General features: G+C 45.1%; 1 protein-coding gene, 1 long non-coding RNA gene and 2 pseudogenes across 11 annotated transcripts in view; 3 read left to right on the top strand and 1 right to left on the bottom strand.

Annotated features, from left to right (window-relative positions):
- Positions 1-25,911: 25,911 nt before the first annotated feature.
- Positions 25,912-231,886, top strand: LOC134918777 (interleukin-15-like). 10 transcript variants are annotated; one of them, XM_063920391.1, is made up of 8 exons: positions 25,912-26,028; positions 26,923-27,046; positions 157,439-157,605; positions 212,690-212,756; positions 223,248-223,283; positions 227,511-227,682; positions 229,379-229,540; positions 230,383-231,886. In XM_063920391.1, exons 4-8 carry the CDS (start codon positions 212,707-212,709, stop codon positions 230,494-230,496), a joined length of 534 nt encoding a protein of 177 aa, XP_063776461.1. In that variant the 5' UTR covers positions 25,912-26,028; positions 26,923-27,046; positions 157,439-157,605; positions 212,690-212,706; the 3' UTR covers positions 230,497-231,886. The 10 variants fall into 10 exon arrangements, with proteins under 10 accessions (XP_063776461.1, XP_063776465.1, XP_063776460.1 ...); XM_063920395.1 differs by lacking the exons at positions 25,912-26,028; positions 26,923-27,046; positions 227,511-227,682 and adding exons at positions 94,346-94,560; positions 227,415-227,462 and having other exon boundaries at positions 212,690-212,841; XM_063920390.1 differs by lacking the exons at positions 25,912-26,028; positions 26,923-27,046 and adding an exon at positions 94,346-94,560.
- On the bottom strand, positions 63,297-63,415 carry LOC134937341 (5S ribosomal RNA; annotated as a pseudogene).
- LOC134937353 (5S ribosomal RNA) lies at positions 64,252-64,370 on the top strand (annotated as a pseudogene).
- A 21,289-nt stretch (positions 231,887-253,175) lies between the features above and the next one.
- LOC134973651 (uncharacterized) overlaps positions 253,176-288,358 on the top strand; it is a 411,674-nt gene continuing 376,491 nt past the window's right edge. Inside the window, exon 1 of the long non-coding RNA XR_010190273.1 lies at positions 253,176-253,187. This is a non-coding gene — a long non-coding RNA (uncharacterized LOC134973651). The remainder of the gene's footprint in view (positions 253,188-288,358) is intronic.

A 288,358-nucleotide genomic window follows, 5' to 3' on the forward strand; every position in this document is an offset into this window, starting at 1 on the left:
CGGCGTACAGGCACCACGTACAGAAGACTGGAGCACCACCAAAAACGCCTGAACCTGCCCTGCCATCATCTGAAGCAAGAAGTGGTAACGAGGTGGAATTCAACCCTCTATATGCTTCAGAGGTTGGAGGAGCAGCAAAAGGCCATTTAAGCCTATACAACTGAGCACGATATAGGAGGTGGAATGCACCTGTCTCAAGCGCAGTGGAGAATGATTTCAACGTTGTGCAAGGTTCTGCAACCTTTTGAACTTGCCACACGTGAAGTCAGTTCAGACACTGCCAGCCTGAGTCAGGTCATTCCCCTCATCAGGCTTTTGCAGAAGAAGCTGGAGACATTGAAGGAGGAGCTAACACAGAGCGATTCCGCTAGGCATGTGGGACTTGTGGATGGAGCCCTTAATTCGCTTAACAAGGATTCACGGGTGGTCAATCTGTTGAAATCAGAGCACTACATTTTGGCCACCGTGCTCGATCCTAGATTTAAAACCTACCTTGGATCTCTCTTTCCGGCAGACACAAGTCTGCAGGGGTTCAAAGAACTGCTGGTGAGAAAATTGTCAAGTCAAGCGGAACGCGACCTGTCAACATCTCCTCCTTCACATTCTCCCGCAACTGGGGGTGCGAGGAAAAGGCTCAGAATTCCGAGCCCACCCGCTGGCGGTGATGCAGGGCAGTCTGGAGCGACTGCTGATGCTGACATCTGGTCCGGACTGAAGGACCTGCCAACGATTACGGACATGTCGTCTACTGTCACTGCATATGATTCTCTCCCCATTGAAAGAATGGTGGAGGATTATATGAGTGACCGCATCCAAGTAGGCACGTCAGACAGTCCGTACGTATACTGGCAGGAAAAAGAGGCAATTTGGAGGCCCTTACACAAACTGGCTTTATTCTACCTAAGTTGCCCTCCCACAAGTGTGTACTCCGAAAGAGTGTTTAGTGCCGCCGCTCACCTTGTCAGCAATCGGCGTACGATGTTACTTCCAGAAAATGTGGAGAAGATGATGTTCATTAAAATGAATTATAATCAATTCCTCCATGGAGACATTCACCAGCAGCAATTGCCTCCACAAAGTACACAGGGAGCTGTGATGGTGGATTCCAGTGGGGACGAATTGATAATCTGTGAGGAGGGGGATGTACACGGTGATGAATCGGAGGATGATGATGAGGTGGACATCTTGCCTCTGTAGAGCCAGTTTGTGCAAGGAGAGATTAGTTGCTTCTTTTTTGGTGGGGGTCCAAACCAACCCGTCATTTCAGTCACAGTCGTGTGGCAGACCCTGTCACTGAAATGATGGGTTGGTTAAAGTGTGCATGTCCTGTTTATACAACATAAGGGTGGGTGGGAGGGCCCAAGGACAATTCCATCTTGCACCTCTTTTTTCTTTCATTTTTCTTTGTGTCAGTGCTGTTTGGGGAGTGTTTTTTGGAAGGGCCAGCCTGCGTGACACTGCAGTGCCACTCCTAGATGGGCCAGGTGTTTGTGTCGGCCACTAGGGTCGCTTAGCTTACTCACACAGCTACCTCATTGCGCCTCTTTTTTTCTTTGCGTCATGTGCTGTTTGGGGAGTATTTTTTGGAAGGGCCATCCTGCCTGACACTGCAGTGCCACTCCTAGATGGGCCAGGTGTTTGTGTCGACCACTTGGGTCGCTGAGCTTAGTCACACAGCTACCTCATTGCGCCTCTTTTTTTCTTTGCGTCATGTGCTGTTTGGGGAGTGTTTTTTTGAAGGGCCATCCTGCGTGACACTGCAGTGCCACTCCTAGATGGGCCAGGTGTTTGTGTCGGCCACTAGGGTCGCTTAGCTTACTCACACAGCTACCTCATTGCGCCTCTTTTTTTCTTTGCGTCATGTGCTGTTTGGGGAGTGTTTTTTTGAAGTGCCATCCTGCGTGACACTGCAGTGCCACTCCTAGATGGGCCAGGTGTTTGTGTCGGCCACTTGGGTCGCTGAGCTTAGTCATCCAGCGACCTCGGTGCAAATTTTAGGACTAAAAATAATATTGTGAGGTGTGAGGTGTTCAGAATAGACTGAAAATGAGTGGAAATTATGGTTATTGAGGTTAATAATACTTTGGGATCAAAATGACCCCCAAATTCTATGATTTAAGCTGTTTTTAGGGTTTTTTGAAAAAAACACCCGAATCCAAAACACACCCGAATCCGACAAAAAAAATTCGGTGAGGTTTTGCCAAAACGCGTTCGAACCCAAAACACGGCCGCGGAACCGAACCCAAAACCAAAACACAACACCCAAAAAATTTCCGGTGCACATCTCTACCTGTGACTCTGTGAGCACACAATGGTGATGATGTATGCACAGTAATACCCCTTTCACACCGCACAAATAACCCAGTATCGACCCGGCTGTGCGGTATGAAAGGGCCCATGGCGAATTCCCGGGTCGCCTGACCCGGTAATTCAACCCGGTAAAAAGCAGTGTTATTCCCAGGTTGAGTACTGGGTTAGTGGCAGTGTGAACGGGTTGTCAGGTCGATGCGCCCTGGGACCCGTTCACTACACAGGGAGAGGCGGCTTGGAGCTCATCTCCAGTGCCGCCTCCACCCCTAATTACGCATCACTCCCTGCCCTTATATAGCAACCCAACCCGGAAGGCAGACTGTAGGGTAAAGTTCCAGATCCCACTCGGTAAGGACCCGTTCCCATTTACCGGGTGGGACACGGCATTTGCAAAGTGAAAGGGGTATAAGTAACAAATCGCTCCACTACTCTGACATCGGTAGTGCATGCGACGCAGAATCGGGCCCATAATGACAGACAAGATAGCTCACACTACCTGCACATCCTGCTATCTCGTCTGTTAAACCAAAACTTAATATATGCAAAAAGATTTGCTACATGTAAAAATTGGGAATTTTCTGAAGGTTTGGTCTATAATACATCCCCGGTGGTTTGAAAACCTGTTATGTCACAAAATTGCTCATTGATAAATTCCGCCATTGTCTAGACTGCATAAAAAGTGCTAACAACTTATATTTCTTCAGTTACAGTAAATCTCTAATAAACTATTTTTTTTTACATTGTAACAGGTTACAGACAGATCAAGACATTCTGTATGCAAGCACAATATTTTTCCATAATAAAAATAAAGATATGAAAAAATGTTTTTTTTTGTTTTAGTTTTTTAAACTGTTTTACTAAGTGCAAAGAAAAAGAGAAGGGGAAGAGGGGGATGGTATAATGGTTAGCATTACTACCTCATAGCAATTAGGTCATGGGTTCGATTCCCACCATGGTCCTGTCTGGAGTTTGTATATTCTCCACGTGCTTGTGTGGGTTTCCTCCGTATACTCCAGTTTCCCCCACAATCCAAAAATATACTGGTAGATTAATTGTCTCCCAAAAAATGTAACCCTAGCGTGAATGTGTGTGCGTTTACAGTACATGTGGTAGGGAATATAGATTGTGAGCTCCCCTGGGGCAGGGACTGATGTGAATGGCCAAATATTCTATATAAAGCGCTGCGGATTATGTGTGCGCTATATAAATAACTGGTAATAATAATCATATTCTTCAATAAACAAAACACACAACAGAAAAACTAATTCTAATAATAGTGATCTTGGAGAATAGCAGATTACAGTATGTAGAGCCTCCTCGATATGTCGTCCAAACATGAGATCACAAATACTGTAGTCTACCAGTGGTAAAAAAACTAAATTTATATTGAGGATGGTGTATAGCGACTTAGGACAGTTGTCTGTACAAATACCAGGAAATTGTCTCAAAGACCTTGAGGATTTTGGAGTGCGTGGAAGAGTCAAGTGACTCAATGTAACTACCCCATTTTTTGTAGAAGAGGGTGAGCTAGATATACAGCTTGTATGTCAAAGTACAGGATTTTAATCAGGAGGGATTTAACAGTCTCCAAAAATGGGGGAGCAGGGGAGGCCCAATTGCATAGTATCACCAACTGCATAGTTTCACTTTTTTAGCTAAAGTTAGGGATAATAGCTTTTCTCTTCAAACCGAGATCACAACCAGCAAAGTTGGCACAGGGAAGAACCAAGGATGGCTGGGCTGGGCTGGATGGCTCTAGTGTCGCATACCATTACATTCTATTAACACTTATCACTTACTAATTTCTTTACTAACACTATTTCTTCAATATTTTAATTACATCTCATTATTTTTGTATATCTTTCTGTATATAGCCTCGGCTTCCTAACACTATAGTTTTTTCACTGGTATGCTGCCCTGGGCTTTCTGGCTTATGCTGATTTTTGTGGTGCCACACCCTGCACCTAGATATAGCGCTAGGGACCCACAATATATAGAGAGGCCAGTGGCGTAACTAGAAATTTTTCTCCCCAAGCCAAAAAATTCTTCGGCGCCCCCCCCCCCCCATAATTGGCACTAGGAAAGGGACAAACATGTGCGCGCCGAAGGCGCGCGGCGCCAAAAAGGGGCGTGGTTTTGTTTAAATGGGCGCGGCTTCGCATAAAGAGGCGTGGCATTGCAGGAATAGACTACCTTATACCCCAGTTTTGCAACCTGCACGCCCAGACGTTAGCCACCACAGGAAAGAAAAATAATCCTGATTCATGCCCCTTCCATTATTTGTCATTTTTCCTCCTTATAGTAATGCCCAGTATACATTATGCCACATACTGCAAAGGCCCTCAGACATTATGCCACACACAATAATGCACATGACACAATATGCACACACCGTAATGCCCCCGACACATTATGCCACACACCGTAATGTCTGTGACACATTGACAGGAATCGCAATGCCCGTTATACATTATGCTACACACTGCAATGCCCCTGATACATTATAGCACATACCACAATGCCCATGATATAGTATACCACACACCGCAATGTCCGTGATACATTATGACACACACCGCAATGTCCGTGATACATTATGACACACACTGCAATGAACCTGAGACATTATACCACAACGCCCATGATATAGTATACCACACACCGCAATGTCCGTGATACATTATGACACACACCGCAATGCCCGTTATACATTATGCCACACTGCAATGACCCTGAGACATTATACCACATACCACAATGCCCGTGATATAGTATACAGACACCGTAATGCCTGACACATTATGCCACACACCGCAATGCCCATTATACATTATGCCACACACTGCAATGACCCTGAGACATTATACCACATACCACAATGCCCGTGATCTAGTATACCATACACCGTAATGCCTGTGACACATACCGCAATGCCCGTTATACCCTATGCCACACTGCAATGCCCCTGAGACATTATACCACATACCACAATGCCCGTGATATAGTTTGCCACACACCGTAATGCCTGTGACACATTCTGACACACACCGCAATGTCCGTGATACATTATGCCACACACCGTAATGCCCATTACACATTAAGTCCTACATTAAGGCTTCTAATTACTTTTAAATTACCTGCTCGTTGCCAGGGGTTTCATGCTCTTGGTTCCATGCACGGTGCCAGGGGTTTTCATGCTCAGGGTGTCATGCTCGTTGCCAGGTGTTTCATGCACTCGGTGTCATGCTCGTTGCCAGGGGTTTCATGCACTGGGTGTCATGCTCATTGCTAGGGGGTAGTGCTTGTTGCTAGGGCTGTGCTCCCAGTGCCACATATGTCCTCAGTGCCAGATATTCCCCCACGGTGCCAGGTACTCACATGCCCCCAGTGCCAAATATAGCCTCTCCCCCCAGTGCCACATATGCCCCCAGTGCCAGATATTCCCCCACAATGCCAGGTGCTCACGTGCCCCCAGTGCCAAATATAGCCCCCCATGTGCCAGGTACACATACAGTGCCATATATGCCCCCTCAGTGCCCCCCCAGTGCCATATATGCCCCCTCAGTGCCTCCCCAGTGCCATATATGCCCCCTCAGTGCCCCCAGTGCCATATATGCCCCCTCAGTACCCCCCAGTGCCATATATGCCCCCTCAGTGCCCCCCCAGTGCCATATATGCCCCCTCAGTGCCCCACCAGTGCCATATATGCCCCCTCAGTGCCATATATGACCCCTCTGTGCCCCTCAGTGCCATATATGCCCCCTCAGTGCCCCCAGTGCCATATATGCCCCCTCAGTGCCATATATGCCCCTCAGTGCCACCCCAGTGCCATATATGCCCCCTCAGGCCATATATGCCCCCTCAGTGCCCCCCCCCCTGTTCCATATATGCCCCCCCAGTGCCATATATGCATACCTCCCGCAGTGTCCCGCGATGGGGGGGGCAGTTGGGAGGCTCCTACAGTCACTGCTCTGCATAGCAGAGCAGTAGTGAATAGACGCTGTGCGCATGCGCACAGCGTCTATTCAGCGCAGACAGTGGGAGAGAGGGCATGCCAGCAGCTCACAGAGCGCTGGCATGCCCCCTCAGTGACGAAACGGGGGCGTGGCCCGCGATCTCGGGTCCTCCGCGAAGCCACGCCCCCTTTTCATAGGACACGCCCCCCGACACGTCGGAGACTTAGAGGGACACAGGAGAGGCGCACGCTGTGCCCTCCGTGTCCCTACTCCACAGCGGGGGGCTAGTGACAACAGATTGACATGCGGACGTTCGTCCGCATGTCAATCTGCTCTAAATCAGTGGCGGCGCCCCCGCAGCCCCTCGCCCCCAAGCCACCGCGAGGGCTGCGGGGGCAGTAGTTACGCCACTGAGAGAGGCCTTTACGTGGCTTTTGGGCTTAATCATACATTTGCGCAAATATATGTAACCGAGATCTCTGAATTCTAATAATGTGTGGGATTTTGGGGGTCATTCCGACCCGATCGCTCGCTGCAGTTTGTCACAGCGTAGCGATCGGGTTGGAACTGCGCAATGCGCTGGCGCATGGCAGTCTTCGGTGCCCAGTGATCGCCTCTGAGACAGGCGATCGCTGGGCGGGAGGGGGTTGAACGGCGGCATTGAGCCACCGTTTAGTAGGCGCGGTCCGGCCAACACAGTCGTGGCTGGACTGTTGGGGTGGGCGTGGTGCGTCGGCTGCGTGACGTCTCACGCAGCCGCTGCGGCCAGCGGCAGCAACACACAACTCCCGGCCAGCCGCAGGAGCTGCGCTGGCTGGCAGTTACTCCACAGATACAAAGGCATCGCCTCTGTGTGATGCTTTTGTATTTGTGCGGGTGAGGGGCCACCACTGACATGCGGGGCAAACTAGCCCTGTGCTGGGCGTCCACCCGCATGTCTGAGTTTACGATCGTAGCTGTGCTAAATTTAGCACAGCTACGATCAACTCAGAATGACCACCTTTATCCGGTTACTGCTATCATTCAGGGTGCTGGGGGAAACAAAATGCCTTTTTTTCTTGCGTAGAAAAGGAGATTTATAGTAAGACTTAAAATTGTTAAATCTCTTTCTGCGAGGTACACTGGATTCTACAGGGAATAACATCGGGATGTAGAGTTGAATCTTGATCCGAGGCACCAACAGGCTAAAGTTTTGACTGTTCCCCTCCTCTATATCCCCGCCTCCAGGCACTGGAGCTCAGTTTTGTTAACCAGTCCAATGCAGTAGCAGGTAAAAGAGACAATAGTTAGCCACATAAAACCACACTCTCACGACAGGAGAAGGTACCAGCGGCTAATGCCAACAAACCCAAAGAAGTTAAGTGCGTCAGGGTGGGCGCCCTGTGGAATCCTATGTACCTTGCAGAAAGAGATTTAACAATGGTAAGTCTTATCATAAATCTTCTTTTTCTGCAGCGGGGTACACTGGTATTCCACAGGGAATAACATCGGGGATGTCCTAAAGCAGTTCCTCTTGGGAGGGGACGAACTGTAGCGGGCACAAGAACCCGCCGTCCAAAGGAAGCATCCTGGGAGGCGGAAGTATCAAAGGCATAGAACCTGATGAATGTGTTCACTGAGGACCACGTAGCCGCCTTGCACAATTGTTCTGCGGATGCGCTATGGCGGGCCGCCCAAGAAGGTCCAACAGACCGAGTAGAATGGGCCTAGATAGCAGCAGGAGCTGGGAGACCAGCCTGCGCATAAGCTTGTGCAATCACCATTCTAATCCATCTGGCCAAAGTTTGCTCATTCACAGGCAAGCCATGCTTGTGAAAACCAAAAAGGACAAAGAGAGAATCAGATTTCAGAAGAGAGGCGGTTCTCTTCACATGGATACGGAGAGCCCGTACCACATCCAAAGACCGCTCTTTGGAGGACAAACCAGGAGAAATAAAGGCCAGAACCACAATCTCTTGGTTAAGGTGGAAATACAACACCACCTTAGGTAAATAACCAGGGCGAATTCTAAGAACTGCATGGTCACGGCGAAAAATCAGAAACGGTGACCGACAGGATAAGGCACCCAAGTCTGAAACCTGTCGAGCAGAGGCAATAGCCAGCAAAAATAAGACCTTAAGCGTACGCCATTTAAGGTCCATAGACTCAAGAGGTTCAAATGGAGACTCTTATAGGGCATTCAGAACGACGGACAAATCCCAAGGAGCCACAGGAAGAACATAGGGAGGCTGAATCCGTAAAACACCCTGAGTGAAAGTATGGACATCAGGCAAAGGCGCAATTTTTCTCTGAAATCACACCGACAAGGCTGAAATATGAACCTTGAGGGAGGCCAAACGAAGGCCTAAGTTCAGGCCCTGTTGCAGAAAAGCCAAAAGGTTGGCAGTAGTGAACTTGTATGCATCATAATTCTCAGCCGCACACCACGTGAAGTAAGGATTCTAGACCCTATAATAAATCCGAGCTGAAGATGGTTTACGGGCTTCCAACATAGTTGAAATCCTTTGGCCCGCAGGAGTGAAGCTTTAAGGACCACGCCGTCAAAGCCAGTCGGGCCAGATCCTGGTAGACACAAGGGCCCTGAACGAGGAGGTCTGGGCATTGCGGAAGTAGAAGAGGACGATTGATCGAGAAACCCTGCAGGTCTGAGAACCAATGCCGTCTGGGCCACACTGGAGTGATTAGAAGTAGTATTCCTCCTTCTTGCTTGAACTTCCTTATTACCCTGGGCAGGAGTGACACCAGACGGAACACGTATGGCAGCTGAAAGTTTCATGGAATTGCCAGTGCGTCCACGAACGCTGCTTGAGGATCCCTTATCCTTGCTCTGAAGACCGTAACCTTGTGATTGTGTTGAGACGCCATCAGGTCTACATCTCGTAGGCCCCACTTGTCCACTAGGAGTTGAAATACTTCTGGATGAAGGCTCCACTCTCCGGCGTGTACGTCCTGACGACTGAGGAAGTCTGCTTCCCAGTTGAGAACCCTCAGAATGAACACTGCCGATATGGCTGGCAGATGGCGTTCCACCCATTGAAGAATCTTTGACACTTCCAACATTGCCATGCGGCTTTGAGTGCCGCCTTGATGATTTATGTACGCCACCGTGGTGGCATTGTCCAACTGTACCTGTCTCCTGTACCGCCTATAGCCTTTATACCACCAGTATAGCACCTTACTGCTCACCTGTCTACCTGCACCAACATTGGACTCCACTTCACGTCTGCCGGACCAGGAGCCGCTCCCTTGGTCCCCGGTCAACAACTTCTTACCACTGCTCCCTTATAGAGCACCCGTGACTTTGCATGGAATTGGAATATTGCACATCGAGCTGGTGAGCCTTCTGCGGTAGCGGGGAGGTGGTAGTATAGCTTGGTCTTCCCACGGCTTTCCACTTTAGAATCCAGGTGACATTTCAATATTGTAGTGCAAGCTGCACTTAAAGCAATTATAATACTGGTTGGAAAACGTTCTCATGTGAGCATATTCATTGTTGCTATTTCAGTTCTTACAGGAACTGTGGTCTAATGACATTCTAATCTATGCTACATAGTGGCTGTGTCAACAACTTATTCTTTATTGCGGTTACGGAGACATTGTATTTTATTACTGATTTCAAAATTGTATTTTAACCATTGTTAATAAATGTATACCATCTGGGGCATCTTAAGCGAGGAGGGGTCCCGTGTGCAGACTTCGGGTGGAACCCCTCCTCTCCATGGCGCTGTAGGCTCCAACACTGCACCGGAGCCTACTGCGCATGCGCAGGTCTCCGGAAACATGGCGCCTGCAATGTTCCGGAGACAACATTTAAAGTGTGCATGCGCGGCGGGCATTTTGGAGTGGATTTTGTGCTCGACGGAGGCGGCTGCAACGTCCAATGCTGGACTCCGGAGAGCTGAGTACTAAAATATGGGTACAATGTGTGCGGTGTGGGGACCCCCCTGGACCCAGGGGCCCGTGTGCACCGCACACATTGCACCCATTATAGAAACACCAATGTATACCATCCAGTAAGAACAGACTGTTGTTGCGCTCCCTTAATCCACAAGTTGAATAATTTGTTGCAGTTTTGGTAATATATATTATGCATGGGAGCTGCACATTTCCATTTATAACTGACCAACAGTTTAACATTACTTACTAGAGCGCCTGATTTTATTTTATCTAGTATATAATTCAATTAAGTGTTTCATTGTTTTTTCGTGTTCAGGCTGCACTATTTTTAATTGTATTTATAACTGCATTCTTTTCATTTATAATGGCATCTAAGAGAATTATAGGGGATAGAAATATGAGATGTTATCTAATGTTAAATTAAGTTCTTAATAAGGACACTGTTTGTGAACAGGCAAATCCTCTGGATATGCATCAACTATTCAATAAATTAGAATTTCTGCTGAAAGCGGAAACCAGACATTGGCTGGATAAAATGCTTTTAAAGAAATATACAGATGAGAGGATAATGCCCAGAGGGCTCAGAATCTTTAAAAATTGTTCCTTCACAGATGATGTGGAACTGACCCAAAAATGGAATGATACCCTAGATAATTGTTCTTTGGCATTAATGGAACTGCTCATTACTTATCGTGAAACTAAGTTATCTATCATCTCAACAGAAGTTGAAAAAATACAGACCATGCTTAAACCTTTTGAGGTCAGAACAGAAATTCCGATTATATTTTAAATAGTAAAATTTAAGAATTTGAACAAACACTAATTGCTAATAAAAATAAGAAATTGTCTAGAGATCGCCTAGATTACAATCAGGGCAAAATAAGAACTTATAATAGAAGACATAGGAATCCATCCAATAATCGTAACAGTCATAATAGAACATCATACTGTACGAAAGAATGGAGTTCAGTTGAGAGAAGCAGATCTAGAGATAGGGGAATACCTAATTATACACAAAAACCCAAGAACACCTATAGAGAGAAAGTTCAGAGGTCACCACGCTCAACAACATTTTAAAAAAACTCTACTGCTCAAACAAGTAATTCCACACAGGGAGCTAGGCCTAAGACGCATCAAAATACTGCATTGAGTACTTTATCAGAGACCCAATCTTTTTTATATCAGGATCTATATCCGATCTGGAGAAATAAAAACAAGTACAACATACTCCAACAGGACTCACCCAAAAGAAAAGAAAGAGATATAGAGGAAACAGAGAAGGTAGAAGAAAACGCATCCAAAAATGCAAGGAAAAAATAAGAAGTAGGGGTTTGTTCATCCTGTCCTCCAAGGTGCTAACTGAGAGTGAAAAAGCATTATTGGCGAAAGGTCTTAAATGTGCACCTTCCCGGAAACCTGATCTTTTTGGGCTATTCGTGGAGCTAAATCGATATACCAGAGATTTATGTAGAAAATGTTTCTTTACTAACAAAAGTTTGAAAGAAAAAAGAATCACGGGTACTCCTAATACTCTGGATAACTCCAATATGCCTTGTTTCCAAATACTCTCAGAATTGGAACAAGAAAGCTCTATGGAGGACAGTCTGATTAAAATCTATGATTCCCAGAAAAATAAAAATAACCCCTTTAAGAATAAATCCAAATTTTATCCCATTCAACACAAAAGTGGTAGTATTGAGGCATTTTACCAGCTTACAATCAGAAACTTAAAACAGGTGTGTGATAATCCTAGAATAAATACCAGAAACAGAACCAATCTACATCCCCAGGAAAAAATATAAATCCATCATCATTAAGGCGGCTGATAAGGGAGGAGGAACTGTAGTACAGGACAAGAAAGACTATGTGTCAGAAGCTTATAGATTATTGACCAACCCGCTATTCTATACAACTTTAACACATGACCCCACTGCGATATATCAAAAAGAATGAAAGAATCTGCTGGATGTGGCGTTGGTGGATGGGGCTATATCCAAGACTGAATATTCTTTTTTGTTTAATGCACACCCTGTCATCCCCACCTACTATCACCTTCCCAAAATACACAAATCCCTTACATCACCACCTGGGCGTCCTATTATTTCTGGTTTGGGTTCCCTCACTTCCAATTTGTCTGCATTTGTGGACTCTTTTCTACAATCACATGTCATAACCCTCAAATCTTATATTCGTGATTCTACCAATTTATTAAATTTAGTTAAAAAAAGTAGAATGGAAAAACAAATCTATTTATGACTTCGATGTTGAATCGCTGTACTCAAATATACCTCACGAACTTGGTCTAGAGGCCTTAAAAACCTATTTAACTTTAGACAGCACCCTAAGCGATTCAAGATGCCAATTTATATTGGATGCGGTCAGATTTATTTTATACCACAATTATTTTATTTTTGACCAAAAGTTTTTTCTTTAGGTACGGGGTGTGACAATGGGCACCAGGTTCTCCCCCAGTCTTGCCAACCTGTATATGGGCCTCCTTGAAGACATTTATGTGTGGGTCTTTCCATATGGGGTGAGCTTGGTGCTCTACGGTCGCTATATCGACGACCTGTTCTTTATTTTAACGGCAGCCATACAGATGCCCTTTCCTTTGTCAGCTATCTCAACACCAATGATTTTGGTTTACGTTTCACGAGCACTATTCACGAGTCACATATCACCTTTTTGGACATTGCCCTATCTGCCAACGAAAATATTATTACCACCTCTACATTTCGCAAAGAAGTTGACTGTAATGGGTTTCTTAATTACAACAGTTGTCATTATCGCCCATGGCTCCAAAATATCCCTAAAAGCCAATACCTAAGACTCAGATGCAACTGTTCTGACATTGGTACATTTAATACACAAGCAGCTGAATTAACCCAATCCTTTATTGATCATGGGTATCTGAAGAATACAATTCATCAGGCATGGGAAGAAGCCAAACTTAGAGATAGAGACACACTCCTAGTATATAAAGAGAAAAAAAGGTCTCTCTAGTGATGTTGAGAATGCACAACCACGGTTTATAACTAAATTTAATTCACATTCAAGGACACTCAAAACCATTATTAAAAATGTTTTAAAAATTATTAAAAATTATTTGGGTGGATTATTTTATTTCTGTGCCGGGTAAATACTGGCTGCTTTATTTTTACACTGCAAATTAGATTGCAGATTGAACACACCCCACCCAAATCTAACTCTCTCTGCACATGTTATATCTGCCTCCCCTGCAGTGCACATGGTTTTGCCCAATTGCTAACAAAAATCCTGCTGCGATCAACTTGGAATTACCCCCTATATTCTATCTACTGTACTTGACAAAAATCCCCAGATCACTTTTAAAAGAGCGAATAATTTACAAAACCAACTTGCACCTAGTCACTATAAGTCCACTGAATCTGGGAAGACAACAAAAAAAGACACTTGGCTTTCTCAATATACCACAACTAAAGGATGCTTCAAATGCAGAAAACTAGGATGTATAACATGTGGGTTTATTATGAATAAAAGCACCACTGTGACCTCATACTCTTTGGGTTCTTCCATTGATATTCAGAGTCACATCAATTGTCACTCCACTTTTGTTATTTATGTAATATCCTGCATTTGTGGACCACAATATGTTGGCCATACCACAAGAATGTTACACGTAAGATTCTTGGAACATAGGAACAACATTCGCAAGGGATTTAGTCGCCATAGTTTAGCATCACATGTTATCACAAAACACAAAGGAGATGTTACCTGTTTGAGTATACAAGGATTGGAACAAATCCAAAATACTCCCAGAGGTGGAGACAGATTCAAACTTCTCTGCAGACGTGAGGCCTTCTGGATCTTTACACTGGGCACTTTATATCCAAGGGGTCTCAACGACTGCATTGAAATTAATAACATCTAAAAGAACTCCTACTGTATATTCTTCTTTAATTATGGCGATATTGGCTAACCCTGTGCCAGCTGTAATTGTATATGTATTTTTATTGTCAACGTAATGTCCAAATATTTGCATATATCTTGCACTGTAGCCAATTTCCTGCTCCTTATATCCTTAATACATCCCCTTTTTTCCTCCTCTGCTCTGATCCCATTTTGTAATGTAAACATTATTTACATTTTTCATTGTCTAGTTCTGCATGTATTATATGCTATATGTATATAGCCTTACTTATTACATACAGTCTAATATACTATGTGGACCATTATGTTGATATATAAGCTATTATATCAGGGTGTTATCACATGGTTCTAATCCATATTGAATTTCTACTTTTATAATACATTTTCTGCAGCGGGGTACACTGTATTCCACAGGGAATAACATCGGGGTGTAGAGTAGGATCTTGATCCAGAGGTACCAACAGCTAAAGCTTTGACCTTCTTCCCAGGATGCATAGCGCTGCCTCCTCTATAACCCCGCCTCCGTGCACAGGAGCTCAGTTTGTAGTTGGTGTCTGCACTAGCAGTCATCTCAACAGCAGGGCTCCTCCTGGCAGCCCTGAAAAGAGCTTTTTCTTTGAAGAAAGAAGACTTCAAGGGTAGCAGCCAGTGTTGGATGTCAGTTTGACATCGCTGGCTGCTGCTCCATCACCTCCCCCAGCGGCGCCGCGTACTCCCGCACCCTTGTTGCCGGGTACTTGTGGCGGGGGCTCTGGTTTCTGTCAGGCACACACGCACTTCGCCGCAGATCTCCAGGATCACGTGGCCATGTACAGGGAGGAGGTGAGAGTGTCCCCCAGACGGGACCCACCGCAATCCGGCGCGGTCCATAGGAGGCGAGCCGCACGCGCTGGCGTGGACACTGTGTTAGTACAGGGACCCCACTAGACCACCAGGGCAGGGCACAGGTAGGGTATCAACCCGTTTTATGCGGCCCGCAGTAACTGGTGGTGGAAGCCCAGCAAGGGGAATGTGCTCCGGGCACCATTTTACATAAGTGTTCCCGCCCTGGAGCTGCAGACACTCTCTCTCCCTCACTCCCTGCTGCAGCTTGGCGCCATAAATACATGCTGAAGCTGTTCTGGGACTGCATGGGCAAAGCCGTTTGTTCCTCAGAGCTGTGCATTTACAGGACACTTAAGTATTCTACATGCATTTTGGCAGTGTTAGCTAAGAAATAGTGCATTGTGTCAGGGTTATTTTGTACAAGTTCCCCTGTGATATACATCCAGTCTTTACTGTGCATTGTTATATCTCTAGACATATATAGCTTTACTGGTTATTACTTAGTATTGCTAGTCCAGTGCAGTTTATTGCTTGTCATTATTTCTGCACTGTACATGTGACTGCATGTGTGTGCATATAGCTGCTGTGTTTTCCGTGTATCCCACTCCTACTGCTAGCCCTATATTCTATACCCTGGGGGACTAAGTGCCTCAGGGTTTTTAGTGTAATATAGACGTTTCACAGGATATACTGAAATCCTCTGTTTGGATCCTCTGTTTGCGTTTTACATTGCACAGGGAATCTTGTGGGGTATTTCTTTCTGCATTTATTGTACTGTGTTGCTCTGGGTATAGCCTCCATATCATGTCGGCTACGCAGGGTGACGGTTCGGGGACCGATCCCGCAGTGCGCGGTGCTGATGTCATTGACCCATTAGATCAGGGTTGAGGAACCTCCGTATAAGGCCCGCAAAGCCGTTTGTTCTGGCCCACCCACTTGTGTCACTGAGACACGCCGCCACTCAGTCCGGCGGCAGCATGGCTCAGCTGTCAGGGCAGGGAGGAGAGCGCAGCTACTATGTCCGGTGGCAGGTAAGATCTGAAACCAGATGCCGGTTCGTGAGCCAATCAGAGCTCGCGGACCGGCAGCCAATCAGGAGCCGCCGCTGCCGGTCCGCAAGCTCTGATTGGCTCGCGAACCGACGGCTGGTTTGACGTCCTACACACCGCCGCCGCCACCGCCCTCTCATCCCTGTCCTGACCCCAACACCCGAGACACGCCGCCGGATGGAGCAGCAGCGGTAAGCAGCACGGGGTGGGGGGGCACTGTGGGGGCATTTGTTTACCTGGCGCTGTGGGGGCATTTGTATACCTGTCACTGTGGGAGCAATTGTTTACCTGGCACTGTGGGGGCATTTGTATACCTGGCACTGTGGGAGCATTTGTGGGCCTTATACAGCCCGCAGTCCGGAGGTTCCCCACCCCTGCCATATACAGTATCAAAATGATTAGTTATTCGAGTAGGCATGTAGAAGAGCTGTACATTTTGACCAACAAAAGCTCTAATAAAGGTATTCGACATTCTCAATATATCAAAGCCCAGAGAATCATCAGTGATGAGACTACCTTAATGGACTGTTGAACTAATGTGTATTTACATGGTGCTAACTAATGTGTATTTACAACCATACTGCCAATGGGGAAGACCGTGTAACACTTTCAATGAGGATGAAAACAGTGATCCATCACAGTTTCATTTATTGCTTACGTTTATTATGTACATAATGCTTTTCAGTGAGAATGCTAAAAACACATGTTTATAAAGATCCTATTATGGGCAGTTTGCATAGCTATATATTTTGTGTTAAATAGTTACATTTATTATCCCTAGTCCTGCAAGTGAGAATGTTTTTCAAAAAAATAACACATATTTCACCAGCAATGAATATATAAAAAATGGAATTATTATGACAATTTTAGATACTAAAGTTTGCAAGATCTTATAAAACTAAATATATTTCTCTAAACTATGATATACTAAAGTATGCACTAAAAGTATAAATATTGTGTGAGTCAATAACATTGGCTTTGTGTCACATGGTTTTTAATATTAACTGTGCTCAAAGACAATCTTAGCTATGTAATTGCATAAATTTATAAAATGTAATATTATATTTGATAAAATTACATACATTTTCTTTCTTCAATTGCTCAAAATAGGAGTATTTGCTACCAGCAAAGTAGGTAGAACTGACTTAACCAATGCTGGACTACCCATCTGGCACTTTTGGCACATGCCAGAAGGGCTGATAGCCTGATGGCCCGGTCCGGCCAAGCAGAGAGACCGGGGCTGACCGAGAAGCTCAGCCTCCTGGCACTCTGCTCAGCTGCCCAGCTCACATAGACAGGGGCTGGCCAAGCAGCTTAGGATCCAGGCGCTTTGCTCGGCCGCCCGGCATACTACAGAGGGAGGGGGCATGCCGTGAGGACAGGCCCTTGTGGCTTGTGGTACGCCTCTATAAGACGTGACCATGCCCCGTCTTCGTGCACATGCAATAATATGCCAGGGCTGTTATACAGCCCTGTCCATCCCTGGATTTAACTATGTGGCAAAGATTGTTAGTGACTAATTCACAACAAATACACACTGCAAAGGAAAACTCATCCACTGATCAATAAAAAGATGGTAATCTACTTTCTATATGGGTTTCCAAGAGATCCATTGAACGCAGGACTAATTGCTAGCATAAAATAGTGGTTTAGAGAAAACCATTAGTTTCATTGGATATGCATTTTATCTAGCTTGTGCTAATAATTTTCCATTTATAGTAATATATGCTAATTTTGCCAATTTACAAGGAAAATTAATGTTTATTTCAAATTACATCTGTCTGTAACAAATTACATTGTATGGAATACATACTATATTGTACTTTTGGCACGCAAATGGCATGGTTTTAATGAATGCAGTAAAAATAACAAAATGATAGGCAAGTGGATAATATAATGGAACACATAATAAGAACAAACGCATATTTTCAAAGTAACTAATATCATTATTAAAAATTAGTTTACAAAAACTGTTTCAAATTTATATCAAAACAAATTAACAGTACACTTCTGCTGTTAAAAACATCTGAAAATCTTTACAGCAGTATATGATGCAATAGATTCAGAGCATTTTCACTTTTGTTATTGCCTGAACAATTTCTAGGCCCAGAATGAGGTACGAGCAGCAATGTAGCTGCTAGATTTAAAGCAGAAATTAGTTTTAAGGTAAAATCAATTTTATAACAAACTTCTGCTTTAAATTTAGCAGCTTCATTAGCAATGGTGGATCCAGAGGTGGGGCTGCAGTGTAGTCCAAAATTTGAATAGGGGAGTCACACCAATTGCCAATGAGTCCCGACCAGCGATGATTGGCAGCGTTTGGAGTAGAGATGAGCAGGTTCGGTTCTCAGAGAACCGAACCCACCCCAACATTGAGATTTGAGCTGGGATCCAAGCCCGGCTTCGGTTTTCCACCCAAGCCTCATATCCGAAAGCGAGGCAAAACATCATCATCTCGCTGTCGGATTCTCGCAGGTTTTGGATTCTATATAAGTTCCTGTGTATCTGCGCCATCTTCACTCCGGCATCGGAGAGTGTACTGCATGGTCGTGTCCGTGCTGGCTTGTGCTCTGTGTCCTCCTATGTGCTCTGTCCTACATAGGCCTGCTGTTGTAGGGGGGATTCAGGGGCTCTGCTGATCTGACAGGGGGCTCTGCTGCCCCCCAAAAATAATATACACTGTATATAAAAAAAAACATTGTCCCTCATTCCGAGTTGTTCGCTCGCTAGCTGCTTTTAGCAGCATTGCACACGCTAAGCCGCCGCCCTCTGGGAGTGAATCTTAGCTTAGCAGAATTGCGAACGAAAGATTCGCAGAATTGCGAATAGAAATTTCTTAGCAGTTTCTGAGTAGCTCCAGACTTACTCAGCCATTGCGATCAGTTCAGTCAGTTTCGTTCCTGGTTTGACGTCACAAACACACCCAGCGTTCGCCCAGACACTCCCCCGTTTCTTCAGACACTCCTGCGTTTTTCCCAGAAACGCCAGCGTTTTTTCGCACACGTCCAGAAAACGGCCAGTTTCCGCCCAGAAAAACCCACTTCCTGTCAATCACACTACGATCACCAGAACGATGAAAAAATCCTTGTTATGCCGTGAGTAAAATACCTAACTTTTGTGTAAAATAACTAAGCGCATGCGCTCTGCGAACCTTGCGCATGCGCAGTAAGCGACTAATCGCAATATAGCGAAAATCGGCAACGAGCGAACAACTCGGAATGACCACCATTGTGCTCTCCTCTCATTTATGCTCTGTCCTTCATAAGCCTGCTGTGTTTTAGGGGTGATTCAGGGGCTCAGTGCTGATCTGCCAGGAGGCTCTACTCGCTGGACCCCAAAAATTATATATTTTAAATTAATATTTTGTGCTGTATCATCATCCCAGGCCAGTACACACCCAGGGACTGCTGCTGTGTGCATCCAGCTAAGCCCTAGGGTATTTTGCTCTCTATCCATCCACAAGCTTTGTCCCAGTGTTAAAAAAAAAAAATGAAAGTAAACTAATAAAACAAAACACTGTAGGTGAAAGTGATCCGCAGTGCATCATTCTCTGTGACTTATACACATATTGTTGTGTGACGCTGTTGGTGAAAGTGATCCGCAGTGCATCACTCTCTGTGACTTATACACATATTGTTGTGTGACGCTGTTGGTGAAAGTGATCCGCAGTGCATCACTCTCTGTGACTTATACACGTATTGTTGTGTGACGCTGTTTGTGAAAGTGATCCGCGGTGCATCATTCTCTGTGACTCATACACGTATTGTTGTTTGATGCTGTCTGTGAAATTTAACCGCAGTGCATCATTCTCCGTGACTTATACATGTATTGCTGTGTGACACTGTCAGTGAAATTTAACCACAGTGCATCATTCTCTGTGACTTATACAAGTACTGTTGTGTGACGCTGTTGGTGAAAGTGATCCGCAGTGCATCATTCTTTGTAACTTATACACGTATTGTTGTGTGACACTGTTGGTGAAAGTTAACCGCAGTGCATCATTCACTGTGACTTATACATGGATTGTTGTGTGACGCTGTCAGTGAAAATGAACCGCAGTGCATAATTTTCTGTGACTTATACACGTATTGTTGTGTGACGCTGTTGATAGAGATGGAGGATGAACAAATGAAAGGAGATCAGCAACCACATACTAGTGCTGAAGCTGCTGCCACTAGTCCTGACAATGCAAGTCATTCAACGTTATCTGCAAAGGTCGATGCCCAATGGCATGGAGGGCAAGTAAAATAAAAGAAGCAATATTTTATGGTGATAAATAAAAAAAATAAAAAAAGTATAGTTAGCTGACGAAAAACATAAAATTGGCAATATGCCATTCACTATATGAAGTGGCAAGGAAAGGCTAAGGCCTTGGCCTGTGTTTATGACTGGTGGCTCTGCATCTCATAAAGATGATGTCAGCCCTCCTCCCTGTAGAAGAGTTAAAAGAAATTAAACTTGTTAAGGCACAGCAACCAACTGTGCCTTCAGAAATATAACCAATCCCCAAGGAGAGTCAAGTGTGTCTGCGGTTGTGATATATAAGCCTGACCTTTCCAATACTGTACGGGAAGAGGAGGCTCCTTCCACCATTTGCACGCCCTCTGCAAGAGTTGGGAGGAGCAGCACCAGTCAATGTGCTGACATTGAGATTGAGAATGTCACCGTAGAAGTATACCAGGATGAGGAGGATATTGGTATAGCTGGCACTAATGAGAATGTTGACGATGAGGATTTTGATGATGGGGATGTGGCTTGTTTAAATAAGGCACCAGTGGAGACAGTTGTTGCCCAAGGTATGAAAAAACCCATTGTCATGCCTGGGCAAAATACAAAAAAAATCAACCTCTTCTGTGTGGAATTATTTCTTCACAAACCAGGACAATAACTCTCTAGCCATCTGTAGCCTTTGTAAAGCCATTGTAAGTAGAGGTAGCGACCATAGCCGCCTAGAATCCTCCGCCCTGTTATGCCACTTGCAGTGCATACATCACAAGTTATTGACACATTCATAAACTTCGGCTAAGAACGTAACCAGTCCAGCGAGACCTGGCTCCCTTTTTCTCTGTTTGATCCAAGCGCCTGCAATCCCCACCACCAACACCCTCATCGTCAATTTCCTCTTCATTCAGGATCGGAAGTAGTCCTGTATCCAATTCCTCTGGAGGATCGTGAGTGCTACGTTTACTGCTGCTGCTGTTGCTGCTCAGAGTTGATCTTCATCCCAGAAAGGGACCAGGAAAACTACTTGTAGTTTAGTAAAACAATTGACTGTTCAACAATCCTTTGCAAGGAAGATGAAGTATGACAGCAGTCACCCAGTTGCAAATCAGATCACTTTGGCCATAACAACTACGCTGGTGTTAGACATGCATCCAGTATCCGCCATTAGTGCAGTGGGGATTAGATAGTTTGTCCCCGATACCAAATCCCATCTAGATTCCACTTCACCAGACAAGCAATTCCCAGCCTGTACAAGGACATTACACATAGTGTTATTAGTGTCCTCCGAAATACCGTTGTACCCACTATCCACTTAACCACGGATACTAAAGACAATATGTCTGTGATAGCCCACTGGGTAGATGTATTGCTTTCCACAGCACCAACAGCAGCAGCACCAGTAGCAGCATCTCACAAATGCCAACTCATTCAGAGGCAGGCTACTCTGTATATCACCAGTTTCAGTTAGAGGCACACTGCTGAGAACCTCTTAGAAAAAATCAGGGAAATCGTTGCACAATGGCTTACCCCACTTGGACTCTCCTCGGGATTTGTGATATCTGACAATGCCACCAAGCGGATGGAGGAGCAGCAAAAGGCCATTCAAGCCTACACATCCACCAATGACATAGGGAAAGGAGCCGGAATGAAGCTCAATGGAGAATAATTTCCATGCTGTGCAAGGTTTTCAAACCCTTCGAAGTGGCCACATGTGAAGTTAGTTCGGACACTGCCAGCTTGAGTCGGGTCATTCCCCTCATCAGGCTTTTGCAAAAGCGGCTGGAGAAAGTGAAGGAGGAGCCGAAACAGAGCGATTCCGCGAAGTATGTCAGACTTGTAGATGAAGCCCTTCATTCGCTTTGTCATGGTTCAAGGGTCGTCAATCTCTTGAAATCAGATCACTATATTTTGGCAAACGTATTTGCTTCTAGGTTTAAGTCATACGTTGTGTCTTTCTTTCCAACCGGAACAAATCTGCAGAGATGCAAAGAGCTGTTGGTGAGAAAATTGTCAGCTTAAGCGGAACGTGACATGGCAACATATCCTCCTTCATTTTCTCCGGCAACTGCGGCTGCAAAAAAAAAAAAATTCCAACGAGACCCGCTGGCGGTGATGCAGATCAGTCAGGAATAAGTTTTGACATCTGGTTTGGACTGAAGGAGCTGCCTACAATACTGACAAGTCTACTGTCACCAGTGCCGTAACTAGACATTTTAGCGCTGTGTGCAAGAAACAGCATCGGCACCTCCCCCATATACAAATAAGAGCCAGTGCTTGCTTCATGGGGAAGGGGTGTGACCACAGAGCTCCCTTTTACACATTACGGCAGGCAGAGTCCCCTTTTACATGGCATGGCAGGCTGAGTCCCCTTTTACACATTAGGCAGGTAGAGCTCCCTTTTTCCAAATTACGGCAGGCATAGCTCCCTTTTATACATTACGGCAGGCAGCGCTCCCTTTCACACAGCACGGCAGGTAGAGACCCCCTTTTACACATTACGGCAGGCAGATTCCCCCTTTTTGACACATTAGACAGGCAGAGTCCCCTATTTTACACATTGTGGCATGAAGTCACCCTTTTTTACACATTATGGCAGGCAGTCCCCCTTTTTCACACAATATGGCAGGCAGTCCCCCTTTTTTACACATTAGGAAGGCAGAGTCCCCTATTTTACACATTATGGCAGGCAGTCCCCATTTTTTTTACACATTATGGCATGCAGTCCCCCTTTTTTACACATTATGGCAGGAAGTCCCCATTTTTTACACATTATGGCAGGCAGGCAGGGAGGGAGGGAGAGAAAGAGTGGGTTATACTCACCTTCAGCTGTGACCTGCGATCCCACATCCACAGCAGGCTGTCAATGGCGCTCCTGAGTCCCCTGCAGAGATGGCAGCAGTAGGCAGGCGCCGCTGGCGGCTGGAGGCAGGCACCACTGGCAGGACACCTAAGATCGCGGCATGTGAGAGAGGGGGTGAATGCGGCGCTCAGAGTCCCGGTGGGAGAAAAGCGGGAAACAGGCAGGCTTCGCGGTCCGGCGGGAGAGAGGCGGCAGCAGTGCTGGAGTACTGACAGTGAGCACTGACAGTGGCTGCGGTCATGCTGGGTGTGTGTGTGTGCTGCCGATGGTGTGCCTTCAGTGCGCGCTGTGGGCAAGGCACCATCGGCACACACCTAGTTACGGTTCTGACTGTCACTGCATAATGATGCTATCACCATTGAAAGAATGGTTGATGATTATTTCAGTGATTGCATCCAAATAGGCATGTCAGAAAGTCTGTTTCAATACTGGCAGGAAAAAGAGGCAATTTGGAGGCCCTTGCACAAACTGGATTTGTTTTACTTAAGTTGCCCACCCTCCAGTGTGTACTCCGAATGAGTTTCTAGCACAGCTGGGAACCTTGTCAGTGATCGGCGTAGGAGGTTACTGCCCAAACATGTGTAAAAGATGATGTTCGTCAAAAAGAATTACAAATTCCACGAGAAAGACCTTTACCAGCAATTACCTCCAAAAAGTAGAGAGCGACCTGTGATGGTGGATTTCAGTGGGGACAAATTAATAGTATGTGAAGAAGAGAGTGTACACACTGATGGGAGTGAGGAATCGCATGTTGATGATGACATTGTTCCTATTTAAAGTACTAAAACCAGTTTGTGCAGTGCTCATTGCCAGCTTGTTTTGTGAGGGTCCAAACAAATCAATCAATCAATCAATCAATCAATCAATCAATCATTTCAGCCACAAGTGATAGTCCCTGTCACTGAAATGATTGTTTTTTTAAACTTTGCATTTCCTGTTTAATATGCAACATAAGAGTGGGTGGAAGGGCCCCAGGACAATTCTATCTTGCACATCTTTTCTTTGCGTTGTGTGATCTTTGGAGCATTTTTTTGGCATAGTTTTTAAAACTGATATCCTGCCTGCCACTGCAGTGCCACTCTTAGATGTGCCAAGTGTTTGTGCCGCCCACTTCTGTCACTTAGCTTAGTCATCCAGCTACCTCTGTGTAACCTTTTGGCCTAAACTGGATGAAAATAATATTGTGAGCTGTGATGTGTTCAAAATAGACTGGAAATGAGTGGAAATTAATGTTATTGAGGTTAATAATACAGCAGGAACATAAACACCCCAAATTCTTTGATTTTAACTGTTTTTATGATTTAAAAAAAAATACAGATCTAAAACCAAAACTCGCAAGGGCGGTTTTGTAAAAACCAATACAGATCCAAAACACGAAGGAGGTCCAGATCCAATGCCCAATACATGAAAAACAGCCCGGCGCACATACATCATGCTGTCAAAATGAGAGAACATTTAGGTAGGATTCAGATGAATGGTGATACAGACCCCTCACTCTTCTTCAGGACACACTCCCTGGAGTCTCCCAACAGGGGTTTGGGCGATACATAATAGAATTGAGTGGACATAAACTTATCGTTAGTCATAACAATAAATACTGTATGTTTTGTCTCAGCTGCAAAACACAGCAGGAAAAGAACATGGCTCTGGACATATTCCACTCTTTCCGACAGAGCACACATCCAGATGACAATATCATCTTTGTTGATGAGATATGGTCAGTGGCAAACCTTTCTAGAGGTTGGTTTCCAAATGCAGGCCACAATCTCCCACTCTGTAGAACACTGGAGCAAGTGCGGGAGTCTGGGGGAGCAGTAGAAGAACCCAGTAATGACCCTGGACATTAATGTAAACATATACACTGCATACTGTATGGAAAACAGTATTAATATTTAACACTATAGATGCAGAGTACTACACTTTCTAAGCACACATTCTCCCACCTCATGGCAAGGCTCCTGTCTCTTCATCCTGGTAGCTACTCTCTGGTCTAGTGCACTAATTGAGGACTTAGATCCACACACAGCAAACTTGGTAGAAGAAGCTGCTGCCACTGGTCATGTCCCTTAAACTGCATGATGTGGCGGCAGCTCTAGTAATTGTATTATATACCATTGCTATTGTCATAATGTGAGCCACTTGCCAAGAGTAGGGGGGTTTCCAGGCAACCGGAAACCCCCTCTGCGTTTGCCTATGCTGGTCCCATACCTATGGCTCATATGTGACAGATTACGCAGTCTTGGATGAGACAACAGTATGTCAAATTCTTGTTAGAATACCTGGCAACCGGCAGCACAAAAAGCTGAACTGGAGCCAATAAAAGAGGTACTACTGCTTCAACCTCCAGGACCATATACTGTATATAGCGACAGTGCAAATGTAGTTTGGTCTCACACTGAACCTGGAGACTTCACAGAGGCATGGATTCATTGTCAACCAGCATATATAAGTGCTCAAATAATGATGGAAATGGGGAATGACACATCTTGACGAGGCAGCAGTCATTAAAGCCCATGCCAATCAAAAGGGCAATGATCCCTTAATTATTGGCAACAACTCTGCAGAGAAGCTGTTAAATTAGTGGTGGTAACTGGGCCTTCTGTGACCCAGATGCTAATGTTTTTATTGTGAAATACTTGGTGCTTCTGATCATGTATACGCCTAACATAAAAAACAATAATTTTACTAGTCATAATTTGCTTGTAAAATCATTGCCCTTATAAATGTTGTCAGTGCTCAAAGTATGGCAGCTTGACTTACTGCCATATTTTCTTCCCAGCCTTGCACACTGCGGTGAGAGATCCCACCCTGCCACCTGCATCAATAAATTATGCAGGCTCTGCTAGTGTCTATTGGGCTGTGGCTGCCTCCCCCTCCTCAGGTCCTGGCAGCTTCTTGGATTTTCTTATTTGTGGTGCAGTGTAGATAATGTTATAACATTGCGCCAATGCCACGAAGAGGAGCAGGGACCACCAGGCACTGTGGTGAAAGCAAGAAGGTAAGAAGATGATGAAGAGACACTGGTTGGGGCACTGGACTGAAACATAGAAAATGTGCTGGATAGACTGAGAGGGATGAACAAGAGTAACCAAAGGGGCTGAGCTGGAGAAATGCAGGGAGCTGAGCTGGAGAGACAAAATGGGGGAGGATAGATACATGGTGCTGCACTCGAGAAACAGAGAGGGGCTGAGCTGGAGAAACAGAAGGGGGTGACGAGACACAAGGGGATGAGCTGGAACAACAGAAGGGGGCTTGAGAGACACAAGGGGTTGAGCTGGGTAGACAGAAGGAGAGGTGAGGAGAGACAGGGGGTTGATCTGAAGAGACAGAAATTAAGTGAAGAGACACAGGGGGCTGAGCTGGAGAGACAGAAGAGAGCTGGGGAGACACGGGGGTGAGCTGGAGATATATTAAAGTGGTGGAGAGGCATAAGGTTCTAAGCTGGAGAAACAGAAGGGAGGTCTGGACAGACTAAGGGGGCTGAGCTGGAAAGACTTAAGAGGGCTGGAGTGACATACAGTAGAGGGCTGAGCTGTAGAGACAGGAGGGGGCTGGAGAGACACACAGGGCTGAGCTGAAGAGACACAGAAGGATGGTGCTGATAACATGCAGGAAGGATGGTGTGGGAGAAACACAGGGGGGTGGCGCTGAAGAAACACAACGGGGGATGGCAGAGACATAATCATTGGTGATATTGCTGTAGAGGTGCATAGGGGACAGCACTGGAGAGATGCAGAGGAACAGCGGTGGAGACATAGGAGGATGACGTCTCTCTCAGGGATGTTTGAACAGGGAAGATCACATTTTGTCCAACCCCAAAACTACTATCACTATGTAGTATCTGATTTAACCTCTGTTGTATAAAGATGACATATTATTCCTATGCAAACAGGTGGCTTCCATACTACATGCTATATATCTCCTATATGCATACTGAATACGAGCTCAAAACATTGTCTGCCCAGGAAGGCTCAACTTCTCCAGGGGTCCCACATTGCAGAGAAACCGCCATATAGGTAAGAAAAGACTCTAAAGAGCAAGGGATACATAGGGCGTGTATCTGTCGTTAGCTGTGAGCTCGCACGTACAAATACATGGCTCCGTCGCTACTGCTGTGGACAGTCTGCATAGCCATAGGGCTAACCTTACCCTCGATGTTCCTTGTTCTTGTGTATAGGCTGCGAATGTGTACGCAATTGCGATTGAGTTTGTGATGGCTCCAGTGGGTGTCTCTCTTCATTCCTGCCTGGCAGCTTCACTTGCTAACATTAGCAGCTCTGTAGCCTAGAAAATCGCCATGCAATGGCATACAAACATGAATTAGGCCCAGAGTCAAGGGGTCTATTTACTAAGCCTTGGATGGAGATATAAAGTCGATAAAGTCCCAGCCAATCAACACATAACTGCCATGTCACAGTTTATCTCCAGTGACTTTATCTCCATCCAAGGCTTCGTAAATAGTCCCCTTAATCTGTATAAAAAGAACAATGGAACTTGGTAAGAAAAAAAATCGTAGTAGTCACGTTTGGATAAGTATGAAAAGATCTGTACAATGGTAAATTTAATTTAAAGACATTGTAGGACTAGGAAGCATTTAATGTGTGTTTAAGAGACAAATATTTTGTTTGAAATAGCAATAAAAAGTACATTCTAAACAGGAAATCTTATCTTTGAAAATGCAATGGTTTCTTTTAATAAGTGCTAGAGATATTCCCTGTAGATAAATGTAAATATCTATGAGAGTGACTGTGCTAGAGGCATTATAGTCACAAAGGGTGGTTTGCTTAGTGCTTTATGAATATTAGTTCTACTGACAGCCACCTGAGACAACCAATCACAAATCAGTAAGGATTAGGGCAATTATCTTCCTGAGTTATCAACTATCCCATGGAGGAAATATTTAAACATATTTAAACAAAATAACTATGCTGGAAAGAACAGAAATCAACATTTAGTTTGATTTCCCCTTTCCATGTCTGCCTTTGTACATTTCATATGTAAAGACTTATGTTTAAGCCCTTGTATCAATTGAAGGTTTAGTTATTATACTGAGTGTTTGCTTTATTCTGCCTAGATTCCCTTGTGCATTCATATTCTTTGATGTTCAGATGTTTTATTAAATACACAAGCTATGTTAAGACTGTTTCAAGAAACATTTTTAAATACTCGTGTCACAGTCACGTTCTAATCAGTCAGGTAAAAAAAAAGTTTCAAATAGATTGAGATCTTCCTTATGTGCAAGGCAGCCTTATGGAATCGCTGAAAGCACACCAAATTAACTCACTGTATAAGTCTCTGCTTCCCTACTCTCCTGGAACGGCCGGGATGCTCCCGAAAATCAGGTGGCCCTCTTGACCCCCTGGAAAATTGGGTAAATCTCCCAACACCAACTGCACCCTGCATCCTGGTTAGCAAGTGAAGTGGGTGGCCCGGGGCCACCAATGATGGGATTTGCGTTGAATCACGCCACTGTAGCCATGTCCCTTGCTGTATGATGCTGGAAATCTCTGCATTGCACCTCCCCCCCCCCCCTCCTTCTCCCCATCCCCCAGTGCAATCTCCTATTCAGTGCCAGGCTGAAGTGGGCAGCCAGGAAGTAGCTGCTATGGGCTTTACTGAAACTTTCCTCACAAGCCACTCAAGTTAACCGATCCACATGAGTCACAGATCCACCCATGTGCCCCAAACACCCCTCTCTGGAAGTACCAGCGACCCCTCCCCTCCACATGCTAACAATTACAGTTAGTTGACCCATACGCCTTTTGTCATCAGTGGCATAATAAATGGGTGAGTCTGTCCAAGATTATTGCAAAGGTAAATGCACAATAACAAGGGCAGGGGATCAGTACGTATTACCGCCGGACGGAATCCCGGCGGTCGGAATATCGACACCGGGATCCCGACCGGCACAATCCCGACAGGGGGCCGAGCGCAACGCAGCTGCTTGCGGGCTCGCTGTGCTCGCCACGCTGCTGGCACGGTGCCTCGCTACGCTCGGCACACTATTTTATTCTCCCTCTATGGGTGTTGTGGACACCCACAGAGGAAGAATATGTCGGGATTGTGACGGTCGGGATCCCGGTGTCGGTATTCCAACCACCGGGATTCGGTCCGGTGGGATCTTGACCGCATACCAAGAGCAGGTGTAGAAAAATAAATAAATAAATAGGTTTGAGTAACTTTCATTGCCTTGTTCCAAAGCCATGCTTTTCATATGAAATGGTTTCTGAAGACTTTGTATGTATATTTACTGTTGAACTTGTTATAAATCAAATGTATTTTTTATTTTTTAAATGGGACCGTAGAACTAATACAATTTTTATTTAAATGATTTGTTTCCTTCCACATAAGCAGTGCGGAGACACAGAAATGAGAGCACAGACACTGCTAGCAGAATGAAATGGTTGATCTCACTGTTAAGACCATGTAAAATGTATGCAGTGTTTTCTTGGATAGTAAAATTCAGGTCCATGACTTCCTAATAATCATTTAAAATTTCATGTGAACGAGCAGCAACCCGGAATTTTGCTTAGTCTGAAAGTGGCCAGGACAAATAACCCTGGTCAAGTGACCCGGCATTTCGACCAGGGTAGGTACATGGGTTGAAATCAGGACCTACCCGGGTCATGGTGCAGTGCAAATGGGTAAGATGCGACCCAGGACCCGTTTACAGCAGAGTAAGAGCTGGCGCTAAGAGATGATCTCATCTCCAAGCACCAGGGCTACGCACATGAGCAGTAACGTCTCATCTGGGTTGGAGCTGTTTACAAAATCCCATGTGCGACCTGGCAAAGTAATCTAAAAGGTGTATTAGTTTCAATGCCATTAGCAAGGACATTCCAATTAGGAGAACACATTTTAGCAGAATTTTACATATAGACATGACAGTAAACTTACTGGTTTCTTTGATATACAGTAGGTCCATATGTATTAGCCTGTGACATGAGGGAACTGGCAGGAATCTTGTAATTTAGCCTGTACATTTAAAGCAACAATTTAGTTTATTACATTTCTTTACACAACACCGGACACATCTTTAATTAATGGTACAATTAGTATGTCCCCTCTATCACCACTATTATAGTAATTTGGCACTACTGCAGTTCCACTGATACGCACTTTTAATTTTAACACTAACTTTAAACGAATAGAAATAGGTACATATGAAGCCCAAATCACTGCATTTACATATGATACAGTATTTTGCTTTTTACACATCTAAACCCAGCACAATCTATACCATACATATTTGAGACTTTTACAATTTGGTGAGCTATCAGGATTTTCAGTTAACTGGGACAAAATGAACGCACTACAAACACACAGGGAAAATAGACCAGGATGGACAGCAGGTCCACTATTGAATTTAGTACAGTCTTCAATAAAATATCTGGGAGCACAGATACCAAAGGATATTGAACCTTACCATACCATTGTCGGGACACAGATGCCCCAGGGCACAGGCAGAGAGATAAGATGGTGGAGCATAGCCACCAGCTGGCGGATGGCACAATAAAATGTGGTTTGTGCAGAGATTTCAGATGCAGCATGCATGATATCATGCTGCTAGATTCTGCAGAGAAAACAAGCCGCAAACGAAGATGGAACAGCAGCCTTCTTATGCAGGAGGAGGTAAGTATGGGCCGGGGAGACATGTGTAGGGTTGAAGATAAAGTGACACAAGGCAGGGATGGAGCTGAAGACACAGTCGAAGAGGATCGATGATAATGGGGCTGAGAGACAAAGAGTGGGCGTGGGGGCTGAGGCTGAGAGGCACAGAAGGGGAGGCTGAGAGACAAAGGGGATGGTGAGGCTCAGAGACATGGGGGGATAATGAGGCTGTAGACACAGGGGATGGTGTGGCTGAGAGACACAGGGCGATGGTGTGACTGAGAGGCATGCGGGTATGGTGACGCAGAGAGGCAGAGGTCAGGATGTTGGAGAGACACAGTGCAGGGGGCTGAAAAGAGGAAGGACAGAAGTCTGGAAGGACATGAGGCTGGAGTGATGGGGCAGAAGACTGGAGAGACACAATGGCCAGGAGACTAAGAGACATTGGGGGAAGGAGGCTGGGGATACAGTGAGCAGAAGGTGACAAAGGGACATGGGTCTGGGTGAACCTTTGTTATATGATGATGACATTTATTATATTCTTACACAAGCAGGCTTCCAGGTCAAGGAATCTCCTACATGAATAGTAAAATGCCGACTGAAGACACTGTCTTCCCAGGAAGGATCAATTTCTTCAGCGTTTCCTTGTTGCAGAGAAACCACCATATTAGTAAGATGTATTTGGAGAGGAATTCTCCGAGAGTGAAAAAAAACTGGGTAACGTATGATGCTGACACGCTTCTGTTTTGCATAGCCATGCACTTTGTAATGTGTGTGCCCTGTGGCTGCGGCTCTACCACTTTGTGCATTTACTGTTGGATTTCTATCCCTGTAATAGAAAAAACATTGATGTCCATTTGATGTTATTTTCTACAGTGTGGTTTTTCTACAATCTCTTATCAATTTGGGCTTTAGTAAATCTGCGGATCACAAAACAACTGGAAAACTGCTGGGAATTTCAAACCAAAGCTGTGTCTGCAGCCCTGTGTCTACAGCCTCATTATCCCCCCATGTCTCTGAGCCTCACCATCCCCTTTGTCTCTCAGCCTCCCCTTCTGTGCCTCTCAGCCTCAGCCCCCACGCCCACTCTTTGTCTCTCAGCCCCATTATCATCGATCCTCTTCGACTGTGTCTTCAGCTCCATCCCTGCCTTGTGTCACTTTATCTTCAACCCTACACATGTCTCCCCGGCCCATACTTACCTCCTCCTTCATAAGAAGGCTGCTGTTCCATCTTCGTTTGCGGCTTGTTTTCTCTGCAGAATCTAGCAGCATGATATCATGCATGCTGCATCTAAATATACCCCCTTTTTTCCCCAAGAAGATAGGTTTCATCCTCTTGACAATTACTTCATCAGAGCAGAGTTCTCAGCCACACCATCCCCTGTGTCTACAGCCTCATTATCCCCCCATGTCTCTGAGCCTCACCATCCCCTTTGTCTCTCAGCCTCCCCTTCTGTGCCTCTCAGCCTCAGCCCCCACGCCCACTCTTTGTCTCTCAGCCCCATTATCATTGTGTAAGAATATAATAAATGTCATCATCATATAACAAAGGTTCACCCAGACCCATGTCCCTTTGTCACCTTCTGCTCACTGTATCCCCAGCCTCCTTCCCCCAATGTCTCTTAGTCTCCTGGCCATTGTGTCTCTCCAGTCTCCTGCCCCATCACTCCAGCCTCATGTCCTTCCAGACTTCTGTCCTTCCTCTTTTCAGCCCCCTGCACTGTGTCTCTCCAACATCCTGACCTCTGCCTCTCCGCGTCACCATACCCGCATGCCTCTCAGTCACACCATCGCCCTGTGTCTCTCAGCCACACCATCCCCTGTGTCTACAGCCTCATTATCCCCCCATGTCTCTGAGCCTCACCATCCCCTTTGTCTCTCAGCCTCCCCTTCTGTGCCTCTCAGCCTCAGCCCCCACGCCCACTCTTTGTCTCTCAGCCCCATTATCATCGATCCTCTTCGACTGTGTCTTCAGCTCCATCCCTGCCTTGTGTCACTTTATCTTCAACCCTACACATGTCTCCCCGGCCCATACTTACCTCCTCCTGCATAAGAAGGCTGCTGTTCCATCTTCGTTTGCGGCTTGTTTTCTCTGCAGAATCTAGCAGCATGATATCATGCATGCTGCATCTAAATATACCCCCTTTTTTCCCCAAGAAGATAGGTTTCATCCTCTTGACAATTACTTCATCAGAGCAGAGTTCTGTGGAGATTAAAATCAACTGTAGGTTCTACTTATAACCCCAACAACTGAACCATGGAAGGTACAGTAATATATACTATGTTAGGAACAAGAAAAGGTCAGGTATACACTTCACCTGAGCATTCTTGGAGTGGGATGCTACTGTTTGGGTTTCTCAAGTAATCACCCTTAATCTTGCATATACCTTTAGGCCACAGATTAACTGCCTCTAGCACACCAGTCTTCTCTCAACACTCGCTTTTCCCAAGTCAGACAGACCATGACTTGCTCACCAATATATACTTTTAGTACACTCTATGAAATCTGATAGTCAAAGGATAACAACTCTCGTACTATCGCTCAAATGCTACTTTGCAGACGTGTATTCTGTAGTTAACAAGGCCTAAGCAGTCTTCTAGCAATCCTTCTCTTAAGAACAGGCTTTAGAATAAAGGAAACGTTTATTAAATTTTTTTAAATGATATACAAAAAATAGTACAGTGCTAAAATATAACTTTACATCTAAATTAATGTAGTGTAAAAAACAATCCATCATTTGTGAGCTATATGCAAGGGAACCGGTCAGGATCCCGATACTCAGGATACCGGCCGTCAAAATACCGATGCCGGAATCCCGACACTATTTGGAATAATAATAATAATAATAATAATAATAATAAGAAGAATGATATTTATATAGCACTTTTCTCCTAAAAGGACTGAAAGTGCTTTACATTTTTCTTTACAGCTCAAAATACAAAACAAGCGTAACAGTACATATTAGTGAAATGCGTGAGTAAATAGGTAAGTCTTGAGTCTATTTTTGAAGGATTCTAGAGTGGAGGCTTCTCGCACTGTGCGGGGAAGAGCATTCCATAGGGTTGGAGCCACAAAGTTGAAAGCTCGACCCCCAGATGAATTCAGGGAGATTCTAGGTACTGTTAGTAGTCCTTCATCTACAGATCGCAGTTATTGAGTGGGACAGTAAAGGGGGGTACTGACGGAGTGATATTCTAAGCAATCTGACTAGATTGCTTAGAATATGAGCATTATCGCTCCGTGTGTACCCCTCACAGCGATAGCGATGCGCTGCTGCATGCAGGCCAATCTAGCGGGTCACTCACTTCACCTGCTGGGTGAAGTGAGCAGCCCCTCCGTCTCCCCCCACACGCTCAGCACAGATCGCGCTGTGCTGAGCGGCGGGAGAGATGTGTGCTGAGCGGTTCGCTCAGCACACATCTTTCCTGCATCGGCCCGTCTATATGGGCCTTAAGGAATCAGAAGCTACTTCAAGTACCTTGGGCCCTGGTCATGTAAGGCATTGAAAGTCAGTGAGCCATTTTTGAAAAAAATTCACCATTTTACAGGTAGCCAGAGAAGAGAGTTGAGAATAGGTGTCATATGGCCAGAATGGGGCTGGTTGGTTAATAGTTTGGCATCTGAATTTAGTACCATCTGCAAGCAGTGCAATTATTTTGCTTGTAGACCAAGGTAGGGCATTGCAGTAGTCTAGGCATGATGAAACAAATACATGTATGACCTTAGGCAGGTCTTCTGAGGGAATCAAGTGCTTGATTCTGGCTATGTTCCTCAGATGATGCACTGGCATCCCAAGTTAGATCACAATCCCGGAGCCGGCATACCGACAGCTGGGATCCTGAACAAGTGACTGCCGGGCAACTGGAGAGGCAAGCCACGGGAATGTGTGTGTGTGTGTGTGTGTGTGTGTGTGTGTGTGTGTGTGTGTGTGTGTGGGGGTTAGGTTTAGGTACCCCCAGGGATGGGTAGGGTTATGCTGCAGAAGAGAGGGGAAGGGTATGGTTTAAGCTGCGGCAAGGGGGTTGGGGGGTTAGTATACTTACCCGACCCCTGTTGAGATTCTAAACATCGGGATGATGTGGTTGGTATTTTGACCACCGGCATCCCAAATGTTGGCATTTCAGCCCCAAACCATATACAAAAGGGGATGGTATCAGGATCCCGGCGCTTGGGATGCCGGCGGTCAGAATACTGACAGAGGGCTCCTGATGCCCAGAATCCTGATACCTTGTTGGTAAGTTTTCTAACCCTCCCCCTCTATTCCCCTATCACTAAGGTTGGGTACACATTATACAATTTTTTTAAGGATTCGGCTGATTCTGACAGATTGGAACAATAAATTGTTGAATTCATCCAGTGTGTACCCGCTATGTCGCTGACAATGTGCGCTCCTGCGGTTCATCAGCGACATCACCTGTTGGAGCTGTATGTAGCTCATTCTAGCGATATCGCTAGCCAGGGCCATTCTGCAGAAAGCAGCATGGCTCCTGGCAGATGCTCCGTCACTGCCAGCATCGACAAGTTTAACCTTAACCCTCCCTTGTGGTGCCTAACCCTAACTCCTTCTTCTTAGTGCCTAACCGTAACCCATCCTCATAGCCTAAACCTAGCCTCCCCCACTTCGTAGCCTAACCCTAACCCTCCGCAACATACTTACGTTCGTGATGCCGACAGTTGGGATTCTGACATCAGCATTGTTATCGATGTTGCAATCCCAATGCCGGTCTCGTGACCTGTGTCGGGACTCCGGTATCGGTATTCTGACTACCTGCAGAAGAAACGCCGGCATGCTAATCGTATCCCATGCAATAGTTTGTCCAGGTAAATAGAGGCTGATGCAGCTCTGGATGCAGTCCTGATTTGGTTGCAATTGACCGATGTTTAGAGGACTGTGCATGGAACCACAGTGTCTCTGTCTCACAATGTCCCATTACCATTTCTATGCATGTTTTCTATAATCTTTTCATACAATATTGGAAACTCGGTAGGGAAAAAGGGTTTGTTAAGCTTTTATTTGTGCAGGTCATTGTTTTATTTTCCAGATTTCATTATTTAAAAACATAGTCTGTGTGTATATAGCAGCTGCACATTTTTAAGTGATTGGTATGTGAGTCATGTAAAATGTTTCTTCAATTATAGTTACATTTGTTTATGTAATGTTATGGGTTTTTACTAGAGATGTGCGGCGGACACTTTTCGGTTTTGTCTTTTGGCTTTGGATCTGGAAGCCAATTCGTGTTTGGATCTGGATTGGTTTTGTCAAAAACACCCTTTTGGGTTTTGGTTTTGGATCTGGATGATTTTTGAAAAAAACATAAAACCAGCTACAATTACAGAATTTGGTGGTCATTTTGATCCTACAGTATTAGGATCAAATAACATTCATTTCCACTAATTTCCAGTCTATTCTGAACACCTCACATCTCACAATATTGTTTTTAGGCCAAACGGTTGCACCGTGGTAGCTGGATAACTAAGCTAAGTGACACAAGTGGGCGGCACAAACACCTGGCCCATCTAGGAGTGGCACTGCAGTGGCAGACAGGATAGCAGTTTTAAAAACTAGGCCCCCAAAGAGCTCATAATGCAAAGAAAAAAAAAGAGGTGCACCAAGGTCGCTGGATGACTAAGCTAAGCTACACAAGTGTGCGGCACAAACACCTGGCCCATCTAGGAGTGGCACTGCAGTGGCAGACAGGATGGCAGTTTTAAATACTAGGTCCCAAAAAGCACATAATGCAAAGAAAAAAAAAAGAGGTGCACCAAGGTCGCTGGATGACTAAGCTAAGCGACACAAGTGGGTGGCACAAACACCTGGCCCACCTAGAAGTGGCACTGCAGTGGCAGACAGGATGGCAGTTTTAAAACAAGGCCCCAAAGAGCACATAATGCACAGAAAAAAAGAGGTGCAAGATGGAATTGTCCTTGGGTCCACCCACCCTTATGTTGTATAAACAGGACATGCACACTTTAACAAACCAATCATTTCAGCGTCATGGTCTGCCACATGACTGTGGCTGAAATGATTGGTTTCTTGGGCACCCACAAAAAAAGAAGCAATTAATCCCCCCCACCAAAAAAGAAGCAATTCATCTCTCCTTGTACAAACTGGCTCTACAGAGGCAAGATGTCGACCTCATCCTCCAATTCCTCACCCCTTTCAGTGTTTACATCCTCATCCTCACAGTGTATTCATTTGTTCCCACTGGAATCCACCATCACAGTTCCTCGTGTACTTTGTGGAGGCAATTGCTGGTAAAGGTCTTCCTGGAGAAATGTATAATTCATTTTGATGAACACCATCTTCTCCACATTTTGTGGAAGTAACCTCCTATGCCGATCGCTAACAATGCTACCGGCAGCACTAAATACTCTTTCAGAGTACACACTGCAGGGGTGGGGGGGGGGGAGCAACTTAGGTAAAATAAAGCCAGTTTGTGCAAGGGCCTCCAAATTGCCTCTTTTTACTGCAAATGTACTGTACATACAAATATACTGTACAGTCCGTCTGACATGCCTTTTTGGATGCTGTCACCCATATAATCCTCCACCATTCTTTCAATGGTGACAGCATCATATGCAGTGACATTAGACATGTCAGAAATTTTTGGCAGCTCCTTCAGTCTGGACCAGATGTCAACACTTGCTCCTGACTGCCCTGCATCACCATCAGCAGGTAGGCTCTGAAATTTTATCCTTATCCTCGCAGCCCTAATTGCAGGAGAAAATGAAGGAGGTGTGGTTGACGGGTCACGTTCTGCTTGAGTTGACAATTTTCTCACCAGCAGGTCTTTGAACCTCTGCAGACTTGTGTCTACCAGAAAGAGAGATACAACATAGGCTTTAAACCTAGGACCAAGCACGGTGGCCAAAATGTAGTGCACTGATTTCAACAGATTGACCACCTTTGAATCCTGGCAAAGCGAATGAAAGGCTCCATCCACAAGTCCCATATACTTAGCGGAATTGCTCGGTCTTAGCTCCTCCTTCAATTTCTTCAGCTGCTTCTGCAAAAGCCTGATGAGGGGAATGGCCTGACTCAAGCTGGCAGTGCCTGAACTGACTTCACATGTGGCAAGTTCGAAGGGTTGGAGAACCTTGCACAAAACGGAAATCATTCTCCACTGCACTTGAGTCAGGTGCATTCTCACTCCTTTGCCTATATTGTAGGTGGGTGTATAAGCTTGAATTACCTTTTGCTGCTCCTCCATCCTCTGAAGCATATAGAGTTTTGAATTCCACTTCGTTACCACCTCTTGCTCCAGGTGATGGCAGGGCAGGTTCAGGAGTGTTTGCTGGCACTCCAGTCTTCGGCACGCAGTGGCTGAATGTCGAAAGTGGCCCGCATTTTTTCGGGCCACCAACAGCATCTCCTGCACGCCGCTGTCATTTAAAAAAAAATTCTGCCCCACCAAATTAATTGTATGTGCAAAACATGGGACGTGCTGGAATTTGCCCAGATGTAATGCACGCACAATATTGGTGGCATTGTTTGATATCACAAATCCCCAGGAGAGTCTAAGTTGGGTAAGCCATTCTGCAATAATATCCCTCAGTTTCCGTAAGAGATTGTCAGCGGTATGCCTCTTACGGAAACCGGTGATACACAGTGTAGCCTGCCTAGGAACAAGTTGGCGTTTGTGAGATGCTGTTACTGGTGCCACTGCTGTTGTTGCTGCGGTAGGCAATACTCTACCCAGTGAGCTGTCACAGTCATGTAGTCCTTAGTTTGTCCTGCTCCACTTGCCCACATGTCCGTGGTTAAGTGGACAGTGGGTACAACCGCATTTTTCAGGACACTGAGGACACTTTTCTTAATGTCCCTGTACAGTCCAGGAATTGCTTGCTTAGTGATGTGGAATCTAGACGGGATTTGGTACCAGGGACACAGTACGTCCATCAACTGTCTAAATCCCACTGCACTAATGGCGGATACCGGATGCACGTCTAACACCAGCATAGTTGTTATGGCCTCAGTAATCCGCTTTGCAACAGGGTGACTGCTGTCATATTTCATCTTCTTTGCAAAGGACTGTTGGACAGTCATTTGCTTAGTTGAAGTAGTACAAGTGCTCTCCCGACTTCCCCTCTGGGATGACGATCGACTCCCAGCAGCAACAACAGCAGCGCCAGCAGTTTGAGTTTATTATCATTAAATATTCAACATGTGAACAAACAATTTTAGTATGAACGAAATAGATATCACAAAAATACAAGTACCAATTAGGCACAATAAAATATTTTAAAAGCCATAAGGACACAAGTAGACACATAAGCAGATACTACACCCCTATCTACCCTTTAGGCCATTAAGCATATTAATTGCCTTAGGAAAAAAACTAAGGCCCTCATTCCGAGTTGTTCGCTCGCAAGCTGCTTTTAGCAGCATTGCACACGCTAAGCCGCCGCCTACTGGGAGTGAATCTTAGCTTAGCAGAATTGCGAACGAAAGATTCTCAAAATTGCGAGTAGAAATTTCTTAGCAGTTTCTGAGTAGCTCGACACTTACTCTGCCACTGCGATCAGTTCAGTCAGTTTCGTTCCTGGTTTGACGTCACAAACACACCCAGCATTCGGCCAGACACTCCCCCGTTTCTCCAGCCACTCCCGCGTTTTTCCCAGAAACGGCAGCGTTTTTTCACACACACCCATAAAACGGTCAGTTTTCGCCCAGAAACACCCACTTCCTGTCAATAACACACCGATCACCAGAACGAAGAAAAAACGTCGTAATGCCGTGAGTAAAATACCAAACTTCTTAGCAAATTTACTTGACCCAGCCGCAGTGCGAACATTGCGCATGCACAGTTAGCGGAAAATCGCACCGATGCGAAGAAAAATAACGAGCGAACAACTCGGAATGAGGGCCTATGTTCAACCAACTGGTCTTACACAGCAAAGATCTTTAACGTAAGTTAGAAGGAAGCAGGGTAAATACCCCATGATTAGGGTGGGTCTCATCACTCAATATACTCCTAGCCTTCATAAGGAGCCTCTTTTTATAAATGGGCTGGATATTTGGCAATTGTAAACCTACTATACTTCCAGCGGTTTTAACAATTCTATCAAGTGACTTACACTCAGCTACGTTACAATTTCCATCCCAGACGGAAATACCGTAAGTAAGCACACTCTCAACAATACAAGAGTAGAAATTAACTAAAATTGGCTCATATTCCTGCTGAACGCATTTTCCTAAGAAAGTATAACCACTGTTGGGCTTTCTTTATGACATTGTCGATATGACAATGCCATAACAAATCATTAGATATTTTCATACCCAAGAATTTAAAAGATGATACTATCTCCACCTCTTGCTTGTCCAAGAACAAAGGACTGTAAGTGTACCGATGGGTTATCCTAAAATCCAAGATCATCTCTTTGGTCTTTGTGATGTTAAGAATTAGATGATAATCTTGACTCCATTTCTACAGCCTACATACTTCGGATATGAATTCTGAGTCATTGTTACCACTATTGAGACTTACAATAGTAATATCATCTGCAAATTTAAGTATATGCACCGTGTCTGATTTGGAAACACAGTCGTAGGTAAACAACACATCCCTGTGGTACACCTGTACTAATCATTACCTCATTTGTGATTTTATTGTTGATCCTGACTACCTGTCCACACCTAACTGGGTCATTTTGTTAACTAGAAAAGTAGGAATAACGGTGTTAAAAACCGTACTGTAGTCTACAAATAAAATTTTTACTGAGGAATCCCTATTTTCCAGGTGAGTAAGCAGTAAGTGAGTAAGGGCTGCATCGTCAGTAGATCTATTTGCCCTATATGCAAATTGGAACTGATCAAGGGTGGCCGGTATGAAGCCCTTTAAATGTCTAATAATCAATTTTTCAAATTACTTCATAATTAATGACGTAAGGGCAATTGGTCGGAAGTCACTTGGCTCATTGGTATTAATTTTACCATTTTTTAGGATGGGAGTAATTACTATTGATTTAAAATTTTTAGGAACAATACACTATGCTAAAGAGAGATTAAAAATGATGGTAAAAATACCTGCTAGTTGTTCTGAGTAGTTCTTAATAACACTCCCTGGGATTCCATCGGGGCCTGAGGCTTTACTGGGGTCAATAGCAGCGAAACACTTCCTAACGGACAACTCGTCTAGCACCAATGGCTCACCGTTGCCTTCGTTGACCACACACGTGCGAGGAAAGTCAACCTCCTTGTCAAAACACATATAAATAATATTCAACGTTTCGCCAAACGTGGGATCTGCTGGTTGCTTTGAGTTTGCCTTACAGTCGGTGATATCCTGAATTCCCCTTCACATGCTTCTCGCATCTCTGTCATTTTTACATTTAGTTTGAAGCATGACAGAGTATGCCTTTTTTGCATCACGAATTCCCTTTTTTAGGTTTGATCTGGCAGCCCTAAAAGCAACTGGATCTTTGGATTTAAATGCTCTATCCCTCGCTATTAGTACTGATCTCACCATGTTATTAACCCAAGGTTTATTGTTAGCAAAGAGTTTCACACGTCTCTTGACGGTCACACTCTCAATGCAACAATTAATATAGCCTAATACCATAGAAGTAAGATGGTCTACATTCACCAAATTATCGTTCTCGTCCACCTGGGATTCTGCAACAAACAAACCCCAGTCCGTGAACTCCAAAATATCTTGGAGTCTGGCCATAGCCTCCTGTGGCCATGTTGTAACAAATTTACTTTCGAGTTTAAAACGTCGGACTAAGGGTCTGTATATTGGCACCAAATACAGGGAAATATGATCCGAGTTACCAATATTAGCATGCCTAATGGATGAATAAGCCTCCTTGACTTACAATACACATGATCTAATAAATTTTCCCCTCTAGTAGGAGTCTTTACATACTCATAGTATTTAGGAAGGATAGTCTTCAATCTGGCCTGGTTAAAGTCATCCGCCACTAAAAATACACCATCCACATATTTAGATTCTAATTTAGTTATGGCAATATACAAACATCCCAAAGCGGATACCACATGAGCATCAGCAGCAGTAGGCGTAGCACCATAGGCGTAGGTATCGGCGGTGCAGGGAGTGCGGTAGCTATGGGGCCCTGCCCACCTCCAGGGCCCGGCCCTCTCTCTGCACCTGGATATGCTGCCTGCAGAGACCTATGCCCCGTGTTTTCTCTATCAGCAGTATGCTGCTCCTACTGTTAATTTCCCATCCGGCAGGCTCAGTGTCTCTCCATGCTCACTGATGCTGGGAGCAGCCATGCTAAGCAATGCAACGCCGCAGCTCCTCTCAGCATCAGTGAGAACGGTGAGACAGCCATCCATAACACTGACTGCAGATGTGCCTGCAATAGGAGCAGCACATTGCTGTAAGAGGAAAAGCCACGGGGCACAGGCGGTGAGTGCCCGCCTGTACAGCCGTAATGATGAGGCGGGTGAGTTCTACCGGAGGGGTGCATAGACATATTAGAAAGTACACAGAGAAGACATTGCGCCGTAGTTCTGGCCAGCTTCTCTGCGATCAGAACGAGAAACGGGACCAGTCACAAAATGCAACAGGTTGTTCTTTTTTGTGTGTGTGGGGGGGGAGAAAAATTTGCTGTGGGGCCCCATTAGTCATAGCTACGCCCCTAAAGAAATGAAGACCCCTGGTACGCTTATATGCTGATAGCAGCCATTGGAAGCAAACAGAATCTTTCACCGTGATTCTAAAATAGCATAAACGAAAAAATTTGTGATTCCACGTGGCGCTACTTTACACCTCTAGGATAAAATTTGAAAAACAACCTGTGCTTACACAATATGAAGGATTCGCATCACACAGGCATTTACAAATGGTGTAAACGGATCAGACACTAAAAATACAGAAAACAGACATGCATAGCTCAACCCTGTTAATAATAAATCTGAATTAGGCCCAGTGTCTGAATAGTGGGACTGTTGGGAGGTATGCATTGCAACAGCAACTCACACACTTAGCCCGCATTTAGATTGACCCCTAAGCTAGATAGTGTACCATATAGATGGTGTACATAAACATACCTAGATAGAGTGTACATATACAGTATAACTATATATACCATTGTATATGTGTATATATACACAGTATGCATATATATATACAGCAGGGATAGGCAATGTACAGCACTCCAGATGCTGTGGAATTAAATATCTCAACATGTCCTTCCACAGATATAAATTGCCTAACAGCAAAACTATAGCAAGGCAAGCTGGGATGTCTAGTTCCACGGTTGCTGGAGTGCTGAACATTTGCCTACCCGATATACAGTGTACATATAACACCTATACACAGTGGTGCAAGTGGGCGGGTACGGGTGGGTACGGCGTACCCGTAAGAATTTAGCCGTGGGTATGCCGTACCCACACCGACGGGCCGCCGCTCCTCTTCCCTCCCTCCCTCTGCTGATCCACGCCGCACTCGCCGTCCCCGCCACATCGCCGCACCGCCGCTGATGTGAGGGAAGCAGAGCGCAGCCTGCGCCTCTCCTTCCCCTCAGTCTCCGGCGGGTGTCATAGTTTAATTCAGCGCCGATCCGTGAGCCAATCAGAGGTCGCACCGCGAGCTCTGATTGGCTCACGGATCAGCGCTGAATTAAACTGTGAGACACCCGCCGGAGACTGAGGGGAAGGAGAGGCGCAGGCTGCGCTCTGCTTCCCTCACATGACAGACAGGACGGCAGCGGGCAGCGGTGAGCAGGGAAGGGGGGGCATGTTATACCTGGCACTGGGGGATATCTGGCACTGGGAAGGGGGCATTTCTATCTGGCACTGGTGGATATCTGGCACTGGGGGGGCATGTATACCTGGCACTGGGGGATATCTGGCACTGGGGGCATATCTGGCACAGGGGGGCATATATACCTGGCACTGGGGGATATCTGGCACAGGGTGGGCATGTATACCTGGCACTGGGGAATATCTGGCACTGGGGGGGCATGTATACCTGGCACTGGGGGATTTCTGGCACTAGGGGCATATCTGGCACAGGGGGGCATATATACCTGGCACTGGGGGATATATGGCACAGGGGGGCATGTATACCTGGCACTGGGGGATATCTTGCACTGGGAAGGCATGTATACCTGGCACTGGGGGATATCTGGCACAGGGGGGCATATATACCTGGCACTGGGGGATATCTGGCACAGGGGGGCATGTATACCTGGCACTGGGGGATATCTGGCACTGGGGGGGCATGTATACCTGGCACTGGGGAATATCTGGCACTGGGGGGCATGTATACCTGGCACTGGGGGATTTCTGGCACTGGGGGCATATCTGGCACAGGGGGGCATATATACCTGGCACTGGGGGATATCTGGCACAGGGGGGCATGTATACCTGGCACTGGGGGATATCTGGCACTGGGGGGGCATGTATACCTGGCACTGGGGAATATCTGGCACTGGGGGGCATGTATACCTGGCACTGGGGGATTTCTGGCACTGGGGGCATATCCGGCACAGGGGGGCATATATACCTGGCACTGGGGGATATCTGGCACAGGGGGGCATGTATACCTGGCACTGGGGGATATCTGGCACTGGGGGGGGGGGGGCATGTATACCTGGCACTGGGGGATATCTGGCACAGGGGGCATATATACCTGGCACTGGGGAATATCTGGCACAGGGGGGGCATGTATACCTGGCACTGGGGAATATCTGGCACTGGGGGGGCATGTATACCTGGCACTGGGGGATTTCTGGCACTGGGGGCATATCTGGCACAGGGGGGCATATATACCTGGCACTGGGAGATATCTGGCACAGGGGGGCATGTATACCTGGCACTGGGGGATATCTGGCACTGGGGGGGCATGTATACCTGGCACTGGGGGATATCTGGCACTGGGGGGGCATGTATACCTGGCACTGGGGGATATCTGGCACAGGGGGGCATATATACCTGGAACTGGGGGATATCTAGCACATGGGGGCATGTATACCTGGCACTGGGGGATATCTGGCACTGGGGGGGCATGTATACCTGGCACTGGGGGATATCTGGCACTGGGGGCATATCTGGCACTGTAGGGGCATTTCTGTATCTGGCACGGGGGGCAATGTATATCTGACACAGTGGGGGCATTTGTGTATTTGGCACTGTGGGGCAATGTGTATCTGACACTGTGAGGCAATGTATATCTGGCACTCTGGGGGCATTTCTGTATCTGGCATTGTGGGGCAATGTGTATCTGGCACTGTGAGGCAATGTGTATCTGGCACTGTGGGGCAATGTGTATCTGGCACTGTGGGGCAATGTGTATCTGGCACTGTGGGGCAACGTGTATCTGGCACTATTGGGGTCATACGTGTATCTGCCCCTCCCCCCATATGTGTACCACGCCCCCATTTTCATTGACCACGCCCATGTGGCACTTGGCCACACCCATTTTTTTTGCACGCGCGCAGAAGGCGCGCGCACCCAGTACCCATAAGACATTTTTTCTACTTGCACCACTGCCTATACAGTATGCATATGTATGCAGTGTACATACACATACCTACACATATAAAGCATATGTATACATTTACTTACTGTAGCATATACAGTAGGTGTATCATCACACACATCGCACAGTACAGTATATAGTGTGTACAATCCCCAGGTGTATCTCACACATCACACAGTACAGTATATAGGGGGTATAATCCCCAGGTGTATCTCACACATCGCTCAGTACAGATTACAGGATGTATAATCACCAGGTGTATAACACACATCGCACAGTACAGTATATAGGGTGTATAATCCCCAGGTGTATCTCACACATCACCCAGTACAGCAGTGCCAGATTAAGGACCACATGGGCCTGGAGCTGAAATGTATGAAGGGCCTATAGTGTGCCTTGGCAGGAGGTATGACAAGCGCTGCGGTGAGGGTGGTATAAATAGGGGGTGTGGCCTTTGCCATGAGTGTGGCTATGTCCATGGAAATCAAGCTAGTGCCTACCTTCAACCATTTAATAGAGGAGCAGACCCATACACACATACATACAGTGGTCATCGAAGTGGGAATTTTGAAGTGGGGGTATGGCAAATGAAACAGGATTACTGGGGGGACATTGCCACTGAAAAGGAGGGTGTCCTTAAAAGTACATGCATTAATGTGCCCCCTCCCCTCCTAGTCTGTATAGCTACCTATTAGTGTGCCCCCTCCCTTCCTAGTCTATATATGCATCAGTGTGCCCCTTCCCTCCTAGTCTGTATATGCATCAGTGTGCCCCCCTCTCTCCTAGTCTATATGTGTATTAGTGTTCCCCCCTCCCCTCCTAGTCTGTATATGCGTCAGTGTGCCCCCTCCCCTCCTAGTCTGTATGCGCAAAGGACAGCTCTTATTGAAAGAGCTGTCCTTTGTGATTTTCTAGGTACATACCAACATTATTAATGCCGGTATGTACCCGATAAGAGGTGGGAAGTACTGTACCACATCGCGGATGCTTAGTACATCCTGCCCTAGGCCTGCACAGAGGCTACTCTACAACACTGGCTGGTGACCGCCACATACAAAAAGGACAGTTACGGCCACACATTTGACCTCACATTGATGGGAGGAACATGGAGGGAGGGAGACACACGGGGTGCAGGACAGGGGAGACAATATGAACACCAGGGGAAAAACCAGGGTAGATTGAATGAAGACAGGAGGAAGACATTGAAGGAAGATGGGGAGATGGTAGGAACAGCAGGAAGAACAGAGGAGATGGGAGTAAGACAAGAAGAACAAGGGAAAACGGGAGGCTCCTAAACAGCATGGGCTGGTAATTGTTACATAAAAAAAAGCTGTGGTTGTTTAGCTCAGATGAATAGGGAGATCCGTCAGGAACGGGAAAGAAGAGGAGGAGACGGGAGGAATTTTAGAAACACAGGGGGAATAACGGGGGGAGGGGGGGAGACAAGTGGAACACAGGAGGAATAACGGGGGAGACAAGAGGAACACAGGAGGAATAACGGGGAGAGATAAGAGGAACACAGGAGGAATAACGGGGGAGACAAGAGGAAGACAGGAGGAATAACGGGGGAGACAAGAGGAAGACAGGAGGAATAACAGGGGGAGACAAGAGGAACACAGGAGTAATAACGGGGGGAGATAAGAGGAACACAGGAGGAATAACGGGGGGAGACAAGAGGAAGACAGGAGGAATAATGGGGAGAGATAAGAGGAACACAGGAGGAATAACGGGGGGGGGGGGGGGGAGACAAGAGGAACACAGGAGGAATAACAGGGGGGAGACAAGAGCAACATAGGAGGAATAACCGGGGAGTCAAGAGGAGCGGAATAATGGGGGGGGGGTAGAGACAAGAGGAATAACGGGGGGACACTAGAGGAACGGAATAACGGGGGTGAGACAAGAGGAATGGAATAACGGGGGGGGGGGGCAAGAGGAAGACAGGAGGAATAACAGGGGGGAAGCAAGAGGAACACAGGAGGAATAACGGGGGGAGACAAGTGGAACACAGGGGGAATAATGGGGAGACGAGAGCAGCACAAGGGGATTAACAGGGTGAGATTGGAGGAAAGAGAATGAAAACAGGATAAAATAGAGTTTTTCTAGTAGCTGGTGATTTTAATAAAGCAAATTTAAAGGCAGTGTTTTTGATAAAAATATATTTGTTCCGACTGGGGGTGATAATATCCTTCATCAGGTCTATAGTAATGTTAAACAGCCATATAAAACTATTATGTGTCCTCATGTTGGATTTTCTGACCATGTGTCCATGTATCTTATTCCCTCGTGTATCCCATTAGTGAAACGTAGGAAAATGGAAAATAGATCTGTCTGTATTTGGCCAGAGGATGCTATGACTAGGCTTCAGGATTGTTTTGAGACAACGGACTGGAAATTATTTATTTCTCAGTCTGTTGAAAATTCTCAGGTTAATGTTGATCATTTGGCCTCCGCAGTACTCTCATATATATATTGGTGCATTGGGAATGTTACCATTATGAAGAGTATTAAGCAGTTTTCGAATGAGAAGCCGTGGATGAACGGGGAGGTGCGTTCATTACTGCATGCTAGGAATCAAGCCTTTAAGGCTAACGATAAGGCATCTTATAGAGTATCTAGATTAACCTTTAAAAAATGAATTATTAGAACAAAAAGGGATTATGCAGCAAGAATTGAGTCTGGGTTTGAGAACGATTTGGACTCTAGAAGCATGTGGAATGGAATCCGGAGTCTGACGGACTGGAAGGTGAAATCCTCATTTGATGGGCGCACTAATGTTGGTTTATTAGAGGAATTGAATTATTTTTATGCCCGTTTTGATAGAGCTAATCAAACTGCTGCTACTAATTTGTTAATGTGTTGTTCGGATAAGGCATTGGTATTTTTTGAGGATGAGGTCAGAAATTGTCTGTTAGGTGTTAGTGTCCAGAAAGCACCTGGTCCGGATGGTATACCAGGGAAAGTATTGAAAGGATGTGTTGATGGAATTAGTTATATTTTTACTTATATTTTTAATCTGTCTCTCTCACAGTGTTTAGTCCCTGCTTTTTTTTAAAAACACAGTAGTAATTCCAGTTCCAAAAACCTCTAAGGTTACTGACTTAAATGATTATAGACCGATTGCGTTGACCCCGTTAATCATGAAATGTTTTGAGAGATTAGTTTTATCACGTATGAAGAGTTTTATCCCCCCTGATTTTGATAAATATCAATTTGCATATAGACAAAAGAGGTCAACAGAAGATGCATTAAACTCTGTTGTCCATTCCTCTCTTTGTCATCTGGAAAGGCCCGATTCGTATGTTAGAATACTTTTTATTGACTATAGTTCAGCATTTAATACCATCCCTCCCGGTGCTCTGATTAAGAAATTATTCACACTTGGGTTTCCAGCTATCTTGTGCAATTGGGTTTTTTAATTTTCTTATAGACAGGCCACAACAAGTGAGGTTGGGTAATTAAATATCCACTACTACTATGATTAGTACTGGTACCCCTCAAGGCTGTGTTTTAAGTCCTTTTTTATTCTCACTTTTTACATATGATTGTGTTTCTAATTTTCAATCAAATTTAATTGTAAAGTTTGCCGATGTAAAGTACCGATTGTAAAGTACGACAGTAGTGGGCCTCATATCGGATGGAGATGAGACTATGTATCGTGAGGAGGTGGATAGGTTGGTTAGTTGGGGGAGGTGAATAGTCTGTTGATAAATCAAAAAAAGACCAAATAAATCATTATTGATTTTAGAAAAACATCAAGAGCTAGTCTGTTGCCATTATCCATTGCTAACCTGGGTACTACTATTAATGATGATTTGACTTGGAGTACTAATGTCCTACTTATGGTCAAGAAGGTGCAACAGCGCATGTTTTTTTTTGAGGAGATTACAGGTGGCTAAACTATAAAAAAAATATTTATTGAATTTTTATTATTGTGTAATTGAAAGTATTTTAACTTATTGTTTATCTGTTTGGTACGGCAATTGTACCTCAGTCGATCGAAAATTGCTGGAGTGAGTAGTTAGGACAGCTGGGAATATCATTGGCACTGAATTACCTACAGTGGAGGAGTTATTTATTAGGTATAGTATGAGGAAAGGAAATAGCATTTTGAAAGATTGTGAGCATCCATTCCATTGCTTGTTTGTCCTATTACTAGTGATGTGCACCGGAAATTTTTCGGGTTTTGTGTTTTGGTTTTGGATTCGGTTCCGCGGACGTGTTTTGGATTCGGACGCGTTTTGGCAAAACCTCCCTGAAAATTTTTTGTCGGATTCGGGTGTGTTTTGGATTCGAGTGTTTTTTTTTTTACAAAAACCCCTCAAAAACAGCTTAAATCATAGAATTTGGGGGTCATTTTGATCCAATAGTATTATTAACCTCAATAACCATAATTTCCACTCATTTTCAATCTATTCTGAACACCTCACAATATTATTTTTAGTCCTAAAATTTGCACCGAGGTCGCTGGATGACTAAGCTAAGCGACCCAAGTGGCCGACACAAACACCTGGCCCATCTAGGATTGGCACTGCAGTGTCAGACAGGATGGCACTTCAAAAAAATAGTCCCCAAACAGCACATGATGCAAAGAAAAAAAGAGGTGTACCAAGGTCGCTGGATGGCTAAGCTAAGCGACCCAAGTGGCCGACACAAACACCTGGCCCATCTAGGAGTGGCACTGCAGTGTCAGGCAGGATGGCACTTCAAAAAAATAGTCCCCAAACAGCACATGATGCAAAGAAAAAAAGAGGCGCAATGAGGTAGCTGTGTGACTAAGCTAAGCGACCCAAGTGGCCGACACAAACACCTGGCCCATCTAGGAGTGGCACTGCAGTGTCAGACAGGATGGCACTTCAAAAAAATAGTCCCCAAACAGCACATGATGCAAAGAAAAAATAAGATTTTATTCACCGGTAAATCTATTTCTCGTAGTCCGTAGTGGATGCTGGGAACTCCGTAAGGACCATGGGGAATAGCGGCTCCGCAGGAGACTGGGCACAACTAAAGAAAGCTTTAGACTACCTGGTGTGCACTGGCTCCTCCCACTATGACCCTCCTCCAGACCTCAGTTAGGATACTGTGCCCGGAAGAGCTGACACAATAAGGAAGGATTTTGAATCCCGGGTAAGACTCATACCAGCCACACCAATCACACCGTATAACTCGTGATATTATACCCAGTTAACAGTATGAAATATAACTGAGCCTCACTAACAGATGGCTCATAACAATAACCCTTTAGTTAGGCAATAACTATATACAAGCAGACAATCCACTACGGACTACGAGAAATAGATTTACCAGTGAGTAAAATCTTATTTTCTCTGACGTCCTAGTGGATGCTGGGAACTCCGTAAGGACCATGGGGATTATACCAAAGCTCTCAAACGGGCGGGAGAGTGCGGATGACTCTGCACCACCGAATGAGCAAACTCAAGGTCCTCCTCAGCCAGGGTATCAAACTTGCAGACTTTTTCAAAATTGTTTGAACCTGACCAAGTAACAGCTCGGCAAAGTTGTAAAGCCGAGACCCCTCGGGCAGCCGCCCAAGAAGAGCCCACTTTCCTCGTGGAATGGGCTTGTACAGATTTAGGGTGCGGCAGTCCAGCCGCAGAATGTGCAAGTTGAATCGTGCTACAGATCCAGCGAGCAATAGTCTGCTTAGAAGCAGGAGCACCCAGCTTGTTGGGTGTATACAGGATAAATAGCGAGTCAGTTTTCCTGACTCCAGCCGTCCTGGAAACATCTATTTTCAGGGCCCTGACTACGTCCAGTAACTTGGAGTCCTCCAAGTCCCACCACAATAGGTTGGTTCACATGAAAAGCTGATACCACCTTAGGAAGGAATTGGGAACGAGTCCTCAATTCCGCCCTATCCATATGAAAATCAGATAAGGGCTTTTGCATGACAAAACCGCCAATTCTGATACACGCCTGGCCGACGCCAAGGCCAATCGCATGACCACTTTCCACGTGAGGTATTTTAGCTCTACGGATTTAAGTGGCTCAACCCAATGCGACTTCAGGAAATCCAACACCCGTTGAGATCCCACGGTGCCACTAGAGGCACAAACGGGGGCTGAATATGCAGCACTCCCTTAACAAAAGTCTGAACTTCAGGCAGTGAAGCCAGTTCTTTTTGGAAGAAAATGTACAGAGCCGAAATCTGGACCTTAACGTAACCCAATTTTAGGCCCGTAGTCACTCCTGACTGTAGGAAGTGCAGAAATCGACCCAGTTGAAATTCCTCCGTTGGGGCCTTCCTGGCCTCACACCAAGCAACATATTTTTGCCATATGCGGTGATAATCTTTTGCGATCACATCTTTCCTAGCCTTAATATTTTCAGCGTAGGAATGACCTCCTCCGGAATGCCTTTTTCCTTTAGGATCCGGTGTTCAACCGCCATACCGTCAAACACAGCTGTGGTAAGTCTTGGAACAGGCAGGGCCCCTGCTGCAGCAGGTCCTGTCTGAGCGGCAGAGGCCATGGGTCCTCTGAGATCATTTCTTGAAGTTCTGGGTACCAAGCTCTTCTTGGCCATTCCAGAACCACGAGTATAGTTCTTACTCCTCTCCTTCTTAGTATTCTCAATACCTTGGGTATGAGAGGCAATGGAAGGAACACATACTCCGACTGGTACACCCACGGTGTTACCAGAGCGTCCACAGCTATCGCCTGAGGGTCCCTTGACCTGGCGCAATATCTTTTTAGCTTTTTGTTGAGGCGTGACGCCATCATGTCACCTGTGGCCTTTCCCAACGGTGTACAATCATTTTGAAGACTTCTGGATGAAGTCCCCACTCTCCCGGGTGGAGGTCGTGCCTGCTGAGAAAGTCTGCTTCCCAGTTGTCCACTCCGGGAATGAACACTGCTGACAGAGCTAACACATGATTTTCCGCCCATTGGAAAATCCTTGTGGCTTCTGCCATCACCATCCTGCTTCTTGTGCCGCCTTGCTGGTTTACATGGGCGACTGCCGTGATGTTGTCTGACTGGATCAGCACTGGCTGGTGTTAACGCAGGGGTCTAGCCTGACTTAGGGCATTGTGAATGGCCCTTAGTCCCAGAATATTTATGTGTAGGGAAGTCTCCTGACTTGACCATAGTCCTTGGAAGTTTCTTCCCTGTGTGACTGCCCCCCAGCCTCGAAGGCTGGCTTCTGTGGTCACCAGGACCCAGTCCTGTATGCCGAATCTGTGGCACTCTAGAAGATGAGCACTCTGCAGCCACCCCAACAGTGACACCCTGGCCCTTGGAGACAGGGTTATCAGCCGATGCATCTGAAGATGAGACCCGGACCTCTTGTCCAACAGATCCCCTTGCATGGAACCTACCGAATGGAATTTCTTCGTAAGAAGCTACCATCTTTCCCAGGACTCGCGTGCATTGATGCACCGACCCTGTATACGTATTAGGAGGTCTCTGACTAGAGATGACAACTCCTTGGCCTTCTCCTCCGGGAGAAACCCTTTTTCCTTTTCTGTGTCCAGAACCATACCAAGGAACAGTAGACGCGTCGTAGGAACCAGCTGCGACTTTGGACTACTCAGAATCCAGCCGTGCTGTTGTAGCACTTCCCGAGATAGTGCTACTCCGACGAACAACTGCTCCCTGGACCTCGCCTTTATAAGGAGATCGTCCAAGTACGGGATAATTATAACTCCCTTTTTTCGAAGGAGTATCATCATTTCGGCCATTACCTTGGTAAATAACTTCGGTGCCGGGGACAGACCAACGGCAACGTCTGGAATTGGTAATGACAGTCCTGTACCACAATTTTGAGGTACTCCTGGTGAGGAGGGTAAATGGGGACATGCAGGTAAGCATCCTTGATGTCCAGTGATACCATGTAATCCCCTTCGTCCAGGCTTGCAATAACCGCCCTGAGCGATTCCATTTTGAACTTGAACCTTCGTATATAAGTGTTCAAGGATCTCAATTTTAGAATGGGTCTCACCGAACCGTCTGGTTTCGGTACCACAAACATTGTGGACTAGTAACCCCGGCCTTGTTGAAGGAGGGGTACCGTGATTATCACCTGCTGGAAGTACAGCTTGTGAATTGCCGCCAGTACTACCTCTCCTCGAGGGCAGTAGGCAAGACTGATTTGAGGTAACGGCGAGGGGGAGTCGCCCCGAAACTCCAGCTTGTATCCCTGTGATACTACTTGCAGAACCCAGGGAACCACCTGTGAGCGAGCCCACTGGTCGCTGAAGTTCCCGAGATGCGCCCCCACCGCACCTGGCTCCACCTGTGGAGCCCCAGTGTCATGCGGTGGACTCAGAGGAAGCGGGGGAAGATTTTTGATCCTAGGAACTGGCTGTCTGGTGCAGCTTTTTCCCTCTTCCCTTGTCTCTGTGCAGAAAAGGAAGCGCCTTTGACCCGCTCGCTTTTCTGAAGCCGAAAGGACTGTACCTGATAATACGGTGCTTTCTTAGGCTGTGAGGAACCTGAGGTAAAATATTTTCTTCCCAGCTGTTGCTGTGGATACGAGGTCCCAGAGACCATCCCCAAACAATTCCTCACCCTCATAAGGCAGAATCTCCATGTGCCTTTTAAAGTCAGCATCACCTGTCCACTGCCGGGTCCCTAATACCCTCCTGGCAGAATGGACATTGCATTAACTTTGAATGCCAGCCAGGCAAATATCCCTCTGTGCAACCCTCATATATAAGACGACGTCTTTAATATGCTCTATAGTTAGCAAAATAGTATCCCTGTCTAGGGTATCAATATTATCTGACAGGGTATCAGACCCCGCTGCAGCAGCACTATCCATGCTGAGGCAATTGCAGGTCTCAGTATAGTACCTGATTGTGTATATACAGACTTCAGGATAGCCTCCTGCTTTTTATCAGCAGGTTCCTTCAAAGTGGCCGTATCCTAAGACGGCAGTGCCACCTTTTTTTAACAAACGTTTGAGCGCCTTATCCACCCTAGGGGATATCTCCCAACGTGACCTATCCTCTGGCGGGAAAGGGTACGCCATCAGTAACTTTTTAGAAATTACCAGTTTCTTATCGGGGGAACCCACGCTTCATTCACTCATCTGATGTGGGAACAAAACACTGGCTGCTTTTTCTCCCCAAACATAAAACCCCTATTTTTGTGGTACTTGGGTTAATGTCAGAAATGTGCAACACATTTTTCATTGCCGAGTGCAACGGATGTTCCTAGTGGATTGTGTATATGTCTCAACCTCGTCGACACTGGAGTCAGACTCCGTGTCGACATCTGTATCTGCCATCTGAGGTAGCGGGCGTTTTTGAGCCCCTGCTGGCCTTTGAGACGCCTGGGCAGGCGCGGGCTGAGAAGCCGGCTGTCCCATAGCTGTAACGTCATCCAGCCCTTTACATAAGGAGTTGACACTGTCGGTTAATACCTTCCACTTATCCATCCACTCTGGTGTCGGCCCCACAGGGGGCGACATCACATTTATCGGCATCTGCTCCGCCTCCACGTAACCTTCCTCCTCAAACATGTCGACACAGCCGTACCGACACACCGCACACACACAGGGAATGCTCTGACTGAGGACAGGATCCCACAAAGTCCTTTGGGGAGACAGAGAGAGAGTATGCCAGCGCACACCAGAGCGCTATATAATGCAGGGATTAACACTATAACTGAGTGATTTTTCCCCCAATAGCTGCTTGTATACACAATATTGCGCCTAAATTTAGTGCCCCCCCTCTCTTTTTAACCCTTTGAGCCTGAAAACTACAGGGGAGAGCCTGGGGAGCTGTCTTCCAGCTGCACTGTGAAGAATAAATGGCGCCAGTGTGCTGAGGGAGATAGCCCCGCCCCTTTTTCGGCTGACTTTTCTCCCGCTTTTTTTATGGATTCTGGCAGGGGTATTTATCACATATATAGCCTCTGGGACTATATATTGTGATTTTTTGCCAGTCAAGGGATTCATATTGCTGCTCAGGGCGCCCCCCCCCCCCCCCCCCCCCCCCCCAGCGCCCTGCACCCATCAGTGACCGGAGTGTGAGGTGTGCATGAGGAGCAATGGCGCACAGCTGCAGTGCTGTGCGCTACCTTGTTGAAGACCGAAGTCTTCTGCCGCCGATTTCCAGGACCATCTTCATGCTTCTGGCTCTGTAAGGGGGACGGCGGCGCGGCTCCGGGACCGAACGATCGAGGTCGGGTCCTGTGTTCGATCCCTCTGGAGCTAATGGTGTCCAGTAGCCTAAGAAGCCCAAACTATCTCCAGTCAGGTAGGTTCGCTTCTTCTCCCCTTAGTCCCTCGTAGCAGTGAGTCTGTTGCCAGCAGATCTCACTGAAAATAAAAAACCTAAAATATACTTTCTTTTCTAGGAGCTCAGGAGAGCCCCTAGTGTGCATCCAGCTCAGCCGGGCACAAGATTCTAACTGAGGTCTGGAGGAGGGTCATAGTGGGAGGAGCCAGTGCACACCAGGTAGTCCTAAAGCTTTCTTTAGTTGTGCCCAGTCTCCTGCGGAGCCGCTATTCCCCATGGTCCTTACGGAGTTCTTAGCATCCACTAGGACGTCAGAGAAAAAGAGATGCACCAAGGTCGCTGGATGGCTAAGCTAAGCGACACAAGTGGCTGACACAAACACCTGGCCCATCTGGGAATGGCACTGCAGTGTCAGGCAGGATGGCACTTCAAAAAAATAGTCCCCAAACAGCACATGATGCAAAGAAAAAAAGAGGCGCAATGAGGTAGCTGTGTGACTAAGCTAAGCGACCCAAGTGGCCGACACAAACACCTGGCCCATCTAGGAGTGGCACTGCAGTGTCAGGCAGGATGGCACTTCAAAAAAATAGTCCCGAAACAGCACATGATGCAAAGAAAAAAAGAGGCGCAATGAGGTAGCTATGTGACTAAGCTAAGCGACCCAAGTGGCCGACACAAACACCTTGCCCATCTAGGAGTGGCACTGCAATGTCAGACAGGATGGCACTTCAAAAAAATAGTCCACAAACCACACATGATGCAAAGAAAAAAAGAGGTGCACCAAGGTCGCTGGAGGGCTAAGCTAAGCGACACAAGTGGCCTACACAAACACCTGGCCCATCTAGGAGTGGCACTGCAGAGTCAGGCAGGATGGCACTTCAAAAAAATAGTCCCCAAACAGCACATGATGCAAAGAAAAAAAGAGGCGCAATGAGGTAGCTGTGTGACTAAGCTAAGCGACCCAAGTGGCCGACACAAACACCTGGCCCCTCTAGGAGTGGCACTGCAGTTTTCTAGCGAGAGGATGAGTGCTTCCATCCTCATGTGAAGCTGAACCACTAGCCATGAACATAGGCCAGGGCCTCAGCCGTTCCTTGCCACTCCGTGTCGTAAATGGCATATTGGCAAGTTTACGCTTCTCCTCAGATGCTTTTAATTTTGATTTTTGGGTCATTTTACTGAACTTTTGTGTTTTGGATTTTACATGCTCTCTACTATGACATTGGGCATCGGCCTTGGCAGACGACGTTGATGGCATTTTATCGTCTCGGCCATGACTAGTGGCAGCAGCTTCAGCACGAGGTGGAAGTGGATCTTGATCTTTCCCTATTTTACCCTCCACATTTTTGTTCTCCATTTTTTAATGTGTGGAATTATATGCCAGTATCAATAGCAATTGCCTACTACTATATATACTGCGCACAACTGAAATGCACCACAGGTATGGATGGATAGTATACTTGACGACACAGAGGTAGGTAGAGCAGTGGCCTACTGTACCATACTGCTATATATTATATACTGGTGGTCAGCAAACTGTGCAAAACTGAAATGGTGACCCAACAGTATATAGTTGTGTACAGTAGGCCATTGCTGTATCTTGCAGATCTATGTCACTGCAAGTATCCATCCATTCCATTTTCTTCCAGTGATTTGGACCACTAATACCATTGATTAGAACGAATAATTCCAGTGATTTTGTCATTTTCTTCCAGTGATTTGGACCAATAATACCATTGATTAGAACAAATAATTCCAGTGATTTTGTCATTTTCTTCCAGTGATTTGGACCAATAATACCATTGATTAGAACAAATAATTCCTATGATATTGAGTTGTTTGTGTCGCTTAGCTTAGCCGTCCAGCGACCACAGTGCACCTCCTTTTCTCTTTTTTTTGCATCATGTGCTGTTTGGGGCCAATTTTTTTAAGTGCCATCCTGTCTGACACTGCAGTGCCACTCCTAGATGGGCCAGGTGTTTGTGCCGCCCTCTTTGCTTAGTCATCCAGCGACCTCGGTGCAAATTTTAGGACTAAAAATAGTATTGTGAGGTGTGCAGAATAGACTGGAAATGAGTGGAAATTGTGGTTATTGAGGTTAATAATACTATAGGATCAAAATTACCCCCACATTCTATGATTTAAGCTGTTTTTGAGGGGTTTTTGAAAAAAAAACACCAGAATCCAAAACACACCCGAATCCGACAAAAAAATTTCGGTGTACATCTCTCTCTTTAAAGAAAGAAGTTCTTACTTCATACAAGGAACACAAAATGGACAGAGATCTACAGGACTATGAGAAGGGGGAAGTACATGACTAGAATAAAAGAGGTCATAGAGACAATAAATAATTCCGTCCAAATTATAACAACAAGAATAAAAAATGTAGTTATAGATGTAGTGACCACTCGTATAGAGAAGCCTATCAGAGATCACAACCGCACAAGTCTCCATATAGAGTTACTTATCAGGACAAACAGGGATCCTATAGAAACATCTCTAGAATTTTTTTTAGAACAACTAAGACATTGCAACAGATTCGAGGTTTTAACGATTGTGAATCTCCAAGGACAGATACCACCAAACGGCTTCCCCATAAAAATTGGTCTAGACACTCAGAAACGGAGGAAGAGGGTGAGGCATCACCACATAGCTGGGTTTTTTTTAGACAGAAGACCTCTCACACACATATCTTCAAACGCATGAAGGGGGGGGGGGGGGAGTGGAGAACCAAAAGAGGAAGGAAAACGTACAAGGGGATGTAGGGGAGGAAGAAAACAACCCCACAAGATAAAAGCAAAAGGAAAAGGGATTTTTAACCTTTCCACAAAAAATCTTATGAAACCAAATCTATTTAATCTTTTTGTGGACCTCAATAGATACGTCAGAACTAGAGATGAGCAGGTTCGGATCCCTGAGAACCGAACCCCACCGGACTTCACCATCCTAGCCCGGATCCGAGCCTGGCTCAGGTTTTCCTGCCTGACTCGGAAACCAGAACGAGGCAAAACGTCATAATTCCGCTGGTGGATTCTCGCGGGGTTTGGATTCCATATAAGGAGCAGCACGTCGCCGCCATTTTCACTCTGGCATTGGAGAGTGTAGAGAGAGGACTTGTCTCCATCCTCAGTGTCCTGCATCAGTTCAGTGGTAGTGGTTGTGTCCTCTGCTGCTATATGTCCAGTGCTGCTGTATAAGTCCAGTCCAGTCCAGTGGTGGTGTCTTGTGCTGTATCAGTCCAGTCACAGTGGTGGTGTCGTCTGCTGCCATATGTCCAGTGCTGCTGTATAAGTCCAGTCCAGCGGTGCTGTGTTGTGCTGCATCAGTTCAGTGGTGGTGTATTGTGCTGCATCAGTCCAGTCACATTGGTGGTGTCTTCTGCTGCCATATGTCCAGTGCTGCTGTATATGTCCAGTCCATTGCAGTGGTGCTGTGCTATCCCACATCAGTCCTGTGGTGGTGTCCCTGTGCTGCTGTATATGTCCAGTGGTTCTGCCGTATATGTCCAGTGATACTGCCGTATATGTCCAGTGGTACTGCCGTATAAATCCAGTGATACTGCTGTATAATTCCAGTGGTACTGGTGTAAAATTTCTACGGTACTGGTGTATAAATCCAGTCCAGTGCTACTGCCGTATATGTCCAGTGATACTGCAGTATATGTCCAGCGGTACTGCCGTATAAATCCAGTGATACTGCTGTAGAATTCCAGTGGTACTGGCGTATAGTTCCAGCGGTACTGGCATATAAATCCAGTCCAGTGATACTGCTGTATATGTTCAGTGGTAATGCCGTATAATTCCAGTGGTACTGCCGTATAATTCCAGTGATATTGCCATATAATTCCAGTGGTACTGTCATATAATTACAGCGGTACTGGCGTATAAGTCCAGTCCAGTGATACTGCCGTATATGTCCAGTGGTACCACCGTATAATTCCAGTGATACTGTCGTATAATTCCAGTGATCCTGCCATATAGTGGCGTATAAATCCAGTGATACTGCTGAAAATTCCAGTGGTACTGCCGTATAATTCCAGTGATACTGCAATATAATTCCAGTGGTACTGGCGTATAATTCCAGTGGTACTGGCGTATAAATCCAGTACAGTGATACTGCCGTATATGTCCAGTGGTACTGCCATATAAATCCAGTGGTACTGCCATATAATCCCAGTGACACTGCCATATAATTCCAGTGATCCTGCTGTATAATTCCAGTGGTACTGGCGTATAAATCCAGTGATACCACTATATAATTCCAGTGGTACTGCCGTAAAATTCCAGTGATACTGCCATATAATTCCAGTGGTACTGTCGTATAATTCCAGCGGTACTGGCGTATAAATCCAGTCCATTGCTACTGCCATATATGTCCACTGGTACTGCTGTATAATTCCAGTGATACTGCCGTATAATTCCAGTGATCCTGTCGTATAATTCCAGTGGTACTGGCGTATCAGTCCAGTGATATTACCGTATAATTCCAGTGGTACTGCCGTATAAATCCACTCTAGTGGTGCTGCCATATAAGTTTAGTGGTGTTGTCCTGTGCTGTATATTATTTACTCCAAATAAAGGGGTTATTAATATTTAATCCAAATAATTTTCACAGGGTTTGCCCTGTGTGGTGTAGTGGTATGCTCTGCTGTGTTGCATATTATTATAATATTATTATAATAGCTCCAAATAAAAGGGTTATTATTATCCAAATTAATTTTACAGGCTTTGCCGTGTGTGTGTGTGTGTGTGTGTGTGGTTTAGGGGTACACTCTCCTGTGCCACCAATATTGTGTGTGTTTATTACATGTTGGCAAATTCCAGCACACTTGTGTTACTTATCTTAGTCATACAGCTACCTCATTGCACCTCTTTTTCATCTTTACAGGATGTGCTGTTTGGGGCCTAGTTTTTTTAAGTGCCATCCTGGCTGCAACAGCAGTGCCACTCCTAGATGGGCCAGGTGTTTGTGCCGCACACTTGTGTCGCTTAGCTTAGACATACAGCTACCGCATTTCACCTCTTTTTCTTCTTTGCATGATGTGCTGTTTGGGGCCTATTTTTTAAATCTGCCATCCTGTCTGCCACTGCAGTGCCACTCCTAGATGGGCCAGGTGTTTGTGCCACACACTTGTGTCACTTAGCTTAGTCGTACAGACTCCTCGGTGCAACCTTTTGGCCTAAACATAATATTGTGAGGTGTGAGATGTTCAGAATAGTCTGGAAATGAGTGTAAATGAATGTTATTAAGGTTAATAATCCCGTAGGATCAAAATTACCCCCAAATTCTGTGATCTTAGCTGTTTTTATGTTTTTTCCCCAAAAATCATCCAGATCCAAAACCAAAACACGAAAGGGTGGTTTTGGCAAAACCAATCCAGATCCAAAACACGAGGATGGAACCAGAACAAAAACCAAAACACAAAACACGAAAAGTGCCCGCCGCACATCTCTATTCAGAACCCTCAGCCATAAATGTTATTTTGTCCTTAAAAATATAAAAAAGAAACAAATAACAGGATCCTCAATTATATTGGATAACAACGATAGAGAAATTGTGGAAAAGTTGGAGGAGCTCCAAACAGAAAGTAACAACATAGATCAAGAGATAACGATTTTCGATGCAAGAAAGAGCTGTACTCTTAAAAACAAGTCGGATTTTTATCCATTACAATTTAGGGGTCCATATATAGAAAGTTTTTACAGCAGTACATTAAATCAGTTCAAAATCATTTTTAGCAGGCGGAGAACAAAAAAATTGAAAGACAATCTAACTGGGGTCGAGAGAAAGGCAATAAAGGCCTTATGTTCTGATAAGTCCATTACAATTAAGCCGGCTGATAAGAGGGGAGCAGGGGGGATTGTTATACTCAATACTGCTGACTACCTTGTACAAGCAGGTCGGCAACTGGAGGATACCAGTTTTTATAGAAAACTGGGAAGCAATCCCAGACTCCCTTTTCAGCATGATCTCCAGATTTTGTTAAATCAAGCATTAGATGCGGGTACACTCTTCAAGGAAGTTTTTTAACTTTTTATTTAATTCACATCCGGTAACACCCACATTTTACTATTTGCCCAAAATTCACAAATCCATCATATCACCTCCCAGTCATCCCATTTTATCTGGTGTTGGGTCCCTCACATGTAATCTATCCTCTTACGTTGACTTCTTTTTACAAGATCACATTAAGAATTTGTGTTCTTATAAAAAGACACAAAACATTTTTTAAATTTAATACAAACAGTAACTTGGAAAAAAAGGTTATATACTGATGACATGTGATGTGGAGGCTTTATACTCCAACATTCCCCATGATTTGGGGGTTAAAGCCGTCGAATACTATCTGTGTCAAGATTCAGACATGTCAAATTCCTTGCGTGAGTTTATTTTACAGTCTATTACATTTACTTTACACCATAATTTTGTTTTGTTCAATTCACAATTTTATTTACAGTGAAGGGGTGCTGCGATGGGGGCTTGATTCACTCCGAGTCTCGCGAACCTGTACATTGGGAGATTTGAGGAGGATTTTGTCTGGTGCGAGGACTACGGAGCGAATCTAGTCCTCTACGGCAGATTTATAGATGATTTATGTTTTGTTTGGGATAGGGATTTTGATTCTGCGCAGACATTTGTTAATCACCTTAATAGTAATAAATATGGTATAAAGTTCACATCTACCATTAATGCTACTTCTATTAGCTTTCTGGACATTACACTCTAAGCGGAAAATAATCAACTTTTAACCCAAGCCTACATTAAACCAGTGGATCAAAATTGTTACTTGAATTATACACGTTCACATAAGATGACTTGGAAAGTAAACATACCAAAAGGCAATTTACTAGAGTTACGGCAGTACAGGCTTTTGAATCTCAGGCGGATATATTCCATAAAGCTATGAAAGAAGTAAGATCTATAGATAGGATGTCACTATTGGCACATACCTCTGAGAAAAAGAATGAAAAATTGTAAGGTGAAGATAAATGTGCACTATTTACCACACAATATAATAGTTGTGCTCATAAGATCAAATCTGTTTTTAAGAAAAATTTGTGCTTATTGAGATTGGATAATGTGCAGAGGGATAATGTAGATCTTAACGGCACTGTTATTTTTAAATAATCCAATAATTTACAATCATTGTTCGTTAAGAGTCATTTTCAACAAAAGAAAGTCGTGAGCCACACTTGGTTGCCTAAGAAACTGGATGGCTTCCATATGTGTGGCAGACAGACCTGTAATATGTGTTTACATACTGTTAAAGAGAGTACAGAGTTTACATTGGCTTCAGGTGGGGAAGCCTTCAAAATAAAAGATTTCCTAAACTGTCAATCCTCCTCATCATTTACATGATCCCGTGTGGATGTGGGAAAGAGAATATTGGTAGAACAACTTGCACATTACACATACAATTCATGGAACATTGGCATATTATTACTAAAGGCATTAGAACACTTCCACTCTCGAGTCATGTTTCTCAGTGCCTGCTTTCTATTAAAGAGAATCAATTAACTGTCAAGACAATCGAACAAATGAATACTACACACAGAGTGGGGGATAGATAGGCTTTGCAGACGCGAGGCCTATTGGATCTATCAAACAACAGATATGGGCCTTTGGAGAGAACAAAGGACCAAAAAAAAGGAAACTATAGGCCTTTTCCTGGGCACACTTGAATAGATTGAAATGATGAAATTATTAAAAATTAACTTTTATTGATATGTACTTAAGAAGAAAACAACAACGAGAGCTGGCATCAATGTATGGATGTTCGCCAGTACCAATGTACCTGTTGTAGGCAAAATTATATTAAAGGGGAGCGAAAATATGTGAACCCTCATCCATAAGGAATTCATGCATATCCTCTATGGGAAGGAATTTGAATGAATGAGGTCAGCCTCGATTCCAATATAACATGACAAATACTAATGACCTGAAATCAGATTGGTGTAGTGAGTCCCAAATACCATAGGTTGTAGGAGAGTAAAATACCTACGGTACCTAGTATTCCCTGGTGGTTCCCCATCCAGGTACTGACCAGGCCCTGCAGTGCTTGGCTTCCAAGATCAGACGAGTTTGGGCATACTCAGTGCGGTCTGACCGTAGGTAAGTTTCGTTCTCCTTGGCGCACCGTTTTCCGATCGTATTGAAACCCAGGATCAATCACCAATTGAATCGATTCCAGCACGTCCACTGATCTGAGGGTCTCCAATAGAGGTCAGGGTAAGACAGCCCTCGGCTTTCAGCCGCAAACGGGCTTTCCCTGCCTCAATCGTGGCTCCCCCTTCCTCTCTTTTTTCTACAGTGTCCATCATGTATCTCCCCACTCAATAGGGAAACAGTGTTCTATCCATGTTTTGTGACACACATTTATTTATTTATATTGTTATGATTATTATGTTCCATTTTTTCCTTTCCCCTTTGGACATTATTATTGGATAAGGGTGGGGGAGGAGCAACCCTCTCACAAATGGACAAAGTATTTGGTTATTATTATTATATATGCCTAATTGAATATCACTAACCATGACTATACTATAGACATATTCGTCTTATTGTTTTGAGCATCCCAGATAGGGCATTATTAAGCCCTCCTGCTTTCTTAGGCTGATTAGGAGCATTTTGCCTTTTTGTAATATCAATCCATCAGCTCATCTCATTATCATCATTAGTATCAATAATTTTTTCCCCGACCGTATATAATCTTATTTTCATTCAATCTGTGACTTATCTTAGCATTTGTTTGGTATTATTTATCTCAGAACGGCATTTATGTCTGAAGTTCAAACACCACTGATCAGACTTCCCAGCATAAACTATTGAATATATTATACCTTTACCATTCTTTTTCTTTGACCACATACAATCCAATACCTATTCAATTGGTGATTGATCCTGGGTTTCAATACGATCGGAAAACGGTGCGCCAAGGAGAACGAAACTCACCTACGGTCAGACCGCACTGAGTATGCCCAAACTCGTCTGATCTTGGAAGCCAAGCACTGCAGGGCCTGGTCAGTACCTGGATGGGGAACCACCAGGGAATACTAGGTACCGTAGGTATTTTACTCTCCTACAACCTATGGTATTTGGGACTCACTACACCAATCTGATTTCAGGTCATTAGTATTTGTCATGTTATATTGGAATCGAGGCTGACCTCATTCATTCAAATTCCTTCCCATAGAGGATATGCATGAATTCCTTATGGATGAGGGTTCACATATTTTCGCTCACCGTTAATATAATTTTGCCTACAACAGGTACATTGGTACTGGCGAACATCCATACATTGATGCCAGCTCTCGTTGTTGTTTTCTTCTTAAGTACATATCAATAAAAGTAAATTTTTAATAATTTCATCATTTCAATCTATTCAAGTGTGCCCAGGAAAAGGCCTATAGTTTCCTTTTTTTTGGTCCTTTGTTCTCTCCAAAGGCCCATATCTGTTGTTTCATAGTTGTTATAACTATCCTCCTGGAGCACCACCAACCATTTGCCGAATTTATTATCAGTAGTAGGCTTTTATGTTGGTTCCTAAATATATGCATTTTTTCATTGAATTTAAACTGTTATATCCTGTGCAGATTTATTCCCCCTATTGGATCTATCGACTTAATACCATGGTTCCACATGGTCTCAATGATACCATTGAATTGAACAATATTTAAGGTTCCTATTTTCAAGATATGTGCCATGTGACAAAATAACAATTTGTTTATTAGTGTCTATACATCCTCCTATGTTATTTTATCAGTATAATATCTGGAGACAGTGCCGTTTCTTGGGGCGGGTGAGCCGTGCAACCGCACGGGGCGCCCGCCGCGGCACTTCTGCAGGTCCTTGCTTCCCCCTTCTCCCTCTTCCCGAGTACTCCGCTCGGAGGATGGAGTTTCGCGGAATGATGCGTTTGCTTCGTGACGTCATGACGCAATCGTGTCATTCCGCAAAACTCCACCCCCAAGCAGAGTACTGATGACAAGAGGAGGAGGAGCCAAGCTACTAGAAGGATGAGAGGCAGCCGGTGCGAGGAGGGAGAGGCGGGCCGAAGAGCGGGAAGAACCTCTGCAAATGTAAGTAAGTCTCTTTCTCCCCCCTCTTCCTTCCCCCCCACCTGACACTTGCCTGCCTAATGTATAAAATGCGGACTCTTGCCTGCCTAATGTGTAAAATGGGGACACTTGCCTACGTAATGTGTAAAATGGGGACACTTGCCTGCGTAAAGTATAAAGTGGGGACACTTGCCTGCATAATGTGTAAAATGGGGACACTTTCCTGCTTAATGTGTAAAACGGGGACTCTTGCCTGTTGTAATGTGTAAAATGGGGACTCTTGCCTGCCATAATATGTAAAATGGGGACACTTGCCTTCCGTGATGTGTAAAATGGGGATTCTTGCCTGCCTAATGTGTAAAATGGGGACACTTGCCTGCGTAAAGTATAAAGTGGGGACACTCAGGGCCGGCAACAGAAATTGTGGGGCCCGGTACATTGATATCTCTGCGGAGCCCCCTACGCCCCTTGACCTCAGACCCACACATCTCTCCCTGCAAACCTAACCCTCCCCTGCATACTTATGTTCAGGATTCTGACAGCTGGGATCCCAAACGCCAGGATCACGACTACATTCCGTGGGAAACAGTCCATATTTATACAGCTCCTTTTAGAAGCCAAAATGGAAAATAAATACAACCAAGGCGCTTGAAAGCTGCCACCATAAAAAAGGGGGTAGTCAGACCCACAATAAACAATATATAAAAACAAAGAGATGGTGACGCTGATAAATGATTTCTCGACTGGATAGAATAATATTAAAAGAATTATACAGGTGTGTTTTATATACAAAACATTGTAAAAACATCAATGGCATTAATCAATAAAATAAATCCCACATAACACACCCTGGATAAGCAGTCTTATGCAAACAGCATTAGTAGAGGGGTGTCCATCCCTATGATTGCCATAGGCAACTGGACTTGTGCTATTGATACAGGAATACATTTCTATGAACTGCTAAACCTCCTTTCTAATAAGTGGCAATCATAGGAATGGGCACTCCTCTACTAATGCTGTCTGAAAATTGCATACGACACTACTTATCCAGGGTGTGCTATGTGGGAGCGCACACTTACCAATATACACAGCCGCCCTCCACAATTCAGACCAGGCTCCGAGTACCCACAAGATGGCAGCCTGCCTGAGGCTGTTTTATTCCGCAGTCTGTCTGCGCGCTGTGCCGGCCTTGAGGTCTCAATAGCCGAACTACACACCCGCTCCTGCTCAGCCGCTCCTCACAGAGCAGAGATGCCAGAGACACAGGGCGGGCGGGAGGAGAGAAAGGAAGGACACAGTGGCGTTGTGCGTAGCCAATCGCGACATCATTGCACATCAACAGTTCCGGACAGCTGACATAGGGGGATGGAGCAGTGGGGGTTACCACAGGGGGGCCATAGCCTTTACAATGCTGACTATCTACAATTACAGGTATCCATCCATGATGCAGCTGCCGTACTGCCGCAGCAAAACCTTGGGGCCCCTCACAACGTCGGGGCCCGGGATGGGTGTCCCCTTTGACCCCCCCTGTCACCGGGCCTGGGGACACTTGCCTGCGTAATGTGTAAAATGGGGACACTTGCCTGCCTAATTTGTAAAATGGGGACTCTTGCCTGTTGTAATGTGTAAAATGTGGACTCTTGCCTGCCGTGATGTGTAAAATGGGGACACTTGCCTGCCATGATGTGTAAAATGGGGACTCTTGCCTGCCGTGATGTGTAAAATGGGGACTCTTGCCTGCCGTGATGTGTAAAATGGGGACACTTACTTGCTGTAATGTGTAAAATGGGGACACTTGCCTGCTGTAATGTGTAAAATGGGGACACTTGCCTGCTGTAATGTGTAAAATGGGGACACTTGCCTGCCGTGATGTGTAAAATGGGGACTCTTGCTGCCGTGATGTGTAAAATGGGGACACTTGCTTGCCTGTTGTAATGTGTAAAATGAGGACACTTGCCTGTTGTAATGTATAAAATGGGGACACTTGCCTGCTTAATGTGTAAAATGGGGATTTAATGTATCAAGGGCATTGCGGTGTATGGCATAATATATATACTGTATATATATATATATACATATATATTTTTCTTTTTTACCTGTGGGGGCCGTGATGTGTTGGTGCAAGGTGAAAAACTGGGGTGTAAGGTAGTCTTTTCAGATGAGAACACGCCCATTTTAATGAGGTCACGCTCCCTTACCGGGAGCGCGCGCTCCTTTGGCGCGCGCATACTTTTTCTTTTTATATCTGTGGGGGGCGCATTTTTTTATGTCAATGGGGGGGGGGCATTTTTAAATCCTGAACTGGGAGCCAAATTGTCTAGAAACAGCCCTGTCTGGAGATATATTGTTTATGCTATCCAGTTTTCCTTCCCCTATTTCATCATCATTTTTTCCTCCTCTTACCTCTCTTCTCTTGTATTTTTGTTATGTCCATAGTCTGTAGCTATGTTTCAAACTACAATTGTTGTCCTACTGAAGAGCAGAGAAAGCACTAAATACTGTATATATTTTTTTGATGAGATTATTAAAGTTCTCATTTATGTAAGTTATTATTTAATTGCATAGATGTCATTATCCATTTTCATATGTCCATCTAGGTGTTCTCTTGGACACGGATGGCCTGATAATGAGAATTCCTAATTTTGATATTATTATTATTACTATTTGATTTTCTATATTGACTTATAGTTTATTTGGAACACACATGAGTCCATTTATGGCTTTCTGTGTGTCCTTTTGGCTACATATTACTACTGCATTATTATATACACAATGAAGAATATGTATATGTGTATGTATTACTCTGATATCCACTTCTCCTTTGCTACCTTAAATAAAGATAAAATTAATGGATAGATATTGTATAAACTTGATCTTTAAGATCATTATTAAGAAATTATCTCTTTATTTGTGTCTTTTTGTGCAGTATATATTTTCTATGAGAGATACAACTTTGAAATCATAATGTTCTCTATAGATGGTTACTATGAAACGACTACTATAAGAATGATACTATTAATGTAGAATTTAGATACTGAGTATCCTTGAACTCTGAGAACCTGAACGCGAGGTGTGGAACACATATATAATGCGCATGTGCGGGTAGTCCCGGTACGTTAAAAAGGGGGACCCAGCTGACACTTGAAATCTTGGTCTGAGGAAGCCGCTGATTAGAACCAAGGCAGGGAAACGCTTCACCTTTAAACTGTACAGGAGCAGAGGTCGGCTGTGTGAGCACAGCTGAACCACGGCACACACGTGGAGACAGAGCCGCCACAAGCGTCTCCCAAAATAACATCCAGCGGAAGCGCTTTGTGACCAGCAGCCATCTTGCTGAGGAGACAGCGCCGCTACAAGTACCTCCCAAAATAACATACAGTGGGAGTGATCCGTGACCAGTGATAACCTTGCCTACCATGGGCGCAGTACATATCGGGAGCATACCTCCCAACATGACCCTCTCCAGGAGGGACAGAATGATCTGCTTCGGGACTTCCCTCTTAATTTATGATTGCCATCACCTGTAGTGAAACACCTTTCTTATCCATTAACCCACAGGTTCCCAAACTCGGTCCTCAGGACCCCACACAGTGCATGTTTTGCAGGTCTCCTCACAGAATCACAAGTGAAATAATTAGCTCCACCTGTGGATCTTTTAAAATGTGACAGTTAGTAATTAATACACATGTGCACTTGCTGGGTTACCTGCAAAACATGCACTGTGTGGGGTCCTGAGGAACGAGTTTGAGAATCCCTGCATTAACCTGTTCAACACAGGTGTCGGCAGTCCTAGATTAAGAGAAAAGTCCAGAAGCATTCTGTTCCTCCTGGAGAGGGTCATGTTGGGATGTATGCAGGAGTAATATACTTACCAGCGGTCTCATCATCCTAGATAGACAGTACCAACAGCGGGAGCACTAGCGCCAATATCAGTGGAGATTATTCTTGAAACAGGGCTAATGGACAACTAGAAGGAGCCCAAGTGGGAGTACCATATACAACAATTGAATACACATTCCTCTGCATACCGTCAAGTTAAAAAGTTTAACAGCACCAGTGGTCGCAAGGGCTGTGAAACAAAGGGGAAAAATACATTTATACATCTCTCCTTGTATTTATTTTGCTTCTGAAAATTGACTAACATCTAGAGCTCTACACAAATTTTTGAAAATCCATCCTGCTACTTATGTCTAACAGGGAGCATTTATATTAATTATCTGATGTTGAACTAACTGAACTTCGTGGCTTCATTCATACCTGCTTCCAAGTGTTTTTAATTATTGGGCAGGAATCAAGGATTACTGTAGCTTGATTCTCTCGTGTTGGGTATTATTACTGTTTTTTTATTCAGATTATTTTGTATAATTTTAAAACATTTGTGCCTATATTACATATTGCCGGCCGGCCGATGCTTATGTGCAATTTGTGTAATATTTTAAGATTTATAAGTTTGAATAAAATGATAAAATAAATGTCTACCAGCGCTTTTCATATTAACTTGTTTGATTTTGCTTCTGCAAAAGCCTGATGAGGGGAATGACCTGACTCAAGCTGGCAGTGTCTGAACTGACTTCACGTGTGGCAAGTTCTAAGTGTTGGAGAACCTTGCACAACACGGAAATCATTCTCCACTCTCTTGAGTCAGGTGCATTCCCCCTCTTTTCCCTATGTCACTGGTGGATGTGTATGCTTGATTGGTCTTTTGCTGCTCCTCCATACTCTGATATAGAGGGTTGAATTCCACCTCGTTGCTACCTCTTGCTTCAGGTGATGGCAGGGCAGGTTCAAGAGTTTTTGCTGGCACTCCAGTCTTTGACACGCAGTCGTTGAATTTAGAAAGTGGCACGGAATTTTGTCCTGCACGCCACTGTCGTTTTTAAAAAAATTCTGCACTAACAAATTAATTGTGTGTGGAAAACATGGGATGTGCTGGAATTTGCCCAGATGTAATGCTCGCACAATATTGGTGGCATTGTCCGATATCACAAAACCCCAGGAGAGTCTAAGTGGGGTAAGCCATTGTGCGATGATGTCCCTCAGTTTCTGTAAGAGGTTGTCAGCAGTATGCCACTTATGGAAACCAGTGATACACAGCGTAACTTGCCTAGGAACAAGTTGGCGTTTGTGAGATGCTGCTGCTGGTGCCACTGCTGTAGTTGCTGTGGAAGGCAATACATCTACCCAGTGGGCTGTCACAGTCATGTAGTCCTTAGTTTGCCCTGCTCCACTTGTCAAAATGTCCATGGTTAAGTGGTCAGAGGGTACAACCACATTTTTGAGGACACTTTTCTTAATGTCCATGTACAGTCCAGGAATCGCTTGCCTAGTTATGTGAAATCTAGACGGGATTTGGTACCGGGGACACAGTACGTCCATCAACTGTCTAAATCCCACTACACTAATGGCGGATACCGGACACATATCTAACACCAGCATAGATGTTATGGCCTCAGTAATCCGCTTTGCAACATGGTGAGTGCTGTCATATTTCATCTTCCTTGCAAAGAACTGTTGGACAGTCAATTGCTTAGTTAAAGTAGTACAAGTGACAAGTGGTTTTCCAACTTCCTCTCTGGGATGACGATTGACTCCCAGCAGCAACAACAGCAGCAGCGGCAGCAGTAGGCGTAGCACTCAAGGATCCTCCAGTGACATGGCCTGCAGGACTACTTCCGATCCTGACTGAGGAGGAAATTGACGTTGAGGGAGTTGGTGGTGTGGATTACAGGAGCTTGGATACAACAGGAAAAAGGGATTTAGGTGTTAGTGGACTGCTTATGCTCTTACCCAAGTTTCTGAACTTGACAATGACTTATGATAAATGCACTGCAGATGACGTACAAGGGAGGATGTTCCTAGGTGGTTAACGTCCTTACCCCTACTTATTATGGATTGACAAAGGTAACACATGGCTTGACACCTGTTGTCCGGATTTGTGGAGAAATAATTCCACACGAAGAGGTATATTTTTTGGTATTTTGCACAGGCATGACAATGGGCTTTTTCATCCCATGGAAAACAACTGTCTCCACTGGTGCCTTATTCACACAAACCATATTACCATCAGAATCCTCATCGTCAACTTCCTCCTCAGCACCAGCTACACCAATATCCTCCTCATCCTGGTGTACATCTACAGTGACATCCTCAATCTCAATATCAGCAACTGGACTGGTGGTGCTCTTCCCAGCACTTGCAGAGGTCGTGCACATGGTGGTAGGAGCCTCCTCTTCTCATACAGTCTTGGGAAGGTCAGACTTAGACATCGCAACCTCGGACACACTTGGACTCTCTTTGAGGATTTGTGATATCTCTGAGTCTGAAGGCACAGTTTTTCCTGTGCTTTAACAAGCTTTATTTTTTAAAATTTTCGAGAGGGAGGAGGGCTTCCATCTTCATGAGAAGTTGAACCACCAGTCATGAACATAGGCCAAGGACTTAGCCTTTCCTTGCCACTTTGTTATTAATTTCTGCTTCTTGGATTTTACATGCCCTCTATGACATTGGGTATCAGCCTTAGCAGACGACGTTGATGGAATTGCATCATCAATGTCATGACTGGTGGGCGGCAGGGGCGTAGCAAGGGCAGCGCTGGTGGAGCTTGAGCTTCAGGCGCCTGCTCAAATAAGGGCGCCACAGCCACAGTCCTGACTCCTGCAATTGCTGCCTCCAGGGCATGACTTTTCATCGGCGCCGTGCTGCTGCCAGCCAGTAATAAACAACCCGCTTTCCTGTGGCCTGCAAGTTACAAATATGGCCACGCTGATTCTGGTCCTGAGGAGGGCTGCTGCGCATGTCTAGCCACTGCAGCTCCTCCCATGAGCCTTTGTGGAGTCGGATTAGACTCCGTGCAGACTGCTCTGCTCTGCCAGCAATCACACTCCTTCCTACCCCCACCACAAAGTAAAGCAGTAGCAAGTGCAGGGGCGGACCGACGAGGCACAGAGGTATATTTATATTTGAAAAAGTAAGTTTATTAAAATGAAAAACAAATGTTTTTTAAATGATAAAAAAACGTGTTTGTGTGTGTATGTATATATATATATATATATATATATACATGTGCGTTTACGTGTGTGTGTGTGTGTGTGTGTGTATATATATATACATATATATACTGTATATATATATATATGTATATATATACAGTATATATATGTATATATATACACACACACACACACACACACACACACACACACACACGTAAACGCACATGTATATATATTAGTGATGAGCGAGGTTCGGTTTTACTCGGTTTTACTCGGTTTTACTCGGTTCTCAAAACGGCATCTTATTGGCTATCCAAAACACGTGACATCCGAGAGCCAATAAGATGCTGTTTTGAGAACCGAGTAAAACCGAGTAAAACCGAGTAAAACCGAATCCGCTCATCACTAATATATATATATATATATATATATATATACATACACACACACACACACACACACACACAAACACGTTTTTTTATCATTTAAAAAACATTTGTTTTTCATTTTAATAAACTTACTTTTTCAAATATAAATATACCTCTGTGCCTCGTCGGTCCGCCCTGCACTTGCTACTGCTTTACTTTGTGGTGGGGGTAGGAAGGAGTGTGATTGCTGGCAGAGCAGAGCAGTCTGCACGGAGTCTAATCCGACTCCACATCCACAAAGGCTCATGGGAGGAGCTGCAGTGGCTAGACATGCGCAGCAGACCTCCTCAGGACCAGAATCAGCGTGGCCTTATTTGTAACTTGCAGGCCACAGGAAAGCGGGTTGTTTATTACTGGCTGGCAGCAGCACGGCGCCGATGAACAGTCATGCCCTGGAGGCAGCAATTGCAGGAGTATATATGTATATATATATATATATATATATATATATATTGCTCGATGTGGGCCGGTATACAACAGCATGGCATACTGGTACTTCTTCGAGCACTGACCGCTGAAGTTCCTCGCCGCCGCATTGAGCTCTCGGTCCTAAGGCCCTGGCACTACTATTTCAAATCTGCCACAGACCGGCAGCCAATCAGGAGCCTCTGGTCCACTGCAGATTTAAAATAGTAGCGCCACGGTCATAGGAGCCGCAGTGCCACCGACCACAGCCACTTCCTCATTGTACTACCGCCACCCTCTTCCTCCTCCTCCGCTACACAGCCGCCCCCCTCAGTCCTTCTATGCACCTCCGCCTCCTCCGCACCATGCCGATCACAGCCTCCTCATACACCGCACCACAGACCACAGCATCCTCAGCACCACCGCTGCTAGATAGGTAATCTTACCCTGATGCCTTTCTCTCTCCCTAGTCCTTACTGTATGCCCTTGCTGTCCCTCTCTCTGTCACTCTCCCTGTCCCTATGTCCCTGCTGTCACTTTCCCTGTCCCTCTGTCACTCTCCCTGTCCCCATATCCGTGCTGTCACTCTTCCTGTCCCTATGTCCCTGCTGTCACTTTCCCTGTCCCTCTGTCACTCTTCTTGTCCCTATGTCCCTGCTGTCACTCTCCCTGAATTTTGTCTCATTCCATGTGGCATAATGTGAATTTCAGCTCATTCTGTGTGCTATAATGTGAATTTCGTCTCATTCTTTGTGCTATAATGTGAATTTCGGCTTATACCGTATGCTATAATGTGAATTTCGGCTTATACCATGTGCTATAATGTGAATTTCGGCTCATACGTCTCCTATAATGTGAATTTCGGCTCATAGTACCATGTGTTATAATGTGAATTTCGGCTCATTCTATGTGCTATAATGGGAATTTCAGCTCGTTCTGTACTCTATAATGTGAATTTTCGGCTTATACTGGGGGGTTTATTTACTAAAGTTCAGATTTTGTCCGAGTTTTTTTTTTTTTGCAAAGTGTCAACATGGGAATTTACTAAGCACAAATCTCGGCAGTGTTGGGGCTATTAATAATGGTTTTCACCGCAGAGGGCAGTAATACGAATGAATAGACCATCGGTCAAACATGGCTGTTTGTTTATACAACACGGGAATTTACTATTCATTCGTATTTTGGTGTTTGTCCCTGAATGTTCAATCGCGGTTGGTCTTTTTTGCGACTCGTAAAAAAAGCAGCAAAAAAATAGACCTGCTTTTTCCTGGCGTGTTTGGATAGTCTTGCACGGATCAGTGAGATCTGTGCATGCTTATCTGTGGTAAATGGTCTGTTTAGCTTAAAAATGTTAAAACAAACTTGCGTGGGGTCCCCCCTACTAAGCATAACCAGCCTCAGGCTCTGGTTGTAAAAATACAGGTGAAAAAAGTTATATAGGTCCCTGCGGCCGTGGCATTACCCCCCCAACTAGTCACCCTTGACCGGGGTACCCTGGAGGAGAGGGAACCCCTTAAATCAAGGGGTCCCCCCTCCAGCCACCCAAGGACCAGGGGTGAAGCCTGAGGCTGTCCCCCCATCCGTGGGCGGTGGATGGGAGGCTGATGGCCTTTGTGTAAAAATAAGAATATTGTTTTTTGTTGAAGAACTACAAGTCCCAGCAAGCCTCCCCCGCAAGCTGGTACTTGGAGAACCACAAGTACCAGCATGCAGGGAAATAACGGGCCCACTGGTACCTGTAGTTCTACAACAAAAAAATACCCCCCAAAAAACACAACACACACACACCATAAAAGTAAAGCTTTATTTTACATACATGCACACTTACACACTCACATACTTACCTATTGTCCCACGGATCCCCTCGGTCCCCTTGTCAAGTAGAATCCACGGGGTACCTGTCAAATAAAAATTATACTTACAACCAATCCAGTGTAGATCTGTCCTCTTCTTATCCGTCGTAATCCAAAGACTTGAATAAAATAACAAACCGGAAAACCCGATCCACGCACTTATAGGGGTTCCATGTTTACACATGGAACCCATTTCCCTGAATGCCGGTATCCCCCGTGACTTCTGTCACTGACGGTCCCGCCAGCCAATCAGGGAGCGCTACGTCATGGCGCTCTCCTGATTGACAGGCTAGGAGCGCACAGCCAATCAGGAGAAGCGCACTGGCTAGAATAGAGGAGAGCGCTCCTCCATTCTACTCAATGATGGGAACTTTGCGGTCTGCGGTAAACCGTGAGGTTAATTGGGGTCACTCTTGTGGGTGACCCCAGTTAACTTTGCGGTTTACCGCAGACCGCAAAGTTCCCATCATTGAGTAGAATGAAGGAGCGCTCTCCTCCATTCTAGCCAGTGCGCTCCTCCTGATTGACAGGCTAGGAGCGCACAGCCAATCCGGAGAGCGCTATGACATGGCGCTCCCTGATTGGCTGGCGGGACCTTCAGTGACAAAAGGCACGGGGGGTCCCGGCATTCGGGGAAAGGGGTTCCATGTGTAAACATGGAACCCCTTTAAGTGTGTGGATCGGGTTTCCGGTTTGTTATTGTATTCAAGTCCCTGGATAACGACGGATAAGAAGGGGACAGATCTATACTGGATTGGTTGTAAGTATAGTTTTTATTTGATAGGTACCCCGTGGATTCTACTTGACAAGGGGGCCAAGGGGCTCCGTGGGACAATAGGTAAGTATGTGAGTGTGTAAGTGTGCATGTTTGTTTACTTTCACGGTGTGTGTGTTGTGTTTTTTGGGGGGTATTTTTGTTGTTGTAGAACTACAGGTACCAGTGTGCCTGTTATTTCCCCGCATGCTGGTACTTGTGGTTCTCCAAGTACCAGCTTGTGGGGGAGGCTTGTTGGGACTTGTAGTTCTCAAACAAAAAAACAATATTCTTATTTTTACACAAAGGCTATCAGCCTCCCATCCACCGCCCACGGATGGGGGGGAGGGGGGGCAGCCTCGGGCTTCACCCCTGGTCCTTGGGTGGCTGGAGTGGGGACCCCTTGATTTAAGGGGTCCCCTCTCCTCCAGGACACCCCGGTCAGTGGTGACTAGTTGGGGGGGGGGTAATGCCACAGCCGCAAGGACCTATATAAAAGTGTCCCCGGCTGTGGCATTATCTCTCTGGCTAGTGGAGCCCGGTGCTGGTTTAAAAAATACAGGGGACCCCTAAATTTTTTAGCCCCCATATTATTTGATCCAGGACCGGACGCAGAGCCCGGTGCTGGTTGTATAAATATGGGGAGACTCTACGCATTTTTTCCCTGTATTTTTACGACCAGGGCCAGCTCAAAGAGCCCGAGGCTGGTTATACATAGGAGGGGGGACCCCACGCAATTCTTTTTCTACTTTTATTTTACTCTTTAAACACTACTCATAATGTACCCAATGAAGCCCTGCACGGATCTCAATGATCCGGCCGGGCTTCATCGTTTTATGTTCGGCAGTGTTTTACTCATCACTCCAGTAAAACACTGCCTGACAATACGAATCACATCGACATCGGAAAATACGAAACGAGAAAACTCGGCAGCTTAGTAAATTACCGAAAATGGATTCAAAAAGTTGCAGTAAAATACGTCCGATAAAAATCGAGATTAAAAGCCGATCAAATCGACACAAACACGAATATTAGTAAATAAACGCCTGTGTGGGATAATGTGAATTTCGGCTTATTCTGTGTTCTATAATGTGAATTTCGGCTCATACCGTGTGTTATTATGTGAATTTCAGCTCATTTTATGTGCTATGATGTGAAATTCAGCTCATTCTGTGTTCTATAATGTGAATTTCGGCTCATACGTGTGCTATAATAGGAATTTCGGCTCATACTGTGTGCTATAATGGGAATATCAGCTCATACTGTTCGCTATAATGTGAAAGAGGCACCAGTACTAGATAGTATAAGGGGTCCTACTATTGTGGTGCATAATGTGTATGGGCTCTACTGTTTGGTTTAATGTGAATAAGGGACACTGCTGTGTTGCGTAATTTGAATTGGTGGCAGGAGACTGGATAGACAGTGGGAGCAGGAGTGGAGCAGGAGACAGGAGAGTGGAGACTGGAGTGACTCAGGGTAGGAGGAAAAAGTAATGGAACAGGAGGCTGGAAAGAAAGGCAAGAAGGCTGTAGGGGACATGGGGCCGTAGTTAACACATGGGACATGAGTCTGATTGAACCTCTGTTGTATGATGATGACATTGGTTATAGTCCTATACAAACAGGTATCTTCCAGACCATGTAATCTCTACATAAATAGTGATCACCGACTAAAGACGCTAATACCCAGGGAGGATCAGTTTCTTCAGAGGTTTCCCTGTTGCATATTTTGTATATTTGGGTATTTTTACTTAGTGCAGACAAAACTGTGGATTTTATTAGTTAAATTATTTCAGTGGGTTGTAATATCTAGCCTTCCATGCCCCACTTTGATGCTGCCCCATATATTTATTTTTGTTTCTCTTTAATTTAACCCCACATGCACACTGGTGTGTGTGTGTGTGTGTGTGTGTGTGTGTGTGTGTGTGTGTGTGTATGTGTGTGTGTTTGTGTGTGGGGTGCTGTAGCATGCATGTGCCCCAGGCACCTTGGCTACATGCTGCACCTCTGCCTGCTGGTGGCCACAGCAGCTTCAGCACTAGTACTAGGTACTGGAAGTGGTTTCTGATATTTCACTATTTTTTCCCTCCAAATTTTTGCTCTCCATTTCAAAGGACAAGGCCCCTTTATTATTACAGCACACAGAACAGGGCCCCTTAATTTTTACAGCAAACAGAACAGTGCCCCATTATATTTACAGCACCCCTGTATTTTTAGAGCATAGAAGACAGGGCCAGCACTCCTGTATGTTTGCAACACCCTTATATTTTTACTGAATACAGTACAGGGCCAGTGCTCCTTTATTCTTACAACACCCCTGTAGTTTTACAGCATACAAGACAGGGACAAAGCACCCATGTATTTTCACAGCACCCCTGTATTTTTACAACACCCCTGTAATTTTACAGCATACAGGACAAGGCCAGTGTTCCTTTATTCATTTTTTTAAACCCTGTATTTTTACAGCATACAGGACAGGGCCACAGCACCCCTGTATTTTCCTATCTCCCCTGTATTTTTACAGCATACAGGACAGGGCCAATGTTCCTTTATTTTTAACCCCCCTTGTATGTTTATAGCATGCAGGACAGGGCCACAGCACCCCTGTATTTTTACTGTATACAGGACAGGGACAGCACCACTGTATTTTTACAACACCCCTGTTTTTTTTACAGCAAACAGGAACTGGGCCAGTGTTCCTTTATTTTTACAACACTCCTGGATTTTTACAGCATACAGGACAGGGACAAATCACCCCTATATTTTCACAGCACCCCTGTATTTTCACAGCATACAGGACAGGGCCAGTTTTTATTTATTTTTACAACACCCCTGTATTTTTACAGCATACAGGACAGGGCCAGCACCCCTGTATTTTTACAACACCACTGTATTTTTAACGCATAAAGGACATGACCAGTGTTCCTTTATTTTTACAACATCCCTGTATTTTTACAGCATACAGGACAGAGACACAGCACCCCTGTATTTTAAAAGCACCCCTGTATTTTTACAACACCCCTGTATTTTTTTCAGCATACAAGTTAGGGCCAGTGCTCCTTTATTTTCAAAAACCTCCTGTATTTTTACAGCATACAGGACAGGGCCACAACACCCCTGTATTTTCACAGCACCCCTGTATTTTTAGAAAACTCCCCTGTATTTTTACAGCATACAGGACAAGGTCAATGTACCTTTATTTTTGCAACACCCCTGTATTTTTACAGCGTACTGGACAGGGCCAGTGCTCGTTTATTTTTAACAACCCTCCTGCATTTTTACAGCATACAGGACAGGGCCAGTGTTCCTTTATTTTTACAACACCCCTGTATTTTTACAGCACACAGGACATGGCCAGTGTTCCTTTATTTTTACAACCCCCTGTATTTTTACAGTATACAGGAAAGGGCCAGCACCACTGTATTTTTCCAACACCCCAGTATTTTTACAGCATACAGGACAGGGCCAGTGTTCCTTTATTTTTACAACACCCCTGTATTTTTACAGGACACAGGACAGGGCCAGTGTTCCTTTATTTTTACAACCCCCCTGTATTTTTACATCATACAGGACAGGGCCAGCACCTCTATTTTTACAACACCCCAGTATTTTTACAGCATACAAGACATACAGTGTTCCTTTAATTTTAAAATACCCTGTATTTTTTACAGCATTCAGGACAGGGCCAGTGTTCCTTTATTTTTTTTTAAAAACCCTGTATGTTTATAGCATACAAAACAGGGTCACAGCATCCCTGTATTTTCACATCACTCCTGTATTTTTACAACACCCCTGTATTTTTACAGCATACTGGACAAGGACAGTGTTCCTTTATTTTTACAACACCCATGTAATTTCACAGCACCCCTGTATTTTTACAGCATACAGGACAGGGCCAGCACCCCTGTATTTTTACAACACCCCTGTTTTTTTACAGCATACAGGACAGGGCCAGTATTCCTTTACATTTACTACGCCCATGTATTTTTACAGCATACAGGACAGAACCAGTGTTCCTTTATTTTTAAAACCCTCCCCCATGTGTTTTTACAGCATACAGAAACAGGGCCAGTGTTCCTTTTTTTTTTACAACACTCCTGTATTTTTACAGCATACAGGACAGGGACAAAGCACCCATGTATTTTCACAGCACCCCTGTATTTTTACAACAGCCCTGTATTTTTACAGCATACAGGACAAGGCCAGTGTTCCTTTATTTTTTTTTTAAACCCTGTATTTTTACAGCATACAGGACAGGGCCACAGCACCCCTGTATTTTCCTATCTCCCCTGTATTTTTACAGCATACAGGACAGGGCCAATGTTCCATTATTTTTAACAACCCTCCTGCATTTTTACAGCATACAGGACAGCACCCCTGTATTTTCACATCTCCCCTGTTTTCTTACAACACCCCTGCATTTTTACAGCATACAGGACAGGGCCAGTGTTTCTTTATTTTTACAACACCCTGTATTTTTACAGCACACAGGACAGGGCCAGTGTTCCTTTATTTTTACAACCCCCTGTATTTTTACAGTATACAGGACAGGGCCAGCACCACTGTATTTTTCCAACACCCCTTTATTTTTACAGCATACAGGACAGGGCCAGTGTTCCTTTATTTTTACAACACCCCTGTATTTTTACAGCATACAGGACAGGGCCAGTGTTCCTTTATTTTTTACAACACACCTGTATTTTTACAGCATACAGGGCAGGGACACAGCACCCCTGTTTTTTCACAGCACCCCGGTATTTTTACAACACCCTTGTATTTTTGCAACACCCTTGTATTTTTACTGCATAAAGGACAGGGCCAGTGTTCCTTTATTTTTACAGCACCCCTTTATTTTTACAGCACACAGAACAGTACCCCTGTACAGCACAGGACTGCTGCACCCCTGTACAGCACCCCAAACAGCACAGGACACCCCAGATCAGCAATCCTGTATAGCACAGGACAACAGTACCCCTAACAGCACAGTACACCAGCATAGTACACCACCCCAGAACAGCACAGGACAGATGCACCCCTAACAGCACAATACACCAGCACAGGAAACCACAGAGGAGCACAGGACAGCAGCACCCCTGAACGCCACCACTCCACAGACAGAAAGTGGTCTGTCTCCCTCACTCTCCAAGTCCAGAGGGAAAATGGTGGTGACACGCAGCTCGTTATAAAGAATCCAAAACCCGCGAGAATCCGACAGCAGGATGATGATGTTTTTCCTTGTTCTGGGATCTGAGTCTGGCAGGAAGTCCCAACAGACTCAGATCAGGGCTTGGATGCTGAAGTCTGGGGGGGGGGGGGGGGTCGGATCTCAGAGATCTGAACCCACTCATCTCTAGTTTAAACTCACACAATATATAGAGATCCTTGGTGTCTATTCGCTTAAGTGTAGAGCAACATGTATACTTTATAAAACATTAGAATATGTCAGCTGAAGGCATGTGGACAGTAATGCAGGCAGTGTACAAGGATGGAGTTCTCAGGAAAAGGATAAATTTAAGTACAACACTTAGTTATGTGTATGCATCAGTATGAGTGGCTATATTTACAAAATTATATCTGTCTTTCACCAACTAACTTCTGATGGAGTGCAAATAGATAATGAAGAGATTGCTTTAGCAATGCTACAGAACTTGATGACTGAGTTTGACTTCCTTGTTGTGGTGTTGGAAGCAAAAACAGCAAAATTAACCACAGACATACAGTAGTCATAGTAAAGTAACTACAGTTCAAAGAACATGTGCCCTATGAGTCTTCTGCATTGCATACAAAAGGGGAAACATTCAGAAAATTCTAATTCAAGTGCTAGTTCATAATACATTTGAATGCAAGCAAACACATGTGAATGCTATGCAAAGCCCTGAGTGTTACAGATAGCCACATAAAAGATTGTTGGTATATTGATTCGGGTGCAGCAAGGCATTTTAGCTGCAATGAGGAGTGATTCACCACCTAAACCAAATGTGACCCTATCACAGTCAAAGGGACTGGCAATCACTTACTTACAGCTACAAAATTTGACCTATTAAAGCCTGCTTGAGAGTTGAAACAAGGACAAAAGTCACAAAGATCCAATATGTATTTAACATACCAGAAATGTGAACAAATCTTATAGCTATCAGTATCCTGGAACAGAGAGGCCATAGAGTACACTTCACTACAGGAAAGTGCATTTTGCAAAACAAAAAAAGGGACAATCAGATCTATAGGCGCTGCCATTGGTATAACTTAATATACAATAAGTAGGAGGCATCACAACATTCTATCTGCTTTTGACTAAAAATATATATTTCTACTACAACTAGGAATTCTAAAATATTAGAAACAATAAGTCTACACACCGGTCTGTTGTGATTTGAGAGTCCTTAGAATGTATGATTTGGGAGAAATTAGGTAACTAACCAATCACAGCCCCACAACCAGTGGTGTTTACAATAATTGAATAGCTTTAAAAAAAATGGAGATTGATGTGAACATGCCATATTTCATGTAGCTATTACATAAAGGAAATTATGTACACTTATTTGAACGAGGAAAAAAATTATATAGTTAGTCCTAGCATGATCCTTGGATTATTAATTGGCATGCCATTCAACAGGGACTATGCCATGTCATCAATTCTGGGTTGTGGAAGGGGGGGGGGGGGGGGGGTAGAAAGTTAATAGAAGGTATGGGAGCATTTTCCTCTTTTTCAGACTTCACAGATCAATTCTAAGTTAAAGCCCGGACCAGCATTTCTCTATCATTCCCCTCTGTACAGAAAAACCACAGTGCAATTTTGTGTATTCCTTTCATTTTGTCAATTGCAACACACAATGTATTCTGTAATATTTTGTATCTATTTTATTTCTGTATCTATGCATTGTACACACTGTGACTACTTGAGGCAGGGTGCATGCAATCATTGCTGCCATGAGTACGAACATGCCAAATGCATGTAGGAGGACAAATTTGTATGTCTGTTCTGTAAATAAAGTGATCCTTTATTATTTTATTTTTACATACAGTATGCATCAGAACCTACTCTTTAACGAAGCTATTAGATCGCTAAAGTTATTGATTGCTAGAAGCAGGGGGAGACCAACTAGTGTTTTTTTGTGTTGCAGACACTGCATAATTGTGATAGAGTGTTAGTGGACCCTGAAGCCCTTTTGTATTTTACATGGGTGGTGACAGACAAGAGAGGTGTATAACAGGCAGAGAGATAGAATATTAAAAGTTAGGTTTCTAATGTGCCTTTCCATTAAGGCCAAGGGTCTTAATACCCCTCAGAAACACTCACATCTTCATATGACTCTTAAAAAATTACAAGGGGATGTGATCTTTTTGCAGGAAACCCACCAGAAAAGGAGGGATTCCCACCTCTCACTGTCTTCCAAATCCTTTCCTTTGGTGTGGTACTGTACTCCAATCATGCCACCCGTTCCAGCAATTAGACTCAAAATGTGATAAAAATGGTAGCTATATTATGATATGAGGCAGGATCGGACACGAGGCGGTTATGCTAGCTACAGGTGAGGGAAGACCTTGGTAGGTAAGGAATTTAATATTGCACTCACCCCTAATTTGAACAGATCTGGTCATCCCTCTCATAGTGGTACAGTATTGAATTCCTCTGCACTACATAACTATGTAGCTGAGGCTGGTCTGTGTGATACTTCCTTAACCCTGCCACCTGACTGTACTTTTTACTCTAATCCCCATGATATTTATTCCCATTTAGATGTTTTTATCTTGTGCCTCCCTCTCACAGACCCCACATCACTCTTCTATAGTTCCGAACACTTGGTTGGACCAATCTATTTTATTAGCATCTTTTGAACTCTTTCAGGTGACAGGTGGTATACCCTCCCAGAGGCTGAATGAAACCTTGCTAAAAATCCCACAGTTATAGGAACTGATTAAAATCTAAATTCAAGATTACATCACTCTTAATACCCATAGTGAGTATAGCATAAAGATGGTCTGGGAAGCCTGTAAGGAGGTTATGCAGGGGACATAATTCAGTACGCTTCCCAAAGGAAAAATGAACAAGAACAGCACATTCATTCCCTGACTCTCACTACCGCAAACCTGGACAGGGAACATAAACGTACCCATTCTAATAAAGTTCTAACTCAGTTTTCCCAGGTACATGCTGACTTGCAATCCCTCTTGGCTGAGAAGGTTTAATGCTGTAAGCCCTTATAAAATTTGTCTCCACCCTCTGATCCATCCACTCACATACAAGACACCCAAATGTATTTAGATTCTTGTGTATTACCACAAATAAACACTACTTTCTACTGACTATTAAACATCAATATTTTTACAGAGGAACTGGAGGCAGCAATCAAATGTGGAATGCTGTCTAAAGCACTGGGTCCTGGCGGATATCCGATGGTGAATTACAAATTGACCAACAACTCAAGCCCCATATGATTGATCTATTTAGCAAAGTTATGCATGGGACCCCATTTCACTCAGACTCGACTGTCTCCCAAAATGGGTTTCTGAACACTGATATCAAGATATCTGCTAAAATGTTGCGTAGGCTTATCTAATTGACCTTGAACAAGTGGACTTCCACGCTATCTTCTTATGGTTTTTAAAGGTATATGTTAAGGCAATCTATTCTCACCTCTTGTCTATGGTTATGACAAATGGCCAAATGGCCTTTGCTCTACATGATTTCATTTGGCTAATGGTATGAATCAAGGGTATCCACTATGTGGACATTGGGTGGGAAGGGGCACTGGGGGTCATTCCGACCCGATCGCTCACTGCGGTTTGTTGCAGCACAGCGATTGGGTCGGAACTGCGCCGGCGCATGGCAGCCATCGTAGCCTAGCAATCGCCTCTGAGACAGAGGCGGTCTCTGGGCGGGGGCGTAACGGCGGAGTTAAGCCGCCGTTTAGGGAGAACGGTCCGGCCAAAGCAGGCATGGCCGGACCGTTGGGGGGGGGGCGTCGTCACACGCAGCCACTGCAGGCCGAGAAGTGATGAGTAGCTCCCGGCCAGCATGCTAAAGCTGCGCTGGTCGGGAGCTACTCTTGAAGTGCAAAGGCATCGCTGCTGTGCGATGCCTTTGCACTTCTGCGGGGGTGGGGTGGGGGGGTGGCACTAACATGCGGGGCGTCCCCACGGCATGTCAGTGTGAATGATCGTAGCTGTACGATCAACTCGGAATGACACTCACTGTGAGCAGAACCAGAAAAAACTATCATTATTTGCTGATGATGTTGGGCCTAATTCAGAGCTGATTGCAGGAGCAAATGTGTTAGCAAATGGGCAAAACTATGTGCACTGCGGGGGGGAGGGGGGGGGCAGATATAACATGTACAGACAGAGTTAGATTTGGGTGTGTTCAAACTGAAATCTTAATTGCAGTGTAAAAATAAAGCAGCCAGTATTTACCTTGCACAGAAACAATAACCAAATCTAAACCCACCCAAACAACCCACCCAAATCTAACTCTCTTTGCACATGTTATATATGCCCCCTCCCTTGTAGTGCACATGGCTTTGGCCATTTGATAACAAATTTGCTGCTGCGATCAGATCTGAATTAGGCCCTTCCTTTAACACTGTCTAATTCTTGGTGCCCCACCCCACCTCCAAAGAGAATCATCTTTATACGGTTCCTTCTCAGTTTACAAAGTGTGCAATACCAAGTCTAAAGCCCTGGCCTTAAACATTACCCCTCAACTGCAAACCTTACTGGCCTCTACAAATCTTACAAATCCTATGGGAACTTTCAGTCATCAAATATATAGCGGTCTCCATAATAAATCCTACTCCTCCCACTATAAGGCAAATTATATCCCCATGATTAAAACCCTCAGGATTTGGATAGATGGAACTACATGTATATTTCCTGGGCAGGTCGGATTACTGAAAATGAATTTCCTCCCTCAATTATTGTACCTATTTCAGACTCTCCCAGTTGTGGTACAGATCTCACTGCAGAAAATGTATAAATTCATATGGGCTACACATAAACTCCGTATTAGGAGTCCCATTATGGCCAAGAGTGCAGTCTCCAGTGGTTTGGGTTTACCTGTTCTACAATCCTACCACTCAGCATGCTAATTAAACCACATTATATCCTGGTATTCTCTCCCATGGATTAAGAAATGGGTGGATATTGAAGACCCCTTATTTCAGGGAAGCACGGTCGGCAACCTGGCTTGTCTCCCCAGATCCGACAGAGCAGTAGTGATTATCAACTTTACTATCCAACTATGGGATAGACTTCGTTCTGCCCATGATCTCTCCTTCTACCCTTCCCCCTTGACCCCATTGTGGGATCATCCTTGGTTTCCCACAGGGTGGAATGGAATAGTACAATGGCCACGCTGGTTCATAATCGTGGCATTGAACATTTGAACCACATCAAAGGTAAATTTGCCCCATCCTCATTTTCTGACCTTCAGCACTACTTTAGCTTTCCATCCCGGTGTCACTTTCAGTATCTGCAAATTGTTTCATCTGTTCCCAAACCAGTGGCTAAATGTACTAACCTGCGAGAAGCAGGAAGTGTGGGATTTCGTGCAAGATTTTTAAAGCGCCAGGCATGGACCTGCTCTTTTGTCCTTCCTTTCTGGGATCAAGTTCAGTCACCGATTTGCTGTTCTCTAGGGATCGGGGTAACTCCAGAACCTATTGAACGGAGTAACCCCGATACCCCGGGATTCCAGATCCCAAGACAAATTGCTCACCCATATGTGCAATGCAGCTAAATCCCTGATTGCTAAACATTGGAAAGACCAATGTCCTCCGTCACTGACTGTCCTCGTGGCAAAAATCAACTACATTACTTCCATGGAATGTATCACAAGCCTGCAAAATACCTGTTTTTACTAGAGATGAGCGCCGGAAATTTTTCGGGTTTTGTGTTTTGGTTTTGGGTTCGGTTCCGCGGCCGTGTTTTGGGTTCGACCGTGTTTTGGCAAAACCTAACCGAATTTTTTTTGTCGGATTCGGGTGTGTTTTGGATTCGGGTGTTTTTTTCCAAAAAACCTAAAAAACAGCTTAAATCATTGAATTTGGGGGTCATTTTGATCCCAAAGTATTATTAACCTCAAAAACCATCATTTCCACTCATTTTCAGTCTATTCTGAATACCTCACACCTCACAATATTATTTTTAGTCCTAAAATTTGCACCGAGGTCGCTGGATGACTAAGCTAAGCGACCCTAGTGGCCGACACAAACACCTGGCCCATCTAGGAGTGGCACTGCAGTGTCACGCAGGATGTCCCTTCCAAAAAAACCTCCCCAAACAGCACATGACGCAAAGAAAAAAAGAGGCGCAATGAGGTAGCTGTGTGAGTAAGATAAGCGACCCTAGTGGCCGACACAAACACCGGGCCCATCTAGGAGTGGCACTGCAGTGTCACGCAGGATGTCCCTTCCAAAAAACCTCCCCAAACAGCACATGACGCAAAGAAAAAAAGAGGCGCAATGAGGTAGCTGTGTGAGTAAGATAAGCGACCCTAGTGGCCGACACAAACACCTGGCCCATCTAGGAGTGGCACTGCAGTGTCACGCAGGATGTCCCTTCCAAAAAACCCTCCCCAAACAGCACATGACGCAAAGAAAAAAAGAGACGCAATGAGGTAGCTGTGTGAGTAAGATAAGCAACCCTAGTGGCCGACACAAACACCGGGCCCATCTAGGAGTGGCACTGCAGTGTCACGCAGGATGTCCCATCCAAAAAACCCTCCACAAACAGCACATGACGCAAAGAAAAAAAGAGGTGCAATGAGGTAGCTGTGTGAGTAAGATAAGCGACCCTAGTGGCCGACACAAACACCTGGCCCATCTAGGAGTGGCACTGCAGTGTCACGCAGGATGTCCCTTCCAAAAAACCCTCCCCAAACAGCACATGATGCAAAGAAAAAAAGAGGCACAATGAGGTAGCTGTGTGAGTAAGATAAGCGACCCTAGTGGCCGACACAAACACCGGGCCCATCTAGGAGTGGCACTGCAGTGTCACGCAGGATGTCCCTTCCAAAAAACCCTCCCCAAACAGCACATGACGCAAAGAAAAAAAGAGGCGCAATGAGGTAGCTGTGTGAGTAAGATAAGCGACCCTAGTGGCCGACACAAATACCGGGCCCATCTAGGAGTGGCACTGCAGTGTCACGCAGGATGTCCCTTCCAAAAAACCCTCCCCAAACAGCACATGACGCAAAGAAAAAAAGAGGCACAATAAGGTAGCTGTGTGAGTAAGATAAGCGACCCTAGTGGCCGACACAAACACCGGGCCCATCTAGGAGTGGCACTGCAGTGTCACGCAGGATGGCCCTTCCAAAAAACACTCCCCAAACAGCACATGACGCAAAGAAAAATTAAAGAAAAAAGAGGTGCAAGATGGAATTGTCCTTGGGCCCTCCCACCCACCCTTATGTTGTATAAACAGGACATGCACACTTTAACCAACCCATCATTTCAGTGACAGGGTCTGCCACACGACTGTGACTGATATGACGGGTTGGTTTGGACCCCCACCAAAAAAGAAGCAATTAATCTCTCCTTGCACAAACTGGCTCTACAGAGGCAAGATGTCCACCTCATCATCATCCTCCGATATATCACCGTGTACATCCCCCTCCTCACAGATTATCAATTCGTCCCCACTGGAATCCACCATCTCAGCTCCCTGTGTACTTTGTGGAGGCAATTGCTGCTGGTCAATGTCTCCGCGGAGGAATTGATTATAATTCATTTTAATGAACATCATCTTCTCCACATTTTCTGGATGTAACCTCGTACGCCGATTGCTGACAAGGTGAGCGGCGGCACTAAACACTCTTTCGGAGTACACACTTGTGGGAGGGCAACTTAGGTAGAATAAAGCCAGTTTGTGCAAGGGCCTCCAAATTTCCTCTTTTTCCTGCCAGTATAAGTACTGACTGTGTGACGTGCCTACTTGGATGCGGTCACTCATATAATCCTCCACCATTCTTTCAATGTTGAGAGAATCATATGCAGTGACAGTAGACGACATGTCCGTAATCGTTGTCAGGTCCTTCAGTCCGGACCAGATGTCAGCATCAGCAGTCGCTCCAGACTGCCCTGCATCACCGCCAGCGGGTGGGCTCGGAATTCTGAGCCTTTTCCTCGCACCCCCAGTTGCGGGAGAATGTGAAGGAGGAGATGTTGACAGGTCGCGTTCCGCTTGACTTGACAATTTTCTCACCAGCAGGTCTTTCAACCCCAGCAGACTTGTGTCTGCCGGAAAGAGAGATCCAAGGTAGGCTTTAAATCTAGGATCGAGCACGGTGGCCAAAATGTAGTGCTCTGATTTCAACAGATTGACCACCCGTGAATCCTTGTTAAGCGAATTAAGGGCTCCATCCACAAGTCCCACATGCCTAGAGGAATCGCTCCGTGTTAGCTCCTCCTTCAATGTCTCCAGCTTCTTCTGCAAAAGCCTGATGAGGGGAATGACCTGACTCAGGCTGGCAGTGTCTGAACTGACTTCACGTGTGGCAAGTTCAAAGGGCATCAGAACCTTGCACAACGTTGAAATCATTCTCCACTGCGCTTGAGACAGGTGCATTCCACCTCCTATATCGTGCTCAATTGTATAGGCTTGAATGGCCTTTTGCTGCTCCTCCAACCTCTGAAGCATATAGAGGGTTGAATTCCACCTCGTTACCATTTCTTGCTTCAGATGATGGCAGGGCAGGTTCAGTAGTTTTTGGTGGTGCTCCAGTCTTCTGTACGTGGTGCCTGTACGCCGAAAGTGTCCCGCAATTCTTCTGGCCACCGACAGCATCTCTTGCACGCCCCTGTCGTTTTTTAAATAATTCTGCACCACCAAATTCAAGGTATGTGCAAAACATGGGACGTGCTGGAATTTGCCCATATTTAATGCACACACAATATTGCTGGCGTTGTCCGATGCCACAAATCCACAGGAGAGTCCAATTGGGGTAAGCCATTCCGCGATGATCTTCCTCAGTTGCCGTAAGAGGTTTTCAGCTGTGTGCGTATTCTGGAAACCGGTGATACAAAGCGTAGCCTGCCTAGGAAAGAGTTGGCGTTTGCAAGATGCTGCTACTGGTGCCGCCGCTGCTGTTCTTGCGGCGGGAGTCCATACATCTACCCAGTGGGCTGTCACAGTCATATAGTCCTGACCCTGCCCTGCTCCACTTGTCCACATGTCCGTGGTTAAGTGGACATTGGGTACAACTGCATTTTTTAGGACACTGGTGAGTCTTTTTCTGACGTCCGTGTACATTCTCGGTATCGCCTGCCTAGAGAAGTGGAACCTAGATGGTATTTGGTAACGGGGGCACACTACCTCAAGAAATTGTCTAGTTCCCTGTGAACTAACGGCGGATACCGGACGCACGTCTAACACCAACATAGTTGTCAAGGCCTCAGTTATCCGCTTTGCAGCAGGATGACTGCTGTGATATTTCATCTTCCTCGCAAAGGACTGTTGGACAGTCAATTGCTTACTGGAAGTAGTACAAGTGGGCTTACGACTTCCCCTCTGGGATGACCATCGACTCCCAGCAGCAACAACAGCAGCGCCAGCAGCAGTAGGCGTTACACGCAAGGATGCATCGGAGGAATCCCAGGCAGGAGAGGAATCGTCAGAATTGCCAGTGACATGGCCTGCAGGACTATTGGCATTCCTGGGGAAGGAGGAAATTGACACTGAGGGAGTTGGTGGGGTGGTTTGCGTGAGCTTGGTTACAAGAGGAAGGGATTTACTGGTCAGTGGACTGCTTCCGCTGTCACCCAAAGTTTTTGAACTTGTCACTGACTTATTATGAATGCGCTGCAGGTGACGTATAAGGGAGGATGTTCCGAGGTGGTTAACGTCCTTACCCCTACTTATTACAGCTTGACAAAGGCAACACACGGCTTGACACCTGTTGTCCGCATTTCTGTTGAAATACTTCCACACCGAAGAGCTGATTTTTTTGGTATTTTCACCAGGCATGTCAGTGGCCATATTCCTCCCACGGACAACAGGTGTCTCCCCGGGTGCCTGACTTAAACAAATCACCCCACCCTCAGAATCCTCCTGGTCAATTTCCTCCCCAGCGCCAGCAACACCCATATCCTCCTCATCCTGGTGTACTTCAACACTGACATCTTCAATCTGACTATCAGGAACTGGACTGCGGGTGCTCCTTCCAGCACTTGCAGGGGGCGTGCAAATGGTGGAAGGCGCATGCTCTTCACGTCCAGTGTTGGGAAGGTCAGGCATCGCAACCGACACAATTGGACTCTCCTTGTGGATTTGGGATTTCGAAGAACGCACAGTTCTTTGCGGTGCTTTTGCCAGCTTGAGTCTTTTCAGTTTTCTAGCGAGAGGCTGAGTGCTTCCATCCTCATGTGAAGCTGAACCACTAGCCATGAACATAGGCCAGGGCCTCAGCCGTTCCTTGCCACTCCGTGTGGTAAATGGCATATTGGCAAGTTTACGCTTCTCCTCCGACAATTTTATTTTAGGTTTTGGAGTCCTTTTTTTACTGATATTTGGTGTTTTGGATTTGACATGCTCTGTACTATGACATTGGGCATCGGCCTTGGCAGACGATGTTGCTGGCATTTCATCGTCTCGGCCATGACTAGTGGCAGCAGCTTCAGCACGAGGTGGAAGTGGATCTTGATCTTTCCCTAATTTTGGAACCTCAACATTTTTGTTCTCCATATTTTAATAGGCACAACTAAAAGGCACCTCAGGTAAACAATGGAGATGGATGGATACTAGTATACTTATGGATGGACTGCCGAGTGCCGACACAGAGGTAGCTACAGCCGTGGACTAACGTACTGTGTCTGCTGCTAATATAGACTGGATGATTGATAATGAGATGAAATCAATATATATATGTATGTATATATAATATCACTAGTACTGCAGCCGGACAGGTAGATAATATATTTATTAGGTAATGATGACTGATGACGGACCTGCTGGACACTGTCAGCTCAGCAGCACCGCAGACTGCTACAGTAAGCTACTATACTATAGTAGTATGTACAAAGAAGAAAGAAAAAAAAAAACCACGGGTAGGTGGTATACAATTATGGATGGACTGCTGAGTGCCGACACAGAGGTAGCTACAGCCGTGGACTACCGTACTGTGTCTGCTGCTAATATAGACTGGATGATAATGAGATGTAGTATGTATAAAGAAGAAAGAAAAAAAAACCACGGGTAGGTGGTATACAATTATGGATGGACTGCCGAGTGCCGACACAGAGGTAGCTACAGCCGTGGACTACCGTACTGTGTCTGCTGCTAATATAGACTGGATGATAATGAGATGTAGTATGTATAAAGAAGAAGAAAAAAAAAACCACGGGTAGGTGGTATACAATTATGGATGGACTGCCGAGTGCCGACACAGAGGTAGCTACAGCCGTGGACTACCGTACTGTGTCTGCTGCTAATATAGACTGGTTGATAATGAGATGTAGTATGTATAAAGAAGAAAGAAAAAAAAAACCACGGGTAGGTGGTATACAATTATGGATGGACTGCCGAGTGCCGACACAGAGGTAGCTACAGCCGTGGACTACCGTACTGTGTCTGCTGCTAATATAGACTGGATGATAATGAGATGTAGTATGTATAAAGAAGAAAGAAAAAAAAAACCACGGGTAGGTGGTGGTATACAATTATGGATGGACTGCAGAGTGCCGACACAGAGATAGCTACAGCCGTGGACTACCGTACTGTACTGTGTCTGCTGCTAATATAGACTGGATGATAATGAGATGTAGTATGTATAAAGAAGAAAGAAAAAAAAAACCACGGGTAGGTGGTATACAATTATGGATGGACTGCCGAGTGCCGACACAGAGGTAGCTACAGCCGTGAACTACCGTACTGTGTCTGCTGCTAGTATAGACTGGATAATAAATAATGATATAAAAAATATATATATATCACTACTGCAGCCGGACAGGTATATATTATATAATGACGGACCTGCTGGACACTGTCTGTCAGCAGAATGAGTTTTTTATAGAATAAAAAAACACCACACAAGTCACACGACGAGTGTTTAACTTTTTCAGGCAGACAATCACAATATACTGGTGGTCAGTGTGGTCAGGTCACTGGTCAGTCACACTGGCAGTGGCACTCTGGCAGCAAAAGTGTGCACTGTTTAATATGTACTCCTGGCTCCTGCTATAACCTATAACTGCTCCCCAGTCTCCCCCACAATTAAGCTGTGTGAGCACAGTCAGATATTATACATAGATGATGCAGCACACTGGGCTGAGCACAGATATGGTATGTGACTGAGTCACTGTGTATCGTTTTTTTCAGGCAGAGAACGGATTATATTAAATAATAATAAAACTGCACTGGTGGTCTCACTGGTCAGTCACTAGTATAACTAACTAACTACTATCAGCAAAATTCTGCACTCTCTGAGTACTCCTCCTAAGCTCCAGTAAATGAAGTGTCTCACTCTCACTCTCCTATCTATTTCTAAACGGAGAGGACGCCAGCCACGTCCTCTCCCTATCAATCTCAATGCACGTGTGAAAATGGCGGCGACGCGCGGCTCCTTATATAGAATCCGAGTCTCGCGATAGAATCCGAGCCTCGCGAGAATCCGACAGCGTGATGATGACGTTCGGGCGCGCTCGGGTTAACCGAGCAAGGCGGGAAGATCCGAGTCGCTCGGACCCGTGTAAAAAAACATGAAGTTCGGGCGGGTTCGGATTCAGAGGAACCGAACCCGCTCATCTCTAGTTTTTACCTTCAGCTACATTCTTATTCATTCTGTTTACATAGTTTTATTTTTATTTTAGAAGGTATATAACTATGTCTATAAAATTGATGGTTTTTCCTTTTGTTTCATAAGCAGATTTTTTATATATGTATGATGTTTTACACACACATCTGTAATCTGTATTTTCTTTTACTCCCACCTGTCTACTCCAATAACATACTTTGTTTTAAAAATAAAAGTTAGTATTATAGTAGGCTCGTCCCTCACTACATGAGGACTGGGGTAACTGTACGATTGCAGTAGAGGCGCCGGTCTGCTCATTGTGACCTGATGTTACTGAACCCACAACTGAACCCTTTCTAATGTTTGTTTACAGAATGCATTATTGAAAAGAAGACCTTGCAGATGAGAAAATGTGCCTTCAACTTTAGTGCATTCACCCAGTTCCAAACAACAGTTTTCTCTGTCTAGAAGTTCTAACTTACAGTATGGACTATTAGACAAAGTGTTACATATATATATATATATATATATATATATATATATATATATATATATATATATTACACACACACACACACACACACACACACACACACACACACACACACACACACACACACACACACACGTTTTAGGTAACATAAGAAGTAGCACAGCTTTTGTTTTGGTATGTCACTGTAGCATACTGTACGGTAATAAGGAAATAATAATGTTACAGTCATAAACCGGTTAGCTGTATTGTATGTCTCCACTGTACATAAGAACATAGGCGTATGCAGCAGGAGGGTGGGGATAAAATGTTCTGATTAGATACTGCCTCCTCTGTCAACGAAGAGAAATGAGACAGCTTTATGTTTTTTTTAGCTGTGATAGGACAGTTAAGGAAACAGTAATGTTCCGTGCCAGGAAAGAAGCACAACTGCAAATGATCAGGAAGTAGAGAGAGGGGATCCTATTGAACAATTGCTTAGTTTTTCCTGATGTTCGGTTACAGCTTCTGTTCCTGAACAAAGTTCCTGCAGCTTAGAGGAAATGCATCTGAAATGTAAGTCCCTGTTCAAGACTCCTGCATTGTATTGCGAACGCTGTTGCCTGTCTGATGACTGAACGAGCTGCTTGTAAACTAACGTGCATCATAGTAAGAGACAAAATAGTTGCCTAGTTTTTAGTGTTTGTTTTGTGACTGTTGTATGAAACTTCAGTGCAGACTTTCTCTCAGCTAAGAATAACTGCTTTTATTGTTAAACCCCAGTGAGCATGATAGGCCATTTAATTAACAAAATGTGTGGTACTAAAACGCAATGTTTATGAAAGTTATCAATAGAGCTATACACTGTGACTGTGACAATGAAATCAGATTTCATTCTGGTTAATAACTACTGTATCTATACCTTGACGAACATCTTGCAATGAAACGTTGTAGTACCTGGGTCAAGCAAACCTCTATCAAACGTAATATGCAATATTGGAAATACATTTCTCAAGAATCATACTATTTGCACATTACAGCAATTACTTTGTAGAAATCCTGGGACTGATGTAAGTCCTACACCAGTTTGTGTAGCATAAAAGATGTAAAATCAGTTTGTGCATGCTCAGAGAACAGAATTCACACATATAAACCAATGGAAATTTGCATGAATCTAACACTCTAGTGCTTACGGTATGGGTTACAGAAAAGGGTAGTTCTGTTTAATTGAGGACAGATTATGTCTGGCACAGAAATGCATATACACCTGTCCAAGATATATACTTTGCCGGTATCTGAGGGCAGATGTAAATATGCATTGAAGATAATGATGGTTGTCAGCACTACCCACAGTGGGAGGCATTCAATTGGCCGGCTGTTGGGATCCCGGCTGTCAGAATACCGACGCCGGAATCCTGACACCCGGTTAAATACCAGAGGTTGAAATTTCCACTCGGTTGGTGGTCCATGCCACCACCATTGGGCATAAAGCGTGGCGAGTGCAGGGAGCCTGCGAGGGGACACACTGTGCTCGACGCAGGTATCATAGCTCCCAACTGTTCCAATTTTCGTGGGACAGTCCTGATTTTTTGGGACTGTCCCACCTGCGGGCCACAGTGTCCCACGGTGGGGGCAGTTGGGATTTTATTGCAATGTGGTACAAAATTACCTGATGGGGTTTATAATGTTAAATAATGTAAACAGTAATGTGGTATAATATGAAGTGAAGGCATTATAGTGTGGCATAATATTAACTGGGGGCAGCACGGTAATATGGCATAATATGAACTGGAGACACTTGATGTCATAATGTGAATTGGGGGTACTGTGTTGCATAATGTGTGCTGGCAGCCCTACAATGTGACACAACACTAACTAAAGTACTACTATGGTTCATAAAATGTACTAGGGCACTATTATGGGGAATAATATTAACATTAATAAATCAGCCAGTATTTACCCTGCACAGAAACAATATAACCCACCTAAATCTAACTCTCTCTGCACATGTTACATCTGCCCCACCTGCAATGCAACATGGTTTTTCCCATTAGTGTGCTTTTTTGGTTCGACTAACATATTTTCTCTATCGTCCTAGTGGATGCTGGGGTTCCTGAAAGGACCATGGGGGGGGGATAGCGGCTCCGCAGGAGACAGGGCACAAAAAGTAAAGCTTTAGGATCAGGTGGTGTGCACTGGCTCCTCCCCCTATGACCCTCCTCCAAGCCCCAGTTAGATTTTTGTGCCCGGCCGAGAAGGGTGCAATCTAGGTGGCTCTCCTAAAGAGCTGCTTAGAAAAGTTTAGCTTAGGTTTTTTATTTTACAGTGAGTCCTGCTGGCAACAGGATCACTGCAACGAGGGACTTAGGGGAGAAGAAGTGAACTCACCTGCGTGCAGGATGGATTGGCTTCTTTGGCTACTGGACATTAGCTCCAGAGGGACGATCACAGGTACAGCCTGGATGGTCACCGGAGCCTCGCCGCCGGCCCCCTTGCAGATGCTGAAACGAGAAGAGGTCCAGAATCGGCGGCAGAAGACTCCTCAGTCTTCTTAAGGTAGCGCACAGCACTGCAGCTGTGCGCCATTTCCTCTCAGCACACTTCACACGGCAGTCACTGAGGGTGCAGGGCGCTGGGAGGGGGGCGCCCTGGGAGGCAAATGAAAACCTTTTTTGGCTAAAAATACCTCACATATAGCCTCCGGGGGCTATATGGAGATATTTAACCCCTGCCAGAATCCATTAAAGAGCGGGAGACGAGCCCGCCGAAAAAGGGGCGGGGCCTATCTCCTCAGCACACAGCGCCATTTTCCCTCACAGAAAGGCTGGAGGGAAGGCTCCCAGGCTCTCCCCTGCACTGCACTACAGAAACAGGGTTAAAACAGAGAGGGGGGGCACTAATTTGGCGTTAGAAATATATAAAAGATGCTATAAGGGAAAACACTTATATAAGGTTGTCCCTATATAATTATAGCGTTTTTGGTGTGTGCTGGCAAACTCTCCCTCTGTCTCTCCAAAGGGCTAGTGGGTCCTGTCCTCTATCAGAGCATTCCCTGTGTGTGTGCTGTGTGTCGGTACGTGTGTGTCGACATGTATGAGGACGATGTTGGTGAGGAGGCGGAGCAATTGCCTGTAATGGTGATGTCACTCTCTAGGGAGTCGACACCGGAATGGATGGCTTATTTAGGGAATTACGTGATAATGTCAACACGCTGCAAGGTCGGTTGACGACATGAGACGGCCGACAAACAATTAGTACCGGTCCAGACGTCTCAGAAACACCGTCAGGGGTTTTAAAACGCCCGTTTACTTTAGTCGGTCGACACAGACACGGACACTGAATCCAGTGTCGACGGTGAATAAACAAACGTATTCCTTATTAGGGCCACACGTTAAGGGCAATGAAGGAGGTGTTACATATTTCTGATACTACAAGTACCACAAAAGAGGGTATTATGTGGGATGTGAAAAAACTACCGTAGTTTTTCCTGAATCAGATAAATTAAATGAAGTGTGTGATGATGCGTGGGTTCCCCCCGATAGAAAATTATGGGCGGTATACCCTTTCCCGCCAGAAGTTAGGGCGCATTGGGAAACACCCCTTAGGGTGGATAAGGCGCTCACACGCTTATCAAAACAAGTGGCGGTACCGTCTATAGATAGGGCCGTCCTCAAGGAGCCAGCTGACAGGAGGCTGGAAAATATCATAAAAAGTATATACACACATACTGGTGTTATACTGCGACCAGCGATCGCCTCAGCCTGGATGTGCAGAGCTGGGGTGGCTTGGTCGGATTCCCTGACTAAAAATATTGATACCCTTGACAGGGACAGTATTTTATTGACTATAGAGCATTTAAAGGATGCATTTTCTATATATGCGAGATGCACAGAGGGATATTTGCACTCTGGCATCAAGAGTAAGTGCGATGTCCATATCTGCCAGAAGATGTTTATGGACACGACAGTGGTCAGGTGATGCAGATTCCAAACGGCACAAAGGTGTATTGCCGTATAAAGGAAGAGGAGTTATTTGGGGTCGGTCCATCGGACCTGGTGGCCACGGCAACTGCTGGAAAATCCACCGTTTTTACCCTAAGTCACATCTCTGCAGAAAAAGACACCGTCTTTTCAGCCTCAGTCCTTTCGTCCCTATAAGAGTCATATCTGCCCAGGGATAGAGGAAAGGGAAGAAGACTGCAGCAGGCAGCCCATTCCCAGGAACAGAAGCGTTCCACCGCTTCTGCCAAGCTCTCAGCATGACGCTGGGACCGTACAGGACCCCTGGATCCTACATGTAGTATCCCAGGGGTACAGATTGGAATGTCGAGACGTTTCCCCTTCGCAGGCTCCTGAAGTCTGGTTTACCAAGGTCTCCCTCCGACAAGGAGGCAGTATGGGAAACAATTCACAAGCTGTATTCCCAGCAGGTGATAATCAAATTACCCCTCCTACAACAAGAAAAGGGGTATTATTCCACATTATATTGTGGTACTGAAGCCAGAAGGCTAGGTGAGACCCATTCTAAATCTAAAAAAATTTGAACACTTACAAAGGTTCAAATCAAGATGGAGTCACTCAGAGCAGTGATAACGAACCAGGAAGAAGGGGACTATATAGTGTCCCGAGACATCAGGGATGCTTACCTCCATGTCCAAAATTTGCCCTTCTCACTAAGGGTACCTCAGGTTCGTGGTACAGAACTGTCACTATCAGTTTCAGACGCTGCCGTTTGGATTGTCCACGGCACCCCGGGTCTTTACCAAGGTAATGGCCGAAATGATGATTCTTCTTCGCAGAAAAGGCGTCTTAATTATCCCTTACTTGGACGATCTCCTGATAAGGGCAAAGTCCAGGGAACAGTTGGAGGTCGGAGTAGCACTATCTCGGATACTGCTACAACAGCACGGGTGGATTCTAAATATTCCAAAATCGCAGCTGATCCCGACGACAAGTCTGCTGTGCCTAGGGATGATTCTGGACACAGTCCAGAAAAAGGTGTTTCTCCCGGAAGAGAAAGCCAGGGAGTTATCCGAGCTAGTCAGGAACCTCCTAAAATCAGTGCATCATTGCACAAGGGTCCTGGTAAAGATGGTGACTTCCTACGAAGCAATTCCATTCGGCAGATTTCACGCAATAATTTTTCAGTGGGATCTGCTGGACAAATGGTCCGGATCGCATCTTCAGATGCATCAGCGGATAACCCTATATCCAAGGACAAGGGTGTCTCTCCTGTGGTGGTTACAGAGTGCTCATCTTCTAGAGGGCCGCAGATTCGGCATTCAGGATTGGATGCTGGTGACCACGGAGGCCAGCCCGAGAGGCTGGGGAGCAGTCACACAAGGAAAAAATTTCCAGGGAGTGTGATCAAGTCTGGAGACTTTTCTCCACATAAATATACTGGAGCTAAGAGTAAATTTATAATACTCTAAGCTTAGCAAGACCTCTGCTTCAAGGTCAGCCGGTATTGATCCAGTGGGAAAAACATCACGGCAGTCGCCCACGTAAATAGACAGGGCGGCACAAGAAGCAGGAGGGCAATGGCAAAAACTGCAAGGACTTTTCGCTGGGCGGAAAATCATGTGATAGCACTGTCAGCAGTGTTTCATTCCGGGAATGGAAACTGGGAAGCAGACTTCCTCAGCAGGCACGACCTCCACCCGGCAGAGTGGAAACTTCATCGGGAAGTTTTCCACATGATTGTAAACCGTTGGGAAATACCAAAGGTGGACATGATGGCGTCCCGTCTGAACAAAAAACGGGACAGGTATTGCGCCAGGTTAAGAGACCCTCAGGCAATAGCTGTGGACGTTCTGGTAACACCATGGATGTACCAGTCGGGGTATGTGTTCCATCCTCTGCTTCTCATACCTAAGGTACTGAGACTTATAAGACGTAGAGGAGTAAGAACTATACTCATGGCTCCGGATTGGCCAAGAAGGACTTGGTACCCGGAACTTCAAGAGATGCTCACAGAGGACTTATGGCCTCTGCCGCTAAGAAGGGACTTGTTTCAGCAAGTACCATGTCTGTTCCAAGACTTACCGCAGCTGCGTTTGACGGCATGGCGGTGGAACGCCGGATCCTAAGGGAAAAAGGCATTCCGGAAGAGGTCATTCCTACCCTGGTCAAAGCCAGAAAGGAGGTGACCGCACAACATTATCACCACATGTGGCAAAAATATGTTGCGTGGTGTGAGGCCAGAAAGGCCCCACGAAGAAATTTCAACTCGGTCGATTCCTGCATTTCCTGCAAACAGGAGTGTCTATGGGCCTCAAATTGGGGTCCATTAAGGTTCAAATTTCGGCCCTGTCGATTTTCTTCCAGAAAGAAGTGGCTTCAGTTCCTGAAGTCCAGAAGTTTGTCAAGGGAGTATTGCATATACAACCCCCTTTTGTGCCTCCAGTGGCACTGTGGGATCTCAACGTAGTTCTGGGATTCCTCAAATCACATTGGTTTAAAACCAGTCAAATCTGTGGATTTGAAGCATCTCACATGAAAAGTGACCATGCTCTTGGCCCTGGCCTGGACCAGGCGAGTGTCAAATTGGTGGTTTTTTTCTCAAAAAAGCCCATATCTGGTTGTCCATTTGGACAGGGCAGAGCTGCGGACTCGTCCCCAGTTCTCTCCCTAAGGTGGTGTCAGTGTTTCACCTGAACCAGCTTATTTTGGTGCCTTGCGCCTACTAGGGACTTGGAGGACTCCAGGTTGCTAGATGTTGTCAGGGCCCTGTAAATATAGGTTCCAGGACGGCTGGAGTCAGGAAAACTGACTTGCTGTTATCCTGTATGCACCCAACAAACTGGGTGCTCTTGCTTCTAAGCAGACTATTGCTAGTTGGATGTGTAATACAATTCAGCTTGCACATTCTGTGGCAGGCCTGCCACAGCCAAAATATGTAAATGCCCATTCCACAAGGAAAGTGGGCTTATCTTGGGCGGCTGCCCGAGGGGTCTCGGCTTTACAACTTTGCCGAGCGGCTATTTAGTCAGGGGCAAACACGTTGGTAAAATCCTACAAATTTGATACCCTGGCTAAGGAGGACCTGGAGTTCTCTCATTCGGTGCTGCAGAGTCATCCGCACTCTCCCGCCCGTTTGGGAGCTTTGGTATTATCCCCATGGTCCTTTCAGGAACCCCAGCATCCACTAGGACGATAGAGAAAATAAGAATTTACTTACCGATAATTCTATTTCTCGGAGTCCGTAGTGGATGCTGGGCGCCCATCCCAAGTGCGGATTATCTGCAATACTTGTACATAGTTACAAAAATCGGGTTATTATTGTTGTGAGCCATCTTTTCAGAGGCTCCGCTGTTATCATACTGTTAACTGGGTTCAGATCACAGGTTGTACAGTGTGATTGGTGTGGCTGGTATGAGTCTTACCCGGGATTCAAAATCCTTCCTTATTGTGTACGCTCGTCCGGGCACAGTATCCTAACTGAGGCTTGGAGGAGGGTCATAGGGGGAGGAGCCAGTGCACACCACCTGATCCTAAAGCTTTACTTTTTGTGCCCTGTCTCCTGCGGAGCCGCTATCCCCCCCCATGGTCCTTTCAGGAACCCCAGCATCCACTACGGACTCCGAGAAATAGAATTATCGGTAAGTAAATTCTTATTTTGAGAATACAGTGCTTGGACACCAGGAACTAATTTAAATTTCACTAGTTCTGAAGAAACAAAATTACCAGGAACCCTGATAAATTTTCATCTCTCAGGAGATGATTTTTGCATTGGCATAAGCCACTTAGTAGGAGATTTGTTAAATCATGGAGAGATATAAAAAGTAGAGATGAGCGGGTTCGGTTCCTCTGAATCCGAACCCGCCCGAACTTCAGGTTTTTTACATGGGTCCGAGCAGGCTCGGATCTTCCCGCCTTGCTCGGCTAACCCGAGCGCGCCCGAACGTCATCATCACGCTGTCGGATTCTCGCGAGGCTCGGATTCTATCGCGAGACTCGGATTCTATATAAGGAGCCGCGCGTCGCCGCCATTTTCACACGTGCATTGAGAGTCATAGGGAGAGGACGTGGCTGGCGTCCTCTCCGTTTAGAGAAGAGAGAGACACAGTATTTTGGGGAGCATTATTAGGAGGAGTACTACTATACTGTATACTACTATACTACTTGCTGAAGTGATATTTATACTAGATTAGATAATAGATAGTGTGACTGTAAGTGTATTATCTGACTTGTGGGGGAGACACTGACAGTGGGGAGCAGTTAGAGTCTGAGAGCAGGACTCAGGAGTACATATAACGTACAGTCACAGTGCACACTTTTGCTGCCAGAGTCAGTGCCACACTGCCATTGTTGTGACCACACTGACCACCAGTATAATAATATATTTTGTGATTGTCTGCTTAGGCCTCGGAGTACTAGTTGCAAGTTGCAACGTGACCTGAAGTGACCACCAGTTTAATAATCAATCACCACCAGTTCAATATATATATATATATATATATATATATATATATAAAAAATTGTATATAATATATATATATATATATATATATATTCCCCACGGACCGGCACTCCCTCCTTCAAATTGCTGCAATGGCTCCGGTGCCCTCCAGAAAGATCCACATAACCAGAAAAGAAGAGGCGGCACTCGGAGACTTTGAAGTGCAATGAGTGTATTCAACAAAGAAACCAACGTTTCGGGGTCAGTTGTACAACTGACCCCGAAACGTTGGTTTCTTTGTTGAATACACTCATTGCACTTCAAAGTCTCCGAGTGCCGCCTCTTCTTTTCTGGTTATATATATATATATATATATATATATATATAATATTGTATACCACCTACCCGTGGTTTTTTTTTTTTTCATTCTTCTTTATACATACTACTATAGTAGCTTACTGTAGCAGTCTGCGGTGCTGTGCTGACCTGACAGTGTCCAGCAGGTCCGTCATCAGTCATTACATAATAAATATATATAGTACCTGTCCGGCTGCAGTACTAGTGATATTATATTGATTTCATCTCATTATCAATAATTTATCATCCAGTCTAGACTCTATATTAGCAGCAGACACAGTACGTTAGTCCACGGCTGTAGCTACCTCTGTGTCGGCACTCGGCAGTCCATCCATAATTGTATACCACCTACCCGTGTTTTTTTTTTTTTCTTTCTTCTTTGTACATACTACTATAGAGTATAGTAGCTTACTGTAGCAGTCTGCGGTGCTGCTGAGCTGACAGTGTCCAGCAGGTCAGTCATCAGTCATCATTACCTAATAAATATATTATCTACCTGTCCGGCTGCAGTACTAGTGATATTATATATACATACATATATATATTGATTTCATCTCATTATCAATCATCCAGTCTATATTAGCAGCAGACACAGTACGTTAGTCCACGGCTGTAGCTACCTCTGTGTCGGCACTCGGCAGTCCATCCATAATTGTATACCACCTACCCGTGGTTTTTTTTTTTCTTTCTTCTTTGTACATACTACTATAGTATAGTAGCTTACTGTAGCAGTCTGCGGTGCTGCTGAGCTGACAGTGTCCAGCAGGTCCGTCATCAGTCATCATTACCTAATAAATATATTATCTACCTGTCCGGCTGCAGTACTAGTGATATTATATATACATACATATATATATATTGATTTCATCTCATTATCAATCATCCAGTCTATATTAGCAGCAGACACAGTACGTTAGTCCACGGCTGTAGCTACCTCTGTGTCGGCACTCGGCAGTCCATCCATAATTGTATACCACCTACCCGTGTTTTTTTTTTTTTCTTTCTTCTTTGTACATACTACTATAGTATAGTAGCTTACTGTAGCAGTCTGCGGTGCTGCTGAGCTGACAGTGTCCAGCAGGTCCGTCATCAGTCATCATTACCTAATAAATATATTATCTACCTGTCCGGCTGCAGTACTAGTGATATTATATATACATACATATATATATATTGATTTCATCTCATTATCATCCAGTCTATATTAGCAGCAGACAGAGTACGGTAGTCCACGGCTGTAGCTACCTCTGTGTCGGCACTCGGCAGTCCATCCATAATTGTATACCACCTACCCATGTTTTTTTTTTTTCTTTCTTCTTTGTACATACTACTATAGAGTATAGTAGCTTACTGTAGCAGTCTGCGGTGCTGCTGAGCTGACAGTGTCCAGCAGGTCCGTCATCAGTCATCATTACCTAATAAATATATTATCTACCTGTCCGGCTGCAGTACTAGTGATATTATATATACATACATATATATATATTGATTTCATCTCATTATCATCCAGTCTATATTAGCAGCAGACACAGTACGGTAGTCCACGGCTGTAGCTACCTCTGTGTCGGCACTCGGCAGTCCATCCATAATTGTATACCACCTACCCGTGGTTTTTTTTTTCTTTCTTCTTTGTACATACTACTATAGTATAGTAGCTTACTGTAGCAGTCTGCGGTGCTGCTGAGCTGACAGTGTCCAGCAGGTCCGTCATCAGTCATCATTACCTAATAAATATATTATCTACCTGTCCGGCTGCAGTACTAGTGATATTATATATACATACATATATATATATATATTGATTTCATCTCATTATCATCCAGTCTATATTAGCAGCAGACACAGTACGGTAGTCCACGGCTGTAGCTACCTCTGTGTCGGCACTCGGCAGTCCATCCATAAGTATACTAGTATCCATCCATCTCCATTGTTTACCTGAGGTGCCTTTTAGTTGTGCCTATTAAAATATGGAGAACAAAAATGTTGAGGTTCCAAAATTAGGGAAAGATCAAGATCCACTTCCACCTCGTGCTGAAGCTGCTGCCACTAGTCATGGCCGAGACGATGAAATGCCAGCAACGTCGTCTGCCAAGGCCGATGCCCAATGTCATAGTACAGAGCATGTCAAATCCAAAACACCAAATATCAGTAAAAAAAGGACTCCAAAACCTGAAATAAAATTGTCGGAGGAGAAGCGTAAACTTGCCAATATGCCATTTACCACACGGAGTGGCAAGGAACGGCTGAGGCCCTTGCCTATGTTCATGGCTAGTGGTTCAGCTTCACATGAGGATGGAAGCACTCAGCCTCTCGCTAGAAAACTGAAAAGACTCAAGCTGGCAAAAGCACCGCAAAGAACTGTGCGTTCTGCGAAATCCCAAATCCACAAGGAGAGTCCAATTGTGTCGGTTGCGATGCCTGACCTTCCCAACACTGGACGTGAAGAGCATGCGCCTTCCACCATTTGCACGCCCCCTGCAAGTGCTGGAAGGAGCACCCGCAGTCCAGTTCCTGATAGTCAGATTGAAGATGTCAGTGTTGAAGTACACCAGGATGAGGAGGATATGGGTGTTGCTGGCGCTGGGGAGGAAATTGACCAGGAGGATTCTGATGGTGAGGTGGTTTGTTTAAGTCAGGCACCCGGGGAGACACCTGTTGTCCGTGGGAGGAATAGGGCCATTGACATGCCTGGTCAAAATACAAAAAAAATCAGCTCTTCGGTGTGGAAGTATTTCACCAGAAATGCGGACAACATTTGTCAAGCCGTGTGTTGCCTTTGTCAAGCTGTAATAAGTAGGGGTAAGGACGTTAACCACCTCGGAACATCCTCCCTTATACGTCACCTGCAGCGCATTCATAATAAGTCAATGACAAGTTCAAAAACTTTGGGTGACAGCGGAAGCAGTCCACTGACCAGTAAATCCCTTCCTCTTGTAACCAAGCTCACGCAAACCACCCCACCAACTCCCTCAGTGTCAATTTCCTCCTTACCCAGGAATGCCAATAGTCCTGTAGGCCATGTCACTGGCAATTCTGACGAGTCCTCTCCTGCCTGGGATTCCTCCGATGCATCCTTGAGTGTAATGCCTACTGCTGCTGGCGCTGCTGTTGTTGCTGCTGGGAGTCGATCGTCATCCCAGAGGGGAAGTCGTAAGCCCACTTGTACTACTTCCAGTAAGCAATTGACTGTCCAACAGTCCTTTGCGAGGAAGATGAAATATCACAGCAGTCATCCTGCTGCAAAGCGGATAACTGAGGCCTTGACAACTATGTTGGTGTTAGACGTGCGTCCGGTATCCGCCGTTAGTTCACAGGGAACTAGACAATTTATTGAGGCAGTGTGCCCCCGTTACCAAATACCATCTAGGTTCCACTTCTCTAGGCAGGCGATACCGAGAATGTACACGGACGTCAGAAAAAGACTCACCAGTGTCCTAAAAAATGCAGTTGTACCCAATGTCCACTTAACCACGGACATGTGGACAAGTGGAGCAGGGCAGGGTCTGGACTATATGACTGTGACAGCCCACTGGGTAGATGTATGGACTCCCGCTGCAAGAACAGCAGCGGCGGCACCAGTAGCAGCATCTCGCAAACGCCAACTCTTTCCTAGGCAGGCTACGCTTTGTATCACCGGTTTCCAGAATACGCACACAGCTGAAAACCTCTTACGGCAACTGAGGAAGATCATCGCGGAATGGCTTACCCCAATTGGACTCTCCTGTGGATTTGTGGCATCGGACAACGCCAGCAATATTGTGTGTGCATTAAATATGGGCAAATTCCAGCACGTCCCATGTTTTGCACATACCTTGAATTTGGTGGTGCAGAATTTTTTAAAAAACGACAGGGGCGTGCAAGAGATGCTGTCGGTGGCCAGAAGAATTGCGGGACACTTTCGGCGTACAGGCACCACGTACAGAAGACTGGAGCACCACCAAAAACTACTGAACCTGCCCTGCCATCATCTGAAGCAAGAAGTGGTAACGAGGTGGAATTCAACCCTCTATATGCTTCAGAGGTTGGAGGAGCAGCAAAAGGCCATTCAAGCCTATACAATTGAGCACGATATAGGAGGTGGAATGCACCTGTCTCAAGCGCAGTGGAGAATGATTTCAACGTTGTGCAAGGTTCTGCTGCCCTTTGAACTTGCCACACGTGAAGTCAGTTCAGACACTGCCAGCCTGAGTCAGGTCATTCCCCTCATCAGGCTTTTGCAGAAGAAGCTGGAGACATTGAAGGAGGAGCTAACACGGAGCGATTCCGCTAGGCATGTGGGACTTGTGGATGGAGCCCTTAATTCGCTTAACAAGGATTCACGGGTGGTCAATCTGTTGAAATCAGAGCACTACATTTTGGCCACCGTGCTCGATCCTAGATTTAAAGCCTACCTTGGATCTCTCTTTCCGGCAGACACAAGTCTGCTGGGGTTCAAAGACCTGCTGGTGACAAAATTGTCAAGTCAAGCGGAACGCGACCTGTCAACATCTCCTCCTTCACATTCTCCCGCAACTGGGGGTGCGAGGAAAAGGCTCAGAATTCCGAGCCCACCCGCTGGCGGTGATGCAGGGCAGTCTGGAGCGACTGCTGATGCTGACATCTGGTCCGGACTGAAGGACCTGACAACGATTACGGACATGTCGTCTACTGTCACTGCATATGATTCTCTCACCATTGAAAGAATGGTGGAGGATTATATGAGTGACCGCATCCAAGTAGGCACGTCACACAGTCCGTACTTATACTGGCAGGAAAAAGAGGCAATTTGGAGGCCCTTGCACAAACTGGCTTTATTCTACCTAAGTTGCCCTCCCACAAGTGTGTACTCCGAAAAAGTGTTTAGTGCCGCCGCTCACCTTGTCAGCAATCGGCGTACGAGGTTACATCCAGAAAATGTGGAGAAGATGATGTTCATTAAAATGAATTATAATCAATTCCTCCGTGGAGACATTGACCAGCAGCAATTGCCTCCACAAAGTACACAGGGAGCTGAGATGGTGGATTCCAGTGGGGACGAATTGATAATCTGTGAGGAGGGGGATGTACACGGTGATATATCGGAGGATGATGATGAAGTGGACATCTTGCCTCTGTAGAGCCAGTTTGTGCAAGGAGAGATTAATTGCTTCTTTTTTGGTGGGGGTCCAAACCAACCCGTCATTTCAGTCACAGTCGTGTGGCAGACCCTGTCACTGAAATGATGGGTTGGTTAAAGTGTGCATGTCCTGTTTATACAACATAAGGGTGGGTGGGAGGGCCCAAGGACAATTCCATCTTGCACCTCTTTTTTCTTTAATTTTTCTTTGCGTCATGTGCTGTTTGTGGAATGTTTTTTGGAAGGGCCATCCTGCGTGACACTGCAGTGCCACTCCTAGATGGGCCCGGTGTTTGTGTCGGCCACTAGGGTCGCTTATCTTACTCACACAGCTACCTCATTGCGCCTCTTTTTTTCTTTGCGTCATGTGCTGTTTGGGGAGGGTTTTTTGGAAGGGCCATCCTGCGTGACACTGCAGTGCCACTCCTAGATGGGCACGGTGTTTGTGTCGGCCACTAGGGTCGCTTATCTTACTCACACAGCTACCTCATTGCGCCTCTTTTTTTCTTTGCGTCATGTGCTGTTTGGGGAGGGTTTTTTGGAAGGGCCATCCTGCGTGACACTGCAGTGCCACTCCTAGATGTGCCCGGTGTTTGTGTCGGCCACTAGGGTCGCTTATCTTACTCACACAGCTACCTCATTGCGCCTCTTTTTTTCTTTGCGTCATGTGCTGTTTGGGGAGGGTTTTTTGGAAGGGCCATCCTGCGTGACACTGCAGTGCCACTCCTAGATGGGCACGGTGTTTGTGTCGGCCACTAGGGTCGCTTATCTTACTCACACAGCTACCTCATTGCGCCTCTTTTTTTCTTTGCGTCATGTGCTGTTTGGGGAGTGTTTTTTGGAAGGGCCATCCTGCGTGACACTGCAGTGCCACTCCTAGATGGGCCCGGTGTTTGTGTCGGCCACTAGGGTCGCTTATCTTACTCACACAGCTACCTCATTGCGCCTCTTTTTTTCTTTGCGTCATGTGCTGTTTGGGGAGGGTTTTTTGGAAGGGCCATCCTGCGTGACACTGCAGTGCCACTCCTAGATGGGCACGGTGTTTGTGTCGGCCACTAGGGTCGCTTATCTTACTCACATAGCTACCTCATTGCGCCTCTTTTTTTCTTTGCGTCATGTGCTGTTTGGGGAGTGTTTTTTGGAAGGGCCATCCTGCGTGACACTGCAGTGCCACTCCTAGATGGGCCCGGTGTTTGTGTCGGCCACTAGGGTCGCTTATCTTACTCACACAGCTACCTCATTGCGCCTCTTTTTTTCTTTGCGTCATGTGCTGTTTGGGGAGGGTTTTTTGGAAGGGCCATCCTGCGTGACACTGCAGTGCCACTCCTAGATGGGCCCGGTGTTTGTGTCGGCCACTAGGGTCGCTTATCTTACTCACACAGCTACCTCATTGCGCCTCTTTTTTTCTTTGCGTCATGTGCTGTTTGGGGAGTGTTTTTTGGAAGGGCCATCCTGCGTGACACTGCAGTGCCACTCCTAGATGGGCCCGGTGTTTGTGTCGGCCACTAGGGTCGCTTATCTTACTCACACAGCTACCTCATTGCGCCTCTTTTTTTCTTTGCGTCATGTGCTGTTTGGGGAGGGTTTTTTGGAAGGGCCATCCTGCGTGACACTGCAGTGCCACTCCTAGATGGGCCCGGTGTTTGTGTCGGCCACTAGGGTCGCTTATCTTACTCACACAGCTACCTCATTGCGCCTCTTTTTTTCTTTGCGTCATGTGCTGTTTGGGGAGGGTTTTTTGGAAGGGCCATCCTGCGTGACACTGCAGTGCCACTCCTAGATGGGCACGGTGTTTGTGTCGGCCACTAGGGTCGCTTATCTTACTCACACAGCTACCTCATTGCGCCTCTTTTTTTCTTTGCGTCATGTGCTGTTTGGGGAGTGTTTTTTGGAAGGGCCATCCTGCGTGACACTGCAGTGCCACTCCTAGATGGGCCCGGTGTTTGTGTCGGCCACTAGGGTCGCTTATCTTACTCACACAGCTACCTCATTGCGCCTCTTTTTTTCTTTGCGTCATGTGCTGTTGGGGGAGGGTTTTTTGGAAGGGCCATCCTGCGTGACACTGCAGTGCCACTCCTAGATGGGCCCGGTGTTTGTGTCGGCCACTAGGGTCGCTTATCTTACTCACACAGCTACCTCATTGCGCCTCTTTTTTTCTTTGCGTCATGTGCTGTTTGGGGAGGGTTTTTTGGAAGGGCCATCCTGCGTGACACTGCAGTGCCACACCTAGATGGGCACGGTGTTTGTGTCGGCCACTAGGGTCGCTTAGCTTAGTCATCCAGCGACCTAGGTGCAAATTTTAGGACTAAAAATAATATTGTGAGGTGTGAGGTATTCAGAATAGACTGAAAATGAGTGGAAATTATGGTTTTTGAGGTTAATAATACTTTGGGATCAAAATGACCCCCAAATTCTATGATTTAAGCTGTTTTTTTAGTGTTTTTTAAAAAAAACACCCGAATCCAAAACACACCCGAATCCGACAAAAAAAATTCGGTGAGGTCTTGCCAAAACGCGGTCGAACCCAAAACACGGCCGCGGAACCGAACCCAAAACCAAAACACAAAACCCGAAAAATTTCAAGTGCACATCTCTAATAAAAAGTGGAAAAAGATAAAGTATCAAGCAATCAGTTTCTGTTATTTTTTTCAAACAAAGCCTATAAAATGATAGTTAGAACTGAAGTGGATTGGTTGGTACTTCATCTCTCTCCACTGTAGCTATCTCCAAGATTTGATAAATCTCCGTCTAATATCTTTGGTACACTGTTCAGGGCTGGAGACAAAAGGGGACATGTTCTAAGCAGTGATAAAAGTGGAGAAGTGAGGCAGTGGAGAAGTTGCCCATGGCAACCAATCAGCATTGATGTAACATTTATAATTTGCATACTATAAAAGTATACAGAGCAGCTGATTCGTTGCCATGGGCAACTTCTCCACTGGCTCACTTCTCCACTTTTATCACTGCTTATTACATCTACCCCAATGTCTACCTGTTTAAATCTGGGAACCATGGATTGACATACTATATATCTGGGGCCTCCCCTCCCCTCACCACAAATACATCACTGCCACACAAAGACCATGTTTATGGGCTTTCTTAGAATACTTTATTCTACACACCTGGACTTATTGGTGCAACATCTATTGCATACTCATACACATTCCTGTAATTTCTGGCCTGAAAGCCTCAGCATATCCAATAGTTCTATTTCCAAATACAGTATATCTTTAAAGACTCTAAATTGTTTCTTCTACAACTCAGTACAGGTTGTCATGATTACAGCTTGATCAGGATACTTTGGACAACAGAAAATTTCCCAAAATGTCCTTTTCTTGTTGTTTGTTGCATAAGCAACCAGTGGTTGCTTTGTTTAATGGGCCCTACACACTTATCGATTACACTGAAAGATATGAACGATCTTGTTCATTAATGAACGAGATATCGTTCATATCTTTCAGTGTGTATGCACCAATGATGAACGATGCGCAGCCCGCACTCGTTCATCGTTGGTGCCTGCTTGTTTATATATGCAGGCCAGTATGGAAAATCTCGTCCATATTAGCATGCAGGGCTATGGGGCCAGGTGAAGGGAGGAGAGAAGAAACTTCACTCCCCCCGTCACTACCCCCCGCCGCCGGGTCGCCTGTATCGGCCGTCGGGCACCTCGGCGGAAAATGCCCAGTGTGTAGGGCCCTTTCGTTTAACATGTTTGCTTGTTATCCATTGCCATAACGTTGATCTGTTTGATACCCTGTATTTATGTATTTCAAGTTGGGTTCACAATCTCTCAAGACAGGCTGAAGTTAACTAGAAAAACTGTGTAGTTTCAGATTTTTGGGTCAATCCAAGTTCATCATATATTCCCTACAGGAAATGCAATGCAATGCCTTATACTGTAGATGTTTGTAAATACCTTGATAAGGGAATTCAATTGCAGGTGATACACCGTTTTCACTTTTCGTGGAAAGTGTTTTTTTTTTTTTTGCTATAATCAACACCATCATATACTAATACTGTCATATATATTGCTTGACATAAAAAGCTAAAAGACATAACTAATATATTTTGCTATATTAATATCATCATTAATTTCAACTGTCTTCTCATTGGTGGAATAATGAACAGAGAGACTGTGATGTATGTGAATGTAATATCTGAGGAAGATTTCCAATGTTCATAGAGTGTGTGATTCAATATAAACAGAGTACTTGTATACAACACACAACCATTATATGTATTATCTATATATCGGATTATCGTGGAGTGAAAAGACTACCTAATATACTGTATATGGCTAACCTTTATGTGTGAAGAGCATCATCCCCAGAACAATCATATTACTGACATTTCTGTGCAATAACTGAAATATAAGAATTTTTTTAAATATTTTTTTCATCATCTACAGTATTTGCTTTGGTATAACTGCAGGGATGCAGTTAATTTGCCGGCTGTTGGGTTTCCGGCGGTCAGGATACTAACACCGCAATCCCGACAGCTGGCAATGGTGACAGCCAGAATCCCGGCGCTCTATTCCCACTCGTGGGTGTCCACAACATCCATAGAGTGGGAATAGAACCTGTGGCGAGAGCAGAGAGCCACTGAGCCCTCAAGAAGACTCTTTGTGCTCGCCCCACTGAAGGCATACTGGTGGGCGGAATACTGTTGTCGGTATGCTGACGCGCCGGGAAATCATACTGAACCGTAACTGCATAATAGAGGACTGGATAGTCATTTTCCTGTGTACAATAGTGTAGTTATCTTTTAAGGACATCGCTTTATAAATCTCTACTAAATTATTCTAAACCAATATTTTGCCAATATTTTGATATTTGTCAAAATATGAAAAGTTTTAACTAAATAAAATAAAAGTTAGATTTTAAATTTTGTGTACCTCATACAGAACCTTTTTCTCTTTCATGTTTAAACTTAATATCCTCCAGTAATTCATAAACCGGACGTAGGGCGGGATGTACTAATAGACATCGCCGCCCACCGCCGCGATCATCACAATGCTAAGCGCATATGTACTAACATATGTGATTAGCAATGTGAAGGACAGCTCTTCCGTTAAGATCTGTCCTTCGTGATCTTCTGTGGCTCCCTGACTTCCGGGTTTCGGCCCCGGAAGTCAGTATGAGCATGTGCAGAATGACAGAGCCGCCCGCGGGGCATGCTGGGAGGGATCCGCTTGGATCCCTCACACCAGCACTGCGGAGAGAAGCCCATAGGCTTCTATGGGGTATCACCAGCAAAACCTGGCAATCCCCTCCGCGGCGCTGACCTGGCGGTTGGGGCTTTGCACATTAGGAAAAAGCGGTAAACGGGGGTTTACCGCATTTTCTGCTTAGTACATCCCACTCATAAAGTGAATGATTATCATTCAGATCTGGCTGTTGCACAACAGTTCTGAAAGATATACATGAATGATAATCATTCAATACTTGAAAGCAGCAGATCAACCATCAGGATTGCATAATTATCAAACATGTCTTATTGTCCAGACTTTCGCTCTGCTGATTCCATGCAGTGAACTGTACATTGTGGCCGTTACTCATTATAGGACCATCGCTTAGCTCCGCTGCTCCTCTACTGTTGGTCTGATCCTCCAAAATATCGTGCAGTTTGTGGTCCGAATACAGTATGCCTCTCAATCCCCCTGGATTTGCTGACTGATCCATGACAGACAGTTGGACAGACTTAAAGCAATTACCGTGACAGATTTATAACATGACAGGTAGCTAGTGTCAATGCTCCTCGGTAACAACCCCCCCCCCCCCCCCCCTCCACACACACAAACACACACGCATACACACACACACCACTCCCCCACCCAACTGGCCCAGTACTCAGTGTCCTTCCAGAGCCTGTTGTTCCCAAGTGCCTCCCTTACTTTTTCTTCCTTGAGTCTAGTAATATTGTAAACTTGACATGTTGTGGTGTAATTGAGTTGCTTTGTTCCATGAATTCACTATTGTTCAGTAAATCTCCAAGCTGATTGATTCTAAAAATTTGGCTCCTGTGGTGGTGATTTCATAATGAGCCTGTAACACCTCCTGTATAAACACGTCTTACACATCATCAGCCAGTATTTACTAAAGGGAAAATGAATGTTTTTTCCAGCATTGTAGAGTCTGGGCCATTTTCAGGCAACATATGTCACCTCAGCTATGGTACTACTATAAGTACCAGATGACCCATCCTTTTAGTGGGTAGACCCTTTAGTTATGTCATTTTAAAACATATTAATAAGTCACAGGTAGGCTACCCGGTTCTACAGTATGTGAAGCACTATCCTAAATAATTCATGTAATACATACTATACATGAAATATAACAAATTTATTACACCAATCCTCTAGCCATTCTTACAGGTAATCTGCTATTGGTCACCTGGAGATTATCTAAATTTTCTGAATCTTAAAAAAATATATAAATTGATATTGGCCCTCATTCCGAGTTGATCGCTCGCTAGCTACTTTTAGCAGCCGTGCAAATGCATAGTCGCCATCCACGGGGGAGTGTATTTTCGCTTTGCAAGTGTGCGAACGCCTCTGCAGCCGAGCGGTATGAAAAAGTTTTTTGAAGTTTCAGAGTAGGTCTGAACTTACTCAGCCCTTGCGATCACTTCAGCCTGTCCAGTCCCGGAATTGACGTCAGACACCCGCCCTGCAAACGCTTGGACACACCTGCATTTTCCAAAACACTCCCAGAAAACGGTCAGTTGACACCCATAAATGCCTTCTTCCGGTCAATCTCCTTGCGATCGGCTGTGCGAATGGAATCATCGCTAGAAGGATTGCACAGCAACGATGCTGTTTGTACCTGTACAACGCGCATGCGTATTGCCATAGGTGTGCGCAGGGGGGGGGGGGTGCCTGGTGCGCACAGGCACCCCCTAATGTCTGGCACCCCGATCTCACATGCCTGATGCAGCGATCGCCGAGCAGGCTGATTACTGTCCCCTCTGTGCTGCACCCTGTCAGGACTGCGTTACTGACCGGATGCCTGGGTTAATCAAGGGTGCCACTGCCACCGGCTTTCAAACTCCCAGCTCCACCTCCATGTACAAAAACAGTGTGATGTGACGTGATTATGTCATGCTGCTCGCACGCCCACCTGCCACACCCACCACATGCCCACCTCTCTCCTTCTATGCTATGCCAACGCCAGCCACTGATGAGGAGCAGCATGAAGCCAGCGTTCCTCTTAGGAAGACAAATTTAATACTGGCAGGCAGTCGGCAGCAACAATGACACGTCACTCGTTTTTCCAGCAGCAGCAGTACTAGTCTGCGACTGTCACTGTCAGTGAGTGACTGACTTGTAAGTAAGCTGCTGCTGCTTGCAAGGGAAAGAGAGGGGGAGCCAGACCAGGCTGAGGAGGAGCACTGTAATTGCAGTGAGTGCCATCAGGGGTGTTTGTTTGGTGCACACAACACCACAACATCTGACAATGTACTGTATCTGCTTTATTAGGATTGGTACAAGTATGGATATTTTATATTGCGTTGACCGTCAATAGATGGTGCTAGACACGCCCAAAAGGCGGTGCTAGACACACCCCTCCGATGGTGCACCCCCTAATAAAATGTGCTGCGCACGCCTATGCGTATTGCGGTGCATACGCATGCGCAGTTTTGCCATTTTTTTTACTTGATCGCTGTGCTGCTAAAATTGGCAGCATGCGATCAACTTGGAATGACCTCCATTATTTAATAAAATAAAACATTTTCGTTCATTATCCCATAAAATCATGACCTATTTAAAATACAAGCCCTCTTTGTGAATTATTGTGTGAGCCTGCTTATGGAAGAAGTACAGTAGTTTTCATATGTTGTTGTTAGCCTAAGTTTAAAATACTTCTATTTAGGTAGTTGAACCATTCAATGTTACATAAGTATTGAAACTTCCACATACATGGTTAAATATGGGAAAGTTTCCAATGTATAAATGAAAACTGGTTGAGAACTAATCCTTAATACGTCTGTGTCTTTCAGATGCTGTAATTTCTGGCCTGAAAGCCTCAGCATATCCAATAGTTCTATTTCCAAATATATCTTTAAAGTCTCTAAATTGTTTCTTCTACAGCTCAGTACAGGATGTCATGATTACAGCTTGATCAGGATACTTTGGACAATAGAAAGTTTCCCAAAATGTCCTTTTCTTGTTGTTTGTTATGTAGACAACCAGTGGTTGCTTTGTTTAAGTATAACATGTTTGCTTATTATCCATTGCCATAATATTGATTTGTTTGATACCGTGTATTTGTGTATTTCAAGTTGGGTTCACAATCTCTCAAGACAGGCTGAAGTTAGCAAGAAAAACTGTGTAGTTTCAGGCCTTTGGGTCAATCCAAGTCCAGTATATATTCCCTACAGGAAACAATACTAATCAAAGCAATGCAATGCCTTATACCAGTGTAACCCCTCTCTCACCACCCAGGGGTAATTAATACATACGTGCCTCCACCCAAGCTATATTATATTTGGCTTGCTTGGGTAAGCCTGATAGGTAGGCAATCTGTGTCCTACGTGTAGGCATGTGAGATTACAATTGTACTATTTTAACAATACCATGACATTTACACTTGAAATTGTTGCTGTATAAGAATACCTGTCTTCTTTGTCTGCTTTCGCAAATAATATAGGTTTTAATGTAAGCAAATGGTATAATAACATTGCCAACATTAACATTTATCTAATAGTTGCACCGTATGTACTGTAGTTGTAGAACACACAGATATGCCCTATTAAATACAAATATCCAATGCATGCAATACATTAAGGTGGGGACAACAAAACAAAACAAAAATCATAACTATAAACCCAGGTTCAAATTTGTCTCACTGTGTACTGCAGTAACGTCGGTGCACTTACATTGGGACCCTTTAAGGAAGATCTTAAGTTTAGTTGGCTGTGAGAAATCTTTAAGTATTTCACTAGTTCCACAGTGAAGGATTAGTCAGCACTATATTTACTGTATATTGTTGCTTCTCCTTGTAAGCCTAAACTGAGTTTGAAGTTATATTTCTCTGTTTAACAAACTCTTTAGTTGAATGTAGAAATGTTACTGATTCACATACAAAATTACAATTCACCTACTCAAAATAGCTGAGTTTAATCCCCTTCAGGAAAGCGTTCAGTCTCTTTATGTTTAATTCACTCCTCTGTAAAACTCAACTGTAACCACCAAATAAATATTTCCTTTCCAGTTCATAACTTTGCTTTAAATATTAGTAGCTACATTTGTTTAAAATCCAGAAAGGCAGTATATTTCTCTTCATCTGCCTCAGTTAGATCTTAGGGGGTAATTCCAAGTTGATCGCAGCAGGATTTTTTTTAGCAGTTGGGCAAAACCATGTGCACTGCAGGGGAGGCAGATATAACATGTGCAGAAAGAGTTAGATTTGGGTGGGTTATTTTGTTTCTGTGCAGGGTAAATACTGGCTGCTTTATTTTTACACTGCAAATTAGATTGCAGATTGAACACACCACACCCAAATCTAACTCTCTCTGCACATGTTAAATCTGCCTCCCCTGCAGTGCACATGGTTTTGCCCAACTGCTAACAAAATTCCTACTGCGATCAACTTGGAATTACCCCCTTAGTTACGAACCTCTCATTTACTATATGGAGTCACACATGCAGCCACTCTACAGTCCTGCCACTCTTCTACTAACTTTTGTTTAGTTCTGTTCAGTGCTACAAGTATGGCGGTATGGGGCGGTATGGCGTACCGGTAAGAAAATCCCAGCCGGTATGCCGTACCACCATGCCCCCACCTTGCAGACACCGGGTGTTGGAGAAAGGAGAGCGCAGCATGCACCTCTCCTCTCCTGCCTGCCCAAGCCCCCTGAGTCCGGCATCGGCGTGCACTGAGCCTGTTCATGAGCCAATCAGAGCTCGCGGAACGGCAGCCAATCAGGAGCCGCCGCTGCCGGACCACGAACCCTGATTAGCTCACGGACCGGCAACAGTTCTAATATACAGGAGACCGGACTGAGTATAGGAGAGGGGCAGGAGGAGCGCATGCTGCGCTCTCCTCTCCCCAGTAGCAGGCCAGCAGTAGAAGACAGTGCCAGCCCCAGGCAGCAGCAACAATGGTGAGTTGCACTGCTGGGGCATATCTGGCACTGTGGGGGCATGTGTATCTGGCACTGTGGGGGCATATCTGGCACTGAAGGGGCATATCTGGCACTCTGGGGGCATATGTGTATCTGGCACGGTGGGGGCATATCTGGCACTGTGGGGGCATGTGTATCTGGCACTGTGGGGGCATATCTGGCACTGTGGGAGCATATGTGTATCTGGCACTGTAGGAGCATATCTGGCACTTTGGGTGCATGTGTATCTGGCACTGTGGGAGCATATCTGGCACTGTGGGGGCATATCTGGCACTGTGGAGGCATATCTGGCACTGTGGGGGCATATCTGGCACTGTGGGGGCATGTGTATCTGCCACTGTGGGGGCATATCTGGCACTGTTGGTGCATGTGTATCTGACACTGTGCGGGCATATCTGGCACTGAAGGGGCATATATGGCACTGTGGGGGCATATGTGTTTCTAGCACTGTGGGGGCATATCTGGCTCTGTGGGGACATGTGTATCTGGCACTGTGGGGGTATATCTGGCACTGTGGGGGTATATCTGGCACTGAAGGGGCATATCTAGCACTCTGGGGGGCATATGTGTATCTGGCACTGTGGGGGCATGTGTATCTGGCACTGTGGGGGCATATCTGGCACTGTGGAAGCATATGTGTATCTGGCACTGTAAGGGCATATCTGGCACTGTTGGGGCACGTGCACCTGGCACTGTGGGGGCATATCTGGCACTCTGGGGGCATATGTGTATCTGGCACTGTGGGGGCATATCTGGCACTGTGGGGTCATATGTATCTGGCACTGTGGGGGCATATCTGGCACTGTGGGGGCATGTGTGTCTGGCACTGTGGGGGCATATCTGGCACTGTGGGGCATATGTATGTGTCACTGTGCCTGGCATATCTGGCACTGTGGGGGCATATCTGGCAAATGTGTATCTGGCACTGTGGGGGCATATGCATATCTGGCACAGTGGGGGCATATCTGGCACTCTGGGGGCATATGTGTATCTGACACTCTGGGGAAATGTGTATCTGATACTCTGGGGCAATGTGTATCTGGCACTGTGGGGGCATATATGGCACTACTGGGGGAATTTGTGTATCTGGCACTGTGGGGCATTTGTGCATCTGGCACTATGGGGCATTTGTGTATCTCACACTGTAGGAGCATATCTGGCACAGTGGGGGCATATCTGGCACTGTGGGGGCATATGTGTATCTGGCACTATTGGTGTCATCAGTGTATCTGGCCCCCCCAAATGTGTATCACGCCCCCATTTTCATTGGCCACACCCCATGTGGTTCTGTTAGCTACTCTTCACTCTGCAACTATTATGGAGTTTACGCAATAGGTAGCAATGTCACAGATGGTGCTACTTATTATGTGAGCTGAGTAATGTAGCTACCTCTACAATATTTATCAACCTCTGTAGATGAGATCAATTATATTTTATGCAGCTTTACATTGGCGTTTCTACCATGGGTACAATGTGTGCGGCGAGAGCCCACACTGAACACATTGCAGCTATGTTTTCATACTCACCTCTCCGAAGTCCACCGCCAGGCGCTTCAGTGGCAGCCGTCGCTGCAAAAATAAAACCCAAAAATGTCCGCCATGCGCAGTACGACTTTTGTCTCCGAAACATGGCGGCTGCAGTAGACTCTGGCATATTGCTGAAGCCTACAGCGCTGTGGAGAGGAGGGGGCCCACCCAGAGTGTGCACATGGGCCACCTCCTCTCTTAAGACGCCCCTGCAGCTATACTGTACTTTATCTTCTTGGTATTAACTGTCACTTAGCTGGTATAATAGCTATAAAGCATTAGCCTAAGATATTTACTCCTTTGAGTAAACATTAGCTGCAGGGCAGGGGCTGTCACTTTGCCTTGGTGTAGCTTGGGTGAGTATAGGATTACACTTACAAATGCCTCGCTGCTGCTCGGTCTCCGCCTCCTGCAGACACTCCCCCAACTTCTCCCTTACACTTACAGCAGGATACGGTCGTTAGGTCGACACAACTTAGGTCGACAGTCATTAGGTCGACCACTGAATGTCGACATGGGCATTAGGTCGACATGTACTAGGTCAACATGGGCATTAGGTTGACATGTACTAGGTTGACAGGTCAAACGGTCGACATGAGGTTTTCACATTTTTTTTTCAATTTTTCATACTTTATGATCCATGTGGACTACAATTAGGAATGGTAACCTGTGCCGAGCACAGCAGTAGCGGAGTGATGCACCTTGCCCAAAGCATGGTGAGCGAAGCGAACCATGCAAGGGTACACGGTGCACTGATTGGGGTTCCCCATCACTTTACGAAGAAAATGACACCAAAAAAAGTCCAAAAACTCATGTCGACCTTTTCACCTGTCGACCTAGTACATGTCGACCTAATGCCCATGTCGACCTAGTACAAGGACCCATACCCCTTACAGCCACATAGAATGGAGCCACTGCTGCTGTGGCTTCTGTGTTGTGGCTGTCAGAGTCTGTGCCTGTAATAGGTAGTGCTCAGGGCCGGCGCTGACCGCTCAGCAAGGTCCTGCAAAGCAGGGAGGCGCTGAGTCGGAGAGGCGCTCTCCCCGCTCTGCGACCTTACTGATGTACACTATTGCTGCCGGCTGCCAGCGCCTGTCACTCTGACAGACAGTAGCGGCTCCGGCAGCAGGAGAGCGGCTCCCCCTCCATTCCTCCTCACTGACGAAGGGTCACTGTCCTCCCTGTTGCTGCCGCTGCTGCCAGCACCTATGACACTTACAACAGGCAGCAGCAGCAGCATGAAGAGATGTGCTGCGGAAACGTAATTAGCATGCGCCTGGCCCCACCCCCACCCCGTCGCTACCTTGTCACTTGGTCCTGCCGGTTGGCTCCGCCTCTTTTTCCGCCACCTCTACGTCATTATGTGCGCTGCACCTCTCCTTCCCTGTCTCTTTGTGCCTCCGAGGAGCAGACAGAGTGCAGAGGCAGGGCAAAAGAGTGAACAGGGCCCGTTTCCTGGACGCTGAGGCGGGGGGGCTGACCGCTGCACATCTTTGGGACCATGATGACCCTCTTCTCCCATCACACAAGGCAGCTGAGATGTGCTGGCAGAGGGAGTCCACCAGCCACAGACAGCCTCTAAACACGGCAGGAGCTAGGACCCAGCGACTGCAGCACAGGAGATTGGGGAAAACTGAAGACCATGGCTTCAGCAGGAGGAGGACCTACATCCCTAACAGTAGCAGCCAGAGGTATGAGTCCAGCTAGTATTAAAAGGGATCTGGGTCAGGTGCTTAGAGGAATAACATTTCCATGGAGCTGTGTGAGGTGGTCAGCCTCACTAATAAACAGAAAGTGTCTAAACACTGGTGTCTCCCTCACTCACTGCCCCTGGTCTCTGTGTCTCTCTGGTCTGTCTTTCTATTTCTCCCTAGTGTCTCCCTCTCTCTGGGCGGAATGTACTAATGTTCATCGCCGCCCTGCACCACGATGCTGATCACATATGTACTAACATATGCGATCAGCATTGCGGAGGACAGCTCTTCCGATAAGAGCTGTCCTCCGCGATGCGCAGCGGCAGCCTGACTTCCGGGATTCGGCCCCAGGAGTCAGTCTGCGCATGCACGGGGTGACGGGGGCGGCCGCAGGGCATGCTGGGAGGGATCTGATCTGATCCCTCACACAGTGCAGCGGAGAGAAGCCCATAGGCTTCTATGGACGTACGCCAGCTAAAGCTGGCGTACCCCGCCGCGGCGCTGTCCTGCCTGCCGGGGGTTAGTACATCCGGAAAATGCGGTAAACAGGGAGTTTACCGCATTTTCCGCTTAGTACATCCCACCCACTGTCCCTGATCTGTGTCTCTCAGTGCCCCAGGTCTTTCCCTGCTGCTGCTGGTCCCCTGCCCCCTGTCTCCCTCACTCACTGCCTATACTGCCTCTGGTCTCTCTCTAGCTCTCTAAGCCAATGGTCTTCCCCTCTCTTTCTGCCCCTGGACTGTCTCTCACTCTCTGCCCCTGGTCTGTGTGTCCCTCTCTCTCTCTGCTCCTGGTCTCTCCCTCCCTCTCTGCTCCTAGTCTCTGTGTCTCTCTCACTTTGGTCTGTCTCCTTGGTATATCCCTCTCTCTCTCGCTCTGTCCCTGACCTGTGTCTCTCTGTGCCCCTGCACTCCCCCCCCCCCCCCCAATCTCTCTCCCTCTCTCTCCCCTTCTTTTTCTCTCAGCGCCTGGTCTCTCTCCAAGCCTCTGGTCTTACCCACTCTTTCTGCCCCTGGACTGTCTCTCACTCTCTGCCCCTGATCTGTCTCCCTCTTCTCACTTTCTCTGGTCTCTTCCTCTCTCTCTCTCTCTCTCGCTCTCTCACTCTCTGCCATTGTAGTAAAACATCTAAATTAATCATTTGAATTATATATATATATATATATATATATATATATATATATGTGTGTGTTAAGGAGGGCCCCGGAGATATCAGAGTACCTGGCCCCAAGATTTCGCCGGCCCTGCTTACACTGCACATATCTGGTAAGTGACGAGAAGGGGGGGGCTTGCTCCATAGCTTGTAGTCTGTACGTGAATGTTTACAGTATTTTATTTATTCTAATAAAGCTATTTTTAATGCCCCTTCCCTCACCCTTCCTGTAGCTCCCCCCTCAGTGCCCCTGCCCTCACCCTCAATGTAGCTCCCCCCTCAGTGTGCCCTCACCCTCCCTCTAACTCCCCCCTCAGCATCCCTACCCTCACTCTCCCTGTAACTCCCCCTCAGCGTACCTGCCCTCGCACTCCCTGTAACTCCCAAATTAGTGGGATTAGGAAGGGGAAAGAGGGGATGGAAAATAGATGGGGAAAGGGGTTGCAGAGAGAGTGGAGGAAAACGAGAGAAGAAAAAAATAATAGCTTACAAAAAAAAAAAACCCCAGGCAATGCTGGACATAAGTATATGGGACACTACTATGTTGTGTCATATGAATCATCGGGACTATGTGCAGTATAAATCGAATAAGATTGTGCTACAGTGTGGCGTAATTTGAATTGGAGGTACTATTGTGGGGGGCTATTGTGTGTCCGCACCCCTTCCATGTGAGACCACACCCCTCTTTTGTGACGCACACTGACCCTTTATGAGTTAAGGGAGGAAGGGCGCAATTTTATAGTTTGCAGGAGGGCGCCGAACACCCTAGCCCCGGCCCTGGTAGTGCTGCCATAAGTCAGGGCACAGGAAGGAACCCTCTCCGCCTCCCTGTCACAGACACACCCTTCCAATACTGCTGGTTTAGTTGACTAGCGCTTATGCCGGGTTCTGTGAACAGTGCTGAGCCTCAATGCCGCTCTGCTCTGGCTTCACAAACTAAGTCCTCTCCGGCTGCCGCAATGTATACCACTCAGCTCTAATGTGGGCGACGGCCATTAGCAGCCGCCGGCAGAGGATCTGCAGTCTCTCTGTCAGCTACACTGACAGCACCTATCAACCCCTGTCTAGTAGTCATATGACCCACTCTGAGGCTATGCCCGCCCACTGGCAATCACCTTGCTATGTGATTGACAGTTAGGAGCACAAGGACATTAACCCTTTAGATGCACTGTGAAACCATAAAATAAGCTTTAATTGTATTTACCATTACATTTACATCAATGTACATACAATTACATATATGTGAACTATATTATTTACCTCAGAACATGCATATAAAAACATCCATTAACTTTAATATGAATAATATATATGCTTATACTTCATTTTTATTAAAATATTGTAACTACCTCAGTATAAGTGTTGTTTAAACCCTTAATCAGGGTTACACCAGCAGTTCCCAAACTTTTTTGAGTTATGGCACCCTACAGTGACAGAATTTTTTTCACGGCACCCCAAGGCCAAAAGTTTCTTATTAAGAATTTCAGGTAAAAACAGAAGATTAAGTAAATTGTGTTAATATGTCATAGGTTCAGTTTTTAAATACCTTGATAAGAGAATTCAATTGCAGGTGATAACCTGTTTTCACTTATCGTGGAAAGTGGTTATTACCCAATTCAATTACAGGTGAAGTTAACTCGCAATAATTCTCCTTAGGATTTAACACAATTTTTTTCCACCTATTTTAAGATAAAAATGTTGGGACTTGGGGGCTAATTCAGCAAGGATCACTATAATGATCAACTGCACAGTTTCCCAATTATCAGGAAACTGCACAGACGCAGGATTCGTTCTGTGCGTGGGCAGAACACTTCCTGCGTTCAGGAGCAGGGACGGCAAATGTAGCCATAAATGGGTGGGGGGTCGCTCCAGTTTTCCGGGAGTGGCAAGGCCAAGGTCTACATCTAGAGATGCAGATTTCTTGACCTCGCAAGAAGGCCCCCTGCGACGGACAGCCTGTGAAAGCAGAGGGTTACTAAACTGTCTGTTTGCACTCCAGTGTGGTATCCAGGCAACTGTTGGGACCATTACCCATTGCAGCCAATATGAGCCAGCTATGAGCTGCTGCCAGGCTCATAACACCGTGTTTCTGTGTTATAAGAAACTGTTTTTCATTTGTATTTATGTATTGATATTTTAGTCAATCAACATTGTGACCTTTTGTTACGTGAAACAACTTCAATACACTTCTAGGTATTTGTGTTTTTAAAATAACTAAAGCTTGTCAAGTTTTAATAATGTTACATTTGTGCATGAATTTGTACGGAATGCTTTGTTTTACATAAACTCTGGTTACTTTGTTACATTTTGAGAGTAAATGAAGGCTTTCAACAAATAATGTTAATAGTGGTAGTTTTTGTGTTTTATAGTGAGTGTGATACTCTGAGGACCTCATAAACCTTATAGCTTTACCTATTTGCCCAGCCCTTCAAAATTTTAACCTTGTAGGAGATGTTTAAACACCTGCCCCTTTTCATTGCTCAAATAATAGAAGTATTGATGCAGCTTATTCTGGAAATATATATATAATAATTATTGTTCTAAAGGCTTTCACATATAGAGGTGGCTTTATGTGGTGATTTCTGTGTGCTGACATCCATAAATAAGAGTAACAAAGTACATTTACGTGTCAATGGCTATTTCTTCCAAATAATATTAAGTATTTGAGCTATGCGAGGAATGCCTAACACATGAGATATCAGCGATATACCCCTTGCTTGGCAAACTAACTCTGCAGATAGCAGTCAACATTATTTCCCATAGGGACTGCTGCTGTTTGGCCAGTTTACCATGCTCCAAAAGCTTTGCAGTTCAGAGCTTGACCCAGTTAGCTAACGCCATTTCCAGATGGCATTAGCCACTCTAGCCCTAGATGAAGAGCATTGTTAAAGTGGGATCTTCTGATTGCTCCCTGGCAGTCACCATGCTTTTCCCTACTTACTGTATGTATGTGGGCAGTAGAACTGGCAGTGCAATGATAGCAACATTACTGCCACCAATCATAAATATAACCCAAAGTCTTTATTATATCAGTTCCTTAAGCCATGGCTGGTCGGGATGCAGTTAATTTGCCAGCTGTCAGGATCACGGTTGCCAGGATACCAACAACGGAATCCCGAGAGCTGACAGTGCCATCAGCCGGAATCCTGATGAACAGGGGCTATTCCAACCTGTGGGTTTTCACAACACCCATAGAGTGGGAATAGAACCTGTGGCAAGCGTAGCGAGCCACCGAGCTCTCAAGGGCACTCTTTGCGTTGGCCCCGCTGCTGGCATACTGGTGGCCAGGATTTAATGCGTAGCAAAAGAATGAATTTGGCCATTAATCTGGGCACTGGGCTTTAAAGGTACTGTCGCAAGGATATTATGCTGGTGTAACCTGATTTATGTAACAAGTATAATGTTTTAGGGCCTAGCCATGTTATAAAGGGGGTAACCAATTAGCTAATTGTCTCATCGAGGACCATCTAATTAGCCCTGATAAGCCAGCGTGAGCCGCAGCTTATCAGGGATTTTGGGGGTCATTCCGAGTTGTTCGCTCGTTGCCGATTTTCGCTATGCTGCGGTTTGTTGCAAATTGCGCATGCGCAAGGCATGCAGGGCGCATGCGCTTAGTTATTTAACTAAAAACTTAGTAGATTTGCTGTGGATCCTGCGGCGCTTTTCATTCGCACGGCTGATCCGTAAATGATTGACAGGAAAGGAGCGTTTCTGGGTGGTAACTGAACGTTTTCCGGGAGTGTGCTAAAAAACACAGGCGTGTCAGGGAAAAACACGGGAGTGTCTGGAGAAACGGGGGAGTGGCTGGGCGAACGCAGGGCGTGTTTGTGACGTCAAACCAGGAACTAAACGGACTGAGCTGATCGCAATCTGTGAGTAGGTCTGGAGCTACTCAGAAACTGCAAAGAATTATTTATTAGCAATTCTGCTAATCTTTCGTTCGCTATTCTGCAACGAGGGAACAACTCGGAATGACCCCCAGAGGGCGGCGGCCTAGCGTGTGCAATGCTGCTAAAAGCAGCTAGCGAGCGAACAACTCGGAATGAGGGCCTTTGTTTCATTTGCCTCGACAGGAAAAAACAAATTGCCGGAAACAGCCCTGTTTTCACCTGAACCTGTGTGATTTCTGGAGACAATGTATTTTTTTTTTTACAGGCGACTAAATTGGATCACCTGTAAAAAAAAAATACAGATGAAACATCGGGAAAAATCGCGAAAAACTAACGTTTTTTTGTTACCGATGTATCTTCACTGGTAATTTCATACCCTCCAAAGAATCTAATCACTATTTTTTCTTTTATTTCCTAATTCCTCCACCCAAATCTATTAAATAATGGAAGTATGGAAGTTTACTCGGGAACACTTATACCAGTAGATACCTCAATTAACCTGTATTACTACTGATTCCTTGAATTTTTCTCCTGCTCCTCAGTGAGTCAGTCTGGTCTCTGGCAGCGTAATCTTAAATCAGGCGCTGGTTCGTGAGCCAATCTGAGCTCGTGATTTCCTGATTGGCTGCAAGTCTGCAAGCTCTGACTGGCTCATGAACCGGCGCCTGATTAGGATAACACCGCCGCCGCCCTACCCCTGCCCGTGAGCCGCAAAAGGAAGCGGAGGGGGCCGTGAGTTTGACATCCCTGGCCTACATCCCTGGCCTACACTGACATGTTTCCTTACTTATATAAAAAGGGTGTTAGACTCCTCTATTTGTTGCTATTTGTTTTTTTTGTATTGAACTATTATAAAATCCTTTATATAGCCTTTCATAGCCTTGGAATATACGCAGGGTCGCCTCAGGAGAGGAGGAGGAGTGTATGCAGGCTCTGGGCACTAGGATCTCTAGTTCTTGCGCATATCTGTAGGAAAATTTCCCATTGCGCGAAACAGGGAAAATAGTGCCACACCATTTTCCCAGTGATTTCTGCAGTGCTACAGCTGCGCCGAGGGACTCCGGATGGTGAGTATTAAAAATAATGGGTGCAGGGTGTGTGGTGTGCGCCCCCCTGGACCCCGGGGGCCCGCCTACACCGCACACACTGCACCCATTATAAATATGCCAGTGAATATACGTATTTTACACTGAAACGGTCCTGATAGTGACCTTCCTTGATGTTAATGGCAGGAGAACACTCTTTGTAGATTCAAAATTGAGAATATTTACGTAATCCCCATCCACATAATGATGGTTATGGAAAAGAGGCAGAGGGAAAGTGCATATATGTATAATATAGGGAATACGTATGGGAGCACAACACTCAGGATGCTGATGGTCAGAAGACGGACAGCTACATCCCGATGCTCAGGATCCCAACAGCCATTAAGTACCCTAACCCTCTTCCCCTAACCTTCCCTACCTTATGCCTAACCCTAACTCTCCCCCTCGCAGCCTAACCCTACCCGTCCCCGTTTAGTGCTTATATCTAACCATGCCCCCTAAGTCTCTAAACCTAAGCCTCCCACCTTAGTGCTTAACCCTAACCCCCACTTGTTAGTGCCTAACCCTAATCCATCCCTTCCTGCAGCCTAACCCTATCCCTCCCTCTGTAACATAACTATAACCTGCGCTCTAATGCCTAAATTTAAGCCTAGCTATGCCGAGCTGCGTAATTAGACGCTCCCAGATGTGCACGCGCCTCAGACGTGCATGCGGTCGCACCTAACAAGGCACAATTGAGCTGTGATGTAGCTGACATGAGCGTGGTTACTTCTGTACTGTCTTCTATTGTACTAAGATGTATATTAAATGTATTATGGTGTCATTGTACACAGAGCCATAAGTAGACCTTTTGGTGTGGAATTGCCCCCCCCCCCTCCCCCCTCCCTATTTTTTCAATAGGAACAGAAGGTACATGCCCTCACGGGGAGGGTGCATTGCAAATTTGATCCCAGAGAAAGCCCATGTTATGATACCCTTCCCACATTACATCCGGCACTCCAAGGCTTTTGGCAAGTGAAAAAAACTTTAGTGGTCAAAGATCATCATTTCGGGGAATAGCATCCCATCATCAGGATAACACGTGCAGTGCAAAGAACAAACATTTATACTTAATGTTCCACGCCCGCCGCCATCCCGGAACATCGCAGCCCACTTTTTCACTTGTTTCACTTACTAAAAGCCTTGGAGTGCAGCCCCTCCTCTTTCTATGTGTACACGTGATATATACCCTAGGAGGGCACCCAAGCAAGCCAATATTTTGTGTGGGATGATAAAGCTAAATATTTATCTTACTTAAAACCCTTTAAGAGGTCAAAGAACACAGTACGCTATTTACGTATGGTATACCGTAAGGGTACGCACGTTGCGTAACAATCGCTTAGCCGTAGTCGAGACGCTCGAGCGTCACGTTCGCTTACGGCCAAGGGATCACAGGCAGGCACGCTATAGGCTGCCGACTAGATAAAGCCAAATATTTATCCTATTTAACACACTATACTGAGGTTAAGAAACACGGTACGCAACCGGCGCACGAGGTACCGTAAGGGTACGCTCTTAGCGTAGCGGACGCTGTATCGGGAGCGAGCCGCTCGAGCGACACAAACGCTCGCGAGAATACGCTGTTGGTATCGGGCACACTATAGGTGAGCGACTACCGTAATGCTACGCTATCAGCGTAGCGGACGCTCGAGACCACGAGGAGATCACGAGCGGCGCAGACGCTCACAAGATAACAATCAGTAGACCTTGAATGTAACACACAGAAATGATATTCTTATACTGTAAACCCTTTTGTAGTGATAAGGTGAAAATGCAACACAGTGTAAGCTGGTTTACACTAAAGCTGTTTGAGCGATAGAGACGCTCCTATTACCCACTGCAATATAATGAACACACAATACCGGTCTAAGGGTCTAACGCCTTTTAAGGAAATGAATGAACGTTCAAAAAGAATAATACAATACAAGTCATACACTACCAATATAACATAGACTACCTAACCAGACAACTACACATGAAATACAATATCAGTACAATAACTATATAAGAGAAACGAGAGAGAAAGAGAAGAGAGAGAGCGAGAGATACGGCTCACAATAACAAGAAAGACAATATGATTGCGGAGAAAACTTACGCACAAAGGGGAACGATCGCATGCGCCTCTGGACATCCAGCTCCCGATTTTCAGCAATGAGAACCGTTGAAGAGTGAGAGCTGGATGTGATCGGCTTGTCTATTTATGCCCCACACACAATACAATTCAATGGTCCCTACAATCTCATAGTTCATTGGACACAGGAATTCGTCTTCGCACTATAACAAAAGGTCATAGGTTGATTCATACAGGTGGGCTGTGACTACTTCCAACTGCTCAGGTGGGTGGGAAACTAGGTTTACCGCCGCATGGATAAGTAAGTGCAAATAATAGTAAATGGACATAAACTTCTTATGTCCATAACTATTTGCACGAGCGATTAATTCGCTTCAAACCAACACCGGAATATTGCTAATTAAATACTCTTCCGATGGATACTAAACACCACTGTATAATCCTTGTCTGACCCTTTGTATCAGACAAAGAGGGATCTCTCTGTCCATGAACATGCTACATTAACTAAACTTTCAGAATCTATCAAAGGGACCATGATCTACAAAATACATTATATGGTTAAAATATGTAACGATTGAGTCGCACGCTACGCACACATAAACTCTACCGTAAATGCACATCCCGTGCGCCTGCGGGTGCACGTAACAGCGGGTATGCGCACGCACGGGAGAGCGTACGCATGCGCAGAGCGGACATGTATGAGGTGCAAATATGGCAGTGTGCATAGTGATATTTTTCTGACTTTGACAGGGATTTGCTGTCCCTTATTGAGTGCCGAGTTGATATATATATATATATACATATATATATATACGTCCACAGTTAGGGCAGCACTCCCATTAAGAAATACCACTGCTCCGGTGCCCTCCAAGGAACCCAAGTAAGGCCCACAATATACAACCCGGTATGGCGGCACTCAGATATCATTCACGTCTCAAGGCAGAAGTACAACGTTTCGGAGAACTTTATTCACACTCCGTCATCAGGTAAGACAAACATACAATAAACATACCTTAAATAGAATCCCCACCACGAGTGACGCTTGGCGCGCAGCTCCGGAGGACGGGCGCCCGCTGATGACGTCCTTGCTCTTCTCGATCACACTAAGGCCTACATGTGACCCAGCGTGTGCTGTCAGAGGACGGACGCTCGTTAATGACGTCCGCTCCGGTCCTGCCTGCACCATAGCAACCACTATAAACAAAAAACAGGAAATACATTACATTTAAAAAACAAAGGAACACAGCGAAACCTGTGTCAAGGACACTTAGCACAATACTCCCTTGGATACATTTAGGCTAAGAACATCTAAATAGCAGCAATATACATCCCAGAACAAACCCCAAAATAGAAAATTAAGTTATAATACACTGGAGTACATATAAACTCCACAAAGATGTAGAAAAGTATAATACACAATCTACAAAAAACAATGTAGACCAGGAGTTTCATTTAAGCCTCTGGGTGAAAGTGTCCCTAATTCATGGATCCACTGCGCTTCTTTCTGTAAAAGGCGTAGAGATCGATCCCCACCTCTAAGCCTAGCTGGTTCATGGTCTATGATAATGTACTTAAGAGAAGCCAAACTGTGGCCAGCATTAAAAAAGTGACGTGCCACAGGTTGTTCACTGTTACCAGTACTAAGTGCATTACGTATTGACAATTTATGATTGGCCATACGCTCTCTAAGAGTGCGATCAGTCTTTCCTATGTAATTTTTTCCGCAAGCACATACAATCATATAGATTATGAATTTTGTGGTGCATGTCACTCGGTGCTTGATTTCATACTTTCTACCACTGTGTGGATGTGAGAAAAATTTTCCCACCATCAACGCACTACATGTAACGCAGTTAAGACACCTAAAGCATCCTTTTTTGAGACTCATGAAGCTGCTTTGCATACTTTGATGGGATTGAAGACCCGTAATGTCGGTTTTCATCACCCAGTCCCTGATGTTACGTCCGCGTGTATAACATGGCATAATAGTTGTACTACCCAGATTAAGGTCCTGGTCAGTAGCAACTATTGGCCATAACTTTTTCGCTGTATTAATCACAGCTCCACTTGCGGTACTATAGTGGTTAACCCAGGGCATCCTGCTAGATTCTGATTTAGCATTCCTGGAAAGCAACAGAGACTCCCTGCTGCATCCCAGCGCTCGTGCTTTGGCCTTCAATAATAAATCCATATTGTATCCTCTACTTTTAAATTTACGAACCATGTCGTCTATCTGAACCACTGCCTGTTCATGATCACTGCAAATCCTAATAGCGCGCAAGAATTGTGAATAGGGTAATCCAAATTTCAAGGGTCTAGGATGAAAGCTCCGTGCATGGAGCAATGTGTTCCTATCCGTCAACTTACTGTATAATTCAGTGGAAATTTTACCATGCTTAATGATCACCTTCACGTCTAGATAATTAACCGTATCAGGGCTAATGTTGTATGTAAATTTGACCGGATGATCTGATCCATTATGTTCTTCTAATAACTGGATGAGAGCATCCTGGCCCCCTGACCAGATCATGAACAGATCATCGATATATCTTACATAAAAATGAATGTGCTCATTGACGGTACAATTATTAAAAAATATGTCCTGTTCGACCATAAACATATATGCATTAGCGTACGATGAGGCCACACTGGACCCCATCGCACACCCAGATGTTTGCAAATAAAATTTCCCGTCAAAAAGAAAGAAATTGCACTTCAAAACTATTTCTAACAACTCCAAAAAGAATTCAATCTCTGGACCTTTATATAGAGCGTTACCCGTTATCAACCTTTTAACAGCCAATAAACCCTGCTCGTTGGGGATAACTGTGTAAAGGCTAGAGATGTCAATACTACTCAGTAGACTACCCGGTTTGACATCACCCAATAACTCTAACTTATTGAGAAATGTAGTGGTGTCAAGCAGGTATCTACAATGATTAGTTACACAGGGCTGAAGTAATGCGTCAAGGTATGTAGATACCTTCTGAAACAGACCACCCCGAGCAGAGATGATCGGTCTGCCGGGGGGATCTACAATACTCTTGTGGATTTTAGGCAATGAATAAAGAATCGGTGTCACTGGTGATTCAGTTATTAATGCCAACATCAAATCACCAGTAATGACACCAGCGTCCACAGCCTTTTGGAGTGTATCTCTTAGTTGTATACAGAAGATTTTAGTAGGATCACCCTTGAGTAATCTATATACCTTGTGATCCCCCAACTGACGCTCAAGTTCAGCCCTGTATGTGCCAATATCTTGTATCACGATAGCCCCGCCTTTGTCAGCGGGGCGTATCGTGATATCCGTGTATGATGAAAGATCACGTAAAGCATCATACTCATCCTTGGTCATATTGTTAGCCACAAATTTATTAGCCACCATAGTGTCAGACAACTCAGCACTATTTACAGAACTGTCCAGCATACGACTGAAAGTCTTAATAGCAGCGCTATTAGAAACTGGATCAAATCTGGATCTTTTCTGTAATTTCGCCAATTGAGCCGGTAGTTCTTGATGCCCATGAAAACTAGGAGTAGCTCTAGAACCCCTAAAGTGTTCATGCAGTTTCAATTTTCTGTTTAAACTGTATTTTTCTATTTCCCATTGCATAGAATTAAAACGAACAGTGGGAACAAAAGAAAGTCCTTTCGATAGGACTTGGGTTTCAGTAGGGGTGAGGGGATGTGAGGAGAGATTGAACACTATCTCCTCCCCCGTGGCAATCTGATTCATCCCAAGAAGGAACATCTCACAGTGACGTTGATGGACCAAGTGAAGGCCAAACCCGAGGAATGAGATCCCCTTTAGGGACACGTACCCGCCATGGAGGCGGCAAAGGAGGAGATGGATGAGGAGGGGCAGCCAATGCAAAAGAACGAGGCCGTGGCTAGAGAGGTCGTCCGCTATCACGGGGGAGGAGATAGTGTTTAATCTCTCCTCACATCCCCTCACCCCTACTGAAACCCAAGTCCTATCGAAAGGACTTTCTTTTGTTCCCACTGTTTGTTTTAATTCTATGCAATGGGAAATAGAAAAATACAGTTTAAACAGAAAATTGAAACTGCATGAACACTTTAGGGGTTCTAGAGCTACTCCTAGTTCTCATGGGCATCAAGAACTACCGGCTCAATTGGCGAAATTACAGAAAAGATCCAGATTTGATCCAGTTTCTAATAGCGCTGCAATTAAGACTTTCAGTCGTATGCTGGACAGTTCTGTAAATAGTGCTGAGTTGTCTGACACTATGGTGGCTAATAAATTTGTGGCTAACAATATGACCAAGGATGAGTATGATGCTTTATGTGATCTTTCATCATACACGGATATCACGATACGCCCCGCTGACAAAGGCGGGGCTATCGTGATACAAGATATTGGCACATACAGGGCTGAACTTTAGCGTCAGTTGGGGGATCACAAGGTATATAGATTACTCAAGGGTGATCCTACTAAAATCTTCTGTAAACAACTAAGAGATACACTCCAAAAGGCTGTGGACGCTGGTGTCATTACTGGTGATTTGATGTTGGCATTAATAACTGAATCACCAGTGACACCGGTTCTTTATTCTTTGCCTAAAATCCACAAGAGTATTGTAGATCCCCCCGGCAGACCGATCATCTCTGCTCGGGGTGGTCTGTTTCAGAAGGTATCTACATACCTTGACGCATTACTTCAGCCCTGTGTAACTAATCATTGTAGATACCTGCTTGACACCACTACATTTCTCAATAAGTTAGAGTTATTGGGTGATGTCAAACCGGGTAGTCTACTGAGTAGTATTGACATCTCTAGCCTTTACACAGTTATCCCCAACGAGCAGGGTTTATTGGCTGTTAAAAGATTGATAACGGGTAACGCTCTATATAAAGGTCCAGAGATTTAATTCTTTTTGGAGTTGTTAGAAATGGTTTTGAAGTGCAATTTCTTTCTTTTTGACGGGAAATTTTATTTGCAAACATCTGGGTGTGCGATGGGGTCCAGTGTGGCCCCATCGTACGCTAATGCATATATGTTTATGGTCGAACAGGACATATTTTTTAATAATTGTACCGTCAATGAGCACATTCATTTTTATGTAAGATATATCGATGATCTGTTCATGATCTGGTCAGGGGGCCAGGATGCTCTCATCCAGTTATTAGAAGAACATAATGGATCAGATCATCCGGTCAAATTTACATACAACATTAGCCCTGATACGTAATTAGCTAGACGTGAAGGTGATCATTAAGCATGGTAAAATTTCCACTGAATTATACAGTAAGTTGACGGATAGGAACACATTGCTTCATGCACGGAGCTTTCATCCTAGACCCTTGAAATTTGGGTTACCCTATTCACAATTCTTGCGCGCTATTAGGATTTGCAGTGATCATGAACAGGCAGTGGTTCAGATAGACGACATGGTTCGTAAATTTAAAAGTAGAGGATACGATATGGATTTATTATTGAAGGCCAAAGAACGAGCGCTGGGATGCAGCAGGGAGTCTCTGTTGCTTTCCAGGAATGCTAAATCAGAATCTAGCAGGATGCCCTGGGTTAACCACTATAGTACCGCAAGTGGAGCTGTGATTAATACAGCGAAAAAGTTATGGCCAATAGTTGCTACTGACCAGGACCTTAATCTGGGTAGTACAACTATTATGCCATGTTATACACGCGGACGTAACATCAGGGACTGGGTGATGAAAACCGACATTACGGGTCTTCAATCCCATCAAAGTATGCAAAGCAGCTTCATGAGTCTCAAAAAAGGATGCTTTAGGTGTCTTAACTGCGTTACATGTAGTGCGTTGATGGTGGGAAAATTTTTCTCACATCCACATGTGATACCCTGAAACTGCAGCCCAAATCAACTGTGGCACTACAGGTGCCAGCATGACTTTAATAAAAGTAAAATGTTTGCTGGAGTTGCATAGCACTGTGCCAGCAGCCTACGGCTTGCAGCACAGAAGGAGTTAACAGCACAGCTCATAGCTATACAGATTAGTCTGCAAAATGCAAAGGGCATGACTCACTCATTTGCAGACTCAGAGCGGGAAACTGAGAGCGGGAAACACAGAGCGGGAAATCCCAGATAGAATGTGTACCTGGGAATGCAGGGTTATAAAAAGGTTGTCTTGCAGCAGCCTAGAGAGAGGACAGTCAGTGAGGAGAGTGAGCAGACAGTGAGGTGGATTTAGCCAGAAAGATGTAGCCCCAGTGAGGGCTCCCCACATGTTTAGGTGGGGAGTGATGCCAGCCACAGCAAAGCACTTGATGACAGAGGGAGACATCGCAGTGTGAGAGCAGCAGTATGCAGAATACAGTGAAAGGGTGATGCCAGGAGAAAAGTGTGCTAATGGTGTGAGTCTCAAGAGGTATCTGGGTGAAGTGGTCGGAAGCCACGCGGCGTGAGTAAGCGCCCCCATGGAAAAGTATCTCGAGAGGTATCTGGGTGAAGTGGTCGGAAAGCCACGCGGCGTGAGTAAGCGCCCCCAAGGAAAAGAATCCTCGCTAAGTAAGAGAGAGAGAGACGGTCACCTGATGTGTAGCACTACTGGTCACAGAATGCCCTGGTACGTAATGCTGTTTGCCATGTATATGCCGCTGCGACTAAGCGATGCGCTGGAGGAGGTGCCCTGTGTGATCCACTGTAACTTATGCTTTGTGCTGGAGGAGTGTTCACAAGTTATCCCTGCAATCTCCCTGTTTGATGTTTAAATAAACTTTATGCTGTTTATCTGAGATGGCCTGGCGCCCAATTCTTTATGCGCTGCACCGACACCTGTAGTCCACACCCACAATGTACTTGTAGTTAAAGACCTGATTCTTCAGGGGACCCTCTGGTAACTGTGCCTGAAACCATGACCAGCCGGGGCAAGGTAAGGGTGATGTACTATACACAGTGACTGCAGATCTTGCATACCTAATACTAGTGGGTTATCACATTTGGCGTCACGAACAGGATACGAGCAACCATGGTTACCAACGTGGGGCTCTAAGGGCAATTTTTGTGGAGGTGGAACTCATGTAACAGGACATCGGGACTATGCAGTGCACCCGGTCGGAGCAACACCCTAGGGGGCACTGTGTTTGGCCATTTCTGAGTGTCCGAAAGAGCCAAGGATCGCAAGGGGAATGTAGTCCCCTATATCTATTTTCATAAAGGTGGAGAAACTTGTTTAATGGGAGGGGCCCACGAGAGCCACCTGTCTCTTTTGACCCAGACGTGGGGGGAGGCGAGGGCAGGTTCTCTGTGTTTGGCGCAATTGCCACAAGATGTCTGGAACATTTTACTATCACATGTGACTCTGGACTGTAACTCGTTTGAAAACCGCAACAAAATATGTGATTTGTATGTAATGTGATGTTTGACATGCCATGTTTTCCTGAATATGTGATTGTTGTTTTTTTGTCACATGTACTGTCATTATATGTTATGTTGAAAACTGCTGTTGCGTGAGGACACGCAAGATTTCAGCAGGGGTGCATGTGATACCCTGAAACTGCAGCCCAAATCAACTGTGGCACTACAGGTGCCAGCATGACTTTAATAAAAGTAAAATGTTTGCTAGAGTTGCATAGCACTGTGCCAGCAGCCTACGGCTTGCAGCACAGAAGGAGTTAACAGCACAGCTCATAGCTATACAGATTAGTCTGCAAAATGCAAAGGGCATGACTCACTCATTTGCAGACTCAGAGCGGGAAACTGAGAGCGGGAAACACAGAGCGGGAAATCCCAGATAGAATGTGTACCTGGGAATGCAGGGTTATAAAAAGGTTGTCTTGCAGCAGCCTAGAGAGAGGACAGTCAGTGAGGAGAGTGAGCAGACAGTGAGGTGGATTTAGCCAGAAAGATGTAGCCCCAGTGAGGGCTCCCCACATGTTTAGGTGGGGAGTGATGCCAGCCACAGCAAAGCACTTGATGACAGAGGGAGACATCGCAGTGTGAGAGCAGCAGTATGCAGAATCCAGTGAAAGGGTGATGCCAGGAGAAAAGTGTGCTAATGGTGTGAGTCTCAAAAGGTATCTGGGTGAAGTGGTCGGAAGCCACGCGGCGTGAGTAAGCGCCCCCCATGGAAAAGTATCTCGAGAGGTATCTGGGTGAAGTGGTTGGAAAGCCACGCGGCGTGAGTAAGCGCCCCCAAGGAAAAGAATCCTCGCTAAGTAAGAGAGAGAGAGACGGTCACCTGATGTGTAGCACTACTGGTCACAGAATGGCCTGGTACGTAATGCTGTTTGCCATGTATATGCCGCTGCGACTAAGCGATGCGCTGGAGGAGGTGCCCTGATGTGTGATCCACTGTAACTTATGCTTTGTGCTGGAGGAGTGTTCACAAGTTATCCCTGCAATCTCCCTGTTTGATGTTTAAATAAACTTTATGCTGTTTATCTGAGATGGCCTGGCGCCCAATTCTTTATGCGCTGCACCGACACCTGTAGTCCACACCCACAATGTACTTGTAGTTAAAGACCTGATTCTTCAGGGGACCCTCTGGTAACTGTGCCTGAAACCATGACCAGCCGGGGCAAGGTAAGGGTGATGTACTATACACAGTGACTGCAGATCTTGCATACCTAATACTAGTGGGTTATCACACACACAGTGGTAAAAAGTATGAAATCAAGCACCGAGTGACATGCTCCACAAAATTCATAATCTATATGATTGTATGTCCTTGCGGAAAAAATTACATAGGAAAGACTGATCGCACTCTTAGAGAGCGTATGGCCAATCATAAATTGGCAATACGTAATGCACTTAGTACTGGTAACAGTGACCAACCTGTGGCACGTCACTTTTTTAATGCTGGCCACAGTTTGGCTTCTCTTAAGTACATTATCATAGACCATGAACCAGCTAGGCTTAGAGGTGGGGATCAATCTCTACGCCTTTTATAGAAAGAAGCGCGGTGGATCCATGAATTAGGGACACTTTCACCCAGAGGCTTAAATGAAACTCCTGGTCTACATTGTTTTTTGTAGATTGTGTATTATACTTTTCTACATCTTTGTGGAGTTTATATGTACTCCAGTGTATTATAATTAAATTTTCTATTTTGGGGTTTGTTCTGGGATGTATATTGCTGCTATTTAGATGTTCTTAGCCTAAATGTATCCAAGGGAGTATTGTGCTAAGTGTCCTTGACACAGGTTTCGCTGTGTTCCTTTGTTTTTTAAATGTAATGTATTTCCTGTTTTTTGTTTATAGTGGTTGCTATGGTGCAGGCAGAACCGGAGCGGACGTCATTAACGAGCGTCCGTCCTCTGACAGCACACGCTGGGTCACATGTAGGCCTTAGTGTGATCGAGAAGAGCACGGACGTCATCAGCGGGCGCCCGTCCTCCGGAGCTGCGCGCCAAGCGTCACTCGTGGTGGGGATTCTATTTAAGGTATGTTTATTGTATGTTTGTCTTACCTGATGACGGAGTGTGAATAAAGTTCTCCGAAACGTTGTACTTCTGCCTTGAGACGTGAATGATATCTGAGTGCCGCCATACCGGGTTGTATATATATATATATATATATATATATATTAGTGATGATTGGGTTCGGTTCCTCGGAAACCGAACCCCCCCCCGAACTTCACCCATTTTACACGGGTCCGAGGCATACTCGGAATCTCCCGTATGGCTTGGTTAACCCGAACGCGCCCGAACGTCATCATCCCGCTGTCGGATTCTCGCGAGATTCGGAATCTATATAAGCAGCCGCGCGTCGCCGCCATTTTCACTCATGCATTGGAAATGTTAGGGAGAGGACGTGGCTGGCGTCCTCTCCGTTTATTAATCTTGATGCAAATATTTGTGCTTATTGCTTAATTGTGGGGATTGGGGAGCAGCTGTATTATATAGGAGGAGTACAGTGCAGAGTTTTGCTGACAGTGACCACCAGTATACGTTGTCTGCCTGAAAAACACTCCATATCTGTGCTCAGTGTGCTGCATATATCTGTGCTCTCGCTGCTTTATTGTGGGGACTGGGGACCACCAGTATATTATATAGGAGGAGTACAGTGCAGAGTTTTGCTGACCAGTGACCACCAGTATACGTTGTCTGCCTGAAAAACACTCCATATCTGTGCTCAGTGTGCTGCATATATCTGTGCTCACACTGCTTTATTGTGGGGACTGGGGACCAGCAGTATTATATAGGAGGAGTACAGTGCAGAGTTTTGCTGACAGTGACCACCAGTATATATAGCAGTACGGTACGGAAGGCCACTGCTCTACCTACCTCTGTGTCGTCAAGTATACTATCCATCTAGATTCTATACCTGTGGTGCATTTTAGTTTTGCAGTTTGCTGACAGTGACCACCAGTATATATAGCAGTACGGTACGGAAGGCCACTGCTCTACCTACCTCTGTGTCGTCAAGTATACTATCCATCTAGATTCTATACCTGTGGTGCATTTTAGTTTTGCAGTTTGCTGACAGTGACCACCAGTATATATAGCAGTACAGTACGGAAGGCCACTGCTCTACCTACCTCTGTGTCGTCAAGTATACTATCCATCTAGATTCTATACCTGTGGTGCATTTTAGTTTTGCAGTTTGCTGACAGTGACCACCAGTATATATAGCAGTACGGTACGGAAGGCCACTGCTCTACCTACCTCTGTGTCGTCAAGTATACTATCCATCTAGATTCTATACCTGTGGTGCATTTTAGTTTTGCAGTTTGCTGACAGTGACCACCAGTATATATAGCAGTACGGTACGGAAGGCCACTGCTCTACCTACCTCTGTGTCGTCAAGTATACTATCCATCCATACCTGTGGTGCATTTCAGTTGTGCGCAGTATATATAGTAGTAGGCCATTGCTATTGATACTGGCATATAATTCCACACATTAAAACATGGAGAACAAAAATGTGGAGGTTAAAATAGGGAAAGATCAAGATCCACTTCCACCTCGTGCTGAAGCTGCTGCCACTAGTCATGGCCGAGACGATGAAATGCCATCTACGTCGTCTGCCAAGGCCGATGCCCAATGTCATAGTAGAAAGCATGTAAAATCCAAAAAACAAAAGATCAGTAAAATGACCCAAAAATCAAAATTGAAAGCGTCTGATGAGAAGCGTAAACTTGCCAATATGCCATTTACGGCACGGAGTGGCAAGGGAAGGCTGAGGCCCTGGCCTATGTTCATGGCTAGTGGTTCAGATTCACATGAGGATGGAAGCACTCATCCTCTCGCTAGAAAACTGCAGTGCCACTCCTAGATGGGCCAGGTGTTTGTGTCGGCCACTTGTGTCGCTTAGTTTAGTCACACAGCGACCTTGGTGCGCCTCTTTTTTTCTTTGCATCATGTGCTGTTTGGGGACTATTTTTTTGAAGTGCCATCCTGCCTGACACTGCAGTGCCACTCCTAGATGGGCCAGGTGTTTGTGTCGGCCACTTGTGTCGCTTAGCTTAGCCATCCAGCGACCTCGGTGCAAATTTTAGGACTAAAAATAATATTGTGAGGTGTGAGGTGTTCAGAATAGACTGAAAATGAGTGTAAATTATGGTTATTGAGGTTAATAATACTATGGGATTAAAATGACCCCCAAATTCTATGATTTAAGCTGTTTTTGAGGGTTTTTTGTAAAAAAAACACCCGAATCCGACAAAAAAATTTCAGGGAGGTTTTGGCAAAACGCGTCCGAATCCAAAACACGGCCGCGGAACCGAATCCAAAACCAAAACCCGAAAAATTTCCGGTGCACATCACTAATATATATATATATATATATATATATATTGTAACACTGTAGGGGTGCAAGGTGCCTTTTCCTGGGGAATATGGCAGCACGCAGCAGCTGAGGAACAACACAAGTCCAGTTTCTGGTACAACTGACCCCGGCCAGTTTTATTGAAACAGAAAATAAAACAAACCCCAAAATAAAAATACCTTGCCTGTCCGGCACTAACTAAACATAAGATGTTCCTAACTGTCACTAAACAAAACACAGAGTTCTTCAGTACATACTGTATAGCTTACTTGCATCAGAAAGCGTGTCTCTCACACACAGATCCTGCAGCCTTCCCAGGCAGTCTGCCCATACTAATCAGGTTAGAAGCACTATATCACTCTTACACAGCTGAAACCCTGATTAGCCCTCTGTGAGGCCAAAGACCCGAACTGGGCCCAATGTCTAGAACTCGCCTTATCTCTCTCTCAGAGCCTTTACCCAGCTTTTACAGCAAACTGAAAAGGTTCAGACAAAACAAAAAAGCATTTTTCCTAGAAGTTAACATTTTCTAAAACATGTAAGACAAGAACCTGGGACAAATATACCTGCCCTCAAACACTATCCCAGTGTTCTTGTCACATATCCCCCTCCCCTGTTTCGACCTAGGGGCCGGAACACTTGTAGCCCCCAAACAGAAGATGCGAGACAATGCATCTGCGTTGGCCAATTGTGTTCCCGGTCTATGGCCCTCATTCCGAGTCGTTCGCTCGGTATATTTCATCGCATCGCAGTAAAATTCCGCTTAGTACGCATGCGCAATATTCGCACTGCGACTGCGCCAAGTAATTTAACAATGAAGATAGTATTTTTACTCACGGCTTTTTCTTCGCTCCGGCGATCGTAATGTGATTGACAGGAAATGGGTGTTACTGGGCGGAAACACGGCGTTTCAGGGGCGTGTGGCTGAAAACGCTACCGTTTCCGGGAAAAACGCAGGAGTGGCCGGAGAAACGGTGGGAGTGCCTGGGCGAACGCTGGGTGTGTTTGTGACGTCAACCAGGAACGACAAGCACTGAAATGATCGCACAGGCAGAGTAAGTCTGGAGCTACTCTGAAACTGCTAAGTAGTTAGTAATCGCATTATTGCGAATACATCGGTCGCAATTTTAAGAAGCTAAGATTCACTCCCAGTAGGCGGCGGCTTAGCGTGTGTAACTCTGCTAAAATCGCCTTGCGAGCGATCAACTCGGAATGAGGGCCTATGTTCGACAGTAAACTTAAAGTCCTGCAACGCTAGAAACCATCTAGTTACACGAGCATTCTTGCCTCTATTTACATACATCCATTTTAAAGGGGCATGGTCTGTCACTAGTCTGAATTGTCTACACAAGAGGTAATATCTCAAGGTATCTAGTGCCCACTTAATGGCCAAAGCCTCCTTTTCCACAATGGCATACCTTTTTTCATGCTCATTGAGTTTCCTACTCAAATAAATGATAGGGTGTTCGTCCCCATCTCTGGTTTGGGACAGCACAGCACCTATCCCAACCTCTGAGGCATCTGTCTGTACCACAAATTCTTTTGAAAAATCTGGTGTTATCAACACCGGTTGTGAACACAAAGCCACTTTTAACGCTTGGAACGCCTTTTCTGCATCAGGGTTCCATTTCACCACATTTGACTGCTTCCCTTTGGTAAGGTCTGACAACGGCACCGCTGTTGTCGCAAAATTAGGAATAAACCGTCTATAGTACCCAGTAATTCCCAAAAAAGCCCTTACCTGTTTTTTATTCACTGGACGAGGCCAGTTTTGAATAGCATCAACTTTATTCAATTGGGGCCTAATCAGACCTCTGCCTATGGTGAAGCCCAAGTATTTGACCTCCTCCATTGCGAGGCAGCACTTCTTTGGGTTAGCAGTTAACCCTGCCTCTCTGATTGAGTCCAGTACTGCTTGTACTTTAACCAAATGTGACCCCCAGTCTGTACTGTGAATTACCACATCATCCAAATAGGCAGCTGCATATTTTCTATGGGGCCTCAAAATTTTATCCATCGCCCGTTGAAAGGTTGCTGGAGCCCCATGCAACCCAAAGGGTAACATCTTATACTGGTACAGCCCCTCCGGAACCGAAAAGGCTGTTTTTTCTTTGGCGCTATCAGATAAAGGTATTTGCCAGTAACCTTTGGTCAGGTCCAATGTGGTGAGAAACCTGGCTGTTCCCAGCCTTTCTACAAGCTCATCCACACGGGGCATGGGGTATGCGTCAAACTTGGACACCTCATTTAACTTACGAAAGTCATTACAGAAGCGTATGCTACCGTCGGGCTTCGGGATGAGCACTATGGGACTGGACCACTCACTGTTAGACTCCTCTATGACTCCAAGTTCTAACATGGTTTTAACTTCCTTAGAAATAGCTTCTCGCTGAGCTTCAGGAATCCTATATAGCTTTAAATGAACCCTGACCCCTGGTTCTGTGACAATGTCATGTTTTATTATGGTCGTTCGGCCAGGCAGCTCTGAAAATACCTCCCTATTTTGGATGAGAAATTCTTTAACCTGATTGTTCTGATCAGCTGATAATGTCTCTGACACCTTCACTGCGGGAAGCAACCGGGGTGAAGACACCGAAGGGCAAGGCTCCACTGACAGAGACAACCTATCTTTCCAGGGTTTGATTAAGTTAACATGGTAGATCTGTTCGGGTTTTCTCTTTCCCGGCTGGTATACTTTGTAATTAACCTCATTCACTTTTTCCCTAATCTCAAATGGACCCTGCCATTTAGCTAGGAATTTGCTTTCCACAGTGGGTACCAAAACAAGAACTCTATCTCCAGGAGCAAATTCCCGTATCTTGGCACTCCGGTTATAGACCCTCTGTTGAGCACTTTGGGCCTGTTCCATGTGCTCTCTGACAACAGGTACCACGGCTGCAATCCTATCCTGCATTTGTGTTACATGCTCAATAACGCTTCTATAAGGAGTGGGCTGTCCTTCCCACGTCTCTTTGGCAACATCCAACAGCCCTCTGGGGTGTCTACCATACAACAAATCAAATGGAGAAAACCCCGTAGAGGACTGAGGAACTTCTCTGATGGCCATTAACAAGTAGGGCAACAAACAATCCCAGTTTTTCCCATCTCTCTCAACAACCTTTTTTAACATACTTTTTAATGTTTTATTAAACCTTTCCACCAACCCGTCAGTTTGGGGATGGTAGATGGACGTCCTGAGGTGAGTGACCTTAAATAACTTGCACAATTCTTTCATGATCCTTGACATAAATGGAGTACCTTGGTCAGTCAAAATTTCTTTTGGTATTCCCACTCTACTAAATACCTGCACCAGCTCCCTAGCTATCGCCTTGGTTGTGATAGTGCGTAAAGGGACAGCCTCAGGATATCGAGTGGCATAGTCCATAATTACCAGGATATACTGATGGCCCCGAGCAGACTTTAACAAGGGCCCCACGAGATCCATGGCTATTCTGTCAAACGGGACCTCTATAATAGGCATGGGAACTAGTGGGCTCCTGAAATGGGGTCTAGGGGCATGATACTGGCATTCAGGACAGGAAGAACAATATTCAGACACTTCTTTATAAACCCCTGGCCAAAAGAACCTTTGTAAAACTCTTTCAGTGGTTTTTTCTGCCCCTAAATGTCCTGCGGTAACGTGACTATGAGCTAAATCTAGTACCGTTCTCCGATAAGGCTGGGGAACTACCAGCTGTTCCACCACATCCTCACCCCTTTTGACAATGTGGTACAAGAGCTCATTACAGATGGCCATGTGGGGATACGTAACCCTGTCACCTGGTACCACAGGTTCCCCATTAACAATCTTAACATTCTCTCTAGCCTTTATTAAGGTAGGATCCTTTAACTGTTCAGACGCAAACAGATCCTTCTTTACCTCCAGGTCAGGCACGCTTTCAGTTCTAACTACTATGTCTCTGTTCCCGGCAAGAGGGTCCTCACTGGACTCCCCATCTGTCACTTCCCCAGCCAAACTAGCAAAAGGCAAAGGGCCAGAAAGTTCCGAAGACCCACGTACATCCATAAAATCACCGGTATTATCAACTGGCTTTTTACTTCTCACATCTGTTGATAACCGTGATTCCCACAGTTTCCAAAAATGAGGAAAATCCCTCCCTATTATGGCCTCATGCACCAAGGTAGGGACCAGTCCCACTTTAACCATTGCTGACCCACAACAAGTTTCTATATTCACCTCAGCAGTGGCATAATATTGGGTATCCCCATGTATGCAAGTTACCCCAATAGGTATTTGCTGGACCTTTAAGGGGTTCACTAACCCAGCTTTCACGAGGGTAACTAAACTTCCTGAATCTAGCAAGGCCTCTACCCGGTTACCTTCTAAGAACACATCACACATTTGTTTTTCCAGCTCAGGTGAAGGTACCACAGTACAGGCTAACCTAGCAAAGAAAGACATTCTGCGACATTCAAAGGCAGCATCACATTGCATGGGTTCTTGCGTGACTGGGCAATTGGCAATAACATGACCTGGCATACCACACCTAAAACATTTAACCACACGATTATCAACCCATTTGGGCAGCATAGACCGTTCTAGCCCCATTGGCCTGTTTCCAGGGCCAGTGTTTACAGTCTCTCCAGCCTTGCGTTCTCTTAACCGCCCAGCAACGTTTTCCCACGGAACAGTCTTACCAGTCTTTACTGAAGGGCGCTGTCGAGGATCTATGGGTTGCTGGGTGGTCATCAGTAGTTCCTCTGCTGCCAAATACCTCTCTACCATGTCCACTAATTGGTCAGCAGTACCCGGGTTTCCATGGCTCACCCACTTGCGCAGGACCATGGGCAAAGATCTCAAGTAGCGGTCCATGACGACTCTTTCCACCATCTGGGGACCAGTTAATGTCTCTGGCTGCAGCCATTTTTTTGTTAGCTGAATAAGGTCGTGCATCTGGGAGCGCGGAGGCTTCTCCATGGCGTACAGCCAACGGTGCACCCGTTGTGCTCGTACTGACAGCGTGACTCCCAGGCGGGTCAGGATCTCAGTCTTTAGTTTATCATAGTCCCGAGCCTCAGCAGGGCTTAAATCAAAGTAAGCTTTTTGGGGCTCACCTGACAGGAAAGGTGCCAGCAGACTGGCCCACTGTGCTTTCGGCCAGTTCTCACGCTCGGCAGTCCTTTCAAACGTGGTCAGATAGGCCTCCACATCATCAGCCTCTGTCATTTTCTGCAGGAAGTGACTGGCTCGTATAGAACTAGAGCTGGTTGGAGCACTGACGGCCACATCTCCAACCCGAGCTGCAAGTCTCTGCACCACTTCTGCTAAGGCCTCTCTATCCTGACGCTGTTGCCTGTAAAGTTCATCAACAACTGCCTGCTGTTGTCTCTTATTTTCCTCCATTGCCACCTGCTGCTGTCTGTTGGCCTCCTGCTGTAGTCTCCAATTTTCCTCCATTGCCACCTGCTGTTGTCTCCTATTTTCCTCCATTGCCACCTGCTGCTGTCGGTTGGCCTCCTGCTGAGCCGCTGTAGCTTGCAGCAAGGCTTTAAGCAGATCCTCCATGTCAACAGATTTTTCAGGCGGCTTTGCAGCTGCTTTCACCCAGGACATATATCAAACCCTCAGGGGTGAGTCTCAGTAACTTCACACTGGGCTGTATCTGCATAAACCACCGTTTTCTGCAGGCCTCACAAAGCTGCTGCTTTCACTTATGCGCAGAACGGCCTGCTCGCATTCTCCACCAAGTTGTAACACTGTAGGGGTGCAAGGTGCCTTTTCCTGGGGAATATGGCAGCACGCAGCAGCTGTGGAACAACACAAGTCCAGTTTCTGGTACAACTGACCCCGGCCAGTTTTATTGAAACAGAAAATAAAACAAACCCCAAAATAAAAATACCTTGCCTGTCCGGCACTAACTAAACATAAGATGTTCCTAACTGTCACTAAACAAAACACAGAGTTCTTCAGTACATACTGTATAGCTTACTTGCATCAGAAAGCGTGTCTCTCACACACAGATCCTGCAGCCTTCCCAGGCAGTCTGCCCATACTAATCAGGTTAGAAGCACTATATCACTCTTACACAGCTGAAACCCTGATTAGCCCTCTGTGAGGCCAAAGACCCGAACTGGGCCCAATGTCTAGAACTCGCCTTATCTCTCTCTCAGAGCCTTTACCCAGCTTTTACAGCAAACTGAAAAGGTTCAGACAAAACAAAAAAGCATTTTTCCTAGAAGTTAACATTTTCTAAAACATGTAAGACAAGAACCTGGGACAAATATACCTGCCCTCAAACACTATCCCAGTGTTCTTGTCACAATATATATATTCCGGCAGCACTCCCAATAGAATAATAAAAGGTCCCGGTGCCGTCCTTAGGTAACCTGGCGTGGTTAACCATGTAATAGCTTTCCAATGTAGGCGGCACTCGGATTGAAGACAATGACACAGGTTGATGTCAACGTTTCAAAGTCATTTAATACCTCGTCGTCAGGATATACAAGTGAATACAGACAACTCTTAAATAGGGTAAAGAACCACGTGATTTACTGCAGCTGTTCAGGTGCGGTAGGGAACACAATTAAAATACGTCTCCACCTCCTCAGCAGCTGTAGATAACAAATAATAATACACGTATGAGGACCGGATAATCCAGAAAAACACATGTGACTAAACCACGAATAGTGTGATAATAACATACAGACTAATGTGATAATAAAGACAATATGTATAAAATATAAAAAAAGGAAAAAAGAAAAAGAAGAAAAAACGACTGCTGCATAATACACTATTGTGCGACTGATATGACTAGTAATTATATCTTAAAAGTACATACAATGCATTCTAATAAAGCACTATATATTAGTATATATACTGATTTGAGTTCAACATATAAATACAGATATGAGTTCAACATATAGATACAATAATACTCACTAAAGGAAACGATACAGAGTGAGGCTTACATTAGACCACTTAGTGATTACTAATATTGATGCTCAGATGATTATAAAAAACAATGTAAACCCAGGGATTCGTTTAAACCGCCCGGGGCCAAAGTGGCAAGTTCATGGATCCACTTACACTCGCGTTTTAAGAGAATCGTTGATCTATTCCCTAGAGATGAGCGGGTTCGGTTCCTCGGAATCCGAACCCGCCCGAACTTCAGGTTTTTTTACACGGGTCCGAGCGACTCGGATCTTCCCGCCTTGCTCGGTTAACCCGAGCGCGCCCGAACGTCATCATCCCGCTGTCGGATTCTCGCGAGGCTCCGATTCTATCGCGAGACTCGGATTCTATATAAGGAGCCGCGCATCGCCGCCATTTTCACACGTGCATTGAGATTCATAGGGAGAGGACGTGGCTGGCGTCCTCTCCGTTTAGAGAAGAGAGTGAGACAGTAGAGAGAGACACAGTAGTAGTAATTTTGGGGAGCATTATTAGGAGGAGTACTACTATACTACTACTACTTGCTGAAGTGATATAGATTAGATAGTGTGACTGTATTAATTATCTGACTTGTGGGGGAGACACTGACAGTGGGGAGCAGTTAGAGTCTGAGAGCAGGACTCAGGAGTACATATAACGTACAGTGCACACTTTTGCTGCCAGAGTCAGTGCCACACTGCCATTGTGACCACACTGACCACCAGACCAGTATAATATATTTTGTGATTGTCTGCTTAGGAGTACTACTTGCAAGTTGCTGATAGTGTGACCAGTGACCTGACCACCAGTTTAATAATCAATCACCACCACCAGTTTAATATATATATATATATATATATATATATATATAATTGTATATAATATATATATATATATAATATTGTATACCACCTACCCGTGGTTTTTTTTTTTTTTTCATTCTTCTTTATACATACTACTATAGTAGCTTACTGTAGCAGTCTGCGGTGCTGCTGAGCTGACAGTGTCCAGCAGGTCCGTCATCAGTCATTACATAATAAATATATATACATGTCCGGCTGCAGTACTAGTGATATTATATATACATATATATTGATTTCATCTCATTATCATCCAGTCTATATTAGCAGCAGACACAGTACGTTAGTCCACGGCTGTAGCTACCTCTGTGTCGGCACTCGGCAGTCCATCCATAATTGTATACCACCTCCCCGTGGTTTTTTTCTTTTCTTTCTTCTTTGTACATACTACTATAGTATAGTAGCTTACTGTAGCAGTCTGCGGTGCTGCTGAGCTGACAGTGTCCAGCAGGTCCGTCATCAGTCATTACATAATAAATATACATACCTGTCCGGCTGCAGTACTAGTGATATTATATTGATTTCATCTCATTATCATCCAGTCTATATTAGCAGCAGACACAGTACGTTAGTCCACGGCTGTAGCTACCTCTGTGTCGGCACTCGGCAGTCCATCCATAATTGTATACCACCTCCCCGTGGTTTTTTTTTTCTTTCTTCTTTGTACATACTACTATAGTATAGTAGCTTACTGTAGCAGTCTGCGGTGCTGCTGAGCTGACAGTGTCCAGCAGGTCCGTCATCAGTCATTACATAATAAATATACATACCTGTCCGGCTGCAGTACTAGTGATATTATATTGATTTCATCTCATTATCATCCAGTCTATATTAGCAGCAGACACAGTACGGTAGTCCACGGCTGTAGCTACCTCTGTGTCGGCACTCGGCAATCCATCCATAAGTTTACTAGTATCCATCCATCCATCTCCATTGTTTACCTGAGGTGCCTTTTAGTTGTGCCTATTAAAATATTGAGAACAAAAATGTTGAGGTTCCAAAATTAGGGAAAGATCAAGATCCACTTCCACCTCGTGCTGAAGCTGCTGCCACTAGTCATGGCCGAGACGATGAAATGCCAGCAACGTCGTCTGCCAAGGCCGATGCCCAATGTCATAGTACAGAGCATGTAAAATCCAAAACACCAAATATCAGTAAAAAAAGGACTCCAAAACCTAAAATAAAATTGTCGGAGGAGAAGCGTAAACTTGCCAATATGCCATTTACCACACGGAGTGGCAAGGAACGGCTGAGGCCCTGGCCTATGTTCATGGCTAGTGGTTCAGCTTCACATGAGGATGGAAGCACTCAGCCTCTCGCTAGAAAAATGAAAAGACTCAAGCTGGCAAAAGCAGTAGCACCGCAAAGAACTGTGCGTTCTTCGAAATCCCAAATCCACAAGGAGAGTCCGACTCCAATTGTGTCGGTTGTGATGCCTGACCTTCCCAACACTAGACGTAAAGAGCATGCGCCTTCCACCATTTGCACGCCCCCTGCAAGTGCTGGAAGGAGCACCCGCAGTCCAGTTCCTGATAGTCAGATTGAAGATGTCAGTGTTGAAGTACACCAGGATGAGGAGGATATGGGTGTTGCTGGCGCTGGGGAGGAAATTGACCAGGAGGATTCTGATGGTGAGGTGGTTTGTTTAAGTCAGGCACCCGGGGAGACACCTGTTGTCCGTGGGAGGAATAGGGCCATTGACATGCCTGGTCAAAATACCAAAAAAATCAGCTCTTCGGTGTGGAAGTATTTCACCAGAAATGCGGACAACATTTGTCAAGCCGTGTGTTGCCTTTGTCAAGCTGTAATAAGTAGGGGTAAGGACGTTAACCACCTCGGAACATCCTCCCTTATACGTCACCTGCAGCGCATTCATAATAAGTCAGTGACAAGTTCAAAAACTTTGGGTGACAGCGGAAGCAGTCCACTGACCAGTAAATCCCTTCCTCTTGTAACCAAGCTCACGCAAACCACCCCACCAACTCCCTCAGTGTCAATTTCCTCCTTCCCCAGGAATGCCAATAGTCCTGCAGGCCATGTCACTGGCAATTCTGACGATTCCTCTCCTGCCTGGGATTCCTCCGATGCATCCTTGCGTGTAACGCCTACTGCTGCTGGCGCTGCTGTTGTTGCTGCTGGGAGTCGATGGTCATCCCAGAGGGGAAGTCGTAAGCCCACTTGTACTACTTCCAGTAAGCAATTGACTGTCCAACAGTCCTTTGCGAGGAAGATGAAATATCACAGCAGTCATCCTGCTGCAAAGCGGATAACTGAGGCCTTGACAACTATGTTGGTGTTAGACGTGCGTCCGGTATCCGCCGTTAGTTCACAGGGAACTAGACAATTTCTTGAGGTAGTGTGCCCCCGTTACCAAATACCATCTAGGTTCCACTTCTCTAGGCAGGCGATACCGATAATGTACACGGACGTCAGAAAAAGACTCACCAGTGTCCTAAAAAATGCAGTTGTACCCAATGTCCACTTAACCACGGACATGTGGACAAGTGGAGCAGGGCAGGGTCAGGACTATATGACTGTGACAGCCCACTGGGTAGATGTATGGACTCCCGCCGCAAGAACAGCAGCGGCGGCACCAGTAGCAGCATCTCGCAAACGCCAACTCTTTCCTAGGCAGGCTACGCTTTGTATCACCGCTTTCCAGAATACGCACACAGCTGAAAACCTCTTACGGCAACTGAGGAAGATCATCGCGGAATGGCTTACCCCAATTGGACTCTCCTGTGGATTTGTGGCATCGGACAACGCCAGCAATATTGTGTGTGCATTAAATATGGGCAAATTCCAGCACGTCCCATGTTTTGCACATACCTTGAATTTGGTGGTGCAGAATTTTTTAAAAAACGACAGGGGCGTGCAAGAGATGCTGTCGGTGGCCAGAAGAATTGCGGGACACTTTCGGCGTACAGGCACCACGTACAGAAGACTGGAGCACCACCAAAAACAACTGAACCTGCCCTGCCATCATCTGAAGCAAGAAGTGGTAACGAGGTGGAATTCAACCCTCTATATGCTTCAGAGGTTGGAGGAGCAGCAAAAGGCCATTCAAGCCTATACAATTGAGCACGATATAGGAGGTGGAATGCACCTGTCTCAAGCGCAGTGGAGAATGATTTCAACATTGTGCAAGGTTCTGATGCCCTTTGAACTTGCCACACGTGAAGTCAGTTCAGACACTGCCAGCCTGAGTCAGGTCATTCCCCTCATCAGGCTTTTGCAGAAGAAGCTGGAGACATTGAAGGAGGAGCTAACACGGAGCGATTCCGCTAGGTATGTGGGACTTGTGGATGGAGCCCTTAATTCGCTTAACAAGGATTCACGGGTGGTCAATCTGTTGAAATCAGAGCACTACATTTTGGCCACCGTGCTCGATCCTAGATTTAAAGCCTACCTTGGATCTCTCTTTCCGGCAGACACAAGTCTGCTGGGGTTGAAAGACCTGCTGGTGAGAAAATTGTCAAGTCAAGCGGAACGCGACCTGTCAACATCTCCTCCTTCACATTCTCCCGCAACTGGGGGTGCGAGGAAAAGGCTCAGAATTCCGAGCCCACCCGCTGGCGGTGATGCAGGGCAGTCTGGAGCGACTGCTGATGCTGACATCTGGTCCGGACTGAAGGACCTGACAACGATTACGGACATGTCGTCTACTGTCACTGCATATGATTCTCTCACCATTGAAAGAATGGTGGAGGATTATATGAGTGACCGCATCCAAGTAGGCACGTCACACAGTCCGTACTTATACTGGCAGGAAAAAGAGGCAATTTGGAGGCCCTTGCACAAACTGGCTTTATTCTACCTAAGTTGCCCTCCCACAAGTGTGTACTCCGAAAGAGTGTTTAGTGCCGCCGCTCACCTTGTCAGCAATCGGCGTACGAGGTTACATCCAGAAAATGTGGAGAAGATGATGTTCATTAAAATGAATTATAATCAATTCCTCCGTGGAGACATTGACCAGCAGCAATTGCCTCCACAAAGTACACAGGGAGCTGAGATGGTGGATTCCAGTGGGGACAAATTGATAATCTGTGAGGAGGGGGATGTACACGGTGATATATCGGAGGATGATGATGAGGTGGAGATCGTGCCTCTGTAGAGCCAGTTTGTGCAAGGAGCGATTAATTGCTTCTTTTTTGGTGGGGGTCCAAACCAACCCGTCATTTCAGTCACAGTCGTGTGGCAGACCCTGTCACTGAAATGATGGGTTGGTTAAAGTGTGCATGTCCTGTTTATACAACATAAGGGTGGGTGGGAGGGCCCAAGGACAATTCCATCTTGCACCTCTTTTTTCTTTAATTTTTCTTAATTTAATTAATTAATTTTTCTTAATTTAATTTTTTGCGTCATGTGCTGTTTGGGGAGGGTTTTTTGGAAGGGCCATCCTGCGTGCCACTGCAGTGCCACTCCTAGATGGGCCCGGTGTTTGTGTCGGCCACTAGGGTCGCTTATCTTACTCACACAGCTACCTCATTGCGCCTCTTTTTTTCTTTGCGTCATGTGCTGTTTGGGGAGGGTTTTTTGGAAGGGACATCCTGCGTGACACTGCAGTGCCACTCCTAGATGGGCCTGGTGTTTGTGTCGGCCACTAGGGTCGCTTAGCTTACTCACACAGCTACCTCATTGCGCCTCTTTTTTCTTTGCGTCATGTGCTGTTTGGGGAGGGTTTTTTGGAAGGGGCATCCTGCGTGACACTGCAGTGCCACTCCTAGATGGGCCCGGTGTTTGTGTCGGCCACTAGGGTCGCTTATCTTACTCACACAGCTACCACATTGCGCCTCTTTTTTTCTTTGCGTCATGTGCTGTTTGGGGAGGGTTTTTTGGAAGGGACATCCTGCGTGACACTGCAGTGCCACTCCTAGATGGGCCCGGTGTTTGTGTCGGCCACTAGGGTCGCTTATCTTACTCACACAGCTACCTCATTGCGCCTCTTTTTTTCTTTGCGTCATGTGCTGTTTGGGGAGGGTTTTTTGGAAGGGACATCCTGCGTGACACTGCAGTGCCACTCCTAGATGGGAACGGTGTTTGTGTCGGCCACTAGGGTCGCTTATCTTACTCACACAGCTACCTCATTGCGCCTCTTTTTTTCTTTGCGTCATGTGCGGTTTGGGGAGGGTTTTTTGGAAGGGACATCCTGCGTGACACTGCAGTGCCACTCCTAGATGGGCCCGGTGTTTGTGTCGGCCACTAGGGTCGCTTATCTTACTCACACAGCTACCTCATTGCGCCTCTTTTTTTCTTTGCGTCATGTGCTGTTTGGGGAGGGTTTTTTGGAAGGGCCATCCTGCGTGCCACTGCAGTGCCACTCCTAGATGGGCCCGGTGTTTGTGTCGGCCACTAGGGTCGCTTATCTTACTCACACAGCTATCTCATTGCGCCTCTTTTTTTCTTTGCGTCATGTGCTGTTTGGGGAGGGTTTTTTGGAAGGGACATCCTGCGTGACACTGCAGTGCCACTCCTAGATGGGCCAGGTGTTTGTGTCGGCCACTAGGGTCGCTTAGCTTACTCACACAGCTACCTCATTGCGCCTCTTTTTTTCTTTGCGTCATGTGCTGTTTGGGGAGGGTTTTTTGGAAGGGACATCCTGCGTGACACTGCAGTGCCACTCCTAGATGGGCCAGGTGTTTGTGTCGGCCACTAGGGTCGCTTAGCTTACTCACACAGCTACCTCATTGCGCCTCTTTTTTTCTTTGCGTCATGTGCTGTTTGGGGAGGGTTTTTTGGAAGGGACATCCTGCGTGACGCTGCAGTGCCACTCCTAGATGGGCCAGGTGTTTGTGTCGGCCACTAGGGTCGCTTAGCTTACTCACACAGCTACCTCATTGCGCCTCTTTTTTTCTTTTGCGTCATGTGCTGTTTGGGGAGGTTTTTTTGGAAGGGACATCCTGCGTGACACTGCAGTGCCACTCCTAGATGGGCCAGGTGTTTGTGTCGGCCACTAGGGTCGCTTAGCTTAGTTATCCAGCGACCTCGGTGCAAATTTTAGGACTAAAAATAATATTGTGAGGTGTGAGTATTCAGAATAGACTGAAAATGAGTGTAAATTATGGTTTTTGAGGTTAATAATACTTTGGGATCAAAATGACCCCCAAATTCTATGATTTAAGCTGTTTTTTAGTGTTTTTTGAAAAAAACACCCGAATCCAAAACACACCCGAATCCGACAAAAAAAAATCGGTGAGGTTTTGCCAAAACGCGGTCGAACCCAAAACACGGCCGCGGAACCGAACCCAAAACCAAAACACAAAACCCAAAAAATTTCCGGTGCACATCTCTACTATTCCCCCCTCTCAGAGTGGCTGGCACATGGTCAATTATCGTGTAACGTAGAGATGCTATACTATGTCGAGCTTGCATAAAGTGCCGTGCCACTGGCTGGTCACTATGGCCCGAGGCAATTGCTGATCTGATAGAAGACTTGTGGTTAGCTATTCTCTCCCTAAGGGTCCTGTTGGATTATACGTTACACGATAATTGACCATCTGCCAGCCAGTCTGAGAGGGGGAAATAGATCAATGATTCTCTTAAAACGCGAGTGTAAGTTGATCCATGAACTTGCCACTTTGGCCCCGGGCGGTTTAAACGAATCCCTGGGTCTAATGTGAGCCTCACTCTGTATCGTTTCCTTTAGTGAGTATTATTGTATCTATATGTTGAACTCATATCTGTATTTATATGTTGAACTCAAATTAGTATATATACTAATATATAGTGCTTTATTAGAATGCATTGTATGTACTTTTAAGATATAATTACTAGTCATATCAGTCGCACAATAGTGTATTATGCAGCAGTCGTTTTTTCTTCTTTTTCTTTTCTTCTTTTTTTATGTTTTTTACATATTGTCTTTATTATCACATTAGTCTGTATGTTATTATCAAACTATTCGTGGTTTAGTCACATGTGTTTTTCTGGATTATCCGGTCCTCATATTATTTGTTATCTACAGCTGCTCAGGAGGTGGAGACGTATTTTAATTGCGTTCCCTACCGCACCTGAACAGCTGCAGTAAATCACGTGGTTCTTTACCCTATTTAAGGGTTGTCTGTATTCACTTGTATATCCTGACGACGAGGTATTAAATGACTTTGAACGTTGACATCAACCTGTGTCATTGTCTACAATCCGAGCGCCGCCTACATTGGAAAGCTATATATATATATATATATATATATATATATATATATATATATAAATATATATATATATATATATATATATATATAAATAGCGAGCAAAGCAAGCCTGTGGGGGTACATTTCGGGTTCCATGCTCTGACAATGCTCCACCCCCTGGTGGCATCAGAGGTCCTTTAGTCCACTTGGATTTAGCCATAACCATTTATCATTTGGAACGAGTGATGGCAAGAATATCACTCATTGTTAAATCTGCCCCAAAATATTAATTTCTGCTTGAAGGTGGTTTATGCTTCGATAAGGTAACAGTTACACCTCACACACAAACTTGGTGGTGAGAAAAACCCTCTGTGGTCGCACTACCTTAGGAATGCCCCAGGAATGTTACAATCTTTCCCCCAGAGGCTTATTTAAATATATGTACAAAGCAATATGGGTGTGCCTAGATTGCAGTCAGTGAAAATGTGCTGATTCAGAAGATACAAACTTCACGTAGAAATCACTGCATTGGTTCAAAACTGGGTACATGCTCTTGTAGAATGTAATTTGTCCTGAGATCATTGCATCCAGAGCACATCATAAATGACCTACATTAAGAAGTACTGTACATTTTCCCTTACTAATCATCCTGTTACCAGTGTTGATTGTGTTTTGTCTCACAAGTTTAAATCATGCTCATTAGGTTTCGGAGATATATATGTGTTCACCCAAAGGTTGACAAATTGACAACTATCGCAATTTTTCTCTAAATGTAAGAAATCAGAGTAAAGAGAAAACCTATCGAAGCCATTTGTTAACGGATGTGACCTGCGCATCAATTACCAGAATATTTGTTATAATCTTATGTGATTTATTGACAGTCTTAGTGAAAGTACTATGGGGTCATTCCGAGTTGATCGCTAGCTGTCGTTCGCAGTGCAGCGATCAGGCTAAAAATTGGCATTTCTGCGCATGCGTATGCACCGCAATACGCATACGCGACATACGGGTACAAAGTCCTTTGTAGTTTTGCACAGGTTCTAGTGAAGCTTTCAGTCACATGGCCGAACGCAGGAAGATTGACATGAAGTGGGCGTTTCTGGGTGTCAACCGACCGTTTATAGGGAGTGTTTAGAAAAATGCATGCGTGTCGGGGAAAACACAGGCGTGGCTGAGCGAACGCTGGGCAGGTGTGTGACATCAAAAGCCGCCCCTCCATCGTTAAAATCAACGCACACGAAGAGTAACTACAGGGCTTGTCTTGTTTTGCACAAAATGATTTTGCAGGCGCCCTGCTGCACAACCGTTCGCACTTCTGCAAAGTGAAAATACACTCCCCAGTGGGCGGCGACAATGCGTTTGCACGGCTGCTAAAAGTAGCTAGCGAGCGATCAATTCGGAATGACCCCCAATGTTCATATCCTAACATGTTTATTAACAGTCATGGTATTATCTTTTAACACAGAATACTGTAGGAAGCCTCAGCTTCTAGATGTAATGTTGGAAGATGTCCCATCAGAGTTGCTTACATCAAGATGACATACCTGGATAGCAGCATTATTTTAACTTTGCTTCCCAACAATAAATGCATCTCGTGACCGTGTATATAATCACCATCAATTTGTTATCAGGGTAAGTTATACTATATAATGTAGTGCAACAATCATATACTTATTTTGTAATTCATTGTTCAGTGTTTATCAATGGTCACCTGTTATATGCTTATCTTTGCATTCATATTATCTGCTTTGTTTTCTCCCAAAATCAAGAAATAGTCTTGTCTATAAAATAATACAACTATTGTACATTTCACATTAAAGGCATAATCATAGGATAAATTACAACAGGCTAAGTTTGTGTTGAATATACTAGTCCAATTCTCATCTCCAACCATACCACACCCCAGATCTCTCTTCCAGTGTTTAGTGAATTTAGGCAATTACCTATTTGTATATGTCAAACAGAAGGTGTATGGAGTAGTTTATGCAGACACATAGGAACTCAGTTGTCAGTTCTCACTGTACAGCTTTGTGAACTGCATCCCCAGATAAAAAGTACCATCAAATCCCAATATTAAGCGGGTCCCATTTTGCATGAACTTCCTAAAACTTAAGAAACCCAGAAGAACACACTAGCTTCTTGGCATATATGATCCCTGCCTTAGTCCATGGGGCATATGTATCAAAGCTTGGAAAGAGGTAAAGTGGAGAGAGATAAAAAAAAAACCCTCTCTCTTTCCCTTGCCGCGGTGTAGACTGAACTGCTACTCTTTCCTGCCATCATCAGCCAGCAGGTGTTTCAGCATCTCACATTGCAGTGCTGGCACATGAGTGCTGCCATATTGAATTTTCTTCATTGCTGCCACTGTGTTCACCTGAGTGCTGTCAGTCAACCCTTATTTTGTGCTCTTGAGCAATGGCTTCCGTGCACTTCCTCTGTCTGGAATTTGCCTAACCTACTGGTTCCTAGTTAATGGATATCTTTGTGTTCCAGCATTCCAGCGACTCCTTCTAGAAGTCTGCTTGTACCTCTGTACAATATGCGAAAGATTGAATGTGAAGGGAACACTGAACTCACAAACAGAGGTGTTAAGGGAGATAACCAGGAGAAATAACTGTATGTGATTGTGTAATACTGTTACCCCCATGTTGGGGAATCACTTAACAGAGCCAGCACAAGGAGAAAGCTGGGATTCAGAAGTGGCACATGCCTTTGAATAACAGCTATTGGAACTATATTGTGAAACTATTGGTTGACTCCTGTTATTTGCAGTGTTAGAGAAGGTAGGGTACTACAACTTAGTGCGATTTGTACTGTCAGAGAAAGAGAGGCGGAGTGATACATATCTGGTGATTTGCCCAGTCAGAGAAAGAGGGTTGGGGTGAGACAGGAAGAACTGTGATGAATCCTAACTGTAAGGAGACCCCTGATGCAGAGCTGAGCTTCAAGGAAGCAAAACCTGCTGACATTTAGGGGTACCCTAAATGAGACATATTCATGAAGCAGAGAAAAGTCCTGTTTTGCGGAAAACAGGGCTTTTCTCTGCTTTCTGCTATTCAGAGTTGGTTTCTGTGGAGAAGTTCCTCACCTTTCCAGAACCCCACTCAGCTCCATGACTGAATCTCATCACCATAATTTCTCTTACGTCCTAGAGGATGCTGGGAATCCATTTAGTACCATGGGGTATAGACGGGTCCACTAGGAGCCTTGGGCACTTCAAGAATTTGATAGTGTGTGCTGGCTCCTCCCTCCATGTCCTCCCACCAGACCCAGTTTAGAAAATGTGCCCGGAGGAGTCGGTCATGTCGCATGGAAGCTCCTGAAGAGTTTTCTGCAATTATTTTATCTGTTTATTATTTTCAGGCACCAGCCTGCCTGCTTTGTGGGACTTAGGGGGGAGGATGGCCCAACCTCTTGAAGGGTTAACGGTCCTGTTCCCCGCTGACAGGACACTACCTCCTGAGGGAACTATTTGCACGCCCCAGAATGGCAAGCGTACATTCCAGCAGCATGCCGCCACCCCTAACAAAGCCAGAAGAAAGAAGAGTGGTGAGTACTAAGCCGGCGTCCCGGTTAGCGGGTCACTGGCCATTATGGCGGCATGAGGGTACAGAGACACACGGCTTCTACGAGGGTGACGAAGTCTCGGGACTTAGTACACAATGCAGATGCACCGCTTCTGAGGGAGTGAACTGAGTCTAAGTACACAGTACTCAGACTGGCATTACAGACTTTAAAGGTGACTGACTCCATTTTAAACTTTAAAAAATTACCTCAGCCAGTATAAAAAAAGCAGGAAACAGCGCGTCATTGTAGGGGCGGGGCTTCACTATGAGTGGATCAAGCAGCTCACCAGCGCCATTTTCTCTGCAGTGGACACAGATGCTGACTGACAGAGACGCGCAGCTCCTCCGGAGAGACTCCAGATTACCTCAGCGGTACCAGGGGGTCATATCAGGGGGGGAGTGCTTACTAGTGTACTAAGTCCCCAATCTGGGTACTTAGTCTGCTTCCCGGCTCAGTTTGTGCTGGCTCCAGGCTATCTCTGTGTCTTTCTTGAAGGGCTTTTTGTGGGTTAATTGGGCTTTTAATCTGTTCATGTGTGTGTGTGTGTGTGTGTGTGTGTGTGTGTGTGTGTGTGTGTGTGTGCTGTCACTGTCACAGTATGTCAGACAAAGAGTGTGTTTCTTGTAAGGCACAGTGTTCCTCTTCTCCAGGGGGTTCACTACAGTGTACTCAATGCAGTGCACCCTCCCAGGCTAGTGGGGTAGAACCAGCTTGGCTGGATTCCATTAGGGGAATGATCTCCAATATTTCCACTAAATTGTCCCGCAATGAGAAAGAGACGCAATGCTTAAGACAATCAATGACTGAGTTTATGAACAGAGACTCTGTACCCAAACCGGTGTCTCAGTTCCCTGCCATTTATCCGCAAAAAGGTCCTTTGGCCCATATCAAGCAGTCTGACTCTGATGATGAGGGGTCAGACATTGATGAGGGGGAGGTGGATGCAGAGGTGGGGGAGGCTACTCTGTCACAGGGAATAGATGCTGTTATTAGAGAGGTGCTGCATATCCCTGATAAGGTGACAGAGGAGACTGAGGAATCTTATTTCTCTGACGTCCTAGTGGATGCTGGGTACTCCGTAAGGACCATGGGGAATAGACGGGCTCCGCAGGAGACTGGGCACTCTAAAAGAAAGATTAGGTACTATCTGGTGTGCACTGGCTCCTCCCTCTATGCCCCTCCTCCAGACCTCAGTTAGAATCTGTGCCCGGCCCGAGCTGGTTGCACACTAGGGGCTCTCCTGAGCTTCTAGAAAAGAAAGTATTTGTTAGGTTTTTTATTTTCAGTGAGATCTGCTGGCAACAGACTCACTGCTACGTGGGACTTAGGGGAGAGAAGCAAACCTACCTGCTTGCAGCTAGCTTGTGCTTCTAGGCTACTGGACACCGTTAGCTCCAGAGGGATCGAACACAGGGCCCGACCTCGATCGTCCGTTCCCGGAGCCGCGCCGCCGTCCCCCTTGCAGAGCCAGAAGACGGGAGAAACCGGAGGAAATCGGCGGCTGAAGACTTCGGTCTTCATTAAGGTAGCGCACAGCACTGCAGCTGTGCGCCATTGCTCCCCATGCACACCACACACTCCGGTCACTGATGGGTGCAGGGCGCTGGGGGGGGGGGTGCCCTGGGCAGCAATTAAGAGTACCTTACATGGCAAAAAGCACATAATACAGTCTAATAAACTGTATATGTGCATAATCCCCCGCCATAAAAGTATATAAAAAAGCAGGAGAAGTCCGCCAAGAAGGGGCGGGGCTATCTCCCTCAGCACACCGGCGCCATTTTCTCTTCACAGCTCCGCTGGAAGACAGCTCCCCAGGCTCTCCCCTGCAGTTTCCAGGCTCAAAGGGTAAAAAAGAGAGGGGGGGCACTAAATTTAGGCACAAACTGAGTATATTAAGCAGCTATAGGGAAAATTCACTTTTGTTAGTGTAAATCCCTGTTTATATAGCGCTGTGGTGTGTGCTGGCATACTCTCTCTCTGTCTCCCCAAAGGACTTTGTGGGGTCCTGTCCTCAGTCAGAGCATTCCCTGTGTGTGTGTGCGGTGTGTCGGTACGGCTGTGTCGACATGTTTGATGAGGACGCTTACGTGGAGGCGGAGCAGGTGCCAATAAGTGTGATGTCGCCCCCTGCGGGGCCGACACCTGAGTGGATGGATATGTGGAAGGTATTAACCGACAGTGTCAACTCCTTACATAAAAGGTTCGATGACGCAGCTTTGGGACAGCCGGCATCTCAGCCTGCGCCTGCCCAGGCATCTCAGAGGCCGTCAGGGGCTCAAAAACGCCCACTACCTCAGATGTCGACACAGATGTCGACACGGAGTCTGACTCCAGTGTCGACGAGGATGTGACAAATATACAATCCACTAGGGCCATCCGATGCATGATTACGGCAATGAAAAATGTGTGCACATTTCTGACATTAACCCGGTTACCACAAAAAAGGGTATTATGTTTGGGGAGAAAAAGCAGCCAGTGACTTTTCCCCCATCTGATGAGTTAAACGAATTGTGTGAAGAAGCGTGGGGAACACCAGATAAGAAACTAGTAATTTCTAAACGGTTACTACTGGCGTACCTTTTCCCGCCTACGGATAGGTTACGCTGGGAGACATCCCCTAAGGTGGACAAGGCGCTCACACGCTTATCAAAAAAGGTGGCACTGCCGTCTCAGGATACGGCCGCCTTAAAGGAGCCTGCAGATAGAAAGCAGGAGGCTATCCTGAAGTCTGTGTATACACACTCAGGTACTATACTGAGACCTGCTATTGCTTCAGCATGGATGTGCAGTGCTGCAGCAGCGTGGTCTGATTCCCTGTCTGATAACATTGATTCCCTTGACAGGGACACTATATTGCTAACCATAGAGCATATTAAAGACGTAGCCTTATATATGAGAGATGCACAGAGGGACATTTGCCGGCTGGCATCTAGAATTAATGCGATGTCCATTTCTGCCAGGAGAGTATTATGGACTCGGCAGTGGACGGGTGATGCTGATTCTAAAAGGCACATGGAAATTTTGCCTTACAAGGGTGAGGAATTGTTTGGGGATGGTCTTTCAGACCTCGTATCCACAGCAACAGCTGGGAAGTCGACTTTTTTACCTCAGGTTCCCTCACAGCCTAAGAAAGCACTGTATTATCAAGTACAGTCCTTTCGGCCTCAGAAAGGCAAGCGGGTTAGAGGCGCGTCCTTTCTGCCCAGAGACAGGGGTAGAGGGAAAAAGCTGCACCATACAGCCAGTTCCCAAGAACAAAAATCCTCCCCTGCTTCCACTAAGTCCACTGCATGACGCTGGGGCTCCACATGTAGAGCCAGGTGCGGTGGGGGCCCGTCTCCGGAACTTCAGCGACCAGTGGGTCCGCTCACAGGTGGATCTCTGGGTTCTACAAGTGGTATCTCAGGGATACAAGCTGGAGTTCGAGATGTCTCCCCCTCGCCGTTACCTCAAATCAGCTTTGCCAGCTACTCCCCAGGACAGGGAGGTAGTACTGGCGGCAATTCACAAGCTGTACCTCCCGCAGGTGATAATAAAAGTTCCCCTCCTTCAACAGGGACGGGGTTACTATTCCACAATGTTTGTGGTACCGAAACCAGACGGTTCGGTGAGACCCATTCTAAATTTGAAATCCTTGAACGCTTATATAAGGAAGTTCAAGTTCAAAATGGAATCGCTCAGGGCGATTATTGCAAGCCTGGAAGAGGGGGATTACATGGTATCACTGGACATCAAGGATGCTTACCTACATGTCCCCATTTACCTACCTCACCAGGAGTACCTCAAGGTTGTGGTACAGAACTGCCATTACCAATTCCAGATGTTGCCGTTTGGTCTGTCCACGGCACCGAGGGTGTGTTCCAAGGTAATGGCCAAAATGAGGATACTCCGTCGAAAGAAGGGAGTTATAATTATCCCGTACTTGGACGATCTCCTTATAAAGGCGAGGTCCAAGGAGCAGTCGTTGATCGGAGTAGCACTATCTCAGGAAATTCTACAACAGCACGGCTGGATTCTGAATATCCCAAAGTCGCAGCTGGTTCCTACGACACATCTGCTGATATTGGGCATGTTTCTGGACACAGAACAGAAGAAGGTGTTTCTCCCGGGGGAGAAGGCCAAGGAGTTGTCATCTCTGGTCAGAGACCTCCTGAAACCAAAACAGGTGTCGGTGCATCATTGCACGCGAGTCCTGGAAAAGATGGTAACTTCTTACAAAGCAATTCCCTTCGGCAGGTTCCATGCAAGGAACTTTCAGTTGGACCTGTTAGACAAGTGAGGATCGCATCTTCAGATGCATCGGCTGATCACCCTGTCCCCGAGGGCCAGGGTGTCTCTGCTGTGGTGTCTGCAGAGTGCTCATCTTCTCGAGGGCCGCAGATTCGGCATTCAGGACTGGGTCCTGGTGACCACGGATGCAAGCCTCCGAGGTTGGGGAGCAGTCACTCAGGGAAGAAACTTCCAAGGACAATGGTCGAGTCAGGAGACTTCCCTACACATAAATATTCTGGACCTAAGGGCCATTTACAATGCCCTAAGGCAAGCAGAACCCCTGCTTCAAAACCAGCCGGTGCTGATTCAGTCAGACAACATCACGGCTGTCGCCCATGTAAACCGACAAGGCGGCACAAGAAGCAGGATGGCGTTGGCAGAAGCCACAAGGATTCTCCGATGGGCGGAGTATCACGTGCTAACACTGTCAGCAGTGTTCATTCCGGGTGTGGAAAACTAGGAAGCAGACTTCCTCAGCAGGCACGACCTCCACCCGAGGAGAGTGGGGACTTCATCCAGAAGTCTTCACGCAGATTGTGAACCGTTGGGAACGGCCACAGGTGGACATGATGGCGTCCCGCCTCAACAAAAAGCTAAAAAAGTATTGCGCCAGGTCAAGAGACCCTCAGGCGATAGCTGTGGACGCACTAGTGACACCGTGGGTGTACCAGTCGGTTTTTGTGTTCCCTCCTCTTCCTCTCATACCCAAGGTACTGAGGATAGTAAGTAAGAGAGGAGTAAGAACTATACTCGTAGTTCCGGATTGGCCAAGAAGAACTTGGTACCCAGAACTACAAGAAATGATCTCGGAGGACCCATGGCCTCTGTCTCTTAGACAGGACCTGTTACTGCAGGGGCCCTGTCTGTTCCAAGACTTACCGCGGCTGCGTTTGATGGTTTGGCGGTTGAACGCCGAATCCTAACGGAAAAGGGCGTTCCAGATGAAGTGATTTCTACGCTGTTAAAGGCTAGGAAAGACGCTGCCTGAAGTTCAGACGTTGTTAAGGGAGTGCTGCATATTCAGCCCCTTTTGTGCCTCCAGTGGCACCTTGGGATCTCAACGTAGTGTTGGATTTTCTGAAATCACATTGTTTTGAGCCACTTCAGAACGTGGAGTTGAAGTATCTCACGTGGAAAGTGGTCATATATATATTTGGCCTTGGCTTCGGCTAGGCGTGTGTCAGAATTGGCGGCTTTGTCATGTAAAAGCCCTTATCTGATCTTCCATAGGGACAGGGCAGGCCCCTCCCTCTCCTTCAAAGCACACATTCAGCACCTCTCACAAACCTGTCATTTTCATCTCAAAAACATTTCTAGAATCAGACCTTTTCTCACCCAGGATGCCACTAAGATCATTATTCACTCACTGATTATTTCCAGACTGGACTACTGTAATCTCCTCCTAACTGGCCTCCCTGACAATTACCTCTCTCCACTCCAATCTATCCTCAATGCTGCTGCCCGGCTCATCTTCCTCACCAAACGCACTACGTCTACCTCCCCCCTCCTACAGGCCCTCCACTGGCTTCCCTTCCCTTTCAGAATCCAATTCAAACTTCTCACACTCACTTACAAAGCTCTCACCCACTCCTCTCCCATCTACATCTCTGACCTTATCTCCCTTTACTCTCCCACCCGTCCTCTTCGCTCTGCTAATGCACGCCGACTCTCCTGTCTTCTGATTACTTCCTCCCACTCCTATCTCCAAGATTTTTCACGTGCTGCTCCCTTTCTCTGGAATTCTTTACCTCTCCCCCTCAGACTCTCCACCTCTCTACAAAACTTCAAACGGGCTCTTAAGACCCATTTCTTTACCAAACCTAGCCAAATCTCAACCTAACCCTCTGTTCCATGCTCTCTATGTACCCCATCTGTGTCACCCCTGTCTGTCTACCCCTCCCCTTAGAATGTAAGCTCTCACGAGTAGGGCCCTCTTCCCTCATGTGCTTATACTTTTCTGACTTTAATAATCCTCAACTGCCCAGATCCCGCAGTTTTTGGCCACCTGGAACTTATTTCTATGTTTACTGGTGTAGTTATGCTTAGTTGCCCTGTACTTGTCCTATATTGTCTTCAACTGTAAGTCACTGTTTTCCTGTTTTGATTATGTGCATATGTACTCTGTAATTGGGCGCTGCGGAACCCTTGTGGCGCCATATAAATAAAGGATATAATAATAATAATAATAATTGAGGATTCGTCCCCAATTTCTCCCTAAGGTGGTATCAGCGTTTCATTTGAACCAACCTATTCTGGTGCCTGCGGCTACTCGGGACTTGGAGGCCTCCAAGTTGCTGGATGTAGTCCGGGCCCTGAAAATCTATGTTTCCAGGACGGCTAGAGTCAGAAATACTGACTCGCTGTTTATCCTGCATGCACCCAACAAGCTGGGTGCTCCTGCTTCTAAGCAGACTATTGCTCGCTGGATCTGTAGCACGATTCAACTTGCACATTCTGCGGCTGGACTGCCGCATCCTAAATCAGTAAAAGCCCATTCCACGAGGAAGGGGGCTCTTCTTGGGCGGCTGCCCAAGGGGTCTTGGCATTACAACTTTGCCGAGCTGCTACCTGGTCGGGGTCAAACACGTTTGAAAAATTCTACAAGTTTGATACCATGGCTGAGGAGGACCTTGAGTTTGCTCATGCGGTGCTGCAGAGTCATCCGCACTCTCCCGCCCGTTTGGGAGCTTTGGTATAATCCCCAAGGTCCTTACGGAGTACCCAGCATCCACTAGGACGTCAGAGAAAATAAGAATTTACTCACCGGTAATTCTATTTCTCGTAGTCCGTAGTGGATGCTGGGAGCCCGTCCCAAGTGCGGATTTTCTGCAATACTTGTATATAGTTATTGCTTCACTAAAGGGTTTTTGTTCTGAGCCATCTGTTACTGAGGCTCAGTTGTTGTTCATACTGTTAACTGGGTATGGTTATCACAAGTTGTACAGTGTGATTGGTGTGGCTGGTATGAGTCTTACTCTGGATTCCAAATCCTTTCCTTGTTGTGTCAGCTCTTCCGGGCACAGTTTCCTTAACTGAGGTCTGGAGGAGGGGCATAGAGGGAGGAGCCAGTGCACACCAGATAGTACCTAATCTTTCTTTTAGAGTGCCCAGTCTCCTGCGGAGCCCATCTATTCCCCATGGTCCTTACGGAGTACCCAGCATCCACTACGGACTACGAGAAATAGAATTACCGGTGAGTAAATTCTTATTTTTAATGTAAAAAAGAAATCCTCTGCCATTTTTCCTGTGTCAAAGGAACTAAGTACCCTGTTTGAGGAACTGTGGGTTAATCCTGATAGGAAATTTTAAATCCCTAAAAGGTTGATATCATCTTTTCCCTTTCCTCCAGAGGATAGAAAAAAAATGGGAAAATCCACCAATAGTGGATCTATCAGTAACCAGGCTGTCATGGAAAATTGTATTGCCTGTCCCTGGTGCAACCTCCCTAAAAGAAACGGCTGATCATAGAATTGAGAATACACTCAAATCTTTATATACAGCTGCTGGGGTGGCACAGAGACCCACTATAGCATGTGGGTGGATTACTAAGGCCATCACAAAATGGTTGGGTTACCTAATGGAGGGGTTAGGTACCTTGCCTAAGGGGGAGATTATTTCACTCCTGCAACATATACAGGCCTCTGCAAATTTTATGGTGGAAGACATAACAGAAATAGGCTTGCTTAATGCACGCACCACTGCTATGGCAGTATCAGCACGCAGAGGCTTATGGCTACGCCAGTGGACTGCCGACGCGGACTCCAGGAAAGGCATGGAAGGCCTACCCTTCACAGGAGAGGCTTTATTTAGAGAACTACAAGTCCGTTAAATCACCACCTTAATCAGAATGGCACAGAGGTTGAACCGTCCATCTTTCGGACATTTCAAGCACCTTGGCCTACAAATGGGTCTCAAACAATAGATACCATGACACCTTGATTTTCAAGCAGCAATAAAACAATCGATTCCATGCCAATTTCCTCAAGTTCTTGGATTCCCAAACCAATGACATACACAACTTTCAGGGACCGTGAAGAATTTGGGAAAACAAGAGCAGTCAGATAGCACCTCAGCAGACAGCACCTGCAAATACACCGCCCCAACATACAGCCCAAACCAGAGGTGGGTCTCAGCAGGTCCAGCGAGGCAGGAGTGCAAGTAACTGCAGGCCCTCACAATTCTAATCTGGGGGAAAAAGAAAACAATTTTATTTTGTGTTACACACTTTTTTTTTTGTGTGTGTGCAAATTTACATACACCATTGTGTACGTTGTTATTGAAGTAATTTCTTATGAAAAATGCTATCTTTTCATTTATGTGTAAATGTTGCCAAAGAAAGGTTTGCTTGAAATAAATGTTGTTGTTTTTTGTACATTTTTTGTGCTTCATGACTACAAAACCCATTTACGTATTTACGTTTTTAAGTATCTATGGGCAAGATATATGTATATTTATTTAAAAAAATTATATGGGTAATCCATTTAAAAAAGAATGTCACAACATCTTCACATTTAAAAATAACACACAAAAAGGACCTGTGTTTATATAGTTTTATTAAGTTAAAACTACTGTAAAATGAACATGTATGGTTATTGTAATTCAAAATTATTGGGAACTTTTATTTTTGTTGATTTATGATAAGTATATTGGTTATGCGCAATCTTTTTTTGTGTAAATGAGAAATGTTTTATTGTAAGTTCAAGTTCAAGTTCAAGTTTATTGTCATCAGCCAAAGCAAGTTGACAGACGAAATTACATTGTACAGAGCATCAAGTAGTAGCAGGCGACAACATAAAACAAACATAAAAATAAATCATTCATTTAGCATACGTACAGCAGATGGGATGAAACTAACCCTAAACCGGTTGGTACGAGTTAACAAAGTACGAAACCTCTTTCGCGATGGAAGTTTATCAAAAAGCATACTAAAAGGGTGCGCGCTATCTAGTAAAATGCACCTGGCTTTGCTTAAAACCCTACACCTATACAAATCATCAAAGCTAGGCAACGGTATACCAATGATTTTACTTGCCGTTTTCCTTATCCTTTCTAATGCCCATCGATCTTTTAAAGTGCAGCCTCCATACCATGCCACAATCCCATAACTAAGTATGCTCTCTATCGAGCACCTGTAAAAATTTAACATGGTCTGAGCGCCAACACCTGCAGCCCTTAAACGCCACAGGAAGAAAAGTCGTTGTTGAGCCTTTTTTCCTATCAGTAACAGGTGCTCAGACCAAGTCAAACGTGACGAAATCTGAATGCCCAAAAACCGTAATGAAGTAACCATTTCCACGTCCTGATCACCAACAACCACTGGTGACTTCAGCGGCTGCCTTCTCCTAAAATCAATAATCAGTTCTTTTGTCTTCCCACTATTTAAAAATAAATGATTTTCATTACTCCAATCGACTAGCTTCGCAACTTCCGTCCTATACGCCAGCTCATCATCGCCACTAATTAACCCAACTACGGCAATATCATCCGCAAATTTAATCAATTTGACTGATGCATCCGCTGATACACAGTCATGAGTGAACAGTGAATATAAAAAATGACTGAGAACCCAACCCTGGGGTACACCTGTATTAATTTGTGCTTCTACAGACCTAATACTACCCATTTTGACCACCTGAGGGCGATTTGTCAAAAATGCTAAAATCCAATTACAAGTAAAACAATTGAGGCCTAGTGCAGATAATTTATTTATCAAGGACACTGGAATCACTGTATTAAAAGCTGAACTAAAATCAACAAATAAAATCCTAACGTAAAAATTACTCTCTTCCAAGTGAGACAAAGTAAAGTGCAACAGTGAAATAATCGCATCATCAGTGCATCGATTTTGTCTGTAAGCAAACTGGAATGGGTCAAACTCGGCAGAGAAAAAAGATTTAATATGATTCAGTACCAGTCTCTCAAAACATTTCGTATTGACAAAGTATTGTCATGAGGGATTTTGCAAACACCCTGCTGGTGAGGTGGTGCTTTTGAAACTTCTATTTTGGGTTAAGTTTGGACAATTCGCAGGTGCGCTTGCAAATACGATTCTAGGTAAATTTCTGTGTTCTGTTGTTGTGTTCTGTTGTTTTCTATGAAAAGTACTCCAGAGTTTGTCCGACGGTGTATTTGATTATATTTGTGGTTACAGAACACCCATGTTTTGAAAACCTATTTGAGCCAATGCTCCCATGTTTTGACTTTGGTAAATTTCCGTGCTTGAAAAATTGACCAAACACTCCCATGCTTGCAAATTCAGACAAACATACTTGACAGCAGTTCTACAACCATTAACTTTTCCTTGCCACTGCGTGTGGTGATTGCCATATTGCCAATTTTATGTTGTTTTTGGCAGTAAACTTTCCCTGTATTGTGAAATATTGTTTTGATTTCAGGTGCCCTTTCTTAAACCCTCTATGCCCTTGATCACTGGCTTTAGTAGATGCTGAAGTACTACTATCATGATCATCATGACTGGCATCAGCCACTAATACTTGGTTGCTGCTCTTCCATCGATTGATCGTGATCCATATCGACTCACAGTGTTTATATTATTCATTCCGTGGCATGGCTTGGCCCTGAACACATGCAATTTTTTCATTGTTTATTTCTTTTTTTAGATTTTTTTTTTTTTTTACACACTAACAAATCACTGTGCTTATAGTAATGGTGGCTCATACCAAAATCTTTTTGCGGGCACTAGTGTGCATCAATATAGGGTTAATGCTACCCTGTATTAGAAGTTTTGGGTAGTGACAAAAAACACAACTCCAGTGTGCACCAAGGGTTAATGCTAGAGATGTGCACTTGAAATTTTTCGGGTTTTGTGTTTTGGTTTTGGGTTCGGTTCCGCGGCCGTGTTTTGGGTTCGACGGCGTTTTGGCAAAACCTCACCGAATTTTTTTTGTCGGATTCGGGTGTGTTTTGGATTCGGGTGTTTTTTTTAAAAAACACTAAAAAACAGCTTAAATCATAGAATTTGGGGGTCATTTTGATCCCAAAGTATTATTAACCTCAAAAACCATAATTTCCACTCATTTTCAGTCTATTCTGAATACCTCACACCTCACAATATTATTTTTAGTCCTAAAATTTGCACCTAGGTCGCTGGATGACTAAGCTAAGCGACCCTAGTGGCCGACACAAACACCGTGCCCATCTAGGAGTGGCACTGCAGTGTCACGCAGGATGGCCCTTCCAAAAAACACTCCCCAAACAGCACATGACGCAAAGAAAAAAAGAGGCGCAATGAGGTAGCTGTGTGAGTAAGATAAGCGACCCTAGTGGCCGACACAAACACCGTGCCCATCTAGGAGTGGCACTGCAGTGTCACGCAGGATGGCCCTTCCAAAAAACCCTCCCCAAACAGCACATGACGCAAAGAAAAAAAGAGGCGCAATGAGGTAACTGTGTGAGTAAGATAAGCGACCCTAGTGGCCGACACAAACACCGGGCCCATCTAGGAGTGGCACTGCAGTGTCACGCAGGATGGCCCTTCCAAAAAACCCTCCCCAAACAGCACATGACGCAAAGAAAAAAAGAGGCGCAATGAGGTAGCTGTGTGAGTAAGATAAGCGACCCTAGTGGCCGACACAAACACCGGGCCCATCTAGGAGTGGCACTGCAGTGTCACGCAGGATGGCCCTTCCAAAAAACCCTCCCCAAACAGCACAAGACGCAAAGAAAAAAAGAGGCGCAATGAGGTAGCTGTGTGAGTAAGATAAGCGACCCTAGTGGCCGACACAAACACCGGGCCCATCTAGGAGTGGCACTGCAGTGTCACGCAGGATGGCCCTTCCAAAAAACACTCCCCAAACAGCACATGACGCAAAGAAAAAAAGAGGCGCAATGAGGTAGCTGTGTGAGTAAGATAAGCGACCCTAGTGGCCGACACAAACACCGGGCCCATCTAGGAGTGGCACTGCAGTGTCACGCAGGATGGCCCTTCCAAAAAACCCTCCCCAAACAGCACATGACGCAAAGAAAAAAAGAGGCGCAATGAGGTAGCTGTGTGAGTAAGATAAGCGACCCTAGTGGCCGACACAAACACCGGGCCCATCTAGGAGTGGCACTGCAGTGTCACGCAGGATGGCCCTTCCAAAAAACCCTCCCCAAACAGCACATGACGCAAAGAAAAAAAGAGGCGCAATGAGGTAGCTGTGTGAGTAAGATAAGCGACCCTAGTGGCCGACACAAACACCGGGCCCATCTAGGAGTGGCACTGCAGTGTCACGCAGGATGGCCCTTCCAAAAAACATTCCACAAACAGCACATGACGCAAAGAAAAATGAAAGAAAAAAGAGGTGCAATATGGAATTGTCCTTGGGCCCTCCCACCCACCCTTATGTTGTATAAACAGGACATGCACACTTTAACCAACCCATCATTTCAGTGACAGGGTCTGCCACACGACTGTGACTGAAATGACGGGTTGGTTTGGACCCCCACCAAAAAAGAAGCAATTAATCTCTCCTTGCACAAACTGGCTCTACAGAGGCAAGATGTCCACCTCATCATCATCCTCCGATATATCACCGTGTACATCCCCCTCCTCACAGATTATCCACCATCTCAGCTCCCTGTGTACTTTGTGGAGGCAATTGCTGCTGGTCAATGTCTCCACGGAGGAATTGATTATAATTAATTTTAATGAACATCATCTTCTCCACATTTTCTGGATGTAACCTCGTACGCCGATTGCTGACAAGGTGAGCGGCGGCACTAAACACTCTTTCGGAGTACACACTTGTGGGATGGCAACTTAGGTAGAATAAAGCCAGTTTGTGCAAGGGCCTCCAAATTGCCTCTTTTTCCTGCCAGTATAAGTACGGACTGTGTGACGTGCCTACTTGGATGCGGTCACTCATATAATCCTCCACCATTCTTTCAATGGTGAGAGAATCATATGCAGTGACAGTAAACGACATGTCCGTAATCGTTGTCAGGTCCTTCAGTCCGGACCAGATGTCAGCATCAGCAGTCGCTCCAGACTGCCCTGCATCACCGCCAGCGGGTGGGCTCGGAATTCTGAGCCTTTTCCTCGCACCCCCAGTTGCGGGAGAATGTGAAGGAGGAGATGTTGACAGGTCGCGTTCCGCTTGACTTGACAATTTTGTCACCAGCAGGTCTTTGAACCCCAGCAGACTTGTGTCTGCCGGAAAGAGAGATCCAAGGTAAGCTTTAAATCTAGGATCGAGCACGGTGGCCAAAATGTAGTGCTCTGATTTCAACAGATTGACCACCCGTGAATCCTTGTTAAGCGAATTAAGGGCTCCATCCACAAGTCCCACATGCCTAGCGGAATCGCTCCGTGTTAGCTCCTCCTTCAATGTCTCCAGCTTCTTCTGCAAAAGCCTGATGAGGGGAATGACCTGACTCAGGCTGGCAGTGTCTGAACTGACTTCACGTGTGGCAAGTTCAAAGGGCATCAGAACCTTGCACAACGTTGAAATCATTCTCCACTGCGCTTGAGACAGGTGCATTCCACCTCCTATATCGTGCTCAATTGTATAGGCTTGAATGGCCTTTTGCTGCTCCTCCAACCTCTGAAGCATATAGAGGGTTGAATTCCACCTCGTTACCACTTCTTGCTTCAGATGATGGCAGGGCAGGTTCAGTAGTTTTTGGTGGTGCTCCAGTCTTCTGTACGTGGTGCCTGTACGCCGAAAGTGTCCCGCAATTCTTCTGGCCACCGACAGCATCTCTTGCACGCCCCTGTCGTTTTTTTAAAAATTCTGCACCACCAAATTCAAGGTATGTGCAAAACATGGGACGTGCTGGAATTTGCCCATATTTAATGCACACACAATATTGCTGGCGTTGTCCGATGCCACAAATCCACAGGAGAGTCCAATTGGGGTAAGCCATTCCGCGATGATCTTCCTCAGTTGCCGTAAGAGGTTTTCAGCTGTGTGCGTATTCTGGAAAGCGGTGATACAAAGCGTAGCCTGCCTAGGAAAGAGTTGGCGTTTGCGAGATGCTGCTACTGGTGCCGCCGCTGCTGTTCTTGCGGCGGGAGTCCATACATCTACCCAGTGGGCTGTCACAGTCATATAGTCCTGACCCTGCCCTGCTCCACTTGTCCACATGTCCGTGGTTAAGTGGACATTGGGTACAACTGCATTTTTTAGGACACTGGTGAGTCTTTTTCTGACGTCCGTGTACATTCTCGGTATCGCCTGCCTAGAGAAGTGGAACCTAGATGGTATTTGGTAACGGGGGCACACTGCCTCAATAAATTGTCTAGTTCCCTGTGAACTAACGGCGGATACCGGACGCACGTCTAACACCAACATAGTTGTCAAGGCCTCAGTTATCCGCTTTGCAGCAGGATGACTGCTGTGATATTTCATCTTCCTCGCAAAGGACTGTTGGACAGTCAATTGCTTACTGGAAGTAGTACAAGTGGGCTTACGACTTCCCCTCTGGGATGACGATCGACTCCCAGCAGCAACAACAGCAGTGCCAGCAGCAGTAGGCATTACACTCAAGGATGCATCGGAGGAATCCCAGGCAGGAGAGGACTCGTCAGAATTGCCAGTGACATGGCCTGCAGGACTATTGGCATTCCTGGGTAAGGAGGAAATTGACACTGAGGGAGTTGGTGGGGTGGTTTGCGTGAGCTTGGTTACAAGAGGAAGGGATTTACTGGTCAGTGGACTGCTTCCGCTGTCACCCAAAGTTTTTGAACTTGTCACTGACTTATTATGAATGCGCTGCAGGTGACGTATAAGGGAGGATGTTCCGAGGTGGTTAACGTCCTTACCCCTACTTATTACAGCTTGACAAAGGCAACACACGGCTTGACAAATGTTGTCCGCATTTCTGGTGAAATACTTCCACACCGAAGAGCTGATTTTTTTTGTATTTTGACCAGGCATGTCAATGGCCCTATTCCTCCCACGGACAACAGGTGTCTCCCCGGGTGCCTGACTTAAACAAACCACCTCACCATCAGAATCCTCCTGGTCAATTTCCTCCCCAGCGCCAGCAACACCCATATCCTCCTCATCCTGGTGTACTTCAACACTGACATCTTCAATCTGACTATCAGGAACTGGACTGCGGGTGCTCCTTCCAGCACTTGCAGGGGGCGTGCAAATGGTGGAAGGCGCATGCTCTTCATGTCCAGTGTTGGGAAGGTCAGGCATCGCAACCGACACAATTGGACTCTCCTTGTGGATTTGGGATTTCGAAGAACGCACAGTTCTTTGCGGTGCTTTTGCCAGCTTGAGTCTTTTCAGTTTTCTAGCGAGAGGCTGAGTGCTTCCATCCTCATGTGAAGCTGAACCACTAGCCATGAACATAGGCCAGGGCCTCAGCCGTTCCTTGCCACTCCGTGTGGTAAATGGCATATTGGCAAGTTTACGCTTCTCCTCCGACAATTTTATTTTAGGTTTTGGAGTCCTTTTTTTACTGATATTTGGTGTTTTGGATTTGACATGCTCTGTACTATGACATTGGGCATCGGCCTTGGCAGACGACGTTGCTGGCATTTCATCGTCTCGGCCATGACTAGTGGCAGCAGCTTCAGCACGAGGTGGAAGTGGATCTTGATCTTTCCCTAATTTTGGAACCTCAACATTTTTGTTCTCCATATTTTAATAGGCACAACTAAAAGGCACCTCAGGTAAACAATGGAGATGGATGGATACTAGTATACTTATGGATGGACTGCCGAGTGCCGACACAGAGGTAGCTACAGCCGTGGACTACCGTACTGTGTCTGCTGCTAATATAGACTGGATGATAATGAGATGAAATCAATATATATATATGTATGTATATATAATATCACTAGTACTGCAGCCGGACAGGTAGATAATATATTTATTAGGTAATGATGACTGATGACGGACCTGCTGGACACTGTCAGCTCAGCAGCACCGCAGACTGCTACAGTAAGCTACTATACTATAGTAGTATGTACAAAGAAGAAAGAAAAAAAAAACCACGGGTAGGTGGTATACAATTATGGATGGACTGCCGAGTGCCGACACAGAATTAGCTACAGCCGTGGACTACCGTACTGTGTCTGCTGCTAATATAGACTGGATGATAATGAGATGAAATCAATATATATATATGTATGTATATATAATATCACTAGTACTGCAGCCGGACAGGTAGATAATATATTTATTAGGTAATGATGACTGATGACGGACCTGCTGGACACTGTCAGCTCAGCAGCACCGCAGACTGCTACAGTAAGCTACTATACTATAGTAGTATGTACAAAGAAGAAAGAAAAAAAAAAACCACGGGTAGGTGGTATACAATTATGGATGGACTGCCGAGTGCCGACACAGAGGTAGCTACAGCCGTGGACTAACGTACTGTGTCTGCTGCTAATATAGACTGGATGATTGATAATGAGATGAAATCAATATATATATGTATGTATATATAATATCACTAGTACTGCAGCCGGACAGGTAGATAATATATTTATTAGGTAATGATGACTGATGACGGACCTGCTGGACACTGTCAGCTCAGCAGCACCGCAGACTGCTACAGTAAGCTACTATACTATAGTAGTATGTACAAAGAAGAAAGAAAAAAAAAACCACGGGTAGGTGGTATACAATTATGGATGGACTGCCGAGTGCCGACACAGAGGTAGCTACAGCCGTGGACTACCGTACTGTGTCTGCTGCTAATATAGACTGGATGATAATGAGATGAAATCAATATATATATGTATGTATATATAATATCACTAGTACTGCAGCCGGACAGGTAGATAATATATTTATTAGGTAATGATGACTGATGACGGACCTGCTGGACACTGTCAGCTCAGCAGCACTGCAGACTGCTACAGTAAGCTACTATACTATATAGTAGTATGTACAAAGAAGAAAGAAAAAAAAAAAACCACGGGTAGGTGGTATACAATTATGGATGGACTGCCGAGTGCCGACACAGAGGTAGCTACAGCCGTGGACTACCGTACTGTGTCTGCTGCTAATATAGACTGGATGATAATGAGAAGAAATCAATATATATATATGTATGTATATATAATATCACTAGTACTGCAGCCGGACAGGTAGATAATATATTTATTAGGTAATGATGACTGATGACGGACCTGCTGGACACTGTCAGCTCAGCAGCACCGCAGACTGCTACAGTAAGCTACTATACTATAGTAGTATGTACAAAGAAGAAAAAAAAAAAAAACCACGGGTAGGTGGTATACAATTATGGATGGACTGCCGAGTGCCGACACAGAGGTAGCTACAGCCGTGGACTACCGTACTGTGTCTGCTGCTAATATAGACTGGATGATAATGAGATGAAATCAATATATATATATGTATGTATATATAATATCACTAGTACTGCAGCCGGACAGGTAGATAATATATTTATTAGGTAATGATGACTGATGACGGACCTGCTGGACACTGTCAGCTCAGCAGCACCGCAGACTGCTACAGTAAGCTACTATACTATAGTAGTATGTACAAAGAAGAAAGAAAAAAAAAACCACGGGTAGGTGGTATACAATTATGGATGGACTGCCGAGTGCCGACACAGAGGTAGCTACAGCCGTGGACTACCGTACTGTGTCTGCTGCTAATATAGACTGGATGATAATGAGATGAAATCAATATATATATATGTATGTATATATAATATCACTAGTACTGCAGCCGGACAGGTAGATAATATATTTATTAGGTAATGATGACTGATGACGGACCTGCTGGACACTGTCAGCTCAGCAGCACCGCAGACTGCTACAGTAAGCTACTATACTATAGTAGTATGTACAAAGAAGAAAGAAAAAAAAAAAAACACGGGTAGGTGGAATACAATTATGGATGGACTGCCGAGTGCCGACACAGAGGTAGCTACAGCCGTGGACTACCGTACTGTGTCTGCTGCTAATATAGACTGGATGATAATGAGATGAAATCAATATATATATATGTATGTATATATAATATCACTAGTACTGCAGCCGGACAGGTAGATAATATATTTATTAGGTAATGATGACTGATGACGGACCTGCTGGACACTGTCAGCTCAGCAGCACCGCAGACTGCTACAGTAAGCTACTATACTATAGTAGTATGTACAAAGAAGAAAGAAAAAAAAAAACCACGGGTAGGTGGTATACAATTATGGATGGACTGCCGAGTGCCGACACAGAGGTAGCTACAGCCGTGGACTAACGTACTGTGTCTGCTGCTAATATAGACTGGATGATTGATAATGAGATGAAATCAATATATATATGTATGTATATATAATATCACTAGTACTGCAGCCGGACAGGTAGATAATATATTTATTAGGTAATGATGACTGATGACGGACCTGCTGGACACTGTCAGCTCAGCAGCACCGCAGACTGCTACAGTAAGCTACTATACTATAGTAGTATGTACAAAGAAGAAAGAAAAAAAAAACCACGGGTAGGTGGTATACAATTATGGATGGACTGCCGAGTGCCGACACAGAGGTAGCTACAGCCGTGGACTACCGTACTGTGTCTGCTGCTAATATAGACTGGATGATAATGAGATGAAATCAATATATATATATATGTATGTATATATAATATCACTAGTACTGCAGCCGGACAGGTAGATAATATATTTATTAGGTAATGATGACTGATGACGGACCTGCTGGACACTGTCAGCTCAGCAGCACCGCAGACTGCTACAGTAAGCTACTATACTATAGTAGTATGTACAAAGAAGAAAGAAAAAAAAAAACCACGGGTAGGTGGTATACAATTATGGATGGACTGCCGAGTGCCGACACAGAGGTAGCTACAGCCGTGGACTAACGTACTGTGTCTGCTGCTAATATAGACTGGATGATTGATAATGAGATGAAATCAATATATATATGTATGTATATATAATATCACTAGTACTGCAGCCGGACAGGTAGATAATATATTTATTAGGTAATGATGACTGATGACGGACCTGCTGGACACTGTCAGCTCAGCAGCACCGCAGACTGCTACAGTAAGCTACTATACTATAGTAGTATGTACAAAGAAGAAAGAAAAAAAAAACCACGGGTAGGTGGTATACAATTATGGATGGACTGCCGAGTGCCGACACAGAGGTAGCTACAGCCGTGGACTACCGTACTGTGTCTGCTGCTAATATAGACTGGATGATAATGAGATGAAATCAATATATATATGTATGTATATATAATATCACTAGTACTGCAGCCGGACAGGTAGATAATATATTTATTAGGTAATGATGACTGATGACGGACCTGCTGGACACTGTCAGCTCAGCAGCACTGCAGACTGCTACAGTAAGCTACTATACTATATAGTAGTATGTACAAAGAAGAAAGAAAAAAAAAAAACCACGGGTAGGTGGTATACAATTATGGATGGACTGCCGAGTGCCGACACAGAGGTAGCTACAGCCGTGGACTACCGTACTGTGTCTGCTGCTAATATAGACTGGATGATAATGAGAAGAAATCAATATATATATATGTATGTATATATAATATCACTAGTACTGCAGCCGGACAGGTAGATAATATATTTATTAGGTAATGATGACTGATGACGGACCTGCTGGACACTGTCAGCTCAGCAGCACCGCAGACTGCTACAGTAAGCTACTATACTATAGTAGTATGTACAAAGAAGAAAAAAAAAACCACGGGTAGGTGGTATACAATTATGGATGGACTGCCGAGTGCCGACACAGAGGTAGCTACAGCCGTGGACTACCGTACTGTGTCTGCTGCTAATATAGACTGGATGATAATGAGATGAAATCAATATATATATATGTATGTATATATAATATCACTAGTACTGCAGCCGGACAGGTAGATAATATATTTATTAGGTAATGATGACTGATGACGGACCTGCTGGACACTGTCAGCTCAGCAGCACCGCAGACTGCTACAGTAAGCTACTATACTATAGTAGTATGTACAAAGAAGAAAGAAAAAAAAAACCACGGGTAGGTGGTATACAATTATGGATGGACTGCCGAGTGCCGACACAGAGGTAGCTACAGCCGTGGACTACCGTACTGTGTCTGCTGCTAATATAGACTGGATGATAATGAGATGAAATCAATATATATATATGTATGTATATATAATATCACTAGTACTGCAGCCGGACAGGTAGATAATATATTTATTAGGTAATGATGACTGATGACGGACCTGCTGGACACTGTCAGCTCAGCAGCACCGCAGACTGCTACAGTAAGCTACTATACTATAGTAGTATGTACAAAGAAGAAAGAAAAAAAAAAAAACACGGGTAGGTGGAATACAATTATGGATGGACTGCCGAGTGCCGACACAGAGGTAGCTACAGCCGTGGACTACCGTACTGTGTCTGCTGCTAATATAGACTGGATGATAATGAGATGAAATCAATATATATATATGTATGTATATATAATATCACTAGTACTGCAGCCGGACAGGTAGATAATATATTTATTAGGTAATGATGACTGATGACGGACCTGCTGGACACTGTCAGCTCAGCAGCACCGCAGACTGCTACAGTAAGCTACTATACTATATAGTAGTATGTACAAAGAAGAAAGAAAAAAAAAAAACCACGGGTAGGTGGTATACAATTATGGATGGACTGCCGAGTGCCGACACAGAGGTAGCTACAGCCGTGGACTACCGTACTGTGTCTGCTGCTAATATAGACTGGATGATAATGAGAAGAAATCAATATATATATATGTATGTATATATAATATCACTAGTACTGCAGCCGGACAGGTAGATAATATATTTATTAGGTAATGATGACTGATGACGGACCTGCTGGACACTGTCAGCTCAGCAGCACCGCAGACTGCTACAGTAAGCTACTATACTATAGTAGTATGTACAAAGAAGAAAGAAAAAAAAAAACCACGGGTAGGTGGTATACAATTATGGATGGACTGCCGAGTGCCGACACAGAGGTAGCTACAGCCGTGGACTAACGTACTGTGTCTGCTGCTAATATAGACTGGATGATTGATAATGAGATGAAATCAATATATATATGTATGTATATATAATATCACTAGTACTGCAGCCGGACAGGTAGATAATATATTTATTAGGTAATGATGACTGATGACGGACCTGCTGGACACTGTCAGCTCAGCAGCACCGCAGACTGCTACAGTAAGCTACTATACTATAGTAGTATGTACAAAGAAGAAAGAAAAAAAAAACCACGGGTAGGTGGTATACAATTATGGATGGACTGCCGAGTGCCGACACAGAGGTAGCTACAGCCGTGGACTACCGTACTGTGTCTGCTGCTAATATAGACTGGATGATAATGAGATGAAATCAATATATATATATGTATGTATATATAATATCACTAGTACTGCAGCCGGACAGGTAGATAATATATTTATTAGGTAATGATGACTGATGACGGACCTGCTGGACACTGTCAGCTCAGCAGCACCGCAGACTGCTACAGTAAGCTACTATACTATATAGTAGTATGTACAAAGAAGAAAGAAAAAAAAAAACCACGGGTAGGTGGTATACAATTATGGATGGACTGCCGAGTGCCGACACAGAGGTAGCTACAGCCGTGGACTACCGTACTGTGTCTGCTGCTAATATAGACTGGATGATAATGAGAAGAAATCAATATATATATATGTATGTATATATAATATCACTAGTACTGCAGCCGGACAGGTAGATAATATATTTATTAGGTAATGATGACTGATGACGGACCTGCTGGACACTGTCAGCTCAGCAGCACCGCAGACTGCTACAGTAAGCTACTATACTATAGTAGTATGTACAAAGAAGAAAGAAAAAAAAAAAACCACGGGTAGGTGGTATACAATTATGGATGGACTGCCGAGTGCCGACACAGAGGTAGCTACAGCCGTGGACTACCGTACTGTGTCTGCTGCTAATATAGACTGGATGATAATGAGATGAAATCAATATATATATATGTATGTATATATAATATCACTAGTACTGCAGCCGGACAGGTAGATAGTATATTTATTAGGTAATGATGACTGATGACGGACCTGCTGGACACTGTCAGCTCAGCAGCACCGCAGACTGCTACAGTAAGCTACTATACTATAGTAGTATGTACAAAGAAGAAAGAAAAAAAAAACCACGGGTAGGTGGTATACAATTATGGATGGACTGCCGAGTGCCGACACAGAGGTAGCTACAGCCGTGGACTACCGTACTGTGTCTGCTGCTAATATAGACTGGATGATAATGAGATGAAATCAATATATATATATGTATGTATATATAATATCACTAGTACTGCAGCCGGACAGGTAGATAATATATTTATTAGGTAATGATGACTGATGACGGACCTGCTGGACACTGTCAGCTCAGCAGCACCGCAGACTGCTACAGTAAGCTACTATACTATAGTAGTATGTACAAAGAAGAAAGAAAAAAAAAACCACGGGTAGGTGGTATACAATTATGGATGGACTGCCGAGAGCCGACACAGAGGTAGCTACAGCCGTGGACTACCGTACTGTGTCTGCTGCTAATATAGACTGGATGATAATGAGATGAAATCAATATATATATGTATGTATATATAATATCACTAGTACTGCAGCCGGACAGGTAGATAATATATTTATTAGGTAATGATGACTGATGACGGACCTGCTGGACACTGTCAGCTCAGCAGCACCGCAGACTGCTACAGTAAGCTACTATACTATATAGTAGTATGTACAAAGAAGAAAGAAAAAAAAACCCACGGGTAGGTGGTATACAATTATGGATGGACTGCCGAGTGCCGACACAGAGGTAGCTACAGCCGTGGACTAACGTACTGTGTCTGCTGCTAATATAGACTGGATGATTGATAATGAGATGAAATCAATATATATATATGTATGTATATATAATATCACTAGTACTGCAGCCGGACAGGTAGATAATATATTTATTAGGTAATTTCTTACTGATGACGGACCTGCTGGACACTGTCAGCTCAGCAGCACCGCAGACTGCTACAGTAAGCTACTATACTATAGTAGTATGTACAAAGAAGAAAGAAAAAAAAAAAACCACGGGTAGGTGGTATACAATTATGGATGGACTGCCGAGTGCCGACACAGAGGTAGCTACAGCCGTGCTAATATAGACTGGATGATTGATAATGAGATGAAATCAATATATATATGTATGTATATATAATATCACTAGTACTGCAGCCGGACAGGTAGATAATATATTTATTAGGTAATGATGACTGATGACGGACCTGCTGGACACTGTCAGCTCAGCAGCACCGCAGACTGCTACAGTAAGCTACTATACTCTATAGTAGTATGTACAAAGAAGAAAGAAAAAAAAAAAACACGGGTAGGTGGTATACAATTATGGATGGACTGCCGAGTGCCGACACAGAGGTAGCTACAGCCGTGGACTAACGTACTGTGTCTGCTGCTAATATAGAGTCTAGACTGGATGATAAATTATTGATAATGAGATGAAATCAATATAATATCACTAGTACTGCAGCCGGACAGGTACTATATATATTTATTATGTAATGACTGATGACGGACCTGCTGGACACTGTCAGGTCAGCACAGCACCGCAGACTGCTACAGTAAGCTACTATAGTAGTATGTATAAAGAAGAATGAAAAAAAAAAACCACGGGTAGGTGGTATACAATATTATATATATATATATATATATATTATATACAATTATATATATATATATATATATATATATATATTAAACTGGTGGTGATTGATTATTAAACTGGTGGTCACTTCAGGTCACGTTGCAACTTGCAACTAGTACTCCGAGGCCTAAGCAGACAATCACAAAATATATTATTATACTGGTGGTCAGTGTGGTCACAACAATGGCAGTGTGGCACTGACTCTGGCAGCAAAAGTGTGCACTGTACGTTATATGTACTCCTGAGTCCTGCTCTCAGACTCTAACTGCTCCCCACTGTCAGTGTCTCCCCCACAAGTCAGATAATACACTTACAGTCACACTATCTATTATCTAATCTATAAATATCACTTCAGCAAGTAGTATAGTAGTATACAGTATAGTAGTACTCCTCCTAATAATGCTCCCCAAAATACTGTGTCTCTCTCTTCTCTAAACGGAGAGGACGCCAGCCACGTCCTCTCCCTATGACTCTCAATGCACGTGTGAAAATGGCGGCGACGCGCGGCTCCTTATATAGAATCCGAGTCTCGCGATAGAATCCGAGCCTCGCGAGAATCCGACAGCGTGATGATGACGTTCGGGCGCGCTCGGGTTAGCCGAGCAAGGCGGGAAGATCCGAGCCTGCTCGGACCCGTGTAAAAAACCTGAAGTTCGGGCGGGTTCGGATTCAGAGGAACCGAACCCGCTCATCTCTAGTTAATGCTGCAGTTAAGTTACAGCACCAGTGACTGTGCAGTGCACCAATAAAAGGTTAATGCTGATGTATCACACTTAGCTAAAATGCAATTTTGTTAGCTATCACACCACCATAATTCTGCACTGCAAGAATAAAAACAATGGCCCTCATTCCGAGTTGATCGGTCGCAAGGCGAATTTAGCAGAGTTACACACGCTAAGCCGCCGCCTACTGGGAGTGAATCTTAGCTTCTTAAAATTGCGACCGATGTATTCGCAATATTGCGATTACTAACTACTTAGCAGTTTCAGAGTAGCTTCAGACTTACTCTACCTGTGCGATCAGTTCAGTGCTTGTCGTTCCTGTTTGACGTCACAAACACACCCAGCGTTCGCCCAGGCACTCCCACCGTTTCTCCGGCCACTCCTGCGTTTTTTCCGGAAACGGTAGCGTTTTCAGCCACACGCCCCTGAAACGCCGTGTTTCCGCCCAGTAACACCCATTTCCTGTCAATCACATTACGATCGCTGAGCGATGAAAAAGCCGTGAGTAAAATTACTTTCTACATAGCAAAGTTACTTGGCGCAGTCGCAGTGCGAACATTGCGCATGCGTACTAAGCGGATTTTCATTGCGATGCGATGAAAAATACCGAGCGAACAACTCGGAATGAGGGCCCATGTTTTGCTAACTGCCTACATCAAAATTAGCTTGGCCATTATTAACACTAAAGGGGCATGTGGGTGCTCGTCAAACAGGGTACTCTTATGTGCTTTCTAATTTGTGAAAGTCTGAAAGGGTCCTCCTTTATCCAACACCTCCGGCCGTCCTGTGTGAAATGGCACCCAAATCACCATGGGAGGGACTTATATCGAATCCAAAGCATGCGAGATCCAATTCCGGGAAGGTGACATTTTACCTCATTTTGGAATCTCAAAATAGCGGGGAGATTCAATTCCTGGCTCTTCTACACTTGGAAACGGCAAGTTCGGGTGGGTTCGGTTTTCTGAAAACCGGACCCGCTCATCTCTATAAACACCTGAAGCAGTCACAGATTTTACCTATGGCCTGCAGCCCCCCCAGGTAAAATCCACCACCTCTCACAGTGTCAACAATGTCAGATGCAGTCCGTGACTGCACTGGCTTCACTATGACTGGCAGCGACATCCTATTGGAAGTCCTACCCAGGGGTTAAAGTGAGCCGGAACGGGGCGGAACTGCATTCCGTCAGTTCCACTTGGAGACGGAACGCAGTTCCGCCTACCCCGGCTCACCTAACCCGATGTCCCAGCGCTGCAGGGAGATGCCGGCCCCCGCTGTTATCAGCGGCGTCTGGCTCTCCCCGCACAGCGGCAGCCGGAGGCAGGAGCTCACTACTGAGCTCCTGCTTTCGGCTCTGTCAGTACGCGCTATGGGAGAGACGTCATGACGCCTCTCCCATAGTGCCGAGGAGCGGACGCCGAGAGGACTGCGGCGGGAGCGGGGCTTTGTAAGTATGGTGCCTCTCCCTCCCCCTCCCATATGTGTACTAATAGTGGCACTGTGACTGGGGGGCTATACTACTGGGGGCAAACTACAGAGGGGCTTTACTACCGGGGCAAACTACAGAGGGGCAAACTACTGGGGGGCTTTAATACTGGGGGCAAACTACAGAGGGGCAAACTACTGGGGGGCTTTAATACTGGGGGCAAACTACAAAGGGGCAAACTACTAGGGGCAAACTACAAGGGGGTAAGCTACAAAGGGGCAAACTACTCGGGGCATTACTACAAGGGGGCAAACTACAGGGGGCTAAACTACTGACAGCATTACTACTGGGGGCTAAACTACAAGGGGGCATAACTACAGGAGCTAAACTACTGGGGGTATAACTACAGGGGGGGCATTACTACAAGGGGGCATAACTACAGGAGCTAAACTACTGGGGGTATAACTACAGGGGGGCAGTACTACAAGGGGGCAAACTACTGGGGGCATTACTAACGGGTCAAACTACATTGGGGATAAACTACAGGGGGCACAACTGCAGGGGGCAGTACCAGTGGGGGCTAAACTACATGGGGCAAACTACATGAGGGCAAAACTACTGGGGGCATTACCACTGGGAGGTTAAACTAAAGGGGGGGAGTAAATTACTGGGGTCATAACTACAGGGGCATTACCAGTGGGGGCATGACTACTGGGGCTAAACTACAGGGGGCTAAATGACTGGGGGCATTACTACAGGCAACATTACTACTGGGGGAAATACTACACAGGGGCATTACCATTAAGGGCATTACTGATGGGGTGCACTGCTAATGAGGGCATTGTAAAGGTGACACTTCATAAGGGGCACCACTCCTGGGGACATAAGGGGCACTACTATTGCGGGCATTGCATAAGGGGCACTACTACTGTGGGCATAGTATAAGGGGTGCTACTGCTGTAAGCATTACTCTGTGGGCCGACAAAGAAGCTGAGCTCCTGGTCCGCCCTCCGTCGCTCCACCCCTACCATCGCCGCCATACTGGAAGCCCTGGTTCCAGACTCCCAGCTGCAGCGGATCTGGGACCAGGCCGGCTTTATTATTCCTGCCGCCGCATCGAGCTCCTGTGACCACGGCGCTAGTAGTTCAAATCTGTCGCTGATTGGCTCACCCCCCTCCCCTACGGCGCGCGCAATACCTTTATTACATGGGCACCGTGGGGAGGGGGGTGAGTTCCACCACCTCTCTAGGACCACTTTAAGCACTGGTCCTACCTGTCAGTCACAGACACACAAGGCAGCCCTGTTGGGAGGTGTTTCCTCCCTCTAGGACTGCCATACCTGGCTGTGATAAGCAGAGAGCTGGTTTCCTGTAGGAAGCCACTTCCTGCCTTTCACGCAGCCCAATCCGGCTTTTATGGTCTAAGGCTGATGCAGTCCATAGAAGTCGGGAGTTTGTGCATGCGCAGTCGCACTGCAGTGTCTGCGCATGCGATGGTCCCTGCACCTGCTGGATCGATTGCGCATTTGCTGGGACCCGGGGCTCCATGTCTACTCTCCGGGCTGGGGGTAGCGGCAGACCCCGTACTTAAAGTAAGTAGGAGCCACCTCTGACCTGAAGTATCCTCTTTACTCCTTACTATGAAATAAAAGTTGTTTCTACTGCTCAAGTGTTACAAATCCCTGGAAATTGTCTCCACCATTCATTTTAGAGATGGATGCCCTTTGGTTTAGAATGCTATTGTGCCAGCACAACAAATCTGGTAAGTGTTCTTCCTGCAAAACAATAATTACTCAATTGAAGGCAGAAAACACCTAGCATTAAATACTTGAATGACAACTGTATCTAATTTGCCATGTGTATGGGCCTTCGGAGTCTGTGATATTTATAAAGTTGACAATATCTTAACCCCCTATACACCCTATGGGCACTTTTCATTTCATAATTTAATTTCTTATGGAACTTCTCCTGTTTTAAAAATCATAAACACAAACACCCTTTCTCAATCATTCAATTGCAAATATGCTAATGGGCCTCTTTATCACCATCCGCATCCTTGGATGCCGATGTCATGTGATAAAATCGCCCAAACTCGCACTGCGATAATTGATTACATCACAGGGATGTATCAATTATCGCATGCAGGGACAGAGCTTGCGAGCAAGCTCTGTCCCTGCGATGACACTCCGCAGCATCATCGGGGTATTTTTTGTAAAAAAATACCCTGATGTCCTGCTGCGCTTGCGCCGCCCCTGCCGACATCGCCACTACCCGGTCGAACCCCCGTCGCAACTGCCCTGTTTCGCCGCGGTCCCCCCCCCCTCCCACGGAGCAGTGGACACCGGCTCCCTGGACTGGTAAGTATGTGAGTTTTTTTTTCTTTTTCTTTTTTCTTTTTAGACTTTGATCAGCTTGTGTGTCCATCGGACACAAAGAACTGATCACTGGAGCCGGATCCCACTCAGCTTTCTCTGCCAGGGGCAGAGAAGGCTGGGCAAATGCCTGCATATCGCAGTGCTGCCCTGTGATCTCGTCAGCCGAGGTTTTAGAACTAAAATAATGTGATAAACACCCTTTCTCTTACGTCCTAGAGGATGCTGGGGTCCATTTTAGTACCATGGGGTATAGACGGTTCCGCAGGAGCCCTGGGCACTTTAAGACTTTTCAACAGTGTGAACTGGCTCCTCCCTCTATGCCCCTCCTCCAGACCTCAGTTTAGGAAATGTGCCCGGGAGACTGGATACACACCAGTGGAGCTCTACAGAGTTCTGCTGGAAAAGACTTTGTTAGGTTTTTTGTTTTATAGGGAAGCTGCTGGCAACAGTTTCCCTACTTCGTGGGACTTAGGGGGGGAGTAGGATCCAACTTCTCCATTAGTACAATGGCTCTGCTTCCGCTGACAGGACACCATTAGCTCCTGAAGGGTACTGAACACAGCCCTTGCCTGGCTGCTGCTCACTCCCACAGCTCTGCCGTCACCCCCTAAAAGAGCCAGAAGTCAGAAGGCTGGTGAGTATTTAACGGAGGCCTGCAGAGAGGCGTTCTCCAGTCATCGTTGCGGCATAAAGGTACCAGCGCAGCGCCGGACGCTGCACAGCTATGTGTCTCTCGGCACAGGGTGCAGAGCGTGTGTGTGTGGGGGGGGGGGGGGGGGGCGCTCTGAGGGACATATATAAATCCTTACTCTCACTGGCATAATGTACATACATGTGAGCCGCTGGTGTACACTACCCCCGCCAGTATAAACAATTTGTTAACTAAGGTAGAATCGCGCCATTACAGGGGGGCGGGCTTTCTCCTCAGACTTGCCAGTAACACTCATGGGCGCCATTTTCTTCAACAGAAACGCCAGTGTGCTGATCCTGAAGCTGCTTCTCCTCACACATCGCTGATACAAGTACAAGGGTGTTATAGAGGGGGATGGGACCAGAGCCGGATTAAGGGGGGGTTTCCGGGGGTAAGTACCCCGGGCCCCCCTGTCAGAAAAGGGCCCCCCGCCATGCGCCGGAGATCAGATCTCTAAATCGATCTGCTCCGCGGCACTGCACTTCCATGCATTGCGCTCCCCTCCCCACTGACAGGTGACAGCGAGCCCAGCCACCGGCGCAGCAGAGCTAAATGAGCTACGGCCAACCAATAGGATGAAGTAAAGCTGCAGCCTGCGGCTGTGTAGAGCGCTGTTCTCGCTCACAGCCGCCAGCCGCCCTGCACTCTCCCCGCCGCGGTCCGTCTGCTCTGCTCCCTCCGGCCTCAGTCAGCTGCCGCTCAGGGCTCCAGGCTCCCTCCTTCACACGCAGCGCTGCATATAGCTGTTGGCCTCGGTTATATACATTGCTGGCATAGGCCAGCAATGTATATACCGTACCACTGGTCACCAATGGTTATGCTTTTTTTTTTTTTTTTTTTAGCCAGTAATGTATACATTGCTGGCACAGGCCAGCAATGTATATATTCCTTCTGTCACCACTTGCCACCAATGATCAATAAAGCAGTAATATATACATTGCTGACACAGGCCAGCAATGCTTATATTACTGGCACCACTGGCCACCAATGATCAATACAGCAATAGTCAGCCGCTCACTGCCACCAGGCGCCCGCCGCTCACCGTTGCCAGCCGCTCACCCGCAAAAAATGGCGGTCAGAGGGACCTCACCGCACCAAAGGCCTCCTTACCACCGCCGCTGCCCATGAGTGCCTCCGCCGACCGCAGTCAGGTAATGTTCCCCTGCTGTCACCCTCTCTCCCTGTCGTTACTGTCCCTGTCCCTACTGTCACTCTCTCTCTCCCTGTCGTCACTCTCTCTCTCCCTGTCGTCACTCTCTCTCCCTGTCGTCACTCTCTCTCCCTGTCGTCACTCTCTCTCCCTGTCCCTGCTGTCACTCTGGCTTTCCCTGCTGTCACAATTTCAGCTCATTCAGTGTGCTACAATGTGAATTTCGGCTCATTCAGTGTGCTATAATGTGAATTTCGGCTCATTCAGTGTGCTATAATGTGAATTTCGGCTCTCACAGTGTGCTATAATGTGAATTTCGGCTCTCTCAGTGCTACAATGTGAATTTCGGCTCATTCAGTGTGCTATATTGTGGATTTTGGCTCATTCAGTGTGCTATAATGTGAATTTTGGCTCATTCAGTGTGCTATAATGTGAGTTTCGGCTCATTCAGTGTGCTACAATGTGAATTTCGGCTCATTCAGTGTGCTATAATGTGAATTTCGGCTCATTCAGTGTGCTATAATGTGAATTTCGGCTCTCTCAGTGTGCTATAATGTGAATTTCGTCTCTCTCAGTGCTACAATGTGAATTTCGGCTCATTCAGTGTGCTATATTGTGGATTTTGGCTCATTCAGTGTGCTATAATGTGAATTTTGGCTCATTCAGTGTGCTACAATGTGAATTTCGGCTCATTCAGTGTGCTACAGGGTGAATTTCAGCTCATTCAGTGTGCTACAGGGTGAATTTCGGCTCATTCAGTGTGCTACAGGGTGAATTTCGGCTCATTCAGTGTGCTACAGGGTGAATTTCGGCTCATTTAGTGTGCTACAGGGTGAATTTCGGCTCATTCAGTGTGCTACAGGGTGAATTTCGGCTCATTCATTGTGCTACAGGGTGAATTTCGGCTCATTCAGTGTGCTACAGGGTGAATTTCGGCTCATTCAGTGTGCTACAAGGTGAATTTCGGCTCATTCAGTGTGCTATAATGTGAAAGGGGCACCAGTACTATATTGTATAAAGGGTTTACTACATGGGACACGCCCCTATTGGATGACCACGCCCCCTTTTTGGGTGACCACGCCCCCTTTTCTGGAGCGCGCCTTGACTTTTGCATACCCCCACTTCAAAATTTCCACTTCGACCACTGTATATATATATATAGTACTGTATATGCAAATATGTATGTATATATACACTATATATATATATATATATGTATATACAGTATATGTGTGTGTATATATATATATATATATAATAGATAATTTATCCAAACTTCCCGATACTCCCCTACTTCAAATGATACAGCGTGTATAATATATATATATATATATATAAAATTTACACCTTAGGGCCCCCCTGTCTTAAGTACCCCGGGCCCCCCGATGCCTTAATCCAGCTCTGGATGGGACCACATATTACATTAGGTCTGAGGACTTAATATTTGAATTATACAGTGCTGTGATTGTGTATACTGTATACAATACTTATAGGCGCGTGGTGTGGACTGACAAATCCCTTTGGGTCCCCCTGACAGACATTAGTGTAGGTCTGTCCCCATTTGCAAAGAAATTCTCTGAGTCTGAACAGCATACAAAGTATTGGAGACATGTGGAGACTGCACTGTTTGCTGACTCCTCCACGTCATCCACTCGGGATCCCTCCAGTTCCCAGAAAAGGTCTCTGGAGCAGATTATGCAAAGGGACACTGACACAGATTCCGACACGGAGGTCGACACTGGGGATTTGAGAGGGGTAGACCCCAAACTGGCTAAGAGCATTCAGTGTATGATAGTCGCTATAAAATAGGTGTTGGATATTACTGACACAACACCTACACCTGAGGAAAAAGATTATTAGAAATTAAATAAAAAACAGGTGGTGCATTTTCCTCCGTCTAAGTACTTAAATGCATTTTTTGAAGAATCCTGGTCTAACCCGGAAAAGAAGTTTGCTATCCCTAGAAGGTTGCGTGTAGCGTACCCTTTCCCTGAAGAGGACAGGCGTAAGTGGGAATCACCCCCAATGGTAGACACCTCAGTCTCCAGGCTGTCGAAGAAAATAATTTTGCCTGCCCCAGGGTCAGCTTCCTTAAAATAACCTGCTGACCGCAAGTTAGAGACAACTTTAAAGTCTATCTATATAGCTACGGGTACGTTACTCAGGCCCACAATTGCGTCTGCGTGGGTAGGTAACGCAGTGAAAAAATGGGCAGACAAATTGATTGTTAATATTGACACTGTTGATATGGATGATATGCTTCTAATTTTAGGTCATATAAAAGATTCTGCAGGTTACATAGTTGAGGCTATGGAGGACGTTGGCTTAATGAGCTCTAGAGACTCTGCTATGGCAATTTCAGCCCGCAGGGCGCTCTGGATCCGCCAATGGAATGCTGACGCAAAATCCAAAAGAAATATTGAGGCGCTCCCCTACAATGGTGAGGCCCTTTTTGGTGAAAAGCTGGATGCCATGATATCAACTACAGGTTGAGTATCCCATATCCAAATATCCGAAATACGGAATATTCCGAAATACGGACTTTTTTGAGCGAGAGTGAGATAGTGAAACTTTTGTTTTTTGATGGCTCAATGTACACAAACTTTGTTTAATACACACAGTTATTAAAAATATTGTATTGAATGACCTTCAGACTGTGTATATAAGGTGTATCTGAAACATAAATGAATTGTGTGAATGTAGACACACTTTGTTTAATGCACAAAGTTATAAAAAATATTGTCTAAAATTACCTTCAGGCTGTGTGTATAAGGTGCATATAAAACATAAATGCATTCTGTGCTTAGATTTAGGTGCCATTGCCATGATATCTCATTATGGTATGCAATTATTCCAAAATACGGAAAAATCCGATATCCAAAATACCTCTGGTCCCAAGCATTTTGGATAAGGGATACTCAACCTGTACTACATCTGGCAAATCAGCATTTCTGCCGTCGGCAGCTGCACCGCCTAAAAAAGTTTATCATTCTCATACTATGCAGTCCTTTCGGCCCAACAAGTACAAAAAGGCAAAGAGTACTCCTGTCTTCGCTGGAAGAGGAAGAGGGAGAGGAAGAGGTAGGAAATCTACAACACCATCAGGCTCGCAGGAGCAGAAGTCAACAACTACTTCTGCCAAAACCACAGCATGACGCTGGGGCTCCCCTGCGGGAGTGCGATCGGGTGGGGGCACGTCTTCTGTTCTTCAGCCAGGTTTGGGATCACTCAGATCTGGATCCTTGGATATTACAAATAGTATCCCAAGGTTACAAGCTAGAATTTCAAGACCTTCCTCCATGCCGATTTTTCAAATCAGCCTTGCCAGTTTCTGCTCAGGACAGAACAAAAGTGCTGAACGCAATACAGAAATTAGTTCAAGATGAAGTAATTTCCTTGGTTTCTGCTGAACAACAGAGCAAGGGATATTATTCAAGCCTGTTCATAGTGCCAAAGCCGGATGGCTCGGTCAGGCTGATTTTAATCCTAAAAACTCTGAATCTTTATTTAAAAAGATTCAAATTCAAGATGGAGTCCCTGAGAGCGGTGATCTCCAGCTTGGAGGGAAAGGAATTCCTGGTGTCGGTGTTTGCTGTTCAAGACTCTTACTACCAGTTCCAGGTGTTACCTTTCGTGCTCCCCACGGTTCCGAGAGTCAACATAATTCCTTACTTGGACGATCTCCTCATAAAGGCAAGATCGAGGGAGAAGTTGGTCCAGGACATAACACTATCCCTGATGGTACTGCAAAAGCACGGTTGGATCATCAACTTCCAAAAATCAAAATTGGAACCGACAATGAGGTTATCATTTCTGGGAATGATACTGGACACCGAAGAACAGAGAGTTTTTCTACTGTTGGAAAAAGCTCAGGAGATCCAGAGCATGGCCAGACACATTTTGAAACCAAAACGTGTATCCATTCATCAGTGCATTTGCCTGCTGGGGAATATGGTAGCGGCTTACGAGGCCCTACAATATGGCCGATTCCATGCCAGGGTTTTCCAGTGGGACCTACTGGACAAGTGGTCTGGATCGCATCTGCACATGCATCAACGGATAACCTTGTCTGCGAAAGCCAGAATTTCGCTCCTGTGGTGGCTACAAAGTTCTCACCTCCTAGAGGGACGCAGGTTCGGGATTCAGACTTGGATCCTGGTAACCACAGATGCAAGCCTCTGAGGTTGGGGAGCAGTCACGCAAGGGGAAAGCTTCCAAGGAAGATGGTCAAATCAAGAAATACTCCTTCACATAAACATTCTGGAACTGAGAGCTGTGTACAACAGCCTTCATCAAGCGACGCACCTTCTACAAGGCCGTCCCGTACTGATCCAGTCAGACAATGTAACGGCAGTAGCTTATAAAGGGCGGAACAAAAAGCAGAGCGGCAATGGCAGAGGTGACAAAAATTCTCCTCTGGGCAAAGAGACATGCAAAAGCTCTGTCTGCAATTTTCATTCTGGGAGTAAACAACTGGGAAGCGGACTTCCTAAGCAGACACGATCTCCATCCAGGAGAATGGGGCCTCCACCCAGAGTCCCTTGCGGAGGTAGCAAGTTGTTGGGGTGTTCATCAAGTAGATATGATGGCATCACGTCTCAACAAGAAGCTTCAGAAATATTGTTCCAGGTCGAGAGACCCACAAGCAATAGCAGTGGATGCTCTGGTAACCCAATGAGTATTCCAGTCAGTGTATCTGTTCCCTCCACTTCCGCTAATACCAAAAGTTCTCAAGATCATCAGAAGAACAGGGTTTCGAGCAATCCTCATTGCTCCAGACTGGCCAAGGAGGGCTTGGTATCCAGATCTTCAGGAGTTACTACTGGAAGGTCCTCGGCCTCTTCCTCTTCGCGAGGACCTGCTTCAGCAGGAGCCGTTAGTTTATCAAGATTTACCGTGGCTGCGTTTGACGGCATGGCCGTTGAGCGCCAGATCCTAGCCCGTAAGGGTATTCCTAAGGAAGTCATTCCCACACTTATTCTGGCCAGGAAAGGGGTAACGTCCAAACATTACCATCGTATTTGGAGAAAATATGTATCTTGGCGTGAATCCAAGACATCTCCTGCGGTGGAGTTTCAATTAGGACGTCTTCTCCTATTTCTACAGGCAGGTGTGGATGCTGGCTTGAGATTAGGGTCTATCAAGGTCCAAATTTCGCTTATTCATTTTCTTTCAGAAACAATTGGCTTCCCTTCCCTTTGTGCCTCCTGCGGCGCCATGGGATCTTAATGTGGTGTTGCAGTTCCTTAAATCAGACTGGTTTGAGCCTCTACAAGAGGTAGAGTTGAAGTTTCTCACTTGGAAAGTGGTCATGCTGTTGGCCTTGTCCTCAGGCAGACGAGTGTCTGAGTTAGGAGCTCTGTCTCACAAGAGTCCTTACTTAATCTTTCATGAAGATAGGGCTGAACTGAGAACGCGTCAGCACTTTCTCCCAAAGGTTGTGTCGTCTTTCCATATCAACCAACCTGTTGTGGTGCCAGTGGCTTCTGACACCTCAGCCGTTTCAAAGTCTTTGGATGTCGTCAGAGCATTAAGGATTTATGTTGCTAGAACGGCTCATATTAGGAAAATAGAATCTTTGTTTGTCCTCTATGACCCCATCAATATTGGGGGTCCTGCTTCTAAGCAGACTATTGCGTGCTGGATCAGAGGTACCATTCAGCACGCTCATTCCACGGCAGGATTGCCATTGCCAACTTCGGTAAAAGCTCATTCTACTAGGAAAGTGGGCTCGTCCTGGGTGGCTACCTGGGGTGTCTCGGCATTACACATCTGCCGAGCTGCTACTTGGTTGGGTGCAAACACTTTTGCTAGGTTTTACAAGTTTGACACCTTGGCTGTTGACGACCTTCAATATGGTCAGTCAGTTCTGCAGGAAAATTAGCACTTTCCGGCCCGTACTGGGAGCTTTGGTACATCCCCATGGTACTAAAATGGACCCCAGCATCCTCTAGGACATAAGAGAAAATAGGATTTTAATAACCTATCGGTAAATCCTTTTTTCGTAGTCCGTAGAGGATGCTGGGCGCCCGCCCAGTGCTCATTTTTCCTGCTGAATTACGTTTATCTTTTTACACAGTTTTTTTTTTTTCATGTGTTAAAGTGTTAACAGCTGTTGCTGTTGCGTTATGCAGGCTAGGTGGCATGGGTTATGTTAAGGCCTTGTTAGCCGGCATGTTTGGTGTATGGTGTGAGCTGGTTTGAATCTCGCAACTAGTTTAGTTTAAATTTCTCTCTCGTAAATGTCCGTCTCCTCGGGCACAGTTCCTAAACTGAGGTCTGGAGGAGGGGCATAGAAGGAGGAGCCAGTTGACACTGTTGAAAAGTCTTAAAATGCCCAGGGCTCCTGCGGAACCGTCTATACCCCATTGTACTGAAATGGACCCCAGCATCCTCTACGGACTACGAGAAAAGTATTTACCGGTAGGTTAGTAAATCCTATTTTTTCACATTATTTTAGTAACTACAATGTTAATAAATGGGCCCCTAAGTCCTTGGATGAACTTACACAAATAAACTACATTTGATTTGTTATAGGTATGCACAAAATTAGCTCTCCCATCAGTCTCCTACAGGACTAGGGTTACCACCTCATCCCTTTAATTCTGGACAGGTGAAATGGAGTCTTGAAGTCAGCCAGCCACAGAACCTGTGTAATTAATATATGTCCAGAATTAAAGGGATGAGGTGGTAACCCTATACAGGACCTTTATTACTGCTTCCCATTTCTAAGAAACCTGGAGGCATATACAGTATTTATTATCCTTTATTCGTCACAATTTCTGCAATCCCCATAGTAAAGTATGGGGTTGTAGAAATTGTGCCATCCATCGAACTACGATAAAACTTTATTTTTAGGAGTTTTAAAGTGAAACTGTTTGCTATACTGAGATGGTGAACAATCCCTGAATCTGCAGACGGACACTTGAACAAGGTGCCGATGCTGGTGTGGGGGAGGGGGGAGGGGGGATTCTGAGCGTGACTGCAGCCAGACACGTGAACAAGGTGTCTGCAGGAGGGTGGCTCTCTCTGCTGCAACTGGACACACGAATAAGGTGCCGACTGAGGGGAGGTGCTGCGGCTGCAGAGGGGAGAGTTATCACTTTCCGAATAAAAGACCATTTTTTTGGAAGTTATAATTTTATGATGGGGGATAATGATAATACAATGGGAATGGAAAACTAAAAATCCTAATTGCACAAGTTTTTCATGATGAATACAGTATGCCTCCTAGTCTATGTTTATTAGTGTGAGGTTGGGGGTCAAGGAGCAGGGTGGGGAGTTGAGGGAGATCCCACAGATATCAGTGTACCAGGTTTCAAGACTTCTGTTGCCGGTCCTGAATGACCCCAGGGCTGGACTGGCCCACGGGGGGTGGTACAGGGGAAACCCCCGGTGGGCCCCACTGCCCGGGGAACCACCTCCTTTTCTATGGATCAGGTTCCAGACTGTACAGTACACCTAAATTGCACATTATACATATGTTACCTTATATTGCACATGACTATGGTGTAAGCTCTACTGTTATTGCTGTTATTAATCTGGTACATTGCATGTGCTTTCAGTATTTACTATATATACTTATCAACGGGCCAAGACCATGCACTTTCTAATGGTAAGCCAAACCTCTGTGGTGGCTAGCCACACCCCCTCTGGAGATTGGCCACACCCTTACACATGGGCCCTTATCACTGTATTCCTCCGGTGGGCCATTCATGCCCCAGTCTGACACTGACTGACCCTGCTTCTTTTCCCCATATTTATTGCTTATGACTCTGGCCTTTGCATAGATTGTGCCCTGACTAGGGATGAATTACTGTAAGTAAGCTGCCTTGGCATATTTCTGGTAATTCTCTTACATGTCTGCAGGGGCATAGGGAAGGTGGCTCCGGTGGAGCTCAAGCTCCGGCCGCCTAAAATATTGGAAGGCGCACCGCAGCCCGACTCCGCCAGCACCTGCTACCTGCAGTTCGTAGCTCACAGCTGTTCAATCATTAACATCCTGAGCTGCTTCCTCCCTCCGCGCTCCCGAGTCCCAAGTTGTACGTGTGACGTCACAGGGCACATGCGACCGGTGGAAACACTGAAGAGGAGAGGAGACTTGGAGAGAGGAGCTAGGTGTCTGGACCGATGCACCGAGCATTAAAAGAAAAAAAAAATTGAAAAGAGGTGCGTTCTGGCTTTGCCTGTCGGCCTGCTGCTATTTAGTATAATATAAGTATTATAAAATATATAAAATATATATTATGTATATATATATATATATATATATATATATATATATAAATGAAGAAAGATCGGCGGCACTCCAGGACTTCAAAGTAGTAATAAAGATGTGTATTAAAACATCACAAAATACAAACTGTGACCGACGTTTCGGGGCCCGTAGCCCCTTTTCAAGGTGTGTGTGTGTATATATATATATATATATATATATATATATAGCAGTAGTTCCAGTTTCCTGGGGGGCACTCTCCTTTACACATCATCCAACGAATTTTCTTAATTCACAATTGGCTTTATTGGGTCTCACAATTGGCTTTACTGGGTCGACGTTTCGGCTCAATAGATGGAGCCTTTATCAAGACAAGCCATACATAATCTTATTGTCAAATGGTCATAACCTATAAAAAATAACAAATACATAAAATGAATAAATACAATCAATCTCACGGGCTCAATCAGAAAATCACCACTCAAGTGCAATTCGCATAATCAAAAGAAAAAGTGCCGGAAAGTAGTGATACAACCAGACATGGGAAACCCAACGTGGATATCTCTCTTACAAGTATACCCAGTGAGATGAAAAATAGAGAGAAAAAAGTTAAGTGTCATGTCACCCAACTATGGTGAAGTGCCAGAGATAATATTAATGGCGTACTTACTAAAATAAATATTAATTAATAGGCCAATATGCTGGAGTGACCGATAGTCCATCTACAGTGTTGTACTGCCGAGCTATATAGTTATTCATTTTATGTATTTGTTATTTGTATAGGTTATGACCATTTGACAATAAGATTATGTATGGCTTGTCTTGATAAAGGCTCCATCTATTGAGCCGAAACGTCGACCCAGTAAAGCCAATTGTGAGACCCAATAAAGCCAATTGTGAATTAAGAAAATTCGTTGGATGATGTGTAAAGGAGAGTGCCCCCCAGGAAACTGGAACTACTGCTATATGTGTTGATCTACAGAGTTTTTGTGGATTCTACTGGGTGCACCCCAAAGTTGATTATATATGGACGTGAGTGCAGGACTTCCATGGATATATATATATATATATATATATATATATATATATATATACTGTATATCTATATAAATATATATATATATATATATATATATAGATAAATACAGTCATCATAGGCAGCACACCAGTAGCTAAATTTATCATTACCCGGTGCCCTCCTAGATATTCTCGGTCAGTCCTCAACATACAATGCAATGAAGGCAGCACTCGGGATTGAAGACGCGGACACAGGCAGATCTTATCAACATTTCGAGACTTTAATGTCTTGTCATCAGTACCCTGAGTCTCAAAAACATTGATAAGATCTGCCTGTGTCTGTGTCTTCAATCCCTAGTGCCACCTTCATTACACTGTGTGTGTGTGTGTGTGTGTGTGTGTGTGTGTGTGTGTGTGTGTGTGTATATATATATATAAGTGTGTATATATATATATATATATATATACACATACATCTGCCATCTGTCTGTTGTATTTTGAGTGCTGCACCATCGTCTTTATATCGATCCATCATTTGTGAGGTCACCCAGACAAGTATACGCCGCATAAGTGGCTGTGCCGAACCTACCCGTTTATATATATACTAGGCTTCAATAGTCCGGCACTCCACTTACTGAAATAATAGCTGCCCCGGTGCCCTCAGTACAAAAGAGGCGCATACAGAAAAGATGCTGCGGCACTCGAGGACTTATAGTGAAAAAATATATATTTCAAAACAGTGTCACATGAAAAATGCCAACGTTTCGGGGCCCGTAGCCCTTGGTTCACACCTTGCCAAAGAGGCTATGGGCCCCGAAACGTTGGCATTTTCCATGTGACACTACTTTGAAATATATATATTTTTCACTATAAGTCCTCGAGTGCCGCAGCATCATATATATAGACAATGTCTCAATACCTACAGTATTTTATTCGGATGTCCTGATGAAAATGCTGCAGAATTAAAGAGGCATTGAAATGTTGTCTTATATAGCTGTTTTTATATATTTTTCTTTTCAAGTGTAACATGAGAGGGGGCGCGGAAACATACCCATGCTCCAGGTACCATGACACGTAGCTACATCTCTGCATGTCTGTAGCTAACATGATAGACTTGCCATGGCCTGTATGTCTTCCCCGTAAGACTTGCCTGCAAATTCACATGAAATGTAATCAAGTGTTGCTTTTTCTTCTCAAGGCCACAAGTGTTAACACCAAATGTAAGAAAGACTGTGTAGGGCATTGAATGTGCCTGAGCAGCATAAACTCACCGTACTGGGCAGTTCAGCATGTCGCTCAGTGTATCACTGTGGCTTGGAAGGGGTTAAGGTTATTTGGGGAGGAACATAATGAATGTGTTGCTGGTTTAGGATTGGTTGTGCTGGAGATAGGGGCTGTGCTGAGTTAGATTTGGGATCCGTGTCTAGAATAGTCTGTCTCTTTCCAGCCGGGGACTCCGGTGCCGGAGCTGATGCCGAGCGGCGTGGACGGGGGATGCATGGTGCCTGTCAAGGCCGGGGAGCGCGACTGCTCCAGGGTTGCTGGGCAGGCCCAATTCCCCTCAAGGGGGTGGCATGTGCAGGCTAACAGTGGGACTTCCAGGCCCGGCGCAGTGGCGGCTCCTGCCCGTGGCAGGCGGAAGGGCAGACCTCCTCTGGAGAATAGTGTAGGAATTGGGGCGCTGGCCAATAGCATAGAGGCTGGGGGAGCCCAGCGTCCCCAGGGGAATGATAGCGTGCATGCGGTGGGCGCTGGTGATAATGCTAGAGTCAGGAGGAGGCTAAGGTGCGTACAGACAAGGCTGAGCATGTCAGAAGGGGAAGAGGGCTCTACTGTAGTGAGGGCTCGTTAGGGTCTTTGCTTCCGACAGGAGGTGCGTATACCTCTCGTCGGGGTCAGAGTGTCGGCCGCGCCTGCGTTGGACCCTTCGGTATTATCTACCATTTGTATGGCTGTTGTGTTGGCAGTGGCTCCCTTGCTGACCACCGTACCCGGTGGGCAAGGTTTGGGTACGTTTTTTTTTGCTGATAGCGTGACGCAGGCGCTTACACCTGTCCTGACCTCAATTGGCGGGAGCAGGGCGTTGGCTTCTTTACCCGTTGCGAAGGCGGCGCGGGCTGGTGTGCATGGGAACGATGTCTCTCTTGTTTCCCCAGCTGCGGACAACAGAAGCGAAATGGAAATAGCATCAACGTCAGGAGGCCGTCATGAGGGAGCCGAAGTGGCTGGAGCAGCTGACCATGCTGGTGAGTCTTCATTGGACCCTGACTGGTCAAGAGGAAGTATTGTTAGCCCGGGTAGTGGAGTGGACTCGAGTACATGGTCCTACTCTTCTAGGGAGGGTCGGAGTAAGGGCTCCAGCAAGTGTAGTAGGAAGAGGCGTAGGCGTCGACGTACGGACTCTTCCATGGCATCTACGTCCTCGGAAGGGGTATCCTCTTCTGATGGCAGAGTGCATAGAGTTAAGAGACGAAGGCGGCGCGGATGCAGGTATTCCAGCTCATCTTCTTCACAAGTGTCGGTAGAGTCGGGGACGGTTCACTGTGCCAATACGGCAGTGAAGCGAGGGTTGAGGCCCCGGGCCCGAATCCGCAAGGGTCAATATATTAATGTTTTTGCGCTGACGAGTGATGATAGGAAGGCATTGCTTGCGGCTAGGAATAAAGGGTAAGGCAGTGAGGACTCTTTGCTTACTTACCAAAACTGGGTTCGGTGTATGTTGATTTTTGCGGCGTGTTATTTGGAGATGTGTCCAGACGAATATATGAATTTGGTTCATTACCAATTTCTTATTCACATGCTCTACACCAAGTATAAGGGTTCAGCTTGGCGTCGTTATGACGAGGACTTCCGTCGGAAGCAGCATGGATGCAAGGTTTATAATTTTGGGAAGAAGGATGTTGAGCTGTATGTGGAATTGACGCAAGGCGCTGGCGGTACTGATGAAGGGAATAGCACGAGACGATGGGCGAGGCAGTCTGCCTCTGGATATTTCAGTTCTCGGGCGGGCTCATCACGCACGGGGCATGGCAAATGCTTTACCTTTAATAACGCTCAATGTGAGTTGGGTGGGAAGTGTCGTTTTTGACACTCCTGTATTACATGTGGGGGAAGCCACGCAATTAAGGACTGCAGCAAACCTGTGGTGGGGGGAGCTGCAGCGCTGGCGACTCGGCAAGGCCGAGGTCCAGCGGCCCCAGTCGTTGGGCACAGCCCCCTCCCCAATTAAACTGTATGCGCTATTGCCCTGGCTGCAGAGATATCCGCATCGGATGGACACTAAGTTTTTGTGGTCATGGTTTGCGTAGGCTTTCATTTGCCTATTTCTGGGCCCATCGGTTGCGGTTCTGGGAAGAACTTGCATTCCGCGCAGGAGTTTATGGACGTTCTAAGGCAGAAGGTTCTGGTCGAGGTGGAGTTGAGTAGGATGATAGGGCCTTTCGAGTATTCCCCTGTGCCGGATTTAGTGTTGTCGCCGGTCGGAGTAGTCCCAAAGAAGACAGTGGGCACGTTTCGGCTCATACAGCAGCTTTCTTGCCCAGCTGGGGCGTCGGTGAATGATACCATCCCGGAAGAGCATTGTAGGGTCGCTTACTTATCTTCCGGATTGGCTTTGGACATAGTTAGATCATTTGGTAGTGGGGCCTTAATGTGTAAGTAAGACGTCGAGTCTGAGTTTCATCTCTTACCATTGCACCCTTCTGCTTTTCGGTTCATGGGTTTTAGATTAGACAACGGGTTTTATGTGGATAGGTGCCTGCCTATGGGTTTCTTGATCTCGTGTGCGTATTTCGAGTGATTTAGTTCATTCTTCCATTGTTGTTTGCAAGAGGCTACGGGGGAAAGTGGGATTACGCACTACTTAGATTTCTTGTTGGTTGGTCCCCCAAAGTCAGATCGTTGCTTGAGGTTGCTTCGGGGAGCTTTAGAGTTATTTGCGGATTTTGGGATGCCGGTGGCTTCAGATAAGACTGAGAGGCCTGCGGAATCCTTGGTGTACCTGGGGATACAGATTGATACAGTGGCCGGTCTGTGTAGGCTCCCGGACGTGTAAGTTAGGCGTCTTCATGACGGCATTCTGTATGCACTTGCAGCAGGCAAGCTTACACTTAAGCATGCTCTATCCTTGTTGGGTTTGTTTAATTTTGCCTGCAGCGTGATCCCAATAGGTAGCGTATTCTGTAGGAAACTGGAGCGGGCGACGGTTGGGATTAGACGCCCGCATAATTTTCTGAGATTGTTGCTGGAGATACGTAGGGATCTGCACATCTGAGATGAGTTTTTGTTCCGCTTTAATGGTGTGTGTTTATGGCAAGAGGACGTTGTTTCCAACACATCTTTGGAACTTTTTATGGATGCCGCGGGGTGTTTGGTTTTGGTGCGTATTTCACGGGTAGATGATGCGCGGAACATTTGCCAGATGAATGGGTGAGCGATCGTTTGACAAGAAACATGTTGTTGCTGGAAATCTTTCCGATTATGATGGCTTTAGATTTATGGTGCCATAGCCTGCGAAATAAGGAAGTAATTTTCTGGTGCGACAATTTGGGTGTAATTTTTGCCATAAATAACCAAAAATCTACATCATTACCGGTCCTTCGGGTCATCGCGCAGACAGTGCTGATATGCTTGGTGAACAACATTACGGTGCGAGCCAAGCATGTGCCGGGAGTGCGGAACGAAATTGCTGATTCCCTTTCTCGTGGCAAATGGGAACGTTTTAGGCGGTTGGCCCCTGCAGCACGTATTTTGGGTGACGTATGTCCTGATTATGTGTGGCAGGTTATTCACCAGGATTGGAGGACTTAGACCACAGGTCCTTGGCTCCGACGTTCTCTACCAACTTGTCCGCATGGGAGTGTTGAAATAGCTTTCTCCTGGAGCGGGGCCATTGTGGTAAGGCTACTCATGATTTGATTTTGGATTTCGTGTGAACGTTTTATGTTGACGGGAAGTCACGAGCGTATGTCGGTCAGGTGCTCGTGGGCATATCATATTTTCTACGACTTCGGGGGGGAAAGGGATTTTACCAAGTCCTTTTTCCTCAGGAGGGTGTTGAAAGGATGGGCAAGGGCGGTCCCGCCTTTGCCTGACAAACGTCGTCCGATCGATGTAGCTTTGTTGAGATGAACTTTAGGGTCGCTGAGGAGGATTTGCTCATCGGGATATGAAGTTCGCATCTTCAAGATGTCCTTTACAATGGCCTATCATGGAGCGTTCAGGGCGGGCGAGCTGGTGTTGGCTTCTCGGAAAACAGTTTTGCCCATGCTGGCGAACCAAGTCATCGTACGCCCCGACGGATTGTGGTGCAAGATACAGCGCTCTAGGACTGACGTAGCAGGCAAGAGGCTGTGGGTCCGAATAGGTTGGGCTCGTGACCGGGGCATTTGTCCAGTGGCCACGGCCAGGGCTTATTTGTGCTTACGGCCTCAATTGCCTGACGGGTGGCTTGCCCATAACGACAGTTCCCCGTTGACTCGTTTTCAATTCAGGTCGGTTTTGAAGCGTTGTAAATTGGACCTGGTTCTATCCCCGGGCGACTATGGGACTCACTCTTTCCGTATCGGTGCTGACTCAGTGGCTGCTATGGCGGGTTAGTCCGAAGTTGATATCCGGGCACTGGGTAGGTGGAGGTCTGGTGCAGTCAGGAACTATATTAGGACTTCTCCTGGCTATGCACCCGTTTGAGGACTAGCTACTCGTTGCAGTTGCATTTTGCGATTGCGGGGGCCTTGAGGAATTTTTGTTTTACCGTTGGCTTCTGCCGGCTAACGGAAGTCAAATTGGGCGACCCACTCATCCTTCCCTCCCCTCCCCTCTTGCTAGGGATGCAGGTTAGGCATTTTCACTCATTATTGTAATAATTCAATCTTATTAATCTCATTTATACATTTCTTTTTGCAGGAAGGAGGTTAGATCCGCAAGTTATTTGGATGGTGGGCCATTCGTATATTTATTGGTTGTCGGTGTCTCCTCGTGACCAATGATGTAGTTTGGTTCCCGGAGATACATCTCATGCGCTGGTTAGGGCGGAGGGGCCTCCGGTGGGATGGCCTAAGGGATTGGCTGTTATCAGCGGTTGGGCGGTTTGGATATCCGCTATTTCTTGTGTTGCATGTGGGAGGCAACGATTTGGTGCACCGGACTGGTCTAGATATCCGTTTTGAGATCAGACATCAACTGTTGCAGTTGATGACTGACAGCCATTTTGCGTCGTCTTCTGGTCAGACATCGTGCCCCGGAGGGTGTGGCGTGGAGCCTTTAACCCTGAGCTGATTGATCTGGTGCGGAGACGGGTGAATTCTGTGGTCGGTCGGGCCGTCCTGCAGAAAGGGGGTCGGGTCGTGACGCACGGGAGGATCTCCTTCCGGGATTCAGCACAGTACTGGTCAGATGGGGTGCATTTGTCATTGGAAGGTATGAATATTTTTTTGAAAGATATAGTTACTGTTTTGACGTCTGTTTAATTCCCTATGTTTAGGTTTTGGTGGCGGTGGCAGGTTTTGTAGTAACCTGGCAGTTGGCCGGTTCAGAACGGTTAGTTACATTTTGGATTTATGAGGTTTAATGTTATTAAGTTTCGGGTGAACTTTTGGTTAATTTTATAATTTACTTATGGGCACCACCGTACCAGGTGGGCCCATATGCTATAGTTGGTAAGCATATGTAGATATTGGAGCCAGTGGCCCAATTTTTTATTCCATAGGGGCGGAGTTTAGCTCCGTCCTTACAAGTGGTGTTGTGGTCATGGGTAGTGGCAGGAGGCCGACCCCCCGCCATGGGCCAATATTTGCTAATATTCGTGTTTGAGTCGGTTTGTGTAGTGTTTAAACTCGTTTTGTATCGGGTACATTTTCATGCAACTTTTTGAATCCATATACGCCAAGTTACTAAGCATTCGAGTTTATTGTTTTCGTGTTTTCCGATGTCGATGCCAGTCGTTTTTTTTGGCACATTTGCGGCCGTCAATGTCATTTGCGTACGTGTTTTTGTTGTTTTTGCTGGGTTCTTTTCTAAGTTAAACGCGGCAGGGTTTTGTTTTTTTCCCGCGGCCGCATTTTCACTTTTAGTTTAGATTTTCATCCCCGTTCGTGATTGGTTGTGTTTCAGATGGTAGGAGTGTCTGTGCGCAACCATATAAATACGCCCCAAACCGTCCGCACCTCGTGAGTTTAGTTAGTGGTGAGGAGGGAGGTTGTGCTGTGGAGGTTGGTGAGTAGTTGGTTTGGTGAGGAGTTTTTTGGGCGATTTCTGAGTGTAGTATTGTGTTTGAAAGTAGTCTTGTCATTCTTGTAGTCTTGTTTTTTGTGGTTTTGTCTAATTTTTGGTCCAAGTATTTTTTATATTTAGTCCCTTGTCACTGTGTGTGTGTGTGTGTGTGTGTGTGTGTGTGTGTGTGTGTGATTTGTGCAGTGGTAGTGGAGGAGTGTGTTGTTTGTCTTTTTATTTTTCTGTGTTAAGTGTTTAGACACACAATTATGTGTGACTCAGAGGTGGGTGAGGTGGAGGGTGTGAGTGAGGGGGATGGAGGTCGGTCAGGTGGAGGAGGTGAGTGTGAGTGAGGTTAGTGAGGTGGAGGAGGTGGGTGAGGTTGCTGTAGCAGCCTCAAGTGACAGTGATAGTGACAGTCAGAGAGCTCCGCAGCCACGCACAACTACTAAGACTGGGCGTAATGTAATGTTTAGTTATGCAGAAAATGTGGCATTGGTGCGGGAGCTGATGAAGTATCAGCGGCAGCTATTTGGGCCTGAGCCAGCCAAGGTGCCAACACAGAGGAAGACGGTGTTGTGGGCGAAAGTAGTTGCTGCTGTAAATAGTGAGGGGGTGGTGAAGCGGACGGAGGACACGTGCCGCAAACGGTACTATGACATAAAGCGACGTGTCGAGTCCAAAATGGCCAAGGAGGCAAAGTCGGCTCGCAAAACCGGTGGTGGTCCGCCCTTTATTGCCACATATCTGGACTATGAGGAGCCCATGCGGACTATAATCCCTCCAGAAGTAGTGTCTGCAACCCATGTCCGGGATTCCGATCGCCCCAGGAAGGATGGTGAGCATGTGTATTTGCCTTAACATTCTATGACATTGCTTCTGGCTTACTGTATGTTTTAAATGTGTGTCATGTGACGTTGCATATTACTCCCATCTTCAAGTGTGCGTCATCAAATACATTGTTTGGGTCATGTTTCATACAAAAGTCAATGTAACGTCTTACTTGCTTGTATGTCATGTGGTTTTTGGACAGTACATTTTCCATGTGTAGTTTGGACTTGGTGTGTCATTGAATTGTCCCGCAATAATGTTTTCCTTTTGCACATTGTACATTTTGAAAGTTGGAATATGTTTTTTATTTCAGTTATCCATGTGCAATGTTTCCAAATCAGTGGTTGATATGTTAGAGGCTGGAGTAGTGCAAAGTGTCTTTGAAGGCAGTTACATTTGTAATTTCATTAGTAATCAATGTAATATTGTTTAAGTCAAGGCCACTATTTGCTGGTTCATTTTGAGTCTGTATTTGTACACTGACACAACAACTGCAGACTTAGTTATCTTACTGTTTTTTTATAAACATTATTTATTAGTTTTTTTGTTGGCCTCATATTGTGGTAATGTGTGTTTGGAGTGCCACATCACAGACCTATTTCAATAGTGCATCTGTAATTTTTTTCCTTTTATTAGAAAATGAAGCTGTGTGTGTTTTGACTTGTTAGTGTATGTTTTTGGAATTATGTCCTATGTCTGTGTCCTGTATATGATTCCCTGTGTTGCACTTTCCATAGTGCATATGGCTATTGGACGATGTTTTGGGTTTGATGTTGTGCTTTTTGTGTTTAATGTCCTTATTTTGAAATTTATAATAAAACATCCATTTTTAAAAGATGTAATGTTTATAAGCATAATGGGTGGATGTATTAACAATAGCATGAATATGTTTTTTTTTTTTTTTGGATTTACAGTGTTGAAAAAAAGCAGTACTGGTCGTCCTACAGTCACTCCCATCACATCTGATGATGATGACGCTGCGGAAGCAGGTAAAGTGTCCATTGTAGTATAGGTTAGGTTTGTAAACGCATGGCCATAACAAAATGTCACTTTCAATACTAGGTCCATCCAAAGAAGTCTTAAGCAGCAGAAGGCGCACTTCTGGAACACACCACAAAAAAACATCTGCCAGCAAAGAAAGCAAGGTCTGATGTCCAGGGCCAACCACAGCAGGCTACCCCGCCACGAAGATTATCTACTGTTTGTTCGGTGCCCCCACTCCAAATTTTGGACACACCTCCAAGACGCCAACCACACTCCCCTCATCTTGATTGTGAGTAACAAACTCTGATAACAATTAAAAATGTCAGATCTTTAAAAAACCATTTACTTAAACTCATTAAGTAAATACCCATCAAAATCTGCTACTCTTACCCAAGTCAGTAAAACATGAAATGGAAACCTAACAAATTGGCCTTCACAACATCCAGTAAAGATATGTATGTCCACATCAGCCATACAGTAGCACAATGTGTGGAAGATGCTGCAACAGAAACTCATGTGTAAGCTTTGCAAATAGTAAGGTTGTTAGATTCATTTACACATGTGTGTTTGTCCTAACATTGCCAACTGCATACAAAAACATTACTATGTTTTGGTTGGAGACACTATAAGGCAACACATTATGGATCACAATGTGTTTTTAGGCAGGAGTATGTGTGATGTACCATACAACTCATGTGTTTGCTTTCAGAATGAAGTAACCAGACACATTTGCCACAAACAGGCATACAGATGTGTCCACATACATCTTTGCTATATCCGGCCATGTATGGCTTGGTTTAACATACTATAGACTCAGAGATTTAGCCATGCCTTGTGATTTTTCTTAACTTGCTTCTTTAATATGTTACTTTATACATATTCTATTATGGCAAACAAAAATTTAAAAATCCATCCACTCGTTACTCATGCAAAACACCTTAGCCATGTTTGGCATGTTGTTCCAAATTTAGCAAATTAGCAAAGATGTAAGTGGACACATCTGTATGTATGTATTTAAGTAATGAGTGATGATGTTGCTAGGCCAGATATCTGAAAGCACCAGTCCATTACATGTGTTCCATGTTTAGTGCTTTGTAGCAATGTATTAAACATATGGATAAGTAACGGATAAATGTTTTTAATTTCAGCTTCTAGTCCTGGTACCAGCATCCCTCCGCAACAACAGCAACACAGTGACATGGATGACACAATCATGTTAGAAATGCATCCAGTAATCGAAGGAATCAGCCCCCCAGCACCTGTGAGTACTCCACCACAGCAAAGCACACCACCACCCTAACACAGCCCAACAACACCAGCAACACAAGGCCCTGATCAAGTGTTCTGGACCATTTGGGCTAGACAGCAGGCCACTAATGAAGATTGCCTACGTAGGCAGACCCAAATGTTTGCAAGCCTACCATCTCACCTCAGACGAATCAGCAGAAATCTGAGTAGACAAAATGAAACAAACACAAGAATTGCAAATACCATGGAAATCATGCGTGCAGACATTGCACATGTCATGGGCAACTTACAGCGCATAATGGAAGAACAGCACAGACAACAGCAAAGCTATATCAACATTCTAGAAAGCAATCAAATGATCAATGAATCCATGTCCAGAATTGTAGACAATCAAAATGCTGCAGCACATGAACTCAATGCCACCCTCAATAACCTCAATGAAACACTCAGATCCCTGCAGCAACAGCAAACAAGCAGCAGTTCTGGTACGACTACTCCAAATGTAACTCCAGTGTCATCACCACCAAGGCGCTCCACCAGAGCACGCCAACACGACAGTGGTAAAGGCAAAGGCCAGGACAAGCAACCACCCAAATAAACATTTAAAAAAAATCACACCCATTTCTTTAAAGAGAAGAGAAACAAAACACTTACCAAGTGTATGATTAACAGAATATATATAACACTTAGCTCCTTGACAATTTGTACAACATCATTAATTATAACTGGTACAAACAACAACAGGAATTTTGTATGCACATTTCTTCTTTATCATCTTTGTATTTTTTGTTAGCAGGAAACTGTTGTTTGAGCTGCACATAGATGTTAGCATGCAGAAAGCAGACCACTTGATTTTTTTCTAATCATTACTCTTTCTAGATTCTAATCATTCTTTGGGCCAGCAGACAGACTAATTGGCAGCCAGGCAGATTGTCTTAAGCAGGCAGAAAGCAGACCACTTGATTTTTTTCTAATCATTACTCTTTCTAGATTCTAATAATTTTTTGAGCCAGAAGACAGACTAATTGGCAGCCAGGCAGATTGTATTAAGCAGGCAGAAAGCAGACCACTTGATTTTTTTCTAATCATTACTCTTTCTAGATTCTAATCATTCTTTGAGCCAGAAGACAGACTAATTGGCAGCCAGGCAGATTCATCCATGACCAATACAATTTACAATGTGAATTGTAACTGTTTAACATTTCTTCTCTAGATGAATTGACAATAAAAACACAATTGAGTTGGCTACAAGTGTCCTAATATGTTGGGGATAATATTTAGATAATTTAGTCCGAAAATGACTGACATTATTGTTGTACCATGTTTGTGTGTGTTAAAAATAAGTAATCAGATTTAAAAACATGATGCAGAAATAACAACATTTGAAATATTTGAAAGTTGAACACAAATGTGTGTAATAATGGATATATGTTGAAAAATGTGTATTGCCTTACAAATATACAAGTTTTGGGCTGCAAACATAAGGAAATAAATTATTTTGCATGAGAGAAGTTTGTGTCCCTTTTATAGGCATCCTAATTCAGGTTAGATTGATTTGTAAGTGTCAACACATGTAAACACGGATGAAAAAAGCAGGTCTATTTTTTTGCCGCTTTTTTTACCGATTCGCAAAAAAATACGACCGCAATTGAGCACTCAGAAACTAACACCCAAATATGAATGAATAGTGAATTCCCGTATTCTATGAAATAACAGCCGCGTTTGACCGATGGTCTATTCATTCGTATTTCTGAACGTTGTCATTCAAACCATTACGAATAGTCCAAACACTGCCGAGATTGGTGCTTAGTGAATTCCCGGATTGGGACTTAGAAAAAAAAACACAAATCGGACAAACTCGGATTTTTAGTTAATACTGGCCCATGGAGGGAGAGATGTCCCATGGTGGAGTTGGAATATCGATGGTCAGGGATGGAGGCAGAAGGCCGATCCCTGAACATCTGGGGCAGAAGGCCCTCCAACATAGATGTTGTTATTATTTATTTAGTTATTATTTATTTATTTAGATATAATTTATTTTAAGGAGCTGTCTGCCTATATGATGTTATTAATGTTTAACCGTTCTTCTCCCCACCACCTTAGTTAGAGGGGGAATTCTTCGTTTGAGTTTAGATTTAATAGGCCTTCCTCTCAGTTAAATAAAAAGCTGACCCTTTCACGCCACATTATAGTTGCCAGTGTCTTTATTTATTTAGATAAGTGGGCTTGAGTGATGTGCGAATGCATCTGGACGTGTGAAGTTTATTATGGGTATTCATATTCTGAATACTCAAGAGAATATCCAGTTACCCATGGTTTGAGTGCAGTTATCAACATCAAATAACATGTGGTTAGGCATCTTTTTTATGTAAATGTCAAACCAATGTTTGTACCTCCTAAACTTTCCAAAAATCAGACAGAGGTGGAGAATATACCATACATGGGGGAACACGGATGCTTGGATTCCTTCCGATGACATGGTCCCACAGATTTTTATTTAAAGATTCTGAAGATGATAAAACTGGCTGAATTTACTAATGGGTCTGCCCTATAATATGAGTTTTGATGCAAAAGTGTGTTTGTGTTCTCCTGTGTTTCCCCATGACAAATCCTAGGACCAGCGCCATGTTTATTCCATGTTAAATGAACTTGTACAGTAGCAGCAATACTTTATAAGTTTATGATTGGTTGCTGTCCACTGTAACCCTAACTCGTTGCCTTAAGGGCCCCATACACTAGAACGATAATGCCCGATTTCATCCGATTTCGGGCATTCGGCCCGATATATCGGGTGAAATCGGGCATTTTGGAGGTGTTTCTGATCCAATGCGTGTTCCCGTGAGCATCAGATCGGATCCTCCAGATTGACCGTGCTGCACTAGCGATCATGTCCGACCCCGCAGGCATGGCTGGGATCGCCCAAGATATATCATATGCAAAAGGACAGCATACGATGTATCTTGGGCGAACCTGCTGGCCGGCAGGCTGTCGGGGTGATCGCCTGCGACATGATTGTCGGACATGTCGCATAAGTGTATGGGGCCCTTAAGTCCAAACATCAACCTTATTTGTAATATGACACGTGACGTTTTATATGCCCCTCACTCATTCTCTGTTATTATTGTCATTATAGCTGTTTCTGCAAAATACAGTATTTAAATAAATCTAAAAAAACAAAAAAACAAAAAAAAAAAGATCTGAATGATTGCTGAAATCTATTTGGGCTCTCAAAAACAAAAAAAAAAAAAAAAGATCTGTAATCCACTTCTTATGCATTCTTTTTTCTTCAGCTTTGCTTTTCCTGACAATGCAAGGACATGGAAGAGTATACAAGCTGATCTGGAATCACTATATGAAGCAAGTAACATCTACCTTATATCAAATATTTTCAGAAGTATTTGAGTGTATCCTTGCAGCTTATGCGACATCCATGGTTCAGGAGGTACTTGTACAATTATAATTGTCACATATACTTTCACATTTGAAATGGTCAAAGAGGATACTAGCCAAAATAATGGAATGTAGTACTGTGATAGGCTCTAAAATAAAGCATATCTTTATTATACATACTGTACTGAGCCGGTGGGGCTGTAGCACAGTCCAAAGTTCAAATAGGGGAGCCACACTAGGTGCTAGTGAGTCAGTTTAGGATGACAGTTTATGTGGCTCCCCTATTTGAACTTTAGACTGTGCTGCAGCCCCACCTCTGGAGTAAAGAGCCATACTGATGGGGAGATGTGGAGGGAGATGTGTGCTGAGCGATCTATCAGTGACTGCTCAGCACACATCTCTCCCCCTGCTCAGCACAGCACGATGTGTGCTGAGCGAGGGGGGAGGGATGGGGGGGCGCTCATTTCACCCAGCGGTGAAGTGAGCGGGATCTGGTCTCTAGGTTGACAGTAACTAGGTCAACACTATCTAGGTCGACTACTATTGGTCGACAGTAACTAGGTCAACAGGGTTTCTAGGTCGACAGGGTCTCTAGGTCGACATGTACTAGGTCGGCAGGTCAAAAGGTCGACATGAGTCTTTCAAATTTTTTCTTTTTTTGAACCTTTTTATACTCAACGATCCATGTGGACTACAATTGGGAACGCTAACCTTGCCTGAAGTATGGTGAGCGAAGCGAGCCATGCGAGAGGACACGGTGCACTAATTGGGGTTCTCGCTCACTAAACGAAGAAAACGACACAAAAAAACATTAAAAACTCATGTCGACCTTTTGACCTGTTGACCTAGACCATGTCGACCTAGAGACCCTGTCAACCTAGTTACCATCGACCAATAGTGGTCGACCTAGACACTGTCGACCTAGTTACTATCTACCTTCCATACCACACCCGAAGTGACATGCAGGCCAATCTAGCACCGGCGATAACAACGCGCGGGACCACGCATCGCTGTCGCTGGCACCCCTACACATGGAGCGATATGTTCTTAATTTCTAAGAAATCTTGTCAGATTACTTAGAAATTAAGTGAACATCGCTCAGTGGGGGTAATTCTGAGTTGATCGCAGCAGCAAGTTTGTTAGCAATTGGGCAAAACCATGTGCACTGCAGGTGGGGCAGATATAACATGTGCAGAGAGAGTTAGGTTTGGGTGGGTTATTTTGTTTCTGTGCAGGGTAAATACTGGCTGCTTTATTTTTACACTGCAATTTAGATTTCAGTTTGAACACACCCCACCCAAATCTAACTCTCTCTGCACATGTTATATCTGCCCCCCCCCCCCCCCCCCCTGCAGTGCACATGGTTTGGCCCAATTGCTAACAAACTTGTTGCTGCGATCAACTCAGAATTAGGCCCAGTATGTACCCCCCTGTAGGCACATACTGTACAAGGCCATGGCACAAAATAGTAAACAATGGCCCTCATTCCGAGTTGATCGGTCGCAAGGCGAATTTAGCAGAGTTACACACGCTAAGCCGCCGCCTACTGGGAGTGAATCTTAGCTTCTTAAAATTGCGACCGATGTATTCGCAATATTGCGATTACTAACTACTTAGCAGTTTCAGAGTAGCTCCAGACTTACTCTGCCTGTGCGATCATTTCAGTGCTTGTCGTTCCTGGTTGACGTCACAAACACACCCAGCGTTCGCCCAGGCACTCCCACCGTTTCCCCGGCCACTCCTGCGTTTTTTCCGGAAACGGTAGCGTTTTCAGCCACACGCCCCTGAAACGCCGTGTTTCCGCCCAGTAACACCCATTTCCTGTCAATCACATTACGATCGCCGGAGCGAAGAAAAAGCCGTGAGTAAAAATACTTTCTTCATAGTAAAGTTACTTGGCGCAGTCGCAGTGCGAACATTGCGCATGCGTACTAAGCGGATTTTCACTGCGATGCGATGAAAAATACCGAGCGAACAACTCGGAATGAGGGCCAATGTATTGAATTCAGAGACCTGGACAGAATCTAAATGTTGTTTACTTAATTTCATTGCTTACATTTGCAAATCTGCACTAAAACCATAGCAACGAATAAGACAATGGGGGTAATTCCAAGTTGATCGCAGCAGGAATTTAGTTAGCAATTGGGCAAAACCAAGGCGATTTTAGCAGAGTTACACACGCTAAGCCTCCGCCTACTGGGAGTGAATCTTAGCTTCTTAAAATTGCGAACGATGTATTCGCAATATTGCGATTACAAACTACTTAGCAGTTTCAGAGTAGCTTCAGACTTACTTGGCATCTGCGATCAGTTCAGTGCTTGTCGTTCCTGGTTTGACGTCACAAACACACCCAGCGTTCGCCCAGACACTCCCCCGTTTCTCCAGCCACTCCCGCGTTTTTTCCGGAAACGGTAGCGTTTTTATCCACACGCCCATAAAACGCCGTGTTTCCGCCCAGTAACACCCATTTCCTGTCAATCACATTACGATCGCCGGAGCAAAGAAAAAGCCGTGAGTAAAAAAACTATCTTCATAGCAAAATTACTTGGCGCAGTCGCAGTGCGAACATTGCGCATGCGTACTAAGCAGAAAAACGCTGCGATGCGAAGAAAATTACCAAGCGAACGACTCGGAATGAGGGCCCATGTGCACTGCAGGGGATAGCAGATATAACATGTGCAGAGAGAGTTAGATTTGGGTGGGGTGTATTCAATCTGCAATCTAATTTGCAGTGTAAAAATAAAGCAGCCAGTATTTACCCTGCACAGAAATAAAATAACCCACCCAAATCTAACTCTCTCTGCACATGTTAAATCTGCCTCCCCTGCAGTGCACATGGTTTTGCCCAATTGCTAACTAAATTCCTGCTGCGATCAACTTGGAATTACCCCCATTGCTTTCATTGTCTATCTTACTCTAGACAGCTACAGTAAAGGCTAATTGCTAAGAGCATGCTGCCTAATTCAGATTTGTATGCAAACCTGATGGTTTACTTACAAATCCAATGGTGTGTGGCCTGCGCAGGTGCAAGATCCAATTTGCGCATGTGAAGAATGGGCCTTGCGCCTGCACAGCCCCTGTTTTGAAGGTGCAGGGTGTGGGTGTCATTCAAGTTTGAGGTCATGACGGGTCCAGGGTCTACGCAGGCTGATCAGTGCCTACTAACCATGAATAGCGACCGCCGGTCGCAAAGGTGGTCCAAGGCTGCTTCCTCAGACGTAACTGCATACAGGAGGTGTCTACTGTATCTCCTACAGTACATACGTCTCCTGCTGTATTTGAATGACGATGCTCCAAAAGATGGCAACTGCAGGTATGGACCTTCACATGGCTGACCTGTTGCCAAATTCTGATCAGGTCCTTTATTACTGCTGCAGTAGAACTAACAAAAAATAGTCTAAAAAAAAGGGGCCTATTTAGTAACAATATTTTTTTTTAAAAATGTGAAAAATAAGATTTTACTCACCGGTAAATCTATTTCTCGTAGTCCGTAGTGGATGCTGGGACTCCGTAAGGACCATGGGGAATAGCGGCTCCGCAGGAGACTGGGCACAACTAAAGATAGCTTTAGGACTACCTGGTGTGCACTGGCTCCTCCCACTATGACCCTCCTCCAGACCTCAGTTAGGATACTGTGCCCGGAAGAGCTGACACAATAAGGAAGGATTTTGAATCCCGGGTAAGACTCATACCAGCCACACCAATCACACCGTATAACTCGTGATACTATACCCAGTTAACAGTATGAAATATAACTGAGCCTCTCAACAGATGGCTCAACAATAACCCTCAAGTTAAGCAATAACTATAAACAAGTATTGCAGACAATCCGCACTTGGGATGGGCGCCCAGCATCCACTACGGACTACGAGAAATAGATTTACCGGTGAGTAAAATCTTATTTTCTCTGACGTCCTAAGTGGATGCTGGGACTCCGTAAGGACCATGGGGATTATACCAAAGCTCCCAAACGGGCGGGAGAGTGCGGATGACTCTGCAGCACCGAATGAGCAAACTCTAGGTCCTCCTCAGCCAGGGTATCAAACTTGTAGACTGTTGCAAAAATGTTTGAACCCGACCAAGTAACAGCTCGGCAAAGTTGTAAAACCGAGACCCCTCGGGCAGCCGCCCAAGAAAAGCCCACTTTCCTCGTGGAATGGGCTTGTACAGATTTAGGGAGCGCTAGTCCAGCCGCAGAATGTGCAAGTTGAATCGTGCTACAGATCCAGCGAGCAATAGTCTGCTTAGAAGCAGGAGCACCCAGCTTGTTGGGTGCATACAGGATAAATAGCGAGTCAGTTTTCCTGACTCCAGCCGTCCTGGAACATATACTTTTCAGGGCCCTGACTACGTCCAGTAACTTGGAATCCTCCAAGTCCCAAGTAGCCGCAGGCACCATAATAGGTTGGTTCACATGAAAACCTGATACCACCTTAGGAAGGAATTGGGAACGAGTCCTCAATTCCGCCTTATCCATATAAAATACAGATAAGGGCTTTTGTATGACAAAACCTCCAATTCTGATACATGCCTGGCCGACGCCAAGGCCCACAGCATGACCACTTTCCACGTGAGGTATTGTAGCTCCACGGATTTAAGTGGCTCAACCCAATGCGACTTCAGGAAATCCAACACCACGTTGAGATCCCACGGTGCCACTTGAGGCACAAACGGGGGCTGACTATGCAGCACTCCCTTAACAAAAGTCTGAACTTCAGGCAGTGAAGCCAGTTCTATTTTGGAAGAAAATCGATAGAGCCGAAATCTGGACCTTCATGGAACCCAATTTTAGGCCCATAGTCACCTCTGACTGTAGGAAGTGCAGAAATCGACCTAGCTGAAATTTCTCCTTTGGGGCCTTCCTGGCCTCACAGCACGCAACATATTTCCGCCATATGCGGTGATAATGGTTTGCGTTCACTTCTGTCCTAGCTTTAAATAACGTAGGGATAACTTCCTGCGGAATGCCCATTTCCTTCAGGATCCGGCGTTCAACCGCCATGCCGTCAAACGCAGCCGCGGTACGTCTTGGAACAGACAGGCCCCCTGCTGCAGCAGGTCCTGTCTGAGCGGCAGAGGCCATGGGTCCTCTGAGGTCATTTCTTGGAGTTCTGGGTACCAAGCTCTTCTTGGCCAACCCGGAACAATGAGTATAGTTCTTACTCCTCTCCTTCTTATTATTCTCATTACCCTGGGTAAGAGAGGCAGAGAAGGGAACACATACACCGACTGGTACACCCACGGTGTTACCAGAGCGTCCACAGCTATCGCCTGAGGGTCCCTTGACCTGGCGCAATATCTTTGTAACTGTTTGTTGAGGCGGGACGCCATCATGTCCACCTGTGGCCTTTCCCAACGGTGTACAATCATTTGGAAGACTTCTGGATGAAGTCCCCACTCTCCCGGGTGGAGGTCGTGTCTTCTGAGAAAGTCTGCTTCTCAGTTGTCCACTCCGGGAACGAACACTGCTGACAGTGCTAACACATGATTTTCCACCCATCGGAGAATCCTTGTGGCTTCTGCCATCGCCATCCTGCTTCTTGTGCCGCCCTGTCGGTTTACATGAGCGACCGCCGTGATGTTGTCTGATTGGATCAGCACCGGCCGGTGTTGAAGCTGGGGTCTAGCCTGACTTAGGGCATTGTAAATGGCCCTTAGTTCCAGAATATTTATGTGTAGGGAAGTCTCCTGACTTTTCCATAGCCTTGGAAGTTTCTTCCCTGTGTGACTGCCCCCCAGCCTCGAAGGCTGGCATCCGTGGTCACCAGGACCCAGTCCTGTATGCCGAATCTGCGGCCCCCTAGAAGATGAGCACTCTGCAGCCACCACAACAGCGACACCCTGGCCCTTGGAGACAGGGTTATCCGCCGATGCATCTGAAGATGCGACCCAGACCACTTGTCCCACAGATCCCACTGGAAGATTCTTGCATGGGACCTGGCGAATGGAATTTCTTCGTAAGAAGCTACCATCTTTCCCAGGGCTCGCGTGCATTGATGCACCAACACCTGTATTTGTATTAGGAGGTCTCTGTCTAGAGACAACAACTCCTTGGACTTCTCCTCTGGGAGAAACCCATTTTTATCCTGTTCTGTGTCCAGAACCATACCCAGGAACAGTAGACGCGTCGTAGGAACCAGCTGCGACTTAGGAATATCAGAATCCAGCCATGCTGGTGTAGCACTTCCCGAGATAGTGCTACTCCGATGAACAACTGCTCCCTGGACCTCGCCTTTATAAGGAGATCGTCCAAGTACGGGATAATTATTTCGGCCATTACCTTGGTAAATACCTCGGTGCCGGGGACAGACCAACGGCAACGTCTGGAATTGGTAATGACAATCCTGTACCACAATTTTGAGGTACTCCTGGTGAAGAGGGTAAATAAGGACATGCAGGTAAGCATCCTTGATGTCCAGTGATACCATGAAATTCTCCAGGCTTGCAATAATTGCCCTGAGCGATTCCATTTTGAACTTGAACCTTCGTATATAAGTGTTCAAGGATTTCAATTTTAGAATGGGTCTCACCGAACCGTCTGGTTTCGGTACCACAACATTTTGGAATAGTAACCCCGGCCTTGTTGAAGGAGGGGTACCTTGATTTCACCTGCTGGAAGTACAGCTTGTGAATTGCCGCCAGTACTACCTTTCTCCGAGGGCAGCAGGCAAGGCTGATGTGAGGTAACGGCGAGGGGGAGTCGCCTCGAACTCCAGCCTGTATCCCTGTGATACTACTTGCAGAACCTAGGGATCCACCTGTGGGCAAGCCCACTGGTCCCTGAAGTTCCCGAGACGCGCCCCCACCGCACCTGTCTCCACCTGTGGAGCCCCAGCGTCATGCGGTGGACTCAGAGGGAGCGGGGGAAGATTTTTGATCCTGGGAACTGGCTGTCTGGTGCAGCATTTACCTTCTTCCCTTGCCTCTGTGCAGAAAGGAAGCACCTTTGACCCGCTTGCTTTTCTGAAGCCGAAAGGACTGTACCTGAAAATACGGTACTTTCTTAGGCTGTGAGGAAACCTGAGGTAAAAAAATTTCTTCCCAGCTGTTGCTGTGGATACGAGGTCCCAGAGACCATCCCTAAACAATTCCTCACCCTTATAAGGCAGAATCTCCATGTGCCTTTTAAAGGCAGCATCACCTGTCCACTGCCGGGTTTCTAATACCCTCCTGGCAGAATGGACATTGCATTAATTCTGGATGCCAGCCGGCAAATATCCCTCTGTGCATCCTTCATATATAAGACGACGTCTTTAATATGCTCTATGTTAGCAAAATATTATCCCTGTCTAGGGTATTAATATTATCTGACAGGGTATCAGACCACGCTGCAGCAGCACTATTTATGCTGAGGCAATTGCAGGTCTCAGTATAGAACCTGAGTGTGTATATACAGACTTCAGGATAGCCTCCTGCTTTTTATCAGCAGGCTCCTTCAAGGTGGCCGTATCCTAAGACGGCAGTGCCACCTTTTTTGACAAACGTGTGAGCGCCTTATTCACCCTAGGGGATATCTCCCAACATGACCTATCCTCTGGCGGGAAAGGGTACGCCATCAGTAACTTTTTAGAAATTACCAGTTTCTTATTGGGGGAACCCACGCTTCTTCACACACTTCATTCACTCATCTGATGGGGGAACAAAACACTGGCTGCTTTTTCTCCCCAAAAATAAAACCCCTTTTATGTGGTACTTGGGTTCATATCAGAAATGTGTAACACATTTTTCATTGCCGAGATCATGTAACGGATGTTCCTAGTGGATTGTGTATATATCTCAAGCTCGTCGACACTGGAGCCAGACTCCGTGTCGACATCTGTGTCTGCCACCTGAGGTAACAGGCGTTTTTTTGAGCCCCTGATGGCCTTTGAGACGCCTGGGCAGGCGCGGGCTGAGAAGCCGGCTGTCCCCCAGCTGTTTTACGTCATCCAGCCTTTTATGTAAGGAGTTGACATTGTCGGTTAATACCTTCCACCTGTCCATCCACTCTGGTGTCGGCCCCACAAGGGGCGACATCCCATTTATCGGCCTCTGCTCCACCTCCACGTAATCTTCCTCATCCCACATGTCGACACAGCCGTACCGACACACAGCACACACACAGGGAATGCTCTGACTGAGGACAGGACCCCACAAAGTCCTTTGGGGAGATAGAGAGAGAGAGTATGCCAGCACACACCAGAGCGCTATATAATGCAGGGATTAACACTGTAACTGAGTGATTTTTCCCCCAATGGAGGGGGGGAGATCAGGCAGTATTGCCCGTGGCTCACTGTAACCTCCCATCAGGGGAAGGGGCGGTCAGGCTGCAGTTTAAGCACTTGTTGTTAGGGCTGGGAGTGTCTGGGCTGCAGCTCAGTGTAACCTCTGTTGGGGGTCTGGGCTGCACTGAAAGCTTCGGCGGCGGGGGGTGGGATCGGGCATTGCTGCCCGCAGCTCACGGTAGCCTTTGGTGGGTGGCGGGGTGAGGGGAGGAGAGGTTGGTTGGGCAGTATTGTAAGTTCCAGTTGTCGTGGTGTGTGTTGGCCAGTACTGCCTGCAGCTGCACTGGAACTACTGCAGACACACATTGCAGTGCGGAACTGTGGGTGTTGCCGGTGGAACTGCACCCACAGTGCATATGAGCTGTGTGCCAGGCACTGCTGCCACACACCTACGACCCTGGTAAATACATTTAAGAAATGTTATGTGTATATCAATACAATTAACTTTACCATTTATATATTAATAGCAAAAGGACCAGGGGTGAATTTAAGGGTTAGTGCGCCCCTAGGCACAACATTACTGGCTATCCTTGCCATCCAATTGTATTATTTTCATTGTTTGAATATAAGCCCTTCTTTTTGGCGAGTGGTAGTTTAGTATAATATAACCTAATGTGAAAGAAAGTAGAGTTGATTCTGCACAGTATCAATCAAAATGTAATGTCATGGGCAAATTTGAAAGTAACATGATTGGGACCAACATATGTATAATGCATCCTTTTTCAAGGCACTAACTGTGGTAGGTGGTGCACCCTAGAGTCAAAGAAATTATGTATATGTACAGAGAGAAAAGAAGACTCTTGTGTTGGGGCACTCTTGAATAAATTGTGTGAATATAAAATATTTAAACTTTATTGATATGCATTAAATACCTTTCCTAGTGACGACCGTCCCATTTATCCAGTTTATAAACTATGGGATATGTCACAGCTGGTCATTGAGTGATTGCAATGTCCTGTTGCAATCACTAAATTACCAGCTGTGACATATCCCATAGTTTATAAACTGGATAAATGGGACGGTCGTCATTAGGAAAGGTTTTTAATGCATATCAATAAAGTTTCAATATTTTATATTCACACAATTTATTCAAGAGTGCCCCAACACAAGAGTCTTCTTTTCTCTCTGTACATATATATATATAATATAACCTAATAATAAAACAAACCATGAGCTATGAAATTTAATTTATTTTTAAATTATGTATACATATTTGCTAAGTAGGACAGTTTACGGGGCAGTACCCGTGTCCTACCCATTCAAACTCAACTCAAGATGGTGTACAGTACATTTGAGTGGAAATAATTAGTAGTTATTGGTAATTTCGGACTGACAGTAATGAAACATGATCCCATGTGCCGCCCCCCAAGAAGTGTCGCCCCCAGGCACGTGCCTAATGGGAAATTTGCCACTGAGATGACGACTTTTACGAGTGACATATTTTTTATGATGCCATTGTCTGAACAGCACACAATATATACCAAATGAAAGGTCTTGGTCAATAGATTTGCATTGTAATTGGTTGCTTCATTTTGGAGTTATATAGCAAAACGTCTGCCTTCAATTTACAATGTATCACCATTGTGCTCTGGAAAATGTGACAATTGGTAAACTGTCGCTGTGCATCTGCTGGGTGACCTGGATCATGTGACCTGCTGGGTGGTCTGAAAACTGTGACAGTTATTTGCAGTCACCCACTAGGCAGGGATTTTTCGACTGCTAAGGGGGTGAAAAGGGGAAAAATGTTCCACCCAGCAAACCTATGCCTGGTTGAAACCAGGCACATAAGCAAGTTATTTATTATTACTGTACTTGAAACAGCTCCTGTAATTAAGGGGGTCTATGTACTATGCCTTGGAAAGAGATAAAGTGTAGAGAGATAAAATACCAACCAGCTCCTGTCTTTTACCAAACACAGCCTGTAACATGGCAGTTAGGAGCTGATTGGCTGGTACTTTTCTCTCTCCACTTTATCTCTCTAAAAGGTTTAGTACATAGAACCCTAAGACTGGATGTTATAAAAGATCATTTTAACCTAATATTAATGGAATATTATATACAGTATTAGCAATACATATACTGTATATCAATACAAAATAATGTAATATGTGTAAGGAAAAATAGTATGTGGATGTGTCACATTTCAACTATATAGATATATTCACTTCTATAATTTTACTCCTTTTTATTAAAGGGACTTAAACAAAGTGACTATTGGAAAAATAATCATGTAAGTATATATGGTTCTTAAGCTTGTCTAAATTCCACAATTTGGTGCTGGAGGGTTTGTTTAGAGAAATGAATGTCTTGTAGCATATTAATAAATAACGACAGTACTGTACATACAGCAAGATCCAGCACTTACAATCATCTGAGGCCTATGCTTTCTTGTTAAAGTAGAAAACTTTGGTGGCTGTGAAAAGTTAAATGCAAGTTAGTTTTGCAAAGTATCTTGCTTGTTTTTGTACTGTTCATGATCTGGAGCAAAGCAGACACAAATACGGGCTAAGCAGAGCTGTATAATTTGTGGCTGAATGGACATAAGTGAGTTGTAGTGGAGCATTCACACATGGGCTTCTGAGAGGGGCAGGTCAATGTGGAATTGCAGTCCGGACATAGGGGGTGATTCCGACCTGATCACACGCTAATTTTTTCACTGCGCTGTGATCAGGACCGAACTGCGCATGTGTATGTACCGCAATGCGCTGGCGCGTCGTACGAGTGCAAAGCGGATCGTTTCTGAGCGATGGATTTTACAAAGAATCCATTCGCACAGCCGATCGCAAGGAGATTGACAGGAAGAGGGTGTCTGTGGGTGTCAACTGACCGTTTTCTGGGAGTGGTTGGAAAAACGTGTCCAAGCGTTTGCAGGGCGGGTGTCTGATGTCAATTCCGGGCAAGAACAAGCTGAAGTGATCGCAGCAGCTGAGTAAGTTCTGAGCTACTCAGAAACTGCACAAAACTTTTTTGTAGTGCTCTGCTGCACATGCGATCGCACACTTGCACAGCAAAAATAAATACACTCCCCTATAGGCGGCACTATCTGTTCACAACACTGCAAAATATAGCTAGCGAGCGATCAACTCGGAATGACCCCCATAGAAATGAGTGCATAGCAATGCAGGAGCAATTCTCGCCAACATACTGTATGTTCAGATCTGCATTAGCCCATATATGTATTGGGAGAAGGAGGCATCCAGTACACTGCATGAGAACCAACTCTAACTACAAGTCAGTGTTTCTGATTACGTCCTGCTTTGCTACCCATGTATCATTGCCAGGGCTGCCCAGTAGAGGTCTCAGCTAATTATCAGTACCCAGACATAGGAGATTTGTCAGAGGAGTTGACAGGAAGCCTTCTTTATGACAGCACAATAATGATCAGCTATTAGTTGGCCACACAGTCAGACATAAATCATAAGTAATTAAATTGTATTTCTGTTTTCCTCACAAAAAGCAACTAATTTTGACGGTGGGGCTGAAAGTGTAGGGGTGTACACACCCACATGGCACTGACCACACCCACACAGCACCAGTCACTCCTCCTCTGCTTCTCACACCTCAGCCCTAATATTCTCCACTTATAGCAGAGAATCCTCTGATGCAGATATACAGCTATTTCATATGGATGAAAAAGCTTGCTTTGAAATGATAGTACGTTGTGTGACAGACACTAGTTTCTAAGGCTATCATTTCTGTATATTAGTTCAAAAGGTTCAGTATGTTTGACCGGCGGACGGGATGTCGTTGGTCACAATACCGACATCGGTATCCCGATTTTTGAAATCCCGACAAGGGAAAGGTAACTATGTTATCCCCTCTCCCCTACCCCCTAACCCAGGCATTCCCAACCACGGTCCTCAAGGCACACCAACAGTGCAGGTTTTAGTGATATCCAGGCTTCATCACAGATGGTTAAATCAAAATAACTGAGGTACTAATTAAGTCACCTGTGTTCAAGCCTGGATATCACTAAAACCTGCACTGTTAGTGTGCCTTGAGGAAAGAGGTTGGGAAACACTGCCCTAACCCTTCCTTTCTGCAGCTTAACCCTAACCTCTTCCTTTAGTGCCTAACCCTAACCTCCCCATGGTGGGGCCTAAACCTAACCCCTCTTCTCCGCAGCCTAACCCTAACTCTCCACCCTTAGTGCCTAAACCTAAACTTCCCCCCGGTGGTGCCTAACCACCCCTCCTCGCTGACTAACCCTAGGCATGTTTTATCTGTGACTTCTACAAGAAGGAATACCAGCATCCAGCTTTGGGAACTTTTGGTTCATGTGCAGGGAGAACACAGGTACTCTGCAAATTTGATCATATCTGCGGCACCATAACACCAACCTGGGTAGGACTTTGCCTTTTTATTCTTTTTTAAAGAGTGCCATCTCTTTTATTTTGTTCATTGTATAATAAATTGTCTATTTTAGCATTTCTCTCCCACATTTCATTGGTATCTTTACCCATTATTGTGTTCATTGGGATATTGTCATACAGGTGACACTACCACTCCTTCTCCATTGTTCAATATCAGGTTCAACTAGGGCAACTTTTGTGTCACATAAGGCTCAGCTCATATCCCATAAAGCGCCAAATTGGTTCTTCAAATCCTGTGTTGTAGCATTCTCTCCTTGTAAACCACCCAACCCCCCTCCCCTCGCAGTTTAACCCTAACCTCCCTGGGTGGCATCTATACCTAACCTCCTCCCCCCAGCCCTAACCCTAAGCCTCCCGCTATACTTACGGGATGCTGACTGTCAAGATTCCAGCATTGACATTCTGATGGGTGTTGGGATCCCAGGATTGGGATAACAACTGCAGGGATCCTGACAACCGGCATCTCAACTGCATCCCATCTCAAACTATAGGTGTGGCTATTAAATAATGAGACAGATTTTACAATTGACATGACCCTGTCAGAATTCCGGCGTTGACATTCTGATGGGTGTCGGGATTTTGGCGTTGGGATTACAACTGCTGGGATCCTGACAGCCGGCATCTTAACTGCATTCTATCTCAAACTATAGGTGTGGCTACTAAATAACGAGACCGATATTACAATTACTTTTAACTATATTAAGTAAATTTTAACTCAGTTCTCCCTCTATGTACTCCCCTTCTGCATCCACACACCGCTACATTCTTATTTTCCATTGGTCAAAGCTGTGCTATAACTCATTATCTGTCAGCTGTGATGCAAAATGGGTTATGTTGAGTCCAGATTTGACTTTAGGGTGCTAAAGTCTGGCAAGTATGGAGGCTGTTCTAGCACTGCAATCTATTTCTCAACCAAAAACTGCTTCACAGAGAGAGCTGTATGGGCTGGTGCATTGTTCGGATGGAGGATGAAACCATTTTTCCACAACTGGCCTCATTCTTCTGATTCTTTCCCCGCAAAATTTCTAGAACATTTTTGTAGTACTGCTGATTCACTGTAACCAGCCTGCCAAAATAACACACTTGATATCAAAGAAAACAATTTACATGGCTTTGAATTTGAATTTGCTTTGACGCTTTATTAATTCTTGGTGAAGGTGGTTTTTTCCAATGCATGGACTGGCGTTTTGTCTCAGAATTGTACTGGAAGATCCATGTTTCATCACAGGTACTGTAATAACTTTATCTAAAAAATGCAAATCCACTTGAAATCCTTAGAACCCTCTTAGCACAAACTTTTGTCATGTTAAGATCTTGATGCAAAACTTGCTTTACAGTTTCTTTGTCGATGTATACCATTACTGCCATCATTTGGATGCTGAGTCAATGATCAGTTCAAACTATTTTCTCAATTATTTCCACATTTTAATTTGTTTTTGATGTGCAAGGCCTTTCTGGGACGTTCATCATCTTCATCATCACCCTAATGACCATCACTAAAAAAAATGTTGTGACATTCAAACACACATGCACCTGACATACAATCTGCCCCATAAGCCTCGGTTAGCATACGGAAAGATTCAGTGGCCGATTTGATCAATTTAACTAAAAATTTCAAGTTAACAGGTTGGTCTACTTTTAAACTAAGCATATTTACGACGCACAGGAAAAACACAACTTCTGTGTGACAGCAAACTATCTGTATGAGAGGAAACTTGCAAAACCGTTTTGGGATAGTCTGAGGTCAGTGTTCCCCCATTCCCATTTAACTAACGCAGAATAGTTTATTTTTTACAAGTACAGTCTTGTTATTTAATAGCCACACCTCTTGTGTGTGTATATATATATATATATATATACACATACAATCACATCTAAGATATATTTCATTATTTTTGCTGGTTCTGCTGGCTTTTGTTTTAGCCATTTAAGAATCATAAGATTGTGCTCTGATTGTCTCAATAATTTATCTTCTGCTCGCATTACAGCATAAGAATTTAAATCTCTACACTGCGTGGAGTGATAATTATGTACCAGTAAGTACCCGCACTCCTCTATACCTCTTTTGCTTTGATTTGTTATAGTTGTTTCCTCAATGGAGCATTGGTCTATCTGAAAAGAATAAAGAAAATGGTTAACCTTATGTCCAAAATTATCGACCAGTCTCCAGTTCCAGCATTATGGATCACTGTTATTGGCCTTAGTTTTGTCCTTACCAATATACCATGTTTCTACTGTACATTCACATTGCTTAAGGTAAAAAATATATATATTTTGATCACATAATGTTTATTCTTCATCTTCTGTGGTCTGATGGAGTTTGATTGGGCTGTGAGATTTAAAAAAATGTTCCCCTGAGTTTCCTGAGTACAGCAGCATTTCTTAAATCCAGTCTTCATTGAACCCTAAACAGTGCATGTTTTCCCGATCATCTATCTTATGTCATCATGACATTATGAATGTGCCTTCTCATCAGCCTCGGAATTTTGTACACCCACGCTCTTATCACCCTTTCTTGCTACTTTAATATAAAATATAACATACTGTAAGATTAACAACATTACCATATTGGTCGCCATACTTGTCTTTTTTCACAAATTTTTCATGCTTGCAATTTGTTTTTGGGAAGCTGCCAGAACTAGTTCAAAGGGCGTGAGTTTATTAAAAGACTGTTCGGCCCTCTACACACATAGGGGTTAATCCGATTACTCACAATGAAGTTGCAGCGTGAGTAAGTGCGGCTATATACCGCACTCACTGTACATCCGTACTCGCAGATTTTTGTTCATAGCCCCATAAGGCCGTGTACAAAAAACTGTGGTGGTCATTCCGAGTTGTTCGCTCGCTAGCTTCTTTTAGCAGAAATGCAAACACAAAGCCGCCGCCCTCTGGGAGTGTATCTTAGCATAGCAGAATTGCTAACGAAAGATTAGCAATTCTGTTATTAAGTATTTCCTTGCAGTTTCTGAGTAGCTGCAGACCTACTCCTAGATTGCGATCACCTCAGTCCGTTTAGTTCCTGGTTTGACATCACAAACACGCCCAGCGTCCGGCCAGCCACTACCCCGTTTCTCCAGCCACTCCTGCGTTTTCTGCTGGCACGCCTGCGTTTTTTAGCACACTCCCGGAAAATGCTCAGTTACCACCCAGAAACACCCACTTCCTGTCAATCATTCTCCGATCAACAGAGCGACTGAAAAGCTTAGTTCGCCTTGAGTAAAATAGCGTAGTTTTGTGTAAAATTGCTTAGCGCGTGCGCCCTGCTGTGCATACGCATGCGCAGAACTGCCGGATTTTAGCCTATTAGCAATTCTGCTAAAAATAGCAGCGAGCGAACAACTCGGAATGACCACCTGTGAGTCCGGTGCGAGGCCGGCCTGCTGGTGTGTCAGAGGAGGGGGGGGGGGGGGAGGGGGGAAATTGCAGTGCTGTTGGCAACATTTATACAACACTGCACTGGCAACTCTCCCTCCTTCACAGGTAACTGGATGGAGTCCATAGTTTACATGGCATTGTGGATGATACGTACATATGATCTTGTACGTTGTTTGAATTTTTGATTGATTTTAATAAGCATTAAGTTAGCGTACCATTTTCACTAAATAATTCTTAGTTTACTGTTTAAGCTTCGTTAGCTTCACTGTAAATGTAGAGCATATTAGGCATAGTAATGTACTAATTTTCTTTAGCATTGTCTACATCCCTCCCCAGTCTCACACAATTCTCATTTTAATAATAGCAGTAGTTTGACTATAGAGCTATGATTGCATAAAAATATATAATTTTGCATTAGCCTATGACATCTGCATAATTGTCAAGGATTTATCTGTAATAAGAACATGCCTTGGGAAGACTTTGCAGTGATAAAAATGAAAAGAGCAGACCAGCTTTGCTACTGTCATCATAGGAATTAGAGCTGAATTAATATTAAAGTTGCATTTCTTTTTTTCAGGAAGAATGTGAGAAAACATTTTTTGATTGCTATGTCCGGGAACTTAAAGTGATCGAGGAGGAATTGAACCTGTTTGGAGTACATAATAGATCAGCCATTATTAATAAAATTCATCATATAGAGCATAATATACAGGTTGCAATACAGATCACTGAGAGTATGGTGAGTGATTTGTGTAATCTGTAATTTATTTGGGGGAAAATAAAAATTAAATATAGGGGTAAATTCTAGAATGGTTTACAGTATATGATATTCAATAGAAGTGTTTAATTAATGGCAGTAGGCCCATTTGGGTATGGGTCATTTGGTCGACCACACTTAGGTCGACAGTCATTAGATCAACCACTATTGGTCAACATGCATTAGGTCGACATAGTCACTAGGTCGACATGGTCATTAGGTCGACATGTACTAAGTCAACATGAAAAAAAGGTAGACATGAGGTTTTTTACTTTTTCTGGTGTTGTTTTCTTCGTAAAGTGACAGGGAACCCCAATTAGTGCACCGTGTCCCCTCACATGACAAGCGAGCTTCAAGCAAGGTGACTCGCTCCGTTACCGCTGCACTCGGCACAGGTTACTATTCCTAATCGTAGTCCACGTGGATCGTAAAGTATAAAAAAGTTAAAAAAAAATTTTTAAATGTGAAAAACTCATGCCGACCTTTTTCCATGTCAGCCTAGTACATGTCAACCTAATGACCATGTCGACCTAATGCATGTTGACCAATAGTGGTCAACCTAATGACTGTCGACCCAAGTATTGTCTACCTAATGACCGTATCCCGTTCATTTGAAGCGTATATTTTTTATGTTAAAGTTCCCAATATACAGAACGTTAAATAATATAACATATTAGTCTGTGTAATTATGTATATCCGTAATAATCAGTGCCATTTTGTACTCACTTGTACCGGATCAATTTAAATTTTCTGAGTCATTCTTCAGTATCGTCTCCAACAGCTTTAAATTCTTATAGCACATGTATTTTACTTTCCTCTGCTAGACTGCCAACTGTAATAAGTGTGAACAATATGAAGAAAAACCTATTGAAGAATTTAAAAAGAGCTTTGTGACACTAACTCAAAAAATGCAATCAAATGCAAATGGCAAAAAATGATAACACCTGGGTCAGAAAGAGGCACCAAGAATGTTGAAAGCAAGGGCTTCCATACAGGAGTAGCTCCTGGCTGCAAGATGAGAACAAGATTGGAAAGGGTGTGACTGTGGAAAGCCTTTGGCAGAAGTTTGGCATTAAAGGCATCCCAAGCTGCTTCTGGAACTCTAAGGAAAAAAAGATAATTTGTAATGGACAATAATGGGGCAAGGGCATGGTCCTGGTCAATGAAGTTCATGTATTAATTCAAATTGCAAGGTAAAACAGTGACAGTAAATTCTATATAGCAGTAGAGCGTAGCTCAGGCATTCCCAACGTCGGTCCTTACGGCACATCAGCAGTGTAGGTTTTAGTGATAGCCATGCTTGAGCACAAGGGACTTAATTAGTACCTGAGTTATTTGGATTTAACCACCTGTGCTGAAACATGGATATCACTAAAACCGGCAAAGTTAGTGTGCCGTGAGGACCGAGGTTGGGAATACCTGGCTGAGTTGATTCACTGTACATAAACCCAATCACAAGGTCAGTGGTGCAAAGAACACTGGCAATAGATTACTGAGAAGTGGAGAAAGATAATATGGACAGATACATCATTGTTCGTCAAGTTCTTGACAAACAGAGATGTCCACCTGTGGCACGAGCCTAAAGAACTCTACGGCTTTGAGTGCTTGTTTCTAACAGTAAAGTATTCTGGTTGCTCGGGGCCCCTTTTTCATGGCTTGTCTTGGCCATTGAAGGCAATGTCAAATGGAGTGGTGTCTTCTAGAGTGACATTGCACCCATTCACACAGAATGTGTGGTTGCGGTGCTGATCAAATGCTGAATTAAGAGACTTTATTTTCGTACATTCACTTTTTTCCTACTACATGCAGGTGTAGCTATAGTAAAATGGCTCAAGCCAAATAAAATTAATTTTGTCACAAAGGTGACCTAATCTGTAACAGACAAATATTACATCTTGCTTTTTTTGTACAATAAAGATATAAAAATAAAACTTGTTGTTTAAATGTAAATTGGCACATCAATCCATAATGAAGATGATACATGATGACTGGTACCTGATGGATGTGTTCAGTGATATAATAGTTTAATGTGTACAATTAATTCTGTTTAAGAAGTATAACTATAATACCTCCTGTAAATGATGTCAGTACATGTATAAATCACCTGTAAATTATATCTGTTCTAACATCACCACTAATAATCAGTGATCTCTGTTGTCACCCCTGAAGTGTTCATTAGGAAGATGTGTGTATTGTAAGGAATAACAGATCCCATGCTGTAAATTATTAGAGATACCAGAAACTTGTATTTGGGGGTGATTTCTAGAAACACTTTCACCCTACACCTGATTAAATCTGATTAAAATGTTTGTCCAGTCAAAACTGTTAGATGTTCTCCAGTATTCCCCTGTTTATATGGCCATGTCTCTAAAATTAATCAATTTATTTATTTGTTTGTGTGGGGTAACAGACGGGCCTTTATAGGTTTCAGCATTCTCTGTGGGCATAGTGCTGAGGGGAGTCTTACGCGACCAGATACAGTGTCTTTTCGGAAAGTATTCACAGCGCTTCACTTTTTCCACATTTTGTTATGTTACAGCCTTATTCCAAATTGGAATCAATTAATTTTTTCCCTCAAAATTCTACACACAATACCCCATAATGACAACGTGAAAAAACTTTGAGATTTTTGCAAGTTTATTCAAATTAAAAACTAAGAAATCACATGTACATAAATATTCACAGTCTTTGCTATGAAGCTCAAAATTGAGCTCAGGTGCATCCTGTTTCCACTGATCATCCTTGAGATGTTCCTACAGCTCATTTGGAGTCCACCTGTGGTAATTTCAGTTGATTGGACATGATTTTGAAAGGCACACACCTGTCTATATAAGGTCACACACTTGACAGTGCATGTCTGAACACAAACCAAGCATGAAGTCAAAGGAATTGTCTGTAGACCTCCGTAACAGGATTGTCTCGAGGCACAAATCTGGGGAAGGGTACAGAAAAATATCTGCTGCTTTGAAGGTCCCAATGAGCACAGCGGCCTCCATCGTCCATAAATGGAAGAAGTTCGGAACCACCAGGACTCTTCCTAGAGCTGGCCAGCCGTCTAAACTGAGCGATCGGGAGAGAAGGGCCCTAGTCATGGAGGTCGACCAAGAACACAATGGTCACTCTGTCAGAGCTACAGCATTCCTTTGTGGAGAGAGGAGAACTTTCCAGAAGACAACCATTTCTGCAGAAATCCACCAATCAGGCCTGTACGGTAGAGTGGCCAGACGGAAGCCACTCCTTAGTAAAAAATCTGGAGTTTGCCAAAATGTAGCTGAAGGACTCTCAGACCATGAGAAACAAAATTCTTTGGACTGATGAGTCAAAGATTGAACTCTTTGGCGTGAATGCCAGGCGTCATGTTTGGAGGAAACCAGGCACCGCTCATCACAAGGCCAATACCATCCCTACAGTGAAGCATGGTGGTGGCAGCATCATGCTGTGGGGATGTTTTTCAGCGGCATGAACTGGGAGACTAGTCAGGATAGAGGAAAAGATAAATGCAGCAATGTACAGAGACATCCTGGATGAAAACCTGCTCCAGAGCGCTCTTGATCTCAGACTGGGGCGACGGTTCATCTTTCAGCAGGACAACGACCCCAAGCACACAGCCAAGATATCAAAGGAGTGGTTTCAGGACAACTCTGTGAATGTCCTTGAGTGGCCCAGTCAGAGCCCAGACTTGAATTCGAATGAACATCTCTGGAGAGATCTGAAAATGGCTGTGCACTGGCGCTTCCCATCCAACCTGAAGGTGCTTTAGAGGTGCTGCAAAGAGGAATGGTTGAAACTGGCCAAAGATATGTGTGCCAAGCTTGTGGCATCATATTCAAAAAGACTTGAGGCTGTAATTGCTGCCAAAGGTGCATCAACAAAGTATTGAGCAAAGGCAACATACTTATGTACATGTGATTTCTTCGTTTTTTATTTTTAATAAATTTGCAAAAATCTCAAAAAAACTTTTTTCACGTTGTCATTATGGGGTATTGTGTGTAGAATTTTGAGGGAAAAAAATTATTTGTTCCATATTGGAATAAGGCTGTAACATAACAAAATGTGGAAAAAGTGAAGTGCTGCGAATACTTTCCGGATGCACTGTAACTGCCATGTTACAGACTGGATTTGAAAAATTACAGTTAGGAGCTAGTTGGCTGGTACTTTATCTCTGTCCACATTATCTCTCTCACAGGCTTAGTACATAGACCCGCTAATCTTCCCTGCTCTGTTGTTTTTGTGCTACTGTATTTGCAGCTAATGGGGGGTACTCATGGAGCGATCGCTGCTTAAAATCTAAGCAATCTGACTAGATTGCTTAGATTTTAAGCAGTGATCTCTCCGTGTGTACCCCTCACAGCGATCCCGCGCATCGCAATCGCTGGTGCTAGATTGGCCTGCATGCAGGCCAATCTAGCGGGTCGCTCTCTTCACCCGCTGGGTGAAATGAGCGCCCGCATGCTCAGCACACATCGCACTGTTCTGTGCGGGGGGAGAGATGTGTGCTGAGCGGTTCGCTCAGCACACATCTTTCCCACATCGGCCGGTGAGTACTGGCCTTAAGACATGCTTTATGTATACAGAGGGGGAGGGGGGTGGTGGCTCCTGTCATCTCTGAGTCTCCCTTGTGAATTCAGATTAGAGATCTCCCTTTTCATAAATAGGTCTCTATCTTGTATATCTAGCTGCTATGTGAAACACAGACACAGTGTCTCCATTCCCTTGATACCAGCTAGGGACTTTTAGTGATGAGTATTGGGCGCTTTTCCTGAGCACTCCTAAACTTGCCACATCTACTGCCTGCTTCTTGCTAAATCAGTTATACATTTTACACAGAGTTTATTGTCCCCTGCTCAAATTGGCTAGATTAGGTGAAGGTAGAACGTCGGCCTGTCCAAATTGTGGAGCTCAGGATGTGGACTTCTGGCATTGACTTTGGTCCTGCACTGCTCATTTTATACCCTGGTGGTGGGCTGCATTACTAGGATAGATGTCCATATCCCTTTGCGCATCCTTGATATCTGCATGTTTGAGCTTCATCTCAATGAATCTCAAGTAACTATATGCAGCTATACATTAATAACTTGGAGATGTTGGCTAGGGTTTCTTTTTATAGGAGATGGATGTCTCTCAAGCCTTCTACCCTACAGAGCTGGATTAGCCTGGTTATGTGTCTACAATGCAACTTCTGTGTGACAGCAAACTATCTGTATGAAAGGAAACTTGCAAAACCGTTTTGGGATAGTTCAAGGTCAGTGTTCCCCCACTCCCATTTAACTAACGCAGAATAGTTTATTTCTCTATCGTCCTAGTGGATGCTGGGGTTCCTGAAAGGACCATGGGGAATAGCGGCTCCGCAGGAGACAGGGCACAAAAGTAAAGCTTTCCGATCAGGTGGTGTGCACTGGCTCCTCCCCCTATGACCCTCCTCCAAGCCAGTTAGATTTTTGTGCCCGGCCGAGAAGGGTGCAATCTAGGTGGCTCTCCTAAAGAGCTGCTTAGAAAAGTTTAGCTTAGGTTTTTTATTTTACAGTGAGTCCTGCTGGCAACAGGATCACTGCAACGAGGGACTTAGGGGAGAAGAAGTGAACTCACCTGCGTGCAGGATGGATTGGCTTCTTGGCTACTGGACATCAGCTCCAGAGGGACGATCACAGGTACAGCCTGGATGGTCACCGGAGCCTTGCCGCCGGCCCCCTTGCAGATGCTGAAGTAAGAAGAGGTCCAGAATCGGCGGCAGAAGACTCCTCAGTCTTCTAAAGGTAGCGCACAGCACTGCAGCTGTGCGCCATTTTCCTCTCAGCACACTTCACACGGCAGTCACTGAGGGTGCAGGGCGCTGGGAGGGGGGCGCCCTGGGATGCAAATGAATACCTATTTTGGCTAAAAATACCTCACATATAGCCTCCGGAGGCTATATGGAGATATTTAACCCCTGCCAGAATCCGTTAAGAGCGGGAGACGAGGCCGCCGAAAAAGGGGCGGGGCCTATCTCCTCAGCACACAGCGCCATTTTCCCTCACAGAAAGGCTGGAGGGAAGGCTCCCAGGCTCTCCCCTGCACTGCACTACAGAAACAGGGTTAAAACAGAGAGGGGGGGCACTAATTTGGCGTTAGAAATATATAAAAAAGATGCTATAAGGGAAAACACTTATATAAGGTTGTCCCTATATAATTATAGCGTTTTTGGTGTGTGCTGGCAAACTCTCCCTCTGTCTCTCCAAAGGGCTAGTGGGTCCTGTCCTCTATCAGAGCATTCCCTGTGTGTGTGCTGTGTGTCGGTACGTGTGTGTCGACATGTAGGAGGACGATGTTGGTGAGGAGGCGGAGCAATTGCCTGTAATGGTGATGTCACTCTCTAGGGAGTCGACACCGGAATGGATGGCTTATTTAGGGAATTACGTGATAATGTCAACACGCTGCAAGGTCGGTTGACGACATGAGACGGCCGACAAACAATTAGTACCGGTCCAGACGTCTCAAAAACACCGTCAGGGGTTTTAAAACGCCCGTTTACTTTAGTCGGTCGACACAGACACAGACAGGGACACTGAATCCAGTGTCGACGGTGAATAAACAAACGTATTCCTTATTAGGGCCACACGTTAAAGGCAATGAAGGAGGTGTTACATATTTCTGATACTACAAGTACCACAAAAGAGGGTATTATGTGGGATGTGAAAAAACTACCGTAGTTTTTCCTGAATCAGATAAATTAAATAAAGTGTGTGATGATGTGTGGGTTCCCCCCGATAGAAAATTATGGGCGGTATACCCTTTCCCGCCAGAAGTTAGGGTGCGTTGGGAAACACCCCTTAGGGTGGATAAGGCGCTCACACGCTTATCAAAACAAGTGGCGGTACCGTCTATAGATAGGGCCGTCCTCAAGGACCAGCTGACAGGAGGCTGGAAAATATCATAAAAAGTATATACACACATACTGGTGTTATACTGCGACCAGCGATCGCCTCAGCCTGGATGTGCAGAGCTGGGGTGGCTTGGTCGGATTCCCTGCCTAAAAATATTGATACCCTTGCCAGGGACAGTATTTTATTGACTATAGAGCATTTAAAGGATGCATTTCTATATATGCGAGATGCACAGAGGGATATTTGCACTCTGGCATCAAGAGTAAATGCGATGTCCATATCTGCCAGAAGATGTTATGGACACGACAGTGGTCAGGTGATGCAGATTCCAAACGGCACAAAGGTGTATTGCCGTATAAAGGAAGAGGAGTTATTTGGGGTCGGTCCATCGGACCTGGTGGCCACGGCAACTGCTGGAAAATCCGCCGTTTTTACCCTAAGTCACATCTCTGCAGAAAAAGACACCGTCTTTTCAGCCTCAGTCCTTTCGTCCCTATAAGATCATATCTGCCCAGGGATAGAGGAAAGGGATGAAGACTGCAGCAGGCAGCCCATTCCCAGGAACAGAAGCGTTCCACCGCTTCTGACAAGTTCTCAGCATGGCGCTGAGACCGTACAGGACCCCTGGATCCTACAAGTAGTATCCCAGGGGTACAGATTGGAATGTCGAGACGTTTCCCCTTCGCAGGCTCCTGAAGTCTGCTTTACCAAGGTCTCCCTCCGACAAGGAGGCAGTATGGGAAAAAATTCACAAGCTGTATTCCCAGCAGGTGATAATTAAATTACCCCTCCTACTACAAGAAAAGGGGTATTATTCCACACTATATTGTGGTACTGAAGCCAGAAGGCTAGGTGAGACTTATTCTAAAAATTTTTTTGAACACTTACAAAGGTTCAAATCAAGATGGAGTCACTCAGAGCAGTGATAACGAACCAGGAAGAAGGGGACTATATAGTGTCCCGGGACATCAGGGATGCTTACCTCTATGTCCCAAATTTGCCCTTCTCACTAAGGGTACCTCAGGTTCGTGGTGCAGAACTGTCACTATCAGTTTCAGACGCTGCCGTTTGGATTGTCCACGGCACCCCGGGTCTTTACCAAGGTAATGGCCGAAATGATGATTCTTCTTCGAAGAAAAGGCGTCTTAATTATCCCTTACTTGGACGATCTCCTGATAAGGGCATAGTCCAGGGAACAGTTGGAGGTCGGAGTAGCACTATCTCGGATACTGCTACAACAGCACGGGTGGATTCTAAATATTCCAAAATCGCAGCTGATCCCGACGACACGTCTGCTGTGCCTAGGGATGATTCTGGACACAGTCCAGAAAAAGGTGTTTCTCCCGGAAGAGAAAGCCAGGGAGTTATCCGAGCTAGTCAGGAACCTCCTAAAAACAGTGCATCATTGCACAAGGGTCCTGGTAAAAATGGTGGCTTCCTACGAAGCAGTTCCATTCGGCAGATTTCACGCAAGAACTTTTCAGTGGGATCTGCTGGACAAATGGTCCGGATCGCATCTTCAGATGCATCAGCGGATAACCCTATATCCAAGGACAAGGGTGTCTCTCCTGTGGTGGTTATAGAGTGCTCATCTTCTAGAGGGCCGCAGATTCGGCATTCAGGATTGGATGCTGGTGACCACGGAGCCCAGCCCGAGAGGCTGGGGAGCAGTCACACAAGGAAAAAATTTCCAGGGAGTGTGATCAAGTCTGGAGACTTTTCTCCTCATAAATATACTGGAGCTAAGGGTAAATTTATAATGCTCTAAGCTTAGCAAGACCTCTGCTTCAAGGTCAGCCGGTATTGATCCAGTGGGAAAAACATCACGGCAGTCGCCCACGTAAACAGACAGGGCGACACAAGAAGCAGGAGGGCAATGGCAAAAACTGCAAGGACTTTTCGCTGGGCGGAAATTCATGTGATAGCACTGTCAGCAGTGTTTCATCCCGGGAATGGAAACTGGGAAGCAGACTTCCTCAGCAGGCACGACCTCCACCCGGGAGAGTGGAAACTTCATCGGGAAGTTTTTTCCACATGATTGTAAACCGTTGGGAAATACCAAAGGTGGACATGATGGCGTCCCGTCTGAACAAAAAACGGGACAGGTATTGCGCCAGGTCAAGAGACCCTCAGGCAATAGCTGTGGACGTTCTGGTAACACCGTGGGTGTACCAGTCGGTGTATGTGTTCCCTCCTCTGCTTCTCATACCTAAGGTGCTGAGAATTATAAGACGTAGAGGAGTAAGAACTATACTCATGGCTCCGGATTGGCCAAGAAGGACTTGGTACCCGGAACTTCAAGAGATGCTTACAGAGGTCTTATGGCCTCTGCCGCTAAGAAGGGACTTGCTTCAGCAAGTACCATGTCTGTTCCAAGACTTACCGCAGCTGCGTTTGTCGGCATGGCGGTGGAAAGCCGGATCCTAAGGGAAAAAGGCATTCCGGAAGAGGTCATTCCTACCCTGGTCAAAGCCAGAAAGGAGGTGACCGCACAACATTATCACCACATGTGGCGAAAATATGTTGCGTGGTGTGAGGCCAGGAAGGCCCCACAAAGAAATTTCAACTCGGTCGTTTCCTGCATTTCCTGCAAACAGGAGTGTCTATGGGCCTCAAATTGGGGTCCATTAAGGTTCAAATTTCGGCCCTGTCGATTTTCTTCCAGAAAGAATTGGCTTCAGTTCCTGAAGTCCAGAAGTTTGTCAAGGGAGTATTGCATATACAACCCCCTTTTGTGCCTCCATTGGCACTGTGGGATCTCAACGTAGTTCTGGGATTCCTCAAATCACATTGGTTTAAAACCAGTCAAATCTGTGGATTTGAAGCATCTCACATGAAAAGTGACCATGCTCTTGGCCCTGGCCTGGACCAGGCGAGTGTCAAATTGGTGGTTTTTTCTCAAAAAAGCCCATATCTGTTTGTCCATTCGGACAGGGCAGAGCTGCGGACTCGTCCCCAGTTCTCTCCCTAAGGTGGTGTCAGTGTTTCACCTGAACCAGCTTATTGTGGTGCCTTGCACCTACTAGGGACTTAGAGGACTCCAAGTTGCTAGATGTTGTCAGGGCCCTGAAAATATGTTCCAGGACGGCTGGAGTCAGGAAAACTGACTTGCTGTTATCCTGTATGCACCCAACAAACTGGGTGCTCTTGCTTCTAAGCAGACTATTGCTAGTTGGATGTGTAATACAATTCAGCTTGCACATTCTGTGGCAGGCCTGCCACAGCCAAAATATGTAAATGCCCATTCCACAAGGAAGGTGGGCTCATCTTGGGCGGCTGCCCGAGGGGTCTCGGCTTTACAACTTTGCCGAGCAGCTACTTGGTCAGGGGCAAACACGTTTGCTAAATTCTACAAATTTGATACCCTGGCTAAGGAGGACCTGGAGTTCTCTCATTCGGTGCTGCAGAGTCATCCGCACTCTCCCGCCCGTTTGGGAGCTTTGGTATAATCCCCATGGTCCTTTCAGGAACCCCAGCATCCACTAGGACGATAGAGAAAATAAGAATTTACTTACCGATAATTCTATTTCTCGGAGTCCGTAGTGGATGCTGGGCGCCCATCCCAAGTGCGGATTATCTGCAATACTTGTACATAGTTACAAAAATCGGGTTATTATTGTTGTGAGCCATCTTTTCAGAGGCTCCGCTGTTATCATACTGTTAACTGGGTTTAGATCACAAGTTGTACGGTGTGATTGGTGTGGCTGGTATGAGTCTTACCCGGGATTCAAAATTCCTCCCTTATTGTGTACGCTCGTCCGGGCACAGTACCTAACTGGCTTGGAGGAGGGTCATAGGGGGAGGAGCCAGTGCACACCACCTGATCGGAAAGCTTTACTTTTGTGCCCTGTCTCCTGCGGAGCCGCTATTCCCCATGGTCCTTTCAGGAACCCCAGCATCCACTACGGACTCCGAGAAATAGAATTATCGGTAAGTAAATTCTTATTTTTTTTTACAAGTACAGTCTCCTTATTTAATAGCCACAACTCTTGTCTATACATAACAACACATGTAAAATATATTTCAATATTTCTGCTGGTTCTGCTGGCTTTTGTTTTATCCATTTAAGAATCATAAGATTGTACTCTAATTGTCTCGATAATTTATCTTCTATTCGCATTACAGCATAAGAATTTAAATCTCTACACTACGTGGATTGATAATTATGTACCAGTAAGTACCCGCACTTCTCTATAACTCTAATAAAGAGAATGGTTAACCTTATGTCCAAAATTATCGACCAGTCTCCAGTTCCAGCATTATGGATCACTGTTATTGGCCTTGGTTTTGTCCTTACCAATATACCACTTTCTACTGTACATTCACATTGCTTAAGGTAAAAAAAATATATATTTTGATCACATAATGTTTATTTTATTCTTCATCTTCTCTGGTCTGATGGAGTTCGACTGGGCCGTGAGTTTTTTTTTTTTTTCCCCCAGAGTTTCCTGAGTCCATTTAAAGCAGCATTTCTCAAATCCAGTCTTCATTGAACCCTAAACAGTGCATGTTTTCCCGATCACTTATCTTATGTCATCATGACATTATGGGTGTCTCTTAAGCCTCCCACCCTACAGAGCAGGATTAGCCTGGTTATTTGTCTACAATGTAAATAAGGTATTGAATTTAGGAAAAAGTATTAAAGTCTGGGAATTGCTACCCATGGTGGACCTACTAAGTCTTGCATGGATAACTGTATTAAGCAATATCTGTACCGAACTTGGCTATTAATTCCTTGTGATAAACACTAGATAATTTTACATTACCTCCCAATCATTGTGCATTGTTTATGCTTATTATACAAGCAATGCTCGGTCAAGTATCTGTTGCTTGGTTGGGTGTAACAAAGCCAATACATTTGCTGTGCCAAAGCGACATATAAACCTCACGCCTCTCTATTCCTTCGCTATATAGGTCTGTGGTGATAGAAATGTTTCCTATATTGCCGCCAAAAGCATTAAAGGTGCAATTCACTTTATTGGTAACAATATATCCAATAAACCTCCACAAACTTCTTACTGCACAGCACTGTGTCCACCATTTAACCCCCCCCTTCACACACACACACGCGCACACACACACACACACACACACACACACACACACACACACACACACACTCACACAGTTCCCGGCACTTTCACTGTTGGCTTCTACACATAGACAAACTCGACATCTTCTGCACTGACCTCTTTCCACTGTGCACCAAAATGGTGGGACAAATGTTCCACTTGTATTCTTTTTGTCTTCAGCATAAAGATGATGGAATGTTTTCATTTTAGCTGAAATGCTAGTGTACTAACTGACTTGCTTATGGGAATGATATTAGCTAAAGTTTTGAAAATTTGATGTGGAAAAACTGAATCCAAGATGGCAGAAAAACACATAGTAATACGGTCCAACATGGTGACAGATTGCAGAGGATATCACCTGCCTGGATACGGTGTGGAAATTCACTGGAGTTTTACTAAGCTGATTAAAAGGTTAGAGGCTCTGGAGTATGAAGAAAGGCTTACTAGGTTAAATATGTATTCCCTTGAAAAAAGGAGATTAAGAGGAGACCTTATTAATATCTTCAAATATGTAAAGGGTCAATACAAAGAGTTAGCAGGGGATTTGTTTATTAATACAATTCTGTATACGACATGTGGGCACTCACTGAGGCTAGAGGAGTGAAAATTCCGTACAAAACATAGGAAAGGGTTCTTCACCGTAAGGGCAATAAGGATTTCAAACTCCCTGCCGGAGAAGATAATAATGGGCGACTCTGTAACTGCATTTAAAAACGGATTGGACAGTTTTCTTGCTGAAAAAAGTATCCAAGGCTATAGCATTTAATATATTGACATTATGTATATGGGAGTGATACAAAATATAGTTGTCAATAGGTTACGAAACCATTATTTCGGCTGGTGCATTATAATGTGCACTGCTTAATACAGAATACAGGTTGAACCCGATGGGCTTTTTGCCTCTTTTCAACCTCATTAACTATGTTACTATGTTATTAGTTTTCCAAGAAAAATGTTATAGATTGAGTAGATCAGATATCCTAGAACCGACCTTTGTTGTACTACAACTAATAGAGGTAGAGGAGATGAGATGAAGTCATAGAAATGAACACTGGAAAGAGCAATTCGGTAAGTAGGATGAGAACAAGAATAGGAAAGTGTGTTGAACCTACATAATCTAGAATTAGCATTAACATTTATTTATATCAGATGTGTCACAACTGAGCTCACTGGGATCGCACTAGTGGTAGTGATGACATCATGTAAGCGCAACAGAATATGCTGCACTATATAAGAAACTTACCAAACAAATGTATTGTGGAGGTGAGTTGCACAGAGACACATGCAGGCGAGGGTGGTTCTTACTGAGTGGCTAAAAACGGCCCATGCCATGTTAGTCATCACTGTGGCCACTCCACATTTTCTTTTATGAGATGTAGAGCTTTGTCTCCATCTAGTCAAGTTCCACTGCTCATGCTCGGTCTAAGATGTCAAATGGGCAGAGATTGGAGTGTTCCTCACAACCACAGAGGGGGTATCACATACCGATCCCCCACAGTGATGACTAGGTCCAGGGGAACTACTGCAGTGTCCAGCTCCTATGGACCTCATTGGCTCTGGACAGCAGGAAAGGGACTGCTTAGCACAGCAGCTGGCTGCATCACATAATTGATGGAATTTGTTGGGTCGACCCTATTTAGGTCAACACTCATTAGGTCGACCACTACTGGTCGACAGGCAGTAGGTCGACACATGGAAAAGGTCGACATGGTCGGCAGGTCGACCTGGAAAAGGTTGGCATGGAAAAAGGTTGACATGAGTTTTTAAAGTTTATTTGTGTTGTTTTCTTTGTAAAGTGACCGGGAACCCCAATCAGTGCACTGTGTCCCCTTGCATAGCTCGCTTCGCTCGCCATGCTTTGGGCAAGGTGCCTAGCCACACTACCACTGCACTTGGCACAGATTACTATTCCCAACTTAGTCCACGTGGATCGGAAAGTATGAAAAAGTTCACAACATGAAGAAAAAAAAATGAAGAAATTATGTTGAACTTTTAATGTGTCAACCTTTGCCATGTCAATCTAATGCTCATGTCGACCTTATGCAGGTGTCAACCAAATGCATGTTGACCAATAATGGTTGACCTATTGAGTGTTGACCTAAGTAAGGTCGACCTAAGGATTGATTGATTGAATGATTGATAGATTGATAAAGCTTTTTTTCTATTTTTATTTTTTAGGCTTGCCAAGTCTGCTATAAATTTTATCTGTATGGTAAGCCTGGAATACATTTGCTCAGGTCTACTCTGCAGCTGACTGGATCACATAATTAAAAAAGCTTCCCTTTTCCCCAAAAATCAACCATTTGGAATACCCCTTTCAAAATGCTGCATTTGCTCCTGCCAATGCACTATATTTAATATACTGTACTGGTTTGCTGAATCCTGTATTTTTTCTGTGTTTTTTTAATAGGTTCATGATGGACGTGAATATTGATTAATCACTGAAAAATTAGGAAGCTACAAATTACTTAGTATTAAATCATATCCATACCTTTATTTTTCTGTTCTTCAAAGACAATACTGGATAGCATGCAGTTCACTGATTTCCAGATTTTTTTTGTAACATTATACAATAATTATTATAGATCTCAATTAATAGTCATAGCAAATGATAGCTGTATGTACACTTTTTAAAGAGTATGTACACTTTTTAAAGAGAGCTCTGGATATATTGTTTTTCCTGTGTCATTGTGTTTGTTTGTCGATATACAGTATACAGTATATATATATATATATATATATATTGTTTGTAATCGCTCAAATTTTGGATAACAAGTGCACCCCCTTTATCATCAGGCGCATAATAATATTCATATAGTATGATAAATCCTTTAGCGTTTTCCTCTCTTTCTGTGATAAATTATTTGGGTAAAGAGGTTGATTTTTCTCTAAATCAGTAGCCTTTGTGATCAGTGCATTGGTATAATAATAGCGTTATTATTTGATGGGGGGGGGGGGTGTAAAATGTGCTTTTTGGGCGTACTGGGCAAGTTTTTCGTGGTACCATAGCTTCTGTTCATGAATCAAAGTACTCTCTTAGACGAAGCTGTCTGCCAAATTTATTGATGTCTACAATGTTATCAAACGCTGAATGTCTATTAGTAGGCACATCATTTAACCCCCTTTCTGGACATCAGCAGGAACCGGAAGACAGTGTGGCTGGACATGCAGAACACACTGGTGGTGGTAATTGTTATAAGATAAAAAATGTTTGTATTTTTTTATTACTGATGACGATTTTTTATAAAATTGAAACGTAGACGCTACATGAGTCTTCCGTTTATTGAGATACGTGAGTCCCGCCAATTGTCTGGAGTATATGCATTAGTTCTGTGGAAGGCACCCGATGAAGTGTCCATATGGGCGGTAGCAACGATTGCCCAACATCACAGTATATATACAGTATATATATATATATAAATATATATATAAAGTTCCAACAAAGAATGGCACTCAGAGACAAAATTGCAGCAAAAGACTATTCATTTCCAAAGTCAACGTTTCGAGGCTCAAAGCCTCGTCGTCAGGACATACAGCAACAGTACAGACAAAACAATATTGCACTTACCCTCCTAAATACCCGTCTAAAGCTGACGCCGCCATCCTCCACGTTCGCGCCCGCACTCCGGACCTGCTTCCGCATCCGTCACTAGGCATCTACCTCCGTTTCCGGCCGTCGTCAAGGGAACGTCCTCATGCGTTCCACCTGACTTCAACCTGCGTTTCACCAGGCAGGAAGTGGCGCATGCCAGATACCAGGGGGCGGAGGGGCTGCAAAACGAAAGATGGACAGTGAAATCAGCAAATCTACATTACACATTAAAACAAGCTATATAAACACACTAAATGTATATACAACAATGAAACATACACTACACATACATGTACATATACGGAGAAGCAGCACCCTAGCAGGTGCAATTCATACATATAGACTACATCCACAGAACCATAAACTACAACAACATGTTCCAATTAATTTTTTCATTAAGACCATCTGGGGCACAAGTGCCCAATCTCAGAATCCATCTAGTTTCTTTGGTAAGGAGGGATTTGGCCCTATCCCCACCCCGCAAACTAAAAGGTACATGATCAATCATGAAATACCGGAGAGACTCCAAGGTGTGTTTAGCATCCTTGAAGTGCTTAGCTACTGGCTTATCAATAAGTTTACCCTCTAAGATGAGTTTGATGGCCGATCTATGTGCCGCCATCCTTTCCGAGAATTTACGGATAGTCTGACCTACATACATTAACCCACACGGGCATGTAATGATATACACCACATATGATGTTGAACAGGTTAATATGTATCTGATATCATAGATCTTTTCACAATGAGGGTGTTTAAAGGATTTACAATTTAACATGAATTTACATGTGGCACACCCACTACAACGATAGCAGCCCGGGGGTTTATAGTAAACGTTAGGCGGCCTGACACTACCCATCCCCGTAATGTCTGTTTTCATAATTCTGTCCTTAATGTTCCTACCACGACGGAAGGACATAAGGGGAGTGGTATGATGAAAAATTTTGAGGTCAGGGTCAGAGGACACAATCGGCCAAAGGGCTTTCGTGGCTCTACTAATTCCTACACTGGCAGAGGTGAACTCACTGGGAAACGGGATCCTATTTTTAAGGAGTTTGGTCGAAGGTTCTAATAGAGCCTGTCGGGACATGCCTAATATTTCCTCTTTTTGATAATTGAGTAAACTTAAGTCATACCCACGTGCCGCAAAATTCGAAACCAATGCATCTAACTCCTCTGGGACACCCGAGGGGTCCGATGCAATGCGGGCTATCCTCATCATCTGAGACCGTGGGAGCCCTTTCTTAAGGGGCTCAGGATGGTGACTAGAGGTTAATAAAAGGGTATTTCGATCAGTCGGTTTATGGAAAGCTCTAGTAGATAGATGGCCATCCTCAAGATGGATACTTACATCAAGAAAATGGACATCAGTAAAGCTACAGGTATAGGTGAATTTAATTGAGGACCCTGATCCATTAATCCGTTCAATCAGCTCCACCAAAGCTTCATGACCACCTCCCCAGAGTAAAAATATGTCGTCTATGAAACGGCAATAAAGAATGACATTATTCCTAATCCCAGGGTCAGAAAAAAACAACTTATCTTCCTGCTCAAACATAAAAACATTGGCGTACGACGGGGCCACAGGGGACCCCATCGCACAGCCACGTAGCTGTAGAAAAAAGGAGCCATCGAACAAAAAATAATTGCGAGTAAGAATCAACTTCAGTAGGGACAAAAATAAATCATGATTAAACAATGTACAAGGTAATTCAGCCTCCAAGAAGTTCCTCATTGCCGCGAGACCCTCGGAATGAGGGATCGACGTATAGAGACTGCATACATCGAGACAGCATAATACAGTCCCATCTGGGATGTCAGGTACAGATTGTAACTTCTTAAGAAAAGATGTCGTGTCCTTCAAGAATGAGTCCCGATGAATAAGCAACGGTTGCAAGATGGAATCTAGCAGCTGAGCAACGGACCTATATAAGGAATCGGGAGCTGAGATGATCGGGCGTCCCGGGGGTTTATGTAGATCCTTATGTAGTTTAGGGAGTGTGTATAGTAGGGGAACCCTGGGATGTTTCACCTTAAGAGCTTTAAGAATTTTATCCGGGAGATTGCCGGCCAGATTAGCTGAATTCAAAATTCCATCCAGTTCTATCTGAAAGGGAATCGTGGGGTCCGCGGGCAATTTCTGATATACTTCTGTATCGGCCAACTGGGCATAGATCTCTTCCCTGTAAAACTGTAAATCCAGAACCGCAATTGCCCCGCCTTTATCGGCGGGCCTGATTATTATATCCTCGTAGGACGCCAAAGCTGTTAAGGCCTTGGTTTCAGCCTTAGATAAATTAAACTTCATTTTAGCCGGTGCGGCTGCAAATTTTGTAATAGAATCGTCCAATAACCGATGGAAAGACTTCAAGGACGCATTCGTGGACACTTGATCAAAGGAAGATTTGGATGAGCGTTTCAAAAAATTAGAAAATATGGAGGTTTCACAGGTTTCAGGTGTATTCTGAAAGAATTCTTTACGCCTCAATTTACGTGAAAAAGAGTGAATATCTTTAGTCCAGCTGAAGGCATCGTGGAGATTGGTAAGGACAAAACTCAGGCCTTTGTTCAACACCGCCAGTTCAGCCGGCTCCAATTTCCGCTGGGATAAATTAAAGATTAGCAAGGTGTTTTCTGGGTTACCGCCCGAACCCCTTTTGTTCTGGCCACCCCGGCGGGTGGCAGAGAGGTTATAGGTTTTGCAGCGGCCCGGGTGCCTTGCCCCAAAGGGGTCTCCTTAGAGCCTGAGCCATCCTCTCCTTCTGATGCAGCAAATTCGCTGTCTGAGCTGGAGCGTGGGCCATATCGATCCTTGGCAGCCTTATTTCTATGCCAAGGTCTCCTTGCTCTAGGGAACCTTGATTGAGTTTTCACTGGTTCACCCCCCGACAGCCACCTGTAAACCTGGTAATCTTCATAATCGGCATCAACCGCCATTTTCTTATTGCGCTAGAACTTTAGTAGATCTGTCTTATACTGATGACATTGTGATTCAAGCTTCCTGATCCAATCCTGGGATGTGTCCTCCTGAATTTTCTGTAAATGCTCTAATTCAAATGCTGCAATCTTTGACCTTGTGGAGATTAGTTCTTTGTTAGCTTCATCAATGACCAAGATCATCAGGTCAAAGGCGCATTTATTCAGGATCGCAATCCACTTGCGTACAAAATCCGGGTTGTTGCGACCTATGGTGGGAACATTCCTCACCCGGAATCCCCTTGGGATTTTGTGTTCCCTAAAATATTCAGAAAGGGAACTTCCATGTAGCATATAATCAATTTCCCTGCGCTTGAGTCTCCAGATGCGGTGAAATAATGTTTCAGCATTATCGGTCATGGCATCATCTGGACCAGATTCTTTACAAAGAATGAGATCTATTTCCGCTTGAGAAAAACTGAAGGTCTCCCCCATATCAGCAATTCTGGAACTTCGGCACCCCGGTGCATCCTGGGACAGGTGGGCTGTAGACTCCATATTGTGTACAAGACAAACGTATAAGGCAAAGTAGGTGCTGGGTATAAACTTCAATGAGTGCCATGCAACATGTGTTCCAGAAGAGGATACACTAATACATAAATACAGCAGCAGCTGGCACTCCAGTAATAATTTCCAACGCGCTCAGGTGCCAAACCAAACAAAAAATAAAGTTCCAACAAAGAATGGCACTCAGAGACAAAATTGCAGCAAAAGACTATTCATTTCCAAAGTCAACGTTTCGAGGCTCAAAGCCTCGTCGTCAGGACATACAGCAACAGTACAGACAAAACAAAATTGCACTTACCCTCCTAAATACCCGTCTAAAGCTGACGCCGCCATCCTCCACGTTCGCGCCCGCACTCCGGACCTGCTTCCGCATCCGTCACTAGGCATCTACCTCCGTTTCCGGCCGTCGTCAAGGGAACGTCCTCATGCGTTCCACCTGACTTCAACCTGCGTTCCACCAGGCAGGAAGTGGCGCATGCCAGATACCAGGGGGCGGAGGTTCTGTGGATGTAGTCTATATGTATGAATTGCACCTGCTAGGGTGCTGCTTCTCCGTATATGTACATGTATGTGTAGTGTATGTTTCATTGTTGTATATACATTTAGTGTGTTTATATAGCTCGTTTTAATGTGTAATGTAGATTTGCTGATTTCACTGTCCATCTTTCGGTTTGCAGCCCCTCCGCCCCCTGGTATCTGGCATGCGCCACTTCCTGCCTGGTGGAACGCAGGTTGAAGTCAGGTGGAACGCATGAGGATGTTCCCTTGACGACGGCCGGAAACGGAGGTAGATGCCTAGTGACGGATGCGGAAGCAGGTCTGGAGTGCGGGCGCGAACGTGGAGGACGGCGGCGTCAGCTTTAGACTGGTATTTAGGAGGGTAAGTGCAATATTGTTTTGTCTGTACTGTTGCTGTATGTCCTGACGACGAGGCTTTGAGCCTCGAAACGTTGACTTTGGAAATGAATAGTCTTTTGCTGCAATTTTGTCTCTGAGTGCCATTCTTTGTTGGAACTTTATTTTTTGTTTGGTTTGGCACCTGAGCGCGTTGGAAATTATTACTGGAGTGCCGGCTGCTGCTGTATTTATGTATTAGTGTATCCTCTTCTGGAACACATGTTGCATGGCACCCATTGAAGTTTATACCCAGCACCTACTTTGCCTTATACGTTTGTCTTGTACACAATATGGAGTCTACAGCCCACCTGTCCCAGTTTGCACCGGGGTGCCGAAGTTCCAGAATTGCTGATATGGGGGAGACCTTCAGTTTTTCTCAAGCGGAAATAGATCTCATTCTTTGTAAAGAATCTGGTCCAGATGATGCCATGACCGATAATGCTGAAACATTATTTCACCGCATCTGGAGACTCAAGCGCAGGGAAATTGATTATATGCTACATGGAAGTTCCCTTTCTGAATATTTTAGGGAACACAAAATCCCAAGGGGATTCCGGGTGAGGAATGTTCCCACCATAGGTCGCAACAACCCGGATTTTGTACGCAAGTGGATTGCGATCCTGAATAAATGCGCCTTTGACCTGATGATCTTGGTCATTGATGAAGCTAACAAAGAACTAATCTCCACAAGGTCAAAGATTGCAGCATTTGAATTAGAGCATTTACAGAAAATTCAGGAGGACACATCCCAGGATTGGATCAGGAAGCTTGAATCACAATGTCATCAGTATAAGACAGATCTACTAAAGTTCAAGCGCAATAAGAAAATGGCGGTTGATGCCGATTATGAAGATTACCAGGTTTACAGGTGGCTGTCGGGGGGTGAACCAGTGAAAACTCAATCAAGGTTCCCTAGAGCAAGGAGACCTTGGCATAGAAATAAGGCTGCCAAGGATCGATATGGCCCACGCTCCAGCTCAGACAGCGAATTTGCTGCATCAGAAGGAGAGGATGGCTCAGGCTCTAAGGAGACCCCTTTGGGGCAAGGCACCCGGGCCGCTGCAAAACCTATAACCTCTCTGCCACCCGCCGGGGTGGCCAGAACAAAAGGGGTTCGGGCGGTAACCCAGAAAACACCTAGCTAATCTTTAATTTATCCCAGCGGAAATTGGAGCCGGCTGAACTGGCGGTGTTGAACAAAAGCCTGAGTTTTGTCCCTACCAATCTCCACGATGCCTTCAGCTGGACTAAAGATATTCACTCTTTTTCACGTAAATTGAGGCGTAAAGAATTCTTTCAGAATACACCTGAAACCTGTGAAACCTCCATATTTTCTAATTTTTTGAAACGCTCATCCAAATCTTCCTTTGATCCAGTGTCCACGAATGCATCCTTGAAGTCTTTCCATCGGTTATTGGACGATTCTATTACAAAATTTGCAGCCGCACCGGCTAAAATGAAGTTTAATTTATCTAAGGCTGAAACCAAGGCCTTAACAGCTTTGGCGTCCTACGAGGATATAATAATCAGGCCCGCCGATAAAGGCGGGGCAATTGCGGTTCTGGATTTACAGTTTTACAGGGAAGAGATCTATGCCCAGTTGGCCGATGCAGAAGTATATCAGAAATTGCCCGCGGACCCCACGATTCCCTTTCAGAAAGAACTGGATGGAATTTTGAATTCAGCTAATCTGGCTGGCAAACTCCCGGATAAAATTCTTAAAGCTCTTAAGGTGAAACATCCCAGGGTTCCCCTACTATACACACTCCCTAAACTACATAAGGATCTACATAAACCCCCGGGACGCCCGATCATCTCGGCTCCCGATTCCTTATATAGGTCCGTTGCTCAGCTGCTAGATTCCATCTTGCAACCGTTGCTTATTCATCGGGACTCATTTTTGAAGGACACGACATCTTTTCTTAAGAAATTACAATCTGTACCTGACATCCCAGATGGGACTGTATTATGCTGTCTCGATGTATGCAGTCTCTATACGTCGATCCCTCATTCCGAGGGTCTCGCGGCAATGAGGAACTTCTTGGAGGCTGAATTACCTTGTACATTGTTTAATCATGATTTATTTTTGTCCCTACTGAAGTTGATTCTTACTCGCAATTATTTTTTGTTCGATGGCTCCTTTTTTCTACAGCTACGTGGCTGTGCGATGGGGTCACCTGTGGCCCCGTCGTACGCCAATGTTTTTATGTTTGAGCAGGAAGATAAGTTGTTTTTTTCTGACCCTGGGATTAGGAATAATGTCATTCTTTATTGCCGTTTCATAGACGACATATTTTTACTCTGGGGAGGTGGTCATGAAGCTTTGGTGGAGCTGATTGAACGGATTAATGGATCAGGGTCCTCAATTAAATTCACCTATACCTGAAGCTTTACTGATGTCCATTTTCTTGATGTAAGTATCCATCTTGAGAATGGCCATCTATCTACTAGAGCTTTCCATAAACCGACTGATCGAAATACCCTTTTATTAGCCTCTAGTCACCATCCTGAGCCCCTTAAGAAAGGGCTCCCACGGTCTCAGATGATGAGGATAGCCCGCATTGCATCGGACCCCTCGGGTGTCCCAGAGGAGTTAGATGCATTGGTTTCGAATTTTGCGGCACGTGGGTATGACTTAAGTTTACTCAATTATCAAAAAGAGGAAATATTAGGCATGTCCCGACAGGCTCTATTAGAACCTTCGACCAAACTCCTTAAAAATAGGATCCCGTTTCCCAGTGAGTTCACCTCTGCCAGTGTAGGAATTAGTAGAGCCACGAAAGCCCTTTGGCCGATTGTGTCCTCTGACCCTGACCTCAAAATTTTTCATCATACCACTCCCCTTATGTCCTTCCATCGTGGTAGGAACATTAAGGACAGAATTATGAAAACAGACATTACGGGGATGGGTAGTGTCAGGCCGCCTAACGTTTACTATAAACCCCAGGGCTGCTATCGTTGTAGTGGGTGTGCCATATGTAAATTCATGTTAAATTGTAAATCCTTTAAACACCCTCATTGTGAAAAGATCTATGATATCAGATACATATTAACCTGTTCAACATCATATGTGGTGTATATCATTACATGCCCGTGTGGGTTAATGTATGCAGGTCAGACTATCCGTAAATTCTCGGAAAGGATGGCGGCACATAGATCGGCCATCAAACTCATCTTAGAGGGTAAACTTATTGATCAGCCGGTAGCTAAGCACTTCAAGGATGCTAAACACACCTTGGAGTCTCTCCGGTATTTCATGATTGACCATGTACCTTTTAGTTTGCGGGGTGGGGATAGGGCCAAATCCCTCCTTACCAAAGAAACTAGATGGATTCTGAGATTGGGCACTTGTGCCCCAGATGGTCTTAATGAAAAAATTAATTGGAACATGTTGTTGTAGTTTATGGTTCTGTGGATGTAGTCTATATGTATGAATTGCACCTGCTAGGGTGCTGCTTCTCCGTATATGTACATGTATGTGTAGTGTATGTTTCATTGTTGTATATACATTTAGTGTGTTTATATAGCTCGTTTTAATGTGTAATGTAGATTTGCTGATTTCACTGTCCATCTTTCGGTTTGCAGCCCCTCCGCCCCCTGGTATCTGGCATGCGCCACTTCCTGCCTGGTGGAACGCAGGTTGAAGTCAGGTGGAACGCATGAGGACGTTCCCTTGACGACGGCCGGAAACGGAGGTAGATGCCTAGTGATGGATGCGGAAGCAGGTCCGGAGTGCGGGCGCGAACGTGGAGGACGGCGGCGTCAGCTTTAGACGGGTATTTAGGAGGGTAAATGCAATATTGTTTTGTCTGTACTGTTGCTGTATGTCCTGACGAGGAGGCTTTGAGCCTCGAAACGTTGACTTTGGAAATGAATAGTCTTTTGCTGCAATTTTGTCTCTGAGTGCCATTCTTTGTTGGAACTTTATTTTTTGTTTGGTTTGGCACCTGAGCGCGTTGGAAATTATTACTGGAGTGCCGGCTGCTGCTGTATTTATATATATATATATATATATATATATATATAGTCATGCAGCTGGATCGGCACTCTAATAATGGATTGTAAGTACCTGCGTGCCTTTGTAATAATTGGTAAAGCACAAAGTAAATCTCCTGACAGAGAGAGTAATACACGGCACTTCAGGAATTTTTAAGTAACAAAAAAGTTTACTTCAACATTTCGGGACACTAAGTCCCATCGTCAGGAAAAAGCATACATGAAGTGACAAAAAGCGGTCTTACCTTATATCCCCTGGGTGTCATGTTCTCCCCCTCGTCCCCACACAGACAGAGCCGGAGCCGGGGCGCCGCCAGCGGGACCAGGAGGGCGTGTCGCAGCCCGATGATGTCACTCCCACAGTTCCCGGCGGTTGCTAGGCAACCGTCTGGTGCGTCTCCCAGCTACCAGCGCCGCCTGTAAGAAACAAGGGGACAACATGACACATAAAACACCATACAAAATATACAGAAATGCAAGAGCAGCAAACAGATTAGGGCTAAATACAAAACAAATATTAAAGCACAAAGATCTATGTGTTCAAACAGGTATTGTCTGGGCTGATGAATACATATAAAATGTACTACTGCAAAGTGTAAACCACCTGTAATGAGGGAAATATCTGTAATAAAGAGGCTTATAGGAAAAAACAATTCATGTATTAGATGTCTTTAAACAATGACCAGGGGACATATTGAAAACAACTAATCAGTATCAGAGAATAGACTATCTTAAATCAGAGAGTTCCATGAAATACGTTCATTTAATCCGTTCGGTGCTACCGTGTTCAAACGGTAAATCCAAGAGGCTTCCAACCGCAATAAAGCCTTAGTGCGGTCACCCCCTCTATTGGATAAAGCTATTTGGTCTATGATCATATACGTTAAAGTGGATAATGGATGGTGATGTTCCTTAAAATGTACTGAAACAGGTTGGTCATTAGTTTTGCCATTCAATGCAGCTTTAATGGTAGAACGGTGGAGTGCCATACGTTCTTTAAACTTTCGTGTAGTCATCCCTACGTAGTATAGTTTGCATGGTCAGATGATTATGTACACCACAAATCGTGAATCACAAGACAGATTGTGTCTGATTTTGTATTCCAGTCCATTGTGTGGATGTGTGAAGCTGGAGCCCGTAAGCAAAAGCTTACAGGTTTCACATTTCGGGCATTTGTAACAGCCTAATTTTCTGTTGGTAAATTTTAAGTCTCTTCAGGTTGTATCCTCTGTCATGAAATTTATGAAGAACAAGATCAAGTTGGCGTGAGAGATCCCGTATATCACTGCAGATGCGCGCCACTCTCAACATTTGAGAGTAGGGTAGCCCATTTTTTAGTGGTGGAGGATGATGGCTGCTGGCTAACAGGAGGGTATTGCGGTCAGTTTCTTTACTGAAAATTGAAGTAGATATATGATTGTCTTGGATCTTGATTTCCACATCCAGAAACGCAATGATCTGTTTACTCCATTTGTATGTAAACTTAATGGGGTTGTCCATGGCATTGATCTCTTGCATCATAGTAGTAAATAGGTCTGGACCTCCATCCCATAGCATAAATAGGTCGTCTATGTACCTACAAAACAGACGGATATTCTTTTGATATTTTCCAGAAAAAAACATATTTTCCTCTTGTTTAAACATATATATGTTTGCATACGCCGGAGCGACCGACGATCCCATTGCGCAGCCTGTTTGTTGTAGATAGATATGTCCATCAAAAAGAAAATAGTTACGGTGCAAAATGAGTTCTAATAATTTCAAAAAGAGACCAAAATGTAACTCAAAATCTGTAGTGTGTCGTACAAGGAAATCTTTCATTGCCAATAGGCCATCACTGTGAGGAATAGAGGTATATAAACTCTCCACATCCATAACACACATAATGGTGTCATCTGAAATGTCCGTCATGTCAAGTAGTAGATTGAGAAAATTGGTCGTATCTTTCAAGTATGTTGGATGCTTAATATGTGGTTGAAGTAATATATCAAAATCTTGGGAGATGGGTTGATACAAACTCCCACATGCGGATATAATTGGTTGTCCCGGAGGATCCACTAACCGTTTGTGAATTTTGGGAAGGGTATATAGTATTGGAATAATTGGATCCGTTTGTGTCAAAGCCGCCTGTAGAGAATGATCAATGAGCATCAAATTTGAGGATTCCAACAGAATGAGATTGAGTTCTTTTTGATATGTAACGGTAGGATCAAACGTCAATTTTTTGTATGTAGTTTCATCAGATAACTGCCGTTGTATTTCTCTGCTGTAATCTTCTACATTCTGTATGACGATCCCTCCTCCTTTGTCTGCTGGTCTGATAGTAATACTACTATGCTCTTTTAGTGTTTTTAGAGCACTCCACTGGGCTCTACTTAGATTTGAATACTTCTGAGATGGAGTCGAGGTGTACCGGGTCATTGAGTCGTCTAGTAATCTCGTGAAGGTCTTAATACTCGAATTTGTAGACATCGGACCGAAATTAGATTTGGATCGAGATTGAATGAATTTGGCAGTAGGTTTGGGTGCTGGAACAGACACTTTGTCTTGAAAAAACTTGTTAAGACGTAATTTCCTATTAAAACGGTGTATATCAATTTGCCAGTTGAAATCGTTGTGTGGGACAGTCGGTACAAAGGATAAACCATGATTCAGTAATTCCTCTTCATTGTTTGTAAGTGGTCGATTGGAGAGATTAAATACTAAATTCACTTTTTGGCTTTGTACTTTGTGGTCCCTTTTCGCTTTGGCCGCCACGGTGGGTCCTGGATCTATTGATGTTACTGCCCGCAGTGGCAAACGCAGGATTTTCATGGGGGGGTTTCCGACCATATACAATATATATATATATATATATATATGTACACACATACAGTACATCTGTGTACATAGACATACATACACACACATATTGTACAGTAGCATACTTACGACCGAAGCATACATACATGCACACAGCATACATACATGCAGAGACACACAGTATACATGCATGCACACATACATGCATAGACACACAATTTTCATGCACACACAGTATACATACATGCAAAGACACACAGTATACATGCACACATACATAAACACAGTTTACATGCATACATACATAAACACATAGTATACATGCACACAGCATACATACACAGTATACATGCACACAGCACACATATATACACACACACAAAATATACAGTACATGCACACATACATACACAATATACATGCACACAGCACACATATATACACACACACACACATAATATACAGTCCATGCACACATACATAATATGCATGCACACAGTACATATACACACACCCTTTAACAGGAAGCACAGCCCCCAGTACCTATACTGACATGCTACGTGCACAAACAGTGCTGGCTGGGGGAGGTACATACTGCAGCAATTTATTTTCAGAGAGCCCCATCCTTCAACCCCTGACATACAGTTGGTGGTAGATGCACCTGGCTGCTGCAGATTCAGTGTGTGTGTGATGAACACAGCAGACGCTGCCTGACCCGTCTTTGATTCAAAGTCCGTTGGCTTCTACTGCCGGAGAGAAGCTGCACGCTTCGCTGCAGCTCCCCCTACAGGCAGCTAGCTTCTCACTGTCACTCGGACACTGACAGTGGAGCCGAGGAGGGAGCTGCAGGAATGTAAGCTTATCTTTCTCAATAAAAAAACAAAACATCGTCCACTAGCACCGATCGTGCGGCGGCCAGGGGGGGTTTCTAGGTACTCGGAAACCCCCCCTGCGTGCGCGTGTGGCCCATCGTGTGGTAACCCCTAAAGGGGGTCTACGGTTATTACCAGATTCGCCAGAATCAGGTCCTGCGGAGTCACTATCGCTCTGGGATGATGGAGCCACTGATCCCAGAGCGATAGTGACTTCGCAGGACCTGAATCTGACGAATCTGGTAATAACCGTAGACCCCCTTTAGGGGTTACCACACGACGAGCAGTAACATCAAAAGATCCAGGACACGCCGTGGCGGCCAAGACGAAAGGGACCACAAAGTACAAAGCCATAAAGTGAATTTAGTATTTAATCTCTCCAATCGACCACTTACAAACAATGAAGAGGAATTACTGAATCATGGTTTATCCTTTGTACCGACTATCCCACACATCGATTTCAACTGGCAAATTGACATATACCGTTTTAATAGGAAATTACGTCTTAACGAGTTTTTTCAAGACAAAGTGTCTGTTCCAGCAACTAAACCTACTGCCAAATTCATTCAATCTCGATCCAAATCTAATTTCGATCCGATGTCTACAAATTTGAGTATTAAGACCTTCACGAGATTACTAGATGACTCAATGACCCGGTACACCTCGACTCCATCTCAGAAGTATTCAAATCTAAGTAGAGCCCAGTGGAGTGCTCTAAAAACACTAAAAAAGGATAGTAGTATTACTATCAGACCAGCAGACAAAGGAGGAGGGATCATCATACAGAATGTAGAAGATTACCGCAGAGAAATACAACGGCAGTTATCTGGTGAAACTACATACAAAACATTGACGTTTGATCCTACCGTTAAATATCAAAAAGAATTCAATCTCATTCTGTTGGAATCCTCAAATTTGATGCTCATTGATCATTCTCTACAGGCGGCTTTGACACAAACGGATCCAATTATTCCAATACTATATACCCTTCCCAAAATTCACAAACGGTTAGTGGATCCTCCGGACAACCAATTATATCCGTACGTGGGAGTTTGTATCAACCCATCTCCCAATATTTGGATATATTACTTCAACCACATATTGTTAAGCGTCCAACATACTTGAAAGATACGACCAATTTTCTCAATCTACTACTTGACATGACGGACATTTCAGATGACACCATTATGTGTGTTATGGATGTGGAGAGATTATATACCTCTATTCCTCACAGTGATGGCCTATTAGCAATGAAAGATTTCCTTGTACGACACACTACAGATTTTGAGTTAGATTTTGGTCTCTTTTTGAAATTATTAGAACTCATTTTGCACCGTAACTATTTTCTTTTTGATGGACATATCTATCTACAACAAGCAGGCTGCGCAATGGGATCGTCGGTCGCTCCGGCGTATGCAAACATATATATGTTTAAACAAGAGGAAAATATGTTTTTTTCTGGAAAATATCAAAAGAATATCCGTCTGTTTTGTAGGTACATAGACGACCTATTTATGCTATGGGATGGAGGTCCAGACCTATTTACTACTATGATGCAAGAGATCAATGCCATGGACAACCCCATTAAGTTTACATACAAATGGAGTAAACAGGACATTGCTTTTCTGGATGTGGAATCAAGATCTAAGACAATCATATATCTACTTCAATTTTCAGTAAAGAAACTGACCGCAATACCCTCCTGTTAGCCAGCAGCCATCACCCTCCACCACTAAAAAATGGGCTACCCTACTCTCAAATGTTGAGAGTGGCGCGCATCTGCAGTGATACACGGGATCTCTCACGCCAACTTGATCTTGTTCTTCATAAATTTCATGACAGAGGATACAACCTGAAGAGACTTGTCCAGACTAAAAACCGAGTTATGGCGCTTAACAGATCTGACTTATTACAAACATCTACCAGAGGACCAAGAACTGACGTTTTTCCATGGATAACTACATTTGACACAGCAAGCGCACTTGTACCACAGGCATGCAAAGCTCTTTGGCCTATCATTGCTTCCGATCATACATTGACTGGCCTCAAGAATATGCGACCGATGGCATGCTACAGAAGAGGTTGGAATTTGAGAGACCATCTGGTCCAGTCAGATATAACTACACTTGGCAAGAAATTTACCAACAGAAAATTAGGCTGTTACAAATGCCCGAAATGTGAAACCTGTAAGCTTTTGCTTACGGGCTCCAGCTTCACACATCCACACAATGGACTGGAATACAAAATCAGACACAATCTGTCTTGTGATTCACAATTTGTGGTGTACATAGTCATCTGTCCATGCAAGCTATACTATGTAGGGATGACTACACGAAAGTTTAAAGAACGTATGGCACTCCACCGTTCTGCCATTAAAGCTGCATTGAATGGCAAAACTAATGACCAACCTGTTGCAGTACATTTTAAGGAACATCGCCATCCATTATCCACTTTAACGTATATGATCATAGACCAAATAGCTTTATCCAATAGAGGGGGTGACCGCACTAAGGCTTTATTGCGGTTGGAAGCCTCTTGGATTTACCGTTTGAACACGGTAGCACCGAATGGATTAAATTAACGTATGCATGGAACTCTCTGATTTAAGATAGTCTATTCTCTGATACTGATTAGTTGTTTTCAATATGTCCCCTGGTCATTGTTTATAGACATCTAATACATCAATTGTTTTTTCCTATAAGCCTCTTTATTACAGATATTTCCCTCATTACAGGTGGTTTGCAGTAGTACATTTTATATGTATTCATCAGCCCAGACAATACCTGTTTGAACACATAGATTTGTGTGCTTTAATATTTGTTTTGTATTTAGCCCTAATCTGTTTGCTGCTCTTGCATTTCTGTATATTTTGTATGGTGTTTTATGTGTCATGTTGTCCCCTTGTTTCTTACAGGCGGCGCTGGTAGCTGGGAGACGCACCAGACGGCTGCCTAGCAACCGCCGGGAACTGTGGGAGTGACATCATCGGGCTGCGACACGCCCTCCTTGTCCCGCTGGTGGCAACCCGGCTCCGGCTCTGTCTGTGTGGGGATGAGGGGGAGAACATGACACCCAGGGGATATAAGGTAAGACCGCACTTTGTCACTTCATGTATGCTTTTTCCTGACGACGGGACTTAGTGTCCCGAAACGTTGAAGTAAACTTTTTTGCTACATAAAAATTCCTTCAGTGCCGTGTATTACTCTCTACCAGGAGAGTTTCTTTGTGCTATATATATATATATATATATATATATATATATACACACTATGCCTTCCAACATGTTAAACATAAAAATCGGTACAAATTAGGAAAGGGGGCATGACCACGGGTAAAGGGGCGTGGCCACACCCCTTTTCCTATACTTTCAATGGAAGTTTGGAGAGCCAAAAATCGGTACAGACCATAAAAAAAAAAGGTACTGTACCTTAGATGCTATTATGTAATAACAAGCTATGCAAAGCAGTGGAAAGAATATGTACCAAAATGCAAAAACACATAGTGCAACCAAAAAATAAAATATAAATCTGACAACTAGCGGAGCCTGTCATCACCAGTAGGTCTCCCATCCAGGTATTAGCTGGGACCACATCTGTTTAGCTTCTACCAGCAACCAAGGCTAGGAGTTTACAGTGTGGTATGACTGCATACAGCTGGCTCCTTAGTAAGAGAGAGTGTGGCCACAGTGATCCAAGCACAACTACTATCAGAGGATTGCTTAAAGGCATGCGAACCATTTTATTGGTTAAACAGTGTCCATCCAAGTAGGAGTAGGTTAATGTAAGTATAGCACTCAGTATTCCCAGGTAATCTCCCAACTTGGTACTGACTTTGCCCAGCACTGCTTAGTATCCAAGATAAGATTGGATGTTTCCAGTGTGGTCTGGCTGTATAGATATGTTCTGTCCAAACTTTGATGCATCATTCTATTACTTTGTGCGACAGGTTGGCAAAGAGTATGTGTAGCAGTATCCACTCGTACCACTGTAAACTTTTTGGGCCTTATTCAACACTAAGTAGAAACTACAGAAAGCATGTCAAGAGTTAAAGAAACAGCCATATCATGGTTTATGCTTTCGATGATATCAGTCACTGGACATAAAAAAAAGTCTTTGACAAGGCGCACGGCAGTGCCAGCTGGAGTAAGTCATCAGGTCAGTACATCAATCAACTAGGTAAAATGGCAGTTTGTCTAAAATGACAGGACACATGGCAGTGTCAAACCTTGTAAATAACCAACATGAAAGCATACTCAATAAATTATAAGAATAAAGGCACGCGGCAGTAACCCATCAGAGTATACATGGATGGTACATAATAAAATTAGTGGCACATGGCAATGTTACTGATTGCAGCATAAGGTAAAGGTAATGATTTAATGTTCAGGATGATTTTATTTTAAAGAAAACATCCAAGTCTGAATTCCTCATTGAGGCCGCCTGGTGCCAAGGTCCGTAGTCTATGTATCCATTGCAGTTGCAGTCACCCCCTCTCTATAGGGGAGGTATTTGATTAATTATGAAGAATTTCAGATGGTTAATTGTATGTGGAGCTTCTTTAAAGTGTTTGGCTACAGGCAGGTTATTGAAGTCCTTCATGCCAGCAGTATTGCATAGACTTTTCTTGATCGAGGAATGGTGTTGGCTCAACCTTTCCTTTAGCATTCCTGGTTTTTCCTACATAGAGCAGGTTACAAAGACATTTGAGGACATATATCACAAACCTACTGTTACAGTCTAATCTCTGTTTGATAGTGTATCACTAATTATTCAGTGGGTTGATAAAGAAAATAAATGGGCAGACGAAAAAAAGGTCATCTATGTACACTATCTTACATAAAATAATAAATGTTGTCTAAAGGTAGAATTGCCAGTGATGTGGGTACGCTCATATGCAGCCATGAAAATATTAGCATATTGAACCCATAGCAGTGAATTGTTTCTGTAAATAAAAGCAGTTTTCAAAAATAAATGTATGGTTGAGTATTAGATTAATGAGCAACATCATGTAATCAGCTGGTGGGACAAAATATAGGGCAATGCTGGTGAGTAGTTCCCTGTATGCTTCAGTCCCCTGTGCATGCGGAATGTTAGTATATAAGCTTGGCACATCAAGTGTCACAAGTAAAGCATCTTTGGTAACATTGCCCATCTCCTTGAGCTTCCCAAGAAAATCCTCTATGTCCTCTATGTAGCTTGCAGTGTCTTTGACCAGGGACTGCAAATAAAAATCCACCAGTTGGGATATGGGTTACACAAAGATTCCCTGTCAGAAATGATGAGCTGGTCTGGGGGATGTGTTAAAGATTTATGAACCTTTTTTAGGGTATAGAGGAATGGGGTCTTCGGATAAGTTGTAGTTAAGAAATCTGCTGTAGATTTACTTATGTACTTGTTATTCAACCCCAAAGTGATCACCACATCAATTTCTTTGTTGTAAGTCCAGGTTGGGTCGTAATGGAGTTTTTTGTAACCTGCGGTATCTGTGATTTGGCTGTTGGCAGATTGCCTTTTTCAACATAATAGCCATAATTGAGAAGAATTATGCCACTACCCTTGTTGGCAGCCCTAATCACTAGTTTTGAGTGGTCACGTAAGGACCTGATAGCTTTTCTTTCATCCAGTGTGATATTGTGTTAGGAAATTTTATGATTGTCAGTAAAGTGGACAATGCACATTTTGAGCACCCTCATAAAGGTCTGTATGGAGGAGTTCAGTGTCGGAGGGTCAAACATACTTGTTTTTTTCAATAGGCATGCGCAAGTATCTGCGGTTGGCATTCCCACTGTATTGTAGATGCGTTGGTATGTGCAAAGTAATCCCTGAGGCATAGTTGTCTACCCAGATTATATAGATCCACCTGCTAGTTAAAACTGTCCTGAGAAAAAGTTGGAATAAATGATAAGCCTTTGTTGAGTAGCGAGAGTTCAGCGGTGGTCAAGGTATGATTAGATCAATTGAAGACTACTGCTTCTATGTGTTTCTTTGTTAGCTCCTTTTTTCTTTTTCTCTCACCTCTATGGTTGGTTATAGCGGGTTTTTTTGAGCCTTCCTCGTTCTTTGTGATCCGGAAAGATATGTTGTACCTTTTGTTGATGTTGATGGAACATCAGAGTTGCTTGCTGAGGTTTGTGAAAAACTCTCAATTTTGGCGAATTTGGTGACTGGTTGATGTCCGCCACATCTGAGTTGCGGTCTGTATCTTCTTGGTTCATTGCAGGAGAACCTTATTTTCTTTGTAATCAGGTTTCACTTGCTTATACTTATTCTTTTTGAATTTAAGCAGATCCTCTCTGAATTTGTTAATATCCTTGTTCAATCTTTATAAGAGATCACAGTCAGGGGTTTGAATTGAACCATAAAGTTCTGATGATTCTAGTTCAGCGATGTTCTTCTTGATATCATCAAGATCTATATCTGTCTGTTCAATAACCAGCAGGATAAGATCCTAAGAGCATTTATTAAGTATGTTGCACCATTTGGTGCAGAAGTCGTTGTTGTGCCTCCCTAATGTAGGTTGGTTATACAGTCTAAACCCTCTTGGGATTAGCTGCTCCTGGTAGCATTGAGATAAAGTGAGACCATGGAGGTGCAATTCCACCTCCCTCTTTTTAAGTCTCATTAAGTCATTAAAGATCTCCCCTGGGTTGTCTTTTTCTGCTTGTTTAGAAGTGTCGGTCATATCCAAGTTGCAGAAATTTTGATGTTACCTTGTCCAATTCATAGCACAGTTTGGTACTTTAGAGTCACTGTTTATCCTTGCAATGTGGATCATTTCAGATACAGGCAGAGGCAGAACTCTGGGAGGCAACGGAGTCAACTGCCGCCGGGCTCCTGCTTTGAAGGGGGGCACTTCTCCTCTGGTTCTGTGTGTTCAGCGACATTAATCAATTAAGTTAATTGACAGCAGCCGGTATCTCTTCCGTAGCCGACTCCCCCACTAGTCACTGCACCTTACAAATCACACCCTCTTTATTATAGATGCACTGGAAGCAGACACCTTACTGATGAAGCTATTTGCTCCTGTAAAGGAAGCATGAGAATTCTAACTATATGAAGTTATTTCTCTGACAATTACAAGTAACTTCATATAGTTAGAATTCTCATACTTCCTATGCAAGAGCACATATCTCCATCAGTAAGGTGCATGCTTCCAGTGTAATAGGTTGTGGGTTCTAATCCTGGGTATGACACTTGCAAATTAATTGTCAGAGAAATAATCAGCATTGTGAGTGACTGAGCAGATCTATGTAGTGTGTGGCTGGACCCCTACATAGATCTGCCTAGTTGCAAATGGCTTCAAATATTTAGAATCTGCAGGCTTGCCATGCAGGAGCAAATATATATATATATAATATATATATATATATATATATATATGGGGGGGGGGGGGGGGGGTCACCAATCATTTTCTTGCCTCCGGGCAACTGGGACAAACTTACGCCACTGGATATAGGTAAACTACTGATGAGTGACTTAGAGTGGTGACTATTGGCTCTCAACAATGGATTTTTATCCATGGGTTTGGAGTACAAAGCCAGGCACATACGTGGCAGGTCGCGTCGAACATTGCTCTGGCAATCTGATGGCCAGAGTGTGTGATGTCATCGTCCGGGGCAGACCGGAGTCTTCTGTTGTTTGATGGAGGTGACAGTGCAGGCAATTTTCTCCTCCACTAGTGGGCTACTCACTTTTAAAAGGTAAAACTTTTGTTTTTTTCACTTTGTTCACAACTTGACAAAGGGGTTGTGGGCCCCCGAAACGTTGTTATTTTATGTGACACCTTAATACAAGTTTATTTGCTACACAAGACCCTAAGAGCCACTGTATTTTATACATTATATATTTCTACATTATACATCAATCTCTCTGGCATATGCATGCCAATCTTGGACAACCACTGAACTCCCCTTATCAGCCTGTCTAATCAGTAGTGTATTAGTATTGATAAACCCTTAGGGACAGAATGGACAATCATCAGTCTTCAATACGTGCTGCCTACGTGAATAAAATATTGGATAAGCCGGTTGCTAAACATTTCCTGTAATTACTGTATACTGTATATATTTATATCCTCCAGTTTATGCAGAGTTCATACTGGAGCAATACTTAAACTAATAGCTGGATTAAGTCCATACTTTAAATATAAATACACAGATATAATACTGGACATCCAATTTTTAAAAGCTCAGCTCTGTGCACAGACTAGTATGTGAATACTAAGATTTAAAGTTAATTGTCCAAGACCTAATTCTACCAGTATACAGTGAGAATTTATGTTACATAGCTGTGTCATAGTAATTAGAGTATGTTTTTTTTTATCCATGTGAATGCGAAGACCCCGGGGTAAAGCTTAAGGTTGGCTGTCTCTGTTTCCGGAGAAAGATTTTTGTATCTCTGGAATGTACAGTAGTTTTGCTGTTTCTTTGTTTTTATTTTATGATGCAGACCATGGCCTTTGCATTGTCAAATATTGAACTAATGTATTATCACATTAATGTTATTGGTAAAGTATAACCGCATTTCATTACTGAATTAATGAGGTGAATTGTGTCTTGGAGCTGTGATAAGAAGGATAAACCTGCTGGATGACAATAAACCTTTTACCTGTGATAGTATCCGGATTTGATGTAAGTGGTTTTACATACAGTATATGACAAGGGGTTATTCAAGTAATAAATCACACCCTATTAACCTACTGATATTCTGTTCTTAGAGTTTTATATGAACCCTGTTTTCTAGTATATATGGGTCTTCCCAAGTAGGCCCTATATTACAGTATAAATATAACACCTATACTTGGGTAGAGGCACTTAGATTGTTGTTTGGTACAGTAGCCCACATGTCCTAGAGACTGAGGGGTGGGTTACACGTTTAGAATAAATATGCCCCTAAAACAAGGGTGGATTGGGTTAAAAAACCAACCCAGGAAATGTATAGAAGTAGCCCTAATGTGGGCGGGATTTGTTGAAGGGGTGTAGTCTGTCGAGGGGGGCAGGGTCCCTCCTTATAGGGCCTGATTCTGAGCTGAACACGGTTGCAATCTTCCTTGCAACTTTTGCTGCTGAATTGGGGGTACTATTGTATGGCCCCTTTTTTGGCACACGTGCCTTCCCTATTCCAAATTGGGGGGGCAGTCCTTTACTTTGCCAGGGGTGCTCAGACCACTAGATACACCCCTGCACATGCGCATTGTGTTGATAATCGATCCGTTGCCTGATAATCGCCCATTGCGTACAAACATGAATTAAACTGTATGTACAACGTGCACAATAAATTCAGCATTATGCTTTCTTTAAATAAATTTAATACATCTAACCTTCTATAGCCAAAGTAGAGAACTCTTACTGTATCTCAGCAAGCGCTCTCTCGTGAACAGTGTTCTGTTCTCTGGCTGCTGCCAAGTCTTATAACACAGAAGTCAACACAAGAACATCATCTGGCCTTGCAATCATAACCTGGTGATCAACAGCTGTTCTCAGTCCCTCAGGGCTTAGACTTCTAACTTAAGCAAAGATGCAGTCTGACAATAACCAATTGTTTCTGACATCTAATGTATGGAATATCAAAGTGTATCAAAAATGACACCAGTAAACACGGTTTCAGAAATTGAAAATAAGGGCTTTACACTGACACCCAAGTGTAAATCATTACTGTAGTGCATGCCATGCACAGTTTAGTACTGATAAATAATATTATATTATATACTGTGTGTGTATATATATATATATATATATATATTTCTCTGACGTCCTAGTGGATGCTGGGAACTCCGTAAGGACCATGGGGAATAGACGGGCTCCGCAGGAGACTGGGCACTCTAAAAGAAAGATTAGGTACTATCTGGTGTGCACTGGCTCCTCCCTCTATGCCCCTCCTCCAGACCTCAGTTAGAATCTGTGCCCGGCCAGAGCTGGGTGCTCCTAGTGGGCTCTCCTGAGCTTGCTAGAAAGAAAGTATTTGTTAGGTTTTTTATTTTCAGTGAGATCTGCTGGCAACAGACTCACTGCTACGTGGGACTGAGGGGAGAGAAGCAAACCTACCTGCTTGCAGCTAGCTTGTGCTTCTTAGGCTACTGGACACCATTAGCTCCAGAGGGTTCGAACACAGGGCCTGACCTCGATCGTCCGTTCCCAGAGCCGCGCCGCTGTCCCCCTTGCAGAGCCAGAAGACAGAAGAACGATGAAATCGGCGGCAGAAGACGCCTGTCTTCATTAAGGTAGCGCACAGCACTGCAGCTGTGCGCCATTGCTCCCACAGCACACCACACACTCCGGTCACTGTAGGGTGCAGGGCGCTGGGGGGGGGGGCGCCCTGGGCAGCAATTATATTACCTTTTGGCAAAAATACACATAATACAGTCAGTTAACTGTATATGTGTAAAAAAACCCGCCATTAAGTTACAGAAAACGCGGGACAGAAGCCCGCCGCTGAGGGGGCGGGGCCTTCTTCCTCAGCACACCAGCGCCATTTTCCCTTCACAGCTCCGCTGGAAGCACGCTCCCCAGGCTCTCCCCTGCAGTATCCAGGTACAAGACGGGTTAAAAAGAGAGGGGGGGGGGGCACATAAATTTAGGCGCAAATCGATACAAACAAGCAGCTATTGGGAAAATCACTTATTAGCAGTGTAAATCCCTGTGTTATATAGCGCTGTGGTGTGTGCTGGCATACTCTCTCTATGTCTCCCCAAAGGACTTTGTGGGGTCCTGTCCTCAGTCTGAGCATTCCCTGTGTTTGTGCGGTGTGTCGGTACGGCTGTGTCGACATGTTTGATGAGGAGGGTTACGTGGAGGCAGAGCAGGGGCAGATACATGTGGTGTCGCCCCCGACGGGGCCGACACCTGATTGGATGGATATGTGGAAGGTCTTAACCGACAGTGTCAACTCCTTACATAAAAGGTTCGATGAAGCAGCAGCCTTGGGACAGCCGGGGTCTCAGCCCGCGCCTGCCCAGGCGACTCAGAAGCCATCAGGGGCTCATAAACGCCCGCTAGCTCTGATGGTAGACACAGATGTCGACACGGAGTCTGACTCCAGTGTAGATGAGGATGAGACAAATGTACAGTCTACAAAAGCCATCCGATGCATGATTACTGCAATGAAAGATGTATTGCACATTTCTGATATTAACCCGGTTACCACCAAAAGGGGTATTATGTTTGGGGAGAAAAAGCAGCCAGTGACTTTTCCCCCATCTGATGAATTAAATGATTTGTGTGAAGAAGCGTGGAGTTCCCCTGATAAGAAACTAGTGATTTCTAAGAGGTTACTGATGGCGTACCCTTTCCCGCCAACGGATAGGTTACGTTGGGAAATTTCCCCTAGGGTGGACAAGGCGCTAACACGCTTATCTAAAAGGGTGGCACTGCCGTCTCAGGATACGGCCGCCCTAAAGGATCCTGCGGATAGAAAGCAGGAAGCTATCCTGAAGTCTGTGTATACACACTCTGGTACTCTACTGAGACCTGCTATTGCTTCAGCCTGGATGTGTAGTGCTGCAGCAGCATGGACTGATACCCTGTCAGACAACATTGATTCCCTCGACAGGGATACTATTTTGCTAACCATCGAACATATAAAAGACGTCGTCTTATATATGCGGGATGCACAGAGGGACATTTGCCTGCTGGCATCTAGAATTAATGCAATGTCCATTTCTGCCAGGAGAGTATTATGGACTCGGCAGTGGACAGGTGATGCTGATTCTAAAAAACACATGGAGGTTTTGCCTTATAAGGGTGAGGAATTATTTGGGGACGGTCTCTCGGACCTCGTATCCACAGCAACTGCTGGGAAGTCGACTTTTTTACCTCAGGTTCCCTCACAGCCTGAGAAAACACCATATTATCAAATGCAGTCCTTTCGGCCTCATAAAGGCAAGCGGGTCACAGGAGCATCCTTTCTGGCCAGAGGCAAGGGTAGAGGAAAGAAGCTGCACCAGGCAGCCAGTTCCCAGGAACAAAAATCCTCCCCTGCTTCCACTAAGTCCACCGCATGACGTTGGGGCTCCACAGGCGGAGCCAGGTGCGGTGGGGACGCGTCTCCGAAACTTCAGCAATTAGTGGGTTCGCTCACAAGTGGATCTCTGGGCTGTACAAATTGTATCTCAGGGATACAAGCTGGAGTTCGAGGCGACTCCCCCTCGCCGTTACCTCAAATCAGCCTTGCCAGCTGCTCCCAGGGAAAGGGAGGTAGTACTGGCGGCAATTCACAAGCTGTACCTCCAGCAGGTGATAATCAAGGTCCCCCTCCTTCAACAGGGCAGGGGTTACTATTCCACAATGTTTGTGGTACCGAAACCGGACGGTTCGGTGAGACCCATCCTGAATTTAAAATCCTTGAACACTTATATAAAGAAGTTCAAGTTCAAAATGGAATCGCTCAGGGCGGTTATTGCAAGCCTGGAAGAGGGGGATTTTATGGTGTCGCTGGACATCAAGGATGCTTACTTGCATGTCCCCATTTTCCCACCTCACCAGGAGTACCTCAGGTTTGTGGTACAGAACTGTCATAACCAATTCCAGACGTTGCCGTTTGGTCTCTCCACGGCTCCGAGAATATTTACCAAGGTAATGGCCGAAATGATGATACTTCTTCGAAGAAAGGGAGTTATAATTATCCCGTACTTGGACGATCTCCTCATAAAGGCGAGGTCCAAAGAGCAGTTGTTGGTCAGCGTAGCACTCTCTCAGGAAGTGTTGCAACAGCACGGCTGGATTCTGAATATCCCAAAGTCGCAGCTGATTCCTACGACGCGTCTGCTTTTCCTGGGAATGATTCTGGACACAGAACAGAAGAAGGTGTTTCTCCCGGAGGAGAAGGCCCAGGAATTGTCATCTCTGGTCAGGGACCTCCTGAAACCAGAACAGGTGTCGGTGCATCACTGCATGCGAGTCCTGGAAAAGATGGTGGCTTCTTACGAAGCAATTCCCTTCGGCAGGTTCCATGCAAGGATCTTTCAGTGGGATCTGTTGGACAAATGGTCCGGATCGCATCTTCAGATGCATCGGTTGATCACCCTGTCCCCAAGGGCCAGGGTGTCTCTGCTGTGGTGGCTGCAGAGTGCTCATCTTCTCGAGGGATGCAGGTTCGGCATACAGGACTGGGTCCTGGTGACCACGGATGCAAGCCTCCGAGGATGGGGGGCAGTCACTCAGGGAAGAAACTTCCAAGGACAGTGGTCAAGTCAGGAGACTTCTCTACACATAAATATATTGGAACTAAGGGCCATCTACAACGCCCTGAGTCAAGCAGAGCCCCTGCTTCAAAACCAATCTGTACTGATTCAGTCAGACAACATCACGGCGGTCGCCCATGTAAACCGCCAGGGCGGCACAAGAAGCAGGATGGCAATGGCAGAAGCCACAAGGATTCTTCGATGGGCGGAGAATCACGTGCTAGCACTGTCAGCAGTGTTCATTCCGGGAGTGGACAACTGGGAAGCAGACTTCCTCAGCAGGCACGACCTCCACCCGGGAGAGTGGGGACTTCATCAAGAAGTCTTCACACAGATTGTAAATCGTTGGGAACTGCCACAGGTGGACATGATGGCGTCCCGCCTCAACAAAAAGCTAAAAAAATATTGCGCCAGGTCACGGGACCCTCAGGCGATAGCTGTGGACGCACTAGTGACACCGTGGGTGTACCAGTCGGTTTATGTGTTCCCTCCTCTTCCTCTCATACCCAAGGTACTGAGGATAGTAAGAAAGAGAGGAGTAAGAACTATACTCATCGTTCCGGATTGGCCAAGAAGAACTTGGTACCCAGAACTACAAGAAATGATCTCAGAGGACCCATGGCCTCTGCCTCTCAGACAGGACCTGTTACAGCAGGGGCCCTGTCTGTTCCAAGACTTACCGCGGCTGCGTTTGACGGCATGGCGGTTGAACGCCGGATCCTAACGGAAAATGGCATTCCGGATGAAGTGATTCCTATGCTGATAAAAGCTAGGAAGGATGTGACAGCAAAGCATTATCACCGCATATGGCGGAAATATGTTGCTTGGTGTGAGGCCAGGAAGGCCCCAACAGAGGAATTCCAGCTGGGTCAATTTCCGCACTTCCTACAGTCAGGGGTGACTATGGGCCTAAAATTGGGGTCCATAAAGGTCCAGATTTCGGCCCTATCTATTTTCTTTCAAAAAGAACTGGCTTCACTGCCTGAAGTTCAGACGTTTGTTAAGGGAGTGCTGCATATTCAGCCCCCTTTTGTGCCTCCAGTGGTACCTTGGGATCTTAACGTTGTGTTGGATTTCCTGAAATCACACTGGTTTGAGCCACTTAAGTCTGTGGAGCTAAAGTATCTCACATGGAAGGTGGTCATGCTGTTGGCCTTAGCTTCAGCTAGGCTTGTGTCAGAATTGGTGGCTTTGTCATGTAAAAGCCCATATCTGATCTTTCATATGGACAGGGCAGAGTTGAGGACTCGTCCCCAATTTCTCCCTAAGGTGGTATCAGCGTTTCATTTGAACCAGCCTATTGTGGTGCCTGCGGCTACTCGGGACTTGGAGGACTCCAGGTTACTTGATGTAGTCAGGGCTTTGAAAATCTATGTAGCCAGGACGGCTGGAGTCAGGAAAACTGACTCGCTGTTTATCCTGCATGCACCCAACAAACTGGGTGCTCCGGCTTCAAAGCAAACTATTGCGCGCTGGATCTGTAACACAATTCAGCAAGCTCATTCTGCGGCAGGGTTACCGCATCCTAAATCAGTAAAAGACCATTCCACAAGGAAGGTGGGCTCTTCTTGGGCGGCTGCCCGAGGGGTCTCGGCTTTACAGCTTTGCCGAGCTGCTACTTGGTCGGGTTCAAACACATTTGCTAAGTTCTACAAGTTTGATACCCTGGCTGAGGAGGACCTTGCCTTTGCTCATTCGGTGCTGCAGAGTCATCCGCACTCTCCCGCCCGTTTGGGAGCTTTGGTATAATCCCCATGGTCCTTACGGAGTTCCCAGCATCCACTAGGACGTCAGAGAAAATAAGAATTTACTCATCGGTAATTCTATTTCTCGTAGTCCGTAGTGGATGCTGGGCGCCTGTCCCAAGTGCGGACTCTCTGCAATACATGTATATAGTTATTGCTTCACTAAAGGGTTTTTGTTCTGAGCCATCTGTTACTGAGGCTCAGTTGTTGTTCATACTGTTAACTGGGTATGGTTATCACAAGTTGTACAGTGTGATTGGTGTGGCTGGTATGAGTCTTACTCTGGATTCCAAATCCTTTCCTTGTTGTGTCAGCTCTTCCGGGCACAGTTTCCTTAACTGAGGTCTGGAGGAGGGGCATAGAGGGAGGAGCCAGTGCACACCAGATAGTACCTAATCTTTCTTTTAGAGTGCCCAGTCTCCTGCGGAGCCCGTCTATTCCCCATGGTCCTTATGGAGTTCCCAGCATCCACTACGGACTACGAGAAATAGAATTACCGGTGAGTAAATTCTTATTATATATATATATATATATATACTTGCAATTGTCGGATCGGCACTCTCCTAGCGATGGATATGTTGCTCAGGTGCCATCTGGAGGAATTAATGCAGGTAGCAAACTGTGTAACAAACAGCGGCACTCAGAGACTGACACAGCGTGAATAAAGTGCTGGTGCTTTTAATTCATGGCTGGTAACTCCAACGTTTCGGGGCACGCAAGCCCCTTTTTCAAGGTGAGCCAAATACAAAGTGTGAAAACAGTGCAAAACATTTACCTTTATGGTGAGGAGGACCCACGTGTGGGAAGGTGTGCAGCGTCCTGGGGAGCCTGGAGCTTCCGCCCTGGATGTGGTGACGTGTCAATGCCCCGGTCACGTGACCTCCAGCGTGTCCCGGGCCGTCACGTTGCCTTGGCAACCAGACGCTCCTTGGTTGCCATGGATGCCTACGGCAAGTGCGGGTGCTGGGGTTGCGGAGGAAGCGTGACTTCAGGCTGAGGGTGATTGAGAGTGAAATGACAATTACATAAGATAGGAAGAAACTGTTACAGTGTGCTGTCGTAACATACAGCATACCAAAAACAGACATGATAAACTGGATTAAAAGATCACCTGGTAGTCTAGCACTAGCAATCTCATAATGGATCAAAGAGTCATTAATGATAAACACCTAAATTATACAATACTATACCAGTGAGAGAAATACATATTAAGCGGCACGCATAAGTCATAAAGTGTGAGGGCTGATGGGTCTGGTACATGATCAGAAATGTCAACAATACAACCGTCCCCATAGTCAAATGGTGGAGACAAGTGCTAATAGATATTACTCAGAAGACACTCCATTGGATTCTGTCGTTAAGACCTTTCGGCCTCACAGTGTCCAATCTATACATCCACGTTGCTTCCCGTCTAAGTAGGGTGGCTGCTCTGTCTCCGCCTCTTGGATTAATGGGGATATGGTCAATAATTTGGAACTGTAAATCTTTCAACGTATGCTGCTTCTCGACATAGTGTCTGGCCACGGGTTGTTCCGATTTCTTGGATAAAAGTGCTGCTTTTAATGCGGACCTGTGCAGGGCAAATCGCTCCCTGGCATTGCGTATGGTCTTGCCTACGTACTGCTGTTTACATGGACACGTAATTAGGTAGACTACATGAGTTGTAGTACAGGTGAGTACGTGCTTGATACTGTAGGAAGTCCCTGTGGAGGTGGATTTGAACCTTGTGCCAGTGATCATAGTTTTACAGGTTTCACAGCCTAAGCATTTATAGCAGCCTGATGTTTTAGTTAGAAAATTAGTGGTAGGCGTGGAATCAAATCCTGTGATGTCTGGATGTACCACAAAATCTTTAATGCTTCTGCCTCTTCTGTAGCACATCATGGGTCTTTTCCTCCTTAGCCCAGTTAGGTTCTTATCGGTGGAAACTATGGGCCACAGTGCATTAAGGGCCCGTGGAATTACAGCACTGGATGTATTATACTGTGCCACGAATGGTACAATGTCATTACTCTTCTTGATGGTCGGAGTTAGAAGTTGTTCTCTGTTTGTCATCAAGACTTTTTGTTCGTTGGTGAGTAATAATTTGCTGTTGTAGCCTCTCTGTTTGAACCTTGTAGTGACATTATCCAGAGCAGATTCCAGTTGTGTCGGATCACTGGTGATTCTGGCTGCCCTCATGTATTGAGATTTAGGAAGCCCCTTTTTGAGGGCAGTGGGGTGATGGCTGTTGTATCGTAATAAGGTGTTTTTGTCGGTTGGCTTATAGTACACCTCAGTATGCAACATGCCGTCTTTGATGATGACGTTAACGTCCAAATAATTTAGTTTAATCGGGTCACACTGCGATGTGACTCTAATGGTGGACGGTCTGTTATTAATGACTCCGATGAACTTTTCAAACCTTTCTTTGCCTCCGGTCCAGAGCAAAAACACATCATCTATATATCTACACATCATCTATATATCTATCTCGTATTGTATAATTTAGGTGTTTATCATTAATGACTCTTTGATCCATTATGAGATTGCTAGTGCTAGACTACCAGGTGATCTTTTAATCCAGTTTATCATGTCTGTTTTTGGTATGCTGTATGTTACGACAGCACACTGTAACAGTTTCTTCCTATCTTATGTAATTGTCATTTCACTCTCAATCACCCTCAGCCTGAAGTCACGCTTCCTCCGCAACCCCAGCACCCGCACTTGCCGTAGGCATCCATGGCAACCAAGGAGCGTCTGGTTGCCAAGGCAACGTGACGGCCCGGGACACGCTGGAGGTCACGTGACCGGGGCATTGACACGTCACCACATCCAGGGCGGAAGCTCCAGGCTCCCCAGGACGCTGCACACCTTCCCACACGTGGGTCCTCCTCACCATAAAGGTAAATGTTTTGCACTGTTTTCACACTTTGTATTTGGCTCACCTTGAAAAAGGGGCTTGCGTGCCCCGAAACGTTGGAGTTACCAGCCATGAATTAAAAGCACCAGCACTTTATTCACGCTGTGTCAGTCTCTGAGTGCCGCTGTTTGTTACACAGTTTGCTACCTGCATTAATTCCTCCAGATGGCACCTGAGCAACATATCCATCGCTAGGAGAGTGCCGATCCGACAATTGCAAGTATCCATAGGACTTCAGCACCTATGTGTGCTACTGTCCACCTGGGATAAGGCACCCCCGAACTTCCAAACATCGTAAGACTTTTTAAATACAAACATATCCGTTTACCTCATGATGAGCACGATCCACTAAAGGTCAACCCAGCACTTTTTTGCACCCCAGCACTTTATCACCACCTGCACTTTAACAGGAAGAAACGTTTCTACACAGTGGAACACTCCACAATTTTGCACCTTTATTTCAGACCTGTGATTAAAAAGTGATCCTGGCACAAGATGTCACAAGCAACAGCTCGCGGAGCAGCAGCCAGTAACCAGGCCAAATTATATAGCTTCACAAATGCAGATGCTGACCGATTGCTATTTACCGAGGGACTCACTGCTGCTGATGAGGAACTCTGCATGGACGACATCTATCATCAATTGCTCAAATTGAAAAAAAGAGAAGTGGACTATTTGATGCACGGGATCTCCCTGTCCAACTACTATCGCGAAAAAATAATACCCAGAGGATTTCGCATTCGCAACGTTCCTACAATTGGAAGATTTAACGTAGAGTTCTGCGAACGCTGGACCGGCATCCTCAACAAATGCAGCATGGATCTCATGCTGCTGGTGGTAGAGGAAGCCGGCAGGGAATTGAAAATCACCCGTGATAAAATTCAGTCTTTTGAACAGGAACACCATACACTACTCACTTCTGATAGCAATCAAGCATCTATCAAGAAACTACAAATGGCCTGCGACAATCACAAAAAAGAATTGATCAAATTCAAACGGGTCAAATTATTGACAGTCCAGGAGGATTATGAAACTAATCGAGTTTATCGATGGCTTTCCGGGGGGGAACCCGGTGAACATAAGCCTTATAACCACCGATCGAGATTCAGCTGGCGTAGAAGAAGGGAGGAGAGGCAGAAAGGCAATGCCACCTCCAATAGCGACAGCGATTTCGTCTTAGCCGACTCAGAAGGTCCCCCAGAAGCCCAGGATCCCCCTTTAGGGGCAAAGCCTGCCACAGAAGCAGGCACAAAAACCAGAGGGCGCCCACCCGCAGGGGACAACAAAACAAAAGGCTCCAGAAACAAGAAGTAGATACCACCTACAATCTTTCTGATCGAGAACTCACCCCATTGGAAATTAAAGTATTAAATCGTGGACTCTCATTTGTCCCTACAAATGAATTTGATGAACTGACCTGGCAAATTGATCTACACAAATTCACTCGCAAACTCCGCTTACAAGAGCACTTTCAAGATCAAGTTCCAGTCACCACTTCAGAACCGCACCAGTCCTTCATTAACTCCACCCGCAGCTCCAAGTTTGATCCACCATCGTCCAATCCATCAATAAAAACCTTTACACGGTTACTGGATGATTCCTTGATGAAGTACACCCAGGCTAATCAGAGTCATCATCGCAACATGTCACGCTCTGAATTCAAAGCCCTAAAGCAACTTGCCACCTACAAGGATATAGTGGTCCGCCCCGCAGACAAGGGGGGTGGTATAGTCATTATGAATTTAAGCGACTATAAACAGGAAGCATACCGCCAGCTGGGTGATACATCAGTTTATGAAGCACTGACTGCGGATCCAACCAAACAATTAAAAATTGAAGTGGATAACATCCTTGATTCAGCATTCAATACCGGGTTAATAACCAGCAAACTATGCAAAGCGCTCAAACAAGATTTCCCTGTGGTCCCCCTGTTATTTCTGGTCCCCAAAATACATAAGAGTTTAGATCATCCTCCCGGCAGGCCGATAATTTCTGCGCACAAAGCACTTTATCAGCCGATCTCCATTTTTCTGGACAGTATACTGCAGCCGCTCATCCTGGCGCAACCAAACTACCTCAAGGACACTACCAGCTTCTTAAATCTACTCAAGACAGTCGATGCGATACCCGCGGAAACCATCATCTGCACAGTTGACATCTGTAGCTTATACACCTGCATTCCGCACGACCAAGGGCTAACGGCAATGAGATCGTTTTTAACCAAAGCCAATATGAGCAATCTTGATCATGATTTGTTCCTGCGATTACTCGAACTGATACTAACCCACAATTATTTTTTATTCGATGGAAAGTATTATCGGCAAGTAAGCGGCTGCTCCATGGGAAGCAATGTATCTCCCTCGTTTGCTAACGTCTTTATGTTAGAGGAAGAACAGGCTATGTTTTTCAATAATGATGTTTACTCACAATATATACTACATTATTGTAGATATATAGATGATGTGTTTTTGCTCTGGACCGGAGGCAAAGAAAGGTTTGAAAAGTTAATCGGAGTCATTAATAACAGACCGTCCACCATTAGAGTCACATCGCAGTGTGACCCGATTAAACTAAATTATTTGGACGTTAACGTCATCATCAAAGACGGCATGTTGCATACTGAGGTGTACTATAAGCCAACCGACAAAAACACCTTATTACGATACAACAGCCATCACCCCACTGCCCTCAAAAAGGGGCTTCCTAAATCTCAATACATGAGGGCAGCCAGAATTACCAGTGATCCGACACAACTGGAATCTGCTCTGGATAATGTCACTACAAGGTTCAAACAGAGAGGCTACAACAGCAAATTATTACTCACCAACGAACAAAAAGTCTTGATGACAAACAGAGAACAACTTCTAACTCCGACCATCAAGAAGAGTAATGACATTGTACCATTCGTGGCACAGTATAATACATCCAGTGCTGTAATTCCACGGGCCCTTAATGCACTGTGGCCCATAGTTTCCACCGATAAGAACCTAACTGGGCTAAGGAGGAAAAGACCCATGATGTGCTACAGAAGAGGCAGAAGCATTAAAGATTTTGTGGTACATCCAGACATCACAGGATTTGATTCCACGCCTACCACTAATTTTCTAACTAAAACATCAGGCTGCTATAAATGCTTAGGCTGTGAAACCTGTAAAACTATGATCACTGGCACAAGGTTCAAATCCACCTCCACAGGGACTTCCTACAGTATCAAGCACGTACTCACCTGTACTACAACTCATGTAGTCTACCTAATTACGTGTCCATGTAAACAGCAGTACGTAGGCAAGACCATACGCAATGCCAGGGAGCGATTTGCCCTGCACAGGTCCGCATTAAAAGCAGCACTTTTATCCAAGAAATCGGAACAACCCGTGGCCAGACACTATGTCGAGAAGCAACATACGTTGAAAGATTTACAGTTCCAAATTATTGACCATATCCCCATTAATCCAAGAGGCGGAGACAGAGCAGCCACCCTACTTAGACGGGAAGCAACGTGGATGTATAGATTGGACACTGTGAGGCCGAAAGGTCTTAACGACAGAATCCAATGGAGTGTCTTCTGAGTAATATCTATTAGCACTTGTCTCCACCATTTGACTATGGGGACGGTTGTATTGTTGACATTTCTGATCATGTACCAGACCCATCAGCCCTCACACTTTATGACTTATGCGTGCCGCTTAATATGTATTTCTCTCACTGGTATAGTATTGTATAATTTAGGTGTTTATCATTAATGACTCTTTGATCCATTATGAGATTGCTAGTGCTAGACTACCAGGTGATCTTTTAATCCAGTTTATCATGTCTGTTTTTGGTATGCTGTATGTTACGACAGCACACTGTAACAGTTTCTTCCTATCTTATGTAATTGTCATTTCACTCTCAATCACCCTCAGCCTGAAGTCACGCTTCCTCCGCAACCCCTGCACCCGCACTTGCCGTAGGCATCCATGGCAACCAAGGAGCGTCTGGTTGCCAAGGCAACGTGACGGCCCGGGACACGCTGGAGGTCACGTGACCGGGGCATTGACACGTCACCACATCCAGGGCGGAAGCTCCAGGCTCCCCAGGACGCTGCACACCTTCCCACACGTGGGTCCTCCTCACCATAAAGGTAAATGTTTTGCACTGTTTTCACACTTTGTATTTGGCTCACCTTGAAAAAGGGGCTTGCGTGCCCCGAAACGTTGGAGTTACCAGCCATGAATTAAAAGCACCAGCACTTTATTCACGCTGTGTCAGTCTCTGAGTGCCGCTGTTTGTTACACAGTTTGCTACCTATATATATATATACATATACAGGGGCGGATTGGGATTGAAAACCAGCCTGGGAAATTTATGGAAGCAGCCCTTATAGGGATGGAGGGTCTGTTGGGGGAGTGGAGTCTGTCAAATGGGAGGGATTACTGCTCAGAAGGCCTGCTAATATGTAGGCACGCTTCAAAAGTTTAGGGGCGTGGCTTAGTGGGGGAAGGGGTGTGGCCACATAATAGTGACAATTTACATTACACCACACAGTAGTGCCATTTATACACATTGCACCATATAGAACCTCCTATACACACACTGCACCAGGTAGAGCACATTATACATATTCCGCCAGATAGAGCATGTTCTGCACTTTGCGCCAGGTATAGCACGGTATACACATTGCACCAGGCAGAGCACATTATACACATTGCACCAGGTAAAGCACATTATACATATTGCACCAGGTAGATCACATTATACACTTTTCACCAGGCAGAGCACATTATGCACATTGCACCAGGCAAAGCACATTATACACATTGCACTAGGTAGAGCACGTTATACACACTGCACCAGGTAGAGCACATTATACACATTGCAGCAGGTAGAGCATGTTAAACACTTTGCGCCAGGTAGAGCATGTTATACACATTGCACCAGGTAGAGCACAATGGGGGTAATTCTGAGTTGATCGCAGCAGCAAGTTTGTTAGCAATTGGGCAAAACCATGTGCACTGTAGGGGGGGCAGATATAACATTTGCAGAGAGAGTTAGATTTGGGTGGGTTATTTCGTTTCTGTGCAGGGTAAATACAGGCTGCTTTATTTTTACACTGCAATTTAGATTTCAGTTTGAATACACCCCAGCCAAATCTAACTCTCTCTGCACATGTTATATCTGCCCCTGCTGCAGTGCACATGGTTTTGCCCAACTGCTAACAAATTTGCTGCTGCGATCAACTCAGAAGTAGGCCCAATATACATATATATATATATATATAGAAGAGAGGGTGACGGCGGCACTCAGAGTCTTTCACAACGAGGTGAATCAAAGCAAATAGTGCATTTATTGTCAACGTTTCGGGGGACGGACCCCCTTCCTCAGGACACTGCAAACTCTTAGGTGGGTCAGGTGTTTGTGTTGGCCACTTGGGTCACTTAGCTTAGCCATCCAGCGACCTTGGTGCACCTCTTTTTTTCTTTGCATCATGTGCTGTTTGGGGACTATTTTTTAAATCGGCCATCCTGTCTGACACTGCAGTGCCACTCCTAGAGGGGCCAGGTGTTTGTGTCGGCCACTTGGGTCGCTTAGCTTAGTCATCCAGCGACCTCGGTGCAAATTTTAGGACTAAAAATAATATTGTGAGGTGTGAGGTGTTCAGAATAGACTGGAAATGAGTGGAAATTATGGTTATTGAGGTTAATAATACTATGGGATCAAAATGACCCCCAAATTCTATGATTTAAGCTGTTTTTGAGGGTTTTTTGTAAAAAAAAAAACGAATCCAAAACACACCCGAATCCGACAAAAAATTTTCAGGGAGGTTTTGCCAAAACGCGTCCGAATCCAAAACACGGCCGCGGAACCGAATCCAAAACCAAAACACAAAACCCGAAAAATTTCCGGTGCACATCACTAATATATATATATATATATATATATATATATATATAATAGAAAACAAAGCAAGCGGCACTCTAAGTCTGTCTGAAAGTCAATTATATTTCACAAAAAGTGGTCCGACGTTTCGGGGTCCAAGCGCCCCTTTGTCAGGGTGAACAATACCAAACATGATAAAATCCATACCTTATAAAGAAGAAGAAACCCGCCGAGTGCGTCCATTCACGGCCGCCCGGCCGCGTGTGGTCCGTCCCCTCTTCCGGCTCCCTTGATTGACGTCATGCATGGTGCGCCTCGCATGTGCGTCGTTGTCATGGTTACCCGATGCTGAAGACGGCCGGGCTGCGGCGCTGATAAAGAATATAGAAGAGTGCATCATATTATAGGATACAGAACCCCCACCAATAAAATAGATTTGAAACTGATTAATAAACCTACAATTAGACTGAGGTGATAACTATAAAGTGCACACAGAAAAACAATGTGTTTAAATTTAAATTTAAAGCGATCCCCCTTGCTGCCCTTGGGATGTTGTCCTCAATGGAACAGACATATGGGTGGGGTGCGGCCAATTAATTATAATCTTGATCTATAAATCATTTACTGATTCACACTCCATATTTATGGACTCTCCCGGTCATATCTGCCTGGAGGTCTACAGATATCACCTCCGTCACAACAGGAACAAAACGGCCACTGAAAAAATAACTAACACATAAATGGAGCTGTCATCGAGTAATTATTAGTGCTACTACAAAGGTTGTCACCACCACCCAATAAAGCCAGATTCTAGATTCTATATGTCTGAAGCTTATTTGAAAATGTTCCAGCTCAGTTTCTCGTTCAGTCCATGGGGGTTGGTTGTGTTTAGCTCAAAAATCCATTTGGCTTCTAATCGTAAAAGTCTGCCATCTCTGTCCCCACCTCTGATGTGCTTAGGGACATGATCAATTATCATATGTTTTAGATCATTTATAGTGTGTCCTGCCGCCACAAAGTGCCTTGCCACTGGTTGCTCCGACTCCTTGCCTGTCAGTGCTTGCTTGATGGCCGAGCGGTGGAGCGTGTCACAACTGAGGGCCTGAGCTGACGGGAGGCAGCCTCAGTTGTAGGGGCTGAGATGTAACGGAACCTGGGAGGTTGTATCAGACCCCGAGACATGTAAGTAACATGTAGAATAACTGCCCGAAGGCGTGACCACGACAACCAGGATAAAAGTCAATGATGTTTATTATGACAAACTCCGTAACACAGCAGCAGTAAAAGGAAACATAAAAGTCAACAGAGGATAAATATAATTCCTGGGTACTACAGGGTGGCAAGGGCCACAGGCACTGGTAGTGTGAGACAGTTCTTATAATCTTCTAGTTGGAAAGTCCTTACCAGGCCTGACTGTAGCAATGGAGAGAACCCAGGATCGTACCAGCTGATGTTCCAGGAAAGGCTGGGCTGCTGAAGGTAAAACGGCTGCTGTGGATACTGGCTGGAACCAGACTGTTGTTGGTACGGAGTGGATACTGGCTGGAATTAGTTAAATAATAAACGAACTTGAGAGCGATGAAATAATAATGAAGTTTGGAGTTTGAGAGCGGTGAAATAATAATACCGGTGGAGAGTGGTAAACTGCAGAAAAGGACACCGGCCCTTTAAGAGAAGCTATACACTGCTGGAAGCTGGGCTGGAAGCAGGTGATTGTTTGAGAGCGGTGAAATAATAATACCGGTGGAGAGTGGTAAACTGCAGAAAGGACACCGGCCCTTTAAGAGAAGCTGTACACTGCTGGAAGCTGGGCTGGAAGCAGGTGATTGTAGTAGCTGGAAACAGGTGAGTCCAGAATGGATCGGAGAGTCAGGCTACACCGCAGATGGAATGCTGGTGCGGGTCTCTATAGCAGAAGTCTGGAGACAGGAGCTGGAACCTGGAAGACAACCACAGGAGAGAGACAAACTGGAACTAGGTTAGACAACCAAAGCACTGACGCCTTCCTTGCTCAGGCACAGCATACTTATACCTGCAGCAAGGAAGGGGTTGGCTAGGCAATTATGCAAATCAACAATACAGACAGCAGATTGGTGGAAATAATCAGATGACAAAATCCAAGATGGCTGCGCCCATGCAGACACTTGGAGGGAAGTTTGGTTTGTAATCCATGTGAGAATTGAAACAGTAATGGCGACGCCGGCCACAGGAGACAGGAGACGCCAGACTGACAAGCGCACATTTAGCCACGCGGGCACAGCGGAGGCCGCGGCTGCTGAAATCACCACTCTGACATTCTGCATGTGGAAACTCAGGAACAGCGGGATCCGGTCCTGGAACGCTGAGCCAGCCTTAGGAGGCATCTGAAGGGTAAGTAATGGCGTCCAGATACCCGGATCGTGACAGCACCCCCCCCCCTTTAGGAGTGGCTCCAGGACACTTCTTAGGCTTTAAAGGAAACTTTGCGTGGAAATTTCGGACCAAGGCAGGAGCATGGACGTCTGAGGCATTGGTCCAAGAGCGTTCTTCAGGACCATAGCCCTTCCAGTCAATGAGGTATTGTAACTGACCGTAACGGAAACGTGAGTCCAAAATCTTGGCCACCTCGTACTCGACTCCCCGTTGAGTCTGAACTTTGGGAGCTGGAGGAAGTGCGGAATGAAACCGATTCAGGATCAGCGGTTTCAACAAAGAAACATGAAATGTCCTGGGTATTTTCAAGAAGGATGGTAACTGTAACCTGTAGGCAACAGGATTGATGACTTGTTCAATCTTGAAGGGTCCGATGTAGCGAGGTGCAAATTTCATGCTGGGAACTCTCAACCTCAAATTCTTCGTGGACAGCCACACACGATCACCCACCTTGAGAGCAGGAACCGCTCTACGCTTCCTATCGGCAAACTTCTTATACCTGAATGAGGCTTTAAGCAGGGCTGCGCGGACGTTCCTCCAGTTATTTGAAAACTGACGCAAGGTGACATCCACTGCTGGAACAGAAGTTGCGGGAAGCGGTTGGAATTCTGGGACTTTAGGGTGGAATCCATAATTAATGAAGAATGGTGTAGAAGAAGATGAGGAATGGTATTGATTGTTGTGGCTGAACTTGGCCCAAGGAAGGAGTTGAACCCAGTCATCTTGAGAGGAAGACTCATATATACGGAGGAAGGCCTCCAAGTCCTGATTCACCCTCTCGGTTTGACCATTGGTCTGAGGATGGTAAGCCGTGGAAAACTTTAACTTGACTTGGAGGGCTTGACACAAACTTCGCCAAAATTTGGCTACAAATTGTACTCCACGATCCGAGATGATCTCTTCAGGAAGACCGTGAAGTCGGAAGATCTCTTGTATAAACACTTGAGCCAACTTGGAAGCTGACGGAAGACCGGTGAGAGGGATGAAATGTGCCATCTTGGTGAACCGGTCAACTACCACCCAGATGGTATTAAACTTGTTGCAGATAGGTAGATCGGAAACAAAGTCCATCGACAAATGGGTCCAAGGTCGACGGGGAACAGATAATGGAACCAGTTGCCCCGCAGGCGACTGGCAGGAGACTTTGTGTTGGGCACACTTTGGGCAGGAGGCAATAAATTCCATAACGTCCTTCTTCAGAGTTGGCCACCAGTAGGACCTAGAAATAAATTCAAGGGTTTTCTGAATGCCTGTATGTCCAGCAAAACGGGAAGCATGGGCCCAATGCATGAGCTTCTTCCTTAGAACTGGCTTAACAAAACTTTTCCCTGGTGGAGGCGAAGAGTCCATCCCTACCGTGGAGAATGCCAACGGATTAGTAATAGGATGCTTGTCTGCAGACTCGGACTCATTTTCTTGCTCCCATGAGCGGGAAAGGGCATCGGCCTTACGATTCTGAGAACCCGGACAGAACTGGAGTTTAAAGTCAAACCTAGAGAAGAAAAGTGCCCATCTGGCCTGACGAGGATTCAGACATTGTGCGCCTTTGAGATATAAAAGATTTTTGTGGTCGGTAAGTATGGTGATTGAGTGGGAAGCTCCCTCCAACAGGTATCTCCACTCCTCCAGAGCGAGCTTGATGGCTAGCAACTCCTGATCGCCAATGGCATAGTTGCGCTCAGCTGGGGAGAACTTCCGGGAGAAGAAACTGCAAGGATGTAGATGTCCATCTTTGGCCCTCTGGGATAACACTGCTCCTACTCCAACGGAGGAGGCATCTACCTCTAAGATAAAAGGAGAGTCGGTGTCGGGCTGTTTCAGAACTGGTGCAGAGATGAACCGTTGCTTCAGAAGGGGAAAGGCCTGTGTAGCTTCCTCGGACCACTTGGACGGATTAGCACCTTTCTTGGTTAATGCAGTGATAGGCGCCACGATGGTGGAAAAGTCTCGTATAAATTTTCTATAATAATTGGCGAACCCTAAGAACCTCTGGACCCCTTTGAGGCTTAAGGGTATAGGCCAATTCTGGATTGCTTGGAGTTTCTCAGGATCCATCTCTAGTCCGGAACCGGACACAATGTAACCTAGAAACGGAATGGTTTTAACTTCAAACACACACTTCTCCAATTTACAATAGAGGTGATTGACACGGAGACGGGAAAGAACCTCTTTTACCCAGAAACGATGATCTTCGAGATTATTAGCAAAGATGAGGATGTCGTCTAGATAAACCACGACATGGCGGTACAAGATGTCCCTGAAAATCTCATTCACGAAGTGCTGGAAGACTGCTGGAGCGTTGCTCAATCCGAAGGGCATGACGAGGTACTCATAATGTCCGTCACGGGTGTTAAAGGCGGTCTTCCACTCGTCACCCTCATGGATTCGGATGAGATTGTAGGCACCCCTCAAGTCCAGCTTTGTGAAAATAGTTGCACCACTAACTCTATCAAAGAGCTCGGTAATCAGGGGTAAAGGGTATCGGTTCTTGACGGTAATGTCGTTCAGACCTCTGTAGTCGATGCACGGACGCAGACCACCGTCTTTCTTCTTAACGAAGAAGAAGCCTGCGCCGGCTGGAGAAGAAGATGGTCGGATGAAACCCTTCGCCAGGTTCTCTTTGATGTACTCTTCCATGGAGTGTGTCTCAGGCAGAGACAACGGATAAGTTCGGCCTCGCGGTGGAACCTTCCCTGGAATGAGGTCGATTGGGCAGTCCCCATTCTCTATGAGGAGGAAGGATATCAGCAGAGGCTTTACTGAACACGTCCGTGAAGTCTTGATATGGAGGAGGCGGAACATCAGATGACCTGGGGAAGGAAGAACAAACAGGAAGAACTTTGGCTAAACAAGTCTCAGCACAGGAGGGACCCCATGCCAGTATTTGCGTAGTCGTCCAGTCAATTGATGGGTTGTGGAGACGGAGCCATGGAAGGCCTAAAACCACTGGATGTGTGGCTCTTGGAATCACTAAAAAAGAAATATACTCAGAATGAAGAACTCCCACTCTCAGACGAACTGGAAGAGTCCTTAAGGAAATGACTGCGTCAAAAATCTTGCTGCCATCCACGGCAGTCAAAGAGATGGACGAGGACAGTCTCTCGGTGGGTAGGGACCACCGTTTAACATAAGCTTCGGTTATGAAATTCCCAGCTGCTCCGGAATCAAGGAGGGCAATGACGTTCCTGTAACGTTGAGCAATTTGGAGCGACACTGGGAGGTTACAGTCATGAGGAGATGGAGAGGAGATCATTACTCCTAGCCGGCCCTCTCCTTGGCGAGCTAGGATCTGGAGTTTCCCGGACGTTTGGGACAGGCATTGATAGTGTGCGACGGAGCTGCACAGTAGAGACAGAGAGACTCAGAGAGACGTCTTCGGCGCTCAGCGGGAGATAGACGGGAACGACTAATTTGCATAGGCTCATCCTTGGATGGAGATGGTTGACGAGGAGGAGGAGCAGAAGATTTAGGAGTAGATGATCTTCCTCGCTCAGTTGCTCTCTCTCTGAAACGTAGTCACCTTCATGCAAAGAGAAATTAGCTCATCCAACTTAGAGGGCAAGTCTCTGGTAGCTAACTCATCCTTGATGCATTCTGATAAGCCATGCCAGAATGCAGCATACAGGGCCTCGTCGTTCCATGCCAGTTCGGATGCCAGGATTTTAAACTGTATAAGATACTGTCCCACAGTACGTGTTCCCTGGCGTAAACGGAGAATCTCAGATGAAGCAGATGTTATCCGGCCTGGCTCGTCGAAGATGCGCCTGAATGTAGCTACAAAGTCAGCATAGGAGGATAGCAGGGGATCAGACTTCTCCCATAAAGGTGATGCCCAGTCAAGGGCTGAGCCACTGAGAAGGGAGATGATATAGGCAATTTTGGTACGGTCACTGAAGAAATTGCCAGGTAGAAGCTCAAAGTGGATTTCACATTGATTGAGAAATCCCCTGCAGAACCTTGGAGATCCATCAAATTTTGCTGGCGTTGGAAGATGAAGATGTGGACTGGAAATGGGTAAGGTGGGTGGGGTTACAGCTGGTGTCACTGTAGTGGACGCACCGGACGTGCCAGGTCCACGGAGGGTCGTTTGAATCCCATCCAGCCGTGTAGAGAGATCCTGGAGACAGCGGATGATGTGGCCCTGTGCAGCCTCCTGATGTTCAAGTCGGGCTGCCAGTTCTTGCATCGGCCTGGCCGCTTGATCCTGGTCTCCGGCTGGATTCATTAGGTCAGTGCTTACTGTCACAACTGAGGGCCTGAGCTGACGGGAGGCAGCCTCAGTTGTAGGGGCTGAGATGTAACGGAACCTGGGAGGTTGTATCAGACCCCGAGACATGTAAGTAACATGTAGAATAACTGCCCGAAGGCGTGACCACGACAACCAGGATAAAAGTCAATGATGTTTATTATGACAAACTCCGTAACACAGCAGCAGTAAAAGGAAACATAAAAGTCAACAGAGGATAAATACAATTCCTGGGTACTACAGGGTGGCAAGGGCCACAGGCACTGGTAGTGTGAGACAGTTCTTATAATCTTCTAGTTGGAAAGTCCTTACCAGGCCTGACTGTAGCAATGGAGAGAACCCAGGATCGTACCAGCTGATGTTCCAGGAAAGGCTGGGCTGCTGAAGGTAAAACGGCTGCTGTGGATACTGGCTGGAACCAGACTGTTGTTGGTACGGAGTGGATACTGGCTGGAACCAGTTAAATAATAAACGAACTTGAGAGCGATGAAATAATAATGAAGTTTGGAGTTTGAGAGCGGTGAAATAATAATACCGGTGGAGAGTGGTAAACTGCAGAAAAGGACACCGGCCCTTTAAGAGAAGCTATACACTGCTGGAAGCTGGGCTGGAAGCAGGTGATTGTTTGAGAGCGGTGAAATAATAATACCGGTGGAGAGTGGTAAACTGCAGAAAGGACACCGGCCCTTTAAGAGAAGCTGTACACTGCTGGAAGCTGGGCTGGAAGCAGGTGATTGTAGTAGCTGGAAACAGGTGAGTCCAGAATGGATCGGAGAGTCAGGCTACACCGCAGATGGAATGCTGGTGCGGGTCTCTATAGCAGAAGTCTGGAGACAGGAGCTGGAACCTGGAAGACAACCACAGGAGAGAGACAAACTGGAACTAG

Source organism: Pseudophryne corroboree, chromosome 1 (assembly GCF_028390025.1).
Source record: "Pseudophryne corroboree isolate aPseCor3 chromosome 1, aPseCor3.hap2, whole genome shotgun sequence".
Lineage (NCBI taxonomy): Eukaryota > Metazoa > Chordata > Amphibia > Anura > Myobatrachidae > Pseudophryne > Pseudophryne corroboree.

What these genes read in the sequence shown, in the direction of transcription:
- LOC134918777 (XM_063920388.1), top strand. An exon ending in GTACATTCACATTGCTTAAG is followed by an intron (nt 227,683 to 229,378) that starts GTAAAAAATATA and finishes TCTTTTTTTCAG; the next exon opens with GAAGAATGTGAGAAAACATT. An exon ending in TACAGATCACTGAGAGTATG is followed by an intron (nt 229,541 to 230,382) that starts GTGAGTGATTTG and finishes TTCCTCTGCTAG; the next exon opens with ACTGCCAACTGTAATAAGTG.